Below are 288,358 nucleotides of genomic sequence, written 5' to 3'. Positions count from 1 at the left end.
CAGATGTTAGCTTTCTGAATGGAATTCTTTTTCTGGCAGTTTTGAAGGCCATCTTGTGGCCATGGCATTTCATTGTTGTGCCTCAAAACAATTTGTTTTGACAAAGGGACAAATTCTGATATCACAGCGGTTATCAGTCAATACTAATGCCATGGAAGACATCAGCATAACTGGGTTCAAGTGAGGTAAGCAGTCAAATTTTCTAAAACAAGCTCCCACTCAAGCTGTACAGTCATTCTGCTTATATTAAAATTGAAAACAGGATTTATTTACTTTTTTAAATAGGGATTTGATTATGCATATAAGGAAAGGTTCCAAGCATAAGGGATTCCCACCAGTAACCAAATGCTGGGTCCCTCGCATGCTAGGTGACAATTCCAGCTCTTGCTCACCCATTAAAGAATCCCAGCACTCAGGGTTAATCAGGCATCTGGGTATCTAATGAGGCAGTTTTCAGTAAACATAGTGAAATCTCTGATGAAACAGCCTTGTCATTTGCAACAGAATGCTATTATTGCCTCAAGGAAGGACCTGAAGGACTTTATCCAAATCCTCAAGGTATCTTTCCCTGTATGGCATACACAGTCCCACAGAAGCCAATGGGAATATGGTAAGGGGGCTGAGGGGTGGGATGGACACTAAAAAAAAAAATTGAGGAGAAAAGGAAAAAAGTACTTTAAAAAGAACTGATATGGGATTAGATGCACACCAGAACACTTCTAAAAAAAAACCAACGTGGCGCAATCATCCTTCCCCAGACTTCATGGCAAAAAGATTTTGAAGGATTTTAGACATACATCAAGATGATGGTCCTTTTATGACAGACACACAAATGCACATTTGTAATCTCTGTAAATACAATAATGTTTTTTACCATATTATGACAGAGGTTTTTTTTTCTTTCCACATTCTTAGTTATAATTCACATCAAAATATTAATTTAATCTGATTTTTTAGACTATTCTAAACACTTTTTTAGGTTCTAAATGGAATGATATGTTGTTGAAGGTCCATGTTAAGTCACTTTTAATGTCTCATTTTGTTTTATAAAAACTGATCTTGACAAGAGACAAACTTATTCATTGTGGCTTATTTACTTTTTGCAAACAGGTGTTGTAACTTCTTTCTGATGATAAGCCTCTTAGTCACCAATTATTTTTCCATTGACTAAAGAAAATTATATTATGAATTATAAAAATACCAAACATTTCTAAATGGATAATTCAATATTATACATGCTGGCCTAATTCCTTTAACTGTGTGTAAGTGACTTCAGTGTTACAGAATCTAGTACAGTAGGACAGTGACTAAGGGGTGATGTCCTTAGCTGATACTGCAATAGAAATAATAATTATATGCTATCAGCTGACTCTTTCAAAGTCAATTTTAAAATAAAAATAACTCCAGAAAACAACAAATTATTCTTATCATTCTAAAAATGCTAATGAATAAATAATACACTTTCTGTCTTGGGACTGATGAAAACAGGACAGCTTAATATTTACGTCAGTCTTCCTCAGAGTTTAACAAAGTATGTACTAACTGGGGGCCTTACTTTGCAGTGATAACACGTGGACATGAAGATGACACTTGCTACAAGCCCAAATGTAAGTGGCTGGACAAGAGCATCTCTTCTAGCAAGGCTGGGTCTCACAAAAACCTGGCAAATCTGCTATGCCTGTATCCTCTAGTCCCTCTCTCTGGTTACCAGAAGACTCTGGCTGTATTTTGTCTACATCCGCCTGGCAGCTCTGAGCCTGGCTTCTGCCACATCCTAAGAGAGATTCTATTTGTGTCCCCAAAAGTGAACCACAAACTTCGGGAAGTAGCAGCGTCTCCACAGTGGAACATATGAGAGGCGCCTCTGACGAAATCACATTGTGATACATTTATAAATCCACCGAGACTGATTGAAAATGCATGCTGGGTGGAAGAAACAAGGGGAAAAAAAAGTTCATTGTCACCTGGAAGTGATTTACAAGACTGTGCTGCACTTGGTAACAAAATTAAGATTTCCCAAACATGTAAACATTTCTCCATGAACTGCTAAAGTCCTAAGTTCCATTTTTTCCATTTTCTTTGGGCAGTCAGGAGAAAGCAAGCTGGTCATCATCATATTGCCACAGAATAGAAAGTACTTTGTCTCGGCCACTGACCTACTGAGCATAGCTTTGAACACAGTGTTTTGTGTGCTTTGAATAGGAACTGTCCAGGATGCACAATACTTCATTAAACAGGTATTTCCCCCCTGTCATTCAAGTTCCAGTAGTTTGCAAAACAGATTTTTTTTTTTTTCCTATTAGGTACAGTTTATAGCATACCTGTATTTTACAACAATAAGAAATGTGCAAGCAAGATGGAAGATGCCAAAGGCAGAAAGCTGCTTGTTTATAGCAATGAGAAATATCTTTCCGCATCAGGAGTAAAGGGCCAAGCTGCATAATTACAAACTGTCAGCCATATTTCTAGATTTTCCCCAGACCAACTCATTCAATGTACTGTGTTGGAATAATTTTATTGCAACTGCACCGAGAAAAAAAAAAAAAATAAAAAAAAAAATCACTGACATGAATTTTAGCTGTTGTAATAGTGAAAGATATATTTCAATGGTTGGTTTACAGATGGCTCCTAATGTAGAGAACAGTGTTGAATAGAAGAGGGCAGCTTTTTTAGAAGCTGAAGGTGTTCTGAGTGTGGCCACTGAAACACTGGTGTCTCTGGCTCCTCGCTAAATCCCAGTGTGAGAAACCGTGCCTTTGTTATTTCCAATTTCTCCTGAAATTTCAATTTGGTTTCACTTGTTTTTATCATTTTCAGTTGTGAGGCTGTAAGAAAGTAGCTATATTCCAGTAAGACTGTCCAAACTCATTAAAAAACGTTTATCAGCATATGCAAAGGCCTTCGGGACAGATGCATCTGAAAACAGTTCTGCAATGGCTAATACATGAAAGCTGTGACTGCGGTGGAGGTTTGAGTGTTACAGAGTCTTCAAACCAGGACACAAAGGACCACGGTTTGCAGCAATACAGGCACAGTTCTGGCAATCAAGAAGCAGCATTAATTGTGAGCAACTAAGAGAAAATAATCCCTCCTCTTTTTCTAAAAGCCACAATAAAAAGCCTACCCTGGCTACTTGGTCCTTCAGAAAGCATTCTTATTGAACAACTGCTACAGATGCCTGGAGTCTTGAGTACCCAGGTTTACTTACCAAGTGTTGAATCTGAAAACCACTACCAAGTTTACACACAGCACAGACATTTTTGCTGTCTTGCTCTACTGGGTCTGCTTGGGATGGAGTTAATTTTCTTCATAACAGCCCATATGGTGCTGTGTGTTAGTTTTGTGACCAAAAGTGTGCCAATAACACAGCAGTGTTTTAGTTATTGCTGAACAGTGCTTGCACAGCATCAGGAATTTCTCTGCTTCGCACTCTACCCCCTGAGTGAGTAGGCTGAGGGTGGGCAAGAGGTTGGGAGGGGACACAGCTGGGACAGCTGACCCCAACTGACCAAAGAGATATTCCACACCATATAACATCATACTCTGCAACAACACCTGGGGGTGAGAGAGGGAAGAGTCTTTCCAAAGTAGAGTGTTGCTGTCAGCGAGTTTCACTTGTGTGGTGCTGTGACAAATTGTTTGGACTGGCACAAGCTGCACTCAGTGTCCTGCTCGACTACGTATTTCCTTTTAAGACTTCAAGCATGTCACATAAGCAAAGGTTTATTGACTTAAATGTGCCAGGGACATGGAAAAGAAAAACAAACAAACAAACAACAAAAAAAACCCAAACAATAAACCTCTAATGTAACTAGACTGGCAAAAGCCCTTGAACACACAGTAATTTCCATTTTCATATAATTACTTTCATGGTGGAAACCCAAAGGAAATCTTCCGTCATCATAAACAAGACACCTTTCCAATGTTGATGATACCTTACTCTTCCTGGCTAAATATACACGGTCCTGCTACAGTTACTCTATCCACACCCACATGGCAGGCATCCTAACAGCCTTCAAAGCATCCCATTTTTTCCCATAGGCAATTGGATGTATTCTGGTTATCCCAACCACTCTTACGGCATCCCCACAAGTCCTTCCAGAACTTACACTACATGAAACTCCATTTACATAAAGTACATTGCCTCCCTTGAACTACTGTCCATGACTGCTTTGTAAGATAGGGGCACGGGGGAACAAAGTGAGCTGCAGTCTAGATCTCTCAGCTGACAGCATGTCGTGCGGTTCCACCTCTGCACCTGGCAGGGCACACGAGCCAGCAGCCAGGACTTCAACTTGCTGCTTAGAGGCAGCAAACGCCTTAGAAAGAGAGATTCCACCTCATGGCTTACTCTTCTTAGTTAGCAGACAGGCTAATAAGATTTTCTTTGGAAAGGCCTTGGCTAAGGGCACTAATACGAGCCTGTTTTGATAATATTTTTACAGGCACTCTACCAGATAAATTAAACAGCTGAGAAAATCCCAATTGGTTTCACACAAATACTGAACTCAAGCAGAAGAGCACGTGGTCTACTTAGCTATTCAAAATTACTTCCTAAATCAAGATTAAGGGCTAAGGACTATGACAATAGAGGATAAGCTACCCTCAAAGGAAAAACCCAAAGAAAAAGGAAGTCTATTCAAGCCTCCCATTAGGACCTGCAGGCCTGGTATTAAGGTAGAGCTTTTAGATAAGCTGCCTTTGGAAAAGGTCTTACAGAGGTTTAGAATGGCCTGTTACTAGATGTGTGTCTGTTCTAAAAACTGCGGACCATCCTTTCACTCATTTCTATGTCTTTTGAACTGAAATAATCTGAGGCAGAAGAGATGCATCCTCAGATTCTTTTCAACCTCAAAGTCACTTTGTGTTCCAGCCGCGCTTCTCCATAACAACTTTGTACCAAGTCCAGTGCTACTACGGTCATGCGAATCTGCAAGAAAATCTAAAGCATTTTCATGTTTAACACCCCCTCGCTGAATACCAAGGCTAGGCTGCAGAAGCTGGTGTGAGAACTTTGTACATCTCCCTCAAAGGAGTAAGTGAGCCTGTGGCAAACTATGATCAGCCCCAACACAGATAACTCTACTGCTCCAAGAGGACTGAGAGGCATGGCATGAAGACGTGATGGTGGGCACTTTGCAGTGATGCTTTGTAGCATTTGTATTAACGTACCTGGACTGCTCTCAATCAAGGTGCTCTCAGCTTTGCAATTCTGGGTACAAATAATTTTGTGTAATAAAAAACAAGTCAAAGGACCATGCTGTCTTGACTATGATTACAATTTTGTATGGACAAAATAATTGCTATTCATGCAATTCCAGGATTCAGTTTGCCCTACATTTTCATACTATAATTTAAAGAAAAAAAAGAAACTGCATAACTTTGTCCATTAAATCACATGAAAATATTTTCAGTTCATACCTGAAGTCTTGTCACTGAAATCCATAGATTTACTTGTCAGGTTACCTAACCATGGGGCACCTGGATTGGGATCACATCCAGTCCTTAATAGTTGACACCTTCCCTGCCTTTTGTGTAGTATCTTTCTGTTTCTTAATACAGAGCAACTTTAAAGAGAAATCAATGTAAAAATACAAGCAGTAAACATGGTGGGGGGAAAAAGGAAGACACAAAGAGGATTTAGCTCTTTCCAGGAAGATCTTGAATGACTCCGTTATCAGTGTGTTTGGTGTCCTAGAAAGTACGAAACAGAAGGGAGGTAGTACTTAGGAAGCTGAGCCTGTATTCTCCCTGTTGTTTCTTGGAGTTTCTGAGCACTAACAACGTTGTTCTTGTTGAGCTCAAGCTATTTTTTTTTTTTTTTATATCTTCGAGAGAAAAAATTGAATCAGGATAACAGGGAGCCTTTATTAAAACTATGTATTTTGTCCTCTGCAGTGATTTCCACAGGTATTCCATCTACTTTTTCATTCTACTCACATAAGTACTGATGTAACATTTATTAGAGCAAACACATATTTCTTGCTTCAACACAGCTGGAAGTTTTTTGAAATTTTTGTTTGTTTTTTAAAATAAAAATTGGTCACTATATAAAATCATTTCAGTAAAAATTTAGTTACAAAGAACTTTATGGAGGACGCTCCTGAGTCAAGGAATATTGCTTTGGAACAGAAGGGTGGATTCCCCCACTCGTTGTGGGATATTGCAAGGTCCTGGTCTAGAAGAAGAGTAAGCAGATTCTGCAATATTCTTTATTAGCCCAAAACCACAGACCATGGTAAAATGAATTTTCAGTTAGATGCAACACTAAAAATTGAGACTAAACCTAGAGAGCTGTAGCGAGGACCCACACCAGGCATACAAGTCCAGGGGAAGCAAACACTTCTGTTTGCCATGTGTTTTAATCACAGAATATGAGTTAATACAACATTTTCTTCCAGCATAGCTACATCTTTGCATTCTCATAAAATATTGGTCGTTTTTCTGGACAGTTCTAAGATACACTTGAATGGAAGAATATACAGAAAGAAAACAAAGAATATGAGAATATCACAGGAAAGAGACTTGAACACAGAAGTAAAGAATATTGCTAGTCAGCATTGAAAAAAATTGTCTCCTATCACAAGAAAATGGGTATGTTCTACTGAGCGAATCACTTACATGTCTTCTGTAACATGAAGTAATTCTTCCCTAGATTTTAGAACAGGAAAGGGAACTGAAAACTGTAGGTTGGTGGAAACTTTCTTGGAGAACTTAGCACTAATTTTATCCTGAAAGTGACAGGCTACCTTTTTTTTGGGGGGGAAGGAACTTACCACCTAAAATTAAATCACCATGGACCATTTTGAAAACTTGAGTACATGTCAATTTGCTTTTACCTTGTTGCTGTTGGTTAGTTAAAGCTGAACTGCTTTATCCTCAAGTAATTCCCTTTCAAATGATGGGATAAGGAGAGAATGGTAAATGGCAGGCAGTAACATGGAAAGCATGTGGTAAGAACCTCAACTGCTTGTTTGAGTGTTCACCACAGAGGGTGGGTATTCTAGAGGAATCTGGAAAGTCTTGCTAGCAGGATAATTTTTTTTTTTTTTTTTTACTTCACTTCTGGCAAAAGATGCAGAATTTCCCCTTTGAATTCAGCATGCTGGATCATTCACAGTCAGAGGTGGGTAGAAGAAAAGAGTTCACTCGCTTCTATGTTTTTTTGAGGAGTAAATAATCTTTTTATAAGCGGGTTTTCTCTTCTTTGAATGAAAATAAAGGCAGGTGCCAGCTCACATCACACCACTCTCATTGCCCACTCATCTACTGATTTTGCAAGGACGTATGGTTCAACCTCCTCTCAAGATTGTTAGGTTTCGAGGGAGGTTTTAGTTGAATATTCACTCATTCTAGTGATGACTGCAAAACACCCAGGGCTGCTTGTCTTCTAAGAATGCTTTCTACTGGCATTGTTGGGATTGACTATTAATTGCCACCTTTGAAATATGTCATTTGAAAGTTAGGAAGAACTTCCTGCAGTAGAACAGTGATTTCTCTGATGGTCTTTACTTCCAGATCCTTTATAATGTACTGGTATGTGTCATTTGGCAGTGAAATCAGGGGATACAGGACAGAAGGGGAAACCAGTTCATTTTTACTAAAACTGCTGATTTTGACAGATTTTAATTTATCCTTTCTTGGGCAGGAAATATTTAATGAAAGCAAGACAAATAGCACTGAGGCATTTACTATCTAAAAATAATATTTTTTCCCCTATTCTATCATCTTTTCTTACTTTGGATAGGTCTTTTTCTTACTGATTTGATTCCATAAACAAGATGATTCCATAAGCAACAGAGCAGATGAGAGAACAACACGACTCCGTCTTCTGAAGTCTTCAATTTTGTTACTTGTTCTCTTTCACATCTACTTTATCATGGAAACCTTTTTCAAGAGGGGAGGGGGAGCAGGACATCAGTCTTTTCTGGGTTGATTACACAGCTCTTCAGACCTAAAGGATTCTATGTGTTGTCATAAGGATAAACAAATGGCTGTCCAGATGTTGCAGAACTGAAGGACACTTAGTTTGAAATTGTGTGGGATGACCAAATTGATTAAAAAGCCCGAAGCTATGGGACAATGAAAACGGGGGAGGGGGCAGTATTCCACGCATCATATGCCTTATTTCTTTTAGACTACAGTTACCTTATTTTATTAATACATTACCACAGCAACTAAGATGATACAAACAGGGGAAAAGATAGCATTAGAAACAGAAACCAATGGAGAATACTATGGTACCTGGAAATGGCTACTACTGCAAAAAGAAAAATTGAAATAAGGCTTAACTGCTTATGAAAAATTTCAGAGAATACCTGCAATTGTGTTGCAAGGTAAGGGCAGTGTTATCACAGAAATACTGATCTTTCCCTATCTATTCATTCATTCCCATTAACTTATTTCCATTTATTCAGTAGTTCCAGGTAGCAGAATCTGCTCAAGCATGAAACTTCATAGAATTTTTGGTCTTGCTTGCTCTTCCCTGGAAGAATGCCATCCTCTTACCCAGCAAAGATTACTAAAGTGTGATACTGTATTTTTTCCACACCTAAACACACCTGGATATTTTTCTTGAAGTGAAATATTATCAGAAGAGCAATACGCTATTTCATATCCTGCAAATATTCTATACTAAACACAAATGTATAGGATATGAAATGGATCTTTAGATTTGCAGATGACAGGAAAGTATAACTGTGGAACATACTGCAGCATCGGTCAGAGAGAAAATTTCCATCTTCAGGGGATGATAAACACACTAAAGTAGTTAAATAATCAGGTATTGGTTATGTGGACCACTCATTCCTATCAAATTAATGCACATATACACCCTGCCCCCAGCGTTACCTTTAGTGAAAACCTGAGACAGTTTAGCTGAAATACATCTAGAATTAACTGCTGTACCAACTGTACTGGTGGTACAATGAAACACATCTGTGCCATAACTCTGCTTACCCTAAAAAGCAAATATACTGAACAAGTTTTATCTACAGTTTAAAATCCATTAGTAAGCCAGATAACAAGGTTGTAGAAAGATATCTTTAAGAGTACAACGATTGCAGTCTTCTCCTATAACGTTCCTTCTCTTATACACTGTAGAGAACATTCACACCACTTCCTTAAGGCGGTGTAATGTCAGAATGTTCAGTCTATTTTTACTATGGTGAGACTGGGTTCAATATTGCATTTTGGTAAGAACAGACACTTGGCATCACCACTATTCTGACTATGCCAGATGTTTGTTCAGAAATGGTCAAAGTTTTGGCAGGGCAAGAATTCGATCTTCGGAAAAAGTTCAGCACTAAGCCTTCGCTTGTTAAAAAGAAATAAAATAAAATAAAAAATTGGCTCCAGAAAGATGTACTAAGTTTCCTGAGCTGCTGATTCATCTTGGTGGAGCTCCACGCATGTGTTGAGAGTTCCAAAAACATCTTCCCTGTGTATACAAGCCGTGGCCAAAGGCATTACAGAACCCAAACTTCGACTGACAGCATCCAGAAACGTTGCAAGTCTGAAACATTGCACCGTAGAAACGGCATTGCAACCTCGGTATAGACAATATGCTGTGCCCACAATGCAAAGAGCGGTCTACGGTTTGAATATGTAAGGACTCCTTTCTCTCCCTCAGTTTTTGTGCCACTTTGGGGCACCACAACCATCTTCTCTAACAAGGATTTCCTGATGCTGCCTCCGGAAAATTCTTAGAACATGCCAGTGCCATGCCACAACCCCTGGGACAAAGAAAGGCTTAGTGTAGTGCTTTCAGACTGTCTGAAACTATCAGGTGGTTTGGGGGGAAAACTTTCCCTGCTACACATGCTAGAGCCAACCCAAAGTTATATTAATGTATATGAAAGTAAGAGCAGAGCTCAGCTAGGCCCAGCTCTAGGAACTGGCAGTGACTCCTTGAAGTTTCCTCTCCAATTTTCTCTAGAATAACTGAGTATTTGCTGCTGCCAAGATCCCAGCCCTGGTACCTGTTTTTCAAGTGCTTTTTCAGTTATGTAGACTGAGGAGCAACCTCACTTGAATACATAACTGAATGAAACTCGGAGCATGGCAAACCTAAAAAACCTGCAGCACTGACAATAAAGAGCACTTATGAAAGAAAAAATTACATACTAGAATTGTTCCACTTAAGGACCTTGCACAATTTCACCTTACACTGCTTAACGCTACAGTGAGAAAGATTAAGTTTGCATAACTGTACCTTGGTGATGGAAATAGCAGCCTGAGAAATATCACGTATAAGAAACTATACATATATAGTATACATAACACAGTACACCCAGTTATGTATTTGAGAGACAGGTTAAGTCAGTGCAGTATTTTAATGTCCTAAAACTCTGAATTAAACCCACATTTTAATGACAGATGCAACAATGTTTCTGCAGTGAAAATAGTTAATCTGTGATTAAAATGAACACTTTTAAATACCGTAGATTATTATCTATAGGCCTTTTATGAAATGGCACAGTTTTCAGAGCCTTTTTACTTGGTCAGTAGATCTTTTGACTGTAAAAGAGTTTGTGACTGGAAAACAAGTTTGTCTCATTCTTAGAAGCCAAAATCACTTCTTCCATTATCCAGGCTATGCACTCGGGCCAGACACAGAAGAAAATGTTTGCATTTGAATGACTGTACACATAAAAAGAGAGTTCCCGATGAGTCTGTCTGCCCAGTTCTCTTCCATAGCTAATCCATTCACTGAGAACAGAGTTTTACAAGGGAAAAAAATAGGTACTAGTATTAAAACCAGCACAACAAAACAGAAGAATGAAGTAAGGACCTCCTATACCATTTCTTCCTTAGCATCCTAGCACCAGGCTTTGGATTTGGCATAATGCAGACTAAAGAGATGGAATATAGGAAGGGGGCAGGAGAGGTTGGTTTTAAGAAAATATTCTTAACAGTCAGGGGGAATTAAGAGATACCTACTAAATATTTATATTCACATCTGATTCACTTTGGATTTTACCATTTGTTTGATTAATTTTTCATAGAAAATCATAGAATCATTAAGGTTGGAAAAGACCCTTAAGATCATCGAGTCCAACCATTAACGTAGCACTGCCAAGTCCACCACTAAACCATGTCCCTCAAGCACCACATCTACCCGTCTTTTAAATACCTCCAGGGATGGGGACTCAACCACTTCCCTGGGCAGCCCGCTCCAATGCCTGACTACCCTTTCGGTGAAGAAGTTTCTCCTAATATCCAACCTAAACTTCTCCTGGGACAGCTTGAGGCCGTTTCCTCTTGTCCTATCGCTTGTTACTTGGGAGAAGAGACCGACCCCCACCTCACTACAACCTCCTTTCAGGTGGTTGTAGAGAGCAAATGGTCTCTCTTCACATTCTCTCTTCTTATCTGTCAACCATAACTTTATTCTTTAAATGGTTCAGTCAAATTACTCCACGTTTCCAAGACACTAAACCACATTCATGTGGCATACAGAACTTTTTTATCATAAAATCTAAGCGTCATATGGTACCAGTCTGTCAGTCAAATCAAGAGCAGAGGAAGTTATGTTGGGAGAATTGCACTGCAGCATAGATTTGCTTTATTTTTTCCTAATTTAAAAACAACACCCCAAACCAAAAAACAAAGTGATGTGTAATACTACAATGAGGCTGTATTTTGCCCCAGCTCTTATATTTGCAAAAAAACCCCAAAGCGGTAAAAGCCATACTCCACACAACAAACAGCAAATTCCAGTAATTTACTGCTAAGAGTTCAGTAGTCTTCTGCTTGTTTTCCTTCAATCTTTTATCAATCTGTTCCCAAAATGGCATATCAGATGCCCAAATTATTTTCCTAATATTCTGATGATCTGACATTTCATGAATATGTCAGCACAACAGCAACTTCTTTATCTTACAGTACAATTCTGACTTCTGTTCGGATATAATTTGACTTTTTTTTGCATATTCAGTAACTCCCTGGCATACTGTCCTACTGAAATAAGAGATGCCATTCATGTTTATTGTAACATGCATGCATGATTACGTCTGAAACAACCACTTCATTTCTGAGTCTAAAACATTACAGAAACTCACAGAGTATAAAGCAAAAAACATTTATGATTATAGTTAGGATTCAGGTTTTATCAGCAACCAAAAATCAGACACTCTACTCTAAACACCACCCTTCTAACAAGTGAACTACAAGAGGATAACCATGCTGGTTAAATAATTTTTGAATCTTACCTTTCAAAGATATGAAAATTGCATACCAGAATTTTGCCACAGATTATCTTCTTAAGTTTACAGCAATATTGCTTTAGGCATATTAAAACAGAATTGGCATTTTTTTACTCTAGTTTTTCTGAGCGATACATGCAATCTATGACTTAACTTTGCCATTCTCCTCTTTTTCATGCAACTAACTCAGCCAGAACATTATGTGAACACAATATTTTAAATGTAATTTCTCTTAACTAAAGAAACTATGTCTTTTTGTGCAAGCTCCTTTTTTTTTTTTGGCTGCATTATTCACCCTATACCTAAGAATACTTCATTACTTGGATTGCCTACATATAACCTTCTGTCCCTTGGCTATTTTCCTTGTTTGGAAATACCTTGCTAAGACATCTGGGCTCATGGCAGTTGCTTTAGCCATCTGATCCATAAGGATAAATTCAGATTTTGTAACTTCTTAATGGCTGAGGATAACAGCCTTATCTTTTTTTTTCTTTATTGCAGGAGACAGTTAAAAGCATTATTGTTTTAGCATTGCAACCAGGAGACAGAAGAAATGCAGCTCCCGAAGATGTGAATGCAGCGTTGTTTTAAATGGAAAATAAGTCTATTTTTCATTCCTCTGTATTTTCCGTTGCTGTATTTTTGCAGTGTGGAAACTGGAAATCTTTCTTTGTAAAGCACAACAGAGTAACACTCATAAAATTTACTATGCCAGCAAGACAGATTTCAGTGTGATGTTTAACTGATGACTAAACATCAACAGTTGAAAACAGTTTTGCAACAGAGTTTACCATAAGCTGTATGTAACATATACCCTAGAGTGAGTTTTTCCCCTGCTGAAAAAACACAAACAGGCAGAGCTAGAGTCATGGTATTGCTACACAGAGCATGTCTCCATCTTTCTTGAGCACAAATGCATGTCTGGGGTAAAATTTTGCTCAAAGTCACCTAAAAAAATATTTTTTTTTAAAGTGTTGCATGAAATAAATGCAAATGGATAGTGTGCTTTTATTTAATAACATTGCAATGCCAGTATCTCAAGTGACAAAAGAAAATTTTTCCCTAAAAGGTGAACAGCAAATGACAGTGCATGTCAAGATGTTTATTGAATATGACCGATTCATAAAGAATTATGTAGAACAGACTTGGCATGATACAGAAGAAAAAAAATGCAGTGTACTTACATACCACTCCTTGTATATAATAAAGAGAAGGGAGATTTTATTTAAAAATACAAATTATACTAGTGCTGTCAAACATAAATCATTTACAGAAAATGGAAGTCTAATTAATCTGGTACTTTGTTAAAAGAATATTGCAGGAAAATAAGTTCAATGTCATCTACCGATATCAAATTACCCAAACTCCCAGAGTATTTAATGCAAGAGAAGAAAATTCATGCATCTGGACCAATTCATACATTAATCTACTTTCATCTGGCCTAGAAATCGAATTACCTCACTTCTCAGAGATCCACAGCATGCTTGAGGTCAAGGGCAGTACAGGGGTTTTGACCTGGCTTGTTGCAAGGTTATGTAAAAGATTGACATTAGGTTTAGACTCAGTTGAAAAATATATTTACCCAGGAAATTTTAAGTATAGGAAGAAACCCTGAAATACAGAACTGCTCACAGCTTAGGCACTAAAGAGGATCACCTAAACACTGCCTTAAGGCTACATTGAAATTTTAATTTCAAAATATTGTCGCTTAAAATGAGACATTACTTTTATTTAACATAGCTTAACAGACAAAACCAGTTGGGAGCTAGCCTCACACTCTGTTTCATAACTGTGCTGGGAAAAAAATACAAGATACTTAAACTGACAAATATAGCAGTGCCACTTGCATCCTGGGTTAAACAACAGCTTGAGTTACAGGTAAAATTGGTCATTGCTCCTGCAGGCTTATGTCACTGTTAGTGAAGGATGCAGTGAGAAAATGGGAATTTCCTAGGAACAAATTACCAGGTAAAGATCTTCCAAACTGCAATAGAAACTGGGAACTTGGCTGACGTGTAAAAAGCTAGACATAGACATCTCAAGCAAGATTTTCCTGTGAAACTTTCTAAAGAATTTGTCTTTTGAACTCCACATACAACTCCATAAAAACATCTTTGAAATGCTTCTTTCATGGGCTTCTCTTTTTCAGATTAGATTGATTGAATTTGTCTGATATTTGTTACATTGAAAAATCAAACAAACTCAACTTCTGCTGTCTGTTTGGGAGGGACCTGCTGCAGCAGACTGGTTTGTACATAAGAGAGCAATAAATATCACTGAATGGTCAAATGCTGCTGTAATGAGGACACAAACTAAACCCTTGGATTCAAAGGCTTCCGTAAGTGGGTGTAATTTGCAGCGTGTCCAGAATGTTAACAAGTCAGCGCTACAGCAGACCTGGGTGAGAAGCACATTCTTCTGTCAAGGACCCTTGTTGGAGAGTCCCTTGAAAGGCCTGGTGACAGTCATCTATCTGGTTTTGTGTGCAGGACGTCTCCCTTTGAATAAGAGAGCAAAGAGCCCTGTGCAAAGAGCAGACTGTGTAACAAAGAATGGTGACTTAGATAAGCCAGAACCAAATCATTTATGGCTGAAACATGAAAAATAAATTTAATTCCTCTTTGCAAATATAGTGGACCATAGTGCAAAGGCACTCAATTCTCCCAAAGAACATATGCCCAAATGACTCCCGAAACTCACATCAAAGATGCAAATAAGATTATTTCCAGTGCACCACGCAAGCCCTAAGGCTGATGTGAGGAAAGAGAAATCCACTGAACAAGAATTTCTAGGAATCTGTGCCTTCTCTGATTTACAGAATAATACTTTTCTAACGCTCAGCTATGCCAGTTTATTCTCTACAGGGATTTCCACAGTAAAAGTATTTATTTGAATCTGTGCTTCAAAGCATACTGATTTGTTGCCTTCGTTTTTAAGCCGGTGTGAATAGACCAGAAGCAGGTAAGCTCTGGAGAAATATAGAAAAGTTTAAAGAAATATTTGCAAAGACTTGAAGCATAAGTGTTAACATGAATATAGATTACATAGACAGTATTCCCATGAAAACACACAGTTCAAGTGAGGCTCTTCCAGTTTGGACTCACAGATTAAAAGCAGGGTGTGAACCACTTTATGTTCCTGGACTTCCAAACTCCCTCCTTCCCCTCCCTACCCAAGCCTTCCAAATTTATCTGGAAAGCAGATATTTTTCAACAGTTAGTGTCCTATGAAAAAAAAAAAAAAAAAAAAAAAAAAAAAAAAAAGGATCTTGAGATCTTGAGGCTGGAGTAAATACATATACTGTAAAGAGAATCTGGCAACCCTTCTACTGTCTGGGTCTTGTTAAACTCCTACTGACACTTGTACTTGCACTGTACAAAGGAATAGAAAAGGTCAGGTGCATTCTTAAACAGAAGCAATGCCAAAGTTTCTTTTAGATAAATTTATGGCCAACAGTTTACACATATACTTAATTCGTTGAGCTTTTTCTCAGAATTGTTGGAATTAAATGTCAGTTACATAAATTATGCACAAAAAATTTGTTTATGTGTACACAGCAGAGGATTCAGACAAGTAACTCTTAATGCTACAGACGCATTCCTCAGACTCAGTACTCTTCGGATTTTAAGGACAAGATCATCTTTGTTCTTGAGTCTGTTTTTTTGGCAATAGAAGTCTATAAACTCAAATTCATTTTTTATGGTATAAATTACCAGGGTTTTTTTGCTTAGGCTTCTAGTATTCTTATTGGAAACCTACTCCAGAAAGGTTTTAAAGCTTCCTTCTACTCTCCAGATTACAACTTTGATCCAGTTTATACACATCTGTTCTTGTGCCAGCCTTCACCAAGGGAAAAAAGTCCTGTAACGAATAGCTGGCAACAACAGCAGAGACCTTCTCAGTCTTCAACTTTGTAGCTGAAGCAAACCAAGGTCTTCTAGCCTCTCCCAGACCCCCTGAATATATTGGTAATCATTCAGTGTATTTACTTCATCTTTCTTTTTCTTTAAGGTCTGCGTCAAAATGGTATCAGGGCACCAATGTTCTAGGTCGTTTCCAAAAGGCACTTTGTACACCACCACTCGTGCCCCTCCATCAAGCCCCAGTGTTCACAGCCCCGTCGCACGCCTGCAGCAGCTGTGCCCGACGGGAACAGCAGGCGGGGGAGGAGGAAGCGTGATACCTCAGCTCCGCTTCGAGCCAGCAGGGAGGCTTTAGCTGCGGTGGGGAAGAGGAGCCTCCTCTTTCAGCCCTTCTCTCTCCCCCCCCTTACCTCCCCACCCGAGTGCTCCAAATTCATCTGGGACAGCGAGTGCCCTGTGGGCCGCCGAGGCCAGCGCTCCAGCGCGGTGCCGAGGGCGGCTTCCTGACCGGGGGAAGCTGAGGGGAGCGGCGAGACCCGCCGGCCGCCCGCGCGGCAGCGGCTGAGGAGGCCGGGCGGGGCGCGGAGCCGCGGCGGGCAACCCCCCCGCGCGCGCAGGAGAAGGCCCTGGGGAGCGCTGCCGACCCGCGCGGGCCAACAGGGCCTGGCGCGGCGGCTTGCGCGGCAAGGGCGCTGTAGCTCCGCCGGCTCGCCCAGGGAGCAGTGGTATCCGCCCTGCAGACAGCCATGGCCTGGCTAACCTCTGCGCCCGCCACGAGGGACGCAGCATCCCAGAGAGCGCCCCGGTGTGAACACGCTGCCACCCAGGTGTCGGGCTGCAGGGTGTGCCCTGCTCTTACGCCAGTACCCGACGGCAGCAGTGAGCACACCGGTGGGGGGTGCGCCCAGGTAGAGGGACTCCTCCGCGTAGTGGCAGAGCTCCAGGAGGAGGCGAGTAGCGTGAGGAGTATCAGGGAGTCAGAGAGAGACTACTGGAACTGCGCCCTGCCTTCCCTGGGACAGGTCTGTCAGGCAGGCTGTGACTGGGGGCATGATGAACTCCCAGCCGCTCCTGAACTTGTTTGAGACTTGCTGCTCCAGCTGGATGCGTGTAAATCTATGGGGCCCCGATAGGATTCATCCCAGGGTACTGAAGGAGCTGGCTGATGTCATCGCGGGACCTCTCTCCATTATTTCTCAATGGTCTTGGGAGTCTGGAGATGTCCCAGTTGACTGGAAGCTGGCAAATGTGGTACTAATTTTCAAGAAGGATAAGCAGGAAGACCCTGGTAATTACAGGCCTGTCAGTCTCACTTCAGTGCCTGGTAAAATTATGGAGAAGGTTATTCTGGGAGTTACTGAAAAACACTTGAGAGGCAACACAGTCATTGGTCATAGCCAGCATGGGTTCATGAGGGGAAAGTCCTGCCTAACCAACTTCATTTTCTTTTATGACAAGGTCACCCATCTAGCTGACCAAAGGAAGCCAGTAGATGTGGTGGTTTTGGATTTTAGCAAAGTTTTTGATACTGTGTCTCACAGTATCCTTCTGGATAAACTGTGCAGCACACAGCTAGACAAGTCCATAATATGCTGGGTGAGCAACTGGCTGACAGGTCGGGCTCAAAGAGCTATAGTAAAAGAGGTTACATCAGGCTGGTGGCCAAATACCAGTGGGGTTCCCCAGGGCTCAATTTTAGGGCCAATGCTCTTCAATGTTTTTGTAAATGATCTGGATGAAGGAATCGAATGTACATTGAGTAAGTTTGCCGGCGATACTAAACTAGGAGGAGCTGTGGACTCCCCTCAAGGGTTGAGAGGCCTTACAGAGAGATCTGGATAAACTAGAGAGCTGGGCAATCACCAACCATATGAAATTTAACAAGAGGAAGTGCTGGATTCTCCACTTGGGATGGGATACTCCTGGTTATACGTACAAATTGGAGGATGAGAGGCTGGAGAGCAGCCCAGTGGAAAGAGATCTGGGAGTCTGGGTTGATGGCAAGTTGAGTTTGAGTCAACAGTGTGCCCTGGCAGCCAAAAGGGCCAACTGTGTCCTGTGGTGCATCCAGCACAGCATAGCTAGCTGGTCGAGGGAGGCGATTGTCCCACTCTACACTGCACTGGTGCGGCCCCACCTCAAGTACTGTGTGTAGCTTCGGGTGCCTCAATACAAGAAGGACATCAAACTATTGGAGTGCGTCCAGAGGAGGGTGACCAAGATGGTGAAAGGCCTCGAGGGCAAGACTTATGAGGAGTGGCTGGGATCACTTGGTTTGTTCAGCTTGGAGAAGAGAAGGCTGAGGGGTGACCTCATCGCAGTCTACAAGTTCCTCAAGGAGGGCAGCAGAGGGGGACGTGCTGATCTCTCTCTGGTGACCAGCGATAGGACACGAGGAAGAGGAATAAAGCTGCGTCAGGGGAAGTTCAGACTGGACATTAGGAAAAGGTTCTTCACTGAGAGGGTGGTCGGTCAATGGAACAGGCTCCCTAGGGAAGTGGTCATGGCACTAAGCCTGTCAGAATTCAAGGAGCATCTGGATGACACTCTTAGTCATATGGTTTAGTTTTAGGTAAGACTGTGAGGAGCAAGGAGTAGGACTTAATGGTTCTTATGGGTCTCTTCCAACTTGAGTTACTCTATGATTCTATGAATAACAGTACACAGGTACTGTAAAGAGAACTTGGCACAGCCAAGACCTGGCACAAGAAGTCATGGTGCCCACAGGGCGCACTGAACACCTCAATGTCAGCACCATAACATGGGAATGGCATATCATCAGGGGAGAATGCTATTATCCTTTTCCAGCAGATTCCTGTGTTGGTAGTTTACAGATATCACAGGAATAATTAATAAACCAAGTCCTTCTGAACTAATCTTTCAGCAGGAATTGCTCACACTGTTCCCCAAATCCACGATGTTGTGCTTTTACGTATTGTCACAGGAGTTTCTCAAAGGGATAAACTAGACCTTTAAAGTACCAAAGTACATGCGTGAAATCATATTTTCATTTCAATTCAGTGGAAATTTTTTTACCAACTTCAATAAGTCTAGAGACTGCATCTTTAAGCATGTATTTCATCTAAAAGTATGCACTGAATCATATCACTCTATAAAAGTGTTTGAAATGGTGGACACTCCCTAGCACAGACATAGCATGCTATGGATACTTCTAAAGCACCATTACCAATATCCTGTCTCTTACATTCAGACCTTGCCTAAAGTGGAGCACTTGCAAACTTTAGGTGAACTGCTAAGTGGTTGAAGTTAAACAAGTGTGGTTTAAGTCTGTTCAACACTACTGTGGAGACACATGTTCAGAAGGTAAGTAGCCTCTAGTTTCTGTTAGCTGAAGGATGTTGAGCTCCAGCAAATTTAAGTCAGCGTGTACTTTTGGTCATAGCCCATGTGTTTAGAAGTAAAGGGGGGGGTGGGGGGGTGGAGAACTACTTATTTCCAAAATAAGATCCATCTCTTGGGATGTCTACTTAGCCCTAATTCAGAACAGACTCTTGATTCAACAGATTACCCTAAACAACCTAGTTAGACATTTGTTTCTCAAAAATAAAAATGTGTCAAATCCGTTCATGTAAAGAAGAAGATTGGGCATTTTTTTTTCCTTCCGGAACTGAGATGTTTTGAATTGACTGCTTTTCAGAACTGATATGCCAGCAGACAAAATGGGTTTCTAAAGGATTTTATAGCTCTCCTTTTGCTATAACTAAAGCCACAATAAAATGCTGAATGGAAAAGATATCTAAAATTAAAAATATAGCATTTTGGTGGGAAATTCCTTAAGTTTTGTTACAAATTTTATCTAACATGGTTATGAAGAAAAACTTCTTTATTGTGTATGTTGGGGTTTTTCTGCATTTGGCAAAACTGTTTAGTTAGAATTTTGCTGATGTTCTGACTCTGAGGCCAAAAGCAGAATTAAGCAGGATTCAAACATTTTGCTGCTTCCCAAATTAGTACAAAAGTCAAAAAGCCCTCAAAAGTTTGAGCCTGTTCTTTCTCTGCAAATTGATGCCTCCCAGTTCATGTCTTGGACAGAAGAGAATGTCACAGGGGTGTTTTGGACATCTACCTGGTGGAAAGCCAAGGTCAATTAAGGTTTTAGGGACTTGAGCTGCAACAGAGGGCAGGGGTGTAGGACTCCACAAAAGCAAAAAAAACCACCTGTCAATAATGTCTTGCATTGTATACAGCTGTTTCCAGGAGGTATTGAAGAAAAATAGTCCCTGTTTGCATGCTTCACTGTTCTCCAAAGGAGGGAGGCTCATTAAGGAGCCTGCCGTAGTTCTAATTTGTAGCATATTCATATCTCTGATACTTAATTTCAAGTACAGAGCTTGTTCAGAGAAGAGAGGATGAATGAAAAGGCAGTCTTTTCGTATGCTACAAAACCACATACACTTGTCCAAACATCCAGACAGCAAAGGGAATCAGACCTGAAATTTGAGTGGTGACTGGTCTACTCATTATCAGAACATCTAGGTGACAACTTTTTGGAGAATGTTAATAGATGGCATCTTGGGCGATAATGGTCACAAGTTGCAAGGTTCAAAAGGCGAAAAGGGAAAAAGAGAAGCACCAACATAAAAATCGTGGCTCTCCAGGAGTCAGGCTTCAGTAAGTCCAGATAACTGGCATGTGAGCTCTCACAGAAAGTAAATACAAAACCAGAGAGAAACAGAATTGGATCTTTCTCAATGGCAAGGCAGACAAAAAAGCAGGAGTAGAGAGAACTGAGAAGCCAAGTAACAAACTGGGATAAAACCTCCCAGGAGTCAGTTACAGTTACATTCAAGCCTGGTCCAATGTTTCCAATGTTTCCTCTCCCTCTGTCAATCTTATTAAAAAAAAAAAAAAAAAAAAAAGGCAGCAAGAGGAAGCAGGTAGCTGAAAGTCAATCCTGGTAGTGAGAAGGTACTACTTTGAGCTAAGCAGGGAATTAACAGGTTAAGGAATACTCAGCTACAACAGGTATTTTCAAAATTGAAAACTCATGTCTTTAGAAAATTGGCTCTTGTTATCTCAGAGCCATTAACAATTACCTCTGAGAACTGGTGGAAATTACAGAAGACTGAAAAAGGGCAAATGCAGTGCGAAACATTTAACATGGTGTATCTGAGAATTCAGTTCCAGGAAAACCAGGGAGGTCTTTTAAGCCTGTAAGGACAAAAGGATCCGAGTAATATCCAATCTGGATTAGTTGAGAACAAATTGGGTATAGCCAACCCAGTATCTTTTGGGGACAGTATTATAAGCCCTGTGGATAATAGAGAAGTGGATATATCGTAACTCTTGATTTTAATGGGGCTTGTCTTTATTTCATGTGACAGTCAGTCAAACTAGGGAAACAGGTCTTTGACAAAACTAGTAAACGGTAGTTGGAAAACTCATGAGTCCTTATTATTGATCTTCTGTCAAAATGAAAGCAGGGCTGTATGTAGCACACCAGGTTCTTTTGTCTGGTCTGAAGCCAGTGCTTCTCCATATTTTAGTTAGCGATCTAGATGACAGAACCTAGACTGTGCTTATCAGATTTTCAGGAGTCTACTGTGTTGGAGGACAAAGTAAGAATTCCAAATGATCTGAGAAATTGGAGATAAGGACTGGAAAAGCAGAATCCCATTCAACAGGAAGTGCGAAGTACTGCACACAGGAAGTCACACTTGTCCCAGACAGAGATATATGAGCTCTGTCCTCTGAAGAAGGGATATATGGGTGTTTGCATCACAATGAGAATGTGACTCATTGACTTCATACTACTAGGAAGAGAGAAGTACTATGCTTGCAGAGAAACAAAAGACCAGCTCAGAAAACACAGTGGAAGAATTATTTCACCTAAGATCGAGAGCATTATTTGAGCTCTTGGCACTGTACTTCAAGAAATTTGTAAATCGTTTGGAAAAAGTTCAAAGGGAAGCAGTATAAATTATTTGAGATTAAATATAAGTACATTTTTAATCAATGGCTTGAGAGTATCAGGACAGGCACCATAATTCACACAGTACTCCACAACTTAGAAAATAAAGCTGAAAGAAGTGGAGATTTTTTTAAAGGGGCGAAACTTCGTTTAAAGGGCAGAAAATACAGAAATGGTCTTCAAACACACAGACAGGAAAGACAGTATATTCTCCATGTTTACTGCGGATAGAGCAAGAAGTGGCAAGCCTAAAGCAGAAAAGGGAAAAGAATTGGACTAGACAACATTTCCTAACAATAACAATAGTAAATTCATGGAACAGCTTGCTTGGAGAGGTGGGATAGTCTTCAACACCAGAAGTCTTTACAAAGAAGCTAGGAAGACCAAACAAAAAAACCTGTCCAGAATGACATAGATAAGCTTTGGCTCAGGAAAGTTAGATAATCTGTAAGGTCTCTTTAATTTCTTTTTCTGGGATTCTGAGTAAGGTGTGTTAGGGACTGCCTACTCACACTTCATAAGTTAATTAAGCTGGATGAGTACATAAACTATAATAACAAAGTAGTTCAGAACAAAAGTTAATTTTCCTATTATCCAATAGGATAGCTACTTTAGGTAGCTACTAGAGTACATTTAGCTACTAAAACAGAGCCAACAGAAATATTGCAATGACAACCAAACCTCAGTATATTCAAAGTCTATACACGCCAACAAACCTGCAAGGTTTTTTTTCCCCTTTAAATGTATTGAAAAATACGTCAAATGCTAGCAAACTATAAGCAAATTCTAAAAACACACCAGTAAGTAATTTACAAAAAATTGTATTCACTCAACATACGGAGTTATACTCTAATTCCTTAGAGCTAGAGTCTTCCAACCACAAATTGATTGGCCCTACAGGATATCAAGAACCAAATATTTTCTCTAGTCTCTTCACCACTCTTTGGAACTAGCCCCATTTTGGAGAAAGACACTGGAAAAATCTTTTTTAGTGAGGACCTGGGAACATCCTTCCTGCTCTTGGACTCTTCGTCTAGCCAGTTCTCCTAAATTGTGCTGAAAGCTAAAAATATCACACTGACAACATTGAATGTCAAAATGGAATTAGGTGGTGGGATTTGGCTGCTCTGAGAAAGACAATTACCTATCACCAAAGGAGTTTAAGGGGATTATGGAAGAGTCTCATAGCACTCCTGCAAAACAGGTACTGTTTTTAAGTGTTGTGCAAGAAAAATACTGCTTTTGGATTAACAGAGGCTACAAGAAATTCCATGTGTTTTTAAGAATGAAATCTAGAAGAAAAATCATGCTGACTTTTAAATTTCAAAGTCATTAGGGCTTTTGAAAATCATTACATTATGGCTTCTAAACAAGCTACAGAGACTGTTTAGAAACAGCTGTTTTGCTTTGATACCAGATTAGGATCTCTTTGGTGTATTTTTAAGCTAACATTTTTATTGGTTTTAGTTCTCTTATAAATATGTCAAGACTTAATTTTTCTATAAATGTCTGTGACGAGGACATAGGATTGCAAACACTGTGTCCAAAAAGACAAAATACTGAACTTCTAACTAGCAGGTCTGATATCAATCTGGAGCTAACACATCATATGAGTAGCAGAGACATTGACATTAAGCTGGTGTTTTTGCTTGAGGCAGAGATGTTCTGCCCTCTAATTCCCAAAAGGAGGTAAAGAACAGAATTCACCCTACACACCATTGGAAAAAATGGGAAACATGGATAAAAGGAATACATTTTGACCTAAAAATTAGGATTTTTAATGTCAACTGTGCACAGCATCTAGAAATTTTTAGTGCAAACCTGTGTCTGATAGAGCTACTTATCTGTATTTCCCTTCCTTCTGTTACAGTCTATCAGTCATTTTTACCCCATGATACCGTTAAGAAAGAACGATTAGATTTTGCAACACAAGTTACACAAGCAGCTCAGTGCAGGTGCAATCTTATGGGAGAGAGGTAAGAAAAGTCAATACGTCAAGACTGCAACTAATTTAGACTTCTGATGACTCTAATATCATTCTGGTATTTTATCTCCCTGCAGCAGAAAGTAGTTTAGCCTGTAATATTAACCTCCCAATGCTGCAACTGGTCCAAGTTAATTGGAGAATCAAATCCTTTAGCTGGCATCATAGAAAAACAAACAAACAATAAATCTCAGGCTATTTCAATGTCAGCATTATACACTGCTATTCTTTCATTATCTCAGATGAGCAAAATAGTTGATTTTATATCCATTTCAAACTCCACTATGTGTACTTTTGCTGCAGTAATAAACATACTAAGAAGCATTCCATTTTCTATTATTTTCAGAAAGAGAAATTATTTGTTCTGTAATTCTTAACAGCAGACTTCAACATCACAACAGTGAGAGTGAAAGAAAATGCTGCATTACTTCTACAGTTGACATAAGATGACAAAAATGAAACTTTTTTCCCCCTAGTTCATCTTTCTACTGGTGAAGTGTTATGTAGACTACATCATCTATCACCTTATCCGCCCCCCGGAATCTAGTAAAGGATTTCTATCTTCCTTGAAATTAAGGAAGTATTTTTTTTAATCATATGACTGTAAAAATAAATAAAGTATGATTTTCCCCCTTGAGGAAATCTTCTTAGCTACTAAGGCTGACTTCGCTTTAGAAATCTCCCAGATGTATAACAAAATATATTCCAGATTAGTTTAGTCCTTCCCTCATATTTTGATCTCTCATCCTCTATTGATGAGAAAATGTCAATTCACAGTTGACTCTGAGTAAATTGTAATTCACACCAGGATGAGTTAGTGCCAGCTGCACATTTTGAAGGTGGTGTATTCTTGCACTTGATAGTTACTGCAGAGTCAAAGTCAACTTCAACATCAGCTGCAATTTTCATGTATTCTCAAATATTTGTGATAAATAAATCTGACTCTAGACAAGGCATTAGCCTCCTCCTTACTTATTAATGAAGCAAATTTCCTTTCCCCTGCCCCTCCCCATCAGGTCTTTAAACAGAATGGGTTTGCAATGTGGACTCAGTCCTGTATTTCCAGTCTCAGATGTCAATTTTACAGACACTACTGAGTGTACAGAGAGAACGGTTGGGATAAAACCAGAAAATATTTCTTCCACTGACATAAAAAGCCATTCATTTTTAATTGACTGAGAAATCCAATCATTTTTAAGGCTGTTGCTATGCTTAAAGTCCTTTTCAGTTTTGTGTGCAGGGGTCCTGTCCATTAATTTTTTTCTCATTGCATGAATGGTTGAAAGCTGTTAACATGCAGTACAACACACATTGTATTTGCTGTTTCTGGCTTAAAGCCTTATCTGACTTTATATCAAGAAAAATTTAAAAAGAAAAAAAAGCCACCCCACAAAGCTGCTCTTCTTTTTTATATATAGCAAGATAATTCAGAAAATATTAGAAAATTAATAACTCAAGGGAAAAAGTCTTCCATGATTGATCCCAATGTATTCTTATGAAGAAACAGAAAGCCTGTTACATTCCAGAGCTCAGAGCCTTAAGTGCAAAGTTCATCATTTGGCTTTTGACTTCATTCCGTCAACACTGATTCTCACTAACGACTGTCCCAGTGTTATGCTCAGCAGATGAATAGTCATCCTTGTGCCAAAACATTCCACTGGGGATTGTGGTATGTGCTACAACACTAACTTCTGCACTAACTTACACTCATGCATACACACTCCCAGAATGCCTCCATCTTGCACGCGGCATTCTTGTGCTCTGGTTCAAACCACATCCCTCTGAGCATCAACATAGATACAAAAATCTATAGAGACTACAGTAAGTATTAGAGGATTACTGTACAGCCATAAGTAGGAATCATAAATATGATTTAAACAGCAACAATTACATTTTTTCTGTATAGGAGAACACTGTGTAACCTGATACAATGCAAAGACTTGGTTGTGCATAGGGAAAACTTCCTAGTTTCAGGGAAAGAGGTTTTTGATGGAAGACTCTTAAAGAGCTGAGAAGCTTGCAGAATCCAGGCTATGCCAGAAACTTCATGCTAACAGCTGCTGCATGCAACTTGTACATAGAAAAGTTGCAGAAAAGAATCTGAACTCCACAGAAAGTAGGGATTTCAGCCTCTATCAAGCAGAAATGCAGTAGAAGGCTGAAGTGAGAAGTGCTGGAGGAAGAAACCACTTGTGCTTTTTAATTTCTGTGAAAGCCGTGATGCAGAATTGGGTTAATTCAAGGCAAACGTCAAGATAATTCCTCACGTTGTCTCACCAAAACATACACTGCTCTCCAAGGGAAAACTCTTATTCATTAACAGCAATAAAGCTGCCATATGTGAATGAATTTGATCATTTTGTTTTCACATGAAGATATTAAAAAGGAATGAAAACTATGAAAAAGTGAATCCTCTGTTACAAGAATCTGATTCTTCATTCCAACAGGACTGTAAATGCCACCTTATATTTATCCTGATAGAGCAAAACTCTCTGCAGCTCCATTGGTGCAAACATCTACATTGGTGTCAGGACAACTACACCTTCATTTCACTAAACAAAATTCCCTTGTATTTTTTTTCTCCTCGAGTTATCCAAAAGAAAACTATCCAATAGAAAAAATTTGTGAAATGTGGGAGACAGACTAGAAATACAGACTCTGGAGATAAAGTAATTGAAAAAGAGTTGGGTTTGAATTACTTGCGAGGAAAAATTACATAACAAGCAATTTATTTATTTTAATTTAATTATCACTGTTAAAGAGTAAACTTGTAGTAGTAACTATTCAATATGTTTAAACAGAGATAAAAGAAATACTAAAACTGCATAGCATTTGGAGAAGTTTCACCAAAATTAAGTCACCTTTAACAAGGTGAAAGACAGCAAATTAAAAAAATTCAGTGTTTATCATCTGAGTTTATCATGCAGTCAAGGTAGACCCCTTCACGAAAATCACAGCATAGTTGGAGCTTTTACCCTACAGCACAACTACTTACCTTATTAAGGACTGAGTTCTCATACCATGAGCACAGATGAGTTACACATAGCCAATAAAGAAAAGTTTTAATTACAACTGTTCATGAGAGCTATTACTCAGACCTCATTCAGCACCTACAGCTTCTTGCAGCTGTGGAAGAACCAAGATGAACAGTAACACCAAGGAGCAAGAATCCTACACAAGTATAAGAAGTACTGTATCCTGCCTATTGGGGCTTTGCCCATCTAAAATACATCAAATAGCATCTACTAAACCCAGAGTTACATCACTGTCAACACCTGATGCTGATGTCTCACCCATTAAGTAGCTTGCCATGAAGAAAACCTCAACAATACTATCATGGAACAGACCTGAAAAAAACCCCAGGAAAAGCTTCTGCTAGCCAAATGAACTTGCTTGCTCACATACAAAGGGAGAAAATCACTGCATTTTAAGAACTTCATGATGGTAAAGTGAATCTAGAAGTATTTAAACCTACAGAATCCAAAGGAAAGCATTGGCATTTAGGTGCTCATCTTTACTGAAGGTTAACTGGTGACATATTTCAAACATCTTGCAGTCCACACAGACATCCTTAACCTCTGACTTCTAACTCAAACTGGCCAGCCTCCCACAGGTGTACACCAGCACTCAGCCTAGCACGAGCCTGCACTCCACATAAGATCACTCTACAGTGCTTGGGCACCACTTTGCATCAGAGCTTCTCTTAGCTGTTTTCACATTTTCTGTCACACAGGTAAATTTGAATCAAGACCGCAGCCAAAATACATTGCAAGTTATAAAATCAAATAAAAGAAAAACATTACCTCTAAGGGTGAGGAGCCCACTCAAAAACAGGGCCAAAGTAAACAGATTTAGCCTTACTTCATGCTTCCTGACCCACAGCCCTCTCTTCCTGGGATCAAAGCCATTGTCTTAGCCCCAGTTCCTTCTCTTCCCTTGGCAGTGGGCCCTGATTGCTTGATAGATCCCAGCTGCTTTGATCTCCTCTTTTCTTAACTCATTCCTCCCCAGTACTGCAGCAGTAATGACACAAATGGGGAGGGTTTGTTATTCACACATCTGACAAAACTGGTTCCAAGTACCCTTTCAATAAGCAGAAGATAAATGAATGTCATAGCACAAGAATACAGGAAAACTTTCAGAATATTTTACTGTAATTGGACCCCTCAAAACTCTGAGAGGTCAAAATCTGTGAGAAGCAGCATTTTACATAAATCTGGATAGAGGGAGCACACATTGGCTTAATCCAGCAGTCAGAAGTTTCTAGAGTGGCTATTTTCTCTTCTTTTTCCCCAGCCCTCCCCTCCCAGCATTATTATTAATAGCAGAGATGGCTTGTCTAGCCCACTCCTTACTTCACTGTCTCTCTTCTAGCAATTGTGAAAGAGACACAGAGAGAGGCCGAAGGCAGGGAGAGGATTTTCTTGTTTCTGGTTTCACAGCTTAATGGATAGTTTGAGTTTCAGAGCAACATAATCAGGCAAAAAAACAAGAGCAAATTACACATGTAAACTAACTTAGACTCTGGAATTAAGACAAGACTTGCGGCAGTACACGTCGTGGAGAGGCAGAACATGATGCAAGTTACATTCTAGCTGATTTGGATACACCAGTGGATTCTTGTCCTCAGGATGAATAAGTCTAGATCACAGTCAACATTTCCTATTTTCTGCAGAACTATGTGCTATACAGTCCTACTGACTACAGTGGGGTTACACAGTTGAAAGACAGCAATTTGGGCACAAGCATGGTATTAATTACACCAGCTTTTGGCAGTTCTAGTTCTGCTGTTGCCTGAGAAGAACAATTTGAACAAGCCTCATTGTTACATAAATCACTGAGTAGGTGCTCGGTGCTGGACAATCTATGCAGAAATACATTGCTGGCTTTTTGTCTCTCCAGTTTTTCTTCTATGCCATTTTTTTCCTTTGAAATTTGGAAGAGTAGAAACTATTTTTTCAAATTCCTTTCCAAGTTGAAAGATCCAAGAGCTCTGCTTTTTTTTTTTTTTTTTTTTTTTTTTACCATTAGATTTAATTTTATTCTGAAAACCTGGATTAAAAGTGACAAGTATGCTGAATTCCTCAAAATCATACCCTGTTGTGGAGTTATTAAAAAGCATGTGTCATATTACCTCTTAAATCCAGAACTCAAGTCATGGGAACCAGATCCTCAGTAAGATTTGAAATGCATATGACACATGCAATGCCCATCAGTAACAAATACTTCCTGTAGTCTATTATGAGACTGGTATTACACTAGTGTCCTGTGAGCTCTGAAGTGGACTCTTCAGGGAAATGGAAGAATTAGACCTGCCTGTGCACAAAAGCTACGTTTCTCCAAGATTTCTTCAATTATTTGAAGAGACCTTGGAATATCATGGGAAAGGGTTCTTGAAAGGACTAGAGGCCTGCTTAGAAGTATAGAAATGGAGAAAAGCATGCAGTTGGTGAAAATTGAATTCACTTTGCACTTTGACTGTCATCAGTTCTGGCATAAGAAACAGTAAATTCCAGAAACACTGATATTATCAGAATCTGTACATACACAAAAGATCATCAATAGCATCAACAGAACTCTCAATAGGACCAGAGACAATACAGCAGTACATGCGCCTCCATTTATACCAAGTGTTCACTTCTGGAGGCAACTCCAGAGGGACGAATATTTTCACTGTGAAGGATAGTTATCAGGAAACTACAAGATTTTTAAAGATGATAAATTTTTCATTTAAATGATCATGACATCTCAAAGATCAGACACTTAGTAGCATAATCCTAATGTTCCCTCAATATATGACATATAAGCATTTGCGCCTGTGAATAAGGAATCTGGTAGATCAATTCTTCCCTCTAACGTAGTATAATGTAGTTATGGATGGTTACGTACTTTGCAATAGGACAGGCTTAGAAGTTCAACTGCCTACTACAAAACTATGAATTTAATTATCTTTGGATTCTACTGGTTTTCATTTGTGGTTTGTTTCTTTACTATTAGTATGCCCTGATATCTATTATTATAAAAGTTGTATTAAAATTGTGGTGGGTTTTTTTTTTCCTTTTGTTCTGATAGCAAGTTATACAGGCATATGCAATCAAAATGTCTAATTTCATGCCTACCCAAGGGCAACAGACTTTTTTTTTCAATAAGGATTGCAAATACATTATCTGACATCTTGTCCTACATACTGTAGGGCAAGGAAGTTTCAGAGTAGTCAGATTTATTGGAGCAGCTCTTATAACATTATAGTATTATGAACTTCTTGTTATACAGCTTACTACAGTAAGCATCAGAGTCAGCTGAAAAGTGGAATCTTGAACTGTGAGGTTTCACTTGAAAGTAAGGAAATCTGCATGACAATAAATTATTTCCTGCAGTAGGAATTCTCAGGGGGAAAAAAAAAAGCTATCACCACAGAATATAAACAAGAACAAGGAACGGGTGGAAAAAAAGACAGCCAACTTCCTATACATGCGGTAAACTAAAATGACCTTCACACTTCACCAGAATACAAGTCTGCTGTTTAGACACTGTTTAACTCTTCCCTAGCTGAAACTGAGTAATGACTGCTGCAAGAGCCTGACCTCCCTGCAGCTTGAGGGTCCTGCACACTTTGATATTTTCTCCTCCATTACACAGTAACTCTACAGAATTCAGAAATACAAACTGAGATGAAGAAAGGCATGTAAGAACAAGACTCGCATCAGCATCCTGAGCAGAGAATTATGTAAAATTAAGCACAGGAAATACTAAACGTCTTAAATCCTACTCTTTTCAAAGTTCCTCCTCTCAGTAAAGATTCACAGATGAGAGGCCTCTCAGGGGTGACATTTAACATGAGATTAAGTACTTCTGTACAAAATGCTTGGATATCTAGTCCCTCTCTCAAATTTAATTCTGCATTTCCTCCTCTACTGAATTAAATAGAACAGCAAATAACTCATAAGTATATAACGTATTTCAACAACGTATGGCAATGGCTGCTGCTGAGTCTTTGGGAGAAAACATTGGAATGCGGGGGGGTTAAGCACAAATCAATTTTGTGTTTTGTGAAATGCACAAAATTAACTTATTTTTGTTTTTAAAACCTTAAGGTTGACATGAATATGAAATAACATTATAGCAGTTAAATTTGTTATAGTCACATTATAGTTGCAATTGAAGTTTTCATTAGAAATTATAAATGAAATTATATAGCCACACTAGGAATTCATTTATAATTTACCACAAAACCACAAATGACGACTCCCAACACAGAATCTTCAGTCCACAAAGGCAGTGACGGATCACAGTTTACAGCCTAACCCAAGAAAAGCTGCTAATTAATCTGATATATAAATAAGTATGACTGACTTCACATGGACTAACCTCTATATTATTATAAAATTACTGGTTATAACTGTTTAAGCCAAATGAATTATCAATACTTCATAGAGTATGGGGAGATGGCTATTATAGTAACTTCTTTTATATAAGACAATACGGAGCCTATCCAAATATCGTGTTACTGGAAAAGTGCACCAGGGCAAACCCTAGAGATGAAGTAATAGGGTAAGCCAGCCAAGGTTTCTCTTTCCTAGCCTGCTTTAAGTGATGTTTTTGTCACAGATGTAACTAATGACACACACTGTTGGAGTGAATGTGGAAAAAACTTCGCACAAGAAATGTTATACTTTTATTTTCCTTGCCAGGCATAAATTGATTCCATATACTGTTACCGCAAGTCCTGTGAATACTCTGGTCTGTGCAGAAACGTACTTTGCTGGCAGAGATATTCTGTGTTCTAGTTTTGCTGGTTCTACTCAATATTAAAACTACACTTTGTTGCTTGAACTTTTATTAGAGGCATAGGGTTTATATGACTAGGATTAAAGCTTAGCTTGTACCGCTATGAAAGCTTGAGAAAATCACTGCAGCTCCCTTGTCATTTTTGTCTGCCCTGTTTTTCTTTAGTTTGAAAAAGAAATGTGAACTCCACTTTATGAACCGACCGCCACTTTTCAAGAAACTCTCTCTAAGATACTGGTCATTTGGGGTTGTATCCATTAATTTGGAAGATATGTGAGGAATATTGAGTAGAAAGAGAAAAATGCAACAAAATAACCAAACTTTTTTCCCCTTTGAGCAAAGCTCTTATTGTTCAAAGCAGAGTTCAGCATAAGTGCATGTCAGTGCTCTGTTTTAATACAAAGGGATTAATGAAATCAGGGTCAAAAACTTTTACCTTGTTGGATTTTTTTTTCTTTTTTTTGTTTGTTTGTGACACTAAACTGAGCTAAAATGCCTCATTGGCTTCCCTGTGTGCTCAAAGGGCACTGCAAAGCTTTGCTTTTCCCTTTCCCTTTGCCTCCAGGTCCCATATAATTGATTCTGACCAAGTGTTAGCAGTTACGTCCAACTCCCAGAAATTTTTCCTGAACTACAGTTATTCCTGGTGATTCATATGTCTGAGAATCTTACTGAAAAATAAACTATTGGAACCTTTAAAATAATTAACTTGGCTCTTTTAACACACAGCATCTTTTGAAGAGATTGCAAGGAAGGGAGAAATGTAAGAGGAGTGGAGGGCTGGACTGTATGCTTGTGGAATCCTGGCATTGGGAGAGCATTTGTCTTTATCTGCTTACACTGGGGCCAGATGCAGAAAGCCAAGGGCAACTTACCTCCCAGATGCAGTGACTAATGATGTGTAAACATATCAAAGAGATCTCTTTTCCAATAAAATTGTGTCCAACATCATTTTTGCTTCAAGAGAGTGAAGGAGAAATTAAAAAAGAACCCCAAACTAGACACATAGAAGACTTGCACTCTTATCTAAACTGGTCAGTACCTTTCCAATAAATCTTTTTATGTAACTTTCCTTTGCCCCATTTCATGTGAACACAGGTATTCAGTCTTGTCCACATAGAATAAGGTTTTAAGCAGGGTAGTGATCAATAAAGATTCAAAACTCAAAAGACCTGCTGCTAAGCTTGCTACTGACTCACTGAGGGAGGTTAGCAAGCTGCTTAATCTATTTCTAGTTCTGTTTATTCACCTGGAAAATTAAGGAGCAAGTCATAATTAGTGTTTATAAAGCACTCTGAAAAAAACATGTAATTACTTCCTCATTAAAAATCTGTATGATTTGTTTGACTCTGTACACCACCAATACCCTTGTGCGTCCTCCTGTCTCGAGGATTTACTTGTTAACATTTCTGGAAGACTTATTTTGCTGCTTTACTGAACACTTTTAGTCCTCTGCTTTCTCTGACATTCGGTATTCTCCATGCTATATTGTATACTGGCCTGTAAAAACTGAAAATAAAGGTGAGAACATGCATTATTCCTTCAAATGCTGAAGTCTACATATCAGGGTGTTCAGAAGGAAAAAAAATAATCTGCACTTGAGTCATGTGCACAACAAACATTTATCGAGGAGAAAAGAAACTTGGATTGAGTGATACAAAGTGAAAATGCTGATAGCATGAGATTTTCGACTCCCTGAGAACTGACTTGCATTCCTCCAGGAAGGAACTGGCAACTGATTTAGAAATTGTTAACTTGAATCAATAGCTCTCAAGTTTCAGAAGAAGTCAGGTTTGATAATAACAGAAAAAGCTGAGTTGCAGTGAGTTCTTTGCTGAGAATAACTCCTTTTCTTATCTCCTAATACAAATGCTGTTCTCTTTCACAGCCTCAGCAGAGTTCCCACTGGCTGGACCTGTGAGTCTGCTATGTATAGAAGCCAGTAAAACAGCCAAGTGCTTTCTTAATAACAGCTTTCAGCTCCTGCTTTTCTTGTAGCACGCACTGAGGGGAATGAGTTCCCTGTTTGATACAGTCATTGGAATTGCATCCCCTGTCCTAGATTTGCATTACCCAGGCTAGTTCTCCCCGTTCCCCAGAAGCTTAAGCAAATCTGCTCTCAGATCTCATTAGTTGTGGTATTGATAGGAGTACGTATTGGTTGAACACTAGAGGAAATTAGGTTCATGAGTTTTGTCTTTCATTAGTTACTTGGAGAATATCTGTGTGTGTGTGTGTGTGTGTGTGTGCGCATTCAGATAGACAAATGTATAAAAACCAGACTAACATCTACTTCTTCCTTTGCCTCAATACTTCCGAGCCTTCTTTTGGCTGTGGTTGGGTACTTGAACTTTTTGCACATACTCTGAACGGAGTTTCTTTTTCTCTTTATCTTTCTGACCTTTGGGGTCAGTGCTCTTCCGTGCTCCTGGCCACTGTGCGCTCTCCCTCTGAGCCTTTATGTCCTAGCAATTAGACATTATGTCTTTGTTTCCTTACTAGGGAAATTCCATCGCTCCAAGTCCTGGCTCTGGGGAGGATGGGGGAAAACTAAGACTTCCTCTTTTTTCTTCTTTTTTTTTTTTCCTTATTCTTGTCTTAGCCATGTTTATTCACTGTTAAGAGCTGACTGGTTCAGTGATGTGCCTGTAGAACACTCACCTGCTCCTTAACGCAAAAGGGCGTATGAACACCAAAAGGCAGCAGGCATGTTCACATATGCTTAGGGCATCTTCCATATTGTTTCTGTTTTGTTTCCATCTTAACAGAAAACTCAGTTACAAACAGTAATAACTAAACTAAACCATCTTCTCTCGCCAGTGCAGTGAGTCACCAGGACTTTCCATAATAATAAGATGAATAAGCATATTTTTTTAGACATTTACAGTCGACTATGCTTCACAGAAAAAGAGAACTTTGACATTACTTCTGGACCTAGTCTTCTGCTCCTAGCAAAACATGGTTTTACATCAAGCTTTTTGCCCTGTGGATGATAAGAGAGTTATGCATTTTTCAATCAAAACTGAATATTGTACATCTTGGTCTTATGAGTCAACACAGCTTTTTAACTAAGCTGCCCTGTAAGCAAGATAGCATCTGCAAGATGAAAATGAGAAACAGCTGTATCACAGGGCTTTGCAAAATAAAACCTTGTTTACACACTGTATGGATATGCACATGGTAATCCAGGGGTATTCCAAAAACTACACCAGCCTCCTGGAAATGAAAGTCTACCATCTCTTTCAGGAATTTTTATGTTGGTTTAAAACAAAATGTGGCACATGGTCCAATTGATCTGTCAATGGGATAGACACAGCATGCACTGAAAGCCCACAGCACTACAGAAATCCAGAAGTTCTCTTTCTGGCAGGACTTTACAGGGATTTTAGTGTACTATTTCATATCAGTGGAAAAAATGACAAGTGGAAATGTTAAGTTTGCTTAAAGGAGGTTTTCTCAGTGTCACTGTAGAACCTAATATATCTCTGCTTTTCATAATATAGTATTTCCCATAAGTTGAGATGATCATGCTTAGTAACTCAGTTCAAGCACTTCAGACAAATGCAATTTCTATAACAATCAGAAGAAAGGGAATCCATCAATTTAAGGACTTAAATCATATATAACAAGTTTTTTTAAACTTTATACCAACATTCTGTAAATTAACAATGAATCAGTGAAATTAAAGTCCCAGCACAACATACTCTTCACTACCAAGAGCCATGAGTGAAGAACTGTTTGTATATAGTGTCATTAAGAGTACTGCAACCACGAAGGGAAATACCATGTCACTGGGATATAGAAACTGATATTTCATATGGATTTGAGAGCTAGGCTTGCTTTTGAACCATTTCAAATTTGAAATCCACCTCGAGAAATTACCAAAGTCCATGGGAGGGAGGCAGAGCCCCTGCCAGGATTAATCAGTGATGCTGACTGATTTCTAAGGGATCAAATGATAACTAGACATCCTAGAAATATCTTATGGCTGGTCATTTCATCACATGCCACATTCAGAATGTGGTCATTTCAAAATGTGTGTACCAGTATGTCACATAGGCCAGCTATCACAAAGTACCTATTATTTTCTGCTCATATTCCTATGTTCTACATTCACAATGTGTTACTATCTGGGGCACACCAAATTTCCTGAGTCAATATCATTTTTGCACCTCACTGTTAAGATTATGTTTACTTCCAGATTCAGATAACGTATGAAGTTGTTAATGGACTCATAATATTAACTGCTTTGATTTCTGAATATTCACTCTATTACCTCCCCACACACATTCTAGTTTAGTCCCATTTATTTTTATGCCTTGTCTTTGTGATTTTTATAATCCAGACAATTTAGACTGGGAGTAGAATTTAAAAAGGTACAATATCAAACAGATTGCAAAATAATTAATTCTGTAATGTATTCCGTAGAGCTACACTATGCCTATAATAAGCATACATAAATTCATTTTGATGTATCATGGTTAGCACAGAGGTAAGTGGGCATGTAATTAGCTCATTTATTTAATGTTTCTTCATCTAGTAATACGTACTTTTTTTAAAAAAGCAATCAAGTTATTCCAGCACAATTTAATTTAAACCTAGTGTATGATTTACTGCACCAGGTCTTGTGATTCTGTGAAGGCATAGAAATTCCTCCTACCCTCCACCTCAGCCCCCCTAACATCTGCCCCATTTCAGCAGGTGGAAAGAAACCACGTAGCATACTACTTTCAAAGCCAGACTGAGCAGAGCCCTGGAATGTGCAGATGCATGATTAACGCTTTGCTGTTGAGAGGATCTACTAGTTGATTTAAAGGAATCACTGAGCTTCCTTTTGCAAATCTATGTTTAAGCAGAGAAACAAACAGGATCCTTCCACTAACTTCATTGGATTTTGGCTTAAATCTTGCAATGACACCAAAATACATATTCATTTGTAAGCTAGCATGCAGGTTTGTTTTTCCAGGATGAGCTATTCTCTTCCACAAGGATTTGTTTCTTCACCTTTTCCTATTTCCTTTTACTCTGCTGTGCTATAGAACATCACTGTCCTGTGAGCAACAGGGAATTATTTTCTGATTCAGGACCCAGAATCTGGACCCAATGGCCCAGATGTGGGAGAGGAGAGAAAGGAAAAGACAATCCATTTCTGAGGCACTTGAAAAGATTAAGTCTGTACAGGCTGAAACTGCATTTACCCTTTGTTTCTCCTAATCACCAAAAAAAAAAAAATTACTTTTGCTCCATACCAAATCTGCTCCTGAGAGTTCATGTTTTCATAGGTAGAGTTGGTATTTTGGCCAAAGACACCTTGGATATGTGTTGGGTATTATGGATATTAAAATAGAACATAAAGCCAAACGACAGAAGCTAGTTGTTCTTCCACTCTCTCCAAATGGATGTTACAAACTTATCTGCCCCTGCCTGATTTGGCTGGATAGCTGTGTACATCTTATGAAATGCAGAATGACCAGTCTGCCTTGAAAACCAGGGATCCTTCACAGTCACCTTGGCTGGTTGCTTTTCTGTGCCCAAGGAACCTGGGAGGTTGCAGAAAATCCTGTCACACGTGATTCTCGGCATATGAACAGAGTACTTGCACTTTAGAAACCTAGTTAAGCCATTGTGCCTGTGCAGTTCAGGAAACCCTAATATGTCCCCAGGAGTATGAAGTTGCGTGGAAGGACTCTTCCCTTTCCGTGTGGCAGAGACCTCAGCTACATATTCCAGAGGAGCTCGGCAGGAATGTTTGAGAGAAAAGGACCAGTCAACATTAATCAGCTGGCAGAACTGAGCTCTTATGAACACTTAAAATACAAATAGCAAGAATACTGCTGCATACATTTGCATTGATTGAGAAAATGTGTCTTACACTGCAAACGCTATCTGCCTCAGACAGAAATGTCAATGTTATTTTAGTTACTGCCTGCAGAAATCAGCTTAATTCACAATGTAGTTGAAGACAGGGCATCAAAACTGGTCTGTGTAATCAAGGATGTCATTTTGTCTTGTGTCTTTAAAAAAATTCATGCAAAAAAGCCTCTTTATTGGCATGTAAATAATATGTTGGTGGTGATGTTTCTTATTGTATTCTGTTCCTGTTACAGACAGCTGCTCAAGAATCCTTTCTTTTCCAGTGAGAGGTATAAAAGCCATCTTTCTTATTACAGTTTCAAAATCAACCTTCAAGAGGTTAGAAATCTCATAATTTATTTTTCTGATGCTAGCCTACTTTTCATTCCTATATTACAATACAAAACTTTTACGCACATGGCACACATTTCTTCCGCCCCCCGCCCTGGAGGGCTCTTGCATCATTCTGTGTTCTGTGAAATCCATAAGGAAAATGTGATTTGTTTGTTTGTGCTTGCCTCACCCCTGGCAGAAACTGTATGGCATCTAGTGAATGAAGCATAAGATTACCTATCTCCTGGATAAAAACCAGAAAGGATGGCGTCAGTTAAGGCGGTACAATGCTGTCCTGAAAAATAATATACAACTCTCTGTCACCAAATGTTTAGCATCTGTGGCTGATCCTCTAGTCACCTTATCCCAGGTGGCCAATTAGGGCATGAGCAGATCAGCTGTGCAGAACTGCAGGCAAGCCACAGCTGAACTTACTGTTGCTGAAAGCTATGCTTTGAAAATGCAAATCTATGAAAAAAACCTGCACCATCTGAGACAATTAGGTGCTCTGCCATTAAACTGTTTAGTTCATTTCTGGAAGTCTGGGTAATACTTCTGTATTCCATTGGCTTCACAGGAGGTGGTCCACAAATAATAATTCCGCATTTTAGGTAGCATCTGACAAAATCACAGTAAATAAAGTACAGGTCACACATGGGAAATTGCTTTTTAATGAGCAATCTCAATTGTCTAAACTGAATAAAACAGAAATCAGGTATATGATATTGTAATCAGAGACTACACTATAAGGTATATACAGAAAGATCCAAATGAGAATTGGAGAGGCAGCTACTTCACCTGTAATTTAAACCCTTGACTTTGCCACCTCACAACTTCATTCCAATATACTTTTAGCATACAGTATGTAATTTTAAAATTACTTCTTTCCGAACTGATACATCATTACTCTCTTTTAAAAAACAGGTGTGGGCACACATGTAGATTATAAAAACCAGAGAAACATCAGGATGCTCCTTCATTATTTAGAAAAGTAAAAAATTATTACTTGTAATTAATCCATTAATTTATTAAGGAGAAATTACTGTAATCTTCTCTTTTTAAATGGGAAAGCCTCTGTGTGTCTGCTAAATGCATGGGAATATATATAATAATGCTGCCCAGTTGGACAATATTCAATGTAGATGTGTAGCATTACAAATTGATTCAGCAAATGAAGTCTTCTCCTGACAAAGATCATGTTTCAGAAGCTGAAATCGCTGGTGATAGGAATAGAAATTCAGTCACAACCTGGAGAATAACTCTCCTTCCACTTCAAGCAAAGCGATGAGCACTGTACCTGGCTGCTACATAGAACCTTCCCTCTTTTAAAATATCACTTTATAGTTACAAAAGTGTTTTCTCTTTTAAATTAGGGAAGAAAGATGACAGTGCAGTTGCCCAAATCACAGCATTTAAAGACATGAAAAGACACTAGAGTATTTTGCTAGTAAAGTATTATGAAGGTTTGACTGTGTCAAGACACGTGTCTATGCATAAAAGCAGCAGGAAATACAGTCCATTTTGCTGGCCCCTCTGGGTGGTGACTACAGGCACAGCAGTGGAGAGAACCGACCAGGCGCTCCGTATACCTGCATAAAAGAAGCTGACGTTTTTCAGGTTGGCACTAGGTCCCTGTGTGTCAGCCAACAGATGTGGCCAGATCTATGTGTGCTAAACTTACAAGAGAGATGGAATAAATTACTCTGGGAAACAGCAAAAGAGTTGTGTTCAAGTGACATTTTTCTCCTGGTGTTTCTCCCAAAATGATACAAGTTATAAACTCTCCATTACCAAGTTGATGAGTTTATCATTAATTCAATTGAAGCTCAAAGACATAAACTAAGTCAATGAATATTAAGCTTTTCTGCCCGAGAGCTGTGTACTTAAATATTTTGTCTCTTCTGTAAACCAGAAGCTCTTTTTATGTCAGGAACCTTACTTCTACATCAAAACTGCTCCTATTATTCTCTGCATCTGCCAGACTTCAGAATAAGCTAATATAGAGTTTTAGCGATGCAAAAGAGTTAGAGTGACTTCCCAATAAAAAGGAACAATGCATAAACCCTTTCCTTTTCCTAAAACCATCATAAGTAATTTACAATATTTAATACTTGGCATAAAGGTTTTATTTTCTAGTGATTGGGATTAGTCAACTTTTATTAGGATAACTCAGCCTAGAATTCCACATACAGATTTTAGCATTATCAAGCAACAATAATGGTTAATAAGATCTTTAAGCAGATCACTTCTCTTCTTTCTCCGAGAACATGAAAATTAAAGCTGAATCTTTCTCTACGGATCTCTTCACCTTCAGATTATTGACTTCTGGCATGTCGCCCTGCTTCCAAGGATTATGGGTTTTTGGAAAGGGAAAGATGGTTTTCCTTGTGGAAAGCTTGATGTTGCTATTACTAGTCTTTGGAGTTGAGTGGACAGGTTTCCAAACAATTAAACACTTCTGCACCCAGTAATGAAAAAGACTCTTACTTCCAAAATCTGTTCACAGTTTTAGGAGTACTATACTCACAGTTTCACAGAAGGAAGGCATAATGTGGTACGTTATAGAGCTCCTTTTCACACAGTATTTTTGGTTTTTGTGACATAAACCCTCTATGCTCAGCAGTCACGCATATTAGAACTTGGCCAGGCACTCAGTTGTTCAAGAATTATACCCACTTGATTTACTCGAGCAAAACCAGTGGTCTTGGTTGGCTTCACTCAAGTTTCTGAGAAATTCTCTGTGTGTTGAATTCATTGGATGTCATGTCATATTTTTTTCTGGGGGGAAAAAAAAAAACAGCATTCAGGCATAAAGATTCTATTCTATAGGATATGACATGCACAGATATATTTAGGACAAAAGCCATTTCATTTCTTTGAATATGAAGGCGTGGTCTTTTTTCAGTCACAAACTTAATCTTGTTTTCTAATTTTTCCTCTAAGTGAACATTATCTTTTTGCTGGTTCTTTAAAGCTTGAATTCCACTTTGAAATACCCTCCAGTACAGTCTGTTTTTTACTCTGAGTCAAGGCTCGGTCTTCTCATTAGAGGATGAAAGAAGCTGATTAATTCCCAAGTGGGTAGTCACAAAATGAAGAGCCCCAGGACTATTTTTATTGAGTGTCAAAAATTCACATCATCTGATCAAAAGACAGGCAACTCTATTGTCATCTGCCTCTGCTACCAAACCACTTGCCTGAATGAAGACAACTTTCCATTTAGCCACAAGTTTGCAACAAAACCTGATCCTTAGAGCAGGATCTAATCTGGTCTGATTATTCTATATACAGTCTCTAATTCTAGAATAGATTTCTTAAAGACTTGTTTTTCCAACTTTTCCAGTATTTTTTCCACATTTTGCAAATAAGTTATAAAGCTTTCCAATCCTTACTTTTATCTCAGCTGAACGCTCCATCTTTCCATATTTTCTTTGAAATTGAGTAAATTAGTTGATAACATTTCTCTTTTTCATCATATGTATGATTGTCATAAGGTTTAGACCAAAAAAATTTATTTAGATTATGAGTTGGTTAGAGAGATAGCAATCACATACTGAACACTAATGTCTTCCTTAAAGTAAAAAAAATATAAAATATAAATTCTCTAGAGCAACTTTCATTGGACATTCATTTGCCCTACCTTGCTTCTCTGAATTTACGTTCCAAACTGTAGAATGTCTCTTAGCCTCCAAACTACCCAAAATGTAACTTCTGTTCCTATTTTCGTGCTTCCTCTTCCTTCAGTACCCACATGTGGATTCAGTGGGTTCCCCAAAACTAATTTACAGTAAACTATTCATTCCAGAAGCTTAAGCCTAGCTCTCTCCTCTTTACCTTCTTGATGTACACAATTGTCAGCTGTAGGCAACAGAATGTCCAAATTTATGAATAATTTCATAGTAAGCAACTAGAATGAATAATTCTTCTACATGCCTAATAGGTACATTCATGCTTCTCTTCCCCTTTCCTCTTGTACCTGATTGTGAGCTATTCAAACCCTAATCCAGAGCTGCCCACTCTCGAGCTCAATTTAATGGAAACAATGCAAAATGCCTGCAGAAATAATGCACAAAAATTGTTCCAGGTTCTTCACTTTGTATATGAATATGCATTTGAATGAGCATATTCATATAAAATGATACTATTGCTGCCCAAATATATGTGACAAACTTACTATTTTAAAAATGGCTTGGACATTCTTTGGATTCCTTCCAATCAGTTGAAGTTTTTGTCAATGCATGCCAATTATTTGTCATAACGCAGGTTTTTGTCTGATTTAGGTGAACAAGGAAGTCTGTACTTCAGCAGCTGAGAACAAAGTTTTCAAGGACATGCCAAAGAACTGCTTCTGATTTATAAAAGGAAGGAGGGCTTTATGAAAATTAACTTTGAGATATACTTGATAATGTAGGAACTCCACCACTTTTAATTCATGTCAGCAATTTTTGACTGATGCTTCAGAACGGTTATTTTGACATATTAACTCAGCATATTCTGATGCATTCTGAAAAAAGAGCATTTTCATTTGGCTTTTTTAGAAAGCCTGAGCATGAATAACAACAAAAAAGTGAATATGATTTTTTTTTAGTTGCTGAATGGAAAATGATATGTAAATTAAAACTTTCCATAGACATTCTTTGAAATGTTTACACTTTTATCTTTGTGTTCTCAATAACTGAAAAGCTGACAGTTTAGTTAAACATCATACACAGATTAACTCTAAATATTATCTATAAAAAAGTTTGAATTTAGGATTAGATAGGTAAATTGCTCTTAAACCAGTGATTTAAAGACATTTATCATGTCTTAAATATGAAAAAGCAAATAAATTCTGATTGGCTTATTGCAGGCCAATGTTATATATGTTCTAGAGATATTTCCCAAACTTATTGGGCCTAACAGGTTTTTAAAATGATACTTTAAATACCACTAATTTTCATTCATCAGGATTTTTTTCATATCTGAGGGCTTTATACTAGCCTAAGCATAAAGACATAGCTTAAAGTAATACAAATTATCTTCTACTTCAATTCAATATTAACATGCACAGAAGGTTTTTTATGCCTAAATCGACATCTAGGCTTACCTAATCGTTCTGTTGAATAGATGACACTATGAATCAAGCTGCTAAAACTGCTGTGCTTGATTTGATTTTCTTGAAGTCTAGACCTGGGTATTTCTGGTCTATACAAAACCTACAATACGTCCTGTAATTTAAAAAAAAAAAAAAAAAAGTAAGGAGTGAACATGGTATTGACCTTTGATTTCTTACCACGCTGAGGACAAAACTACAGTAACATTGGAAACAGTTCAGGGGAAGGAAGAGAATAGATACTGGTATTTTGTAAGAAAAAGGAACAGATTTTCTCCCCTTAGACCAAAGACAACTACCATCTGCACGCTGCTTTTGAAGAATCTCACATATATGTCTGTGACACACAGAGCCTATCTGTGTCAGGGTAGTTGTGTCAAGGCAAAAGAAAAGAGCAGGAATTAAACCCAGAAATTTAAACATGAAGGGAGCCTTGAATTTACAATTAAGATGGCTACATTACAGGAACAGAAAAGTGACTGAGCAAAGAAAATACTAGTTCTAAATACAGTGCTACCTTTCTAAAATCCAGAAAAATCTCAGTTTTAATATTGTAAGTGTTATTTATGGAGGGAGATAGCTAGTTGAAAAATCGTATAACAAAGCTGCTATAGCAACAGGACTAAAATTAAGTATAAATTTATTTTAGTGATGGAAATTCTTTAACAGTCCATCAGTGATGATTAATCTATGCTTGATTTTCCTGATATTCATCAATAAAAAAATATTTCCTTTGCAGTCTGCCAATAGTCATGTACACTATGCTCTTTAACTTGCTGACTATATCGTCTTGGAATAAAAATAAAGTTGATTTAACAATAAAAATAAAGTTTATCTATGTCACTTAGACAGGTTTTGATTTGACAGTATAGTGAGACTGTCTTCCCAGTGAGATAGGTTCTACCAACCTCTTTTCAAATCCATTTTTAGAGTTCTTTGTCTTTCTGGAAACACTGTGATGTTGTTACAGAGAACTTTAACTTCAGTTATCCATGGCCCTTCTGCTTACTTTAAGAATTGCACACAAACTTTATATCTTTTTCCCCTCAAGCACTTCAGAGGTACCCAGAGCCTGTCCAGTTTTGAGACAACAGATCAGAAGTCTGCACGTGCCTGTTCAAATGTCTATTGAATTGGTGGTAGCTTTCAGGATCATGGTGCCCTGGTGTAGAAGTGCAATTCAATGCCTGATGCTGGACAGCACAGGAATGATGATGTGAGAGGGGTTAGGCACAGAAGATTAAACATGAGAATTGGGAATACTCGCTTAGAATTAAATCCCTACTGGGAGAATTCATAGGTCTTTAAACTAACACCAACCAAAACCAGCTAGTATCAACCATGCAGCGCAGCATGAATGCAGAGATACCCATGTAGTTCCAAAACATGGCTTCTTTGAAGAACGGTTATGCCAAAACTGAAAATAGGTGCTTTTCAGCAAAGCTAATGAGCTTGCAAGCAGCATCACAACCATGCATCTTGACCATTTTTAGTCGTTTTCAACTTGGAAATCTTTGCCCAGCTTTCTCTTGTGAAGAGTGCCCATGAATACAGAGCACACAGATTCAACACGGAGCCCATGGAGTCAGGGTGTCAGGGGAGGGAAAAAAAAAAGCGCAGTAGCTAAAGCTAATACTAAGATGTTCTGATGTCCACGTGATTATGTCTGTCTCGCAACTGCAATGTAATTTAGACAGTTCAAAAGCCTGGGCCATATTTAAGCCTGTGCAAGCGGATTATAGTGCCATTCCAAACATCTGCACTGCAGTAATGCAAAAGCTGTGCTCTTAGCATGTTCCTCCAGCCTTCATCCTTGGCTCCACTCTCCATTGGTGTGCTGGAGCCTAGAAGGGGTTCTCCAAGGAGTAGTCTGCAGCTGTCTTGCAGAGATCCTATGCCAAGGCAATTTTCTTTCAACAGGAAGCAGGCTTTGAGAATACCTTATGCATCTTCAACCTTTTACTTAGTCGAAAGATACTGGAACAGACTTGGGGATATTACTCAGCCACTCTAATAGCACTGTTTCCCTTAATACTAAAGGGTAACATTTTAGCACTGACTTGGAAAGGTGCTTGATATATACTGAACTGCCAATGCTATTTCCTCTGCAGTTTTCTCTCTAAATGTACTTTCCAGGCGTTGGCTCTTGCTATAGTTTGACAGATTGGAAGAGATTATAGCATTGAGCACAGAGACCGAAGGATATCCTAGATGAATGACATCCTAGATGCAGTATAACTATATATAACTATTAAATTAATTACTGGAAAGTGGATGTTTTTTCTTTATTTCTGCTGCAACAATGGTTATATACAGAGTAATAATCAAGAAAGGACATAGTATAAATCACAGATTACATGAACAGCTTCCCTAATATTTTTCTGTTTTCTCTTCCATGTTAAGACAAAATACTGTAGAGTAAATCAGTTATCAAGAGGCTTAAAAGCTATCAATGATATGACTAGACTGGAGTGCAAAGTAATGGGTGGACCCATTCCACACAATGGAACATTATACAGAGACCCCTGAGTATGGACAACTAAGTTAATGTGCTATTTCGTTACTTCACTAAAATATTAATGATCTTGCCTAATAGAATATCTTTACAGGTACATCTTTCTTTTAAAAATAGATTGATTATCATTCTTGGTTTTACAGAAAAAGCGTGAAGTGATTTGCTTGGCCTTTACCTCTCCTCCACAATTTTAATTCCTGTGTTTTTCCTGTTGCAGTGTCCAAGACTATTCCCTAGTTTCTTAAACTGCTATAGGTGCTAAATTAAAGAGATTACGAGAAAGCATGCAGCATTTGCACATACTTACCTGGATATATTTCATGTTCTTTAGGAAGCAACAAAAGCATGGGCACCTTTTTATAAAAAAACAAACAAACAAACAAACAAACCACAAAGTGCTTCTTTCTAGAGTGAATAACATTGTCTTACCGTTATGATTTACCCATTGAATCTAATGCTTGTGAAAAACCCTGCCTTGTTCCAGTTTAGTATTAGTTTCAAGGCAAGATAGTTTACTAGCTATTCACTGTCTTTAAATGGTACAATTGTGAGGGATTCCTCTGGATATCGCACAAATGAGGGCTAAGAGTAACAGAAGCATTTCAGTGTATATACTTTTGAAAGTAGTTTTCCACATTTTTCATGCTGATATTCCAAGCCAAATATCACATGTCTGTTAAGACTGATTTATTTTTTCCCTCCTTGCCACCATTGTGGATACCATTCAAGAAAGCAGAAGTAAAATTCTGCTATGCAGTCTTCTTGCACCTGTCCCCTTTCTATTGCATTTTCTTCCGAGAGAGGAAACATTACGAGTGCATGGCTTTTGCTTTGAGTCCAGGAGGAAACATCATGATGCAGCTTTTCTGGAAATCTATTCAGGGCAGACTGAACAAGCTGGGCTAAAAAATGTTAGGAAATATGTTTTTCCTGTCTTAAGAAAATGAACCAAACCGTGTCCTCCGAAATATTACATTTGGAGGCTGGAACTAGAAGTATTGTAGGATGGGATGCACTGTGAGTAGCAATATTTAGGCCTTCAATCTATTTTTGGATATTGGTCACTGATAACAATAGACTGAGAGCTCAGTTTGCTGCTGCAGGTTGCCAAGTAGTACTCTTCAGTGCCACTAGGCTGTGATGGTTTTTGCATTACACTTAGAAGTGCTGCTGGGAGAGACACCACACTGCTGGCTAGTAGTGTGATTTCTGGAAATACTGGTTCAGAAATGGAGCAAGCTGCAAAATGCCTCCAAGCATGCCAGCACTATAAAGTGTTTGATTTCCCTGCCTCTTTGGTTCCCCCATTCCTCCCTGGAATTCTATTTCATCTCTAATAACAGGAGTAAATGCACTTCACGCATGTATCTGAATTTCCAGCTGCTCCTAGTGCATGCTTTCTGTGCAACAGTCCTGGATGTCAAGAGATTCTTGGGGGCAGGGACATAACACTACTCCTACCCATTCCCAGATCTCTTCCCCATCTTCCTCCCTGCAAACAAGGAAAAAAACGGCCGCCCATTTTCAGGGAAGAAGGCCCCTGTATCTTTTGTGGAAAGCACTACAGATAAAAACACGTTGGCCATAGCAGAGAGAGAAGAGTGCAGGAGCCGGTGTTGCGCTCCTGCACCACAGACTGCTGCGGCTACCCAGATTTCTCCCTGTACTATCTTACCTCCATTTACCCAGAACTTGTACTGGGATATCTCTGATTAGCACAGCGCTCTCAGCACAGTCTGAAGAGAATAAGTGTTGACTCCCTCATTTTGAAGTGAGCCTCCAACTAGCAGGGCTTCTCACCAGCTTACCCACATAAGAAAACTGACGCTTATCCCCAGCATCCTGAGCTGCTTCTCATAGATTTGTTCCATCCGTACCCTCGCACAGAGCAGCCCCTTTAAGTTCCGTGGAGATGCTGCGCAGCCTCAGAGCTGGGCAGGGTTTTCCAGCCTTCCTGGGCAGCTCCGTTTTTTTGTGGAAGAGCCTGGGAAAGCTGCGGGGTGGCAGCGCAGCTGGCACCGGTGCCTCCCACCCAGGCCAGATGCTGGATGCAAGGCAGAAGCCTACATGCACAAAAGCAGCTTCGCACTTCGCAGTGGTCAGCATAAGGCAGCATGTCGTTTTAGGACACCAGCTGCTCATCTTTTAAGACTTATTATCTGACCACCGCTCTCATCTCATTGGTTTTTTTTTTTTTCCTTCATCTGTTTTGGCCACATAATGACTCTATTTACTGAGATTTAAAACCAAGCTCTGTTGTCCTCAGTTATTCAGGCAATGAAACAATAAGATTAATTCACAAGAAAAAAGTTCACCTCCTGTGGGCTGTGAACAACCCTTGTACCAGGCAGCAACAACAACGGAGCTCAAATTTAGAGGGGTCATTAACAAAACAACAGCATGAACACAGCACTCAGAGGCTTGGGACATCTCGCCTCCTTCCAGTGGCAGCGATGCACACCCAGGAGGGCAACTCACCAGCAGCAGGGACCACGCTGCCTCTGTCCGGAGCCACCGCTGCTGCCCCGGGCCCCAGCTCCCCCGCTGCCAGTGCCTGGCAGAGCCCCATGTGGTAACTCATACTGAAATCCCTGAAGATTTAGGCTTTACCCTGTTGTAGAGGACACGCCGGTGTGGGTGGCAGCATTTGCTTTCCAAGAACAGAAGAAAATTTTAAAGGCCCTGGGAACATCCCGTGTAAAACTGTGGTAAATAGTTGTTGGTCTGAGACTTCTTTTATGACATACCATAAAAGAAAATAGCATCAGTGAGAGATGCTGCAGTTTTGTATGATGCAACGAAGAGCAATTTATTACTTTGTGAAACATAACATTGCCTTTTTATCTGACAGTGTGATCGTTGCATTAACAGTGGGTCGTTTTATAGAGCATTTTATGGTGACTGTAGAGCTCGTGCTGCTTAGGACAGGCACCATTCCTGCCCTGTTGCTGCCTTTCCAGTTTTTCCAACCCTTTTATGGAGGAAGGTAAAGGTATAGCGAAGAGGAGAAACACCATTTCTGCCCATCCTATCAATTCAAGCCGTGTAATTTTCAAAATCTCGATATTTCCACTGTGTTAAAACTGCTTTCCCTTTTTCTTTTTTTCCCTGTTACAGTTTTATCTTCATAAATTCAGAGATATATTTTTAATCTCTGTAATTAACTTTACATGTTTTCCACCCATGCAGTTCTGCGTAGTTGAAATGCATAAAAGCTTCAAGCCATAGCTTGTGTGAAAATTATTCCTCACCTGCATCTTAATTTCTGAGGAATTTGGGATTCCTCCTCCAATAGTTATTGACATCAAATGAGGGAGGGAAGGCACTGAGAATGAGAAAACTGTATGTCTTCCAGGAAACATTCAGCATTTCAGATCAACACAGAACTCTCAAACAAGTTCTGCAGATACTGGCACCAAAGCAGAAGTGTGGAGAAATGCCACAATAAAGAATTCGTTCCTCTGGGCCTCCTCAACGTATGCTTGTGTAAAGCAGCAATTTTATGTGGTGTCGAGGAAGATGTAAAGAAACAGGGCAGAGATAAACATAAGACAATATTTTTATGATAGAAGAAGAGTATAAAAAGTTTCTGTTGACTGAACCTAGGGCTGAAACTACCAGCATTTCTCCTTTCTGGAATGTATTTACAGTCACGGGAAGAAATGAGGGAGTGGAAGCAGAGTTGTAAACGACCACCAAAGCCTGGCTCGAAGACCGCTGCAGTAAACAGAAGGATGAAGTGCCACTGCCTCAGCAGGTGTCTACTCAAAACAGGATCTGAAAATCCTCATTGCTTTGGGTCAGATCCATGATAGGTAAATCCAAACAGTAAATGCAGCTTGAAGCCTCCTCATCCAAACAATCACAAGGGTCTAGATAAGTTATAAATGGTAGACAAAAATAGAAATTATACAAACAAAAGGAGCATTAACCTCAATCATTTCTTCATTTTAGCCTGACTTGAGGGACTGCATACAGTCCAAAACCAAACAAAAATCTTGCATTTATTTTCTATTTGAGGCTTAATATTCTTTCTTTAAAAGCAGGACAAAGTAAATTTATTTTAACTACTGACCTTACATACAATAGAAGGGTATACATTCACTAATAAATCCTGCCACAATTATAACCCCATTTAAAAAATTTTAATCAGGGAATAAAGCTTATAACAGGTTTTCTAGCTGTGAATCTTAGAGCTCCTGGTTATACTGAGGTAATGTCCTGGAGTAAAGGTACGTGGTGCATGTTCCTTGTGGTAAGCTCAGCACTGTGAAAAGCTGCCAGCCCATTTTGGAAATGGTCTGGCAAATCCATTCTTCTTTTCTGGATTTAGAACAATTTACTCCACTTTTGCTTTCTTTTTTTTTTCTTTATTGTTGTTCTGCATTGTATGAATGCCAGATATGAATGTTGTCTGAAAGGTTAATCTAACTTTACTTGATCCATGTTTTTCTTAAGGTTGCCTTCCTTTCAGTCTTTTTTGGACAGCTAGGAGATATGAGTAAGCAAATACTTCTGCTTATGGAAAAGTTACTTTTATGGCTACTTATAACTTACAGTCTCCAATACAGTGCGGCAAATATTCAAGACCTGGTAGTGCAATACAACCAATCTGGTGCAGGCTGCTCTGGGATGAACATTCCTCATTTTACTCTGTCTGTCCTGTCTCCTGTAGCAAAGAAGTCATTAAGATGGAATAATAATGACTGAATATAGCGGTGGGCTACCTTCTGCATTTAGGAATTGAGTCCTGTTGAATTCTTGTCCTTTCTCTTATGAAATCTTTATTTATAAACACAAGTACAGCATCAAAAGAAAGAAGAAAGAATCTCCCAAGCCACTCCCAAAACTCAAGGCCTGACATTAAGCCTCCCTACTGGGTAACAGGAAGCATCATTTCAAATCCCCATATTGGGAGGAGAATTTATGAATAGCTTCATAAGATAGTTTTAAGATGAGAGAAAAACTTTTAGTTATTTAAACCGGATGAAATTAAAAAAATTTGCTCAACTGTAGCTGCACACTTTATGCCAGTTTTTCTTACCCACATGGACTACGAAGGAGAAAATAAATGCCAGTTGTTATTCATCATATGCCTTGGATAGTTTAGTATTTGTTTACTTGTAACTTCAGAGCTGATCGAGATGCATGTTTGCTCTGACAGGCATGCTGCTTGCTCTTTTTGTCAGCAGAGCTACTAGAAATATCTTTTTAATTTTACCACCTATGCAGATCTTACCACAGATGTAAACCAAAACTTATGCAAGAACATTTTTAGTGCTTTATTAGGCCCACCAAGCCAAAAGGGTATTCTTGGTGTGAAACAGGGGCAAGTTCGACAAGAGAAGCCCCCTTGGAGCTCAGAAGCATGAATAAGGAGAACAGAGGAGAACTGATGGGTGGGAACAGGGCCCAAGTCTGCAGTGGCACACTGTATTTCATTTCAGTAATTGCTGAAAGCAGGACAACATGGACCGAGGGAATATCTACAGGACAATTAATTCACTTTTGAACTCTGTGAAAAGCCTTAACTTGACTTGCATCCATTGACTTGCTTAATTTTGGAATATTGGGCCAGATCCAGCTGAGATCTTGGCACATCACATCATGCTGCCGGGATGCAATAAATAACGAGGATGCAAGTCCTGAGGAAAAACATCTCTCATCATGCTCTGTATATGCAAAAAAGCAGAGCTGGGGGCCAAACTTATGGAAAAAATACATCTATCTTTTGCTTCCAAACTCCTGTTTCCTTCTCCTACCCTTACTAATGGCTCAAACATTCAACTTCAGAGAGCTCAGCTAATCTGTGAAACCTTTCTGTCAGGTTTTTCCTATTTTCTAGGTGTTCTTGAAGTTTTCTTTCTACAATTGCTCAGATTTGCTTCAAACAATGCCGTGGGGGGAAGGGATGTTCAAAACAAAGCTCAAGAAAGAAAAGCCCATATTATGAGAAGTGCTGGCTTTCAAAGAACTATATGGCTTAAAATAAGTGGAAAGATCCTGAGCAGAACATGATCCCAGTATGAGTGCAAGAAATTGGATCATTTGACACTGATAACCTGTGACTCTGTAAGTTCTAAGCATAAGTCAGGCCATTAAACAGTGCCATAAAATGGTTAAATGTGAAAGATTGCTGTGAGTAATGCAGCATTACAGAGTATAGTATTAGAAAAAAAAAATTTTCCAGACCAAAAAAGAAAGTGGCACGTTGTAGACAGTTGGCCATAAAGCTCTCAGAAGTAGTTTCATAAAGCAAATAGGAATGCAGAGAGAGTCAAATAGGAAGTATTTTTCCTTTGTGGAGGGGACAGTGCTAGCTAGCCACATACATTTTAATACTGAACACTTCAATCAGCTCCAAAACACTATCCTCACTATGAAATAACAAGCTAGAGGGGCCTGTGGAAAGCAACATGGCAAATTTAGCATGTTAGAAAATACGCTTAGGAACTTTGTAACACAAACCTGCTGGCAAGTCCTTAAAAATATCAGCCACTTTGTTAAAAAAAAAAAAAAGAAGGTGTAAAGTCTCCTCGATGACTTGCAGCATTGGACCTGATAACAAAGCATTGCATTCGGAAAGACACATGAGTCTTTAAAGAGATGCCTCAGAAGTGTTTCCACATCATGCAGCTAACTAACCTCCCTTAATTTTAGGGCAAATAGGCATTTACTATTACTAGATTCCTTTATGGGATTTTGATTGTCTCCACAGCCCATAACAATATTAATTCCTTCCAAACCGAAATAATTTCATTTCCATTTCCCTCAAGGCCCTTGGGTCCTTTCTAGAGGAAACATCTTTTTCTGTTTTGGCGTGTCTATAGATATTTATTATTTTAGGGCAGAGGTTTTATTGGAGCCATTGGAGATGGAAAGGACTTAGTCATTTAGGACTGACTTAGTCACAGGCATGGTCTTGCAGTCCAGCCCATTATCAAGTGACCTTGGTTCTTGCTATATTTCCCCATGTTGCTGTCTGCTGGCTCTCATAATAGGGAAGTTCCCCCGAGATTTACGATGGAGTCTCCTGTCTCTTCTTTTTCTTTCTGTTCTTTGACATTGACTGTTTGTCCCTTACTCTCTTCTGCATGGTTTCATCTTTGAAAAATGTTATTTTACCTATTCAGCTTCACTTCTGCCTTTTCCTGATAGATGTGTTAACAGTGTAACACTTTCCCTCTATGGACAGATAGCTGTTTGGGAAGTAATACCGAACAGTACCCGCTGGTGTTACGTTTGTCATGTAGCCGCCTGAGACTCTATTATGCAATGATGATACCTGTGTCTTACAGGGAGTAGGGAAGGCTGAGGCCTTTGGCATTGTATATTGGAAGTTTCTCTTTATATAAACAGGTAAATTCAGAGGGAATCATTCCAAGATCTCAATGGTTTTTCTCTTTATTTCTCTTTAAGGAATGCAAACTGCCATCAAGTCCTTAAAATTTGGGCATTCAAGTCTTACAATTATATAACAGTCTGGAATTAGCAGTGTGGAAAGAAACTCATTAACAGACAGTTTGCAAGTTATTGCTGACTGGTGCATGTTTTCCAAAATGTGGGCTACAACTGGAGCTTGACCCTGACTGAGTCATCAGGATAGCACTGAAATGCTGGTGCTAAAAAGCAGTATAAGGTACCAACGAGCAGAAATACAAAATCTATCTCCACACTGGTGATATTTAAAGACTTAATAAGTTTTAAAGGTAACTACTTACGGTGAACAGCACGCGAGCCTTTCAGTCTGTCTCTTGCCTCTTGGTTGCATATTTTGGCAACTCTCAAAGCCTTTATTGATAGATCTGAGAATGAAAGGCCAAAATTAATCCATTCAGAAATGAAATTATGGTGAACAGTAACCTATTGGTCCAGTCAAGCAAACGGTTTGCCTTTTATTGTCTATTGTTTTAGAAAAAGGCTATAGCTTTTTAAAGTTGAATTTGATTTTATCATGGCAGGCTTCAATGATTTTAAAATGTATTTCAGATATTGAATAAATGGTCTATGCTAATAGTTTAATTGATTAGCTGACTTTCTCTTCAATGCTCTACCTTTTACCTAATTCCTAGTTTGTAACATGTTTGTCAATACAAACCTCCTTATTCCTTGAGCAGAAATTAGAAATGGTGTCCAAACTAAAGACAGAAGTTCCTACCTTTCACTTCATTAGTGACCCTACATAGAATATAATTTGGATTACAGACTGAAGTGAGGGTAAGATAACAGTTTTAGTTTTGTGTTTATCAGTTAATCCTTTTCCATTAAGTTTTCAAGTATGCCATGGTTCAATTTGTTCTTCCTTTTGCACATATGTTTTAAAAATCCCTGCTATATTTTCCTTCCAAATGACATAATTACTTCAGGATGTCTTTACTTCTTTCTTGTTATTTTTGCTGGAAACAGTGAAAATATACTTAAACAGCTCCTTGGCAGCCATATATATCATACTGACCCAATTTATAGCATCTGCCTTGCAACAGCATGTACCGTCATTTGCCAAACTGCAAAATAATAAGAAAATAATAGTGAAGTGTTCCTACCCTTTCATGCTCTCTATTCTGCATCCCACATGTCCCACAGAGCCTACATAATGAAATGTTTTGTTTGATAGGTTGTTGAGTCAGCACAGAGAAACAGAGTCAAACCCATGCTGGAAGTATTCATTGAGCAATGCTCATGGCTCCCCAGGCCAAGGTTCCTGTATCAGCTGTTAAACATACAGTGCTGTATCTGTTATTAAAGAAAGCTGTTGAAGAGTAGTGATTAACTAACAAAGTCTAATGGCAGAACAGAATATCCTTCTGCAGACATGAAAAACAAAAGAGCAATGGAAAACAAATGTATAAAACGGTACCTAAATTCTTTGAATTATGTTTTCCTTTGAGATATGTATATGTAGCTTTCCTCTGATTTTTTAGCACACTGCAATTAACACTGGGGTTTTTTTTGGACTTCTGAACCTGTATTTGTGAACAGCAAGGGTCCAATTCAATTCTGTATACTCAGATTACTATATAGATGGCACTTAAGCAGCCTTCTTCCAAAGCCTTACTCTGCATTTTGGAACATTAAAATAATAAATGGGTGAAGTATTCACTGAACTGTAAAATTACCCTTTTCTCTTCTTTTTAGCTCCAACTTTGGAAGATCAATGTAAAATGAATTAATACATTTCTTTCTGACAGCTACAGATAGAATACTTCCTTTTCTTCCTCCTCTGTTCCTCTTATACCTTCCCAGAGAGAGGTTGACAAGATTTTATTCTGAGATCTGCAGAACAGAGTTGAAGAATTACACCCTATTGGTTTCTGAAAGCTGACTCCTTCATATTCTCAGCTGTTAGATTTGTTTTGTGCCTTTTTTTTTCCTAGTATAGCTTCCTCCTCAATGAGTTTCTGTGATTTTTCCAGTACAAAATGTGTTAGCCAGATTCTCAAAATTTTCTTAATTTCCCTAGACATTCTGCAGCATGGCTATTTTTGCTGGGGCATGTTAAAAATAATGTTCTATATGGCCTCAGACAGGAATGATCTAGTTGAAGCCTCAAATTAATTCTTTGGAGGATATCACTTGTCCTTATTTTGAGTCATACTCTCATTGCATAATTTATGAGAACCAGCTATCTGGAAGAAATAGTGAGATGTAAAAACTGTAATAGATAGGAAAAATTCAATAGCAGAAAAATTATTTTCAAATGGGCAAGCTGTGGGGTAGGCAAGCCTAATGATACCTTAGCTTTCTTATTCAATATATATCTATTTTTTAGAGAGAGATGAGTTGCAAGAGGCAAAGCAAAGCATGATGGAAGCCCTGTAATGAGTCTGCTAGTAGGAAAATTCCTCAGCTCCAGTGCCGATCTCTTGCACACGTCCCACTAATAGCCAAATCATTGAAGAAGGTGCAGAAAACATCCTTGAGGCTGAAGCCGGCCCAAGGCTGCCCCTCTCAACATGATGGTGAGTGCCATCGCTTGTGGGCTGTAGAAGCATGGTTAGCCAACCTTGCTCTTTGCTCCTCCAGGTCTTGCATTCCTTCTTGAAGTGATGTCACTGTGAAACAAGAGAGGTAAAAGAGCTTTACCTTCTCTGGCTTAGGAGGGCATTCAACTGGTATCTGCTACATCCTGCATCTGCTTTCTTGGGCACCATGTTAAAGGCACGTTGCTCCCTCACCACCACTGACCAAGATGGTCATACCAGATGGAATGGCTTCAGGCATAGGGCTCAATTTCCCAGATGGCTTGTGTCTGCCTGCCATTCGCATATGCCCTTAATAAAAATCTGTTTTCTTTTCAAGGGGGCTTATATACACCATAGCTTATACAACCATATAAGCTTGAATGTTAGACCTACAATTTTCAAATGGATATTTCAGATTCCTTATTATTTTAATTTAATAGAAAACGCTTTGCCATCCAAACTGTATCAAAGCTTCATAGCACGTGTTTAGCAACTTAAACAGTCAAATAGGACATAAAATGCTTGTGTGATCTTAACAGTTTTGGTATCCTAAGTTAGCTGAGTCATAACAGGTGTGGAGAGGTCGGACCAGTAGGGCCATTAAATCAAACTTAAATCGTCAGGTTTCCCTGAATACACAGAAAACAACATAACATTTTAAGTCATGGACCTGGGCCTAAATAAATGCACTTTTCTTCATGAGTTGGATCTGCAGCTGACTAACTTGCCACAGAAGCCAAGATAGGGTGGGAGAAGTTGGCGTAGCTCTCCCACTCACACTGCATCTCATCTCTGCCCTAAAATTGTCCTCAGAATAGTCTGGCACCTCACATAATCAGGAACCGTGAAGGGAAGAAGGACATGTATAATACGTTTTATTATCAGCATATTTTTTTCCCCATTCTTCAGATTTTGTTTCCATGCACAGCTGTGTCTTAGAAGTCCCAGCACTGCACCAGACTGACTGCTTTTATGGTGTTGCTTTGTGTCTCCTCAGTCTTTGAGGAATGTAAGTAGATTGGTCAAGAATAGGTGAAAGGAGGTAAATTATAAGAGTTTCCCCCACACAGATACTTGGTCATGCCCATTCAGAGATGCACCATCTGATAAATACTGAGGAAATGGATTCATCATTATGTGACAATCAGAACAGAGAAACTGATTTCTGCAGTGCTAAGATGCTGAAGTATTTTGAAGCCAGTTTTATTCCATTAAAGCAATCAAGTATTTGAAACTGTAACAGATGACTGAAACCACCCTTTAAAATCATGGGTTGAAAATCACGGCTTACTAAGTGGAACATCACATAACTGCTTGGTGAGGATGGATAAAGCATGCAGAATGTGTTACATGCATTCTCAAAAATAAAAACGGTTAAAAACCCCCACTTTCCATAATGTAATTTTTAAATTTCAGTTAATTAGAAAAATACTGTTTTAGTACTTAAAGAAAAACTTTCTAATTAGTTAACCCATGGAAATGCTCTGTACTGAGACTACAGAAATAATATAACACTTCTGAAAATGAATAGAACACACAAATTGAAATGAATATATCCTACAGCATACAGTACGTATTATAAAGAAAAACTAGTGAAAACTGCTAGGAACATTGAGTCATGTTCTGCTATAGTTTTGCTTTGAAAGTAACGACCACCCATAGCTATTAGTGCCTTTGCCTTTAAAGCTGAAGGCTCACTACTCTCATATTACAATTACTTCTACTGTATACCTGTGAGGTTTGAGAGACTGTAAGAAACCCTTGGCTAACATATATCCTTTCATTCTACAGTGCACTGCAGTTGCATTTAGAGCCGGTATCAGTCATCAAGCATTTAGACACTATACAAACAAAAAGCACATTTTTGGATGTATTTCTGTGAATACCTCACTGAGCTGTGAGAGTTTGTTTACAGAGTTGCTCAGCAGCTTCACTTTCCATTGACTTCACTTGCTGGCTTTTTGGGTCCTTAGTTTACAAAGGGAGGAGTGGTGGAAAAGAGAGTATGTACACTATTTCAAGAGCTATACTGCTAGATTTTTGTAATATTTAGGTCCATTGAGAGCAGGTATTTCAGTTCATTTCCAAACATTTCACTTAAAAAGACTACTATACTTACTTAGTAAAAGCAAAGAAAATTATAAGCCTTAAAAGGATTTTCAAAGCAGCTGAGCCAGTTCGGTGTCCAGCATCCACGGAAATTTATGGGGATTTGACTGTCTAATTCCCCTAAACTTTACTGAAAATACCAGCTTTGTGTGCAGCTATGGAAAAACTGAAGTCCTTACTATTAGCCATGCCATCATCTTAACACACAATTAAAATAAAAAAGGCAGGCCAAATGCCACAAAATTGCTCAGAAAAGAAGGGAGCTCTACATGCAGGGAGTTTACATGGTTGGGAGTAAGGTAAGGAAAAAAAAAGTCAGGTCCTAAGAAAGATGAGAGTATTTTAGCATCATCTGAATCATTTTGCACCAAAATTAAATACAGAAAATTCAAAACAGCTTGATTTTGAGGAATTAGCCTGTAATAGGACCTATTTTGTAATGATCATCTATATAAACTTTTGCAACATTACAGTTAATTGTTAGCCACACTGATACGTTATGACCAAAATCTTATACACATGAATAGCTCCACTATTGTCAACAGGAGCATTATTCATGCATGTGTCTAAAAAATCTTATCATTTACTTCTGCATTTCACTCTCAACAACTTTCATTTTTACCATCGTGTCATCACAATGATAAAAGACTTCATCCCAAATGAAACAGAATAAAATTATAATAGATACGGTAGAAAGTATTTTTTCCCATCCTTCCAATTTTTCTAAACTCTGAGGCTACAGATGCTTAGGAGTATTCTGGACATCCTTAGGTTAGAAACGTCATATTAGAAATGAACCTTAGAGAGCGATGTGTTATTTTTTCTGAAATAAAAAGACAGAACTAGTCAATATTTGGTGAATGTTTGGAGGACATGTAAGAGTGAACACAGTCAGATATGCCACAGTGGAAATAGGAAACATGAAATACGTAAGAGTTTACAGGAGCTGAAGTTATTATTTTTTTTAGGCAGAGAGACCATACCCAAAAACCTGGGTCTACTCTCTCTTTCATGAATTAATATTGCCTAGTTAGGATCAACTTTGGCCTTCTTGATAAACATAAAGATCTACCCCAGTGCTAGAACTATCAGGAACATGTTTTACATGAATGAGAAAGAGGCCCCAAATTATGTTGCTACTAATTTAAAGACATTCATGCAGTCTTTTAAACTGGGTGTCATAGTAGGGCATCTTGCTGATATTGAAAGTAAGTGTGTGATAATTCAATATTTTACTGTCAGATGTGAAGATCAAATAAACTGGATACAGTAAGGTAATGGTGAGATTCTTGGCAAAATTTATGAACCCCAAACTGTACATCCCTGATCTCTCAGATCTTACTCAGCAGAAATTCTGAACTTGTGCTTTTCATCAGGTGCTTCATAGGAATAATAGGTTTTGCACATGAAGTCACTTAGAGATTTATTTACCTGCAAGAAAGCCTCCTGCTTCCCAGACTTATGCTGAATTGCCTAGAATCTAAATGATCTCCAAAATTACTCCTCATTTGGTACTTTAAACCAAGGCATAGCAATGTATAGATGAAGGTGTTTCCCAGGGTACATAAGCGCAGGGAGGCAATAATCTAATCTGCCATAAAAGACTTATAGGAAGAATTGCAAACGTCTGTCAGGGTAATTTGGATGAACTGTGGGTCTCTGAAGTCTTTTGAGTCCATTTGATCCAGAACACGAATGATTTGGAGTCTCAAATGCCTACTATTTCTGTGTATTTGCACATAATATATGTTTTGAGGAAAAGGAAAGACAGAAAAAAAATGAGTCATTTATTTACAAAATATTCATGAATTTACTTTCACCATTTTTTTTTGCCAATTCAACTTTTAAGCTTAATGGCTATAAAATGCCAGTTTCCTAAGCGTGAAATCATAATAATTACTTAAGAGTACCCACAGCCTTCATCTAAACTGGACCACTCTTCACAAGGCCAGTTGCAGAATTATGTGAAAATTTTCTGTGGTATAGGAGAATTATTATGATTGATAGTTTTGTTCATTTGTGATAGGAACAAAGTTTGCACTTAAAGAGAGTTGGAAACATATCATAGAAGAAAAGAACATCATTTTTATGGGGTACCATCAAGATTGCTTTTGATTTGACATCTTCTGCTTGCATTCACTTTTACTGAACAATGCAAACTTTACATCTGCCTGCTATTCAGTAACAAAAGTGAGGCTCTCCATAGGGATGGGACACTCAGGTACCTTTTTTGAAAGTTCTGTTTCAACATTTGTCTTTAGCTCCAAACATGACAGAATAGATGAAATACTGCAGCTGTGATTCAACCAGGACTCATAAGATAACAATATAATGGAAAGCAGGCATTTATTAAGAAATAAAGTTCATGTGGTGGTTACTGAATCATTCATTAATTCAAAGTAAGTACAGGCTGGTGTTTGCAGCAACTGGAAAAGCAGATCTTTTTTGGGCTACTCGCATCCCATCCATTTAAAAAAAAAATAGAAACTATTCTGAATGCTAAGACAGATTGCAAACTGCATTTATTTTCATTAGTGGATTTGAAAGACTTGATCCATGCCTAGTTTTGATGCAGCCTACCATCAATACTTCAGTTAACACACTTCAGGAAAGAGCTGACATCAAAGAAATCATCTTTATCACCTCTCCCTCCTGACAGGTCTTGTACTGATTAGAATGGAGCAGTATCTGGACCGCTCTGCTCCTGGATGTGTAAATGCCTCAGGGTCTCTTTCGATAAAGACAATTTGGGCATACCATGTTTTTTTTCCAAAAGGAATTTAGGCTGCAGGACAAGTACAAAGATCTCAGAGGTCACTACTGCAGGTCTGATAATTCCTGTACTCTGGCCATTTTTCAGATAATTTTTAGGATGATTTTTAGACTCTGGAGGACTGCCTTGGGCATATTCTTGTGGGAACTCATAGGCTGTTTATTGGTGCAAATTTAACTTATGAAACAAGATAACTCTGTTTATTGTGAGAAGGTTTATGGTGAGAACTCTTCTGCTGCTTTTTAAATTGTGTTGTTTCTCTCTATTCCAGGAATAGGAAGAGGGTATACATCCAAACTTCTTTCTCAAAATTGCTTCCTGCGACCATGATTCTTCTCATATGAAAGCAAGCTCCATCACCCATTCAGCACATAACAGATCCACATAGAGAAACACAGTGACAACACAGAGAATCTAGAAAAAAAGAGAAACTTTTGTCCCAGGTTAACTGTACACAGTGTAGACCTGCCCCTAATACTCTGTGTTAACAGATAGCATCTACTCTTATAACAGGATTTAACTCTGTGAAAACTGTAATACTAAAAGACATAAATAGTTATTTTATACCACAGAAATTTTTCACATAATTCTGCAACTGACTCTGTGAAGACTGGTTACGTTTAGATAAAAACTAAAACCACTGCTTTGTGAAGGGAAAATCACATATCCAAACCAGCAATATTTCTAGTGAAAACACTAGGCACTTCTAGATTCACTGAAGAAATTATAAAAGTTGGCTACATGCATAAAATGGCACCTTTTGCTAGCCCAGCCTGACACAAATATGCTTGGCCCTCTCAGCACCAGTCCTAAATCTCCACTTTCACTAGGACAACTTTAGCTCATTGCCTAAGATTAACCCCCATCATCCCCTTTACTCCAGTTGAGATAGACTCTAGATATCTGAGACCAGTATGAATCACAGAAACTCCTTCCTGCATGAAATCCCCAGTGCTAGCTGCCTAGTATGCAACATTGATTCATAAGCCCTTCTAGGCTACATGCCAGCACTACCTCTAGCCTTGAGCTTAAGATCTCTGGTCAGCCAGAGATGACCAAAAAGAAAAGCCAAGGAGATATGAGTAAGCCTGCATTAGGAACATCTTTTTCACCCATGCCTAACCCCATTACAACAGCACTTATTGACGCTGTGTGTCAACCCACATCCATTACCACTTTAAAACTCATTAGCTACAACACAATGTTGCTAATTCAAAACTTAATTCCTAGTTGTCTTATCAAGTGAAATTCTGACCCATAGGTGTTATCCTGTATTTATCCACAAAACAGTTACTCTGTCTGTCATGAGACTTAGTTTCAGCACTGGCTCAAATCCACCTCCAGTGGCTCGCCGAGTCTTTCGCTATACTATGTAGGTTGTTGCTGTCCTGGCTCTTTATCTGTCACATTAAACATATGCTAGAGAGACTGGATCCAGTCAAGAGGTCCTTGCCTGATTTGTCTATGTGGAAAGCTTTTCTCTTGCACGGAGTTATAGTTCTGCAGCACTCAACATGTCTGAACACTAATTTCAACCCAGCAATAAACTGATTTTCCTCTAATCTGAAATTCTTGGCAACTAAAAGAACCTAATTAGGGTGTTTCTGTGGCACTAGTTCTTTTTTTCTGCAAGGGTGAAACATATTTCAGTTGTATGTAGTTCAAGCTTCTTAAACACCGCCAGCTAAAACACAAATTTGAACCTAACTGAGCATCCTCTCTGGGCAATGGACCTAATTCTAAGTCCAATATTTTGGCACTGTTAAAACCAGGCAAGCAGCTTCACGTGGAGCTGCTTATTGGCTCTTGTCTGCATTAAAACTTAACCCTAACACTAATCTTAGCCTTAACTTAATCACAGGCCAGCAACTGCTGCCACTACAGACAGAATAAACTCATTGGGTCCTAAATGAAAACTATAATCCCATTCTGGGGAAAAAAAAAAAAAAATCTAGTTTATAGACCCCTGTCAGTTCAAGCACTGACCCTGATACAATCACTAGCCCTAACCTGAAGCTTTTTTTTACTAGTCCTCTACAGGAGATAAGCTAGAACCAGCCCTGCAATTGTCTATTTCTAAACCTATACAATAATTTTAGTTTATAATCTCCTGTCATCTGAATCCAAAACCTCAGCAAAACCTCACCAGCATTCACTGAACAATGTGTGTTAAACATCTTTACTCTTGGCACCTCATTAAAGCAGCTGAATAAATTGACTCAAATAAAAAGAATTATTTGTTTTGAAGAATGTGCCTTTCAGACTCAAAATCATAAACAACCTAAGCAGAGGGAGCAAAAGAAAATTTGCATTTCTCTTACTAGTTCCCCTTACCCCTGCAAGTTTCCACCTCTGACTGAAAGACACGGGTTATCCAGCTGGAATAAAGCTCTGCCTGTGCATCTCAGCCTGCTGAGACTTCACCGTCAGTCAGCTGACAACACGCTCATTGCTTCTGCTGGCTAAGCCAGCACTGGGAAATGTTCAGATTTGCCTTTGAGCCTCAGGCAGTGCAGCTTTAAAAAGAATGAACAATACCAGCCTGTCAGGGTCAAATAGGTAACTACTTGGCAATTTTGCTTGTAATGGTGACTTTCTGATTTCAGGTGATTTCTCACTGGAATTTTTTCTCTCACTCCTGGTAACTGGGCTAGTGCCAAACAGACCAGCTGAGAGACACATGGCTGTATTTTTTTTAAATAGACATACAACTTCTTCATTCTTTATACAAAGTAAAAATCCCAGTTTAAAAAGGTCAAGTAAATCATTAAATGGGACAACCACAGGATATAATTATTACTGCTAAAAGTACATATCCTAGCATACGCAGTGCCATTTAGCATATTTAACAGGAAGCTTTTAGGTATAAGATCTTCCAGGCAGCTGTACTCACTAAAGTAGGATCAACTTCAGGCAAGTACACAAGCGCTTTGAAGGGTAAGATCGCCTGAGTTCAAGAAAGAAAAAATAATTTAAATAGTAACAGTCAAGCCAAGTCAATTTGAAACATGGCGACTGGGGGAAGCAAAGCTGTATAGATTGGACTAGTGTATTTGGCAGGGAGGGATAGTGTGAGGCCTAGCAGAAACTACTGCCCAGCTCCCCATAATCCTAAGGATCCATTCAGACATCTCAAGGTACATATACATTTTGCTCTTTCCCTATTACTCTAGGAACATTTCTGGTTAGTGACTACCTCCTGGATAGTTTCGTTGCTGTGGGAAACCCCAGAACTGATGGTGTTACAGGTTTCAGCGATGCCAGAACAGAAATGTCTAGACAGGGAAGGTATCAGTAACCTATTTGGTCAATACATGGGACCTATGACCTTTTCATAGGTGGGACTGTTGCTCTCTGCATTTGATTCCCAGCTGGTTTTTTTTTTGAGGTGTATCACAGTTTCACTTGTGGTAAGAGTTGGGCATTTGTGTCATATTTCCTTTGCTGTACTTCCTTTTCTTCCATTTGTAACTACTCCAGCCATTGACTCAAAAAATAATAATCATTGTACAGAGATAGTGTTACGCACACCAGGTTCAGACTGTTCTAATAAAACATGGTGAAATGGTTTATTATGGTAGCAATGCTAAGTTTTCTTTGACCTAGTATCATTATGGAAAAATGCAGAAGGGCAAATTTCAGTACTGTTTATGACCATCCAACAGAAAGGTGGTAGGGAGCACAAACCTGAAAGTCAAGTAAGACTTAGTAGAACTTTAGGTCATTATGGACAGCCAATCTATTTAATGAGGAGTGTCCTTTTTGGTACCTCTTTCATCTTGGAAGTGGAAGGGGAAATGTTACTGGCATTCACTGTACATACTTAACATCAGCAGAACTTCAGGGTTTAATTAGATGAAGAATTTTGTCCACATGAAAAGCCAGTAGTCATCCAAACTATGGTGTGTGTCACAACTCTTTGAACTCTCTCAACAGTTTCCTGAATATTGCTGAGATCAGTAGCCAAAGCCAAACGCTCAGATGAATACCAGATGCCAGGTGCTTGGTGTCTCTGGACTTACTACAGTCCAGCAATATTCACTCATATGGGACTACTTTTCAGTTTGTGGTTTCTACTCAAGAAGGTCATGTTTTAGCTTGCATTAGGCAATGTACGTGAGCTGCTCTTTATAAATAACTCCCATTTGGAAAACTGCCATCATAAAGCTCAGTTACCTCAGTTTCTCCTTTCTATTGAAAACAAAACTTACAGGATAGGACAATGCCTATAGGGTGTCTATTAAGCCAAACCCCAAACCATGGTTTCTCTCGTGCAATAGTCAGTTCACAATAATTGTTGTGACAGACCCCTTAGACAAAGGAAAGATCATCTCTCCATTGCATTGGAGCAAGCTAGGTACCATGAATGCCACATTCCAGTTTTAAGAGGCAACAGATATGCTAGGTCGTATTGTATGCCCAAGAACACATTCATAGCATTGCTCCTCTTCAAAACTTACAGAGTCACTTCTGACTTATGCCGTGTTATTAATCACCATTCTATTAGTGAAGACCTCAAACGAGATTGTGCGTATAATGATTTTTTTTTTTAAAGAGAGCTTATACAAAAGCACCTATAAACTAAATAGACAACAACAAAGAGTGTGTGTGTGAGGGAAGAGGTAACATGGAAGACAGTAGAGTAAACGATTTACAAAATATTAGAATAAATTGTTTGAAATTTCTTTTATTAGTTTCACTTCTGACAAAGGAAACCTGGATAAAGAGCTCTGTGAGGAAGAGCAGACATGATGGGCCCAGATTAGGAGGAAGATGACAAAGGACTTATGGAGGAGCAATCAGGAAGGGAGGAAATCATTCCCCTGGGAGAAAAAAAAGAGCTACAACTAACAAGAGTAATAAAAGAAATGAAGGAGAGAAAAAAGTGAAAGGCAGAAATCAGCAATCCTGACATATTCTGAAAATAAGACATGGCAAATTGGCAGAAAGCTGTCCAAAGTAAAAAAAAAAAAAAAAAAAAAAAAAAAAGAGGATTGAATACAACCCTGCTGAGAAGACCCAAAAAGACCTTTACACTGTTAATACTGCTATTGGCCCCAGAGTTTCTGACTCCTGCTAGCACCAAGTGAAGAAGTGGGAGAAAAAGGCATCTGACTGCCCCTTGGTCTAGAAGCCAGCCAGCAGCACTTCAGAACTTCTACTCTTTTTTTTTTTTTTTTAATTTTTGCTACTGATTCAAAACCTTTCTCGCTATGTCTTTTCTAGGAGAAAGTCTAGCGTGAGCAACCCACTCTTTTTGCTCCATAAATTCTTCCTCTTACACTGCTTATGTTTTGGCTTTTCCACTGTCAAAAATGCCTTTGCTAATTGCGTCAACCTCTGAGGCACAAAGTATTCCATGTCACTACACTGGATTTTAGTTAGGAATTTTGTATATAACAAACATTTTAAATTATTAATGTGTGGCTTAAATCACCATCTTATACCTCTACGTTCCTTCATCATATCAAAGACTAGATTGTTTGCTGATTTCCAAGAGTGTTTTTTCTTGTTTGTTTATGACATAAATTTGTAAGTGACAAGTCTGTTTCTTCAACTATTTTTAATAGAAGTAGAAGATGTCCTAAATCAATTAACTATTGGTGAACATTTTCCTTCTTCCTGAGGATTTCTAATAACTTTGCCAACCTCCAAAATTCTGCTAAAAACCTTCTGTGATTTTCATGCTTTCCAGCATTCTGTAAACCACCCCTGTGAGGTCCAATGCGTAGCCAGAGTAATGAGTTTCTTTTTCAAACACATCTTGCCCTGAAACTTCAGGATAATTGTACTTTTTCCTATTAGTCATTTGCAACAACAAAGCAGCTCAGCAGGTCTGTGGGAAACTGAAATAAACTGGGACGGAGGCCGAGATGGGAATATTTCAGCTGAAAATCTGCTCTCAAAAATGAAGGATCGGTTGTAACCCAGTTAGAGACATATGCGTTTGTTAGTTCAGTATGATACCTGGTATTTTAAAAACCACAAATGAGATGTTCCTTATCAGAGAGACTAGGGTTTTTTTTTCCAAAATATCCTTCCATGACAGCACAAGGTCTGAGGAAATATCAGTTTCTACTGGTTCGTACAGTAGTCCCTCTGGCTACACCTGCTCCAGTAAACAAACTTTGCCTGAATAATGTGTTTGGGCCCTGAGGCCAAGTGGACTGGGATGGCCTATGGCTTTCAGTCTCCAAAAGGAGAGGTTCCAAGAGGTCTGCCTACAGGGAATGGTCACCACGATCATTTAACTGCCAAAACACCAAAATGTGCCCAGGAATTGTTTGGGTACAGCATTGTTTGGAAAAGGATGAATTCATGCCAGGTAAAGTTCTGTTTACTAGCACAGACATTCACAGCCCAGCGCTTGGAAATGTTCCCAGGCATGCTTGGATTTACTCATGTAGACAGAGTCCATAGGTATAACAGCATTTCAAGGGGCCCCATGCATTACAGATATGTTTTATGACCCATATTTAACATAGATCTTCTCTTAACTGGTGTCCTGGAATCTTCATGGGAGTAATTAAAAATACAATGGAGCTGTTCTGTCTTTGTGTAACATGAAAAGGAGGGAACAAATGCGGGGTGTTTGGGCTTTTTAATAAATCACTAGTTTGCACGAAGCATGTTCTAACTAAACCACACAATGGGCAAATTAGAGATTTGCAAAGAAAAAAACATGATTAGTCGTGGATATTAAGCAGGTCTTTTCAATCATTCAAGTGATAAGATTGTTCTTGCTCACCTTCAAAGCATTTATAAAATTTATCATCTTATACGTACAAAAGTTTCCTTTTCTGGATCAAGACAATATTGCTAAGCCACTCATGGCACACATACGCTCACAGACACACAGCCCAGACTCCATAAATTTTGGGAAAGCGCAAGTTCATATCCATTCCAACTGCCAGAAAAACACACCGAAAAAAAAGAGCAGCAAATATAAAACAGAACAAAAATCTAAACAAAATACTTCAGAAGGTTCCCTTATCCTGTTGTATTCCAGTAAATTATGCATGTTTTCCTGTGAGTTTTGGCACTAGAAAAAAATACAAAGCTGCTTAATTCTGCAAACACGAGGAATATACATGTCCTTTACAAGTTACTTCAGCTCTGCTATGAAACTTTTTAAGCAATTCATGTCATTCTGACATCCTGTCACTTCAAAGCAAGAATGTAACATTTCATCATAGGAAAACCAGTTTGTTGAATTGGGCTTCACAAGGTATAATACAAGCAAAGTGCTGTACAGCATCTTTCAGGGCTCACCTTGTTTCTTGTTCAAAAGTAGAAATGCTTCCGAGAAATGCTTTGGCAAATACCTCCTTTGTGCAATTCTCAGCATCTTCAAAAGTCATGGAAATTTTCTAGCATGAATAAAGACATGTGCATATATATTTTTTGTGCCTGAGTGTCGGACCTATGGGAAATGGCTGAGGAAAAAAAAGGATTTGTTTAGTGGTTCAGCATACTTAAGCTCACTAGCAACAAAAAAGAAATTATTTTCTACCTGCAGCCTGGTCGATTTGAATGTTCTGCTAAATGCAATCGTCAGAACAATTGGCTAATTTTTGAAAAACACAGGCTGTAATCCATCTGGCTGCCATTCAAATGTATATAATTGTTTCAGAATGAGAAAAGAGCATAATGAGGCCATGTGAGGCCAGCAAGAGGAGAGGAGGGAAAGTTTGGATTAGAGGCTTCCTGTATGGAAAACATCTGCACTGGAGCTGGAGATAGTGCGCTTTCACTGTAGCGTGGCTTCGATGTTTACAGAATTACACAGCCGATGCAGCACCCATTGCTCACCCAGCCTGCCCAGGTATGCGGCTTTGGGTGATCCACGGATGCAAGAGCATGTTCGGAAACATGTCCCCTTTTCCAAAGGCACTTACCCTATTTAGTGGTGGTTACTCAAAACAAACTTTTGAAACAACTGTATTTTGTCACCAGTTTGAATGTCAGCTTCCCCCGAAAACAAAATCTTGCAAATTATTCACTTTATATTTCATTCAAAATGGTTGGATGCTTGAGCCATGAAGGTCTGTCTTTTCACAAAATGTAATTATAAACTGAAAAGGAATTTTTTTGGCTACAAATTGTATCCTGTCAGTTCTAGTGACCTTCTGGGGAGAACGGTGTAATTAAGTTAATGTTTTTAAGAACTTCTTGCATATATGTCTCACACGAAAAGCGGATCAGTAAAGGTCAGCTCACCTAACTAAAAAGAAACAACAGCAATAGAGGCCATAAGAACAGAAGAAAGATTCATACACATCCAACAATTTTCCAAATTTCTCTTAAGAAAGTGTTAACTTATTTTAAAAGACAATAGTCCTTATGTTTTCCATTTCATAGCTAACAGATTTCTTTAGTGGTATAAAGACTATTCAGTGAGCATGCTTGGGAGGAACATCTTGAAAACCAAAGTGATTATACATTATACCTCATTCTGCTGACATCCTGCCAGAATCTGTCCTCCTAGAGATCATTTTACTGTTTATCTCTCTATAAAAGCACTTCTCACTCATGCGCTTTCCCCCTTTCATCCCAGCACCTCCTCCCCCCTCCACTCTACACACAGGGTACCAAAGTAACAGGAACAGAAGGCAGCTTGTTGAAAGTTATGCAGCACATAATTTCCAGAAGACTATCCTCCAATTACATAATTAAGTATCAACAGGATAGGCAAGACACTCCTATGGTTTAGGAATTACATTAGGAAAAACATGCCTCAGAAAGGCTTATGATAATAAAGTTAACAGTAACAGAGGCATAGAAGGAAATAGAGAATATCAGGAGAGGTTTTTTCTGTGGCTGGATATGATAGTTTACCACTGTGATATTATCACTCTGCATGCAGTTCTGATGTTTATCCTATCAAAATGATCCATAAGAGAATCACAACAATGTTTCAAGAACTGGAAAACCTACCTTACAGGATACGAATGGAGATCCAGTGAGTTGATGTATCAAAAATATGCTTAGCAGGAGATTGATCATGGTCTGTAAGAAAGAAAGTAGCAAAGCATTCGTAATTTATCAGATAAATGCAAAATAAGATCTAATAAGTGACTGTTAAAGCATGAAAAATCAAAATAGAGCAAAAATGAGTAATAAGAACTAGCTATTAGAACTGTTTTTCATTTATGAGATATGTTCAGGTCCTTGGAGACTTTCCAACAAGGCTCGATATCTCTTAGAGCTGATAAAGCTGTAGCACAAATCATGGATTAGCTGCTAAACTCACTCAGAACAGATTGCAAGCTAGAATTGTCCCATTATTTTAGGTCACTTCTGACCTTACTCTGTGCATAGACAGTGAATCCCCCATAAACAGCAAGATGCACTCTGTCCAACAGATGGACCATATGAGCCGGAAGGAACACTGCACACGTATGAAAGGATAAGGTCACACCATAAAGAAGAGCATTAGGAGGGAGCAGGACAGGTATTGGCCATTCCTGCCCTTCTGTCTTCCTAAGATATTAAGAGATGCGGTAAAGAACAGATGCCTGTTGCCAGGGGGGATAACCAAATGGTGAGAGGAAGCTAAAGGAAGGAAATAAACAAGACATTTCCCCCAAAGCCACAAGGTCGCAATGGAAGGATAGCTGGTTTCTCCTACGCAAGCAAGGTACCAGAGGGCCTCCACTCTTTTTTCCCGTTGCAAGTCAAGTGAGGCAGAAGCCCGTTCTGAGCCAGCTTCTTCTGGCCTCGTGTGACCCTAGTAGGAGAAGATGATGAGAAGGAGCCTAGCTAGAGAGAGCTTGCCAGTGGGTGCAGTCACTGAGAAATTCCATGTCAGACTCAGTACCTTGACTGTCTGCCAGTGATCCAGCATGCCTGAACATGGCCTCAGACACGTATATTGATGAGTGACTTCAGTGTGTTAGGAAATAAGACTGATGCAGCAAGCAATGCTATAGTTCTCTATTTCCAATTTAATTTGCATAGAACAAATACTCTTTTAAGAATACCGCTGAATTCTTTCTAGCTGAGACAAACTATTTATATAAGCTGTATTGTTCTGGCATAATGCAGCTACTAAAACCTATTATATTCTATTGTATTTTATTATGTATGACATTTACATATGATACTATTTCTGATTAGTAACATGAAAATAAAATCTAAAATTCATTTCTGCTATAAATCTTTATTTCCATTTTCCATTTTGGGATCATCATCCTACAAAACTGATACACATGCTCTCAGGCTGGAAGCAATTTTGTTTATATGGCATGAATTGTTGTTCTGAATCATAAAATCCTATGAGGAGACTTCAATTCCTGCTATAATTGTTTCCACTTTAAAAAACAGGTCATTTCCAATATATAAACATCCACTCTGACATTGGTATTGCCTTGTAGGATGAAATAATACCTTGTGTGTTTGGTAAGAAAAGCATTTCAATTTCAAATAAAGGACAGCGTTCCCCAAACACTGGATTATTGGAAACCAAACTGAAATCCCCACTTGAATTATCTTTGCATTTGAATTCAAATTTATCTCCTTGGGAAGACACAGTAACAAAGAATGGAAACACAACATTGCATCCAATTTTTACTTTATTAAGAATCGATACACGTTAGTTTGTATCTGGGATCTTAAGACCTATCTTTATGGGCCTTAGCACATTACTTCTACAAATCTAGGGAATTTTGCTTGCTCTCCTTGTGCATAAATTGTAACTCTTGTCTTGAAAAAAAGATAGGAGCAGACATGACAGCATTAGAGAACTGCCTACTGCTTCAGGAAAACTTTTATTTGCTCTACAGCTCCTCCATACGCAGCAAGTGTAACTGCATGATTTGATTTCCTCTTCTGGCGGTCTCACAAATTGCAACCAAAAAGGAGCAGAAAGTTCTTTGCTACCTGTACTCTGCAACATGTCATATGCACTACACAGATTTTATTTGCTCTCACTCCTCTTGATCACATCGGTCCATCTTCATGGGGGTGAAAAACATGATCCTGGAGAAAAGAGATTGGTAAAACTGGAGTAGAATATCACATACAACATATAACCGTTTCTGAGTTTAATCATGGTGGGATGAGAGTTGAAACTTCTGGACACTAAGAAAAGACATTATTTCCTTGATCAGAAAGAGGAAGACTAAAGAAATAAGACTGGATAAGTTTTTATAAAAGCATATTCTTTAATTTACCTTAACTATAGAGAGATGCAAATATTCTTTGTTTCTTTATCTGATAAAAGAGGATAGCCAGCTTCTTTTTTGAAGCTTCTTCATTTACTGGTGTCTCTTTTTTTCCATGACAGCTGTTTCCCTCTCTGTTTCTCATGGAAACACTTATTTTCTGCAGCTCGCTCTGTTTTAAATGGAAGACTGAAGTGGAATTTTCAGTGACCAGCAGACAGCAGCAGTAGGAAGACCTTTACTTGCTCATTATCCATCTGTAAATCAGACCTATTCATTACAGTTGCTGCCTGGGAGGGGGGGGAGTGGGACTGAAGAAAATATGGATTCAGAGTTAAAACAACAGATTGTGCAATCTGGTTCAAGTTCTTAAAGAATCAAAGTCCTTAAAAACTGACAATTGCGGTGACAAAATTCTTGCAGAGATTATTTCTTAGGATTTATCCTACCAAATCAGTCATTAAAATGCATTGTTATCCTTGTGAACCTTTGCTACCTGAAAAAAATGCAATTTATTAAATAAGGCATACAGAATAATGAATAACTGGGTAAACGAAAAAGGTTCTGTAGTAGAAGTGTTCTAACCATACTGGCAAAGAGTCTATACACCATTAGGAAGAGGCTATAGGGCTAGCAATTAGTCTATATATGACCACATCACTTAAAGTTGTCCTTAAGTAAAAGCAGAGAATGAATGCTGGGACATTTAACACACAGCCAATGCTTTCCAACTAATACAGCTTGGGAAAGTGATCTCAGCCTTCTTGCAGTAAATGTTTTAATGAAGCAAAGCAATGGCCTCTCCCTGTGCTAAGAAGAGCAGACACAGTGAGCAAGAGAAAGCAAATGCAACAAATCAGCAAGATGTCGAAATAACCTTTCCAATGAGGAAAGAATGTGACATAGAACAAGTTAATCTGAGTGAAGATATCTGTTGCATTTTCATTCTTGGCAGTGGGCAGTTCAAGCTAAAAGGCTAAAAGCATCCTCAACTCAACAGTAACTCTGATCAGCAGCAAGCAAAAAAGTGCATAAAAATTGCACAGACAAAGCCAAGCCGCTTGTCCCACCTGAAGCCCAGCACGAGGCACGAGGCTCACAGATTCTTTGGATTTAAGCTAGCACATCCAACACTATTGCATGATAACTGTCCCAGCTCAGATCAGAAGCAGTACAGCTTAATTCATGCAGTGCTGTGCCCAAACTCTGCCTTTTGGCTGCCTGAGGATAAAGCTGTACTTTGTCCTCCTGCACTTCATTTGCTTGTCTGGAACCACCACACGGGTCACTGTGTTCTCACTGAAGCTGCATCCTAAGTCTCTGAAAACCTCTGAAAAACCCTCTCAATGCAAACACGCTAGGCATTTAGGGACCAGGATAGGTGTCTGGCACATGATGATTATGCTCAGAGCACTTACTTAGAAATGTTCTTCAGCATTCATTGGGGTTGAGGTGGAAGCTTCTAAACCCTATTATCACAGGAAGACTTGGGAGGCAGGGCAACATTGTTTTTACTACAGAACTGGGCTCCTCCGCGCTCCATTGCCTCACTTTCCTATTTTGCAGGGAGAGCACACCTTATGTACAAAAATCTATTAATTTTTTTTCAAATAGAAAAGATAGGAATAAGTGTATCCATTACAGTGTCGTCTGGCACTGCCTGGGTAGCACAGCTCCAAACTGAAAGCAAAACATTTACATTAAATGTGTGTTTCACTTTTTTCAGAAAATGGGGGCTATCGGAGTTCACATCCTCTGTAGACTGTTGCAGAGAAGGATACCATTAAGTCCAAAACAAAGTCCTATTTGCAGTACAAAAAGTTATTTTGCTTGTGTTCAGCACTTTTTTTGTTGATATGGATGGTTGGATATGGATTAGTTATTTAATAAGATAAAGATGAGTTGGAATTCAATGTGTCTGGAGGGATTTCTGGTTTCCAGGAAGCATCAACACTATTCACTCTTCAAAATTGAAAAAAGAAGAATGACATTCATAATCCTGTTAGGATCTGCCTTATTCAACACAAACCAATATTTTTCTAATAGCACTCCACCTCTTTAGCTTGAATTAGTTTATTCTCTACAGTGGTGCTTCATGCTCACTTGTCACTTTAAAGAATCTAGGCAATGTTTTAAGGTCGGAGAGAAGACAGGTGTATTGCTTGGGTTTGGGAGATACTCCAGACCGCAGAAGGTAATCATGCATGCTGACAGAGCAGTTGCTTGATCTGTTGAACATCGTAATGTGATCTCTCTTCACTGGAAATGTAGAACCACATTATAGCTGTCCATGCAAGAGGGCGTAATCCATCCAGACACCTCTGCTGTGTGGGTGGATGGATGCAAGACACTTTTCCTGGGACCCAGCCATCTTACAGCTGCCACCTCTGCAGCAACACCGTGAAGAAGATGCTGTCTATACTCTGTGACCATCCTCCACTGATTTGCTATTGTTAACAAAGAATGAGCTGTTCATAGTACAGAAAAAAAACAAGCTTACCTTCACAAAGTTCCAAGTAAATGTTTAATCAGACCAGGGGAAACACAAAGGCACAGTAAAGACACAAATGGCTGGAAACTTAATTTAGCAAACTAACAATGACTGTCAGCCCTTTGAATATCATTGATGGTTTCCAACAAACGCATGCCTTTTTTCTTACTGAATGACATACTGATATGTGCGGTTTCATGGAAATAAGTGAAAAAAGAAAAATACTTCTTCCTTTTTTACATGATTTTTGGGGTCAAATATGCAGTGGCATTCCTAATATGCACTCACAGCTTTTATAAACAGATTTAATTGCATGATAATATTGTCAACTAGGCATGAAACTTCATTATCGTGAGCAGTTTTTTGATTCTATAAATGTGTTTTGGAAAGGCACGGGAAGCTTCATAACTACCATTCAACCAGAAAACTAATCTCTAGTTCTACAGTACAAATAGGTAATTAATGTTACTCTTTTGTGCACAGGTGGTCAGTATCTACTCTTGCTTCCATTTCCCCATCTATTGCACATAGTATACTCATGCCATCCACATTAATGTATTGACTTTTCTTACTAACAGCTCATTCTGCAATAATGGAAAAATTGTTTGGTTTTCTTTTTTAAGTTTCTCTGCGTGCACAAGGACTAACATTAATAGGTGAATAGTTTTGTTCTATCTCGGACATGCTTGTACTCAACACATTGTATAAGACAAGTCAGAATTAATGAGGGGCACTTTTATGCTAGAGTGCAGAGAGCATTTTCTCTTTTAAAAGATATAAGAATGCTAAGCAATTAAAGATACTACTGTAGTGTTTTAAATATTGTAACACAGACCTGAAATAGTTGAATAGTGCTGACACCAGTTGCCCATCCCCCACATTTCTTTTGTATTTTTATTTTGTTAGCCTGATTCTTTGTCCCCTGGGAAAGCCTGTTTTATTATATTAATCAGGGAATGGTTGCCTTAGTCAAATAGAAATGCATGGAACGGGTCTCTCATATTTCTGGTTTTGTAGGGAGGAAAGAAACCAAGCAGACACAAGTATGAAGTATGTTTTCATTTTTTTGGACCTCTTTCTGCTAGTTAACAGGTTTTGTTTGTATGTATGCATAAGGCAAGAGATAAGAGAATTAAAGTCCTGGACCTTGCAGTTCTTGACCACAGAGAGTTGGTGGAAAACATATTAAAGAAAAAAAAAAGCTTGGAGTTGCAGGATAAACTCAAATCCTTTATAAGAAATTTTAGAATGGGGAAATAAATGAAGGACTGGGGAAAAAAATAAGACATACTTGATAATAAAACATGAATATTAGAATTTATGATCTTTCAATGCATCATTCAAAAACTCTGTACCAGGAATGACAAAATCTGTGCCACATCATTCACGGAATGCCCAGAGTTAGTAACTGATTCATCTGAAAAAGAAATGCTCTTTGACTTTACTTTTAAAGAGTGCTGGGAAATGCACTTCAGCCATGGACCACTTTACTGGATTAAATTAATTTACAATGTATGTCCTGAAGGAGTTTTTCTTAATTCAGAAGGTGAAGTGATTTATGAAGTATTTATATGATTTTATGTAATTAACTGAGGTAGTTCTCACTGAAAGGTTCATGCAAGGATTCCTTGTGGATATGGAATTTTACCTGATTGTGCTTTAATGGAGACAGCCTGGTTAATATGCAGAAAGAGACATTTTCAGTAAAGCTGGGACACAAGGGGAGCAGTACATGTCCAGACCTGAAATATATTTTATATACCATATATATTGCACTTAAAATTGTAGCTTCTTAATTTGGCAATTACTTTTCAGTTTTTTAAGCATGTACTTCTCTTTTGAATTAGTGTGAAAAGCCTGCTTTACCCTTATTGCTCACTTTTTACTCTTCAATCTGTCACTTTTTTTACTCTATTATATCTTAAAATGTAGAGCTAAGGAAACCCTTCCAAGCTTTTTCTTCATCACGTACATGCTTATATTAGGATTCACCCTGCTCAAAAGCATATGCTCTGAGATCTCACTTACCGGCATCTCAGTACATAGTTCCAATGCCCCTACAGCAACCCCTGTACGTGACTTCTCATACAGGTTATCTCTGTTGGACCCATATGAATGTAGGTTCACACCTCTACTAATCAAAGTTGACAGCTCTCGGGTTGTTGGGGCTTAAGTAATTGTGTCTCTTAGGAGCAATTTGTTTGCTAAAAGCAATCCAGACTGAAAAGTATTTTTTCCCTTGTTTGCACGACTGAAACTTCTCCGTGAGTCAGAAGCTCCTGCGCTATATATAGCCTGTGAAGGCACTTAACCATGTGCATGGTCTTGCATCAAAGAAACCCAGATGATATCTATCTTGCTTGTATATATCCTCTTGGATGGTTTGATAGATTGTATCTTGGCTGCCTGGCTACTTTCATAATACTAAGAGCTGTGTCATAAGTGTTTATGGGAAGTCACACAGATACACAGGGAAAGGATTCACGTCTTTTAGCATTTATATTCAGATCACATTTTTCTCATTCAAAATACAGATGTATCTCAACATATGAGGTACAGTTAAGTGTTTCTTTGCTAAATCCCTGCTTTTATGAAGCCTGCCAGTCAATCATGTAAATGAGAACAGTCACACTGAAACAAATTAAATTTTCCTTTTCCTGTGTGGAGGGCTATCAGAAGCTCAGCTCAATGCAAGCCCAGAGGTGCTTGTCCTAGCCAGAAAGGTCCCCAGGGCCTGGAAGCACATGTAGGGATGTTAAGGCTAAAGGGAAGCTTATCTGATGAGCTGTTCTGATCGTCCAAGAATTATTATTCATCTCACAAAATTGTGAGATAAATAAAATTGTCCATAAAAGGTAGAAATGAAGACTAGCTTTAACTCAGATGACAGAACAGAAGGAGAAGAAACAACGTAAGCCAAGTGCCATGAATTCTGTTTTGGTACCATAAGTGCCTCAAACAGTGGAACAACATGATTAAAAGAAATCCATAGGATACATTTTTTTAATAGATATAATTGATCTCTGAGATTAATCTCTGCTCTCTAAGATCTCTGTTCTTTTTGAGAGGAAATTATAGACTGGAGAACCCAATTATCTACTGCTAAAGAGCTTTGTGAAACAATTTTCTACTGTGGTGGCAGAACAAAGGACAGAGCGAGCATTCCCCTAACTGTGAAAAGTTCACAGGGGACAAACAGATCTCACAATCCACAGCTCATCAGCTGAAACTGTTTATTCTTTAATGAGTACACTAGTATAGAACTGTCAACAAATAGTATCCCTGGCACTGTTAGATCATGGATTTGACTGTCTCACTCTTATTAGGAAAGAATTGTATTTTAATTAAATTAATACTCACTAGCAACTGGAGGATGTCTGGAGAAACAAAAATTGCAATGAAACGTTATTTAGAGAGGAAACTGCGAGAATGATCTAACCAACTGCACATAAAAATGTAACGTTTTGGCCCTTTGAATGCTCTGGAAATAGGCAGCTATGTACTGTGCTGTTTACAGTGTTACAGATTACTGCATGATACTGATAAAACTATCACAGATTTACACCCCAGAGCAGAATGAAGCAATTTCCCTCATCTAGTTAGGCAAGCAAATAGCAAAATGTACTCAGTAAAATGACTGTCGGTGGTTGTGATGGGTGCTCCCACAGAGCACTATCATATTCCTGGGACAAGGAGTTCACCAACAGAAGCTGCCTCACGTTTTACCTCTAGGACTGCTGAGAGGATGCTGTGTTAGAGGTATGGGGCAGCAGGCAGCACATTTCTGTCCCAAATAGAAAATCCAAGAACAATCAGCAACTGATACAGCCCCGACTATCTATCATGTCTAATTAGTGCTCTGCAGACGAACAGAGAAGATTCCCATCCTAAGCACTTCGCTGCCATCTGTCCGTGGCTCCTGCCCCTGTATCCAGTGGATAACTTAGCCGTTGCTCCCAGCAGTCTGGCACAGAACTGTTTGCCAGATGCTTTCACACCTACCTGCGTGAGGCTTTGTCAGCTGATGTAAATCAAGAAATTCAGGATGATGAAACTGCCTTCCAGGTGATCATCTTGTTTTAGGGAAAGCAAGAAACTCCCAGATTCAGGACCTATTCAGTTACATTAGGCAACAGCATGTGCTGGTCCATGGTCATCTTCTTGGCTGCCAGACACCTGACAGAAACACAACTGCTGTGAAAAATTCAAGGATTGTGCAGAATTTAGCTGTCCTATGCATATATTTGAGTAAAATATCACTCAAATGAATAATGGATTACCTTTTCAACTTGTCATGCCAGATATTGAAGACCTCAGATGAAACACTGCTTTACCAAGGAGGATATGGAATGGGATTTGTAACAGTTTAATGTTAAATTTTGCTAGCAGCAATCCAGTATGCAGTGGCCGTAATGGAAAAGTAGCATACAGAACAAACTCGGGATCAATGCAGTGACCAGTCCATCCCATGGGATCTCAGAGGTGGCAGAGATGACACATGAGGCTAAATGGGCTACTTCAAAGCATCAGTTCAAGCAGGAAAACATGCACAAGTTTCATAGATGAAAGCACGACATGTAACTGCTAAACAGGGGACCTATAAACACAAGGAACTTAAACGTGTCCTCAGACTAGCAGTGACTCTGCTGCAATCCAGAAAATTCAAGTGCCCCATTGAGTGACTAGGTGAATAAACCCCAACCATCTCTCTAGCTCTGCTAGTCCATGCTCCATCTCTCGTGCTGGCCAAAGCCAACATCTGCATGGGGCTTCCAATGTGCACCTTTAAGGCTGCTTTAAGGGCACTTTTAAGCCTTATTTTTGTAGCCCAAAAATGCAAAATCTCTGTAAGTTAGAAGTAGTAATAGATCAAATTTCCTGTAAATATGCCAACTACTGTTCTTTTCTTATACTATCATTCATTTGGATTGGTATAGATCATCTGGGGAAGCGGATGAATTTATCCCACATTATTTGTTACATATTCAGCACTCAGCAATCTGCTCACTGATGCAATCAGTCAATCCCATGTTCACCAGTTCCAGGAAAGAAAACTCCCTTGGGTCAGCTTGTAATTCTGGCTATAAAAACCTTGCCTTTCCAGATCCCCTTCTGTCCTAAAAGCTTTGGACTAGATATAAGCCTTGGAAGATGTCCTGAAAGGTGGGCCATCACAGGCGACAAATCGGTCTACAGATCCGTCTTTCATAATATCTCTTTCTCTCTTCAAGCTTTTTGGAATTTGCTGCTACATGTCACCAATCTGTGACAGGATTCGGTCTGAAACAGGGGAGGAAAAAATGACCTGTTCTCTCACCGTAGTGCTTGAGCAGGTCCCATAAGTGCCCTCAATGATCCAGTTAGCATTTGCTGTGTGTAATGCGTCGTAATCTCTTCTCTGAGTTGAAAAGTGTGAGTGGGGAGGCCAGTAAGTGTATTTGTATGTGTCAGTGTTTTGCAGCGTGATTTAATCACAAATAATGCACAGGATTAATGAAACGTTATTTTTCGTGACCAAAAGCAAACAAATCCTGATGTCCTGCTCTACCATGTGATAGAAGCAATAGCTGGATTATCCATTTTACATCTTCATAGTTTGTTATTCACATTTCTTTGCGCTTTTAACAAAACAACAAACAGGAGATGAACATGTGGATTTTGTCATGAACAGAACATGAACATGTAGATTTTTTCATCACTACTGAAATTCCCTATGCATACGTGAAGTTAACTAAAGGAGATTCTGATTTAGAGGTTTTAGTGTGTAGCCAAGACTTCTCTTAGCTCTAGGACAGGATTTAAACAAAAGAAGAGTCTAATTGGCTCTTACTGCACTAAACTACTTAGATTTTATGAAAAATAATAATCATGTCCCAGATGGCAGGTTTGTTTTTTAAGTTAAGGAATAAAGCTGAAGTATTCAGTTTATTAGTAAAATACAGCTAAAAGAGAGTATTTTCATATCTATCAAATTCAATGATTCACTTAAAATGTGAATTAAGTAAAGCATAAAAATGAGCATAGATGGAAAAGAAAAAGATGGGATTCACTGCTTCAGGATGTTTTGTTAAAAGGGATCCATATATATATCCTGAGCTTTCAATAAGAGTGTTTTCTAGAAGGCTGTCTGCAGTGAATTGTGACCCTTAAAGTCATTTTAGTGGTAGCTGCAATATATGCAGGGTTCTGGTGACAAGGAGGATTTTCTGCTTATCAGGAGATGTTGCATTTGGTGCCAGCAACCCCAGCTGACACCAAGTAACTTGTCTTTCCCATCACCAGGTCTGGCCTCCCACGCATTGAGGAGAATTATGGGGTTTATTGGTTCAGATTCTTGCCCATTTTCCATAGGACCTGACCCTCTTCCACAAGGCTGGAATGTTTAGCGAGGAACTCCATCAAGAGAAACTTCTTGGATGTTTATGCGTATCTACTCATAACAAGGTTTTGTTGCCAGAAAAGTGTTTTATATTTGCTCCATTTGCCAGTTTTCTATAAAAACCAAAAGGATCTGGAATTAAATGATCTGCATTCAGTACAAGCCATTAACGTATCCAAGCACTGTTGGATGTTGAAGCAGAAAATAATAGCTTTGTTTGATAATGATGTCTTTCACAAAATAGACACCATATTTTACTTAGCCGTGGTTGACAGAAATAATTGCTATTGTGAATATGTTCATCCTCTCATAAAAACATTTCCTTTTATCAACCTTTTTGCTTTTATCAGACTTTGAGGAAAAGATTTTCCTGACCAACAATGCTTTCTACCTCTAAGTCCTCATGTAGCTTAATAAAGTTAATTAAAGGTTTTAATAAAGTTTAATCAAAGCTACAGACTTAAGACCATGGAATCACTATGTTCAGCACAAGGATAAAATCCACAGTTCCTTTTTGGTCACATAATTCTGATTTACAAAAGAGAAACAGACCTTTTAAAATCCTTTACTCACATGAGTAGCATGCATGCAAGTGAACAGTCCTTTTGCTTGTTCTAGTCTTCAATGGAAAACCCTCAAAACTTCAAGAATGCATTTCCAAACTGACCCCTAAGCCAAAAATATATTTGCCTCAGTCCCCCAAATGGTGTTGATGTGAGTTGTGCCAGTAATAAAGGTTTGGAGTAAGCAGGAGATAAGACTGTAAGTGGCTACAGTTCACAACATGGATTACTGTAACTGAAGACAATAAACACTAGCCTATTTTACAAATAGGAACATATACATTTAAAAACTTTTCCATTAACAAAGAAAGGAAATAAATTGAGCTGAAGAACTACTTTGGCTTATGAAATGAGAAAACCAAAAGACAGGAAAGGAAACCAGTCTTCAAACAAAACAGAATTAAAGAATAAGACACCAAACCAGGCTGTCAGTAAAGCACTGCAGAGCTCAAAAAGCTTTTTGAAATACAGTCTGGAAGTGATACATGTGTCTTTCAAAGCATGTACACTGGGTTTATAAGCTTGCAAGTGTGCATGTGTTCTCGAGATGGTCATGTCAGCTAAGGTTAAACGAAAGCATTCAAAACATATGTCTCATGAGTATTTTCCTGAAAGAAGTATGGTTGAGGGGGAAAGAAAATAAATAACTAAATAAATAACCCAAACAAAACCCGACTGAGAAACAAAATGGAAGGAAATCGTTACAGATTCTTCGTGATTTTTTCCTTTGAAAAATAGCTAGATATAGGGCCAGAAATTATAAACACACAATTTCTAATACCCTTTATCTGTCAATTTTTGGTAAACAATAGACTAAATACTGATGAAATAACTGAATACACTTGTGGCTAGCATCCTTTGGACACATTAGAATTGTCTACAGACAATTTCTACATCTGCACTTGTGTCCAGAGTAGAGCCAAGATCCTATTTAGGCTTTCCATCAGCAAACACAGAGATACTGCAACAAGCAACCTGCAGTACAAATACTCAGATTATTTGAATATTACGAATTTGAAAATGCATTTTTTTTTCCTTCATTTTTGCCAAACTAGAGCTGGTGACCCTCCCCTCAAAGCTGCCTGATCCCCATTTGAAACGTAACCAGAAACAGAACCAGGCAGCGTTTAACTTTGTGAGCTGAAGATAAAGGTGTTTTATTTCTGGTATTGAAGTGTAAAAATAAGATAACGACTGACTTACCAATAAATATGGCAAGTTTCCAAAAGTGCTTTACTCCCTGTGCCTCCTCCCTGAACTGAGAACAAATGCAAACCTCACCCGACCTGCTGAGACATTTACCCCCTTGGATACCACGTGTAGTAAGGCTCATTCCCCATTTACACACTGGGGAGTATGGTACAGGCTAAGTGTTTAGTGAATGCTCTGTTTCACTGGGCTCCATGATTTTCTCTGCCGAGTATTTATTTCTTGGTTGGTACTTTTTGTTGCTTTCCAAATGGTGCATATCAGAACCAGAATAATTCAGGCTGGATTAGGTCCCCTGGAGGCCATATGGTCCTGTGAGGTGCTCAGGGCACAGCGAACTTTGAAGTTACGTCAGGCTGCTCAGGACCTTGTCTAATGCAGCACCAAATGCCTACAAGGATGGAGAGCCCACAAACTCTCTGGGCTACCTGCTACAGTACTTAATCACTTCATCTGCGGATTCATATCCAGCAGGGTTTCCCTAGCTGCAATTTGTGACTTTTATGTCTCATCCTTTTGCTTTGCACCTCTGAGAAGAGTCTGGCTCTGTCCTCCCTGTAACATTCATACCCAAGGGAGCTGAAGGCAGCAATGAGATGCTCTCTGCCTTCTGCTCTCCGTGCTGAACAAACCCAACTCCCCCAGCCCCCTCTGTACATGACATGGTCTAATCCCAACCATCTTGGTGGATCTCTGCTGGACCCCCACCATTTGTCAGCATCTCTCTTGTCCTGGGATGCCCAAAATGGGACACGCTACTCCAGATGTGACTCCACAAGTGCCACATAGAAAGGAATAATCACGTCCCTCAACCTTCTGGCTATGTCTATGCTCCAAATGTTGCCTGTTCGTTTGAGGGCCCCGTGAGGACCTGGGAGTCAGCCTGGGCCACTGTCCAGCTTCTGTGCTCTCAGCCTTTCTTTCAGACTGCCTTCCAGCATTTTGAAAAAAAAGAAGCTTCTCCCTATCAGCCTCCTACCTTGGGGTTCCTGCAGACCTTTTTTCTTTCTCCAGCCTGACCTCTAGCCTGTCCTTTCTGGAGTCACTCCCCACTACAGTCATTTTTAGCTTTCATCTATCTGACAGGGTCCCAGCCCTATCGCATACTATGTAGTCATGCTGTGTAGCCCAGAAACTATGAATTACTGATGTGCTTGCTTTGTTGCCACATGGCACATCTTTGTGCTAATGCGTGGAAGAACTTAGTTCAAAATCCAGACATAATACAGAGGTTTCCAGTACAAAAAGACTGTTTGTCAACAGCTACCACACAGTCCCCCTGCGTTAGGAACAGGAAACACTGTGTTATCTCAAATATTGCCATACGAAAGACTTTTCTAAGCTCTTAATTTTTAATACTCTTGGACAGTCACCAAATTGCTATATTCATCCTGGCAGCAAACCACAGAAATTCCCTTAGTCTGGTACATCTGTTTTCTTGTCAATATGGAGGCCATTAGGAAAGATTGACAGAAAATATGTACTGTGCTCATATGTGGTGATGTTGCTTCAGAAAAGTCTTGCAACAGATACAGATTAAATGTATTCATATATTACTATGCACAAAGTACATCTCAGTTGTGTAGTAACTGCAGAGAAATGCAATCTTTTTGTAATGCATCCTTGCTATTGATACTGAGATCTGAACAAAAACCTTCCCTGCTCCACCAGAAAGGCACGTTTCTTTATTAGCTAAAACATGCTTCTTCTAAATGCAGAAGTACAGCTATGCAAGATAATTATAGTTTTCTTGTTTAACATTAATGTAGCAAAAGCAATACCTATGTATTCACCCCTGGGCTATGGACAGAAAGGCTAGCCCAGTACCTGGTGAAGCTTCGTTTTGCGCTGCATGGGATGGACACGTTAATCATGGTTATATGTCTTTCCTTTACCAGGTTTTGCAGTTATTTTGATACAATGCTGGCCCTGTAAAGTGCTGCTGATGGTATCTTAAGCCACAAGAGTTTTGGTTTATTTAGAAAAAAGGCATGCTTATTTCTAACTATGCTGTTGGGGTAAACTCTTGCACAGACGATCGTGCTGGCTTCCTCCACAAGATTTGACATATTAAAGCTACTTTTGTCTATCAACTATATCCGACACCTATCCTCTGGTTTGTAAACTGTGAATACTCTTTGTACTACCTGCTTTCATGCTGTGTAGAAACATAGATGCTCACATTTTTTTAAAATGCTTTTTGTTCACAGACATAAGTGCGCCATCAGACAGGTACATACAAATTAGAGACGCACACGCCTGAAGCTGAGCTGCTCGTTCATATCTGGGTATTTGAGAACTGCCTCCTTTGTTCACGTTTCGCCTGTTGTTTTCTAAAAGCAGCCGGTGAGGGAGAGGGACCCAGGCAATTTACTTCTCGGTAATTAAGCCCCAAGAGGTCACATGACTCACGCCCTCCGCTCTCCCGCAGATGATTTCCATCAGCGGTCAGCAGGAATCTGCCTTTAGGAAGGCTCCCAAACAGATGCTCCGCACAGACTGTTTCTGCTTCTCTGTCACGTCTTTGCCTGGAAGGGTGCTTTGGGCTATACATGCCTAAAAGGAAAAAAGGGGGCAGGGGAGAGAGAGCTAGGAGAATATATCAAAGCCCCAGTAAACTACTTCTTTAAATTAACAGTTAGCAGATCTTACACGGAAGGGAGAGGAAATCACAGGTTGGCTTGGAGGGACTATCGGGCTGCTGGTGAGAATCAAAACTCCAGGGATATGAAGACTGTCATGAGAAAACTGGAGAATAATGAAAGATTTCTTCATTGCATTAGTCAGAGTCAGAATGCCTGTACTGCAAAATTTTACCATCATTAATGCCAGGTTTGGTTTTGGCTCAGTTAGAAACAATCTCCACTGATTACATATTTGAGGCGTGATTATATATATCTCAAAATGTTTTTTAAACATTTTTTGTTTGACCTTTGCTATAAAATGAAATTGTGTCAGGACTGTACCTCAAGCTGCATGTTTTGGAACAACCTGAACAATTAGTGCAAGCTGCAGTTCCTCCTAGGAAAGCTTATATTTCTATTTTTTTAAAGTTAGACTTCTTGCTTTGTTTGAACTTGCAACATTTACAAAGGAAGCATTTTGTAACAGTTTTATAATAAGAACAGGATACTTCAGTAATGGAATAAATAAATCTAATGCTGAAAATATATATAATGTTAATTACTATGCATTTCTGTATTTTAGTTAACATTACACTATAGGCTAAGCTTACTAATTAAGTTCCAATAGTAATAATGCTTTCAAAAAATATGCTACATAATATAAACACCTATTGAAAAGAAATAATAACATCAATATGACATTAGCTTTTATGTTCCCATCTACTAATGTTAATTTTTCCCCTATTTTAAGTAAGATTTGCAACTCAAATGGTGCAATAGCAAATATTTGCCAATGCAAGTTTTTATGTTAAGCAAGACCATTTCACTCAGTTTTTTTTCCCCTGATGAGTTTTACTAGATTATGTTTTTATGTTATAATTGATTTCTTTAGCTTTAACCATCAGAAAGCAAAAAACTGCTGCATCTAAACATAAGGCCATAAAGTCAATAGAAAAAGTGTCATTGGTACTGAATGATTTAGGATCAGCGCCATTCGTACCTTCTTGTAGACATTTGACAGCCTTAAATTTCATTGATTTGAGTAAGACTACTTACAAGATTTGTTATCTATATGCTATTTTTTTTTCAGGGAGTCAAGAACTGGTTTAAGCCTGAATTATTTGAAGGCACTTGCTGCATTTGATTTTGACCGCAGTTCCCCTATCTGCCTTGCAAAGCAAATTAGAAACTTTCTCATGTCTAATGACCTTACGTAAGACCAGTTTACAGTGAGTTGTTATCTGCATGACACTACTGTCATAATTCAGTTTATTTGGCAATGCTGGTTTGGACAAGCCCCAGATGAACTCGCCCTTTTTATGTAAAGCAACTACTTTCTTGTAAGAGTTAAAGTTGAAAGACAGGCCAGTATGGTCCAGACAATCTCTGTGCTATCACGCGTGTCATTAATTATGCTTCATCCTTTACCTTGTATGTGATACATTCATTAGGATGAAGCATGTATTGCTTAATGAGACATTTGACTTTATTATTGTTTCCCAGCTGTTCAGGGAAATTTATATTTGTAAGTTTAAAGCACAGCCAAATTGACAGTGATAGACGGTTTGGCATTAGCCACTTTTTTCCAAGATTTAGTCCAACAGTGTCTTATTGAATACAGCTGCAAAATTCAGATCTTACAGATGGTCACCACAATTCTCAGAGACTAAAAAGCCAAGACATTGGTGCCAGCTTATGTAATGACCCTTAAAGTACTGACATGTACAAGAAAATCCACGTGTCTTTACTGTGACTTCTTTCATAAATAGGCATGGTTGGAAAGGCAACCTTAACTGTATGATGTTCACTAAGAGCTTGGTATTACCAGAGACGAACGTGAGGGTATACGCTTTGATTCCCTGATTGGAAAGTAACAAAACCAGATTGTTAATGATGGCTTTCCCATGGTGGTGGGAAAGAAGGACATCAGACAATTTTTGCTAGCTTAGTTTCTCTCCAGGGCATATTGACTTTCTCATGGCAAATAATGATAATTTTTTTGCATCTGAACAGATAAACACTGCTTTTATTTTGTGTGGGCTGTTCTTCAGGGAAAGAAAAAAAAAAAAGAAAAAAATCAAGCTGCAGTCAGTAAACCAGGATTTTTTTCCCTCCTTTTTCTGCATGCCTAGCTCCTATGGCTATGAAATTTGCTCATATTTCACGGAAGACATAACTTAGCCTGTAATGGTTTGTAAGAACAAGTAAGAGGGGAGGTTGTTCCAAGACTCCTTGTTTTCGTTCACTACAGTTTGGAATCCATCTTCTCAGTTTTAAAGAATTGTCTAAAGCTAATAACGAGCTCTAAAAACATTACACAAAGAGAGCTCTCTCCCTGTTGTTTAAATACTTGCCTTCTACTCCTAGTGGTCCCACTTCTTACTCAGCAACTGACAACATGCAGTTGATTGCTGATCCTGAAGTCAAAAAGGGACAGTTATGGACTGAAATAGAAAATAAGAATTGAAAATGTATGAACTTTGGTTACAAAAAGCAGACCCTATTCTTCTACAAAAATAAGGGTTGCTGAGCATTTGAAAGGGACAGAACTGCCTCCTGACAAAATATAACGGTATCATTTTGCCTGATACTTCTTTGAGGCATCAGCACCTCCCTGAGAAGGAGGAGGAAACTGCATGATATTTTGAAGTTTAGATGATCCAGCAGGCAGATACACTAATGGCACAACCCCCTCCTAGAACCCCGTATAACACTTTGTCTGGATCTTGGCTAAGCAAATTGTATGGGTGTAGAATTTATTTCAACATGATAAAATTATATTCCTTTTTTTTGTTAATTAATTAATTATATGTGCTTGAAATATGATTATTAAATAAGATTTGAACTATTCTTAAAATGCTATATTCCATTTTAATAACTAGCAATAAAAATAAACAATAAAACTGATGATAGAATAAAAAATGACATGGTCTCATCTTAATCTTACTTGTCCTATTAATTTGAAAATATACCATTATATATATATATAATATATATATATATATGTATTTACAGATTAATGTTTTGATAGCAGGAAGCAGGATGTAGAGATACCAAGTTCTGGACACATAGCTAAACCCTGTTCAAAACTCAGCTGAATAAAATAAAACCATGCCAATTTAAATCAGCTGCAAATCTGGCCTGTGACTATGTTGTTTTCCATTGGGACACAGGGATGTGCAATGTATCAACTGGTCATATCCAAAAAAATGATCCAAGAGTTTTTCAGCCAGAGAAATCATTAAGCTGTTTGATTTTGCACTGTGTCCCTGAACTTTACACACCATTGTGGGTGAACACACAATTTTTCTTCCCAGAAAGAAATGAAGAAAATTGGCCTAAATGCTATATCCTTCTCTTCTGCCCTATTTAAAAGAGGTTAGTAGCATTAAAAAGTCACCATTGAACTAGAAGTCACTACCATGGTGCAAAGCTGAAGGCTTTGAGGAAATGACCAGTGCCTGGAGAAGTGGAGAAAGTTTGGGAGGGGAGAAGAACATGAGGGACAAGGGTAACCCAGACAAGGGGAGAGGAACATGAAAGCACTAAAAGACATGAAGGAAGGTAAGGAGGTTAGATGCAGAAGGAACACACTTCGTAGATAACAAAAATTAGACCTTAGAAGAATGTGCATTCAAGAAATGTTATACACATTCACATACTGACTATGTTGTTGTTGTTTTTTTGTCTGGAGGAAGTTTTCCAGAAGTTTTCCAGAACCTCAAGCAGTTTCTGTTCTCATTGCTCTTCCACTTTCTTCCCCTTTCATCACCTCTAAGCTCTCTGGTTCTGCTGGCAGCCACCTGCACAGGGAAGCCTGCAGCACTTTGTCACACATTGTCACCCTGCACCACCTCACAGAAGATGCTGAAAAACAGGAGATGCTTCCACCTGGTTCTTTCCAGTGCCATTCAAAAGGCCCATATCCCACATGTCCTGGTCCTTGCCAAACATCACCAGAAATATTTGGGTTACCGGTGTACCATAGTTACCACAGTAAACAACCTAAATACTCATGCACGGAGTATTAGTTATGAATACTCTACAGCATGAAGTACTACCTGATGCATTTCCCACAAGAGCTCCAAACATCATTGTTGACAGACAGCAAGGAGCCCCTTAGCTCCTTGAGAGCCACGTGCTGTGGTCCTACCACCCCACAGTGCCCTGTGCCTCTGGCTTGGCTCCAGGCAGCCTCTGCAGGGCGCCTTTGCCTCCCAGCCCCAGGAGCCCTTCAGACACGTCACCATTTCAGGGGTCCGCTCCGAATGGCAGCCTCACAGCTGGCAGGCTAACCCTTGGGACAACGCACAACTGCTTCCCACCAGGCTAACACAGACTACATTTTTTATAAAACAGAAAAAGCTCCTGGACCTCAGTCTCTTGTGTTTTCTTCTGCCTGATCTGTCTCTCGCTGCTGCGCTCCCTGGGGATCGTACAGAATTTTTTAATAGCGTGGCACTGTGACTCAGTACTAACAAAAATACCCATATTGCTCTGCCATCTTTTTTTGTAAAACAATTATTTCAACACCTTTTTCTTACCAGTCTGCTAGATTAAAGATAAAAATACTTAGAATTTACCCCATACTACACAGAAAACTGTTGAGGTGTTCACTAAACTATTGCCATCTGCCAGACACTCATTTAAAATACATTGCATCTAGCAAAAATGGATTTGATTAAATGAGATCTCACAAATGTATTCTTACTGTCTGAGATTAAGCCAAATACCTCTTTCTTTCCCGCCCTCCCCCCAAGCCTAAGCTTATCTGTACTTATTCCAAGGAGCCGATTTTTCTATTTTACTGACATAGTCTCCTTTGAGATTTTTTATAATCTTTGGCACAAGCAAAAGCCTTGACAATTTCCTTGATGTTTGCTGTTTATTTAGGGCCAATGTAAACCATCTATTATATATTCCAATCCTTAAATGACCCTTAAATGCCAATTTAAACATATTTTTCTCAGAATGAATGCCGTTGATAGCAAAAAATCCATCTAGGATTGCTAAGGACTAATATTGTTCTGTAATGACCATGCTACTCTAATAAATTCAATCCATTTTACTGGGTCTTATCCTTCACAGGAATTCCAGAAATTGCAGATCATACTCTTTTGGAATCTAGACAGGTTTATATTTTTTGTATAAAATTGAAATATGTAGTTTCTTGCTCTTCACATCAGTGCATTTTTGCCACACACCTGGAACGGTGTTTCTTCAGGCATCAGATATCTCACGTGTTTGTATTCAACTTGAAATTTTCACAATTGTCACTAAAAAGCAATCTTTTTAAGAGTTGTTTGCCAGGTGCCCAGTGCTGATCAGGTCCTGTTTAAAGTCCCTAGTCCTTCTGTTCCACTGCTGCAAACCCCCCCTGTATCTGATTATTTTCTGATTGTTGTCCGCTTGCTTTTCATTGTTCCCTGCATCACTGACACCACTTTGGGTTGCAAGCCTCTCTTCAGTTTAAAATTAAGAACTCTTCCATTTTCTTCTGGAATGACAATTCCGCCATGCTCTGGAGCTCTTGTGCCCATTGATCCCTGCAGATACTCCTGTTCCAGTCATTCTGGTCCATCCGGAGGTGTGGAGCTGGGTGCAGCTTGCTTGCCACTTGCCACCAGCTACGGGAAACCCCTAGAGCCGCGGCGAAGCATCCGAGCACAGGCTGGACAGAGAGGGAGCCGACAGCTGGGGCAAGTCAGGAGACACATGGCAAAGGCAGGACGCCGATCCATGGCAAGGCTTCAGTGGGGATAAAAAGAAGCTTTTTCCCCTAGGGGACTACATAAACTTTGCTGCAAAGTAGAAAGCAACAGAAAGTTTCTTGACTGAGAGCGAGAAAAGGGAACACATCCTCTCTTTCCAAGACAAAGAGGGCTGATAAAAGTTATGTTCAGATCCTTGTATTTTCATCTGCTTTCTTTTGAGTTTTCTCTGTTTCATAAGTTACCTTCTTCCAGATTTTATGCAAACAAATCAGATTTTTTTCTTTTTTATTTCTATATTGGCTTTGAACAAGGGTGCAGACAGATCTCAAAATCTTGGCTGACTTGAGATCCTGTCATCCTTCCTAAATTAATAGTGCTCTTGTCACCCCATCTGCCAATGCACTGATCACTCTTCTGGCACTTTCAAACCAGTGCATGCTTTCTACAGGGGCTGACCACTGTTCTGGTTTGTATATGCTGTGACAAACATGACAGCACAGCATGCTTTTTGTTGTGTACTCAAGTTTCTTTGACTGAACTGTTTTGGATTCTCTATCATCTCCTGGATGCGTGCAGATAATCTGCTTTCTACACCTTCCATCTGAATTGCACTGACTGGCCAATCTCTAATTATTTTATCAGGGTTTTGTTCTGGTCCTGCAGTAGTCTCCAACAAAATTTTGTCCTGGATCCCAGTTCCTGTCTTTTATTAGATTTTCAGCATCCTCTTTTCACGTGGCGTTCAGAAATCTCTGACTGTATTTCATAACTTCCTTCTTCTTCTTTGCCTCCCCTGATCAACATCACTTAATTCTTGCACAACACACGAAAACCCCGTATCAACATACTTAGGATACAGTCCCTAAAAGCACATTTATTCAAAAAGTAAAATGGGCTGGATTCATTTGTTAAGTAAGTAAGGAAGTCCCACTTCTGGAAGATCATTGCTTTCGTAAGGAATTAGCTTGATGATTTTCATGAACATATTTTTTTTAAGAGACAAGAGAAAACTGGAAAAGAAATTATTTAAACTGAACCATGAGAACCAGAAAAGAGAAGCCATGACCCAGAAACTGCTGATTTTATTTATAGTTGTATAAAACTTTTCCAAATATTCAGTCTCTAAATGGAGATCTGGATGACGATGAAAGATTATATAGGATGGCTATTATTATCTGCGGATATCTACAGTAATCTATACAATGCTATGGAGTTTTTCTAGAATTGACCCCCTATGGGAACTTTCTGCAGTTTTATTAAAAAAAGGAATAAGGTTCCACAGAAATGTTATAAGAAACTGCAGTATTTAATTTAGATAGTCCTAGAGGATTTCATTCTTGCATGTTTTTACTGACATATTTGAATAGACAATTATGCAGAGTTCCTGTTTTAGTTATAAGATATTACCCTATAAAATAGATATAGCGTAACAAGTACAGAAGAGTTTTCTAAAAGCACGGAAATGTAAAGGTCCTTGGGATAACTATATTTATTATCTCATTTGCTATTTTATTTACTTAGTATATTTATTTACAGTACTTACAGTTGCATCTGCTTTCAATTTAAGACTGCAATCATTATATTTACTTACCTACTTTTACATTATCTATTTTTTGGTACTTTCTAGATAATGCTCATCATTGCACATGTTTTCTGTTCACATTTCTCCCAGGATATATACTCTGGCCATCACAGTGTCACTCACACACAATATTGCCTTCACAGGAACTTTAAAGTGAATTAACAGGACATCAAGACACCTTACTTACGGTTTTCAGACTGTAAAACAAAGTATGGTCATGCAGCAGAGAGCTTTTAAACATAACGGTTCATGAGAATGGACTGGGTTAGCAAAGTGACTGCTAGATGGAAACGGAAAAGAAGAGTCAAAGTCCACACACAACTTGATTCTTATTATCCTTTAAAAAGAAACATCAGCTGCACTGCCTCAGCCTCAGCCTCATCTGTACCTTTATTCTTGCAATGGCTTTTATGTAGGTACGTCCTCACAAATAATGAAGAAAGTTTTACATTTGAACTAAGTCAGGCTTACAGTACAGACTAAGCCTAGAGAGGGGAGTGAGCCCAGTGTTACTGTTACACAGGAACATCTGGCATGAAGTCTAAGAGGCTGGGAAGAAAAAAGGATATTCATAATAGATTCAAAGGAGGTCCAGAGAAAAGATGAAGAGCTGGACACTTCAGGTGATGTATACTGATTCAAGTTATATGGGATACAAGATATGCGAAAATAATGAAAGAACCTTTGATTCTTAGTACCTGAGAAAAGTTATTATTTAATGGCTACCTCAGGTACCGGTAGAATCATGCATGTGATTGATATATTTATATAAAATGGTACAAGTTCATTAAGACAATAGTTTACAGTGAGATTCACAATATACAGGGAAGACAGAATTGCTTGAAGTCTCTGAATAATGATTAATTGAGAAAAGAAATTGGGAATTATCAAGGTGGATTTTTCTTCTCTAGATCTCCAAACCAAGAAATCCCTGGTTAATTCTCTCTCAGTGTAACATAAGTAGTTTATTATTACATTTTTTACTTTTTCTTTCTTTTTTTTTTTTTTAACTCCATGAGCTGTTGCTCTTCAAAAAGATTTTAAAATCTCTTGTTTAATATCAAGATGGTTTAAATTACCTTGTTTACAGTTCTAGTGAGAGGTATAGATGGGTGGCAATGCTGTTTTTTCAATTACATTTCAGTAATTTGATTTGTGGCATAATACTCCATCTCTGCCTCATGACAGAGGGAAAATCTACTATTTTCCACAAAAGATGGAAAAAGACCCTTTCCTCAGCATGGATTAAAAGCAAATAAAGAAATAAATAAACAGTTCCTCTTTTGGTACAATCAATCAGAAAAACTCAACAGTTGGTACCATGACACCCAGTAAGGCTGGCCTGAAGACTCCTGATTGCAGATGCCTATATTTTATGAAGTTTTCACTCAAAATAAAAAAAAAAAAAAAAAAGTAAGTGTCCAGTTTTATCTACTCTCAGTTGTATTCTTTACAACTATTTTTTTTTTCCAGTGAGAAAGCATGCATTGGTTACAGGAGAGTTTACAACACCCCCAGCAGTTTTAGGAGAGCCTACAGATCCTGAAGCTTATAAAGCAACCCTCAAAGCTTTTGTACAAATGAAAGGACAATTCCCTCTGTTGGACAGAGTGAGATGGCCAGAAAGCTTAATTGCAAACATTTAATTAGAAGGCCTGGCACAGGGTGTGCCCTTGCAGTCAGCACTGGAGAAGAGGATGGTGGTTAAATCCGCAGCACAGAGCACCAAGGGAAAAGACCAAGCACGATGGGAGGCTGCACAACGGGCTCTTTGAGTTGGACAAATTAAATCCAGGGTCAGGCAAGGACTAATAGGGTTCAAGTGGCTCAAATTACCCAGAAGTACTCAGATCCTTCTTGGGAGACCTCTGAATTGCACCTCTGTCTCTCCACTGCTGCTAAATTTACAGTGAGTTGCATCAGCTGTATTTTCCACTGAATTTCCATGGAATTTGGATACTGAATTCCCCTTGGGTCCTGAGAAAACCACTTTTAAAAGGTTGGAAAATCAACCTGCATGTAAGTGAGGATATCTAAGTGAGGTTACACCTACACGGGGTATCTTTTAATGCAGTTTTGATGATGTTCGCTTTTGAAATGTCTCAGGTTTGTAATGCATGGCCTCTTGCAACTAGACAATTTTCAAAGTAAACCACATAATGTCAATCATCAAGAGGAAAAGCATGTAGTTGCACTTTCTATTAACAGATGGAAACAGCAGATGAGCCCGGATAATTTAATAATCTCTGGCAATTTTAATTTTAGATCCAAAACATTTTGAGAAAAAAACACGTTGGATTTTCCCCAAGGATGTCAATAAAACCAAAATCAACTAACTCCCAAATAAAACAGTCTAATAAGCACATCACTAAGCTTTTTGCTAATTCTTGCTGTAATTTGGTATGGTGTCACCTTGACACAGAATGCTGTTGCAGCAAAGTAAACCACACAAAGAGAGCCATCTGCATGTAATAGAAATTAAATCGACTACACTCTGGTCAGCATTTCACCAGGCAATCATTTAGACAGGCTGTTATGAAACATTGCAGGCTCCTGCTGGGATTGGCTTTCTATAAATATGTGGCCCATGTAATTGTTTAAAATCATAGCTGTGTGATATGCTTTATTGAAGAGAAGTACAGCAATGGAATTAAATGGGCAATACATCCAAAGTAATAAACAGAAACAACCGAAATGAAGGTCCTTGTTCTGTTTAGGATTTAGCAAGCAATACTGCCAGCAGTCTGATAACTACTCCTTCCACTTCTTTCCCTGCTATTATTCACTACTGTGTAGCCTGTTACTGAGCCTGCAATAGAGTTTCAGGGTGAAAATAAGCTGCACTCAGCTCCCATATTACATGGATTTTATACCCACAGTTTAAAGTGGTAGGACAAAGTGGCCTATATATATTTCAGTGTCTTGAAAGAACCACAAAAATATACTGGACTCTTCTTATAGGAGATATTTCTTATGAATTCCTGTTCAATCTGTAGTAAGATAATGACAGGAAGCGCAAGTATTGTAAAACTGAATAAAATAATAAAATATTTTATTATTACACTTTTTCTTTTTTTTTCTTTCCAAGTTTTTTTAACTCCATGAGCTATTGTCTTTAAAAGGATTTAAAGTCTCTTGTTTAATAGCAAGGTGGTTTAAATTACCTTGTTTGCAGTTCTAGTGAGAGATATAGATAAGTGGCAATGCTGGTTTTCCAGAGCTCTCTCCTAGCTATCTTCTCCGACTCTCGTCTTTCATCACTTCTGTCCTCCCTCCCTGTAAAGGAAACATTCCTGCCTGACTATCCTCCCTTCATACTGCGTCACTCCTAATCCTATGGGAAGTACTTCTTTCTCATCTGTTAAACAAAAAAACCCAAACTCCAAACCAATCAAGCAAACAAAAAAAAACCCCGCAGCATTAGCAAACCTGAATGATACGCAGCACCGCTGCTTCCCAAGACACCATGAGGCACTCACAGCAGTAATACTGAACCACAGGACGTCGAAGCCACTTCCCACGTGACACACTCGATAGTAGCGTGCAAAGGTCGGGAGCCACTAAAGCTAACATCTTTACTCATCCCCCTTCACTTCCCCTAAATTCCCCTGAGTTTTTGACCACGGTTGCTGGGTTCTGGACTAACACAAAGCTGCCCAGGTTTTATGTGCTTGCCACAGTCAGATCCTGGGAAGTCTTCTACCCTGTCTCAGCCTGGGAACGCCACATGGAGGTGAGATGAAACCCTTTTTGCTTGGCTTAGGCAAGGTTATTTCTGTCTTGCAGATATTTGAAGGCACAGATGCTGCGGCACCTATGTGGTTTGGAAGGGTTTCTGTGGGCTGCTCTCTCAGACGTAGGTATCTCAGCCCTCTTTAGCCCCTTGCCATATGCATAGATAGGGTGGGAGATCCCAAATGATAACAAGTCACTGCTGTTATGGTATGGCCGTAGAGTAAATGACTACCAATTCAATACGAGCTTCTCCCTCTGCCAAACCGCTAAAAGAGGACAAAAATGGGACAGGCCTGATTCAACTCCCCTGTTGTGCCAACAGCACTGAAGCTAGGCCAGTGACTAAAATTAATCTAAGATTTTGGTAAGTAAAATGAAGCAGATGATAGTTGTCAAGGTTTTCCTAGCAGACCGGCCTGAGATTTGCAAACTGCATGCTCAGACTTAGATCAAAACCACAGAGCATGTTGGAGTTCAACTTGGATTTGAGTTTTTCCAGAAACAACGGAAACTTGGTATCACTTCAAATCAGGGACAAAACAAAAGAAGTAAAATCTTCATTGCAGAGTTCAGCTTGTGGTCACATCATGTGAAAGAAGGTCAGGTTACTAGTGACCGCGCTAAAAGCTTTACTCATAGATGAGTTAAGATATCCTGAGAAGTAAAAAAAGCTCACTAATATTTGACCTAAAAACATTGCAGCCTAGTAGTATTAATGAAATTAGCTTCAGTTAAAGTTTGCTAAATAGATAGCTAATGATCGCTAAAACATCAACTCAGAAAACAAAGTAATTCAGGTCAACAGAAAAAGCACTAAGAAACTCTTCTATCGTTTTTAATGCCTTCCCCCCCCCGCCTCCCCCCCCCCCCTTGGAAGTGCTGGCTGCATATTCATGTACCTAATTTCATTCTATTGTTCTAAGTGCAATATTTTTTGGCTTAAGAAACACAATATTTGTGAAAAATAATAATATAATTTATTAATAAATATTTTCACTTATTTTTCCTTATGAAATAAACAGAACTTTCTATTTCCACTTTAATGTATGCTACCACGGCATGTGTTAAGGACATAAAAACTTTCTTTATAATCTGTTCATTTTAATAAGCTGAAGGCCAGAAAATTAGCTAAAGGCTGCATCAATGATTATGGAGTATCCGTCCTCAGAAGTGTGCGACATTTCCTCAAAAGCCTGCAGCCATTTCTGTGAAATTTGATTGAGGATCTAAGATGAAATCTGACTGAGCCCTTGTGGCCTAACCTCTCAGCTAGTGACAGTTTTATCTAGTACAGAATGGACAACAACAGATCAATTCAAAACCTCATATATTAGAAATGTAGTAATATCAGAATATCTTACTATACGTTATCCTTCTTTACTTTCTTGTTAGGAGCAAAGCTCTGGGCTTTGTGGATAGATCAAAAGTATTAGCAAGCATAAAAAGGATAAAATAAAAATTATGTTAATGTCCTTAGATTTAAAAAAATAATAATAATAAAAAAATCTTCTGATCAATTTTTAACCCTTTGCATGGTGGCTTTGGATGTTGTTGTTCTGTATATGTTTGAAGAAAGAATAACATATTAATCATGTTATTTTCCCATTTTCATCCCATTTCCCAGAAACACCCCTTCCTCCCTTTTCTACCTCAGCTTGCTCTGTAATCCTGTCCTTTCAGTGGCAGCCCTGTGTGAATGAGAAAGAACACCCTTAGTTAAGGAGGTCGTCTGGTTACAACATGGTACCTTTAGAAAATGGTTCTGGCAAATCTAAAAGACAGCCATTGAAAGCCATGCTGGGTAAAAATCTTCCACAGAGAAGATGGTCTTGAACTATGGAGGATCAGCAGATATGAGGAAGGAATAAGACTGGACTCCTGAGGAGTGTACGCACTTCTCTGTTGCACCCCATGGCTTTACCACAATATAGGGTAGTTGGAACATCCAACCCACGGGATGGTTTGGGGGAGAGAGAAAATTAATGAAGTAACTCTTTATAATGCTAACAATTTGTTTGATAAAACCCAAGTACTAGGATGTATATATCTGAAAACACAGACGTAAAGAAGAGAGAACACATCCTCTACATAATTATAGCTATCTTTGCCTAAGTTTTGAAATGCGCTGAATTTTCTTCTAACAAAACCTCTTCAAAATGTGTTTATTTCGACAAAACTGCCCTTCCACTTTAACTCTGACATATCATATTTTTTTTTTACATAAGACTGCCTTAGCCATTGTAGAATAACAGCATATGTCATATATATTTAGTACCATAAGAACTGACAAATTGTAGCAAAGCAACATCTTTTTAGTTTAGCAAGAGCTTTCCATCCTTGATCAGTTTCTTTGAAATTCCCCTCTATTCTTCACTGAAAATGCTAGCGTAAATAAAGATATTCCTATTTTCTCCTATTTTTTATTTAGATCCCCAAAACAAAGTTGGCATAAACTATATATCATATAAATCAAGATTCATTAGAGTATGTAAGCTTGTAGACTGCAGTAAAACTCCGGGTGGACAATAGTATTTCACAAGATTCATAGCAGCATTAATCTGGCAGTGATGAAGACCACAGCTCTTACACCTAATTCATCTGGTTACTTACTGTGCTATCGTGGGCTCTTCCAGAAGATCTTTTGGTGGCTTTTTTGTTTGAAGTTGTATATATATACTTTATATATATATTAAAATATGTAAAAATAAATATATATATAAAAAAGTATTTGCATTTAGACAAACATGTATATAAGTAACTGCATGATTAAAGCCAAGAGTTGAAATTTAATGTGTTTGTTGATAACCCACTCTTGCCATATTCTTAAGAGGTTCGTATTCTTTTCTCCAAACTGCAGGTTGACTTCATATAAATATAAGTAATTATATTACTATGAACTTTACTTAAACATTCTTCCTTATTCCAGAGGGGGGAAAACAAGAATTAACTGCATTCCCTAGAGATAGGATTAGAAATACGTTATGCTAATTATTATAGGGGAGGAACGACGCCTGCCAGCCCTGGGGGAGGTAAGTGCCTATGTTACCGGGCAAGCATCTGAGCGTACCTATGGGACAAGCACAGGGAGAACCACTGTCAGCTTGAAATAATTTATTATACTCTGTCAATAACGGCTATTATGAAACAATACCATTTAAATTAAAAGCATAATAATCCATGAAAGGATCACATAAAAATGTACTCCTATGCACCAACATAAATATATATCCCCCTGACCAAGGAATTCTTTGCTGTTGGCAGTTATTAAGTTGCATGACTTTGAAACACACATTGACTGGAGAAGGACTGCTTTCTCCATGCATTATCACTGGCTCCACACACATCAACCATGGGATGTGAAGTCAGGCAGCAAGTACTGGGGAAGCCAAAGAGGATGCCCTAACTGTCACAGGTCTAATATAAATGTGCTGTGCACACGTATACTGACACGAAACGGGGTTCATTTCTTCTCTGAAAATGCTGACACAACATAGAAATGGTGATCGAACAACAGAATTACGCACCTTCTCTCTTGCCTTTCCCTGCACTGTCCTCAATTGCAAATCTTTCCTGTGCCTCTCCCTTTTAATTACAGTAACAGGCTGCTAATGTGAAAGCTCGTCTTTTTTGTCCCCAATCCAAACCTCCTCTCCCACCAACCTTTGTGCTTATGCTTGTTTGCCCAGCCAGACTGTCCAGACACCAGCTCCAGCCGCAGCTTCCAAAGGAAACTGATAAAGCTGTCATAACCTGGCCTGGCCCAGCCAAATGCTTGGCAGTTCACGCATGGACAGACTGCATCCAACAGTTCCCACAGGCTGGGCTGTAGCACACACCACCCTTTTCTCCACCAGAACCATCTCTGACTAAAGAGTATTTTACCCACAGCAGAAGTCAGGAAAGCCCCTGGCCACACTGGCAAAGACGCAGAAGAAAAGCTACTTATATCTAATGCAGTTGAAGAGAAAAGATGTTTGTGGGAGGACTTTGACCACAAGAACCTTCTAAGAGCCTGCCTTTTCATTGCCACTTGACATGTTTCCTCCGACCATCAAGGAAATCCCTCACACAGGATCCTGACTGTGCCCTGGAGTTCCCAGGACTCGAGACGGCTAACTATGACAGCCAGAGACAGTGGCGCTTTTGGGAATTAATCCATGAATCAGTGGTGGAGATGAAGCTGGAAGCTTTACAGCCTGCTTAAATGTGTGGTCTTATCCTGAGTTAATGCACAAATTTGGAGGATGCACTGCCTTTGGTCCCTTTTCTGGAATTCCTAGCAAATAGTACACGGGCCTTCAGCAATACAGAGAAGGATGAAAATATTAACAGGAATATTGGTCACAGAGAATTGTGTGGGTGGCAGAGTTTGGATAGTCAAGGCAGCCAAGCCTGTGGGGCAGCAATTAACTTTTCCATGTGTATTTAATCTGCCATAGCCACAGACTGGTCCTGAGAGAGCACTGTGGAAATCAAGAGTACATTTGGCTTGGCCTCAACCAGCATCTCCTTACCAAATGAACTGCTGAGGACCATGATGGCAGCCACACAAAGAAAGTAGTTCCAGACAGACTTTAAAGGGAAGCTGGGGCTGATTCATACGAAGTATCTAGTCTCCCTTTCATGAGGTTTAAATACTTAAGCTTCAAACAGGTCCTATAGCAGTGGTGCTTGGCAGCCTGGTTTCTCTCTCAGCAGAGACAGACGCTCCACAGGAAGTAATTAAAGTTTGTGGAGAAAAAACAATTAAGGCCTATCAAGTGAGGTTCACTACAGGATTTCTTTTCAAGAGCAGAAAGGAAAGTCCTGTATAAACTAGTCAAGGGATCAGACTAATGGATGTGGCTGTAACTATGCAAGCACGATTCTGGTGCCTGCACAGGGACTGTTGGGGTAAGGAAGAGGGGAGCTGGAAGAGTAAGGAGGAATCCTGAGCTGAAACATCAAAGGCTCATTTAAGTCCAGAGTGGGGTACAGACACCTCACCAGTGTGTGCAAGCCATCCTAGCACATAAGGTATTTCTCACAATGAGGCCAGCTGGGGCTGGGATTCCTGGGCTGCCATGTCCTCCTCTTCCTAGTCTGACTGGAGTGGCTCCTCGCTGTCTCCAACAGCTTCAACTATACCAGTTACCATCTCCGTGGAGCTAGGGCAAGATGGGCCTGCTGGGCCACACCCCCCCCCCCTGCATATTTGGGTCTGGTGAACCTCTGTAGCAACAGTGATCTGCACCTTGCACCACCCTGCACGTGAGCTTCTCCACCCGCCGGACTTGCTCGAAGTGCAGCAGGGCTTTGCAAAACAGCACAGAGTTGATGGCTGCAACAGACTTGTTTGTCCCACCGCATGTATGCGCATCTCTGAATAACAAAACTGGAAGCAGGAGGCTGTTGCTATACTGATGGCTGTAAAGACACATGCAACTTGGCTTGCCCGCTGCTGGATGCTGACATGCTGAGCACCAGAGGGTCACCTGAAGAGGCAAGTCCAGAGGTCATACCCCACAGCTGCCCTTGAGGTGTACAGAGACAGCTGTGGTGCCAGAAGCCTGGGTTGAATCTCCTTGATGGTGTGGCCTCCTGGAATTTGGGTCCACTGCAGAGGGCCTTTAATGCCCCTATCCTGAACTTCTGGCCTTCTTTTGAAGGGATAAGGGTCGCAGCAGTGGAACAATGTAAAAAGATACAGTTTATACATATCATCTTATATATGTCTACATCTCAATATGCAGATGCATATGAAGAGAAAGGAATAGACTGCCATCCAATGATTCTAGGAGATATAAAAAGAGGCAGGAGCATTTTTCTGACTTTATCCCACCATACCAACAACAGTAAAGAAACTGGGAAACATCCAATACAGCAATGCAACTGGAAGGTAAACACACGCTTGCCCTAAGAAATCAGCTTTGAAAAGCTAATATGTAGAAGACAATCCCAGAGCAGCACATGAAAATTTCGGTCAGAAATTATTTTTATATAAGTATGGCACACTCCTCTTTTCCTGCTTTATAAATTTAGTGTTTTTTCTAGCATATATTCATTATGCATTGTTAGGACATAAACTATAACACCAGAATAAAACTAACAGTCAACAGCTGGCTGGATAAAAGAAGACAGACTACAAGGTGGTAGCAACATTGCCCTAAGAAGCTGCCCTAAAAAGAGAGTTAGAGACATTACTTGGACTACAGAAAAGGGGGAGGGGCGGGGGGAGGGCAGCAGGAGAAAGGTCTTAGCATATTGTGCAGAATTCAAAACATACTATACAAATAGTTTCAGAGGTGGCTGCATCAAGTCGTGGGTTTGCAGTGACACCATCTGCCAGTTTTTACTGCCCTGTCCCAGTCTCCCCACTGGAAATGCAGCTGGAGTCAACCTGCACAGGTGGTCTCAGCAGTGGAAGTTTTTGCTTCTGGTATCTTGGGTCAGAAAAAGTGGAGCAGGGCTCTTCAAGCATTTTGCAAAACTTCAAAAACCTTGAATTGCCCCTGCCTTGGCAGGTCTCAGTACACACAGAACTTGCTTCTCTGTACGCTCGCACCTCAATAGGTACAAACTCGCCATGAGCCCCTGCTTAAAATAGCGTTCTCCCGGAAAGCAGCCCCAAGTGCTACTTTCCAAGCGTGTAACACTGCATCGCTTTCAGCCAACGCTCCAGTCATGTGATGCTGTTGCGTAAGGTGTGGAAAAAAAGCACAACCATAAGGAGACACGGAGCTGTAGATTACAAACTAATTCATCATTCCTGGAAGACAGTACGTTTCTCGGGGCCAACCACAATATTTTTTCCAACTTTCCTTGGTAGACTTGCTTACCCTTAGAAACATCAACATGCAATTTGTGATTCCTAGGAAGACGACTGGACTTTAGGTTTTAAGAAAGAAAGGTGTCTTGCCATTATTTCTATGCAGAAATGTCTGAATGTTGAAATATACACAGCCAGCATACTTTACACTTTCCCAGAAGGTTCTCTAGGAAAATTAAAATTTTGAAAAAAAAAAAAATTAATTCATAAAACCTATGCAACTGTAATAAAAATAAGCAGTATTCAAGCAAGCAGAAGCTAGAATGCTCTATGTACAAATAACTACTCCAACTTTCAAAAGCTTGCATTTATAATACATGGGGATAATGCATTTTTTATATTTTCCATTAAACCCTTTCTCTCTTACTGTCTTTTTGCTTTTTAATTAAATATGGGGAGCTAGAATGTGTTCCTATTTAATCTAAATCCTGCCGGAATGTATCTGAAGGTACCTTTTCCCATGGGTTTACTCTCAGCCTGAGAGAAAGTAAGTTTTAAATGTTCTCTGCTTTATAACAGCTGAGAAAGGGGCCAGCGTCTGGAATGCCTTCGACATCTGTCTGCACTGATTTGCATTGTGCTTGAAATCCTGATGGAGATTGACTCGACGCTCCTACAAACTCTGTCAGCTCTGGCAATCTGTATTCTTGTCCAGAAACTGTGGTGTATGAAGCACCTCCCTGTTTAACTGCCCCAAACTCCCCTCCTGACTCCAGAGCTACATTTTGAAGCATCCATCTCTGTAGGAAAAACATTCCGCATACTTGTTTGCACATTTCTGTCTGCTTACCACACAATGCTATGTGTGCAGCAATAGATATCGGCTTTCCAGTTCTAATGCGAATAGACCAATAAGGAAATGTCACTTTAGATATTGTAAACAGTTTGTCTACATGCTTTTTCCGAAAAATGAAACCTATCAGTAACAGTGATACAGTAGTATTTACACACTTGATGGATACTGCTCAGTAGCATTTTCTGAATCAGTTATAAGTTCACAGATGCTCAAAAATTTATCTTTTCAGATCAGTTAAACAGCACGTGAGTGTTTTCTGTGGTCTGTGTTGTCATGCAAATTCAGGCTCTCCTGTTGATAATCTCACATGAGCTTTCTCACTTTACACCGCCTTTCTCATTGCTTCCCAGTATCCCTTGTGACCATAAAGTTTGCTTATGAACACACCAAGAATCGGGATGACCCCTCCATGAATACTTTAAAATAAGACTGCTAAAGCCATCGTAGAGTTAATCTCCTCTTACACTTTTTCGGTGGAGAATGCCTTTTACACTGAATGCTATTCTTTCTAATTGGCTGCGCTGTCTCAATATGCAGTCCGCATTACTGCTTGTGATGATCACGCTACTAGTTCAACCTTGATGTAAACTTACCTACAGCAATGCATTGGATCAGAGTCAAATATTGTTTAGAGTATCGTGTAAAATTTTTTTTTTTTTCCCCTTTGGCATTCAACTTTTTAACCGGGGAGGTCTGTGAGAGACTGAATCTGTGGTCCTGAGAAAACAAACCCCTGTTTTCCTAAGTTTCAAGTAAATTCATTATGGCTATATGACTCATGTGGCTTTAGCGGCCTTACTGGTTTATTTATTATAGTGCCAAGAGACAATTTCCCTTGTTTACTTAGGTTTCTGGTCACGTATTTCAGACTTTTAAGTAACACTCGGTTCTTTTAAGATACCTGCGTTTTTGAAGGACTGTTAAATAATGGAACCTTCTACGACATTGTATTACTTCAGTTTCATGCATCAATCCATTGCGATGTTATGACAGCATCCAATTGTGATGACACAGATCACAGCGTTGTCTAATCTTCTTACAATGTACATTAAATATTACGTCAGTCTACAGGTACTATCAAAATACACACAGTGAATGCTAATAATCCTTAAACACCCTGAAGGAGAGATTTTAGTATAGACTCACAACCTTAAGGATGAGAAAACATACACACAACTTGGAAGTCAAGATTAAAACTTTTGATCATTACACACTCCTACTGATAATCTGGAAACAGCATCAGACATTTTAATTATGTAGGTTTTTTGCTTCTCAGAAGCAATATGTCTGATCAGCAGTTAAAACTACAAAAACATCGCTTCACTTCGGAAGAGAGCATGGCCAAGCCCAGTCAGACAAGTAATCCCATAGAGCATCTTCATTCTCATGTAAAATTTCTCATTAACACTTACTTATCTTGAAAACTCTCTTACCTTATTTTTCTTTCCAAATGTAGTTGCTCGCTTTGCATCCCAGGTTTATCTGCCACAAGTTACATGTGATCATGTCATTATTTTACAGGGTTGCAGTGTCACAGAAATTCAGATCTATTCTGGCTTCTTCATGGTGTTCTAATACATATAAGGTTGTAAAAACATGGGGAATCCATTCTAGCATTGTTTAAACTGTAGGTGATTTTAATCTGCCATTAGAGTAACTAATCCATTACAAAAACATTAGCAAAGATTGTGTGTGAATGATTATATTGTTCTAACATACCCTAAAAATTAATGATGAGCATGGAAAAAACAGATTTTTACAGTCTATCAAGGCTCTTCACATAGGTTTTGTTGTGGTTTTTTTTCCCCCCAAGAACCATATCTTCATTAGAATTTTATCCCAACGCAGCACACAGGGCAAGTATTTTCTCAGAGTCTTTCCACAGTGTCAAGGATCACTTTATTTGAAAACAATGAAGTTCCTTTAAAAAAAAAAACAAACAAGGACACCAGAATATTTAAAATGCACAATAGTTTTCAAAAGTGAATGAGTATAGATTCCTAGAAAACTCATTTAGTTATTTTCAGTGAAACAGGCTCAAAATATTCCAATTCCGATTTTTGTGCAGAAGAAAGCATCTTGTTTTTACTGAATAAAATGTATACAGAATACAATCATATAAGAAATAAACTTGCAACAATTTAAACGCCACGCATGGTAGAGCCCCAAGTAGCTTTTACAAATGCTCAGTTGAATAGATTTTCTGAGTTTCTTTTTAGTCAGAAAAGCTTGTGCGTAGGATGAAGCTGCAAAGGAAACTGAACTGATGAAAATTCTTAAGGGTCTATTCCAAGACTCCTGTTTTGGGAACGCTCTTATCATAAGATTAATTTATTTAGACAATTTATTAATAGGCATTTAGAAAATACGGATGATCATTATTCTTTTTGCCACGCTTTCCCATCAATATGGGAATGAGGTCAATTAGCTAAAGCACTTTTGTAATGGTTTAGTACAGAATAGGCTCCTTTTGGAAGCCTTCATCAGAACAACTTAGCTAGCTCTTTAATATGGTACAAACTACTAGAAATTAGGATAAATGGATGGAAACTGGAGCTTGTGGCAAGCAGGCATCTTGGAAGAGGCTGACTGTGAGCTACCTACTCTGTGTAATCAGGCTACAGGGGGGTAGGAAAAACATTCCTTGTTTCTGGCGAGCTGAAATAGCTCCAATAGCAGTTCTCGCAGACTGCAAATATGGCAAAACTGCTTCTTGGCAGCCCCTGCGCAATCCTGAGATAAGCATAAAAAGTGATGGGGCAAAACAAGAGAAGTTACCAAATCAGTTAAGTTTCACAAAAAAATGCAATGTTACTAAATTGTGTGATGTTGACACAAGGTGACATTTTTTCCCCTTTAATTTTCTTTTATACTTCCTTCCTAGTCTATTTCTCCTCCTTCCTATTCTTTATTGCAAGGCATAAGCTTTGCCAAAATAAATAGTGGAAAATGCGTGTGTGTATAAAAAAAAAGCTCAAATATGCTGATTTTGGTTGCTGTCATTCATATGAGCCTTAAAATAGGTTCAACCCATTCCAGAATTCACTGTAGGAGACTGAACTTGCAGGTTTGGTTTTTTTTTTTTTTATCTCAAACTGTATCTAAATTAGACTCTCAGGAAATTCTTAAACACGAAAGGTAAATTGCATACTCTTATGTTCAGAAGCCTTTACCCCATCACACACAAATATTACGTGTGCAGCCCATGAAATCCACTGACAGAGCATTGTAGTTCCAGAAAGTGTTTTGGTCTGATGAATAAATAAATGTGTGGTTTTTTTAATCTATGCACTGACGCTCGCTGAACGTTGAAGCATCTCAAGAACGCTGCATACATTACAAATGTCAGACTTCTACTTCGACAAAACGTTGCCTAGCATTCTGAAATAGCTGAACAAAAGGATATATATGAAAATCCTGTTCTCCATTTCGTTGATGAGAACTGCTATATACTTTTCACCAGCTGACAATGCAACATATGTCTCAGTTTCTCATTAAGAATATGTCTTAAAGGGGTGGGGAGAAATGCAGTCTAATTAGGTACCAAAGCTTACTTGCTGTCTTTTAGCTGAAGCTTACAGAACACCTACTAGCAGGCATTTTTGGTTGCATTTTAAAACATGTATCTCAATAACATATGGTTATCGAGATTTTTTTTTTTTTTTTAAAGTGACTTCTGCATCCTCTAATTTTAAAAGCAACAACAAAACCCCAAAGTGTCAAATTAGGCAAGTTGAGAGCTTGCTTGCAATTATTAACACATTTCTTGTCTTAAGAGGGTGTCCAAAGGGGTAACGATCTCTAGTGACTAACGGGATATAACGAAAACAGAAATGTTTTAACTAGAGATTTCTCGGGCAGCGGCACCCTCTTCCTTTGCAGAAGAGACTCTTTTTGTGAAGCAGAATTGCTCGGTGAGAATGAGACCGCGCTTAGTTCCACGAATTGAAAAATAATCATCATAATGAAGTCTCAGAGCCAGCTCCATTCCTTGGCACGTTCAGTCACCTCTGGGATTACACAACCACGCTTACTTCTGCAAGTGTGAGAATTTTCTTTTTCCTTTCCTTTCCACAAGCGAAGCCAAAACAAAATACAATTCCTTTTGCCACATGAAGGGTTTGATCTTTGCCAATTTGAGCGATTTGATCAACTATAAGTTTAGCGCAAATCACATCTGTCACGTGGAAGGACGAAAGACAGCCACTTACAAACCCATCTGAAGTAAAGAGAATGGGTTAAGCCAAGAATATCCTGCAATGACGCTCAGTAGTTTATCAAAGGTTAAAAAGAGAAAACACACAAACTGACCATGTATCAGCTTATTTGACTTAAAAAGAATTCTAACCTAAGGACTTCAGTTACTCGGGTATGGTGTAATAAGCAGGTAGGAAGAGAAAAATAGTCCATATCATACAAAAAAAGGAACAGAAAGTGAGGAATCTTGCATCTAGGTGTTAATATAGCTTGGTATGACATGCCAGTGCAGCAGCTGGGCAGCTGACAAGTGGAACTGAAATCTAGTATTACACATCCACAAAGTGATACAGTCAGTTAGCACGATCAGCAGTGTGATCACAGTTTAAAGAAGTTTAAGAAAAAAAAGAACAGATATCCAAAAGAAAAAAAAAAAGGTGTGAACAAATCTGGTAGAACCCAGTTGCACTGGTATTTTATTTTTGTTTGAGGGCAAATTTACAAGTCCAAAAACCATCTTGTTCATGACTCATTTAGCACCCTATCTCTAATCTAGCAGATGATGTTACTCCCTTTTTACAGGCTTGAAAACAGGAGGTTTCTGTGAAGTGAAATGCCTAAGGTCACACAATTAGCAGAACCACTTCACGCTCTCAGTCCAAAACAGCTATCAAGCTTTGGGCTCTTTTTTTTTTTTTTTTTTTTTTTTTTTTGGGGGGGGGGCGGAGGGGGGTAGGGGGGGCTGGTGTGTGTGTGAGATTTTTTTAAGAAAGTTTAGAGACTATGCTGAGTAGCAATTTGTAACAAGACAGCTTCCACAGTCAAAATTCTGTTCTGGACAACGGGAGCACTCCCATTCACTCTAAACAGAGCAAGAGCCATCACCAAGAGCCCTTGTACTGCTCTCAAACATATATTTGTAAAGTAATAGTCTGAAGATTTAACAGACGATGTTATTGCACTATCTGCAGAAGAACACTGATACTAGCGGGAACATGGAGACATGTTTTGGGAAAGAATAGCTCATGTTTATAACTGACAGGAGATCACACATACCTCTTACTTGCTAGCCCTGACAGCGTCCATTTCCATAAACTGTCCAAGCCCCATTTCCACAAATGGCAGAGCTTAGATGGGTTTTGGGTATTAGCTTGAAGAGAAATTTTGCAACGGAAGTAATTACCAGATGATTTAAGACTAGTTTTCTTTTCTCAAAAGCATCAACACAATACGCTGCAGCCGGTCCCATTAACACACCTGGTTTACAGAAGTTGAAGCCTTTCTGAATTCTAGAAAGCAAGTTCATCCTTTACTCCTTAAATAACCATTAGGATCATTTAGTAGCTAAGTATATTGAGCAGCTAAGTATATACATAAAAAAAGCAATAAAAAAAGAAGAGTCCATTAAATCCCTGAAGCACTGTGGAGAGTTACTGCCTAATTATTAGTATTAGGTAGCTGCATGTTGAACAAGATTTTTTCTCTGCTGATCACAGATTAGACCAAACTCAAGAATTAAGGTCAAATATTGGAGTTATTTTACACTGGCTGAGATCAGATTCTTTCCAGCATTTAAGGTGACACTGACACATTTCAGCACTAAACCATTCTTTGTGGCAGGTCCTGCCCAACATTTAAGCACCTCCCCGCCCTCCCTTCCACGGGGCATTTTGCTGAATTAACACTGTGTTCTAGGATGCAATTTATTTAAAAACATTTATTTTAGGCAAAATTAAACAGACATTTGAGATTACATAGAAATACAGTTTCCAATTGGATCACATAACCTTTTCATTAAAAATGCACTGTTGTGTTGATTTAAGTATTTTTGTATGGATTGACCAGGTATGTAATATTTTACCATGCCATTTGCAGTCAACTATCATAAAAATCAGTAAAGAAAAAGGTTTCTTAAAATGTGCAAATATTATCTTAGTGTTACCATTGATAATAAATGACCACTAAATAGATGCTTATTATGTAAAGCTTTTTAAAGTACAATAAAAATACAAATTCTATTTGTTAAAAAAAGCCATTGCTATGGCTACTAAACATCCTCCTTATACAAATTCCAAAATACTATATGACAAACAAAATTATAAAGACTTTTCTTTATGAAACATATACTATTCTATTTGTTAGTGATTTCATATATTTTTAATATATATATTTTTATATATAATACTTCATATGAATGTTGAACAAAGAGAGAGGAAGACTAATGCAATGTAGGACATTAAGGCCCCCATTCAGCAAGGTACCCATTCATTTCAGTGGACTTCAAATGTACATGCAGAAGTACTTTGTTGAACAAGGCATAAAGATATATGTGTGATGACGAATTTGCAAAATGAATTTTTCGTGTAAACTGTAACCACTAAGGACAAAACCATAAGCATCACAAAAAACTTCTCATGAAAAAGGAAAGAAAATATTAAAAAAAAAAAAAATCTGAAATTTTGTTTTTTCCCCACACCTGTATGTTTTGAGGGGAAAATACGAGTTTTTAAAATTTTTGAATTGAACTAATGTGGAGTTTGGGCATCAAAACATTAACGATAATTTTCTGAGATAGGTTTAAGATGGTATTTTATTGCTTATGCTAAAGAGTAATGAAGAATATGCATAGACAGGTCAGCGTTCAACTCACTAGCAGCTGAAAATTCTGGTGCGCAGTTATGTCTGCAACATGAACAACAGTGGGTTTGAAGGACTTAACTAACTTACTGAATTCTTGCAGCAAGCTTCAAAATTATAGCAAGACATATAACATTAAAGCAGTGAGAAAAATACTCAACAGAGCCTGACTGTAAACACTCAGGTGTTGAAAGTAACTTACAGAATTGAGCCCAGTAAACAGAGTGCCTGCTTATACAGAAAATTACATCAATTCCTAAGTAAATGCAACACCGTGATCTTCTGTTTAAGTTATGGTTATCATGTAATGAATTCCAAATTACATACTTTACAGTTCAGCTATAAAATATCAAAACAATGGGCAGTTACTTTGTCCATTCCGCAATTTAGCAGTTCTTCAATGCTCATTAAACACTAATTAGCATACTAACAATTTGTTAGCTTCTAAAACATGAATTAAGGACCTAAAAATCTTCCGGATTATAAACTAATAACAACATATATACAGCATAGTAAACATACACAGTAATAGAAATCCATTACACAGTATCCAGATTTACCTTTTAAGCATGTATTAATGGTTAGTATTTTCTGCTTTTTCACTGCAATTTGAGCTTTTTGGACTAGATATTAATCATTTTACCACTTGAATATTAAATAATGGCTTAAAACTTAATTTCAAAATGCTGCCAAGTAAAGTATTATGTAAAAATCATGCTTGCACATCTGCAAACAGAGAGAGGTATGTGTGAGCTTTCTGAAGAACTTCTCAGGCTAATAAAGTGTAGTAAACTTGGGGCAAAGTGTGAGAGAAAGAAACACAATAGCGTAATTTAATTCATATTTCATTAAACAAATACAACTTTTTACATTTGTACAGGGAAAGACTGAACTAAGTTGGATTTTTACAGAAGCAAACCTTACAGGCGTTTACATGTTCAAAAAAGCAATTTTTGGCACACGGATAATATCTGTGAACACGTGTTCAGAATTAAAATAAAAAACACTGTGCAGGAATTTCACATTTAGTTTCCTGGCATCAGCACCTGCTGTCTAGTGGGTCAAGACAAAATACTGTGCCTTCAAGAGTTAATCCCATTTTGAACCCCTCCTGCAATGAAACAAGACATAGTTAATAAAAAGGAAAGCAACTTCTGGAGGATTAAGCTCTCTCTCTAAAAACATCTAAATTTGAGTTTATCTTCAGGGAGATAAACCATAAGGCTACTTCAGAGTGAATTCACAGACATTTACATTATTTGGTCAGCCCATTTTTAATAAGTCTTAGTGGTTAACTTATAAAAGGATGCATCTCTGGTATAACAAAAGAAATACTGTATGTATATAAAATACAGAAAATACTATAGGATAAAAATATTGAATACATATAGGAAAAACAAACAAACTTGATATGCACCGTGTTGCTCCTGAGTAAAATTCAACATGATTTATAGGGGTATAGATTAGAAAGATTAGGGCTATATAAAACGAGTTTATTATATTTACACATTGATGAGTCAGATAAGTCACAGACATTGTTACTAATACCAGAAATTCCTAAAACGTTCAGATCAAAATTCCTCTTTGTACTCACATAGTTTGATTAGTAGGAACACAAAAATGGTTATAAGCCTGCTCTATTGAAAAGAAATCCATTCTACAAGTACCTGTGCTTGGTTTAAAAAATGTACTCAGCTTGTACCAGTTCTAAAATACCAACAGCACTTTTAATACAGGGAAAGTGCTCTTGTTTTCATTTCTCTTTTTGCTTTAGAAGAAGCTGAAAAATTGTGGCTTGACCTTCAAGAGAAAAGTCACCTTTGAGTCGAGAGATTTTCAGTCTGTTAAGTGAAAGTACTGTAAAGCTGTAAGCAACTGGAAACAAGGGCTCTGAATAGAAATGCCTTGAGAACATCAGCTCCAGTGGCAGCTGTCACAATGTTCAGTTCAGTGTTGTCTTAACATACAGTTCACTTAGAGAATGCTGATTGTACGCTATGAAATCAGTAATATGTGCTTTCATGAAGCAAACAACTTGTAAACAAAATAAATCCTTTTGTAAAGCACTCTGTATTGGGATTACGCACATACCCAAGCCTTTTCTCATAACGCACGGCATTACCTCAAGAGCATACCTTTTGGTTTTAAAAGATAAATCCCAAGTCAAACCAGCTTAATTTCAAACAAATTTAAACCACAGGCTAGAATTTTAAAAGCGTATGAATATTTAATAACTCCACCAGCTACTGCCATCAGGAGAGTAATGCTGAGAAACAGAATAAAATTACTGGCAATGGTTACTAAATGATCTGAGATTTTTCCAGGTAAAATTTGAATTTTCCTAAAGGCAGATTTATACTATGAGATGATGAGCCAGTAGCAGTACTGTGGTGTAAACCTTCTCCAACTGCGCTACCCACTTTGCCCTACCTGGGTGACATGGTGCTGCCAAAGCTCAGTGGTGTATTTGATTTTGTGTTTTTTTTTTTTTTCCCTTCCCCCCGCCCCGTATTTGTCAAAGAGCTAACAGGAAGGGCATTCAGTGTAAAAGATATTTCAAGCAAACAGTATCTGAAGTTCCAAGGCAAACACATCCTGTTATAAACAGACATTGTTCATTTACCCAAAGGACACTATTAATTGATGTAACTGCACTCAAAGGAGGACTGCTTACACAGAAGGAGAATTCAGAGAATTAGCCCTACAGTCTAGCCTGTTAAATTGTAAACCACACAGTTCTGGTGTGTCTGAAATGCTAATCTTTTAAAGTATTTAAAGGCTGCTTCCAGTTTTGGGGTTGTAAAAGGGATAGTTTGTGCTTCAACCTGAGGATGCTTGATACAGCTGCAATAGTAAAAAGCTACAGCAACTGGTTTAACAAGGACAACCAACTTCATTCTTAGCAATCTGGAGAGCCCCTTCAGAGCTGCACCAGCCCTATGACCGAACACGCATCCCATGCATGTCCTGCATGCTCTTCTTATCTTCTATACATTCAAGCACTGTTTGTTGGTGTCTTACATAGCTGCACTTCCAATGCCTGTTTTCTGGCTAGTTAAGAGCAAACCAGATTATGCATTTTGGAAGCGCACACATCTCACTGCTCCTGTGTAGATCATGTAGTTTGTTTTTTTTTCTTTTATTCCACACAAACTGATATTTTGTCACTTATCACTTACGTTGTATTTGCTCTGACTTGACTTTGAACTATTTCTACTTTCCTGAAGAACAGTGGTCTCCTTGACCTTTCCTTCTGCAATTTCACTCCAGACCACTTTCCCCCCGCCATTTAGTCCTCCTCATCTTTTAAGCTGTCTGTGATATTTTGCATTTAAAACAATCACATTTTCATGTACTTGCAGTGCGATCAATGTTAATCCATTAAGAGATTGCTGCACTATATGTATCATAATTATTAAAAAGCCTTTTACCCTTTATTACCATAGTGAACTATCTTCTGTTGTAAAAGAAGATAGGGATGCAGTTGCCAGGTGTTGTTATTAGCTGCATACCTGAGAACCCAGCTTCTGTTACAGGCAGAATTGATAAGGAAATAAAACCTGCTACTGCAGTGCCACGAACTGCAGTGTTAACACACGCATGCTTAAAAATGAATCATGCACATAGCTGTCTAACAGAAACATGACATTTCAATGTCAGATACTACAGTTACCAGTAGGCTCAAATTTCCATGGAAACCACAGGGTGAAAGAAAACCATGAAGAGGACATCAAGGCAATCTAGATAACTACCTGGGCATTTTTCAGACTTTAAAAGTATGTCAAGTCCGTGTTTATTCTTCATGAATATTTCAGTGGAGGACAAGAAGTGTGTAGGAGTATAAACCAAAGCAAGCTATATTGTCTCGACCAATAGTCCCATTAAATTAAATGCAGCCCTCAAAAGGGGAAAAAAAAAGAATCAGAACATCCTAGACCAGTAGATTCTTTGGCAAAGTGACTGCAATCAAATTCCGAAAGATCAGGAAAGCACAGACTTCAGATCTCCCACAGCCATCTCCATTCCTAATCCCACAAGTTTTGCAAATTAACTACCAATTCTTAAACAATTTTTGGAATCTCCAAAACTATACTTTGGCAAATATATGATACTAAAAAAAATTTCCAATCAACTGTAGTCAACCAAGCTGTGGGAAGACAAATTTTCAAGAAAACATTCTCCTTTATGTCCTGACACAGTTGAACTGTGATTAATGCAGACAAGAGTACGTATCCTATGCTGTAGTTCTCACAGCAATGCAGAACAGTTACAGCTTTATGTCTGCTTTCAGGAATACAGCTCATACATACATCCAAACTGCGCACGTCTCTCAAGTCTTATGGCTCCTACTTGAAGCTGCTGTATGATTATTATAGTATCCATCACACAGCATATGCCTACTCTCAATTCTCCACTCCAAAACCCAGCATTCGCAGCTGCAATAATAATGATGTCAGTTGGAATGACTGAGCAGATTATAAATTATGATTTGTTTTTATCTTTTTCTAATAAACTCGATTAATGTGTTAGGCAGAATATTTTTTCTTTAAAAATTACATATATAGTCAGCACTTGGTACACATTACATACTGTATATATAAAAAATGCATCATTAATTTTAACACACAGCATTTCAAATATTTTACCTTGTGAAATTCAAACATTTCAACTTCTAACAACATGTGTTCTTAGCATAACACACTGCCTGTTCATGAAAAAACAGGTGTGCCATGGCTTCCTGTACTTTAAAGGTTCAGGAAACAATAATTCCTCATTTGGTCAGAAAATCTCTCAAATCTGCTCGTTTTCAGGGAATGCAGAAAAAGGCCATCCTCTGATACTGGACAGGAGTGGGAACAAGAAGGGATATAACGTGTGCATCTATATTGTGCCTTGCTTCTGTGTTCATATCCCCATGGTGACAGTGTCAAGTAACTTTCTCACTTCCAATGTGATTTAACTCAAGGACTGAACATCTTAGTTACCCAGAAAAATGATGGTATTGTACTAACATGTATGATTGGTATCTTAAAGAAAGAAGCAAAACTTATTTTCACTAGAAAAAAGTAACCTGAAACCAACGCTCTTCCAAAACTCCCATTTTTTTGTGTCTATGATAGAAAGACGTAAGGTATTCCAGTTAAAAACAGTAAACAGTAGAAGACAAAGGACTTCCATTTTATCAGAAGACAAATTTGCCAAAGTCAACCCTTATGGCTCTGAGGTTAACTCACTTCTCACTTCACAGTGACTTCACTCAATGAGCTTAAGTCAGCACAAACCCAATGAACCAATGATAAATTTACACGTCTCTGGGAAGATAATTTAGAGGGCTGAGCATAACTTATTTCAGATGGAAAGATGTCAAGCCTACTGACTGCTTCAGGCCATGCAGGGAGAATGGCTTGCAGCTCCTGGAAGCTTTATGATATTAACTACCTTGAGATTTTAATAAATTATAGCAGCTGTTGCGGGTATGATTCATGATCCAGGGAAACTTCCCCTCACTGCAAGACTTCTGGGAAAAAGAGACAGATTCATTTTATTAATGTCTGGATACAGTCAAAATAGAGAGGATGAAAATATGTTTCAGCATAAGGGTGGGGGGAAACAGGAGGTTGGATAGTCATCAGAGAGAGGCCTGAGCTATAAAAGTAACATCTCGTCACATGTTTGAGTTTTGAGCTCTCCAAAAAGATCAACAGAGATTGGACTGAGAAATGGAATAGAAAGAGCTTAAGTGTGAAATTTGGATCCTCACTAAAGTTTAAACATAAAGATGTTCCCCCAGAGGTCAGGGAACTTTATCTGATCTCATTAAGTTCAGAATATCGGTGGCAAAGGAAAAGCACCCACTACTTAAGAGTTTATTCTCCAACGCCTCTTCTGCTGTGCTGTGATTTCCTCTCCCCCTTTGCTTACACATCACTTCCCAATGCACGCATATGCCAAGGCAGCTTTTCTACAGACTGGGGCATGTTTGCTGAGGCATCTGACATAGCTCTACATGAGAAATAGGATAAGAGAGTCTGGACTGAGCTGCTCCAACCAGGCTGTCACTGCCTGGCGCCGAGGCAGCTTGCTTGCCACTCCCAGTGTAGGATAAACTGCATTTAATACCCTCTCAGAATAAGTTTATCTTGTGAACTGTTAGATGGCGTTTGTAAACAACTTACCTTTGTATATTTAATGGAATATATATTTACTGAAACTCAGGCTGTACTATCATAATGTGAAGATAAGAGATTCATTCACGTTGTATTCCAGAGAAGGAAAGAAGCTTACATTTTTCTTTCCTGTTTCTTAATGTTAGATTTCCCAAGGGAGATTACATGTTCTGTGGTTTTACCTTTTGTAGGTCCGTTTCACCTTCCTTCTTCTAGGCTGTGTATCTAACAACTGCTGACTTCTAGCACAGCTATCTTTTGCTTATTGCAAGTTTTAAAATAATTATTACCAATTAAAAACACATTCACAAATGTGATTGTACTAACACAAAAAAAAAAATCTATGTATCAAAGGTTTTGCTTAAACCATTTCACTAATGACAATCTGATGATGAAAACCGGAGATTTCACTAGTACACATGGAAAACAAACAGCAATGAAAACGAAGGCTTAGCATTAACAGATGATAAGACAGACTAAGGAAAACTAAAATCAGCTGTCCCTACCTTAAGAATTGTAGGCCCCTAAAAATTAAAATGGCCCTGACTTACAGGGTTGTATGTATAAAATATATATAAAAACTTTTTAAGATTTATATGTACACATATATGTATAAAAATAAAAACACCAGACATGAACACATGCACACTTCAATTGCAAATGCTTTAAAAAAATACCATTATTAAAATATGATATACCAACCATCGTTGACGCTAGGCACCCAGGAAAGCACAAGAAGATAAAAGAGATATTAGGAAAAACAGGTTTCAATCTGTATTCTGCACCAATTCCCTAGTAAAAGAACTGCATATAGCTTTTGCCTTCGTCAAAGTCAGAATATTTTTTTTTTTCATAACCCATCAGCTTTACACTTGTTCTCAGTTGGATTATACATGAATAAGTTTTGTGCCTACATAAAGACCCATGAGTTAATTTTCAGTGAAAGTGTCAGGGTATGCTAAGACTGGTATGCTAGACTCTAATTGTGAGACTAGTTTATAAAGCAGATTAAAAAGTTGGAAAAAATAAAATATATATGTGCAGGGGAGGAATACCTGAGCAATGCAATATTCTTTGCAATAGGACATAGTAATGACCTAAGATTTGGGGTTTTGTTATTGGTTGGCTGTCTGCTTTTTTAGGTCAGGAGAGTACAATGATATGAGTTTTTCATTTTATGACTTCAAAAAATCTTTGATAAAGATTTCTACTGTTCCATTCACTGATGTTTTGTGAGTTGGTAACACTTTGCAGCCTTATATGCTAACAATATAAAATTTTGCCAAAATGTTACCTGTAATAAGAACTCTTAGTGTGTGACATTTAGCTACAGTCACAGGATTCTTCCTAGTATCCACAGATACTACAGTATACTTTTTCCTAAAATGGGCTACACACAATGGAAACCTTGATATGTACCAATGTGAGGTGCTAAAAGGTTTGGGTTTTTTTTATGCTAAAGGGCTTGGTAATAGCATTCACAAAACACAAGCATTTTTACAATTGCAAAGAAGCCAGTTTTGGCTTTTAGCCGCTATCTCAAATTATATGGGCCAGAGTACAGGTGAGCAAGAATCTAAATTTCTTACTTCACAGTGAGTAGAGTTTTCCAGTGGCACCATCCTAAACTGACATGGAAAATGAAATTCCACAACCAACAGGAATTCAAAAATTTCACTTAGGTAAACTGAACAGTTTTTAAATCTTATTTCAGCCATTTTGACATGTTTCTGCTGCCTTCCAGGCAGAAGAGAGGAACTGAAGGAGCCCAAGAGTCTCTCTTGGACTTTGTGGGCTCTCAAGACACAAGAGGGCTGGAAGCCCTGGAAACACTTTCTGCTGATGAGCCAGGATCCTAGAAATTCAAGTTCCCAGTATTTTCAGCCTTCCATTTTGCTGGCAGGCTGCTGAAAAAAACCAGATAAGCAAGCTGGCAAGGAACTAGCAGTTTGGAAAGTCTGACTGAAGAGAGTAATTTATTCCAAAACTTGAAGGCTTTCTCCTTTCCCCTAAGAATTGCTTCAAAACTGGGTCAATAACTGAGCAGATACTGTTGAGTGTTTCAGAATCAACAAACATTTTCTGATAAAAACACATCAGTTCAGAATTCTTGAATCAATTCTCAATAGTTTAATTGTCCCAGAGTGCCATAGTCAAATACCGCTATTTTTAAAGGCAGCAGAAAATTGCCATGGCCCCTTAAGCACATACTTTGCTTATGCCAATGCTGTGGAAAACCAGACTAATGCCACAGAGGGAAAGATCAGGGTATAGTGGGGTAGTGGCGACTGCTGGAACTGAAGAGTAACAGCATCTACTACAGTACAGATACAGGGTATCTGTACGGCTCTTGCCTCAGCTCTCTTTTTTAGCTTGCTCAGTCCCTTCCCAGGCAAGAGTAGCAGTATCCATTTTGATTACATTGCTGATAAACCCTAAATCAGTGCAAGTGTCTGTATTAATATCATGGGCTAACATTTGTGAGGATCTTCACACAGACAAATTCAAACTCCAACTCAAAGACCATGAGATATACTTACAAGAGGAATAGTCAGAAATAGGTGGGTTTTTTTCCTATGTATTTGTGTTTGCAGTCTGGAATACATTTTCAGAATACTGTAGATATGTATTTCAAGAACATTCATGCAGCCACAGAAAACTGCATAACTGATAACCCAGTAGTTACCTGCATCTCATCTAGTTTGGACTGAATGTCTGGAGGGAAATCTCCTGCTCCGCAGCTAAAAGGGTCAAAAGGTTCTGCTCCAAAAAGGTCTCTCTCTGGAACAACAGAAAAGTGAGTCACTGAGAGAAAATGTATGGGCTACGACAATAGCTCTTTGAAAAACTCAGCTAACATCTCCCTACAAACTGAGTAATAGCACCTCCAGATATGCAACTGATTAACCACAACTTTTAACATCCAAATTTGAAATCCATGTCTTGATTAGTTTTCCAAAGTTTAAAACTCAAATATTTTTCCAAGAACACCATCAACTTCTGTTTAAGCTTCTATTTAGCTTTCATTAATGCTTGTGCCTTCTAGAGGAATTTTAGGATTCTGATATGAAGTTCCAATTCGAACAGGGCATCTCCTACTGAAGTGCGCTCCGGAATCAGCGTGCATAGGTGTTTCACAAATGAGGAGGGAACAACTGGATATCAGTTGTCAAATTTCATCTTAACATCATGTCAGAAACATATTCTTGCAAACAACCTAGCCTTCATGTCCCCTGTCTGCCACTCCTTACCATCTGGTTAAGGACGTATTTAAACAACTACCCTTACTCACGGAAAGTAAGGCCTACATTTAATAGAGTTTGTTTGGTTTTTGTCTGGACAAGAAGAAAAAAAACCCCAATACATTTTTTTTCTTACTAGAACAGTGTAATGCCAGTTCTTCACATCTTACAGCCCAAATATTTTGGGTTGGGTTTTTTTTGTTTGTTTTTGTTTTTGTTTTTTTTTTTTTTTCTTCTGGGATTTTTTTCTCTCTACATGTGATGGTGCCATCTATACAGGCTTTTTCTGTCGCACATCGGGTTGAACTAAACCAGTAAGAAAATCATTTTGCTAATCCAACCCAACCACACTGATTGCAAAATTTACAGATACAAGTCTTGTCATTGGTGGAGGGAAAATTAAAACCATATCCTACCTCCTAACTTTCACGGTTGTCGAAGCAAGAGATCTGGTAAGCATACCACCTACCTTAAAACAATGTTAGCTTAAAAGCCTAAGAGTAAAAGGGGCTATTAGTATCTTCAAAATTACTAGATAGTTTTCTGGGTAAGCACAAAATTTTACCCTTAACATTCCAAGATACGGAAGCTGACAACTGACTACTTGACACAAAATCCATGTTGCAGTGTTACCAGTCATCTTATCAATGCTGAAGATCATGCTTATAGCTAAATAAACGTCTTTATTTTGGCCTCCTTGGAGTCAGAGCTTTAGACCTGTACTTGTCTAGGCTCTTCAACATTTTATTATGCGTGTCAGTCTCCATGGGTGACCTAGTCATTTAGATGTTATCAAGCTGCACAATAGGCATTTTAAATAATTAGCAACTACCAGCATTCATTCCCAGTACAGAAACAAGCAGGAACTTGATTAATTACACATTTCAAAAACTGTGGCTAAAAAGCTACAAACTGTCACATGGGACCAGGAGATGGCCCAGATCGGAGAGCCAAAAAAAAAAAAAAAAAATCAATCTAGTCTTTCCTGGCAGAGCCAGACCACCTGCACGCAAAAGAGACTTTAACTAGGATAATCTAATGTAAAAATTAATATCTACCTCGTCCCTTGCCTCTTTCACAGCCAAAATGGGTCTGCTCCAGTATAACCAGTGTCCTTACATGCTCCGATGCTCCTACCAAGTAACCTTCAGATGTGTAGCAGCTTTGACTTTCAGTCTAACCTCTACTGGGAAGAAAGTGATTATGCTTTATGCTCCTTGTAAGTCTATTTGTTCATTATGTAGGTCCATTTTCTTCCCCCACCCCAGGTTCTCTTTTTACCCTTAAAAGGAGCTGACAGTTTTCTGTGTGGTCAGACAGCTAAAAGCAGCCAGTTTCAACACCAAGCCTCAGCAAACATTCAAGGAATGTATTTAGGAAAACACAGTAAAGAACACAACCCCTGCATTTCTTAGTACTGAAATATGACTTATCACTATTTTTGAAAGCAAGTATTTTCTACACTATCATGGATATTATCTCATTCATGCCTTTTTATTGGGCTTTTACTAATGACAGCACTTCTGAGCTCATTAGCAGGAGAATGGCAGAAGCTTTAGCTCCTTTAATGTTACCTGCCTTCAGGTGAAGGATTAATTCATTTATATTGTTATTCAAGGCAGACTTTAAATCAACCTGAATGTAACGTATTCTAAGTGACAGTGCCTAATAAACCCTGTACAGAATCAAATTCAAAATAAAAAAGTATTTCGTATCTCAGTTTCTATGAAAAATTATTATTTTGGGAACTATCTCTATTATAACTTGCTAGCCATTTCAGTAAACTGGCTGAAAAAGTCCATTGTACAATTCCTTTTCTGTATTTGAAGTCTGTGTGTTATTTGAGAGACTGCACTGCTAAGAGTCAGGAAGGCATAAAGTTCCATGAAATATTTTCAATAGCATCATCAGTATTTCTCTTTTGAACAGAAGCTGAAGAACATGTGGAAACAGGACAAATACTAAAATTTAGTCACTGCAGAGCTGCGCTATTGCATGGGGTCTCCATAAGCTTATCTGCTAGTCTTCACTCCACTGTTCACAGGGGGGTTCCTTTTTAGCAGAGATGGGATAAACCAGTAATTTTTCATTTCAGGCTAGAGTATTTGCATAAAGATTAACTATAACAAGAATATCTTGCCTGGAACAGTCCCCAAAATAATTGTAGCATAGACAGGCTTTTCTTTCTCCAATACACAGTAACCAGTAAGCCTTTGAAAACAACCCGTTCAAACAGCACATATAATTTCCTTTCCCTTTTCCATTTGTTTCTGGATGGAAATTAATTCACAGCTTGGGAAATCAACCAACAAATTCAAAACCATGAAACGCTGATGTTTTATATCCGCAACTCAAACGACAGAAGACGTGAACAGGTAATAAATGCTTGTTTCTTGTTTTTTGACCTATCTGACATTCAGGACAAGAACATGTAACACTGGAGAGTAGCAACCTGCACTCTGCAATAAACTCAAAACTAGCAATTACCAAACAAAACTACAAATATTTGGCTTTTCTGCTGCATTTTGCATCCCAATCTTCTTTACCTTAGCTATCATCCAGGCACAGTTATGCTGATATATGCTTTCCCCAGATGTCCTGGAGCAGCTGTGATGACAAATAAAAATTAATCACACTGAAGATAAGCATCCAAGAAAATATTTGGAATAAGCTCTGGTAGTGAAGTCCAGGAAGCCTTTCCCTTAGCTGCAGGCTACTCCGTATTTTTTTCTTTTGGAATTATTACAGCATAAAAATTGGTTCCACCATTATTCTGACAACAGACTCTTAAATATCTCTGGAAATATAGCATCTTGGTGCAGATTTCTACATCTGCCAGTTGTGACCTTGGATTGTTCAAGATGCATTTGAGTGAAATAAATGTTGAACAATTCGATAGAGAATGTTCTTCTCTGGTTCTTTTCCAACATACGACAATAATGCTGTGCCAACAAGAAACACATTAATTCCTCCTTTAATTAATTAAAATTAATAAATTAATTCTGTCCTTTGAGATAACTTACAAGAACATTTGCAATCCCTTACTCTGTGAGGAAGCAGTAGCATGGTATTCAACACTGCATTTTTGGTTGCACTACCTATGCATTGGTCAATTGTTCAATTAAGCAATTACTATACTAGGCTACAATGTTTACGTTTAGCCTCCAAGCTGGCTATTGCAAATTTAGTGTTAAAAAAAGTATTTCTCAGCAACATTTTGAGTAGAAATACAATTCTGGAAAGGGCTTTTGTTTTTGAAAGAATCACTTTTCTGCAATTATTACCTAAAGAGACACCACATACTTTTCCAGTCTGCAACTTCCTCTCCAAAAATCATGCAATTTTCTCCTTTAAAATAGGTAAAACCAATCTATTTGCTATCACTGATTGTCGTGGTTTAACCCTAGCCAGCAACTAAGCACCACACAGCCGCTTGCTCACCCCCCCCCCCCCATCCCTGGTGGGATGGGGAAGAGAATCGGAAGAGTGAAAGTGAGAAAATTTATGAGTTAAGAACAGTTTAATAATTGAAATAAAGTAAAACAGTAGTGGTAGTAATAATAATAATCATAATAAATATACAAAGCAAGTGATGCATGATGCAGTTGCTTACCACCCACCAACTGATGCCCAGCAGTCACTGCCCCCAGGCTGACTCCCCCCAGTTTATATACTGAGCCTGATGTCATACGGTATGGCATAGCCCTTTGGCCAGTCTGGGTCAGCTGTCCTGGCTGTGCTCCCTCCCAGCTTCTTGTGCACCTGGCAGAGCATGGGAAGCTGAAAAATTCCTTGACTTAGTGTAAACACTACTTAGCAACAACTAAAGCATCAGTGTGTTACCAACATTATCGTCATACTAAATCCAAAACACAGCACTATACCAGCTACTAGGAAGAAAATGAACTCTGTCCCAGCCAAAACCAGGACACTGATATACCCCGTAGTGAGCAGACATTTACTAGAGAAGCCATATTGGTATAATGCTGAATAAGAACTCAAAATTTCAAGAAACTTCTCCCTTTTTAAAGCTTAAATGCTTTGGAGATAACTGCCTTTCCAAGAAAAGGTCGGTCTTGCACCCTTCCAGTATTAGAATGCCGGGTTTCATGAACTGTGAGCTAGACACTGCAAAAGATATAATTTATAACCCACCAATTTTTGCTAGGGAAACTACCCAAGGGAGACCTGGCAAGCAAAATTTTAACTCTAGGCTCTTCTCTTTATGAAAAGCTGAACTGTCATCCTGGTGCCAATTATCAACTATGAAGCTCTTGGTCTTGGAGGAATCCAAAGTGCTTGGTATTGTTACTGGTTTCCTGCAAATAGGACCCGTCTTTCCTGTGCAGTAGTATTTTTGGGTAATTTGTCAAACTGGCCAGTTGATGAGTAAGATGAACTTTGGCTTTGAAAGGCTCATTTTGCTTGAGCAGACCAAGCGCCATCCCTAGGTAACAGGCAGATGAACCTCACTTAGACGAATGGAGCAACTGAGGTTGACACTAGCAAATAGATGGTGCATCCTTATCTTTCACCTTGTTTACCACTGAATGTTATAAAAATGATAAAATCCAAGAAAATCACCCTATAATTTCATCAAAAGTGATGGAAAAAGATGCTCAAGTGCAGTGACAAAGTACGATAAGAACATGAAAATATGATCAGAAGACCTCGGAAAATGGGAGACTCCAAACTTTGGTGCCTCTTGGTTGCCACCTATCTGACTTGTATTGGAGAAAGAAATGCCAGCTTGCTTGTACCAGCAGCAGTAACACCATATAAAATAACGTATTATTGTACATTATTATAGTAATGTAATGTTACACAGCTTGAATGAGATTCTTATGGGAGTTGAACTTTCTCATTTAAGACAGTAAGTCCTTGTTTGATTAGAAAATATTCCTCTTCTATTTCAAATGACATTTTTAAAATACACCAATAGCTGATGAATGCAACAATTTTCAACATATTAAGTACTATGATGTACACTGAAAGAGCATGGATCAAAAGTGTAAAGAGTGATGTACTTCTGTTATCTCTCTCTGAAGCACAGCACACTGAGAAGCACAGAGAATTAACGGACACTGACTGCTATCTCTCTGAACTACATCATCTTAATTTAATGCAAATGAATGAAGTGCAGACGAAACAACTATTTTAAACAGTACATATCACTGAATAAGCAACGCATTTATAGTATTTTCTATATTACAAACCCCGCTGCTTAAACAATTACAAAACCTACATAGCTGGAATTCTCAAGACCACTCAGCATTGAGCATTGACTTCCACAAGATTTCTAGCACAATTTCAACGGAACCAAGGTAGGACAATCGCTAAAACAACAAATCTCGTCCTGTAATTCAATTCAAGTTATTATTTTTGAAGCTGGATATGCACATTGAGAATGATTTTATGGCCTTGTCTGTAGTTTCAGAGGAACAAATTTGAAAACACAAAAGGAGTTGTTAGAAGGGGTGTCTTTGAATTATTTTTTGTTGTCGTTTACAAAGCCATAAAAATTCTCTTAATAGAACAGTTCTATTCTAATATTCTATTAGAATATTGTAATATTCTTTTCAGTTATTTAAGAATAGTTAATATTAACTGTTAGTTAATATATATATTAATATATATAATATATGTATTATTTAAAACAGAATAGTTTTAAATTCTGTTAATATACCTTTGGAGAAACCCATAGAAATTAATCTAAATTAATTTAAAATCTTCTCTTAAAAAAGAACAGATTTTTTTTATTGAATCAATAGCCTTGACATCCACTTTCTCTTTAGAGGGTCACAGTCATTCTGAGCAATGGAAATGAAAGGTGCATAGGATATGGTATTGGGAAAGACATTCACTGACTTAAGTTTTACAATGCATTTTTATAATTGTGCACAGCTGTCATTCATACCTGAAAATTCTACATACTAGCAGCATTCCCCAAAACAGGCAGAAACTCTACAAATGTGGTTTTATAAGGTGGCAGGCAGTAACATTAATCTTCCTTATTCCCACTAAAACAGGCATCAGAAATAGAAGATACTATGCAGACTGATATTTCTACAACCTCTAACATTGCTTGTGTATGCTCTGCTCTCCTCTCCCCCAAGGGATTTCCAAAGCTTTTAAAAATACTTTGTGGACTCCTAAAAGCTTTCCAAGAACCTTACCCTAACTGCTTTCCAGCCTTTGGAAAATAAAATTGCTATTGTTAATAATCTTTTGAAGATCTTTTAGGAGTGGTCCACAGATCTGGAGGGGTTCATCAACTATAACTGAAAAACAAAGCTGCAGATGATATGAAAAGTAGTATTAAAAATAGTATTCCAAGACAGTCTACATCTTGAGGGATTTCTTCAGCTCTCCCTTCTGCATCATCACCACCATACTTACTCCACCTGCTGTCTTCCCCAGAAATGGAGGCTTTAGATGCTACAACTGTGGCTTGACAAGGAAAGAACTAACAAGAAGTAAAAATATTTCTTGAAGTACAAAAGAGATACTGTAAAAGAAAAGCCAAGTTAAAATCCCCAACCAAACTCCTTCAAACTGTTTATATAATAGCTTCAGCAAGTAAATAAATTTGTTTATAATGTAACTTGGCAGCAACATCAATGACTTTGGGAAGATGGTATAAAAATGAAATGGCATTATCAAATGTGATTTACAAAAACTGTATTTGGTTTTTCATGCAAAATGTACGTAAGTCTTTAAAGATGCTTTATTAAAAAAATATAATGTAAGCAAAAATTAGGTCAGTTGTTACAAAACTTACTGATCTCTGTAGATCTACTGGGTACTGGAGGAGGCTGTGTACCATTGCGAGTAGGTGTTGATGACTGAGGGGATATGGGAGAAAAGGGAACCATATCAAAGATGTCAGTGGAGGGTGATTTAGGTGTCACACTGCCTGCCTACAATAAGGACAATAAATATTAGGGCAATATTCCACATGAAAGATCACAATACTGAATTCTTCAGCATGCAGATAAGAGCCACATTTTCAAAAAAGTTAAAAAAAACCACAAGCATGCAAAAAACAGCTCCTGACACCAAGCAAATGGCATTTGCAGTTCAGAGTCTGAGACATGCTAAAAATCTCCAATATATAAGCAGCATTGTAATTTTTCCATTTTCAGTCCATCTGGTACAGCCAGAAATGTATCACAGTTAAACCTGAAAAAGCTGGTGACAAGCAGTTCTCTATTGCGGACGGATGAATACAGATATGTTCCCCAGACCCATTTAAGGTAATACTGCAACAACAATACGCTACGCTCCAAAGTGCACAGAACAAGTAACAGAAGAGATTTCATTAGTAAGGCCTAGGAATTTGGAAGGGTTCAAAAAAATACTGCATAAGCAAAGAAACCCCAAACCCGACAATTACTATCGCTCTATAGCCAAATTTATTTTTTAATGATTAATTCCTCCTGCCATCAGTCCACTACTTCAGGACACAAATGAGGCACAGTCAAGTCAGAATAAACTGAACACTAAAGACAGATGATGAAATAGATTAAAATTGAGATTGACAAAATGAAGGCAAAATATATGCAAAACTAGTTTGCATGTTAATGTTACTACTTAGACAATACAAAAAACCTACATTCTGTGCATTAGAAAGACTATATAGCCAGGCACACGGAAAGCCTGCTACTTTTAAAAAAGATTCAATTTGACCAAAATATTCACGTGAAAATTTTTAAGCACAAGTTAAATTAGTCACACAGATCCTTTTATTCAGAGCACATGAATACAACAACCTGGCAAGCAGGTAGTCTTTAGCACTGCAGGTCCATGAGAGTTTCATGGACCTAAACCTTATTTTGGAATGCTACTTTCCTTAATGCCTCTGCCACAGCAACTGAAGCTGCTCTCTCACAGCACAGATTTTTAAGCCAAGTCTATAGATAGCTCTGAACTACGTCCATTTCTCCCTGGAGGCTGCAGTGGCTGCTGAGAAGGAAAGGACATTGGTCCATGGTCTTCCACAGAATACACTGCTTAAAGAGAAAACTAGACTCTGAAGTCCTACATTTCCTATTTTTTACGAGTTTTGAATTAATATTTTTTATCAGGGAACCAGTATAATTTAAGTCAGGGAGATTGCTGGATGTCATCTGCTCCCATTCAAAGCAGGGCAATGGATGTGCTTGACCCAAAGTAGACATACAATGAGTCTCCTTTTCCATTCTTCATACAGACAAAACACTCTTGTAGATAGGTTTTGTCTGCACCAGGAAGGTGGGATCAGGTTTAATGCATAGGTACCTTCCATATATTAACCTACATTTCCATCAATGTTGATGGATAATCCTAGAATGCCTCGGAGACAGTAAATGTTAATGTAGATTCTCCTTATTTGCTAAGTGTTTATGGCTACCTAGAAGCTAGATAAATAAACAAACAATATTTTAGTCTTAAATAAGTCTTTTAGGCAAAGAAAGCAAAATGAAACTTTACACTGTCATTTCCTGTCTATATGCCATTTTGTTGAAGTTACTGGCCATTTCGATAAAGCTAGTTTAAGTAAAATTATAATTTAGTTATTTTAAGAAATGTATATTTTGAACACATATGAGCACAAGAAGCATTTTTATTTAGTGAACACATGCAGAAAGCCATGATGTTTGCCAAATACAGCCAAATGTTACTAGCAAATGGAAGAAAAGTTGAAAGTATAAGCATATTGCTATGAAAAAGCAGGCAATATGCCCATTTCATATTTAAGAATAATTTTCAACCTTCATTTTGCACAGTTTTTATAAAGTATGCTAAAAGGTATTTAACGGCTGATTGCTTTTCTATTAATTCATGGGGGGGGAAGCCCTTGAAGTTGGACCTTTAGAATTGTTTGTTTGAATAACTGTTCTTAATATGCAGAATTTTAAAAAAAGATTGACAGATAACACAGAGGTAATTAATTAATGGACTAATTTAAGCAGGTTGGGAAAATAAGAGTTTATGTTTTGGGGGTGGTAAAGAAAAAACTATGTAGAAATAAGAGCAAATCTTCACAAATTCTGTATTTTGAGAGTATCCCTAGAGAATCTAAGATAAATCTGCTCTGTCCTTTAACCACTGTACAAAATGCACATTTTTAATACAAGTTAATACACAACAGAGAACAAAGGAAAGCCAAAAAAACTGGAAAAGCTTTTGCACAGCAGGATTACACGAGGTCTTGGGCAGCTGTATTCACTGGTTGGCTTTGGAAGACCACTTTTTGAAGGTGGTGGTATTAACAATCCAGATGATAGTCTAGAGTCAGGAGAACTCCTAGGAGTAAGCGTAATGGAAGAGATATCTAAACAAGGAGGTGAATCCTCATTGTTACACCAGAAAAAAGTAGAGGGTCTTTGAAACATATGTTCATCATTATCACACTTTATGTGCAGCAGCTGAAAAGGAATCACAGAAAGAGAAAACATTCTGAGGAACAGAACATGGTAACATCAGGGAAAGAAGAAAAAAAAAACACATTTCATACTTCAAAAAAGTTTGTCAGCAACTTGCTGTTCAGTGCTATAGTTACAAGATACAGAAAATATTTTAAAACAAAATCTAAAAATATACCACAGTAAGAGGTAGCCCAGTATTAACTGGAAGGAAGACTACTTGCTCCTTGATAACTGCACCAAAGAAAATGAAGACAGGCATCTTTCCAAAAATGGGTGTGTCAGATGCAATGACAAATGTCTAAATCCACCGACATATCAGCAATATCTCATCTCTGCACATGTAAATTAGCAGATAAGCACATATCTGGGGAGCAGAGTTACTCTGGTGGTTAAAGCACAGGTCAGAATTTTCTTTCTCCAAACTAGGAAATACCTACCATTTATATCCCAGCAATATTTAAAGAAAATTTAATTATTTAACTACTGTCTGCTTACAGTAGAAGCTCACAGTGCACAAATTATAATGTTTACATTAATACTAGACTGCATTTCCTTTCCTCATCTATAGAGTTTGAGAACCTAAACATTTATGGGCAATAATAGCCTTCTGCCATCTTTTCTGTGTGGATGAATAACTAATTGAACTTGGTATTTTCAGTAGGTATCTCAAAAGTTGAGACTCATTCTTGCAAAGCAAAGGAATTCTCATGTCCCTACAACAGCAGCACAGGATGCAAGACGGAATAAAACTTTGCTGCTGGGGAAATAAAAATGTTGAAGATTGTAAGATAATCTGGATCTCTTAACAAATCCACAGAACAGCTTCAAACAGAGGCAAATGAGTAATATCCACACCAGAATACAGATGGTAAGAGCGTTCACCTACAATAACAAAGTGGTAACTGCAAGGTTCTGGTCTGAATTAGGCGGACAAGAACCTGAAGCTAGCTGCCTTATATGACTGGGGAGTACTGAACTGTATATTCCAGCAAGATTCATTGTGTATCAAGAGCAAAGCTGAGGGCTTTGTCCACTTTGATAAAAAACAAAAACCCTTAATTTTTTGCCCGACTGGGAAATATCTGCAATCCTGAAAGGTTTCAAAAGAAATGGATTTTGTCTACGTGAAACTAAAAACAAACAACTGATGTGGGAAAGAAAAAGCAAAAAGGAAAGGTCTTTAAATATTTGATTTAAGAAACATGCCCAACCAATCCTTCTGTTGGGGCCAAGTTGTAATTCCTACCTCAAAATCTGAGGGAAACAGCTTTGGACAGTTAAAACAAGGCTTTTGAGGACAGATTAATCTTTGAATCTTAACAGAAAGGATTGAACACTTGTGCAGACAGTTCTTCTTGGCTAGAGCCATGAGTTTATACACTGACAAGGCAGGAATTAGATCTGTGCTGTAGGTATCTTGCCTAAAAAACCCTCTGACTTGCTCAGGCTGAAGCAGTAGTACATATGTGCAGCAAAAATTTTGAAGTCTGCCTTTACTCTCTTCATACAGTGTTACGCAATTGATATGACATGACTACTTCATTAGAAGTTTGCATCACTCCAGTAGAGCAGGATTTAATCAATTTTTTCAGAGTTACATAGAAAACAAACCATTTCAAATCTTTTTAAAAACTGAGTCTTAGTTCCTTTCTTCACTTTCTTTACAGATAAGCCAGGTTAAAGGTACAGATATAGCCAAATTTAGTAAAAATGCCATACTTATGAGAACACCGACAAACACCACAAAAAACTCTACTCAAAATTTGCAATTCATAAGAAAAAAAAAATGTTTTTATCGCAATTGCAAAGAATTCATCTGTTGCCAAGTTGGAATTGTGAAACAGAGGGTTTGGAATGGTAATTAATAAAAACGAAAGCAAAATCCTACAAGACATAGATTTTTGATTATTATTTCAAGAGTTATCACTAGACTACAAGTAGAAGACTTGCAATGCTACCATGTAATTACTACCATGTAATACTTGCTGCTATACATATATATGGAAAAAACTGATCTCATAATAGTAAACACGAAGATACTAAATACAAACAGTCAAATTAAGGAAGCAAAATATTTCCCTGAAATGCAAAACAGCAGAGGATGAGTACTTCCCATAAGAAAGCATGTATATCACATGAAAAATCATACAGAAACCAGCAAAACGCATATAGGATGCAAAGCAGCAAAACTATAAGGATGATGAACATATATCAAATCCAGGCAATGAAAGGCTTCAATACAAAACCAGAATATACACTATTTGTATCATTCGAGCCCTGAAGATTGAGCAGTCACATTTCCTCCTATTTATCCAATAAGCGATAATCTTAGGACATTTCACACTATACAGGGTGTTGAGCTTCATATGACAGTTTTGGGAATGTGTCTTGTCAATGATGACTTTTCTCTAGTAATTCTTCATTTGCAGGGCAGTGCAGGAGCCCACCACTGGGTGTTGGGACCTGTGTTCTGAGCGCTGTTCAGGACCCAGAAAGACCTGTGAGGCTGACAGTGGCTTTCTGCTTACAGGCCTATGTATTCAAGCAGCCCACAGACAGGACAGGTACAGCAGGGAAGTGCATTCAAGAATGGAAAATAATAATTGGAAGGTCACAAAGAGGAGGATTGCACAGAAGGCTTTTAAAATGTAGGTAATATCACCAGATTCAGAAAATGCAGGAGAAGGGAACAGACCCTTACTCTAAAGAATACAACCTAAAAAGGGTATAACTTCTGAAACTTAATACTCTTACACCAAATTGTAAAGGAAGAAAATACAGTAAAAATACACTAAATTGCCATTTTATACAGAAATTATATTTTGTCTGAGCTTCCCACTGTGGAACACTGAACATGTAGTATTGGTCAGGTTGATATATTACTTTCCAATTTGGGCCCCCTTTCGTCCACACAAGAAAACAACATGAAATCATTCTTAATGAAATTAACATACTAGTTCAGTGGACTTGCTCTCTATTATTAGATATTATTATGTGCCTGTCAAAGGATTTATTTTTGATTCATTCTACTTTGCATGATGCTGAAGATGTGCTGTTTGGCTGCATCATACTAGCAAATGTAGCATGACTGAGTTTTTGTTAATCAAGAAATCATTTCAAAATTGTTTGTTTTTACTAGGTGTCTCAAGACATTGATTGCAATCTCTGTGTCATACCCCCATAGGAATCACATGAGTGTATTAGTGAATTAGAAAAAGTTTTTCTTCCTTAGAACATTCAAGTTGGTAATACACAGAACAGGCACAGTGGATAACTGCAGTGAATGTTACAGGGAACTGTGAGTGACCTTGAACTGGAAATTATGCAGTTAGTTACAAAACCACTGATTACAAGCTACCTGAGATTTGGGACTACTAAGGATATATTCATTACATAATATATTGATATATTAATTGACTAATTCATAAAATACTGGATAAGCATTAGCAGTTTCATTAATTAACTGCTACATTTTCGGTTCATTTAGTACTTTTTCAGTAACATGAAATCTGACACAGGCAATTTCAAATTTTTTTTTTTTTTTTAATATCACAAACAGAATATTAAACGCTCATGAAGAAGTGCTCACAGAACTGAATACAGAATATTATAAAATTAAAAGAGCAGAAGAGAGGCGAAAAAATGTGCATTTTCCCACTTGGCAGTCTTAATGGAAGCATGAATCAAGTGATATGCCTAAACACATTCAAAAACTGTTTTTTGAAATATGCGTACAGTTCCAACATTTATCTTGGGGTTTTCTCATGAACATGTTAAAGTTTTTTAATGAGGGTAATAGGTGCAGATGGCCTATGCTTCTAAGTCACTACTTAAAGAACTTTAAAAAAAGGCCTAATCAACCAATAGCTTTAATGTTCCATTTAAAAATGGAGGTTCTTTTGCAACACTGCTGTGATAAGAATATATATTACATACTTCATCTTTGACAATACTTACGGTGAATGGAAGAACACCATTCCTTTTGGGGCTGTTCCTCCCAATACCTTTTCCTGCTGCCTTTCATAGAATCATGGAATCATTTAGGTTGGAAAAGACCTTTAAGATCATCAAGTCCAACTGTTAGCCTAGCACTGTCAAGTCCCACTAACCATGTCCCTAAGCACCACATTTACACATCTTTTAAATACCCCCAGGGACGGCAACTCAGCCACTTCCCTGGGCAGCCTGTTCCAGTGCCTGACCACCCTTTCGGTGAAGAAATTTTTCCTAATATCCAACCTAAACTTCCCCTGGCGCAGCTTGAGGCTGTTTCCTCTTGTCCTATTGCTTGTTACTTGGGAGAAGAGACCGACCCCCACCTCGCTACAGTCTCCTTTCAGGCAGTTGTAGAGAGCAATGAGGTCTTCCCTGAGCCTCCTCTTCTGCAGACTAAACAACCCCAGCTCCCTCAGCCTCTCCTCATAAGACTTGTGCTCTAGACCCTTCACCAGCTTTGTTGCCTTTCTGGCACAAGAAAGCCTTTCTTAATTTCTGGCCATACTTTAAATGAATAGAAGGACAATTTCCCAAACTCTGTACTTCTACCAGGGTTAAAAATAAAGCTGATAAAATAGCTGAAGGCCCCAGCTGGTTTACATGTCTCCACTGAAGGATGTTATGTTTATCACAGCCTTCCTCTCCTACAATATGGTTAAACACCTGTGCAGACTGGATTGATGAAGTGTCACATTCATGACATTCACATGGAATTAGTCTTTCAGTGGAGATGCTAACTGAGGAATGCTAAGAATGCTAATAGCGATTGTTGTTGCTTTTTCAAGAGTTTTTTTTTTTTATGTTAAAAAACCTGTCCACAGATCACGAATATTTAATTTCCTCTTCAGCCAAACTTTGTACACAAAGTATTCCGGCATCGGCTGGCAAGGCACTGACTTTCAAGAAATGCTGGGGGGACGCTGACGCTCACATTTAGCCAGCAGTGCACCCCAAATCACAGGCCTCATTCACAAGCACGACCTTCATTTCACTTTGTTACGTACAAAAGGACTAAACAGCCAACAGTGATTCCTCCAGAGAAACGTTGATATTGTGGGTAAATATTTTTAGGATTTTTCCATAAGTCTTCAGGGTTTCTTTTGTGTTTGCTTTACATTTCCCTAACACAATGGCTTCTTTTGTCTAATTTTACTCTGGCTTTAATTATGAAAAAACAAAAAAGGATAGAGGAAAAGGGATGTACTTTTTAGACCTCCTGCAGTCTGGTATCAGAATCCTTTGTTTAAAGGAGAACTTGATATGTTTCAAAATCCTTACAAAGAAAATGAAAAAGGGTAAGGGAAGAAGTATCAACTTAGTATTTAAAATAACAACAGTGTCAAGGATGAATTTCTGAATGTATTTTCTACCTATTTTATTTCATTAAAATTTAATGCAAACACTAATGTGTCTGGAATAATTAAAGACACCAAAACTGATCAACTTCAGAAGGAAGAAGCAGGAGTAAAGAAATGATAGACTGGCACTGCATACAAATGATACCATGGTTTCTCAGTTACTCAGAAGTGGGAAAGACATTCTATCCTAGGTCAGTATTTTAGCAAATAAAGCATGACAGTGACATCACTTGGTGTCTGTAACAGCACTATTTCACACTACAGGTGCAATAAGTACTTAAAAGCTTAAGTCTTCCCTCACAGGGAAGGAAAATACATGCCCATTGTCAGCCTGACATTATGCCTGCTTAGACTGCATGGCTTGTGGTCCCGCCTCCGTAGGGATGGGGATTGAAGGAGAAGAGGATGTAGCACACAATGCGATTTCAATGTTTATATTTGTCATGTTCTGTGAACTGTCATCACAGGCCCTTGCAACATCTTCTGCTTCTTTAAGTATATACTTATTTAATCAAGTTGCTAGTGTTGACTTCTGAAGTGCTAAATCAATTGCTGATTAGCAAGTGTTTGTGACCATGCATTAATCACTAAAGGAAGAGCAGAGTCAACAACCTATAAGAGAGGAAAGCCATTTCAGCACATCTGGCAAATGTTGAGAAAGTACAAACAGCATGCAAACAACCAAAACCAAAAAGGAAAACATAAGATAAGAAAAAACAAGGTACTATTTAAGCATAAACAGAAGCAACTTTATAACCATCTGTAGTTGGCTTGTGAAACTGAACATTTCTTTACAAAGTACTGTGATGCCAGTTAATGGCACATGTACTTTTATCATATGGGGTATCAGGTATAAGGGCTTAAACCTTCCATTGATTGTTAAACGAGCCCCTCCTAGACCTCAGCAGAAAGAATAACAGCAAACTGGACTGATAGATAAGGAATTATAGCTGTATCAAATGACTTATTATGTCTAAAAAAGCTTCAGAAAGTTCTAGTATGGCACTGGCATCTATTTATAATTCAGTGACATGGATATGAGAGCTGTGAAAAAACCAAAACTTTATAGTTTTATAAATCTGCTTTACATCACGAGAACGATTGTGTTATGTTCATAGCATGTAACATGAAGAACATCTGCAGGGAAGCATGTTTTACCCCATCTAACCAGAAGTGCTTAGGAAGTGACTCAGATGAGGTATTATTCCCCATGCTGGATATTATTCTTCATTTATGTAAGCTATTTTATTTCAGTGTTTAACAAAATACTATCAGCAGATTTGAAAATGTTGCTCTGACAAAACGATCACAAGATAGAACTGCTATTTTTCTTTGCTAATTTTGAAGAAATAGAGCAGCAGTAGTACAGATATTTTTAACAACATGGTACTTATAAGTTTTACATTTAAATTCAGCAAAAATTCAAATCTCTAATAACTTTTAGAAAAATAAAGTGTTATTTTTCACCACAGAAATTATGTAGAAATAGAGGAAAACGTTCTTTGCACTGCTTCTGCTTTTTTCTAATGGAAGTTGAAACTTTGCAAAGTAATGCTTGAAATGATAGTTGATTTGAATTAAAACCATATAAAATTAATTGCAAACTGTAACAGGCAATCAATTGTCTTATGAATTCTTTGTAATTTCCTTCTTTCATACATATTTGTTGCTCACATAGTAGAAGAGCAGCTACGTATCATCAAATCATATCCACTGCTATTCCAGGCACTCAAACTTCTTAAAAATATTTATGCTTCCTTTTCCCTGCACTGAAAAGTCAATTCATAACCTCATTATTCCATTTCTTCATTTGTTTTCAACCTAACTGTTGAACTTATCGGTACCTACTCTTATGCGAGCACAATTAAGAGCTCTGATTTACAACGTACACAACCTAGTTTAAAACAGGCTTACTTGAATGATGTCTCTTGGTAAAGTACAAAAGTTGATAGTGTTTGGCAGATACAGTTATATTCCTAGATTTGAGAAAGACATTTTCCTAAAAATGCTTCTTTTTTATTGTTTGCTGCACAACTGATCAAATAATTGCATAAGCAGAAAGGAGCTTAATCCAAACTCCTTGCTTGAAGCAGGATCCAATTAGCTGAAGCTGCTGAGGACCATGTCCAGGGAAGTTTCTAGTATCACCAAGAGTACAGATACCTCCAACCTCTCCAGGCAATCTGTTCCAATATTTATTCAAATCATTTATATAAGGCTATTTTGTGGCAGAATCGATTTAGATATTAAATAGGCTGTTAGACGACTCTTACTGCAATTCGAATCATGAGGAAACTCAGAAATTTGTGACAGGAAATGTTTGTGTGGTTTTTTTTAAAGATTAAGGAGTCAATAAAGCAATAAAATTATACATGAAAACTAATAGCTGTAGCGATTTATTAAAACGAATTAATATTTTAATATTAATAATTATTATATAATTTTTGTAGCATAAGTGATATTTAAGCAATATGAATATTCACATACCAATAGTAATTAACAATAAAACACCATCTAGGGAGATGGCTGGCAAATTTACAAATTTAGATCTTAACTCATTAATAAGGAATTAGACACCACTGTCTTAAAATAAATATTAACGTGCACTACACATGCTACCAGAAGCATTTTGGTCATTGTTGATACTTTTGATTTTTTTTGCTAAATGCAATTACCAAGTTCTTCACTAATATAAATGAAATGCATCTATCACAAGAGACTTAAGAGCCTGTTTAGTTGAATTCAAAGATACATTTAGTTATTATACTCATAAATAAAGACAAACTAGCTGCCATCCTAATTAAAGAAAATAAAAGACTAAGGAATTGACTAAATTGATTTTAAATCTAGCATTAAAGTTGATTACCTTTCACTGAATGCCTCATAAGTGAGAAGACATCCATCATTCACAATTTTTACTGTGGGAGCTATGCAGTATTTATAATTTATGGTTCTCTCTCCTCTAAACAGATTTCAGTAAAATGAAATGACAGTTCCTCATAGGAACAACCATCTAATCAATACCAAAGGAGTGTATAGACACTACTGAAAAATTGTCATCATCATTATAAACATACTTTTACATTGCCCAAATTTCTAAACAGCCATTTAAAGTGAAATGGTGTACATCTAGGGCAGGAACAAGGCAGCCCAAAATGCACAGATTAAAAGCAGTCCATCTTTTTCTAAGATTTTTCTATACGTACATTGAGAAGTTTTATTTATTTTCACAGTTACCTAATGCTGTACAGATAGAATTTGCTTGTAAGAAGAGGGGAGTCATTAGGATCAGTCTGCAATGCAACCTGCATGTTTAGAGGTCCTGTCTAGATATAAGTAACTGTCAGTCAGTCATTCAAAAAAACCTTTTGTCATGATCATCTATAGGAACTGCAGAAAGTGTTAGAAATTTCCAATGATGAGGAACCCACACTTGCTCCTTTATACCTACCCACTCAATGTCAGATCCTGAGACCTAATGACTCCTTTGAAAGACAGCCAAATTTTTTTAAAAGTCATTTAGAAAATGTCAGTTGTAAGTTACAATATGCTTGTGACAGATAGTTCCCAGAAACATCCAAAGTAGCATTCGTGAACGAGATCGTTTAAGTGCCGAACAGAGTTCTTCATCCTTAGATGTCTACTAGAAGGACTATTTACTGTCTTTAGGGAGCAACAAATAGGTATGACAAGAGGATTAAAGAATCACAATTTGAGAGACTGCAATTTGCACTTTTGTTGGCTTGTCACAATCTTACTGTTACTTCAATACTGCATTTCAACAGATATGGTACATGATCACGGTATGTTAATCATAGTCACTGGAAACAGCACAGATGCTAGTAATTATCATAACAGATGATTAGAAATTTAGAGTAACTTCAGATATAAGACGTATGTTCATGTACTTACTGGAGATGCATGGACTTGTGTTATTCTTAACTGGTTTTCCAAATCTTGAACTTTATTTTTCAGCTCTGTGTTTTCAGTTTCTAATTCTTGAATCTACAAAGCAAGTGGTTATTGCAAAAGCTACTGGGATATTCATTCATTAACAACAGCATCCACTGAGAATAAGTTCTATCTGAGATCTGGTCATTTAGAAGCAATTTTTAACTAGTTATTTGATTACAAAAAATAATTAAACTTAAATGTCTGTATCTTCCATATTTCAACGTTGCTTTTCTCTTTAATAACCTTGCAAGATGGCAAAAAATAAAATACTGTTTCACAGTTATCAGGTCTTTTTTCAGTTTTCATATTTAATATCTGTTGCAATTCTTGGCAATCTAACAATAATGCTGGAAATTATGCTGTCATAGAAATCAGATAACACAAATATAGTAGCATGTTCTTTTATCTCTTTAAAAAATATAGTTCAGAACTTACTCTTTTCTGTAGACCTGCAATTTGTTTCCTTGTTTCAACATCTTTTCCTCCGGATTCCAGAAATTTCCTGTAAGCTAAGTCAAATGCTTGACCAATTGTTAAAGTTATCTCTTCCGCCTTTACATAAAACATAAGACTGAAATTAGTATATTAAGAATATTTTATATACCTATTTTCATTTCAGATGATCACAAAATACTTTACACCATGTATCATGTTCAAAGGGTTTGCTTCACCCGTCAGGAAGTTAACGCTACAAAGGAGCATGGCAAACATTCTTCAGCAAAATACTCTGACAGAAAACACTACTAATACAACTTAAAAATACTTCAGATAAAGAAGGGAGACTGAACAGGCAGAACACAATTAGCTAATTTTTAGTATGTGCCTCTAATTTCTGTAAATAGAGATAGCATGCTGCAGTGTGTCTTTTTCTGATGATTTCTGAAGCAAATACAGGCTTTTCTATCATTAAATAACTTGTTTTAATTTTAACGGGTTAATGTTTTCATGATAATGGATGTTTTGACCTGTACTGCTTTCAAATTTATTTTCAACACTTACTTTTAGAAGTCCTATAATATCTCAATCAGCATAGTGTAGATAAATGTATTTACCTGTGCAAGTATTTCTGATTACAAAAATCCAAACAGAATTTGCATCTGTATGTGCAAAATATAATAATTCAGTAGCTCTATACTGATTCGCATCATATGTTATGATGTGTATATACAATCCACACAGAAAATCTACTTTAATAACAGAGGTAAAAAAAAGCATACAAGAAGTTGATTGAACACACCAAGGTTTCAGAAAAAAATGCAGACTTACAAGAGGCACCAATAAAAGGTGAACATACGGATATGCCATTTGCCTTAGGACTTAGTAGAGAAAGTAAACACAGTAAGTAATAGTTTGGGTTTTTTTAAACAATTTGGCAGAGGAACAAAAAAAAAAATTGGAAAAAACCAATCTGGCTAAAGCTAAACTAGAATTTTCTCCTTTATTGAAATGAAAACCCAAAATTGGTTGTTTCTCATGAAAGCAGAGCATTCTGCTCAATGCCGAGAACATTTTTCCTTCACTACCTATAGGAACATGAAGGGCTGGATGCACAAAAATGGTACAGAATGTGACGCTCCCAGCTTTTTATTCATCAGTGCAACAGTAAAGTCATTAGAGTAGAGGTATGTGAAGACCTGAGTTCTATAGGAATGGGGAATTAACTCCTCTATCTTTTTACTGTGGAAAAAAACATACGGCCACCTTTATTTAAAAAAAAAAAAAAAAAAAAAAAACAAAAAAAACAAAAAACAAAACCAAAAAAACCCAACAAAAAAACCCCCAACAAACACAACATCACAAGTAATTATTTTACCCAGATTAGAATGAATTAGACCAAAAAAGCTGAACTAGGACTGCTTTGGAGAATAACTGTTTATGTTAGAATAAAAGTAAAGTGTAAGGGACACTAGAATTATGTAGTCCTATCTTCTTGGAAGGATGAGGGTTGGCTGAAAGGAAAGGTACCAGCTAAGGTGGGATCCTTTGAAATCTGCGAGTACTAATGAACGAAGAATGAAATTGAGGAAAGTAGTACAGTAAGTGGAATATCAGGGTAGAGAGAAGAAATGGTGCATTGATTTGGAACCGAAATGCTACTAGTGTGCAGAGACTGCACGGGCAATTTAAAATCATGGGAATGTGTGAAAGACACAGGATGGAAATTTGAAGATAAACAAACAGATGTCTACAGCAATTCTGAACAATATCTACTGAAGGCACTGGAGCAATGCAGGTGAACAACATCATCACCAGAAACACTGTGAAGTAACACACAATGCTATATAATTGCATATAAATAGAAGTGAATATGCATCTTTTTCCAAAATATATATTACTTCCTTAGTATTTCCTTTGTATGATATCTCAGCTACTTCAGAATAAATCAAGAAGAGAGTCTCTAGATTATAAAAAACCCTAAACATCCATTTTTTGTGTTTTCTAGTGTTTTTATTTGTTAATTACTTTCTACCAGGGTAAACACATGACCCTATTTCAGCTAGACACCTTTTCTTCATTTCTTGTCCTTAAAGTATTATTTTTTTTCTGCTCTTGCACATTTTTGAACAGTTGCCCTGTTCTATCTCAGACACGAGAGAATGTCAGTGGTTGGTGCAATGAATTCTCTGGTAGTGCATCATGGCATTAATGAACTTGGGAGACGTAGCGGGGGAGCAGGCAGAGAAGAGAGAAACTTGCTTTAAAAATAAAAAAAATCTGAGGAAGAGAGGCTGAGGCAGACACATCAGCAGAAGAGCCTGCGAGGGTATCTCAGCCACAGGGTTGCAGCAATATCTGCAAAACAGCTGTGCAAACATTTCAAGCTTGGTGGGATGCAGTGTGTTCTCTGGGAGTATTGCAGATGCCTGGCCTAGGATATTGAGCTGGGTAGTAAGAAGAATTGCCCCAGAAAACCACCTTAGATCAATGAAGAAACAGGCTCCCCTTTAAATTAATGCATCTACGTTACAAGACACTATATTGGCATGAAAGATCATACCAAAGTGACCCCAATTAAAAAGCAGGCTTTTTATTAACCATTCCTGTTTTATGACAAAGCAGGCCAAAGTCCATAACGGTTACCCAAATTCTTTTAAAGCGTCTTGCATACTTACACACTTTTCACTGTCAAATACGTAGCACAGATGCTTATTTGATTCTGAATCTTTGCATATGAAAGTAAATATTCTTTTGTCAGTTTTATCATCAGCACAAAATGATATCCTATGGAGTTGACAGTTGTGCTGGACTTCCTGCAAATAAAGAGTATTTTCAAGAAATTAGTATACTTGCTTAGGATAAAGATGCACAAAGTAAATCTCTGGATTTCCTCATGTACATAAGAGCAGGCAAGTTGCAGTAACATTTTTGAATGTCTCTTATTGTACATGAGAGCACCCAAAAATGGACTTAAAAGTATAACAGAAGTTAGCAAACTCATCTCCTAACAAATGTTCCCGATTTTACTGAATGTAAGCAGGAAGCTTTTATTTGGACAGCATTTATCTGGAAGTGTTTATTTGAACAGTAATTTCAGTTCTAGAAAATTGCGTTTACTGTTGCTTTGCGTCCCTGTGCAATTTATTTAGGGACTGGTTATGTAAAATACTCTGTTCTTTTTCCAGGTGCACACCATCTTCAGATTTCATCATCTCCCAGGGTTTGTTAAAATGGTTTCACTGAAATAAGTCCTTACCTTTCTGTTTTAAATATAGAAAACAGAAATAAAATGACTTTGTTATCCAAATACAGGGGCACAGAGAAATAAATTAGACATCTAAATAATTGCTTACTTAATGTGCAACATAAACAGCTTTTAAACATTATTATTTGCATATTTTTGATACTATATTTCACTTTCCATTAAAAAGCATGTTCCAGCTATTTAAAACGTTGCAGTGGCAATGCTCTTCATCTGAGAGAGCTTGACAAGACTGAAAGAAACTATCTCAACTATTTTTTTTTTGTTATTTTTCTTCAACAAGTCTCTTCTTGGTATTTTATTTTATTTGGCTTATTACATGGGAAAGCATTATTTGCTTTAAAGGAAAATATGCAGTTTAGATGTGAACTATTATCTATTAAAAAAAAGAAAGTATCTGTGCAGCACTGGGGTTTCAGATTGCTATAAGCTCATAAACAAGGGCATGCCCTCTCTGCACACAACCGTTTATCAAAAAAATGTACCATATGGGCAATCTTTTCCCCGCGCCCCAGCTGGGTTCCTTTTCTCAGTCTTTACAGCCATTCTTCTGTGTATCCTATTTCTCCCATATCCCCAAAACTCTCTCACATTTAACCTCTTTCCATTGCAGCTCTTTAAGAGTTACATGTAACAACACATGCTTGTTCTGGCTCTTGTAGGTTTACAGATCCATAGAACCACTTTATACCATTTAAGGACAGAACCACTTTTCTATAATCCTCCTATTTTGAGCACCAAATATAGGATCAAGTCCTGATACATGAGCAAGCCTCCTGTTCCTACCACAATTAATAGTCATTACATTAATATAAACGAATATTCCCGTGTAACAATATAGATTTGTTTCAAAAACATGCAGAAAAAATTATTGTAATCAGCGATGATGACACAGAATTTAAGTCATCTCCTAAAGTATGTATAAATTGTGCAAAAAGAAGGAAAACCTGATTCAAATTTACATTTACATGTAGCTTTAAGAGACAAAGTGGGGGAGATAAAAAGACTACTCATAGTTGATTATCATTTGAGTTGTAATAACAACATTGCTAAGAGATTAGAATGTTCCTATTCCCCCAGGAATTTCCGTCCCACAGCTTTCTGTTAATCTCTGCAGGAAGAGTTAGAAGCCTAACATTTAAAACTGTTATTTTAAAACAGTTTTTGCCAGGATATGGGGTTTAGTACCCCTATCTGCCCCATGCCATAAGGAAGATGCAAAAACTGCAATTGAAGTTGGCATGGATATTTCTTGTCCTCTCTGCTTATGAACTGTTGAATTGCGGCTGTATCAAGAGTCTGAAGCAAAAATAGGATGCGAGTAGGTATAGCCTTGAACTAAAGCTACCTTTTCTCAAAGGGCAGTATCACTGTCTGAATGGTGGCAATTACTCCAGAATTAAGCAGCAGTAACAAACAGTTCATTCAAATCCAACATTCAACGTATGTATAAAAGAATTAAGAGCACTCAGATGTTAAGAATTGCTGACTATTGAATAAATACTTTTTAGCCTGATTATATTTATCTCATTATTCCTCTTGAAGTCTGTGAGGAGGATGTTTTCTTACTATGTAACCCCTTCCAAAATACCAGAGCAAACAAAGGAAGAGAAAACCCATCCATGGGATGACTCAATAGGCTTAAATGCTGAAAAGGCAGGAATTGTCATGCTGTGCCAGATGAAAAGCCCACAACAGTGCTTATGGTCTGCTACATGAAGTTAACAGAGAAATGGGTAACACAACTGAGAAACATAAGCATTCTAGGGAGGGGGGGGATACAGTAAAAAAACCCAAACCTAAAAACACAAGAAAAAGAGGAAAAAATGAACATGTTAAGGAAAGAGGTGCAATTCCAAAGCAACAGCATGAAGAATGAGTCACTGCAAACAAATTGTCTCCTCATTCACCTGCAAACACCTACACAATGGTGACCATTTGGAAAGGTGTTTATCATATGCGGTGTTAATATTTATTTACCACAGTGTTTTCATCTTCCTCAGAGTTTAAAAGTTCTGGTGTGGAAGGATTACAAAAATTAAATCCCACATTATCCTACAGTCTGTATTTTGGAGTACCATGTACCTTTCTGGGAAGATGTCACCTATATGTTGTAACAAGAAATGGTATTTTAGAAGAACTTTCCATCAACAGAATGGCTTTTATTATAATATTTTTTAAAAATATAAACTACTAAAACCAGTTAAACCAATATTTAATTACTAGTTTAGCACCGTAAATATATAAGTCTCTTACCTTTGTTTTTGGATCTAGAATTTTTACACCATAGATTGAGATTTGTAATTCAACTTTGGGTGTCTTCTGGCCTTCCGATTTCTTGATATGTCTTGCAAACTGTAAGATGAAAAATACAACAGCAATCACATTAATAGTAAGTTTTCTTTATTTTTTTTATTACTTCTCATTTTCTCTGAACTCCTTCCACCTGAAGTTGTTTTCTTCCTTCTTCAAAAAGCTCTTATAAACAACACCAAGCAGTCCCAAAGTCACAGTCAGAAACAGAACAGCATTTCTGACTGCACACTATAAAATATTCCTATAATTCAAGAAAAAATATTTTGAAATCACTTTGCTGGTTTTCTTGAAACTTTTATCTGCTGTTTATACACTTAATTTAAGCTTTTGCAGGAGATTTCTAGGAGAACAGTAGAAACATGAACTCTTTCAGACAGTTTGTCAACTGCTTGGTTTTCGAGCAGTGAACATCGTTATGTTTTCCACATCCCACTATTTCTACACTCACTTCTGTACACACGCACTGCAGGTACTTCCCATATGTTCCTCTGAGGGAATCAGTTCTTTTAAACATGTTCAGTGTGAAAGCACTACAGCTGTCAACAGCTAAGAAATACTTGATCTCTTCTATTATATTCTCAGGATTTATTTGCTAACAGTTGACTAGATGATGGCTAGACAACATTTTATATGACTGCGTCAGGTAATGTGTCCTATTCAATACATTTTTATATCTTCTTTTCTAGCTGCTAGATCTGACTTGTCTTTCTCTCATGAGCACTGCATGTAAAATAAGCAGAGTACCTAAAATTTGCTACTGCATGGCAGTTAAGAAGCGTCATTAATTTGGGTAACTTTCTTAGCAAAGATGCAGAATTGCTCTATATTTTGCTCTGTTACCAGCCTTCTTCCTCTCAAGTCTTTGACAGCCTGGAATGGTATTTTCAAATGCATAAATAAGGATGATATCTCACTGAAGGCCAAAGGAGCTGGAGCGTCTGCTTCACAGATTGTTTGTACACATTGTCCTCAAACTCAAGTATAATTGAGTGCATAATTCACCATCAGTACAAATAAATTACATAAAAAGCCAGTGAGGACAGTGACTTCTAGCGGCATAAAGAGTCTAGGATGTCAAGAAGGGTGCTAACCTATCTTAAGAAGGGTTAGACCTGGAACACAGAAGCCTGAATTACCTTGTGATTGTGAAGTACTTGGCTGTAGCCAACTGATACCTACCTCACAAACACCTAAACCCCTCATTGTAATTCATTATTTCTTTAAATGATAGTTGAGAATTTGGGTTTTTGCTCTGTCTCTATTCCTATGTCAACTAGTACTTGGGAAATCTTTCCATAAACTCAACTGCTTTACACAGTATGACTGTCTCCATCTATTTTATTTAATTTTGCTTGTAGGCAGCTCCATTCATGGCAAATTATTAACTAGTTTTAAGAACCACCCTAAAAGCACATAATTAACCTGTTTTTCCCTTTCTCCCAATTTTACTCCTCATTTTAAAAGCACACTTACTTGAAAATTTTAGGAACTAAACATCAATTTATAATTAATCTTATTAAGTTCATACAATAACATGAGCTGTCCAGACACTTTATTACTAATTAATGTATCGCATTAGTTGATAAGTATCATATGCTTCACAAGTTAGTTAAACAAAACCCAACCAAACAAAAAACCAGCAAAAAACCCAAACAAAAAACCCCACCTAAACCACTCTATGCCATTCTCAAAACCAACTCTTAAATCTAAATACCCATTTTACATTTCAACAGCTAGGATTGCTACAGTCATTGGCCAAATATTTTATGAAGGTTTGTACATGATGACTTACTAGTGAAAACCAACTAGTCAAAAGTTAGGCAAATCTAACATAACTTCTAGTTCTGCCTGTCTTCAGTATCACATATATAGCTCTTGCAATATACACATCCTTTTCCTGTCCTCCGATTTATCTTCAAGTCCATTTGTCACATATTTAGAGTATATTTTTAAAACAGTTTAATAACTACCCCCATCCCTTTATTTTAATTAAGGTGGGTCATCTCATATGCATCTTTTTATTAAAAAAAAACAACAAAAACCAAACAAACATTTTATAGAAAGAAAAATTAAAAAACCCTAATCATTGGTTTACAGGCATTTTAGCCAACAACATTTCTTGACTTTCTAGGTGTCATGGTTTAACCCCAGCCAGCAACTAAGCACCACACAGCTGCTCGCTCACTCCCCCCCACCAGTGGGATGGGGGAGAGAATTGGAATGGTAAAAGGGAGAAAACTCATGGGTTGAGATAAGAACGGTTTAATAATTGAAGTAAAATGGAATAGAATAGTAGTAGTAGTAATAATAATAATAATAAAATACAATAATAATAAAATACAATAATAATAAAATACAATAATAATACACAAAGCAAGTGATACACTACACAATTGCTCACCACCCGCCAACTGATGCCCAGCATGTCCCTGAGCAGCGATCACCACCCCCTGGCCAACTCTGCCAGTTTATATACTGAGCCTGATGTCATATGGTATGGAATAGCCCTTTGGCCAGTCTGGGTCAGCTGTCCTGGCTGTGCTCCCTCCCAGCTTCTTGTGCACCTGGCAGAGTGTCGGAAGCTGAAAAGTCCTTGACTGGTGTAAGCACGACTTAGCAACAACTAAAACATCAGTGTGTTATCAACATTATTCTCATCCTAAATCCAAAACACAGCACTATACCTGCTACTAGGAAGAAAATGAACTCTATCCCAGCTGAAACCAGGACACTAGGACAATTCAAATTTGCTACAGGAAAAAAAATATTTTTTCTTTAATAAAAATCACTAATTAAAATACCCCCAAAACGTGACTTAAATTTTATACTACCAATTTAACCTGTTTGATTCTTAAGTCTTTGCTTTAAAAAATAGGGAAATGATAGGCCAATCAATGTTTTATTAGCACAGATTTTTTTTTTTTCCAAGATGAATATAAAACTTAAATTGGCTTCCAGATCATTTTCATACATTTACTCAATATCCCCACTCTGCTAGATTTCCTTTCTGATTTGTAATTTGATTACATCCTTTTTGGATAAAACTTTGAGGACAAATGCGGTCCCTTTTCAGAGTACAACAGGGCTCTGTGCTTGGCTCACTTTGCTATGGAATGAACGCAAAACCCACAGATCACCTAGACAGTCTCAGCACCTCAATTTCCAATGTACTTTATAGTATACAGAAACATACCTATGGAATAGATAATCCTGGGGCACATCTCGATTTGGAACAGCCTTGAACTCGAGTGAACTCTGGCTTTTTTGAAATGTCCCTTTATAAACAAGATGCACACAAGTACTTCTGTGCAGTAATGAAGAGGAGGCATAAATAATATTTGATTTTACTTAGTTAAAGCCATAGTGTATGTTGAGAATGATGATGAAATGCTTGGTTTTCCAACTATAATCATCTCATCAGAGTCCTGAACAACAGCTACAACATGAAAACTTTTTAAAATAAATAGATCTGAATAACTTGCACGAGTTTTAGAACAGCTGGCCAAAGCTTGCTCCAAGTAGTCAAGAAGTCTTACAACACTGAGGAAGTTCCAGAAGATAATTTTGTGCCAATACTAAAAAAAGGGCAAACAAAATGACCCTACCACGTCTCCACTCTCAAAAGGCATAAATCAAGTTCCAAGAGCTAGAGAATTCAAGTGAGATGAAATTAATGATGATCAATGCGGATTTTACAAAAAATGCAGCTTATCAAAATAGACAAAGCGTTTGAATGAGTTTTACATGCCATTATTTTTAGGAAATGAAGCAACACAAAGAAAGTATTAGTTAAGTTAGTTACATTAGTCTCCAGATGTAGTTATAAACAGGAAATTGTCATTGGGAAGATATGTTTCTAATGTATTCCAGCAGGATTTATTTCTTAAGCATGACATTATTGAACAATGACCAGGAGGAAAATAATTGCTGATAAAATCTGCAGGCAGAAAAAATAAGAGGAAAAAATGGGGAGAAAAGTAACTAATGATCTGAAATCTAAAATCATTATAGAGGTAGCTTGCAGATCACGAAGGCTGATGGAGGGGCAAGTAATACACAGAATACCTCACCAACCAGAACACCACAGACTGCCTGTATGCAAACAAACCACATCTGTTCCAATACCAATTTTGCAAAACATACATGTAAGGAACAAACTTACTTTCTAGGGAGACTACCCTGTGAAGATGGAATGAAGAAAGTCTTGATGTCATGGCAGACTTTCTGCTAACTGTGGACTCTTTTCATGAAGCTACGATTGGGAAGATTAACACAATCCTTGGATATTTCAAAAAGATCCTTAAGACAACAACAACGGCTGCGCTGCATCAGCTGCTTGTGAAAAACTAATCAAATTTTATGTTCTGAGGTTTTCAAATGCAGAAGGATGTTGACAAAATGGAGAAAGATCACAGGAAATTTGCAAAAGTTAGCAGAGGACTGCAAACCCACTTTATAAGAAACTCCACCAAATGAGAAACAAGCTGATGGTGAAAGAAAAACACAAAAGAATGTCTTCAACGCAGACATCCAGAGAGACAAACAAGCTTTTTAATCAAAGGTTCACTGAGATACAGTGACTGAAAAGTACACGTAGATAAATTTAGAAAATCTGGTGCAGTTACTTTCTTAATGCTTTTCCGGCCCACTCCCTGTTCTGTGTAATAACAGATAACATACAGATACTGATCAGTAATTTCTTTTCTATCTGACCTTCTCTAGAAAGCTAAGTTCAGCCACCTCCCAAACTTGTGCAGGGTTTGAACGGCAGATCCTAACACTTAGTCAATTATCCAGCCAATTTGCTTTTTTTCTTCTGTTTTTTCTCCTCATTCCTTCTACCTAAAGAGGACCCTGAGGGACCTCTGGACAGGGGAGATTTACAAACATTATTTTCTCCTTTCAGCACACATTTGAAACAAAGTAATATCTGTAGCTCACACAGTAACAAGATTATTTAAGAGGGTAAAAATCTGTAGCCTCCCATTGGCATCAAAATAGACAATGATATAAAATTATAATGAATCACAGCATGGCTTGGGAAGAGATACAATGGGCCAAATTCTTAAGCTGTTAGTTTATACATATATTGTTCTCAGGCAAGACACCCAGATTTGGCCCAATAATAATATGAGCAGCTCAGTGGGATGGGCTAGCTTTTCCTTAACTGCTTTGGAATTAACAACATATTTTGCTTGAATCTTTTAGAGAATGCAACAGATACAAATAAAACTATTTCCTATGGTTTAATTTAGCTTTAAAAATAAAGAAGAAAAAACTTCCATATATCTTGTCTTTTATTACAGTAGCAGGCAAAATTGCAAACTTTGAGACTCTTATTAAAATTACATTTGAAATGCTTATGCATCAAGTCTTAGCAAACTGTAATCAGAGGATTAATCAGCAAAAATAACATGAGGAAAAAAAAGAAATCATGTTTCAAAAACAGCCAGAAGCTTTAGTTAAAGAAATAATGGTTAAAACAAATTCTATCAAAATCAATTTAAGCTATGCAAATCAAAACTATGTGCTTTTATTTAATATTTACACCTTACTACACAATTCAAGAGTTTATTGAAAAAACTCGAAACAAAGGTAGACGTTTCTGTGATTTGGGTGCTGATTTTCAGCCCACGGAATAGAGGTTCAGCTCCTTCATTTTATGCAGGCTTCCAGGGAGACATCAGACATTGCACTTCACGTGGACACCTTAAAAGATGTGTGAGGCTGACGTAGTTGTCTAAGCTGAGACACAGCTTTATACCTGGCTTTGAGAAGATGCTTTTCCTCTTTTTTCATAACAACATACATTATAAAGAAAGATGCCTGAAAAAAAAAAAATAGGCCCTATTTCTTTTGCAGTGACTACATATCATCTTTTTGGTCATATTATGGTCCAAACTCTCATGCACGTTTATGTGGGTATAATGAAATTATGACCTCTGAAAAATAGCTGTCAAGAAGAAAAACAGGATGAAAAGGCCACAAATATAACAACTTGAACATCTTGATAATCAGTTGGGTAGGGAAAAAGCTGTCTCAGAAATCCATTTCTATGGAATATGTTGTATTTTATTTTCCAAACACACACTGGACTGAGAGGAAGGCTATTGATCTATTAACCACAGCATAGAAGACAATGCAGTACAGTCTTTTTTCCATCTCGCTCCCTGAAGGTTTTTTTTGGTTTGGTTTGGGGGGGGGGGGGGGGTGTGGTGGTGATGGTGGTGTTACTGTTTTGTTGTTGTTGTTGTTGCTTTGGGGTTTTTTGGTTGTTATTGAGTTTGGTGGTGTGAGGTTTTGGGGGTTTGTTGGCTTTTTTTGGTGGCAGTTTTTTGGTTGAGGTTGTTTGGTTTGGTTGGGTTTTTTTTTGTTTGGTTGGTTTGTTTTGGTTTTTTGAGGGAGAGAGGGTAAACAGGTATTCTCTTCTTCAACCCTTCTCATCTGATCTGCTTTGGTCTTTAGGCTGTTCCTGGCTGGTCCCAACCACACATTCTGCTTTCTCCAGTACTTCAAAGGGAACAATCATGGCTGTAAGGCTTGACTGGCAGCCTCTTTATCCCAATATTAAAAGATTTTCCGTACTCCACCCTCCTCTGTCCTTTGAACAACAAATGAAACCTAGCTTTACCAGAAAAGGGTGCTCAGAACAATGTCCATTGATGGTCTATTAACAGCAGCAGGACAGCATCACAACATGTGTGGTGATGTGTGAAAGAGCACTCCACTTCGTGTATCCTTAAGGGTCAAGGAGCTGATGAAGAATATTTCAAGTGGCTTCAGAGTGCTTAATTCTATTTACGTTATCTCTGGTCATGTCCACTTACAGAAGAAAAGAGGAGGAGAAAAGAACACTGAGTTGGAAGTTGGGTAAGCCTTAAGTTTGGTCCTCACAAAAACACCCCTTTGAAGACTGTAAAAGGAACAGCTCAAAAAAAAGTCTCTACTTCTGCTTTCTCCCTAACACCCCTCGATGCTGTTTTCTTACTAGTGGTCTGGTTATGCTGCCCTTTCCACCTGTTCTCACCTCTGGCAACCCTTCAAGCACTTTTTGAGAAGGACCAAATTCATTCTTACAGTCCGATTCAGAAGTTATATCCTTCCTTAAGCAAGGAAAGTAATCATTTCACTTTAAAAAATAAAGTTTGATTTGACAACATTTACACATTTGAATAATGCAGGCATTTTCTGATACGACATCTTGGTACCATTTTCCTTAGTTTTTATTTCATTCTAGGAATGTTTGACTAGAAAACTGGAAGGAAAAAAATTGTTTCTAACAAACTGTGAGAACAAACCACCATATCTTAGAAATAAAAATACACACTGAAAGAAGAAAGTGTCCAACTTTCTTCTTTCTCCTGCAGTACAGCCCCAAGAAATTTGAAAACATAAGGGGAAACCCTAACTAGATAAAAACTCTGGACAACCCTCTAGAAAAATTAAATATAGATGCTTGAAACAACTGTATATTAAAATTGCAACTGACCCAGCAAAATTATCAAGTGTTTAGAAAATGTAGTAGTAGTATTTGGGATAAAACAAGCACAAAGATGCATCAGGAAAAATTTCCTCCACGTTATTGTATTTTACTGTAGAACATCAGCTCCACCTGCTGGTAAAAGTAAGTTCCTGGAGTGGCGTACCACAGTTTTCCACAAACCTATGTTTTGGAAGCAAAGAGTCTTTGTGCTGTGAGTTAAGAGCTTTTGATTTAAAGTAGTAAAGAGTTATATGTCAAATGTCTATTCTGACATAGTTTGATGACATGATGGCTTAAGAAAAATAGTTTACAGTGACAGTATTTCATGGTCTATATATCACTGAAAGCACACGACTTCAAAAGGTTATTAGTGCGATGCACGCCAGTTGTAAAAATAGCTCCAAATATTAAGAAAGAGTCAGCTGTTTTCCTGCTATCCATTAATTTTCATTAGAAACAAATGATGATTAATAACATTGTGATTAAAACCAAATTCATATAATTAAAAAAATATAAATATAGCATCACAAGCTACACATCTTTTAAAAACTCTTCTACTCCAAAAACCACTATATATGTTTTCCTTCAATATAAGACATTAGTTTTCAAGCTGTTTTCAATGGTTTAAAATTTTTTAATTAATGTTTTCTAAAAACAAGCTAGACATGTGTGGTTAATAATAAAATCCAGTACCTCTAGGCTTCTCTTCAAAGAATTCAGATGCAGAACATAAATCAATGTTGAAATGAGTATTCAATTAATTGAGGATTGTTTCAAACATAAAACCTCTTTATTGCTCTCTGAATTCTGTTCCAAGGTTTTCCAAGTCTTTCCAAAAGTTGTCTTAAATTACTTTGTGAGTTTTCTAATAAACTGTGATTATATAGGATTCCATGTAATATTTGACATCTAAACTCCAAACTTCCAAGCTTGAAGAAAATAGTGTAACTCTAGCAGCAATGATTCAGACATGTATCTCCAAGGCAGTTTATTTAGGGAACACGTGTAAAAAGTTAGAACAGAAATCTACATACTCCCATGACACCGGAAGAATATGTGAAAAAATTCTACTTTTAAATTTTAGTGCTAGGCTGACAAATTTTTTTTTTCCCCAAGAAAAGAAAACAGTTCTGGCTCTTCCTATACTTCAGGGAACAGTTATTTGAAATCCTTTTTGGACCTGCTTTCACAGCAAACTATTTTAAAGTACCAAATCATAGAATCCAACCCACCAAAAGCTTCCAGTGACCAGTGAGAGCCCAAGTTAGCCTGGAGTTCCACCAGTGAGACAGAGACACTTAGCAGCTGCTCTACGTAGGAGGAGTCTGATAAAGCACCATTAAAATAGAATCAAAACTTCTCCATAAGAGGATATTATCTTGACAGATTTCTGCACAGAAGTAACTTTGCTCAGGGTAATGGAATTTTATAAACACAAATCATCTAACACAACAGGCTTCACTTCAGTATTATCCGTAAACTGTACAAGGAGCACACAAAACCACACATTCTGTTTCCACTGGTAGCATGCTGCAATGGTTACAAAATGGTCATACTTAGATTAGCCTAAAAGATTTGAAAACAACTAGGCAATAATGTCTCTGACGAACTGCAGCAGAGTAAATCTTTTCGGCATAAAACGTTCTAAGAATTGACTAAGCTAATCTTTAGACGCAGCTGTATTATTTTGGTAGAGCAAAAATAATGGCAAAGAACTTCTGTTTCAATACCTTAACACATTTACTAATCAATCTTGTAAAGATAGCTTTTTCAAGGGAAACCTCAATCTTAAAAGCTGAACTACACGAATAGTGTTTCATTCCTTCTTTCTTCCTTCCTTTTTTTTATTATAGTAATAACACAGAATCAAGTTTTTCAATATTGATTCCCCAAATTTTCTCCCCATTTCTGAGGAACTTCTGTTTAAATGAATACTGAAAACCCTAAAAAAGTTATGGAAAGTACAATAGTAGGCAGAACAATTTTTACATCTAAATAAATGAATGCTCCAATAGCTCCAAGCAGCTAAGCATGAAACAGTGCAATTCCCCTGCAATGTGAGTTAGCAGACAAATCAGATCAGCATTCCCTGCCACAATTCATAGCACCTGAAGAGCTTTAAGCGTATTAGCTGTCACTCAAACAGTCAAGTCAAAGCCATGTTATCAGTTAGCAACCCTCAACATGTCAATAACTAGCAAGTGATAATACATTAAGGCTAAAACCAAAGAACGTTATCATACCATGAACATACTTAATTTTCCTGTCTCTCTTTGGCCATTGCACTAGGATGCTTTCCAATTGCCTACCAAGTCCCTCAGTACTCAAGAACATATAACCAAGAAGAAATCATAAATGTGTGATTATGTTTGTCTGCACAGATCTTTTCCAACAAAACATGAAGACCTGGAGGACAAGGCAGTAACGTCTCTTGTCATAAACAGTTTTATATTGGTTAGCAAACCCTGTTCTTTCACTACAGCTCTATTTCCAGATATATCACCAATTATCACAGCTAGAGGGTGAAAAGCATTCATGCCAGTGTCACAAACCTTCACCTCCAGTCTAACAGTTTACATGGATCAGACCCATTAGCTTTAGATGAAGAGCAGTCAGGGACAGCCAGTAGCCATGGAGCTATCACAGCCCATTTACGGTGTGGTTTGACATTCTTACTCCTGTTCTCTGGCACCAACAGATTACCTTACGTGTGGGGGTCCTTTGTGTTTTGTATCTCACCTAACTGGGGCTCATAGGAAGCACCGCACAGCCCAGAGAAATGCGGGACAAGCATTACTGAAGTCAGTAGTTATTTGGTCAAGGAATAGTTCATTTTCTTAAAATTCTCTGACAACACATTTGGAGTGCCATAATTAGAGGCATTCAATAGCCATAAAGCCAGGATGGCAGCTTAAAACAACCTGTTGCTACCTAAAGTTAGGATTAATGAAGCCCTGAAGTTTCCAAAAACCAATCATGACACATTAAGATACACAAACTTTAACCTATAAATAATTCTGTAATCTAGGAGACAACGAAATGTATGTACAACAGAACATCTGATAATATGGACATAATAGGGAAGTGCCTACACACCAGTGAAGAGATTAGTACAAGTAACTGCTTCTAGAACCAATGAATTTACCTAGAAACACTTACAAAGCGTGTTATCTGTGAAAACACGTTAAGAATACATTCCATTTATATTTCATTAAAAATGCTTTCTTACCTTTAATTTTCTAACAGCATCTCTTACAACTTCTGTGCCTTTGGGCTGCTCCACTTCCGTACTGCCAAGAAACTGAAAAGAGTGTGATTTGTGAGAAAAGTTATGCGTTGAAAGGCCTAATTGACTCACGTAATCTTATTTTCTAATTATTTCCAAATAACATCTTGGAAAGAAAATCGTTTCAATAGTTGATAAATAACAAACCTTCATACAGCTATTCCTAATCAAGAGAATAACAAGAATTAAGTTCTAATTAGACAAATATAAGAGTTCTCAATAGCAGCACTTTTAAAAACCATTTTATTTCTCTCAATCCTATACAAGCCTGTAAATTAGAGGTTAAGTACCTTTTTCCACTGGGAAATTGTCATTTTGGTAATATCATCTCTTTTGGAAAATAATGAAAAAGTGAAAAAAATTACTGATATAAGATACTTCCCATGAACCAACATGAGCCAATGGGTTTGAACTATGTTACTAAAACTTTCATACGGTGATGCAAGGTAAATTAAGAAGGCCTGATTTTGCTCTCAGAGCTGCTTGGTACAGTGATTTCATAGATTTAAAAGAACTAGGCTCCAACTTACATAAAAACAAGGCTCATATTCAAAGAATTTCTACTAGAGATCATATTTTTACCAAGTAAGGTTTTAAATGAAAACCAAACATATACCTGTTAATATACAAAGCATGATACTTCAGAAGGACCTTACCATTTCTTTATTTGTACACTGAAATGCCTTTACATTCTTCTGTACAGTTTTGCTTGCCTTCTACTATACTGTTATGAAAGGCACAATAATCCTGCCCGAACCGCATCTGCATAATAATTTAATTAATTGTGAATTGCCTGATTTTCACATTGAGGTACAGTTGATTTAAGTCACACCATGTACCTGTATATGCCAAAATTATGCTAGCAAGGAAGAAGAAACCCCCTTTTTTCTCTAAAGTACACAATTTTCTGTGTAACATGATGCATAGAGGTATGTATAATTTTTAAGTTTAAGCAGTTTCAAAAGGAACTTAAATTTGGCAAGCTACAGATGCTTTCAACATAGTAACTGTGAAGTTTTTAGTTTTATTAAAACTTCAAAACATGTTTACTATAGTCAATGTGCTCAAGCTGTACTCCTGCAAAGAAACTTTGCAGCTCTACTGATAATTAAGTCTCATTAGAAATTTGCTACTGACTCTGAAATATGATGTGCCATCTTGAATACAATCGTGTGTAAATCAAAACACCATGCACATCTGCTGTCAATATTCTCTACTATTACAATTCTCCAGCTAGGAGACTAAGGTTTTGTAATAACAAAGCAGAAACCTCCATTATTGATTTGTTGTCTTTCATGCAACATCTCCAATGACTTTAAATAGAGGATGTATTCTGCCCTGGAAAAGTGACAGTTGGAGAAAATGCATATAGAGAAACAAGAATGATTCTTGGACATTACGGATACTGCATGTGACAGAGACAGAAAGGGAAAGATGGGTGAATGTGTGTGAGCAAATGTGAATTAAAAAAAAAGGTAACCACAAGCTTGAATGGACAGGAAAGAAAGTAGATAAGGACAGATGAGAATCTAAGAGGAATACTATTAATACCAGATATCTGTACACAAGCATATTTATACACCACAGACTTGGCTTGCTGTAAAGGCCTGCTGCTCACAAGAGCAGGCCCAGGTACATTATATACAGTACAGGAATCCTGCATAAACACAGGAAATAACAGCTGCAAGTGTGGACGAGGCGCAAGGAACAGAGAACGCAGGCCACTGCTGCCCACGGTGAAGTGGAAGACGGCTGAGCACACTTCATCCACATGTGCTTCCTAACATTTGTGTAGTTTTGAAACTGGTAGTTCCAGAGGCATTATCAATGTAAGCAGCCTGGTACTTCTTGATATACATTTAGGGCCAGGCTGTGGGTGGAATTGTGTCAAGTACACTTTGAGATGCCCTGGAGTATGCTGCCTCGCCTGCAGCCACTTCTCCAGAAGGGCATAGGGCTGCCCTAAGTTTCTTATTTGCTTACTTCCATCCAGATGACTGAAAGCTAAGATAGGAAAAGATATCTCAAAAGCAAGTCATTTCCCCTCCCCTTCCCTCTCAGCTATCTCCCTCTGATTCAAAGTCGAAGAAAAATGAAAGTATCTTCACTGTATTCAATAAATCCAAGCAGCAGACCAACCTTTCCATGAATAACTTCCATAAACACTGTTTTCCTAGGGGCTTGCACCTCCTGTTAATTCACATTACTGCCTTATAAGCACCAAATTAAGCTTCTGCCACAGCTGGGGCATCTGTTATATTTCACTGAATTTGTAAGCCCATAGTAATGTTCGCCAAATTAGAAATTACCATTTCTGATCATGGAAGGGAGGGAGAAGCAGACATCTAAATGGAAAGCTAAACTGCTGAAAGCAGAGGTTTAAATGACTGACAAAACCTGAAGAAACACATACAAATTGGGTTTGCTCAACAAGTTACAAAAGAAATAAACAACCAAGACCCAAAGTATATGGAAACATCAAGAGCATTACATCAATATTTATGGAACATAACTTTACTGTGTTCAGCTCTGGGGCCCCCAACATAAGAAGGACATGGACCTGTTGGAGTGGGTCCAGAGGAGGCCCATGAAGATGATCAGAGGGCTGGAGCACCTCTCCTGTGAAGACAGGCTGAGAGAATTGGGGTTGTTCAGCCTGGAGAAGAGAAGGCTCTTGGGGAGACCTTATAGAAGCCTTCCAGTACCTGAAGGGGGCCTACAAGAAAGCTGGAGAGGGACTTTTTACAAGGGAGCATAGTGACAGGACAAGGGGTAATGGCTACAAACTGAAAGAGGGTAGATTTAGATTAGCTATAAGGAAGAAATTCTTCACCATGAGAGTGGTGAGGCACTGGAACAGGCTGCCCAGAGAGGCTGTGGATGCCCCACCCCTGGAAATGTTCAAGGCCAGGCTGGATGGGGCTTTGAAGAACCTGGTCTAGTGGAAGGTGTCTCTGCCCATGGCAGGTGTGTTGGAACTAGATGATCTTTAAGGTCCCTTCCAACCCAAACCACTCTATGATTCTACGATTAACCAATCAGAATTCCACCAGTCATTCGCAATGTGCTGCCTTCCAGATGAGTATCAGTTTTGACATTAAGCATCACTACTGAAATTTTTACTGCTCTCAGCAGTTTTGAGCTGGATGTGGAATTAGAGCTTATGCTTAATAAACTATTCAGCGTAGGAAAATATAGTAAGATGCATTTAATCCAGAAATACAAAGAAGATTTGTAGCTTAAGTGTTAATATTAATCAGAGATGACGAGACCATGCCAAGCGTTGCATTGTTTGGATCCGATATATATTTGTTTGTATCTCTGTTAACTGCAGTTCTATGTTTTTTATTAAGGTAAGTTCAAATTTTAATTATAACTGCTCACACATTTCATGCTTGACCTTCATAAGCTTTCTCATTTAATTTATTTATTTCTTTTTGGTAAGAGAGTAATAAAGAGAAAAACAGCAATTAAGAGCAAATAGTCTGAATATTTGTATTAATGAAACTGATCTATTTTGGGGCAAAATATTAACAATTTCAAATCAAGACAAGTTATTTTCTAATTATAACAAAAGAATGACTATGCAATATTGGTTTAACATATTGCTAATGTATTAACTGGAGGCTTTTTATTGCTTGCTTTTTCATCTGTTCTGTACCTTTTCTGTGTGGTCTGCCCTATCATTGTATTTTGTTTAGTATTAGGTACCAATTACTATGGCATTACTTGTAGTAGTTAAGCTAAGCAAACACACATATATTTGCAAAACTGAGACTTCAGATGACAAGCTCAATGTGATGAAGGCCTCTGTGTTTGTATAATCCCTAACAATGGATGCGCTGCCACCTCCGGGACTTCTAAAGTAAATAACTAACAACTAATTCACCATCCTCATGAAATGGGGAGACGGCCATTTCGTTATGGTCTTTTCAGCAGATTTTTCTCATCAAATCTCACACAAACACAGAGAACAAATATTTGTTATATCAGGAATTCGGTACAGCTGTGGCATGAATAGTATAAATATTCATTGTGGAAGAGTTTCTGCAACAAAAATTTCAAAGCAAAATTGGTAAATATGAAACTTCCCTTTTGAAGATCAGACTCCTTTAGAAAGCAATACTGATGCAAAATTCTAGACGGGAACTTTAAAAGACAGCAATTGCTTTAGTCGTTTCAGGTTCCCTCCTGCTGCTATGGCCCTCTTGCAGACCCAGCTGACCACCACCAACAACATGAAATGTATCTGTTCCTGACAGTCAAGCTAATACAACTCCCATGCTTAATTTAATTGCAGAACATGGAAACAGAAAATAATGTAGCAGTTCCCCTTCAGATCACTCAGTATTAATCCTATATGCAATTTAATAAATGCATTAATTTCTTAAGTTTTCATGAACATTAAATACCTAATACAGATTAAAAATGTTTACATGTGACTGTTATATGTTTACTGTTTGCAACTAGTAAAAGGGTTATTCTTGAAGTTGGTGTACTTCACGCATAATAAGCCAATTCAAAAAAAATGCTCAATAAGTTAGGCATGCCACTAGACTCATCTTTTAAAATATTTATGTATTGTTATTTTAGTGCTAAGGAGATGTTCACCAGAATCATACTGAGTTTCAGCTGGGTATTTTAAAAAGTTCAAAGAGGATGACATTTAGTATTTTGTATAACAAAGCAAGCTAAGGCATTTTTTTCCCTATATAAATTACTACACATTTTTCATTGCAGTCTGCCATTCTTCCAAACACATTCCCTACAAAACTGATGAAAGGCAATTTTTCTAATATATTACTTATTCTGATCTCACTTGTAGCTGCCTGTAATCAGAAATAACTTTTATGTGGTCAATGGATCTTATCAGTCAAATCAGTTTAACTGTTCCTTTAAAGTATATTAAGGCTTGTTCTTCCCTCACTGATGTTTTTCATTAAGAAAGTGAGATGTTGACCAGCCATACACAAGACAAACACCTCAGATCGAACTGTTTATAAACTAATATTAGCAGACAACCAGATGTGCTCACTCCACATGCAAAGATTGGCAAGATAGTACAGCTGCGGAGATTTAACAGACACTATTTCATCATATTAGAATCAACAGAAGTTTTATCATTGGCAGCAACTGGGAGAATAATTTAGCCCTGTAATGGCCAGGAGGGCTGTCTTACACAACAAACTAGTAAACAGACCCTTTGTGAGGAATATCTCTGCCTTCAGAATGTAGTTGAAATGAAAATTTTCCTATGCATTTAACTTGGGCAAGACATGTTTTGGTCCAATTCTATAGTGAAATTATTAAAAATGCTTTCATATGCTTGGCTGAAGAAACTATTAAAATAAGAGAAAAGGTATGTCTTTTTTACTTTTATTTTGCTGGCTCAATTAAAAGTCAATTCAAATGTAGGGCAACTTCAGGCATTCAGAATCCTTTACAGTTCTGACAAGTCTATTGCTGTTATCACATGCCCAATAGCTATCAATAAGTTCAGGTGAATTGTTAGGGTTAACAGTTCACTTTTTTCCCTTGCCATTAACAAGACACTCTTTCAGTAATTCTTCCCCCTGTCAACTAACATTTTGACCCTCAACATTCTACCTTTTTTACATGCAAAGTATATCCAGCTGCTTTTCTTCAAAACTTAGGGGGAATACAAAAATCCCTATCCATCCTTCAGAAAAGTTAGTTTTACCAGGGTCAAAAAAAATCATTAAACTTAAAACTTGACTAGGAAATAGTTTTACGTGCGCTTTTGAATACTTAACGTAGACTTCCACTCTTCCAGTAGAGAGCAGTGTAGGATATTTTAATAATAAAGCAACATCTGTTTTCTTTTGTCATCACATTTCAATCTTCAAAAAACCCCAGTCTTTCATAGTGCCACATTTCTTTATTACTCTGAAATCCCTGAACATTACAAGTTCTCTATTATGCAGATTTAAATGCAATTATATGAAAAAAGTACTTACCAAACTCATACAATAAAGAAAGGAAAAAAGCAATGCAAAATTACTGGATACCTGCTGCCAAAATTTGACAAATTAGCTCCTTCTACAGCAGAAATTGAAGGGATGTTGATTTACTGATGAAAGGAAGACAAATGTAACCACATTCTGGTAACATCAAAATGACAGTATATAATATAAAAAAAGAATGAAAGAGAGGTGGGACCAGTTTTGAAGCTATGCAGAAAACAGAAGAACAAATGTCTAAGCTGTTAATAACTTGCTAAGACACAAACAGGTTTTGTTCAGCCTTGCATACATGAGTCTTCTCTGCCAATTAAACAGCGGAAGTACAATATGGACTATAAAATACGCACCTCCTTCTATTTGGGGTCCTTCTCTTTCCCTACTCTACAGTCCAGTTCCCCACCCGTAACAGCTTCCTTGGTTCTCTGCCAATACATGTTTTTGCCAGAGTACATAAATGTTTGGATTTTTCCCTTTTGGGAAGCACTTCTCTAGCAACACCTTAAAAACAAGTGCCTCTCCCAGGCATGATTGCTGCTCAAAGGAGAGCAGAAATCAAACTCACCGTACAAGAGAGAAAAGTGCCACAGACATCAGCACATTCCCTGAATATCCCCAGCTTGTCTGACATGTAATGTTCTGCACAAATGGTGACTCTGACACAGGAAAAACATTCTATACATTTTTCTGAGGGAGTGCTGGAGTACTATTTGCAAAAAAGGAAGGAATGCATAATTAAAAATATACGGAAAGAAAAAAGTGGAAATCTTCTAATGGAAATCAAATATTACCAGGTATTTTATCCATCAGTAGAATTAGGACAAATGCATGTGAGAAAAAACAGAGGTGAAAACATTTACAGTAATTAAGATATAAAGAAAGAAAAAATCTATTTGATAAGCTGTTGAAATGTTGCGGGAGGGGAAGAGCACATTAGAGAAAGAACCATAAAACAATGAGGTAACCGTTAACAAAAGAATCTTCCAGATGCAGTGATGTAAAAAATTTTAAGCAACCTCTCAACAAACTCTGCTGGTTTAATTTGTACTTTCTTCTGTCCTCTAAAAGTGTAGTAACTAAGAACTCTTCACCATCAAATGTGTAAGCAATCATCTCAGTCTTTAAATTTGGTGCTATGACTAAATAATAAAGAACATAATTTGGTAACTAAAGCTTAACATGTCTTTGAACAGTTGATGGACATAGACAATGTAGACATTTCCTTGGAGCAGTACACCTCACCAGGCTCTGGATGCGATTCTTGCCAGGAACCTGAATATCTGGAAGCAGGAATATGTAGAAATATTCTGGTAAAGATGCCTGAGAAACTGAGGACATATGGCAGTCCTAATCCTGCCTACACCTGTCTTCTAACCCATGTTTAGATTTGATGAAAAGAGAAATTATATAGCTGCTCATCAGGAAGAAACCTGAAGTGTGGTCCAAGTAAGCTAAATCTAGCTTGGTGTAATTTTAAAGGCAAAAGAATGCAAATAATTATACCAGGTCATATTCTTCCTCAAGTCCCACTGCGTTTTAATCCACAGCCAGATAGGAAAAAACTAAAGGGCACAGAACAAGTAGAATACAATAACAGTATATACATTTATATTAACATAAGCAGTTTGCTTGTAAGCAGAACTTCAGGAGAATTTAGGACACGCCTTATAAATGATCGAATCTTAGACCTTCTCCAGAGAGATCAGTGTGTTCATGTTCATATGCTAACGGGGCTATCAACAAGGATATATTTAAAATTAAATCAGATTGCAACACAGCTACCAAAGCTGTTCTCTGCATAAAACCGTCTAATCCTAAAGGTAAAATAATGTGAAGAGATATAGCTAGTACCTCCACGAGGAAGATAAAAGTAGGGTGGAATACAGAAGGGAGGCAGAAAAGGTAAAAAGCTTATCTTGTCAAGACTGTCACTATAGAAAATACCAGTTGTACAAGAAAAAAACATTCAGTATTTCTTCAGTCCATCAATCTACACAGCGCTTCAGAAGCACATCTCAAACTGTATCATGCCCTGAAGAGCTGTCAGGCTGAATATGAAGATTATAATGGAGCTGGGGTGGTGATGGGGGGGTGTACACTGCTCTCCCATTGCATACACCATTATCAGCCAGCTTACAGCTACCCAGATTTTAGCCACAGGCTGAGAATAAAGACAGCTACATGCAGACTTATTCCACCTCAAACAACTGGATGAAGTAGTAGTAGTTCTTCGGCTCTGCTCTGCAGACTTGTTAGCTGGAGCTACCAGTTCACTGCTGGTCTAAGTGAGCTCTACATTCCCACCCAGTGGAAGCATGGAGGCAGCAGCAGGAGGGTAGTAAGAATATCCCTTAGGGATACTCCAGCTTGGAGGAAAAAATCCTGCAAGCTCAAGTAATTTTTAGAAATTCTTTAAAAGCTTTTGATGTAGAGGTAAAGGGCTTAAAGAGGAAGATTTTAAGAGTGCACGATTGACAGTGATACTAATATTAGTAGTATATCATACCGAAGGCCTGTTTTTCTTTTAAGCCCAGGTTCACTTCCCATAGCTGATATATAAACAAAAAAATCAGAGACTATTTGGCATGAAAGAAACAAGGGCAGGGGAAGATTGTAGTGAGAACAAATTTATCACTAGAGAAAAATCATTTCTTATCATATGTTCTCTGGTTGTGATTAGGACACACACATTCTTTTGACAGCATTCTTTCTTCAGGTGTGCTGCGCTGTTCATTACCCTTCACATACAAGAATCCTTTGCTCAGAGACTGGATAAAATGAAGGAGTAAATTAAAGAACAACAGGCTTCCAAACTTTATCCTCTGGGATAGACACACTCAGTGTTTCCAGTTTTGGCTTTTACAAATGGGAACAGATTTTTTTTTTTTTTTTTTTTTTTTTGGCAGAAGGCTCTGTCAGCTCCTTTTTACTGCAACAGGAGATGTCTTCAGGTAATCCAAAGGCACCATCATCAGGTTATTATAGCTCATTTGCTTCAATACCGAAGTTATTAATACTTAAGACAGAGATTCATCCAACATCAAACAATGGCATCAAATTACGATCTTCTGTTTCTCCACTGCTATTCATCCACTCTGCAGAGCCTCCTGTAGCGTATCATTGTTACCGCCTGGAAGTTTTAGGATAACTAACAAGAGATAACTCAACAAATGAGCATACTGTTGACTAATGTGATCTAGCTTGACCATATTCACGGTCTGAGTTGCTTCTGACTTGCCTAGAAAATGACTGAGCCGTCCAGCTACAGGTGCTGAATAACATCCTTGCCAGCTCCTGCAATCCTCTATCATTACTCTCATATTAGTTTAGATTTTATTTAGTCTCTGACCTCCAAGAACTAAGAACCGGCAACTCTAAATTCACTGATGAAACTTAAAATACAGTATCTCTTTATTTCTGTAAGAGTTATCATTATTGAACCAACATTCAGTGAAGGTGTTTATTCAAACAGATTATATATCTGATAACGTGGGTGCACAGGGAAGCATATATTCCCAAGAACCATTCTGCATCCAGACAGGGAAAACAGAACGAATTATCAAACCTGGCACTTCCTTTAGAAAGGTATATTCCAAACATGAAGCCTCTGATGCTCACTTACTGAAGACATATCATACTGCTTGAATACCTCAATTCAGAAGATTTGTATTCTTGACTGGATTGTTCTCAAAAAAAAAAAAAAAAAAATTTTACTCAACTGAAAAGAGCCCACCTAAAAATAATTCACAGTCACTATTTTAAACATCAACTTTTCAGCTTTAGAAGTGCATAATAATAGAGTAGACAGATTTTTCAGCTTTACAAGTCCATAATTAGACAGTAGACTTAGTTCTGCACCACAGGAATTGGATTCAACTCAAGCTTCATTTCTTTATGGAAATAGTAAATTCAGACTAAGCCCTCAAATTTACTGAAATACTATTTTTCACCAAGTCCCGGATATTTTCGAGTATCTTAATGTAAGAAAGTGGACATCTAGTTTGCAGGTTTTTTCATAAACCAGATGCCAATACGGTCATTTAATTTATATTAACCATAAAACACAACTTCAGCAATTCCTGTATTCCACTAAAATGTATTGAAGTAGCACAAACATCTCTACCTCTACAGACTCTTTTGCATATGTGTCAAATGTACTGTCAGAAACTTTAGAACACAGAGACTACCTTTGCCTTAATTCCCACTTAATCTCCGCAGATGCTAGCTAGCAACACTGGCAAGTCTAGAGGGAACTTCACTGCACTGCAGTGTGAAAAAGTGTTTTCATTGTTACTACTTGTATAAACCCACTAGTCTACCCAAACTGAGGTTACAGTTAATTTTCTTCAGCATTCCCATAAAGCTAAAGAACAGAATCCCCCTTTATCCCCTCAAAAAACCCCAATTAGTACAATGCTACAACTAACGGAACAGCAAGATCAAGATCCCAAGTGCGGTATTTTCACAACTTTCTTAAGAGTTACCCCTATAACACTCTGCACAAGACACACAAAACTGTTGTCCTAGTTTTTGGCTCTGTTTTGGCCTGCTGTATCAACCCACTGGTTTCCATAACGCCGCTGTTCCTTTAACTATAGCATGTACTGGTCTGCTCTGTATTAGCATTCTGCAAGCTATCTAGCTTTTTTCACAAAATATCACAAGTTAAAGCTTGAACTCAGTGTTCACTCAGTGTTCTCAAGCTCCATCTGTCCTGCTTTTTTTTTTTTTTCCCCTGTTGCAAATATTCAGCCTATCAAACAAAACCTCCCCAAGAACAATGAAAACTAATAAAAACCCTTATGAAAAAACAAGCTATGTTGTCAAGTGTTCGATAACAAAACCAATCTTAGTTCATAAAACTGGCAAAAACATTCTGCTTTACCAGTAAGATGAAGCTTTCTAAAATTTGGAACATTTTGATTAACTCAGAACTTCTTTAATGGAGTGAGACAGCTGAATTAGGGGTGCACCTCTGAACCGCATGAGTAAACAGGTCATGACATCATTCAGAAAGCGGCTGTTCCTTCAAAGAGATATTTCCCAGATGACTTCATTGTTAGCCATGAATCTGAGTGCAGGCTTCAGATTCTTTCTTTCATAACAACATGTACAAGAACAGCCAGGAGTTTCCATGTGCCGTTTCAAGGTAGGATTGTGCAATTCTGAGTGTCCAGCTTGCAATAACTTCTTCAGACTGAAGCTGGACACAAAATCATTACAGTCTTCCTCTGTTCAATGTAAATAAACTCTGCAAGCTGTGGAAGAAATTGTGATGGATTTTTATATATATAGTATATATATTAATAAAGACAAATGGAAAAGTATTGAAGTTACACTTTTGTACTGGAAAATATTAACAATATCTTATAAAAGCAGAGGTACTTTTTCAATTTTGTGAATAAAGTTTATTTTGCTCTAGACTGATTTCAACCTCCTTTGTCCTTGACTAACATAATGCTGACCTTGTACTACCACACTCTTTTGCCATAGCAACATGCAATGACATTATAAACACATAAACAGGAATTCCCTGTGGGACAAAAACCAGAAGAAGTCACAGTTAGGAACAAATAGCCTTAGTAATAGGAACAAATAACTGTTGCCCATTAGTCTCAGTTTATTAAAGCCCTTTTCCAGTTTAATGTGAAATATGAAATTGCCTATTCTAAGGACATTGCATCTCTTCTGAATCAGGACTTTTAATACTGTGAGCCTTACTGCACTGTAAATTAGAATAAATGACTCCTGTTTTAATTCTTGATTCATAGAAACACTTAGCTGTCAAACAGAGGACAAGCAGCGCACCAGAAAAATGTTATTCTGGAGAAAGAACCATGAATGTGCAGAGCTAGTGCTTTAGCAGCCTGGAAATTTAATACCACTTTTGGTTGGTAATTTTTTCATAAAACACAAATTTTGAACGTAATCTGGACATTTTCTTTTAAAGTTTTACCACAGAAGATCATCTGCTCTTTAAATTCTAGTATTATAACTACTTTTGTGTGTAGCAAATAATTTACACATTCATTCTATGGGGGAGATAATAGACACCACAGAACAGATACATGTACTGAGGTGTATTAAAGGACAAGAACATGAAGTGTGAACTACCTTTGTTGTTTTGTTTTTTGTTTCCTAAACTGGAGAGTTCCTACACTGAGAACCACTGTATTTGTAAAAAAAAGAATGAGCCTAACATTTTCCTAGTAAAGCAACTTCAGTGGTGAAATATGCTGAGTCAGCATGTAAGTGTAATCCATAATCACATGGCTAATCTACAAGAACATGCTAAAAGAAATGCCATATTCACATAAATTAATAGCAGTATTTTGATAAAAGCGGCCAAGATTTTCTTGGCCTGTGCTTTCTAACTAAAAATGTCATTTTTTTTCCTTTGCTCCTAAAAACTACTTCCTAAGCTCCATGTACTACTTTAAATGTATTGTTAAGTTTTACACAAATGACACCTGTAGGCGTCTTTCTGAGTTACTGTATTCATAGAATACCCTCAGGAATTTTCAGAGAATATTTGACTGTGGTAGCCAAGTGAAAATCAGATTGGCTGTCTGTCTGTGGAATTTAGAGAGAAGCTCCATGCAGCAGAGAAGAAAAACACAAGGGACAAAGCAGAGTAGTAACTGTGACCCCAAAATTGCATCATGTTTGAGGTTCTGAGAAAATATCTTTAAATAAAGTGGGTATCTTGTGGGAAAAGAAAAAGGATAGGGAAACCAGCACTGGTTCTGGATGCTTTGATTATTTGAACTGAAAAGGGGTAATAGCATAAAGAAAGCACACCTAGGAGGCAAGCTGAAAGAGCAAATGAGGAACAGAGGCTGCAGTGTATCAAACGTATGGAAGCTTAAGACTAAATGGGTGGCACTTAAACACAGCAGTTAGATAGCATTTTCATCTACTACAGGTTCATGACCACAGTACAAGATGACCTGTTAAAGAATCTTCAGGAATCACATTTAAGATTTTTATGGAACAACATAAACATATTGGAATTTTTTCTTTCGAAGACTGGTAACATACCCTTAACATACCTCTGCCTCATTATCTGTGAATGTCCTGCCTGCATAAGTCAAATCCTGCTCTGAATCCCTCCTCTTCAATTCCATCACAGATTCTGGAAGCAAGTACTACACAGGCAATGTGCCTTAACAAGAAAAGCACTTCTTACATTGGTTTAGCTGGACTGGATCTTTCACTTTTCCTACATGTAACTAGAAGTGTCTTCTCTGGGATGATTATCGTTTTATCAACCTGTTTATATTCTCTTTTGTTAATCTGTTTTTTAGAAGAAACTGTCTTTTCTTCACATAATCTCATATGAAAGCCAGCTATAAAACATGTGTGATCACCATAATTCAACACTTAGCCTTCAGGCACTTCAAGAATATCAGTAACAGAGTTTTTCCCAAAAGCCAGCTAGGACGAGAGTAATTTATTTTAAAATAATACTTAGAAGAGAAAGAACTGCCTCTTTAAGCTGCCATTCTGTAGATATTTAAAACAAATTTGCAGAGCACTACCTAAACACAGGAAATATTTTTCCCTCTATTCAATACAAATTAGGGAACTGGAGGTTTTTATTAGAAAGATTATTTCAGCAAACTGCAAAAACGTTTAATAGTGACTACTTCAACCTGACAACATCAGATATGAAATGAAACCACTATTATCGTGACCTTAAGATCCATCAGTAGATGAGATGGACATCTCAGATGAACTGTTCTAAGAGAACATAGCTGAGTTGGAAAGTAATCTATAAATTATTTTACAATGGCAATTAATCCAACACTAATGCTGGCTGTCACTTCTTACTTCATAAAAGATATTATGCTTTTCAATAAAAGACCTATATTCTAGTGCTAAAGTAGTAAAATTAAGCTAGTCTGTATCATTATAGCGATACTTGCATTGTTAGGTGAACATAAAATAAGAAAACAGTGTATTTTAAAATCCTTCATATAAGGATTTAGAGTCTTCTCTAAGTAGCAACATAATCCTTTTACTTAGAGAGCAGGTATTGAGAATGCATTTAGTCTTGAGCTTAAGGCATTGAAGTAGAATTCAAAATTTGGGATCTGATTTGAGAACAGAGATTTGGGGCAGGTTTGCAGAAAACATCCAGTATTACCTCAGTTCCCTATCTTTAAACGGAGGGTAAAAATTCACCCATTTCTTGTCTGCATTATCATTTAATTATTCCAACTGAGAAGAAAGCTCATGAGAGTCAAGTCCAAGGTCTTCTGTTGCTTGTTTATTCTGAACTTTGATCTATGACTGTTTGCATCAGGGTAGCACCTAGAGCCTCCATCTCATTATTCCAGAGGCTGTGCAAACATCAAAAAGATAGCCTTTAGCTTCAAAGAATTTATGATCTAATGAACTGTGATAAATTACACTAACCTCTTGGAAATGCACAGCACAGTTTCAGATAGTACCTCTGAGTGTTACTGACAAAAATCAATATAAAACATTGAACCCCATTCTTCCTTGTACACATCATTCTAACAGCAAATACTAATACAGGTAAAAAGCTACAACTAGTACAAAATGAACAGAGTGGTCTCTGATTTTGAAAATAAAAAACACGTGAAGAGGTCCAACTTTCCCACCTCCCTCTCTTCTGGTTATGCAAAGGCAAGAGAGTAAAGATGCCAAGCCCCTGAAATACGTCCCTAAAGGAGTAAGGAGGATTCACTTGACCACATACCAAAGCAAGACCACTCGTACTGTCATTTAGACATCTGTTAAGAAAAAAACCCAGAACTCGAACCCAAAACCTGTACCTAGTTTTAAAGCTTTTAAAATTGATTTGAACATTAAGTATGCACATGCAATTTTGGCGAATGCGTTTTCATTTTGAGACTGGGTTTGCTTTTAATAGTTGCAGTTCTTCAAAGCCTCATAAACTGCAAGTTGGGATATGGTCTCTAAATTCTGACTTAGGAAGACATACACATTCCTGACTTCAATGGATTTTCAGCAATAATCCCATATTCGTGAGTAGACAAGACTTCCCTCCCACCTAATCTTATTAACAGAATGCTCTAATTAATGTGATTTGCTGAGTTACTTATCTCTGTCTCCCTAGTATCTCCCACTTCAGAAGCATGTAAGTGCTACAGCAATAGTAAGAGGTAAGGCTTAGGGACATTTTTAGTCCATGCTTCAAATTATCTGTTCCTTCAAACGCAACCTTTGGTTCCACACATACCATTAAAATTTGGTGTATATCCTTTTTTCCACATTTTCCTTCTTTTCAGTAATACTACAGCAACAAACTGAAAAACAACTTGTAAAACTACAGGAATTGACTAGATTTGATTTCCCTTAAGGATTCAGAATGAAGAAAATATTACTTATGCAAAAGTATACAGTAAGAAAAAAATTGAAAGCTTAGACCAATGTAACCCATCACTCTCTCCCTTCTAGTGGCCAATAATAATTTCTAGTGAAAATGCAAAATATTTTAACAAAGCTTTACAAATTAGTTCATGTAAATATTTTTCCTTTGCTATCTCCCAAACCAGAAATGATTAGTTCCTCTAGTAAGTTACACCTAAAATTCTCAGGTTCAGAGTTCAAAATGCTTTTTAAAATAAGCCAAGGTTGGCTTTACACTTTCTGAATCAGAGTAATCTGAAGGAGGCATTTCTGAGAGAAATAGTCATTACAGTTCAGGGTCCACAACTGACTAGTGTGCGTTATTATTTTATTAAAGTTAATAAAGTCAGAGACTGCAGCTGGTGACTTGTCCAATGGTTTCTTGATGATGAATCCTCACGGAGATCAGTATATGTGAAACTTTTCTTATTTGAATGGTGAACAGCCTGGCTGTTGGACAGATTCTCGTAGTCTTGTTTTTGTTGGTAAAATTGTATGTCCTTGTAGAAGTTTCTGTTCAAAAAGTTATGCCATTCTCTTATTTTCTATGATCTGGTTCTATTTATTTTTTCTACTTTATTTTGGGAGGGTTTCCTAATTATTTTTGGTGAATACTAGATGTAAGAAGGTGGCAGTAGCTCCATAAACATAGCAAAGGCTGAGCAAACAGAAATACCCAGCTTTGTCGAAAGTAAAAATGGGAGATGAGGAGGAGTTAATTCATCTGCAGGCCTGATTCTAATCTAAAGCAAGAACAATCTATAAACCACTGTGGGCCACCTAGCCCACAAGTACAATAATCCAGATGTTTGAACTCTACAGCCTATTAGCTCCCGTGTCAGACACGCAACTCACTTGACAGTCCAGAGGCTAAAAAGCCTGCTTAAAGAAACTTCACATTCTCACAGCTGACAGCTCACATACTGGTGAGAGACCAGCTCTGTAGCAAGTAGCAACATACAGCATTTTCCTGTATGGGCACACCAACAACGTTAACTCTCCAGGCCCTGCAGAATAAATTAGGCCCTTGTAGTTCTATTGTTTCCCTTAAGCTGCATTCACACTTTGAAGTTTAAACTAAACCTAACTTGAATGTGCAAGATATCTAGACCAACAGCTATGGTAGTAGGACTCTCTTAGTAAGGCAGCAACATCAACTTTTCTCTTAAAGCCATGGGCCATGCAGCAATCAGCTAGACTGCATAACTCCCAAAAGCATTCCTTCATGCCTTAACAGCTGATTGAGCAATCAGCTAGACTGCACAATGCCTGGCACAGATACAAAAGCGAGCGTATGGAAGGTGGACGTGGGGACAGGCTACTTAGGAGGAATAGAGAAATATTTTCCAGGCATGCCGGGATGAACTTAGGAAAGCCAAGTCTTAGCTGGAGTTGAAACCGGTGAGGGATGTGACAGACAACAAGATGGTTAGGAAAATGGACCACAGTGCATGGCTAAGGGAGCTGCATTTGTTCAGCCTCAAGATGACGAGGCTGGTGTTATGTGCGCATGTGTGCAGAAGGCAAGAGTCACAAGTTGCAGCAAAAAAAATTACAACTAGAAATGAGAGAAAAATCACAATGACAGGGATTAAGTACTGGAACAGGCTGCCCAGAGGCTGTGAATCTCTGCCCTTGCAGGTATTTAGAGCTCAATTGTATGAGGCTCTGTTGTGTCTCACCTGATATTTAAGTCAGCCCCATTTTCAGATGGGAATTGACTAGATCATGTCCAGAGGTCCCTTGCAACCTAAATTATTCTAGATTCTCAAATTTCAATTCCCAAAGCAAATCCTAATACAAATGCAATGTAGCCAAAGGACAACTCTAATATTCAAGGAATCATAAGGCATTCCATCTTTCTAAAATTAAGGGTGTTTCAAAGTCTGACAATGAGCTCAATCTCTTGCAGTTTTGTATTTTCAATCCAGATTATATTTGTTAGATATTATATCTACAGTGCCAAGTAACTGATTCTAGAACTTTCTACCAAAAAACCTGTCTAAAGCTGTTAGCGGTTTAAAAATAATTTTTCCCTGATGAGAGAACTGAAACTTAGACTGCTCAAAATCAGAGATGAGGAGAAAGACTTTAATTAAGCAGCCAGGGTGCTAAAGAAAATGGATGTGAAGGCAATCTATGCAAGAGAAACAAACTGCTTGGATACAAAGGAAACTTAAAACTTGCTCAGAGTAGGGAACACTCCAGGGCTGTGGAATGTTACAGATCAGCTTCAATGTAGACTAGGGGCTCTGTCTCAATCCTGCTTCACTACAGCTGTAATATATCACTTAATACATGACTGAGAAAGGGACTTAAAGTACTTCTCGGATCCTACACTGCATACACTACCATTAATTGGTGTGATCTATTTTTTCTTCTTACCATGAAATTATAGCTTCCATCTCTTATTTGCATTGCAAATCTGTTTCATACTTGTAACTGAAGTATGTCATACAGTACTTAGACATTTCAAGCAAAATGGAGCTTATGAACAGACCAAGGGATCATAAGCAGAACGTCAGAGAAGATGAGAGCTCTGGAGAATAGATCAAAAGCTACTGTTTTGTCTTTCAGTTGGAGTTTATAGTGTATTGAAAAACATGACCAATATTTTTCATCTCACTCCCCCAACTAAGTTCACTGATTTTTTTTTTTTTTTACTAGAGTCTACCAACAATAGTTCACTAAAACTTGTGCACTACTGATTGCTTTTCCTGAGAGAGAAAAATAAATGAAACATTATACATTATAGTAAACTGTCTTGCATGATGCCATGCCAGGTACGGATGTAGAGCAGGTGCTGTTTTCTGTGGTAGCAACCACGCTGTTTACACAGTCTACCCAGGCACCTGGGGAGGACTTTGAAATAGCACACTGCAGCTGTGCTGGGTGGACAAAACCAAAAAGGGTATCAGCCCTTACACTGACTGTAGTTCATGTTTGCCTAAAATTAGCTGTAATATTTGTAAACTAAAAGTTAGGCATTAGGTGAAGTACCATTATGAATCGTGTCTCTGCTTTCAGTAAATATATGTATTCATCTTCATACTCATCTATTACACTGCAGAATTAGCAGTATGTGTACCTATAGCATCCAGATATAAACCACTGCCCACCCCACCCCTCCACTCTGCAAGTGTTTTATCTTCTTGCAAAATTTTAATTACTTGGATCTAAGCATTCTGTCTCATGTATATACCTCAAAATTATAGACTTTTTTGCATTGGTGTATGACATTGGGAGCTTCAGTCAAACCTAAAGCTCTCTGTGCAAGCTACACACAAATGGACCTTAAGAAATTAAAACCGGAATTGTTCGTAAGCTTCATTCCTTTCTTGAAGCAGATCATCTTCTGGAGAGTAAGAGTGATCTGTAGAGCCTGAAGTTGTGCAGCTGGGTATTTTACACATAACTGACAGAGGGCTATAAACACCTGGAAAGAGACCATACACACGTCAAAACTACGCTGTTGCTATTCCTCAAATTTCTCTAAAGTTCTCAGCCAATGTTCAGTCATAAAAGATACCAGTACTCCAATTATCAACTAGTCATATTTTTCAAAGCTTTCAGATAAGCAATAGTAAATGGACATGAAAGACAAAACTCTAGGTGCAGATGCACACAGATACCATAAGCCACATGCCTACTAATTCTTGCAAAACGATCTTGACGTGCTGACGTGTAGGGGGCATTGTGGGCTACTCAAGCATACGCAACATGCATTCATGCAGTCTTTGAACTTGTGTGCATTCATATGCAGATGAGATATACAATTGTCTGCAAATACTATTCAACTTCCATTACTGTACAGTGATACACTATTGACAGAAAGTGAGGGGTGGGTTTATGCTCAAAAGACTGGACCAAGACACAGGAGGTGCAGACTTAATTCTTGCCCCTTTACAAACTGGTTATGTAACCTCAGGCAAGACAGACTGACAGCTTTTCAAAAGCACTCCGTACCCCCCCAGAGCTTTCTGAGGAACTAACAAATGTTCAGATTTTAAGGAAGCTGAAATATTCACCAGTTTTTACAGAGACAAATGACAACTGTAACTACTTGATGCTGAACAGTTAAAATGCAGCTCCCCTCCTTCAGCTACTTATATGAGATGATGTTTGTTGCTGTTGAAAGTTTAGACACAATCCTTCTGCATCACAGTAATTTATTTTGTAGGATATTTGTGGACATAATGCTATCCTCTCCTATCCTTCTCTCGTTTTAAGTATGGAATCTTGTAAGCAAGATGGAATAGGTAGGTCCATTTCCCTGAAGCAGAGAAGTCTGTTGACAGTACGCCTTGCAGAGTTTAAATATTTTATGTTTTATTTAGATGATTATTCATCTTTGGTATAATGAGCCCCAAGTTTAATGACTGTAATGTATCAGAAATAACTAAGAAGTTCAGATTTGCATTTCCTTGTAAAATTATAATTTTCTGCTTTCATATTTCATTTGGATATTTTCACAATACTCTTTTTTTAATGCTTAAACACTAAATTAATTATGATTACACCCAAGACATTTTGATACTCTAATGAGAGTTAATCGGAATTAAGTTATTAATTCTAATTTTAATAAATTAAATGTAGGAAAATGAATTATTTCTTGTAATGCCCTCTTCTATTTAATTCGTTTCTAATTTTCAACATTTTTGTGCTCTGTTTGGAATATCTTAATATATCTCACATAAATTTAAGTATACTTTTTAATAGTGTGCCTTGTATCTCTGTTTACTTGGAAAATCTATATACAATTTTCACTTTGATATTCTTTCATTAATTACTTCTACTGACACAAACCCACGATCATTCTGTAGTATGCTGACTGGATAGAAAAAGAGAAATTGCTAGTATAGCTACAGCAACAAAAATTTGTAGTAGAAGTGCAGTTTATGTCATGAAAATGTGGCTTTGTTAATACTGTACACTAATGATAGCAATATGCAGATATTCAAAAGACATAATTGCACCCAGAGCACTGCTACAGTAGTTACATCAATTAGAAGCAGCATGATTTTGACCTAAAATTCTTGTCCAAAATGCCTGCTCCAGGAAAGTATTATCTGCCATTCCTCAGTGATAAAAAAGTTGAAGGAATAAGAAATTACATAAAGTTGAAAACCTAACTAAACTCTGTTTATTGTACTACAGTGAAGATTAATACTACTATGTACTGCCAAGCAAGGCCTTTTTGCAGGGTATTTATTACTGAGGTTTTTTTTTTTTTTTTTTTTTTCCTACAGTTGCAATACAGGTCCAAGATACGTACTGAATAATTGCGGGGAAAGATCATCCATGAAACTGCACAACAACTCACAATTATTTGTCATCAAAACCCCACAATAATACAAAGTAAGATATGTTTAACAGTATTTTTGGGGAAAGCCGTGCTCATTTATCTTCCAAGTTTCAAATTTAAACTTCATCAAGAATCCTTAATATGTACATGACAATATACAAACTTTTAAAGTCTAAAGTAAACATTAGGACAGTAGCTGTTTCAGCACTAGGAAGCCATCACATCTCTTGGTAAAATAAACTCTCAAGGGTTTAACACGCCATCATGTTATTACATAAAACAGCAGCTCTTCGGCTTAGCGTAAGATCAAAGCTACTGACTCCATAGCATACTACTAGCCAACATAAACACCAGGCTTGCAAAGCAGAACCTCTAATCTGCACAATGGAAAGATATGCATGTGGAAATTTGATATAAGCCAAAAAATAGCCAAGTGACTATAAAGGAGAATATATATATATAATTTACTACAAAGAGACATAGTAAACATTGCTGTCTTGGGCAGTGGCAACTTTTTAGTAGCAGAAAGACACCCCTCAGGGTAGTATCAGTTACATGATGACAACAATCAGTCCATTTTTAAGGCTGCGGTCAGATTCCATTATAAAGTCACACTTTGATCACTTCTGTTCTGGAGAAAGGAAACTGGCCTAAAATCAACAGAATTAACTTAAGGGCAAAAGAGAACTATTTTTCCCTACAGTATGGAAAATAACACAAACATCTGTTCTTAGTTATGGAACATTATGGAAAAAAAGATGACACAAAAGAGAAATTTTGGTTTGCCTCAGCATTTTGTATCCTGGTGACATGAAAATTGCCATGCTACTACATCTAAATGAGCCCTGTATCCCCATATTTGATAATATACTATCAAGATTCTAAATCATCTTTTTGGAAACAAAATTACGTGACCAATATGCTTTCATTTGGAGTGATAGATTCAAGAAAAATATAGGATCACAAACTGATGGCAAAATGCTGACTTCAGTAGGACCAGATTTCACCTCCAGAGCATACTGAAATGTGTGGAGTCTTATCATCAGTGCCTTCAGCAAGACGAAGACTGGGGACATCAGTAAGATTAAAAAAAAACAAAAACAAAAACAAAAAACAAACAAACAACAACAACAAAAAAACCCCAAACCCCAACAATGACAGTAACAACAACACCCCCCCCTCCCCAAGCCACCAACTCCAACCCCCAGACCACCATCAACTTATGCCATACACCAAACCATGCCAAAACCCAGCAAATTTCAAAACAGCAAGTACCAAGAGGACTGGGTATTCTGGAAAGGAGAGAGAGAGAGACAATCAAGATGCTTTTATATTTAAGGGCATCCTTATGAGACTCGTGGCTCCGGGATTTTACTTCCAGAAGAAACAACTCTGCTTGTGTTTTCTTGCAAAGAGGATTATTGCCATAAATCATCCTGAGGGTGTATGTACTAAGAAATACAAGACATTACTAATTCTCTATTAAAAAGTCCTCTCCAATTCATAGAAAAAACGCCAGCTGTCTATATTGCAGGGGTCTTTTAATTTCCAGTTAACTTTTCTAGGATTCTTTTAAATAAGAGAACAGTCAACTAATGAACTACATTTTATCAACAAGCTTTCTTTAATTCTTAAAGATGTCTTATGAATCAAGTAAACAAACAAAATCCCATCTTTTCCCGTCGTTCTTAGTAAGCTCTCCTTTTTCTGATGATCTCGGAAGATTAGTGTCAGAGAAATGATTTTTATGTCTTATAAAGAAGAGAAAACACTATTTTTCATCCATGGTAATTTGCATTCAAAAAACTATGTAGCAGAATACAGCTCACTTGCCCATGGAAAAATAACATCTCTGGTATTGCTTTCCATCAAACTGATTTGATTTTCTGAACATGTCATGCTTCACTCACATAATTACCTTTTGAAATAAATCAGATAAAGTGTTGTCTTTTCCTCCCAACAAATATAAAAGTTATAAGAATGTTATAGAATTGGAAGTGGAACAATATGGACTTTTGAAAAAAAAAAAATCAATGAGTGTTTTTCAATACTTGATTTACGAATTCTTTCTGAGTTTTTAATCATTATTTCACAATGTAGTTACAAGACACAAAATCAATGGGATATTTTAGTTAAAAATCAAAACGTTACAAAAGCCAAATGAGGTACTAGTAGACACATGCTTTCCTCTTAAAAAGAAAAATATTGCAAAACTTAATGAAAATGGTACTTGAGAACTGAGGTGGAAACATCATCTAGATTTAATAATGTTGTTATGTCTGCATATGCCAGCTAACCTCATAAAAGCTGTGCAAATTTATGCCAGGTCTCAATAAAAAAAGCAATGTGGAAACTCCATACCCCTTACACTCCAGTTGCAGAGCAGAGCAATTTTTTGCTTGCTCTGGAAAAATGAATCAAATAACTGACAGTTCTAAATAACAATTTTCTACTGTGATCCAAATGAAAAAAATGGGTAAACTTTTTTTTTTAAAAGCATATGCTGTAGTACCTTACAGCTTCCTGCAAGTATTCGGACAGACCTTAGAGGCCAAGAGCATGGAGGCCGGGGAAGCCCTGTGAGGTCAGAACCCACATTAAACAGGAGCAGAACTGGAGAGCACGCTTGGGCATATATTAGCCTAAATACAAGGAAAGACTTTTTTGGACCAAGAGTCTTTCTAACAAGGCTGAGAACAGACTGCCTTTGGATAGGAATTCCCCATCCCTTTCATCTACTCCAGAAGTTGTTGATGGTGTTGTTTCCATGGTTATCACAATCCTACCACTGTTTTCTTTACTCCAAAATTTTTTTCTGCATAGCGGTACTGACACCTATTCACGAGATATGCTCTTAAGAAAGACAATGAGACACCAAAGATGAAGGAGATTTCTTTTTCTCTTGAAGACCACAAATGAATGGACATTGTTCAGTGCATGAACAGAATTCATAGCTTCAGCTTGCTCTTAAAACAGATGGCACAGTCACCCCAGCAAGCATTCCTCCCTCTCAAAAACTGTAATATGAAAGCCAAGGTGTCTGGCAAGGCTATACAGTTAAATGGTAATACATCCTTTGGTCAAAAATTCAGTTTGAGAGCACACAGAATAAAAACATGTTCACCTGGCAACTAGCAGAACAAGACTCAAATTTCCACTACAAACACTTGCTAACCGCGTGGCACTACCAAGCAAAAGAAAATTGCAAACACAACAGCAGGAAATACCAGTATAGGAAACTGAGTCCTGACCTGTGAAATAATTTTTATTTTTATATTAAAAAATACCAATCATATGAGAACTTTATCCAGAACAGACCACGGTGGAATCCTATTGAAATATCCTCCCCAGTTCAGGCAAGTAATAGCCGATTACTCAGTTTACTCTGAGTTATGCTGATCACCGCATATTCCCTCCTTGTTTTAGCAAACCATTTTCTAAGTTGTTATTTTGGGAAGATGCATTTCCTCTGAACAGATGTCATTAGACTAATTGAAATACTGTTGTAGAACTGCACTGAAGGCATGAGTAAGACTTCTGTTTTTGCTGTGCAAAAGTTCCATTGTTATTCTACCATATTTCCAGAGTATTTGACATTTCAATATATCCAGCAGATAGGATCGTTACTCATTGCCTTTGCTATTGTCCAAAAGAAGCTTGTGCTATTAATTTTAATAGTATTGTAAGCATGCAGCCTGATGTTAAATACCTTTGCACTCAAAATTTCCATCCATTTAGCATCCATTAAAAGGAAACAGAGCATCAAGCAGAAGAGGAACACTGGCTTGCTTTCTAGAAAACCATCAGATAATTCAGAACAAGAATCAACTGGCCATTATTTAAGAAACAGAAATTTTTCATCCGCAAACCAGACATTTACTAAGTATTTCTTCACTATTTCATTTGGCTAATTCACGATTCTGCAGTTTTCAAATGAAAAGCAAGATAGAACGTGCTGTGTTCTAAAGGTAAGAGGACAAAATAACTTCGTATTTTCTTACCTTTGCATTATAGGGAATATAATGCTTTGATAAGGCTTCAGGAGTGTGCATCCATGTTTTGTCTACAGAAAAGCAAAACAAAAGAAGCACTGAATAGGTTATTCAATTGTTAATTTAACTATTACAGTAGCTATCTGGAAAACATCAACAACCCTCCTTTTACTCAGATAAGTATCCATCTGAAGTAGTTCTTGGGGCTGGAGGGAAACACAGTATCTCTCTCAACTTCCCAAACATTCACATGAAAGAATCTGGTTACTTCTCTTGGGCACATTTCCCATTTTAACCAACTTGATTTATCCTAAGAATTCCAACTCCTCCCCCCAAATATATTCATTGGCCTAAGGTTGTTTGCTGTTTCTGCCTCAGGTCAGTATTTTCTGCATCCTGCTTTTGTTTAAAGCACAGACTGCATGTTGTGCTTCTAATAATGCTTTTTTGATTAGTTATGTGTTTTTTTTAACGAATTATCAAGATATTAAAGGGACAAAGGAAATTATTTTGGAAAAATTGTCAGAGCGATAACTGACAGAAGAAAGTCCTAATCCTTCTACAAGAAAATAGAAGCAAGTCAGATTGTGGTAACCGATTCAGAAGTTTAGATCTTCTTTAATCTTTCCTTACATATCCTAAATGAATTTGCATATTTTCCTTTAATGATTTTCACATCACAAGACTGCGCTATTGTCTTACTTTTCCCACTGCATGTTTCATATAGTGACATGATGAGTTCATTATTTGTGAAATACATCTTCCCTCCATCTTTTTAGTGGCCATTTAGAATGTTCTATATAATTTAAGGTGGAATTCCAAACATTAGAATAAACTTCTTTTTATTAGAAGTTTAGAAACCATTTTTTTCAAGTTTTCTCATTTGAAAGCATTTAAGAAAAAAAAAAAAAAAAGTAAGAAGTTCCAAACTACTAAGTTGTATTACCAACCACATGAGAGATTCTGTAACACTGAGTAGTATTTTATACTCCACACATTCAATATGCAGTAGTATTTTTTAACATAAGACTACTCCTGTTTTAATTAGCATGAACTGAAGTCACAAATCTGGAACTTTATTGAATTAAGTAACAGAATAATAGCTTAAAGCAAAACTCTACCCTTGGATATTCAGGCAATTCCCATTGCCCTTAATGGGAATTGCAGTTATAGCAATCACTAAATTTTTGTTAGTTACACCTAAGAACAATAAAATCCTGTTCACTTCAAACTATTCGAGAGCAAAAGCTGTGACATTTATTGATACTAAACTAATAACTAAATATTTTTGAACATACAGAAGCAAGAAAACTGTTAAACAAGATATTCACCAGCCACCACATAACAGGATCAAAAACTGCAAAGCTAGAGAAAATTTTTTTCTTTAAGCAAATTTCATTCTAGATAATAGTAATGTTCAGCTCCATTATTGAAGACTGATATTATCACTTTTTAATTGAGGAAGCATGATTCGTCCATTCAGCTGCACCCAGGAGTACGATTATGCACTGAGGTGGCTCTTCCTTTCAATTGTAGCTTGTGACTGGAATACGAGAACAGAGAATCACATTTATTTCCCAGAAAGAAAAGACCTGAAGCCTGATCTCCATTTTGAGTTCACTATCAAAAGCTGATGTTACCCACAAGTAATAAATAACAATCAGTGTGAATTAGGAATGTTGCCTGACAACCCAAAAGATAACCGTAAGCACTCTATTTCAAGTCAGCACGCTGCTGAAGGCCAGACGAGCAAACTGGTGATGGGGCTTGACTGCAAATCCCAGACACAGAAGAAGCTGGCGCATAAGGCAGGACTGCTCTCTGTCCCATCATACTTACCGCAGCAGAGTGAAGACCTGCGCAGTGCAAATTTCAACTCCGAACCATGCATTCACATTGATAATGTCAATGTTTTACTTACCCATTTCTTACACATCAACTGTTTACTAGCTTCAGCAGGATACTGGAGTATTTATAAATACATAGAGGAAAATCTAATAAAAATGCTCCAAAATAAAACATTGAATCTCTTAAAAAACAACAACAAAAAAACCCCAAACCAAACAGTCTTCCACTCATTTCAGTGCCTAGTACTATCATAAAAAAGCAATAGGGCTGTGGCTTCTAAAGCAATTTTACAGGCAGAAAATTAACTACACAGGTACCAGTAAAACTAACTATTCCTTGCAAATGTTTCCATTCTTCCCATCCCCAAGCAGGGCAAGTTCAGATCTGAAAAAAAGGGATTTAATTTGGGAGTGAAGTTTGAAACGCTAGTGTTAATTGAGCAGCTAGTAATCTTTCCAATATTATAATTAGGTACAAAGCTTACCTTAAAGATTTTTTGTGAAGTCATCCACTTGCCTACCAACCTCAAACTGTAATGCTATAGGGATTCCAGCAAGGAAAAACACTGCTAGGAAAGTGTTTCCATAATGTTGGTATCCCTAGTTACGGGAAGATATGGAAATATGGATGGGTACTCTCAGCTCAAAAGGAAATCAGTAACTTAGCAGGGTACCAAAGAGATGCCTGGATTCTACAAGTCTTGTGCCATTGATTAAAACAGTGAGTCAACAAGCAGCATTTCCAACATCCAGATGTAGATCCACAGACACTGTGACATAGGTATTAAAGTTTTCCATTGACATTGGAAGCCCATTTGCTAGAGGCAGGTAATAATTACAGTGGTGGCACTTTTGAAAGAACTCTTACTGCTAAACAAAATCAGTATGAGGCAAAATTCACATTGATAGCAAAGACATGCAAAAAAATCATGCAAGCTGTTATGGGGAAGTTTGTTACCAGCATTTCCTTCTGAATTGTAAGCTCTGATTTTGGACTTATGCGACTCTCAGCAGCTGTTTGAAATACTGCTTAGAGTTAGTTTGATTTCACAGCAGTTGAGAAATACCAAATTTCAGACATTTTGCATCCAATAAACCAGAAAACCATGAAAAAAAAAAAAAATCTATAAACCAGGTATTCATTTAAATACCTGATGTAGATGGGGCTTGTGGTTTGCATGATCCCTCACTTTTAAAATTAATTTTAAATGGGTTTTCACAGCTTAGTACTTAATTATTCATTCTGAAGCAACAAGCAAAAAATGAAATCCTACAATGACAATTAGAGTTCATATTATTATTTTATTAGTTATACAGCAGCAAGAGTTCTAGACAGTTTGCAGATAAATAAAACAGTAAGTCCTAAAGAAAGGACCAAAAGCCTAGATAAAACTAAAACTGACAACTGCATGCATCTAACATAACAGTAGTAAGAAGTGAAGAGACTTGTGCTATCAAACTGGGTGAAAACTACAGTTATTTTAGAGCTTGTCTGAAGTACTTAATCTAGGTTACCTTAGCATTTACATTAAAGTTTAAATAAGTGCCTAGTTATTTTTTGAGAATTATGAGTTTCAGCCATCCAGAGTCCATTAAAACCTAAGCAGAGTTTAGCTTGAATGAGGTATAAGAGATTCTAAGAGGTAAAAGCCTAAGTATGTGGTGGTTCTGCCAAACATACTGGCACTGCGTGGGAGAAAAGATGGGAAAGAGGATCACCGTTCAGAATTCAAGGGCACAGGACAAGCCACAGCCCTGCTTAAAGAGAGTGAGTAATCCTGTAGCCTCTACACAACACCTCTTCACGTGCATGGCATGCTAACTGTGCAGCACAGGCTTTGAGGGAGCCCCTGCAGCAGCAGCACAGCATCCCATCTAGTTTTTAAGAGAATTTGACTTGGGTGAGAGCTTGTCAGGTTTTGCTCCCTGCCAGCATACACTAGTCTGCTAACAGCAGGGGGAAAACTGCATAAAATTAACACTTAAAGACCCAGGGTTTGACAGAGAGAATTGCAAGGGTGGAGGCAGGGGACTGGGCACCTTCATGGTCAGAGGATTAAACTGTGCTCAGAATCGAGACTTCAATCCTTTCTTGTCCCCCTTGAATCACGCCAGCCCCTTTCCATTATAAAGGAATGATGCCCTTACAATCTGCATTTCACATCAAATGCTTGGTCATCACACAATCTGGGAGCACCTGTGTGAGCTATTTCAGAGGCCTCAGCGGCTCTGAGACAAATTCTGACAAATCACATGCTGAAGTCAATAGACTCGGGGACTTCATAAAGTACCCAGAACAACTGTGCTGTACTTAGCGAAGGATGACACGAGGTTAGATAACAGCACAGCGAACCATTTATCTACCAAAAGGGAAAGCAATAACAGTGCCAAGAAATTGTTCTCCCTTTGAGATTAATTTCTCCACACATTACTGCCCACAGATATTACAGAATGGATTTAGCAGAGAGGCACTGATGAACTATTTTTTCTAAATGGCAAAACAATGCTCAACAGTGCAAGTTTAGTTAACTGCTTCCCTAAACCCCACTTTCATTATTAACTTATACATGCCAAGAGTGGCTCTACTTAACTATGTTTCCAAAGCATGAGACCTACTGGCCATTCCATTTAATACAATGAACAGAGAAACACCCTGATTTTAACTTTTTTTTTTTTTTTTAGTGCCTCAGTGAAAATGCAGTCATTTCTAGAAGGGAAAAACTAAAGCCTTTATTCTTTACTGAATCAAAATCTCTTTGACATCAATGGATGTTTTCCTTGCTAACAGAAGAGAAGAAATCTTGGAATTGTCTTTTCTTCCTGCTTTACAAAACTTGCTACAAAAAGAAAGATCTTACATGACAATCAGCCTAGTAACTGTCTCCTGAAGAAGAGAGCATCCCACGAGGTCAGTGCTACATCTAGGTATTAATGCCTCAGGGAACAAATAGCTTATTTGCTTCAGTGTGTGTATATACGTATCTATATCTTTCATTTTTCCTAGATTATCTATTTTTGTATAAATAAAGAAAACCTTCACAATGGCACATACAAGAATTGTCACCCTGTTAAATCATTATCCTGCACTGCAACAGAAACAGGCAGGTTGTCACAAACCTCACTTACGCTAGTCAGAAAACAAGGTAGAATCTGTCTTCTTGACTACTGCAGGCAACGAATGAGCTGATATGCTGAGCCACAAGACTTAGTGTTTGTTACCAGAGTTTTCATCTGAATGCAATACCTAAACATTATTAGCAGACATAAATCTACCCACATTCTTCTATAATTCAGCTATAGTATTTGTTCCAACCACCTTCTAGAGGAATGACTGTGTACAATCTGTGTGTCTAATAGCAGTAATTTATTAAAGTTATTACCAGGTTACTATGATTCAGCAATTGAAATCGTAAGTCAGATTCTGCCCTAAGCACATATAGGCAAATACCCATCAATAATAATAATTACTGTGTTATTTCTTTTTCTTTTTTTTCAAACATAAAATGTTCTTTGGAGGCATATTTATTCTTTGCCAGGACAACAAAGCTGTATCTCCCTAGAACACAGTGAGCTTTGCAGAATGCTTCGCCTTTCTGTGTCCTTCTCTCATTATATTTAGGACCTTCTGAATGGTTTTAAACAGCTGATTACTAAAATAGCAAAATGATATCATAGAATGCTGGGTTGGCATAGTTACAAAATGAAAAAAAGTCTAGTATTTGCATTTCCTCCAATAGTAACACTCACTGCATAACCTACGCATTTTATATATTTTTAAGATATGGATGCTAGTATGTCAGTTTTGACAAGAAAGGAAAATAGGATCAAAAAAAGGTATTAGTGCAACTAACCAGTGATTAGCAAATCTTTGCTTTTGCACTTCTAATTTGTTGATGTTAAGAACTTTTAACAAGTTCAGCTTCCTACATCAAAGGAAAAAGGAAGAAAAAAAAATTCTGAGCTATTTAGCCTGTACCTCTTATGTCTTCTTGCCACAAGAAGAGCTACACTGTGTCTTTGATAAACGCTTCTAGTTGAAGTTGAAAAAGATTACTGGTATAGCATAATTTATTTTAAGCGATCACATTTTCAGAAGTTTTCACTAAGAAGTATGTACAGATCAAATCTTCAACTCTACCTTTCACTTTTAGAGTCAGTGTTCAGTCAACTATTCCAGTACAACTATAAATCCATTTGGAAAAGTATCAATTAAGCTTGTCAAAAATTGTTAAAAAAGCCAGTGTTTGAAGAATTTCAAACTGTTAAAGTAAGAACGTTACGTGTTTCACTTTGCTAGGGCAAAACAAAGGAACAGAAATGGGAATCTCAATACAGTTAAAATAGAATTTTAATTTTCTAATTTAGGAAGATTAAAATAATGTGATCGAAAAGTTTAATTGGAACTTTTTTTTTTTAAATGCCAATAAACTGGAAAGAGAAAAGAAAGGAGTGGCAGCAACCGTTCAGAACAACTACAATATGCAAGGAGAGCTACACTGTGTCTTTTGTAGCGTCCTCTTGCTTGTGTACCTGAGGTACATCCTTTTACGTGCTTAAAGGACTTGATTTCACAAAATAGTATTTTCCTGAGTGACATATTTTGGATGTTCTTTGCAATTTTCCAACAGCTTTATAAGACGAAGTCCTATAACACAAAGTAGTCATTGTGATTCCTATCAAGGTATGGTTGGTACACATCCAAATTTATTTCACACAGAATAATACATTTTGTCTTTAATGAGACATTCATCCAGTTAACTAGCAGTGTACCTATGTAACTCAAGCATTTAGGCTGTAACTTGGGGAAGTTACTTGCAATAATACACTTGGACAAGAACTCTACATCATACGCTAGTAGCAACTTACATCAAGAATTTTTTAGCTTGTAGATCTCAAAATATATGCTTGCCAAACTGTTGTGTGAATCATTTAACGTTCTGTAAATTAGGCTCTATAAGTTTTAATAGGGTAGAAACCAAAAAGCTTAAGAGTCCTTCAATGCTGTTCCCATTCTAAAGTCAGTATTTAGTGCTTTATGGTTAAGCAGTGCACATATGTTCTTGAAAGGAGCTCCTTAGGTTTTGCAGAAGCAACAAATAGTTATTGTGGCAAATATAATTGTTAACTTGCCTAGAATATTCTTTAAACCAGGAGATAGATAAGATTATTTCTGCAATACCTTTCCGAAGATAAGGCAGATAAAATTGCCAACAGGAAATTATTCTTCTATTCTCATGTTAACAGAAAGAAAAGAAAAATTAGACTTATCTGTGGAGACCCAACATGAATCTTATTGAGAAAGTTTCCAAAGTGTACTCCTCGGTATGCTTTGCATCCTCTAAAGCAGCTATGCATCCTCTAAAGACATATTGTAATCATTTCTTCCCTAAACAATTAGATCGGTTCCTTCTGCTTTCAGACTATAAATACAACCGCAGTTGCATACAAATGCACGCAAACACACACATGCTGCAGGACTGGCCACTTCCTTGTCCCACCAACAGAAGACGATTTGGTCCTTGCCATATTAAGGTAGTAACCCTTCAACTCCCCTTGTTGGCATACTTGAAAGGGTACCTCCATAGCCTAATGAGAACAATATAATAGTACAAACGATACTTAAAAAAACATATTCAGTAACCAATCCAAAAAAGGGACTTTGTCACTGAATATTGGTTTTCCACATGACCCCATGTTTCGAAGCCCAAGGAGCAGTATTTGGAACACACAAAACCTCTTTGTGGAGGTATTACAAAAATGTTAAGATAACTGATTTTTGTGTCAAGTGAGCTAACTGAATACAGAAAGATTTGGTATACAAAAAAAAGCACCCTTTTTTCCTCCAAAACTTTGCTCTTGAAAAATTTCTTATTTAAAAAAAAATCCTACAAACATCCATCAGCAGCTTTTTTGGGGTGGGGGCAGAGGAGGAGATTTAGACCTAGTTTTGTTTATTTCCTGGACAGTAATGAGTGCTTTTATGAAAGCACAAAGTGCAATCACAAGAATATCTGAAAACCACAATGAGGAAGATTGTGACTACTTATATGCCTTTAAAGTATATAAGTATTTACTCTTTATGTTTTTTATCATTATTTTTAATGTGGAAGTGCAGCACACAATAGGCCATTTGTTTAAATCACTGATGAGAAATACATTCTGACAGAATGAAAGTATTTGCTTTAGGACTATACTTATCCCCTTCGCCCTTTTGGGGCTTCACTTGTTGTCTACTCATTCAGAGAAAGAAATATAAAATAAAACATTTGTCATCTCTGGAATGCAGCATAAGTTTACAATGAAAATAAAAATCATATTATAGCCAGTCCATTCACATGAAGGAGCATCCTATAACCTTTGATTACATTTTTTTATATGTCAGACCCTGCCCATTAAATGCATCTGTCTACACTTTCATAAATGAGACTCATAAAAAGCCATTGTACAAAAAGTTATTGCTGAAACTTATTATTTATGACAGGCTATTACTTCAATATATTCCATTTAGTATTATGAATACCATCTACATCCCATGAGCTGATAACGTGGCACCAATTACCAACCTTATGAACTGCTATCATATGGAAAAAAAACATCAGAAAATTCAGATTCCTGCATACAACAGCAGCTTTGGCATTGTATTTTGTGTCACATGTAAACTAAGGCTGACATTCATTCTGGGATGAAGGAGGACCACTGGGGTGTAATAAAGAATAAAGTAAATTCAGCTGTGATTTACACCCTCCACAACCTCACTGAAGTCCACTGGATTTCACACATTGTAATTCAGTACTAAATTTAGCCCAAAGTAGACACACGTACCTACATTTTTAGCACTACATTGAAACACTCAAAAAGTTTCACTCTCTTACTGCCAGAAGGTTTGGATTACAGTCATTTCATATTTAGAAATGCCTCTGTCTAGGAGGAACAGTAGTTTTCTTTCACATTTCTGATGAGGCAAAAGCCAACAAATACTAGTTAATTTTTGTTTACTTATACACACCAGTTCTTAAACTAATCGCTTTGAATGGAAGGCCACAGGATCAATAAAATGTGCCAAACTCATCTGGGCGAGGCACCTCCATTCACTAAAAAAAATAACCACACCATAAACCCTATAATTAATGCTTTCTGTTTTATGTATGCGCATTACCTGTACACACAATCACATATAAATTAAGGACAAACAGGTAATTCAGTTTAGATACCAATACACTAATAATGAGAAAAATTTACACAAAAGCATAGCATATAGAAAGATCTCTTACAGGAGAATTACATTAATATTCCTACACTACTTAAAAGACAGACTGAAATTATCAAGACGCAAACATATTTCAAGATTAAACAGACTTCGATCTGCACTACAGACTTTTCATACTACAACATTTCAAAGTGAGCATGCTACCACGCCTGACTTTAAAGGAAAAATTAAGAGGACTCTTCAGAAACCATGACCCAAACGTGGATCACATACAAAAGCAAGCTCCTGATCCTGTGACAGATGCATAAATGTTTTCACAAGCTTTGTCATAATAACAAAACAGCAAGAACATATATAACATTGTTCTTGAATTTGTTTTTGTGGGAGAAGGAAATAGATCCTTAAAAAAAAGGATAATCTATAAAAACTACTTCAACAGAATATTGCACCCCTTGATCAATGGAAAACAGAATATATATTTTTGTACGGTTTGTACAGTCATATAATATTGCTACAACACAGTATTTTCTCCATAGCATACGTAACTGCTAGTCCAACCAACTTCTACTGAAGTCAACAAAAAGGTTATTTTATTTTGAACAGATAGTACTTTTTTCACATTAAAACATGCAACTTCAGCAGGTGCTGGTATCAGCTTTAAACTGAAAATTATCTTTTCTTTGTCATTATTATTTCATAAAGTTTGTTTCCTGTCATACAAGCTCATGGCTAATTGATGAGAATAGATATTACAACTTGGGACTGCAAAAAGATTCCATTTATTTAGGATTGCTTGTGCAAGTACTTCCTGACACAAGCGGAATTTGCTTAAACTTCACGTTTTCTTGTATTTTTCATTGTCATTATTAGGATGAAAGATGAACAGCTTAATTTTATTCATATTCAATTGGAGATTTAAGCACATCAATTAAGCCTTCAATTAAAATTACTATCAGCCAATAAAAATAAATACAACTGAAATACAAACGTAAAATGTCCAGGTTAGAAGTTCTGGTTTGTGCAAAATCTCTGGGAGTCAAACAGGCAATGACTGTACCAGCTGTTTTTAAGGTCAGAGCACTCAGCACACACCTTGTCAGTGGAAGCGGCTGTTTCGTTCTCAAATCATGGCCCCCAAAAATAAAGTTGCACTGAGTACTTGCACTTAAAAGGGAAGTTCTGCTGTTTGAATCAGGTGATGGAGTAAGAACCGAGCTTTTCAGTGAGTACCGCACAGTCTGAGTCATTCTAGTCATCAGCTTACCTGACTCAAGAAGATAAGGAGCTATGGCATTAGTTACTACGTTCTGTATATGCTTTGTATTGAAAGGCTGGTATAGACTGATCGTAGCAATGAGAATTAGAGGACACTTATTCTGTAAGCCTGCACAGTTCAGATAACCTTTGGCTACTGTGAAAGTACCACTTACATCTGTTTAAATTCCCCTAACAATCCTATATATATATATATATATTTGAGACTGTTTGTGCAGCTCCAAGGTAACAGACTGATGCAAACTTTTAATTAGCACAAACCCTAGCAGCACAGCCACCAGGAGACTAATTTGGATTCAGAGAGAAGTGCTAGGAAAGTCACAGCACTCACGTACTTAACTCCTTAAAATATCCACACCCTTGTGAAAAAAAGACATCCACAAACAACCCCAGCAAACACAGGCATGGAAATTGTGTATCTGAGGTCTGGGAGTAGAAGCAGGAAATACAATAAAGGAAGTTCAGCAATTGAATCCGCTTGAACCTGCTCTTAAATGAAGTTATTAGACGTGAACATGGACACAGCCAAGCTTTTCTGAACTTCAACTGGCATGAAAAATATGTAATTTTCACTTATTCTTGACAACTGTTTAATTGAAATTTGTGTTTTTCCTAGGATATGAGAATGGAAATGTTGTGTGCATTACCATGAGTAAAATAAATGGATGTCAGTATTTAATTCTTCTGGTTGCTCAAGTTGTGAATAATTTTTAAGAATCCACAATAATTGCACTTAATTGTGCCTGACAGCTTCTTTTATGATACTTTTTTCTTGTTGGGGTAAAGAGAATAGCACACAAAAATCAACCGAACAACAAAGCAAATGCCCTTGAATACACTGAAATTCCAAGAATTCAGGTGAGGTCAGTAAGCATTTTCTTACAAAGAAGTAGTGAAAACAGAAAGGAATGAATCCAGACCCCTCAAATCATCCCAGATACCTGAGGATACAACTTCACAATTTGACCATAAAGGCAAGATGCGGACACAGGCAAAGGCAATGAGAATTAGTGAAAGAGCATTTGGTGCAAGTCAAAACACTGAGGAAATATCTCATAAAAGATAACTGGTCTGTTTCTGAAACATGGCAAGCCAAGTTTCAAATATTATCAGAAGTCATAAGAGAAAAGGAAAAAATTATATGGTCAGCTACACAAAACAAAAATCTACAAAACCCAAGCTTCTTTCCCAGCTGTGATAAATCAATCCACAATTAAAGAATATTGAAACAGTCTCTCAAATTGTTTGGAAGAAGCTAGGCAACACTATTAAGCAGATCTCAGATTAAGCAGGTAGGTACAGATCTCGATAGAGGTGTTACAAATATCTACCCAAGAAAATACATCAGTGCTTAAGAGGAGCATGGGCTATGGATTTTAGCTTATTTCCTCAGCATCCATCATGCTACTGGGGTATCAAATGATCTTTCATCAGGTTTTGTAACCTTTGTGAATAAGTGTATCTTCCTTTTGCAATCAAGCTACATCTGCTGATATTCTGGACTACTTATGTTATTTGATTCATCTGGCTTTAACAAATAAATGAACTAGACATGGAAGAATGCAATGATGCTATCATTTTGTGTTGGCAGAAGGTATGGCAGATTCCTTTTATTTCCAGCTTTGATATTGATACCAAAGCAGGAATTCTTGCTACATAAACAAAACATTTAAACGTACTCTAGTTGAGTTTACACCTAGTTATTAAAGCAGGGGCGCTAGCTCAGTGTGTATCACACTTAAGGATCTTTAGAAGAAAACATGAAAAATAATGAAATTAGACCTACTGAGTATTTTTTACATTACAAATCAATGGGGAAAATAGCAACAAAGCAGTCAGCAAAAAAAGCTGCATCTCTAATGCTCCGTCTAAAAACTTATGTTTCATCATAAACAGACCATGAAAAGAGAAAAAGCAAGCCAGAAGAGCAGCATACATAACTGAATATTTATTGGTTTGATATTCTTTTGGAAAGCATACCATTTCAGATTGCTACAAATTCAGAATAGCTTCTTAAAGCTAAGAGATATTCTGCTGCATGAGATATTTCAAGTATATTAAACACAGTTTTCTAAAATAGCTTCTCCAAGAATAAGAACCCAATGAATACATATAATAAATACAGAAGTCACTAACTCTTTAGAAGTTCTAAAACCCTCCAGCACATTCTTTGGTGTGGGCAGAGGGGGGGGAAAAAAAGTGTGTGTATTTTATATATACACACTCCCCCTCAATAAAGAAAATATTATGAAATTCAACATAAGCCTTACAATCCAGAAAGCTCTATCTCTATCAATTGAGAATGCTTTGCTCTGTACATCTTATAGAAGGCTGCCCGTTTCTACCTAGTTAATTAGGTGCAATTATTCATAAGTAGTTCCTTGTATAATTCTTGATAGTCTAAAGAATTTATACAGGATATTTATGTCTCCCGTGGAACATAAACTAAGTTACTTACCTTTCTTCCTGCTAAAAGCACGATTCATGTTGAAAAATCTATCTGGTCAACGATGTTTCAGGGTTTGGGTTTTTTTTCCCCCCACTTTAACCTGCAGAACACCACACATAAGAAAACAGAAAAGTCCATTACTATATTTGAAGTTAGCCCACTGTCTTCATATTAAAGACAATGCAAATGGTTTTAAGAATTCTGAAATAATTCAGAGAAATAAAAGGGAGATGTGCTTTGCTAAGGAAGAAATTACAGAATTGAGAAGATTTATGTTCGAATGCCCAGTGGAACTTAATACAGAAAGACATTTTAAAGCTTTCTGTGAAGCTCTTCTCACTGAGATTTCAGAGACACAGAGCAGATGGTGTTATACGGACAAATACTACACATAAATAGGTTGGAAAGAAAGCTTGAAAATGAATGCTGACTACAAGTCTCCATAAAAACATTCAGTTCACTTTTGCACTGCCCTGTTTTGTGTCATTTAGGCTGTCAGATTATTTCAAGCTATGCTTTCATCTTCACTTGGGCTTGACACTGAAAAAGCAAAAAATTTAAAAAAAATCACAGTCTAAAGACTCCTCTTCACCCATGGACTCAATACCGAAAAAATTGCCTTCTGTCAGTGCAATTTCCATGTAGACAGTTGATATTTTTCAGATTAGAACATGTGGGTAATTACAGCTAAAACACATCTCCGTTTTATTTTCAAATAGTCACTGATGTGGTAGGACTTCTCTTCCATACAGTCCTGTGAGAATGAAGGAATAATCCCTGTTTACCTAAACCACAGTGTAGTACCCTAGACGTGCAACCAACCAACATTTGCTCTTTAAAGTACATGTACCAGATCATTTGTGTTTTACAGATTTTACTGAGTATTTAGGAAGGGAGGATGCAATGAAATAAGCAAAGGTAGCAGGATATACTTTCCGTGTAGTTATCTTGATACAAAGTCAAGAAACAATGCATTTGGTACACTACACAGTAGTTCTTGACAGCAAAACTGCAGAAGCCTTACATACACCCACAACCATTCCCACTGGCCGCCTTCCCTATCAGCAGTGTTGCACAGAAAGCTGTGGATACACGGCGGTCAGCAAAGCCAGCAAACACCTGTAAGGGCTCTGAAGTCCTACAAATGATTTCAGCAGCAGCAGTGGAATGGGCAATGGCGTTACTGGAGTAATTCCAGTAAGTAATAGCTCACCCCTGAGGGAGTTTCACCAAAAGCTGCTAACATGCAAGTAGTTGTCTTTGCGGAGAAGGCACAGAGTAGGGCTTTCAACAGTGTACATGATGACAATCAATTCAGTTTAAATCAAGTAACAAGCCATGAAGAACATCAGAATTTCAGCTTTTCAAGCAAACGACAAATGTGTTTAGCTTAGAGGTTTACTTTCACAGGGAACACAGGCAGCCTAGTATATATGCTTAGGATATATAAGCAATGGCAGAACTTTGTTCAGGATATTCACCTTGTTCATGAACCATTACAGTCAGTGAAGAAAGCAGTTTTGAGTAAAAAGAGTATGCTTTCCCTCTTATATACCTCTGGCAGTTGTCTTCCACAGCACTAGACCAATCACTTCAGTTCTCCTCCATGATGGGAGGAGATAGCATCTCCTTTTTCAGACCCCCCCCCCCTTTTTTTTTTTTTAAATTGTGTATTCCTGATCTCATCCAAGAGTCTATAAGTAACGTATCTGAGATGGCTTACTGAGTATAGGATTTCCTAAATAAAGACTATGCACGCACATCGTGAGGCTGTCAGCTGGCCATATTTCTAGAGATCACCATTCAAGTATTTTGTTTAAAACAGAGCGTAACTAAGTACTTTAACTGTTATACCTGACAGGAGCATTAACTATTACAAGGTTGCATATATTTGCCCAGCAAATGTCCTAAGATGCAATTAAGTTCTTAATTGTTGCTTTTTTTTTTTTTTTCAAAAATTGGGAAATATAATATGTTTTTTCCTTATGAACAAGGACATATTACCATTAAAGTAATCTATACCAATAAAAGCCAAAATTTATTGATTACTTACCTAAAAATGGACAGTATTTTGCCAAAATTCATAATTTCAATTCCAACAAAACATCAATAGCAGAAAATGTGGAAATAGCTTAGGCAACAACTGCTATTAAAACACTTAATCAGTGTACTTCCACTTATCACAGAAAATGTTATTAAACAGGGAAAGAAACACAATTAGCTACATGTAACTGCTTTTAAAATTCCCTCAAATTCTAATATGAACAACTTCATCAACCTCTCAGATGCAGAAAAAGCAGATGGTTAAATGCCCCATAAAATTTTGCTATTAAAAAAACCCAAACAAACACCACAGGGCTGATTTCAAATTCCTCAGTTGGGTTTGGGGCAAGAGGGTGATATCAGACTGTCATAAGCAGCACTGGTAAGGTTTTGAACAGGAGAAGAGCAAAGTTATGGTTAGATGTATCTGTGATATCTTTGCCTACAATATTCAAACAGATAAACAAAGAAAACTATTAGGAGCAAGCAAGCTGTTCTCTGATCACAGATGCTAGACAGGTTTTCTGGTAGAATATGATTTTGTTTCTGACAATGCTCAACACACAAAGCCACTGGAAGAAACTGAGTGGCAAAACAGTCTGTTAAAAGCTTGTAATGAAGTCAAAAAGAAGGTAAGTCAGAAAATCCCGTTATGGTACAGGGAGCCCTGTGCAGAAAGGGAGAGTCCTTCCTCTGAAACCACTTGTTTAGAAAGGGTAAAGCGGTTGTAACAATCCGAGGCATTAAGGAACAGGAATGTGGACCAAACAATTTCATTACTCATCACTTAGGAAGACACACCTATGTAAAGAATGTTTCTCCACCTTACTCCTAGGAGTTCTCTTTAGCTTTGTTCAGAAACCAAACCCTACTAGGAAATACAAACCTGCATATGATTTCACAAGATGACTAATTGACAAAATATGAAAAGTTCTGACAGGTACAAACTAGGGAAATTTTAGGTTATATCAGGTTATTTCTTTTGGGGCACAGGGAAAAGAGAGACAGAAAGAAAAGGGAGAGAAAAGGCTTAGAAAATAATTTTATTAAACTCACAATAATAAAAATATAAGTAACAACCAAACATCCTGGGCAGGGGACACATGTGACGTTGTCAGTCTGAACAGCAACACGGGCATGTGGCATGGGAAGTTGAGTATTTAAGCTGCCATATCAAACTTTAAACAGTAACAGTGGAAAGCAAACACCTTCATCTCCTTTTCCCTTTGTCTTCACTGTTATTAACCCCTTACTTTTCATGGCAAGGTGCTTCTCACAGTGAGGAGGAAACTGCAAAATGGCAGGGGGTGCAAGGAAACTAGTGGATTTGGTGACTGCAGTGTTTGCAGGCTGTTGGACTGGTGAGTGCAAGGGTTGTAAAATTTGAAGCTCAAATTGTCACCTCCGTAATTACTTTTTAACACTAGCAATAATGGTTGCTGTCTTCTATGCTTTATGCAGCAAAGGAAGCCGAACAAAGGAAGAAGCGTGGCAGCCTTCCAGCCTCCAGCACAAGCAACCGCAGCCCTCCCCGGCTGCTGAAACACCACCGAAGCTTCCACACAGACATCTTTAAATGCCTGCGGGCTCCTTCATAAATGTTGTGTTTTGATATGTTTTCTAAATTTAGATCTGTGTCAGACAAGCCAAGAGAGGGGGTTACTTAGGAAGGGGATGAAACAAACCACCAGTGCAATGGCCTCATTTGTTTTTCATTTCCTCTTAAAAACTGGGCATTCCTCAGGATTTATTTGGGGTTCCCTCCCCAGACAGTCCCTGTGAATGGCACAGGCTATAACAATTATCTGGGCTGAACCCTTTTTTTTGTGTACCTCTTTCTCATTCCACAAATAACTCCTCCAACAAAACCTCTGTAAAACCCCCAACTTGCACCCATCAACTCCCTTAAAAAAAAAAAGTCAAATCTCCCTTCCCTCTCAAACACACACAGTTTCCATATGAAGCCAAATTTAGCTTCAGAAGACCTGAAGATTCAGCCTCTTTCCCCTCTCAGACCTCAGCCTTTCAAAGCATATTGGATAACATTTCTTAAAGAATGAAGCACAAAATGTCTCAAACCCTGTTTTCAAAAGAGCTGCAGCACACAGGAATGTGTGATTCATTGACTTGCAATGAAACAGGCTTATAAAGCTACTTCTGAAGGTAAGATGAGAAACTTTGGAATATTGTAACAGCTTTAAAATTCTCTTTCTGAACTAGAGCAAAATACCATGAAAATATTGTCCTGATATGACATGTGACATAATGAAGGAAAAAATTATAATAGTAAAAGACTATTTTGACTATATGAAGTGATACACAAAAACAAATAAACATCGTATCACAACGTACTCCCCCTTCCTTTTGTATGACAAGTAGCTGAAACACTAACTTGCCACAACCCTTTCTCCTCTGAAACAGTAAAACTGTAAGAAAAAGATGTTGGCAAGTCAATGAACAAAATTCAGTGCAGACCCTGAACCTACAGTCACATGCAGTCTTTTGTAATGTTTGGGAAGCAAGCAGTTCCATTCACGGTTATGAAATTATTTGTGTCCTTTACATTTGTAAGTGATAACAGAATAGTCTATAGGACTATAAGCAACAACAGCATTTAAATGAAATTTAGCACTATAAAAACTTGCAGGAATAATCTCTCTTCCTTAAAAACAGCACAGCTCTATGGTCTTCACCAAAATTGACAACTTTCTGCCAACTGAAGATCTTAGCCTGTGCTTGAGCTTTATAATAGCACAGAAGCACAAATGGAATGTAAAGGGGAGCATTAAGTTACTGGGAAGATTTACTTTAAAAGTTTTATTAATCTCAGTATTTTCAAAAACATTCATTAGCCAGAATCAAGTGGTAGGCATACTTTCTGCCTGGAGGCAAATCTGCACAAGTCCAAGGTTAATTCTTGTAATTTTTCCCATGTGCAGAGTAGGGGGTGAAGTGGTCAAGAATTGGTCTTCTAACGCTCTCATTTCCCCGCTACCAAAGTATACCTTGCTGTTAAGATGATAATACTCTCACTGGGGCAGAGTTCAAACAACAACTCTGGTGCTGGGCCTAGAGCTTGCAGCGAGGGAGGCATGAGAGTGAAGTGACCAGAGGTGTCACCAGGGCTCACCGAGTACGAGTGAAGAGAAGACAGAACTGGTCTGGCAAATACCAAAACAGCTGGAAACCACAGCCTTAAAATACACCTCACCTTCCAGTATGCTCACTCTCCTTCTGTGAAAGAGATGGGCAGGAACACCGTAATCTGAGGGCTAAAAAAAAAAACAAAAAAACAAAAAAACAAAAAAACCCAAACCAACAACAACAAACATTCCTCCAGTCACAGCCCCTGTTCTCCCCAAGCTCCTGATACCAGCTGGGAGGTACAGAAGAATCACACATGCACTATTTTTTTTTCTCCTCTCTCAACCAAGTATAAGCCTACTACCATTGCGACAAGTGTTTTTCCCCCCACAGCAAGAAGTCTTTCAGACCACAGGTAAAGCATTTCTCATACCATAGATCTGTCAAAGCTAGAGGAGTATTCACAGAAGCTCTGAGGACAAGCAGACAGTAATGTTTTGCTATAAATATCAACATCGAACAGAGGCCAGGAACCAGAAAATCTCCATGGAACTCATGCATTTCATACCAGTTTCCAAAAAGTTTGGGTAGTGGCTTTTTACTCTCCCATTTCCTAAAAATAACCTGCTCCTTTCAACAGGAAAGAGGAAAATTCATATGAGTAACAGGTGACAAGGGGATATCACTGAGACATCCGACAGCAAAATCAACCCCTTAGGCAAAGTTACTACCAACTTTTGTTTTACAAGAACAAGAAATATCAACATCAAGAAAAATAACAAGAATAAATTTCACTATTGAAGTAGAACTCTGAAGAAAATGTGTTTAAAACTGCTGCAAGCACCAATAAATCCTCAGGCAAGCTGCTAATGGCACAATCTTAAGAAAAAACAGAGAAATACAAAATTCACTTGTTTCACAAAAACAGTTCTCTAGATCTGGCTTTTACAGGATTAGCAAAGATATTTTAAAAATATTGCCATTTTCAACATATTTTTGTAAACAATTATTTTGTATTATGCTTATGAATCATTATGCTGATATGTATTAGTAGAGTACATTACTCACAGAATGAACTAAAGTTTATACTGTACAAACAAATGAGTGATTTTAAAAACAGGAATATTCCCTTCTTCCCAAACTTGTTATATTTTGCAAGAAAAAATGATACTCTTAATTTTCTTCACTATGATAGAATAATCAAAACAAGATACAAGAGAAGTGTCCTTTTTCCTCACATCCACAGGCGTCAGTGTCTAGTGAAACATGGTGAAGGATTTCAGTTGTGTCAGCCTAATGTTTTTCTCTGGTGTACAAGAACTTACAAACGTCAGATGCTTAGAGCCAGTAGAAAGGCTTTATACATGTTCTCTCTCAAAGAACTCAGGCACTTTCATCTGCATCCAAAAGACAGACAGATGGCAAACATCTTGCTCACTTGCAGACAAGAAGGTCTGTATTTGACATCCCATTAGCCATTTGATCATCTAGATGGAATCTAAACGTTTTTGCCTGTCCCACCACTTTCAGCTGGATGATGGAGAGCTTGGGGAGCTTTGTTAGTGTTTTAACAGCAATGGAGCGGCATTCAGCGATGGGGTCCACTACAAAGAGGTAAACATAGAACAGCTCTTAAAAATAAAACAGTTCTGGTAGAAGGGATACTGGACACTTGAGCTTTTTGACTCGCAGTACAAGTATTTCTCCAAAACTTTAGACACAGTCCTTGCTTGAATGGATATGTACCATTAAAAGGAAAGATATGTCCTGACACTGAATATGGTTACTTCTATGTTGACATCATCCTTTCTCCTCTGGAAGAGCTGATTGCTCCATACACAATCTAGAGAAGCTATTTATTTAATTACTAGCAATTCAAACCCTCCATTGTATTTTCTTTGGGCAGGGGGTGGGAGGTGGGGAGAAAGAAAAAAAGTATTTGAAATCTTCGCGTTTCCAAACAATAGCAAATTCTTGTTAACCTTCTGAATTTTTTAAGGTTATATTTATTGTATTAATTGCATTTTCACAATCGCGTTGTAAAAAGTGCCACTGACAGAAAAGGCAATAAAGCACAACAGTTTTAGAGATAACTTCATTTAGTTCCGCTTACAATGAAAAGCTCATCACATTTAGCAGATTCATTGTAGAGATACAACAGCTTAATAAAAGGTACCATTTTACTACTCTACCAAAGTATATTTGGCCAAACTTGAAAAGTGCATTGGACATACCATTGAGCACACATGCTCAACAGGTCCCATAAGACCACTCTACGTGCTTCCCTCAACGTGCATTAAACTTAATGGAAGTTCAAAAGCTGATTACTGATATTCAAAAGATGATTAAGGGAAGTGAAAAACCCAGATGTCTGTTTAGACAGAGGCAACCAGAAAATTTCTGGATAGGTACCAGGCAACAACCAGCAAGAGAAGAGTGAGGAGAAATGTGCCTGCATCTCCCCCCCCCGCCCCAATCCCTGTATTATCTTTGCTCCTGTACGGACTTTGCAGTACACATCAGCTGTTTTCTCTGCTGCAGTCCTCTCTCCGGGAGGTCAACAGGCTCGCTCCAATTTATTATAAACGCAAAATGACAGAAATAATCACCCTTTCTCAAAGAGCACTGAACTCTGACACTACAAATGGGTTTGTAACTCTCTGAAGTTATACTTTGGGGTTTTTTTTAAATTGTAAAAGCTTTTTCGTTTTTTTGTTGTTGTTGGTTTTTTGGGTTTGGGTTTTTTTTTAGTGTAAAAGATCAATTCAAAATTAACAGAGATTGTCATCTTATGGAAATGTAAATGCTAAAAAAAGTACATGCTAAAAAGTTATGTCAAAAGGAGGAAAAAGAAAAAGATGATATCATTATTTAAACCTATTTATCTGCAGGACTTCAAGTCCGTACTTCTATATCTTAATTAATTTGAGGACCCGTGTTCCACAATTCTCCCTCAAAGGAGAACCAGAACCCTGTACAAATTCTAGGCGTACAAACTGCTATGCAGGGTGTATATACACCTGCTTTCTTATCTTTTACAGTCCAATTCCTGTGATCACTTCCCTACTAGTGCTAAAGGTCACATCTTGAAAAAAAACCAAAACCACTGCCATACACATTTCTAACAACTGATTCTCTCATAGCCAATTTATTAACATATTACATACTTCTGAAACAATGACATACAAGTGTCATTCATTTAACAAAAGGTAAAAAAGTGTCATTCACTTCACAAAGACTTTTAAAATCCATGATACCGAACACAATCCCTTACTAATAAAGTCAATAGATTTCTCATTAACGTTAATATATTCAAAATCTTTGCTTTAATTGGTTAGCCTCAAGGACAGCATTAAGTTGTATTTATACAGATGAGACGGGCTTTATTAAGTGATTGCAACAGTTTTCAAAATTGAGAAAAGTTGGCAATATCCATTTTGTCACTTCTACTAAATCAATCTCAGAGTATCTTGAAAACTAGATTATACTGGTTTTTAGGCATTCTCATATTACATTCCTTTAGCTTATCTTCTTTAGCCCTTCTGAATACATTCTGAATAATCATAGCATTTTGACAAGGATGTGATATGAAGTTAAAAGCATAGATACAAAACTGACAAAATAATATTTACGACAAATTTATCTCCTCATCTCTGTCTTGTAGATCAGGTATGTGTTCAAGTAGTTCATTATAATGTGTATTAAGGAGAAACATTTCGGTTTTTCACACTACTACGGTTATTACGAATCTTATTTCAAGATTTCGGTACGTGATCCATCCTAGAGTAATTTTGTGGAAATTACTGAGATATAGACTACTACATAATAGAACTTCCAAACTAGCAAGACAAATTTCCTCAGTTTTTCTGGATAGGAGTGCTCTGTATCTTCTAACACAGTTGGGACTAAGGAGAATGTGTAAGTTTTTAAAAGCATGATAGACCAACAAGTTTAGACTCAAACATTCATCACATCACACACAGAATGGTACTGGCTACTTGTGACTGGGAAGACACGATTCCAGTCCCTGCTCCAATTAACTTCCATTAAGTACTACAGTGTATTTGTGGACAGAAGTTCCCAATCACTCTGCCAAACCTCTATGCTCCTTTTTCTTGACTTTGTTTATGACTATGAGCAAAACTCAAACTTTATGACTGACTGCGCAAAATTAGTCTCACCTTTCTATTTCATCCAAGAATGTGTGTCTCTTCTAACTGGATTTTCAAAAGCACACCTTGCTGGTCACAAGTCAGTGATACTTTTCAAAAAAGGTTTAGTTCTGTGTGTTGAACCTTCCAGAAACTGTCCTTTATCATAACCAGACTCTGACTTCTTAAAGAAAGCTTAAGAAGTATTAATACCACCAATGTTTTAAAACTCTATTGAAATCAGAAGCAACAAGATAAGAGCATAACTACTATAGGAGCCAAATTAAAATATTCTTCACGCTTTGTGGCTCCTTCAGAAGAAGAATATTGCTGAAACTCACAGTATAAGAATTCTTTTCAAGTAGTAAAACCTCAACATGCTGCCACTGAAATCTAAATGGCTTTAACACCCAAACTAGAGTCTACACCAGTTAGTAGCTATTAACTTTTAAAACATCATTGGAATCAAGCCAATGGGAAACAAAATGTATTTTGCAGTCTTAATTTACAATACATATACATAACCAAACAGCAAGACTTAATAAGCAGCCAGAATGAAAAATGTGATTTGAAAGTAATCTTAAACTAAAACAAATGAACCAACCCCTGAATTTCCTTCAAATTCTCTGGAGAGTTTCATAAGCCAACTCCATGCCCCCTTCCCCGGGGGGGGGGGGGGGGGGGGAAGTCAAAACTAATAAGCGAAATTATTATTTCTTTTCTTTTGACAAAAATGCTGGAGCTAAAACTGGTACAACAAAGGAAGGTAGTTGCTTGTTAATACTGGGGAAGCTGCTTCCTCTCCCATAATGCTACTTAGTGTTTATGAAATCTTTCAACAAAGGATGTAGAAGCACCCATTGACATTAAGTAAAGTTTACAAGTACTCCTATGAGATTATTATCGTTCCATCTTGTAGATGCATAAATTAAGACAGAGAGACAATACATGGCCGCCCAATGTCACTGAAAGAATTTGACAGCTGCAGTAAAACCCAGGACTTCTGAGTTTCACTGCTTAAGGATTTCTCTAAACTGAAGATATTTTCTAGCAGTTATTCAGCACATTAAAATGAAGATATTTTCTTGAAAAATTTTTACAGCAAGCTTAATAGTTCCTCTTTAATTTACAGGGAGCATAACATTGCTACAGAACCAGAAAATAACTTTTCAAACAGAAAAACTCACTGCTATTTCATTAACTGATAGCTAAGTGGAGGTTTCAAAGCAGAAAGGAATAAAAAAGTGGAACTACAAACAAGACAGGGTGCCAACTTCCACGAATTTTATGGCCCCATTCCTCATGTTATGACCAATAACATAGCTAAGATCAAGAAAAGGGGATGGATGACACCCCTACCTGTTCCCCCACTCTCCCAAGGTAAGGATTACTGTGCCCGTGGTAATACTGTGAGTCACTAACTTTGTACACATTTGTGGCACTCACCATGGATTCTAGGGAAGCTCTACAGTGAGCTCATTCTCCTCACTATGCTTTTGGGATCCTTCACAGCAGTAGGTATTCTTTCAAATGGTCCTAGCTGGCCATCCAAGCTTAATAAACCCTTTTGATATTGTTGGCCTCTCATGCGTCTTGCTGCTGCTCTGATGAATATAGGATAGTTCGCTTGAGCAAGTTCTTTGCCAAATTATACTCTTACTTTTCATTTAAGTAATCTATATCCAAGGAGTTTCTCCTTCAACTGCCTGGAATAAAAGGAGGAGCAATTCACCATCACACCTTGAATTCTGCTCAACTATCTGATTTAGGAAATAATCACACACTTACCATACTATTTTCTTCAGCTATTTGTTGCTATTTGCATTCAGTATAGTGACTTTGGGTTTTTTGTCTTTTTATTGCTATTTCATGATACTAAGGGGAGATCTTGTCTTCAAATACTTTGCCACTGTATTATTTAAAATGTTTGCAGTCTTAAGATCTTGCAGGACTGGTCTAAATGCCTGGTACAAATAAAGGTCTGCACTGTTACATAGCTTCCCATCCAAAGGATAGTATTTGCTTTTCACATTTGTTTGTTGTTCCCCCCCCCCCCCCCCCCCGGTTAAAGCAAAAGGGAAAAATGCACACAAAACCAGTAAAACTTTCCTATGCATCTTCCCTAGGGTGGTCTGCATGAGGTAAGCATTTTTACCACGAATTCTCCTCCACATATCACTTTCAACTCTACCCCACAACTCACATTAAAGAGATCTGATTTTTTTTTTTTTTTTTAATACATCTGCATTCTGGCATTGTGTCCACAGTCTCCAGCACTGAATAGATTCATTCACGTGAAACCAAATCTTTGCTTTGCTCAGGGTGATGAACAACCTCACTTGTGACATTTACATCTATTGATTTGTCTGTTTTGTGACTACTCCCTTACAAAATGTTGATCAAAATTATTAAATTGATAGTTCACTGCATTAGAAGATCTGCGCTTTTCATCCCAAAGTAAAAATGATTATTTTTTTTTACCCATACAAAGAACCACCCTTTGATACTTCTTTTTACTTATCTGTGTTGTACCAGTTTCAAAATGGCACTTTTTCTAACTCAAAAAGTCAGTAACCAGATTGTATAGAACTTCATCAGAGATAAATGGAAAGTTGCTAGCCAACATTGCTATCTTACCCCTGTCAAAACAGTCAATTTTGAGAATTAGCTTTATTCAATAGACTACTAGCCATCAGAGAACTCTGCATCTTCCTCTTCAGCAAGAATTAATAAGCTGCATTTCTGCTGTTGAAAAGATACCTACCCTGTAGCACCAGAATTTGAGCGCAAAATATCACTGTAAAGGCCAAGAACATAGCTCAAATGCTTTGCGATATCCACCACTAAACTCTATGTTAGACTTTAGCACAGTCCAAGCTGTACGACAATACAATTTTGTGATATTTCCAAGCACAAAGTCAGCTTTATCACATTATCAGTCTGGGGTATTTTTAGGAGCAACGAGATCCACAACTCCCCAAACCAAAGAAATAAAGAAATATAAACTTGCCTTTAAATTTGCTTTTTTAAGTCATGCAGCCGAGTTGAAACACTAACAAATTACCACCTTCACTCAAGGTTAAAACACTGTGTTTTATCCTGTACTTGTCATAAGCCATATATGCACAATTAACAGGGCTTATCTGATTAACAGAAATTCACTAAACTGCAGTAAATCATTTGTCTAAGCTCAATGGCAATTGAATTACTAGGAAATCACCTTGCTTGGCTATCTGTTCTTCTTAAATATCCATATAGCTGCCATTATCATAGTATTTGACACCTTCTTTAATCACATAATAAGGGCTTGCCAACTTCATAGGTCAGAGTTACATTTTATAGATGGGAGAGCAAAGATACAGAAACTGATACTCAGGAGAACACACTTCTCCCACCATTTCACAGTAAGGATAGAACACACTGGAGAGACCATATTTAAAAGCATATATTAAAAAAAACGCACAGAATCAGGTGCTGGGAACCAAAGACCTGGAAACATGCTCAGTGTTTTGTAGAGAACGCCCACAAAGTAAAACAATCAGAGGTGTAGAAGAATATTCAGATGCAAGTTTTAATTTTGAACAACTCAGTGGAAGGGAGGAATAAACTAAAAGTCTTAAGACTGGCAGTTTTAGATGAACATTGTTGTTCAGGAATCTGTTGAAAGAGTGTGTGAATGGCAATTCACAAAATACATAGTGCCTTAGAGATAAAAAATTGCAAAGCACTGAGCTGTGTCATTTATTCAAAGGTAACAGAGTACTCTTCATAGATCATCCTATAACGGCACCCACCCCTTAGGGCTGCCACCTCAGCCCTGAGCTGCTGACATGACTACTGCCAAAGGCAGAGGGGCAGTCAGGCATATACGCTTTTTAAGAGTCTTACATATTAATGTCCCAGTATGGCAGAGTAAACACATGATAATGGACATGCCTGAGAGTTACTTTCAGGGCAGTAAGTCTGCAAAAAGGATTAAAATCATCCAGAAAAATAAAACATTCTTGAAGAGGAAGGGATGAAGGCAGCATATGGAAGAGGACCTGTGAGAGAATCCCTACTTACCACCACACAACCATGAACCCCAGATCAGCAGAAGTTAAAAAATGAATTTAAAATATGGTAAGTTAATCTTTATGTTTCTAATTTTTTGAAGTTTCTTAAAAACACTTTTATTTTAGAGGCTACAAACTTCATAGGAGGACATTAATAATTTTTAAAAAAAACACTCCAGTGTTAAAAATAGTAATACAGCGGGCCTTTATTTTCTGTTATTCTGCATCATTGAAACATGACCTGTTTGGCTATCCAGGTCTGATTTTCTTTAATTTGATTTTTTTTTTTTAAATAGACCAAAATTTAAGTGTTCTTGTCTGTTAAAGTAGATTTTGATTTAAATCTAGCAAGATTCAATTACATTTATTCAGAAATCTCTTTTGTTTGGATTTTTTTGTCTCCATCTTAAATTCCATAGTCACTTAAAAATGCAAAAGAGGTGTTTTAAATTTTATACATGTCTAGTGAGCCAATTAGGTAAGTTTTTATCAGCCCCTAAATCATGTATCAAGTTGAGCTGTCAGAGACTTACATAAAACCCCTCAAAATATTATGAATGAGGCTGTCATTTACAGTCTAGACAATATTTAGGCAAAGCAACATCTTTGCTCACATTGTTTTTCAAACATTTGTAAGCCTAGTTGGTCTTTGTACTTCCATTCCAGGAGCAAGTGAAAGTGTCCCAATTACCAAAAAAGTTAAGAGAATCAGGAAATAAGGTTAGAGAACTATGGAAACATCGCTTATAATACCCCTAGGACCTTGAATACACTTTGGGTAGCTCCAGTCTTCCCAGTTCCGTGGTACAACACAGTTAAAGGTGAGGATGAAAAGGAAGCAGCAACTTATTACAAAAAGGAAGTAATCCAAATGGGGGGGGGAGGAGGCACTTTACTAATTTTATATTTATGTTATTATTAACTTTTTCTAATTTAGTTATGGTACTTCTGTCTGTAAAAGGCCAGAATCAAACAGCCTCATAACTTAGATTAACAAATCTAAAAGTTTTCCAGTTCTGGAACTGAATTACAGGCAGTGATTTATAAATATAAATCCAAATACATAAACAATGAGAAAATAAAATACAACATGAATTACAATACGGTACCTTGATTGTTAATAAGAATATTACGTTTTCATGCTAAATCCGTAGCCATTGAGATGTGAAATGTAATTCTTTCCCTGTCTCAAGAACAGCCAAAAAAATATTGCAGTTGATCTTTTCACTCCAAGAGGACACACAAAAAATACAAAATCCTTCATACTTGTTAGGAATGTTAACTTTAGGGAGAGAGATCTTAAAAATAAAGTCATTTATAAATGAAAATAAGAAGTGGCAACAGATTGCATTTGGACATTTAGAATGAAGTCTTTTTCAGTTTCACATGTCATGTAACAGGTGTCAGATAAAAAAAATACCTAACAACTAAATATCTGCTGTGCAAACCCACTGAGCTGCTTACCACAGATGGATTGACTGGTTTTTAATTTAATGCTTTATCATGACTCAAAAGTATGGAAAGAACAGACTTCCATTTAAAAACAGGATTGAGGGTTAGATAGAGGAGGGCTGTGTAACTTCTCTGTCTACATCTCTACTACAAAGAATAAACCATACTAGAGAGTTGTCTCAAAACCATTTGAGTTGACCTCTGATACTTTGATTCATCTGTTTACTCATAGTGAAAAGTATACCTCTATAAATGCAGAATGGGATAGCCATTATGTATTCCTAATAAGGCTAGATGTCACATTTTTTTGTAGGTAAGTAAAGAAAGGAAGCAAGTAGTTTTACGGAGAAATTTCGACAGCAGAACATCATTAACCCAACTAAGCATTTAGATAGTGAATGGGCAAACTACAGACATGGGGATTTCTTCCAAACACAGTTCAAGCAATATTTGTGGTTTGGGGCAGGTGACTGGGAAGAATCATAAATGCAAGAACAAAATCCATTCAGTTTTTATTTGTTTGCTTTTTTTAAACACAGATTACGTGTATTCAGGCTGTTGATAGCCTTTTTGGAAACGAGTTAAGACACACCTATCTCCACCTGTCATGCTGAAGAGTGGTTGAGACACCATTTCATTCCTTGTGTCGTGCATAAAGTCAACCAGGCTATTCTGTTAGATTACAGCACATTGTAAAGACTGGAGCACTGATGCAGCGGAGCATCAAAGAACTTCATCAGCTGCATCAAGTAGGTTCCCTGGCTGCTGACACTTCTGAATGACAGAGCAGATCTTGGTACTAATGAACCTCTTTCTTCTATAGGCAAGTCCTCAGTTCTTATGGGTATTTAAATTAACAGGGATAAAGCAGCTAGTATTACATGTCTCAAACATACCTTAAACTAAGGGGTAATTAGAGTCTGACTTTAAACATTATGCCAAAAAGGCACTGCAATGCACCCACTTATTTTAATAACACTGCAAGAAGTTTTAAAATTACATAACTGCTTGACTTTGAGATGCTAAAGCCTAATGCTGAACTAAAAATAAAAATAATGCAACCTAGAAGCAGGTTAAAAAAGGATAATTGCCTATAAAGAAGAATTTAATTAGAAATGTGGTGGAATCTTCACCACCTGCAAACTTTCAAAAGTTTAATGGCCCCCTAAAAAGGAGTGACTCTCTCCCAAATGGCAGGAAGCCTGTAATATAGGTGATTGTAAGAAGCTCAAGGTAATACCTTGAAACAGACCTGGAAGCAATTTTACATTTTGAATCACTTGGCTCCAGCCTTGGTTGGCTCCTTGCCAGTACCACAGGCAATATAGGGAACCAAGAAAAAGCAGTGATAAAACCAGTCTAGCTGTTTGGAAGGGGAAGCAGAGATCCAGGAGCAGACAGACGGGAGGTATGGTGGCAGCTTGGCAGAAATAGGGAAGGACAGAACCGGAGCTTTAAATAAGCAGACCATGGTCAACAATACCGAGCACACAGATTTTTACTGGTACACTGAAACCTCTTATGTCTCCTAAAAACAGGATCCACTTTTGAATCAGGAAAATCAACACATAAGCTCCTCCCCCCCCCCAATCCCAATCAGGCAAACACCTTGCAATTAAGACTACATTTCACTGCATTTCTTGTAGGCTTAAAGATATACAGGAAGAATTTTCAAAATCCAGATTGTGTACATAACTCCGCCCTCCTATTTGAACACCATCTTAGTATACTTTACTCACACTCAGAACACCATACAACTACAAAAATGGGTTTAATTGTTTTAAGGGAAAAAAAATCTTTTAAATGTATACATTTGTTAGTTACATGTGGTTATTATTACTTATTAAAACATAAAGATCCAAACCATGACCCATCAACTTAGTTATCACCCTATGAGATAATGTTTTGTACATTTTTGACTTACATTAAAGTACAGCTACTTATAAAACAATCTAGACAGTAGCTTCTGATTCTTTCAGAAACTTTACTAATGCACTTTTACTACTCGCTATCTAGCTTGCTGAAAACCGCTTCACAGAAACATAGCCATTCAAACACATTTAGCTCTAATGTTACGCTATCATTAGTCCTGTAAATAGTTTTACATTTGATTTAACGCACTCTTGGAGCGGTTGCGCTCCTCACTGCCTTCTATCCCCAAACACTTACTCCCACTTACGCTGCCCTTCTCCTGCACGGGCACAAGCACTCCTGCATAGCCAACTCTGTCAGGGAAGTGGGCAGGGGAAAGGAAAAAAAAAAGCCACCCCAAACCAAAAAACACCAACAAAACCAAAACACTGTGTTGAAGTTTTCTCCTATGACGTGCCAACAAAAAGGGCTGACAATAAGCACTAGAAAGTGGAAGAAGAGCAGGACCGTCTCTGTCAAGTTCCACACTGGCTTGTACTGTGGTATTGAACTGGAAATCACAGCATTAACGTACACAGAAAATCTTTCAGTAAATAACGATCTTTTCTTGGGTGAAGTGACAGTCACACTTCATCTGCAAAGGGGCTGCGCCAAAAATAGTCAGGAAAGACATGAACCCAATTCGTTTATCCTCAATTCGCCACCTCTATACAGCATTCTGAGACACCAGCTCTGCTTGACAAAACCATTTAGATGCTAACATGGAGACAAATTCCCTGTATCTTATAAAAATTACTTTAAGCAACTAAATGTAGCTCAGTACTAAACTTACAAGCAATGTAAAACAAGGAAATGCAAAAGTCAGAGTTCATTAGCTTGCTCTAAATGAATGCATGAAGACGTTTTTATTATGCTCATTTATTTGAACAGGCCATTAAAATATAAATCCAGATACAGAGTCTGGGCAAACAAATATTATGGCAACTTTGATGAAACAAAGCTTTTCCAATGAAATGTTAAATGGCAATTCTGCATTAAGTGCAACTGCTTTCTTAATCTTCCTTGAGATTTTAACTTCACATGCCTATTGAAAAAAACACAAGGGGCATTACGTGTCCCACTGGCCCCTCCTGCAGGTCTCTAAAGAGTACTTAACAAAAACACTCATTTATGGTATTACACTCTTGGACTTCCAAGTATCTCAAATTCCACTTCAGGGTATTAGGCCAACTGCTGTTTAAATTATGTGTGAATTAGCTGAATCATGACCCTCCACTGGAAAAATCTGCCTTATAGATCATGTCCTTAGGGAGTCGAATGCTGTAATGACAACTTACCACTGAGCTAATCAAGAATCAGAAAATGAAGTTAATTTTAACTAAAGCAGGGGCACTGAAAAAAAAATAAAATAAAATCAATAGTGTTATCCAGCTGAACCAGGTCATGCATGCTAGAACCTCCTACCATTTACTACTGCAGTACATTACTGCTGCAGTAAAAATAAATTTTAACCCTCTGCAAAACAACATAGGGAGTTGAAACATTTCTTTTAACTTCACTACAGTGAAATTAGAACACGTTCACCATTATGGAGTTGTTAGATCCCATCACTGGTCTACATCTGATTCTGATAATGCCAATAATTAATCCTGACCCTAAAGATTTCTGTGTGCGAGTCTATGCATTTTCCATGTAATTTCTGCTGTAACTTTGCAATGCTACTTTCTTCATTTAGTCAGTAAGTGATGGATGCTAAAACAACACACACTTTTAAAAGCCCAAGGATTCAATGTTCTTGAAGGACTTTGCACATAAAACCAGCTTTGTCTTTAAATTCCAGAATTCCAAATACTACATAAGCCTGCTTGCAAATCAGCAAAAGAATTTGTATCTAAGCATCTTAAATAAATCTGTTTCAAATAAGTCTACATCTACAAAATGATTTCATGTTTTGGACTGATAATGAGTCCTATCATTAATATTTTTCACCAATGGGTCTGGCTTTGCCTCATCCTGTGGAAGGAGAGACCCATTAGGTAGTCTTTTTCAAGTGCAGAGATAAAAGGAGAATCCCATACATACATGGGAGAGATTTTTGGTTGCTGTTGTAAGACAGACAGAATCTGTCTCTTCCCATTTGTTCCCAGGCTACAACATCCTTTTGCAAATGGCAAGCTTTGATTTTTTTTAAATTATTATTTCTCTTCATGCCACCCCCCTCCCTTTTTTTTTTGTCTAAGCTCCCATCTGCCCCAGAGAAAGATAATTCAACAAGGAACTTCTGCCTAAGTAGAGAAAGGGCTGGTATACCTATTGTTTTATTTTAGAAATAAAGTCAAGAATGACAGCCTTTCATCCCAGTCATCCAGGAAAGGAGAACCATAGGACCTGTCCGAGATGGAATTGGGGAGTAATAGCATGAAATCATAAAACATACACACTGACTTCCTGAAAACCAGCAGTAACTGAAGTCATCCTTGGTCATCCTACAAGACAATGCCATACCAATAATTCCAAATCCAAGGAACTTTTAGTTGAAACACAGTATTTGCATACCACCTATGTTGAGGACATCAAGATACAAAAGGGAGGTCAGAAGGGAACTGGAGACTCGTGATCTGTTTTTGAGAAGTAACAAAATCATGCAAGTACTTTGAAGAGGCTATAATATCATAGCAATAGCCACCTTGGTGCCAGATTAAAGATAACCTTTGGGAAAGCCAGCAGCATCAACAGACTGACTCAGCCTAATCTGACTTTAGCTCTACACTTTCTCAGAGGTATTTCAAATGGATTTTTGGATTTACAGTCAAATGTGGCGATATGCACTTGCTCTAAAGCACATTGCTGCAGCTGAAATAAGCAAGCCTAGAGAAAGTTTTTGTCAACCCTTAGATTGCTAAACAAATACTTTTGCTTACATAGACATCAAAAGGATAAAAATTTGCTACATAGTTTTAGCTTACCTTCCCTTCACTAAGCTAAACAAAACATTGTTTTCCAGAGGCTCCTAGTTCTCCACCCACACTTAGAAAACATCCAGCTTTATTTAATGTTTTAATGTTTTTGAGAAGTGTATCACAACCACTTCCACAAATCAACTCTTATCTATAGCATTTTAAGTCCCCAAATTTTGCCTTTTTTCCAATAAATCAGTGGAAACTTCACAGCTGCTGCCTTTCCTTTATCCAGACAAGCCTTTCTCTCTACATTGAAGAGAAGTAAGGAGACTGCAGCTTCAGTGGACTGTAGCAGTGTTTTCAATCTAAGCACTGAGTTATCAGGTGTGGAGAAGGGAGGAACATAAAAAAAGGCAAAAAAAAAAAAAAGAGCGAGGAAAAGCCAATTTGTAATAGTCATGCCAACAAGCATTAATCTCTCACTCAAAAACAGGGTTAGTGGAAACACAGTTACTTAGACTGTGAGAGCTTTGGGTCAACAGCTTGGTCCTGCCATACACTCACCGGCTGACTTCATGTCAAGGGTACTGTTTAATAGGGGAAATGGACAGGAACACCTCTCTAACCTCCGAAAAGCCTATAAACTTAGCTTTTTGGCTTTGTCACAAGCACTTTAAATGGAAAGGAAACAAACAAACAAAAAATCTAACTTGAATAATTCATTCCAGTCTTAAAAAAACCCCTCTACTCAACCAGGAAAAATTAAAATATTTGCATAATCCTCTTCTGTAAAGCAGTTCATAGCAACAATTAAAAACAGCTTACCCTTCTGCATTCAAATTTCTTGCCAAGGTACAGAGCAGACACTAATTCTCTTGTGGAATAGATCACTCATTTGTCAATATTTCTGAACCTTTGTTACTGCTGCTTCAATAATTTCTCATGTACTAGAATAAAAAGAAACAATGACAGATATTAGTTGTGAACTAGCGTATCATCAAAGCATAGAAATTATTTTCTTATTTTAAGAAATTTAGTGTGAATAGCTTAATGGAAATATATTTCACACAATCTTTTTAATAGAATTCTTCTGGAAAGGTCTAAATCAGACTAAAATGCTGGGAGCAATAGAAATGTATTTTCAAATAGGAATTCCAATTCAAATATTTTCCCCATAATTTCCTTATCCACAACTGCCCTATGATGACAAAATAACCATTTAACACACAGAACAGTAGCTTGACCATTTATTAATTTAATTCCTCTAAATATGAGATGCACATTGCATGCAGCATTAGACCAAAATCCTGTTTCTTCAGGGAAAAGTTGATTGGTAGTCTCATAATAAAAATTTAAAAAAAAAAAAAAAAAAAAAAAAGAATACTGCACTCCCACAGATGCTAGGAAATGCGTCTGTAGAAATGCTACCACATCTTGTTTCAACATAAAGAAGTTCAATCCACTCTCCTGCAGAACCAGGAGCCAAAGAAGTCTGCTCTTGCCCTGCTTCTGGTTTTACCAGAGAGCAGCATGTGACCTCCTCCCTCCTAAGTAACCACTCTGGCCTTCACTCCTTGATGTTCTCCATTTTAAGATACTTACAGAGCATTCTAAAATACTCTTACCTTCTTTACTGAATGTTTGGATAAGCCATACCAATTTAAATCTTGATATTTTTGATGACGCACTCTGAGATGCTTAGTTATACTATTCCCTTCAGTCCCCTTGGATCTGTTAAATTTCAGGTATCAAGACCTAGAATTTTACCTAATCAGCAAGGGAATATTACTTCCCTGATCCATGAAATGAATGAATTACTCTACATCTTCTATACAGACATTCTTTTCATTAGTCTATCTTCTGCTGCCTTAGTGTAAAAGATCAACTTTGCGAGGATATGAACCCATACTATTTCTTTTCCTTCGTTTCTTGTTTCTCTACTTGATTCCTCTTTCACATTTTTTTTTCATTAGTTCTCAACTGAGTTTCACCTAAATCAATCCAATTAATTATGTTTTCCCTTTTTCTTAAGTCATTAGTCAAGGTGGCAAGTAAAATCAGGTGACAGCAGTGCCTCTAGCACCTTATCTGACAACTCCCTCCAATTTGATTTATATTTTTTTTTTTTTTACAGTCAAGAACTGCAAAGCTCTTGCATTCAAGGATTTTTAAATCATTTCTCAATTACAAATTGGAGAAGCACAAATGTCAAAGGCTTTTCAGCTACAGCACAGAGCCCAAAAATAATTACAGCTTGATACTTACGCCACTAAAATGAATAAATAAGTGATACAATTAAAAAAAAAAAACAACCCTGTTCTTTCATCATATAGCTCAACAGGATAGCATCATCCAGTTGCACTGGTGACCTTTTCTCAACTTACCCTTTCTTGAAGGGCCTTGTTAACACCTACTAAAGCTGCAAAGGGTTTACTATGGTCTGCTACTTGATAGTACCAGCCACAGCTAGACGAATTTATCAGAACTAGAAACCTACTCACAAGGTACTCAGGAGAGGTTTACATTGGTTATTAAACTGGTGTTAGCTCTATGCAGCCTGTTGGAGATAACATACCTAAATTACCCTAGGCTGCATAAAGCCTGGATTTTTTTCTTCCAAAGAAACAAACACACCTTGCACTTGTTGCCATTACCTGAGGTACTGAAGATACAAGATGTATCATCTAGGGAAATTTAAAGAAAAATATATAGCAAATACAGGATGTATTCTTCAAGGTGAAATTGTAAATTAAGGTACAAAAGTGAAAATAAGTCAACAAAGGAAGTTCTTGATTATGCTGAACATCTAGAGTTTTCAGTCTTTTCAGTGATTCAGCTAATTTACAAGGATGGCAACCTTTATCTCCCCCCAAGACTCTAGGCAGCTTTGTTTGGGTCACATAGTCTCAATTGTTTCTCATGGGTGAAGTAGCTTTCTTGCTAGGTCTCTCCCTGTTATTCAAAATAAAGTTATTTGGGTTTTGGCTTGGTTTGTCTTTTCAACCATACTTGTCTATTTGTTTTCATATATTCTGTTTTCTTTAGCCTGTATGTCCTTATTTCATTCAAGTCAAATTTCAGTAACTGGCTCAGAATCTATTGAAATGGGAATAGATTGTCAGGGTTACTCAGCTGCGGGGCTGTTATTTTCAAGACTACTACAATATTCTGTTATGTTTAAAAGGATTATTTATAAGTATTCCACTCCTTATCAAGCACCTAATTCTTATCACTAGATCACCCTTGTATCTTCATAGAAACACAAGAAGAAACAGCAATAAAACAGATGACAAACTTGATATTGAGTGATTGCCTGAACTACCCTTTTTTATTTTTGTCATATCTAAGACTTTATACCATCACACATGCACTTGATATTTATGAAAGTGAAATTCTGAAGTTTGCACTGTGGTCTCAATTCAATAAGAAAGTTAAGCTCATATTAAACTTTAACCTCTGATTGTCTCTACTGAAAGCTAGCTACGTGATCAAATATTACTCAAATCTAGACCTAGATTCTTAACTAAAGTTTATTTTAAGTAAAGGCACTTTTTGTTGATTTTGTTTTCCTAGTCAAGAAGCAGAACAGAATCAGAGGCAAAAAGGCTTCAGGACCTTGCACCAGGTGCTTCCTTATTCTATTTATGCTACTAGGGACTAAAGTCAGACCTACCAAACAAAACTTATTATCTTTGAATACTAATGTTCCAAATAATTTCGTCCAGCAAGTTTCTGATCATATCAGTTATCTATGTACTTCAAAATAATTACCAGTGGTTCAGCAAGTTCATTAACTAAATCCTTTAATACTCAATAGGGTATGTCCTCCAGACATGCTGATTTGTAGTGTTTGCGTATACCATACATTCATCACTGGCTTTTTATCAACAAATTAGTATAAAAACACCATAACTTTCTCCCTCATTTTTCATATAAACCTCTAGTTAAGAAACAATAAGTCCTCTAAAAAACAACCCTTGACAAAAAGAAAAAAAAACTTGAAAAAGAAAATCTGAAAATTAATTTTGTTTGCTAGTTTGCCTCTCTGGGTCCAAAAAAGACCCAGAAAATATGACTAATGATATAGTATACTAGCAGAATAAAAGCCGAGTGCTAATACATCAGAAACATTTTCTAACAGGCTGTATACTGCACCACAACATTATAATTTCACTGCCTCGTTATTCTGCGAAACAAAATGTGTGTCAGTTTTAGTAATTATGCAATACATCAAGCTCACCTATTTCACTTGCTTCTATCATGCCTTTATAGGAATACCAAGATAATAAATGCTGAAGGTCATTTGTGTAAGAGAGTATGGTCTGGAGTTACAACGTACAAAGATCTTTTCCCTTGATCTAATGTGAAATGCATCCTGTACCATTTCATCATCATGACAGTACTGAACTCAACAAGCAAATGCTATACCCTCACGCTGATGCTCTGTTTCTTAAATTTTCCTTCTAAAAAAAAAAAAAAGCGAAAGGTAGAGAAGTAATTTCAGCTTTTGCAATAATGTATTTTTTTTCTACTCCAAATCTGTACTATGTTTGATATTCCAGACAGAAGATAAAACCATTAACCTATTCCATATGTAATGACTTTGTGACTCTACTTGAGTCTGTATGGCTGAGCACATTCTATCTCCCTGAAGACAGCAGCTCTAAATCCTCAGCCCCCCTCTGCAAACTCAGGTTTTAAAGACAGCATCCACTCTAACATTTTCCTGTCTACTGACACGGGATCCAACCCAGAAAACAAGTTTGAAACACACATTTAAGTGTCGTTCACACCTAGATTGACAGCTCACTCATGAGATTCAAACCCTGCTCAATTAAAAAAAAAAAAATTAAACACTTTTCCTTGCCTCTCTGTACTTTTTCTTGTAACTATACAGTAAGAGTATTCCAACTGTACTTTCCACAGTAAAAGCAGAACAAGAGAAAAAGGCCATAGGACACTCTGGAAGGCAACACTCATTAGTGCAGCGTTCAAGGTTGGATCAGAAGGAGCAATGGAACAGGGAATCACTGACCCAATCACTTTACTCTTTTTTGCTTATTTGTGGTTCATCCTACAGTGCCTGAAGCCGTTGATATAGCTGTCTGCCAGCAAACTGTTATTCAGAAACTCATTCATATTGCACTGTTCACAGTCACTGTAACCAATATTTCAATAATTATATTTATGGAGCAGGTCTCAACAGAAAGACTCAGATGTGCAGCAGAAACTTAAGGCAATTCACCGGCTATATTCAAGGGACAGACATTTCAGAAATCATGCAGAGAGGTTCTGAAACTGGAATTATCAGAGAAAGACATGGAAGTCCCTTTGCTGGGGTCTGTTCTTGTACAGAAGCCAACAATTTGTCTCACAGTACAGCAGCAGCTCTTCAGTTTTAAGTAGTTAGTAAAACAATATTTGTAACATTGAGTAGCCTGACCTCTCGTCATTTACACCTTCTGATTACCATAATAACAATAAAAACATAAGTGCACTATATATAAAAATTGTAAAGAATTTTTTGACTTACACATGTCAAACGCCTTGGCAATCATGCACAGGTCAATGCTACCTACATCATATCATAACACATGGGAAGGTAATAACATGTAAGAAACTCAGCTATCAGAATACATTCCAAATTATAAAAACCCAGTACGTAGTATAAGTTCTTCCTAAATATTCCATTTGTACTCTGCCTTCAAGAGAGGGAAGATGCCTCTTTATAATCATAGCTCAATGGAAGCCACGCCAATTTTAGAAGACACTAAACAGCACTTAGTCAAGGCTATAAAATCTGTGCAAGGTACAATATGCTTGACATCATCTTAGAGCAAAATGTTCCAAACCATTTAAACTTTGCTTTTTAAAAACTCTTGGATGAATAACCAGACTTGTCCTAGTGGACACATACAGCACATCCAGTGCAAACACACTTATCTTGATGATATTATTTTAAAGAAATTTCCAAACCTTAAATCCACATGAAACAAAACAGTTTCCACAGCACCCAATAGTCTCAACTAAACTCCCCTTCCCAACTTTGGTTACACCCATTCCTGTCGACCTGTCTTCTTCAGTTCATAGATGCATCCCCTAGTGCATTCTTACATAATTTCTATGTGATTAATACTCTCTCTCTTTTACAAAATACTTTACATTCTTCTTCTTTTACATGGTCATGAAAATAATTTTTATAGATATTCTGGTCCAGCAGATGTAAAAAAGAACTGCTATTGTACAGATAGGATTAAAAGTCTCCTATGTCTCAGCACCTTGGTATCTATGTACTTTATATTACAATTGGCTTTACTTACCCATAAACTAATGCTGACAATATGGGGTATTTTTAAATCTTGGCTCTGTGGTATAATGTGATATCATCTTGACTAAATCGTAATGCTAACATGTAAAGGCCTAAAGTAAATTCTAGAGTGGGTGATAAAAGAAAGGGAAAGCAAAGCTGAAGTACTCAATTAAAGCCACCCTGCAATATAAACATTACAGTAGTGCCATAAAATAACGGGCTACAGCAGATTAAGGAAGGAAGCAGCTAGAACATGGATTAGGTAACAGCAACTGCATTCAAATTGAAAAGAAAACTCTTGACAAGTCCTATGGTTGTCTAAACAACATATTTCCCATACAGTCTTTAAAAACAGTTGGGGGGGGGGGGGGGGGCTTTCAAAACTTTGATGTGGCGGTCAGAGCTTTCAAGGAAATAAAAATGAGCAAAATAACTAGTACAAAAATCAAAATCCACTAAACCAAGTTCTTAAGATTAATTCAGGGAGCAGGTTGTTAGGATACTTCTCAGGGGAGGAGAGCTCTGACTTTTTACAGTTCAAAATCACATTGTCCTCTATACAAGGAAAAGACTAGGGAAAAAAAATATAAAGGATTAACTGAATTCCCAGATTAGACATAGTAATTTCTCACACTTTAAACGAGAATGTATTTGCAAAGATGAAACTAAAGATGCAGACATTCTTAAGCAGGGAAGAAACATCAAAGTAGAATATAGCTTAATTCCTCTGAGAAATTTATCCCAGGGATATTTTGAAGATCTAAGACTAGAGAAATGAGCAATATTTACAGCCCTATCACAGGATGCAATAACTATTTTATTCCTACGTTTTAATTTATGCCCAAATAACAGTTAGAATACCTCTGACCAGAGCAAGGAAAATCTCCTTACAATTTCAGAAAAGTCCCAAAATCTGACCGCACCCTAAAGAACCAAAGGCAAACCGAAGAAATGCAATCTAAAATCCTACTTATCCTACAGCTTCTTGATAGCATGAATTGCTTTAACACATTAACATGGGATGCTTAAAACCGAGTCAGAGCACAACATCTTTAGGACATTAATATTTGTCTCACCAGGTATTCAAGCAGTGCATCACAGGTCAGCAGCTGCAGGACTCAGCAGGGATCATTCCTTCATCCTCCCCTGCAGATACTGGGAAGGAGTACAGGGGCATTTTAGCCATCTAGCACAAGTCACTGGCTAATCTGAATTACTCTGCTCAGCACAGACAAGCCAACTATGACTCACTGACTAGCCTCCACTGCTGTGATGAGGGCTGATCTAACTACCAGAACGAACAAAATAGTCAATGAACCCATTTTATTTTCGGACAATACATTTCATATTTTGTTTTTATTGATAATGTCATGAATTTGTTTTCTGCTTGTTCTATTATTATTCTCACTAAAAATCAATAATGCAGAAAACATGACAATTTACATGCTGCAGGAGTGCTGGACAACAGAAATTTTCATAAAAACACGAAAGAATGATGAAGCATAAAAAACAGACGGACCAGCAACTTGAGAGTTAAGATACAGTTCTATGCTTATTTCTTATCTGACCATGAAATGTCACCTAACTGTGCCTCGATTACTGACCTGGACAATGGCGACAGTATGAGTGCACCAAGCTGAATGAGTACGCAAAGCACTCCTGAAAAAACTAGAAAGAGACTCACAGGAGTTTTCAGCTACTGGTAGCTGGTATTTATTTTGGAGGGCAAATTAAGCAGGGGGGAGCTGACAGAAATTAAAATATGTTTTGCTGTATGATAAGTAAGTACTGTGTATGAATACAAATCTTTTACTACTATACCTCATTTATTACTTTTAACCTTCTCCAAAATATTTATAAGAAACAATCAAAACAGTTATCAAACAAGAACTCCATACAGTTCTACTGTGAAAACTAATATACAGCTCCCTGCCTTACAACAGACAATGCCAGCCTGGAGTTCATTATCTGAGAAATGATCCCACAAGTTTTTCTTCAATAGCCAGTCTTTACACACATACAAACCCTTTATTCTCATATAAACTGATTTGCAGATATACATACATATATTTGTTTACAAACATAAATGCAAAAGCTTGTCATGATACACTTTAATGCATATTATAAGAGATGCCACAGAAACAAGAAAAATCCACTGACCAGCTAATATTTATATTCTGCTAGAAAAAAGCAGGACGAGAAATCTTTAAATGTCTACGGTGTCCATGAAAAAATCCAAGCCAAAATATTCGACTGTGAGAATATTTTAATTAACATGGAGATTTTAGAAAAGTTTTTCTGTTCTACACCCACATGCTAGCTCCAAAACACCTACAAGATTAAATAATTTCAAGCAGATCATGACAGTCTCACAAGATCAAAAGAACAGTAATAAATCAGCACACTAACTCACTAAAAAATATATGCACAAGGCAATGAATTACTTTTCTTTGTGTCTCTGAGGAATGAATAGGAGTATGTATACACGCAAGCACATACAATTTTGTGTGTGTATATACATGCACAGAGCACCAATATACAATTTTTCTGCATTTTATACTTCAGTTACTGATCTTAGTGGTACTGTTCCCAGGAGAGCCTCAAAAGCAGGCAAACCATCTTTGCTTCAGCTGTTTACTCCTTTCCCCTTTAAGTTTGAGTGGGGATGAGACAGGCAGAACAATGCAAGGCTCAGAAGCTGTTGTTTTGCAATCAAGAAGCACAAACTTCTTGATTTAGGAGCTGGGATTCGGAACTCTTCCCTCTGTAAATGTAATTATGGTCTTGCTTCTTGCTCAACATGACTCATGCAACACCACTTTGTTTTCTGTAGACTCAAACGTGTGAGGAAGCCAAGAGTCAGAGTTCCTTGCTGACAGTAAAAATACCTCTGCCTTCCAGAGCAGCTTTGCCCTCTGAAGTTGTTCTGCACTGCGCTGAATTTATTCCCACAGGATCCCTCTGCATTGTAAAAAAGGTTTATATTGTAACCCTGTGTAGTGTGGGATTTACCGTTTGGTAAAGATGGTTTTCTCATACCACTGCTATAGCCTGGCAAGTTCAAAGCATTGCTTGCATTACCCAGAAATACTGCCCATGTACATCCACTGCAGAATTAATAGAGGCAGATGAAATCAGCCCAGAATGTATCACACTCACCATGCAGCAAAAAGCAGTCTCTACAGCAAGAAACACCAGTGATGCCTTGAGGACACACCGCAAATGCATCTCTGACCAGCAAATTTTGTGCAAAGATAGGAAAGTCACGTATCACTGTAAATTCATGAGTCAAACACTTAAGAGCTGTTAAATATTTAATGGCAAGCCTCATGAAACATCATTAACAGAGATGAAAATAATAATAAAAAAAAACCCAAACAATGCTTTAGTTGTACTAAGCCAGATTTCAGTGTGTACTCCAGACTTTATTTGTTACCACAGTAAGAAAACAAGATAGTGATTATAAACATTGTCTAAAGACAGATATAAACCTGGGAACTGAGCTAGAGGAGACAGGGAAGGTGGAGAACAGACACAAACAAGTTAAATTCCATTGCTGGAAGGGGGGGGGAATCCATAGTAGATGACTGTGCAATTGATTCCCCCACCCCACAAAGCCTTAGGAACTATTCCTTTTACTATTTCGAAGAGGACAATCTTGTGCTTAGTATGTTAAGTAAACAAAGCTGAGAGTGGAGTGAGGAATGCCAGAAAAGTTTTCCAGTTTGCGAAGCTGACATGCGAACAGAAATACAAGGCTGTGGTTAGGTTCAACCACCTATCACACTAACTATTCACTCCTGACAAAGCTGTGTTTTTGAGGATTTACTGAAGTGTAAATTGCAATACACAAATTATTTTGAAATAGCCAACACACAAACCTCATCACATGGCCTAACTTCTCTTTTTAATGGGACTTCAAAACACCTGTGCTTTGGAGGTAATCCTATGTTCAACCTCACAGCCCTCCTCAGACGTAAAAACATATTTCAAGTTTGACACACCAAGGAGTCATACAGATTAAGCCTGAACTTTTCAGCAAGCACTAAATTTTGTTCTCAAAACAGTTTCATCATTTAAAAATTGTGAAAATCCAGGGAACTGATTGACACCTGCTCCTCACCCCCAGAGGAACAGTCACATCACTATATCTAAGCAACTGAACACAGATTTTGCAGTGCAGGTTCTCTAAATCTAGTAGTCCTACAAAAACACATCCAAAACTAGAATTCAAACCTTTCTCTGTAAACTTGCAGTCTGTTTGTCTCAAGCTGATTTAAGGAAGCACATACTTTTCTTTTTTCCTCCTGTTTGGATGGCAATTTTGATGTAAACACTCTGGCAAGTTACTCAGTTGGGGCCAGTTTTAAAGAAAAGAATTGTTTTTATCTGATGATAAAAGTTTGATTAGGCTTGTGATTTATAAGAAATTATTTAAATAAGGCCAGGTTACAGATGACAGCTTGCCTAAATCCATGCAGCCCAGAGCTGCATAAAACAGAGTAACTTTAGAATCACAGCCCTTGAAAACATGATTTATGATAATTTAATCTTTCCACAAATGGGTATAGAAAAAAACCAGAACTGTTATGCCTGGAAAATAAAATTGCCAACACAAATATTGTAGCCTGAGTAATTTTATAAACAGCATTATTACTTCCCAATAATAAAATACATTTGCTCTATATCCAAAGTAGTGAGCAAATGCATTGAACACCAAAATATAATTTAGTTTAACTCTTCAATCCTGGGTTTATTTAGCAAAAGAACCCAAACAATTTGGAGTTTTCCAAATAGTAAATAAAAACAGATTAAGAGCTCCAAATCATACAATACTCAATCCCAACTAACTGATATCTCTTTTAACATAGAGTAGATAGCAGCCACATATTGATATACAGTCACATTTGGAGCAACTGACAGTGACATCACTTCATATGAGAAAATGCCCTCAGTACAGAAATTATCCAGAGGATAAAATTTATATCTTATGATACATTAGATATAGCTACTTTAATTGCTGCTATCAAAACTCATGAATAAAAGTGATGTCAACATCTATTGATTCAGTAACATTCAGGACTGTTGATGAAAAAATGCCTTCATTATTAAAGCTAGAAGATTTTGTACCTTGACGCTCAATCAACTGTTAAGGATTGGCAGGGTTCAGAGATTAGCCTCTGCTATTTGCACATGAATATGTATCAAGTGTTCATTTCATTAGTAAAAAAAGTTAGTGATTACAAGTAAAACCTATAGAGCACCATTTAAAGAAAGACAAAGGAAGCGATTTCAGCCCACAGGATTCCTGTATCAGATACCATGACACCGTCAGAACATACACTGACCCTCTAGATATTCTGCAGCACATCACTTCTAATCAAGGCCTCAAAAAAAAAAATTATCAAATCAGGACAGACAGGCTGAGACACTGGGAGTTGCCAACGTGAAAGACTAACATTAGTGAATCTGTCTGAAGGCAAAAACTCCAACCAGCTTCCAGGCAAAGTTGTAATCTGAACCGCTATCTTTGCCTAAAAATCTGAATTTACATGGTTCAAACTCCAGAACGATTTTGAGATCATGTAGTGAACACTGTTGCCACATACTCCTTACAGAAAGTCTTCACCTGAGCTTTCAGACTGTCTCACACATTAAGTTCCCATGACTAAGTCTCTGCTGGGCTGTAATACTTCAGAAATTATGATAGTATTTCTCTACAGAGATCACAGCTTTTAAAGATCCTCACTGCTACTCTGCTCTTGGCTACACTTTACAGGTTGGACACAATATTATCATCCACCCTTGGCTGTATCCACTTTGTCCTTAATTACAGGCATGGAGCATCCAACCAAAGGCATGACATGAACCGTGACTGCCCTTGTGGATAGAAGCAATGCAAAGAATGAGGATCATGAGCCTCACTGAAAATCCCAGGATTATACCAATATTGCAACAGCATCACATAGGGAAATTTACACCCACTTGAAAGAAAATTGTCTTGGTTGATGCAAGACATATTAAGACTTCAGAAGCACCACCTAGATTCATCCTGGTTATTTCATCCTGTTTCTCAGGAGTAACCCAGGAAAGAAAAAGAAGAAAAGTGCAAAACCAGAAGTTGCACAGCACAATGCATGGAGCACTGGAGTTGCAACATTTTTAGCATCCATGGCAACTTCCTTGGCATTATCTTAAATTGCCCAGGACATAGAGACATTCTCTTTAAGAAAAACCCTAATTGCCATTAGACTAAAAGTTTTACTGGATGCCATACATCATCACTCTTTCCCAAGGCCTCACCAGTAAAGTAAGCAACTCCCATGAGTTCCCATGAAATAAGAGGCATCCTATAGTATTTATGTGGATCTGGAAGGCTGTTTTCAGGTTCCACTTACACTAGATAAAAATGCTTCCCTCCCCATCTTCAACTCTATTACAATAATGACCTCTAGGAAATCAGCAAGCATCACTTCTCCTACCACCACAGCTGCATTTCACACAGATATCCTCTACAGTTTTAAGCAAACCCACTCACACTGGAATGAAGTGCAACATTCCCAGTCAGGCACAGGCAATACACTTCACATTACTCTGGTTCCCAATGGCTACCTAATGTCTCCCACTAAAATAGAGTATTTGGCTTTGTCGTAATTTGGACACGGTCACCCCTGCAATGGATGAACAGGACAAGGTCTTAGCGAGGTCATTTATCATTGTAAATGCATTCAGTCTGGCCTGTCACAGAAGCAGGAAGATAGGCAGTAAGTTAATTAGGAGAAAAGATAAGGTACAGCCCCTTCCTTCCACTAAAGCTCATTTTGATCTTTCAAAATGGGTGAAAATTATCTTTACAGAAACTCTAAACTAGTTAAGAGCTCTTACTGTTCATTTTCTTTGGTAAACTTATCTTCCTGAAGTATCATCCTGATTCTAGTGCTCGTTTTTCCATCAGTAACTGGTCTCTTCCTCTCTTCCTATTTGAAACTATTTTTCAGTTCATAAGCATCTTTAATTTTTCCCTCCTTTCCTTTCTTGGTTAAAATCTCTCTCTGCTGAGATGAAAGAAATCACAACTTATACTGACTGACGGTGGGAGATCAATACCCACAGTAATCCACAATTTCTGGATGGGACTGCTACAAGGATCTTGTAGTTTGTGCTCTGCAACAGATTGCTATTGCTGGCCTTGGACAGCATACTATTCCAGTTAAACACAACTACGATGGACTTTCGGTGATGTCATGCTTGGCAAAACTCTTGACTAAATAAGGGAAGATATTGCTTTAAGTGATCTCTAAACATAATTCTGTTGTAAAAAGGTCCAAATGTAGTACCGGCTGTACAAAGGGGCAGCCATTATATACTCAAAACCTGCATTGCTACTACATAGCCTTCAATGCAGTAATTTTTGTATCATCATAACTTCAGCCCATCAGCATCTTCTTGCCACGTTAGGGTTTGGATCAATCCCTCCTTTCCAAATGAGATGAAAAACCCATCAGGTGTTCTTTCATTTGGTAACCTTTATGATTATTAAACATTTATACTTAGCAAAAAGAGGTAAAGAAAAGGACATCCCTTCTTATTTGCATATTACAGGTGCGTCTGCTTCAAACACAGGTTCAAGCCTGTAACCATTCACTTTCCCACCAAATACTACAGAGGGCAAAAGCCCAATGGACTCATTTGGACAGTTCAATTTTGCTTTTCTTAAGACCATTGCTAGACATTCTATCATATTATTTACATGTGCATTCCCTTTTCATGCCTAGAGGCACATTGTAACACTACCAAAAAAAAATGTATGAATAAAATTCAGGTTGTATTACAGAATTTTAGTCTTCCTACCATTTCCTGAATTTCGTTAAGACACAATATTGTATTCACTTTCACAAAGACTAATATTTCATTATAACAAGTTATGTCTGGATAATCTTTATGTGCACACGTAATGATCAAAACCACAATTGCCAAGTGGGAAAAAAACACCTTGAGTTTTTGGGATTCTATAAAGCATATATATGCAAAGTAAAACACTACAAACCAGTAGCAGATAGAGCTTCCTCTATTCAGACATTAATTTTAATCCCCATGATCCAGCTCTACTAACCATACCAAGTACAGTCACTTCTGAGGGTTTCCACAGAACAGGGCGGGAAGGTCGGTGATGCGACTGTGATACAGCCACTAGGTCTACACGCCGTGAAGCCCCATACGAGCCCAGCTCCAAGGGGATAACAAGGAAACCAACTCCTGACCCAACACAAGCTCCCTCCAACATCTCTGCGGGAATTCCATCTAATCCAAGTTCTGCCTTCTCTGGCTGCATTCATTTCTCTAGGGAATAATTACTTTAAAAAAACCCAAAACACCTAATCTCTGTATTTTTCCATTTCAGATTAGAAACAACCTAAATCTGCAGTGGAGAACGCAAATATTTACTTTTTAAAACAGTCGGGTATAAAACCATAATTCATTCCTGTCATATAGAGGAAAAACATGGATAGCATTTTTAAATATATTATGAAGAGATTATATGCAAGTGCATAGTCCAACAGCAAACAGACATTTCTTCATAGAGGCCTGGACTACTAGTATACTAAACCCAATATTTAACTGCAAAAAGGCAGCTGACCTTCTATTAAGGCACAGTAACGATCATACAGTCAAAGCCAAGAGAAATGTAGCCCAAGTGGAAAAACGTTAAGATACACACACTCAAGAAAGTCCAAGATATGGAGACTATTAAAATATGGAATCAGCATTTTATAACAGTAAAGTCTGTGGTCAAATAAACTTCAGAGTCTCATAGTAGATTTCGCACTTATTTTACCTACTTTACTGGCTATTGAGTTAAGTCAAACTTCCCTCAATAGGGATGAGGCTAGTCCAGCAGAGAAAGAACTGCAAAAACTACAAGAGTTGATATCAAGACATGAATGATACCAATATGGGATGCTAAACAAAGGAAAGATACCCTACCCTCATTTCACCTGATTGTTTTCTATAATAAAACACTAACTATAGCTCTTAAAACTCAAGAGCACAAACACATCCATGCCCAAGCCCCTTATTACAAAGACAAGAGCGAAGGTTTTTCATCACTTCCTACAGAACTCCCAACAGCGCACTAACCCTTAGCAAGACTGTTGGGTGATAAAGAAAAGAATCTTTGATTTATCACAGTAAGGTGGAATGAGACATGAAAACCTCTTGCCAGCTCGTATCAAAGGCTCTGCAGGTTATCAGTTTCCCTAAATGAGAAATGCCCTGGATGTCATCTGAAATCATTAAAAACCCTGGTTAATACATAAGCTCCCCTTACAGGTAGCTGGGGCGTGGGGGGAAATTGTGGGAGCCTTTCCCTCTAGCCAAGTATAATCTGAATCAGACTTCTAATGTGCTGAAGCCCAAGAGATGATTTTTTCTTACTCACTAACAAAACTTTAAGTGATTAACATATATATATGTTGACAATCACTATAAAGTTACCTTTATTTGAAAAGTACTTTTCATTTGCTGTATCTATAGAATGAAATTATCAGTGTTACCAATTACAAGCTGTCAAAAATGTCAAAATTTTATAGAAAACTAGACTTGTAAACAGATCAGAATCCCAAGGACACCCTTGTGTATCAAATTTATACCACTACCACAAATAACCACACTAAAGCAGCATATTCTTTCTGGATGAAAAAAACCAAAACTGTGAACAACAGATTTATTGACAGAAACATCGACTTTGTGATCATATAAAAAGACAGACAATGTCAGAACTGCCACTGCGAAAATTCAGCTCACAGAAGTGTTAACAGTTAAAACAGGCAGTGACTTTTATTGTACTGGAAAAGCTGGTATTACAGCATAAAAAAAAAAATTCTGCATGGTAAGCTTCTGAAGGCATTCTTCCTGTATTATACATGAAGTCGTCTCTTACAGTACAACCATTCTGAGTACGATTTCTAAGATCAAGGGATTTTTAGTGAGCTCCTTTCACATATTGCCTGTTATCCAATCCTCTTTGCCCCCATGGCTACTACACCAACTGTGAAAGACGTATCAATAACACACACTTCCTAAATATTTTTTGCCTTCTTTCTGGATACTTGTTAGCAGCACAATGTCTAACCTTGGCACTTGCTAGAAATTCTATTCAAACCTTGCTTTTTTGTGAGGTATTTGCTAAGACTTTTAGATATCCCTGCTCTCATATCAAACAACTTCCAAAACTATGCCGCAAGCCCGCTTCTCTCCTCCCTCATTTTTTGCAAAACTCTCCCTGTACAAACCAGAAAATGTAAGTTTTGCACTTTTTCCTTGAGCGCATATACTCTTTTTACAGTATCAGAATTTTTGGGGCTTCATTTGTAGGATAACTAAATTTACTGAAAAGAGCAAGCCAAATAGTACATCTTGGATATAATTCTAATATTCCAAAAGCCAAGTAAGGTATGACCTCCTCGAGTTTGTATAAGCAAATCCTATGAATTCAGAGAGGTCTAGTTCAAACTTATATTTACATATAAGAGACTGATAGATATCAAAATGATTTCTAGCAATCATTTATTTCAAAAGAATACAACCACAAAGTTCATGAGCCAGTTCTATAAGATGTTGCATGCCTCCCACAGCATTCTCCTACAAAGACATGGTGTATATTTTACAAAACTAAGTACAAGGGTTCATTTTTTATAGTGCACAGAACTGGAAAAAATATATCACTGCTTTGATTTTTAATTAAAAGCTGAACAGCTACTACAATACCTCTGTTCTCTCACAATTCAGTTATTCACTGGATTTCCTATCCAGTGGAATGACATTCAGTTTACATTACTGTGCTCAATTTCCTTTTAAGAAGTTCCTTCAAAGGCCTTCCTACATCAGCCTCTCATTTTTCTGGAAGCAACACAGCATTTAACTATGCATGTAACTAGTAAGCTTTCTGAGCCTCTTCCCTGCCCCGCATCGATGATTTAAGACGAACACAGTTTAGGATAAAAAAAAAAAAAAAATTAAGCAGTATTTTTCCAAGTAAGCTCTAACAAACAAAGTTAGGACCATCTATTAACTAAGTATTTCAACCGGTATGCTAAAATATTGAACAGATGTCCACTAATCAGGTAGTTGGCTCCTGAGAAATCACCAAAATATACTCAAAACCCCTTAAGCAGTCAATTTAAATCCACATGCTGAAACAAACAGCCCAGTACTGATGTTTGGCAACTGTATCAATACTGTTATAATAACAAGTTCCCTTGTGTATTCAACACATACACACATGGAGTTTCTAACTTGGACACTGATAAAAGCTTATGCCTTTTGCATGCTCCAAACCTTCAAGTATTCAAAAAGTATCTGGACAAACCTGTGGGGTTAAAATGTCCATGAAATTCCTTTTAAGCACAAAATAAATCATCTTCGATCCTAGTTGTTCTTGACTCACAGATGACTAAAAGTGTCTCTGTGTGCTACTTTATTCTTATACTCTTTCCCAATAAATGATAAGGAAGAAAACTAGTAAATAAATAGGATAGCATGAAGACAGGGTATTAATCTGATTCCATACAGCCATTCTTAAAATTTCATCTAACTCCTGCCATAGGTACATTTCACAGCAATTACAGCTTTTGTTGTCCAAGTCATCTAATACTAAAGTCCACTGCTCCTACTTAACTGCTGTATGATGCTCTCCTAGGACTCCAAGCTAGCCTGAGCTAGAGCTGAATTTGTCCAGTGAATGTGTCCTACAACAAGCTGCCAAAAACAATCCAGGGGGTTTTAAAACTGGAAGGACAAGTCTTATCAAAACGTCTGTGATAGTAAATCAGTTGAGAAAAGAAAACTCAATGTGACTGGTCCAACATAAGACAGAGCTTTTCCCTCCCCACTAGTTCCCTGCCAATGAATCCTCCTTCTGGGCTCCACTTGAGCCAAGTCAGTAGGTTTGTGAGCCTGTAAGCTAGCTTAAGTCACTTCCAGTCCTTACAGGGTACTTGCCATAGTCTCCGGGGCCTTGCTAGCTTTCTCTGCTCCTCACTGCAGATTCTCACACTTCATGTGAGCTGTGACTTTCTGCAGCACTTGCCAGGTGTCACACTGTGTCTGGAAATTCCTCTCCTATAAGCAGACTCATTTGCCCCAAGGAAAGAAGTTGCCGCCCTTCTTCCAGTTGGTACCTCTGATCTACACACTGTTAAAAAGGAATGCAAGCATACAACAGAAAGTAAAATGGAAAAAAAACCTGAAACAGTCTTTCAAGGACAATTCAGTATTATCACAGGGGTCATTCTACCTCAAGGAAAGGCAACAACCAAAAAGGCACCCGATCACAGCTACCATGCCTACCTTGCTAGTTCTGCTGTTAAAATTAAACCACGCTAATTCAAAAAACACCACTTCAGAACTTTTTAGATCAATGTTTTACTACAACAAAATACACACAGTGGGGAATGAAACGGACCCATTATGCAAAAAAGATGAGTACAATGTTCCATCCCCTGGATTTCCTAGGTCCTGTGTAAAGAACACAGTTGTGTTTTCAACCCCACAAGACTAAGAAGAGCCCACAGTACTAAGAAAACAATGCTACAGAGCGCTCCCCTAGAGGTTCATCCCAATGCATTGGCACCAAAAATACTTCTGAGTACAGCCTGAAGCCATAAATAATAAAAAGTTAAAATACCAATACCTTAAAGACCAAACCTTTCTTGTAATACAGCTTATTACAGTAAGAGAAAGAACAAAGTGAATCTGTACCTGTCACAATCCTAAGAAATGGCTCTTTTCTCAAATACCAACACAGCAAGTTATTGAGTTTTGAACAATATGACAAAAGTAAAAAATACAAATCAAAGAGAAACTACCAGTTAAAGACATTCGCTAAGATTCGCTAAGAAGCTTCTACAATGCCAACAGGTGAGCTGTTGAAGTGTTTTGGGAGCTTATATCTGGATCCTAAGATCACATCACATTTTAGGGAAAAAAAAAAAAAAAAAACAACCAACAAAAAAACACTAAGCAAAGGAGACTCTTCCATATGCAGCAGCCAACAACACATCAGACTGCAAAGGTAGGAAGCAAGAGCATTTCTAAATTTAAGGATGAAAATTACCTGTTGTACCTGTCACAGGCCATTAGATTTCATCTAATAAAGATTTCCACCTCCAAAAAGCTGAAGCAAAAACTTCCAGTTTCAATTTAAACATTTCAAAGGATGGCTACAGTGTTGTTCCCAAATGGTAGTTTGTTCAAAAGATTAATCATCTTCATCGTCAAAAACATATGCCTTACCTCCAAAGTGAGTTATCCAGCATCTGGCTTAGTGATTGATTCCTGTTATGTGTCTCCCTCCAAATGAATGCATGCATTACTACCTGCTGTTTTCCAATATAGCAAAGGCATTTCTCATTTCTGTTTCTGATAAGCTTTAAGCCTCTAATTGCCAATCTTTTACTCATTTTAATGGATCTTTTCTACAGTCACTCAGTTTCTCAACAACTTTGTCTGCAAGCAGACATCATGGTCATGGCTGTATTTTAGAATCAAACTTCATTAAAATACGGACAAAGCAAAAATCACCTACTCCATCATTCACATTTCACCTCATTCTCTACCAGTGCTATATCCTTCGCCATCTCTCACTAATGTGCAAGAACGACAATGCACACACAACTCAGACTCACAGGTGTCACAGAAGGCAGCCTCCTTAGAGATCCATTATTTCAGACATTGGTGATTGGTAAGGCCTCAAAACTGTAATTTAAATAACCACTAATACAACCAGACACATCAGAACATCTCACAGTCACCTATATGGGCCTAAAGAAGTTACCAATAGCATCTGGAAGACACTAAACAAACAAACAAAAAAGCTCACATAAACATAGTTTAAGAAGCAGTTTAGCTGGCCCAGCTAAGACTTTTGGAGCAGGAATACATATCTGCTGAATGTCAGCACAGTCAGGGGTACCATCTGCTGTAGCTCACCTGTTTCATTTAACACCTCTTACATAAGGTTGACAGAAACAGAAACTGTATTTTGAGAGAAACAAGCAGCATATTAAATGTAGTTCCAATTCCCTGGCTTCCAATGTTGTCATATATGCCATATATGACATGTATATACATGTCAGAAATTAAGTGGCTGCAGTGCCTGCAATTACCATCAAGAAAATCTGCTATTCCGTTATACCATAAAACCACTACCACTTCTCTGCTAAAAAAAAAAAAAAAAAAAAGAGAAACCCTTTGGAATGTATACTTCACTTTTTTTTTTTTTTTGCAGAACACAAAGTTGTTTAGTTCAACTAAACAGCATTAAACACAGGCCACCTAGGAGACTTAGATAAAAATTCCCTCACTGAAGCAGCTGCCAGGATGCATTTCACCTTGATGATACTGGACTCTAATAAACTTTATTCAAGCAAATCACAGAAGATGAAAAGATCTTTTACAAAAATAGAAACAAGCATACTGTGACTGCAAACTTCAGGCTGCTGCTTGCTTTTAACAACAGAGGGATATTGCTAATGCTAGAGAGGTATGAAAGTTCACTAAGCCTTCATGGCTGCAGCAGCGCTCCGTTGCTTCACCTCTCCTCCCGCTATTCCCTCATCTTTTTCAGAACAGTCTTGTAAGAGATAAAAGCTACTGGGTTTGGAAGCAAGATGTTTCTCAGATGTAAAAATCTCAGAAGAGTTATTCCACATTTGTTATTAAAGTCTTAGTGTATACCAAGGGGAAGAACAACTGATGAGCCAAAGTAATTACTGATCCAGGGAGCTTCTAAATAGCTTTGCTTCACATAGGGCTGTTCCACTTTCTATTAACACCCGATAGATTTTCAGCTCCAATTTACACCCAGGCAACTCGAATCACACCAGCACAGACCTTTTGCCTAAACCTTTAACGAAATTCCAAAAGAGGGGAATAGCAGCCTTTTTTTTTTTTTGTTACCTACCCTGGAATTTCACATTTCATAATGCATGGAGTTCTTTTCTTTCTTTTATTATGCTGAGTACGCAGCCTTGAGAAAGAGAGAAACTGTTTTACATACGTCCTCTTAACTGCAGCTAATAGCTGTATTTCCCGATACAGCAGCCTGGGGTTTCTAAGAGCACTGCACACTGGCTAAGCTCTGTTTGGACACTTAAGTCCCTGACAATCCATATCTACAAAATTCAGGTAATAAAGTACTCTTGAAATTACAATTCTGTCTTCTCTTTACAAAAATAAAAAGCAAATCCCACTGTTTATTTCCATGAAGGCTGAGTATCTCTAGCAGTGAAACAAAACAATTTTAACTGTGGAAGGGAAGGCAAGAAGTTTGGGAGACTCAAGTGCCAAATTTAAGCGACCTTACCTAGTGAAGTTAGAGTAACAGTTATTTAGTAATTACTCTGATAAGAGAAGATCAGTAAAAAAACCAGGTTTTTTTTCAGGTTCCTGCTATTATTCCTACTACTAGATGAGGAGAGATCTATGATAAGCCGCAGAAATACAGCAATAAGTGGTGTCTCATCTAGGTGTGGCAAAAAAACAGAGAATATGTCAGTATATACAAAAATATAATGTAGTTAGCATGGTTATTTGAAAGACAAATACAATTTGGTAGCTTATTCTGATTCTTCTTTATACACTTGGAAAGAAAACAAAGTGAGCTACTTTTTTTCCCCTCTGTCCTTACCAAAATGGTTTCAGGCATGATTGTGATTTGGTGATCAGGGTCAATGTTGTATAGTAGCAGTCTTCTGCAATTTTGTCTTGCAAAAGTCTGCACCTTTGCTGCCTGGGATACATTTGTTCCACACAATATTTCAACCCATCCACCACTCCTTTGCTGTAGGCCAGTCCAGTAAAGCTGGGCACGGGAGTCTGTCTGCATCTTTACCAATCTCTCCTTGACTTGAAGTCCATCCTACCCACTAGTTTTCTCACTAAGCTCTCTGCCAGGCTGAACACTGCATGCAGTCCTTTTGTTAAGGAGTCCAGCTAATCTAGAATTAGCGCCCTTTATTTCAGGTGGTTGAAAACATCAATAAAAGGAAGTCCCTCCACAGTTAACAGCTTACGTAGATACTCTATGGGAACCATCTTTAATTTCAGGCTCCTTTTGCCAAAATCATGCATACCTCCTCAGCCACCTAAAAGATTTTCAGCCACTGCTACCACTATAGAGTGCTTTACTGTATTAACAGCAATGAAAAGAAAAACTAGCAGGCAGTCTAACAAACAAAATGATTTGTCATTTATATCTACCTACAACTACGACATCATCAGGTAACTGTAGAAACCATAACACAGATGACACTGAGCTTAAAATTAGTATAATATCAAGCATGCTCTTAGCATTCAGAAAAAACAAACAAACAAAAAAACACCATACAAAAAACCCAGTCATCTTCCAGAATTAAAGAATAATGAGCTACTTGGGGGTTGGAACTAGATGATCTTTAAGGTCCTTTCCAACCCAAACCATTCTATGATTCACAGGCATAACCAAGAATACTCATTAAGATATTGTCAACTGACTACAGAGTTTCCAATAGGGGGAAAGTAAGGTCTCCTTCAACTCCAAACAGCTTATCCTTCTGACAGGTTCTGTGCAATGAAATATTTTGGCTAGTGCCAGGTATTTTGATCTGAAGAAATCCAGTCTCTTTATGATATAGGCAAGTACTTTGCTCAATAAAAACATTCTTTTTTTGCCCCTCCCAAGACAGCTATTATACTACTCTAACACAAAGTAATAGCAACAGTCTAGGTTAATATTTTTTTTGTCCTTACTGAGATCTTGGACAATAACTTATTATAACTAAGCTGCTGCTTCACCTTAGGCACACTAACTTAAAGCTTTCCGTTCATTTGAACTCTGTTAGAGATGAACTTTTTTCCATAGAAGTAGATAGAAATGGACATGCCTGTTAAAAAAAAGTCTGGATAAGGCACTCTCACCCTCTTCTGCTACTAGTCAGTATGTTTTTCCCATACACCTTACTGCACAGCAGGACAAGCGTCCCTCTTCCACAAGAGGTGCGGGATGACCAATTGCCCATGCCACTGTCTGCAAGTAAGGCAGCTTTTGAAAGTCTCGGAAAAGAAATTTGTTAAAATCCATCCTATTAGTTCCTCATAACTTCCCAGGAAGATTCACAATGAAGGCAGGTGAAAAAATAGGAGCTTTACCATGAAAAAAACTTGTAAAACTTGCAGGAAAAATGGCGTGGGACTGTCAAATTCAGAATGCAGGCACACACTGCCACATCCAGGAAAAATGCCAGCCATACCGAGAAACTGCAGAAGAAAAATGAGCACTGTTTCCAAACAATATTCATGCTCATACAGCTTCTTACCTGATTCATATCTAATATCTGAAACAACATTAAACATCTGCAGAAAGCATCAGGTACAAACAAATGCAAAATGAATCAGCTATTTTCATAATCCTTAGCTAATATTTGGCTAAGTCATTACTTGGCAGAAGTTGGTAGCCAGCATCCCTTTAATTTATCAAAACAAGAAAGCATTAGTAAAACAAATCACACTAAGTAATGGTATGGCAATGCTATGTGTGCTATTGGTAGGAAACTGCATGCCTTAGCCACTTCATTGCTTCATGAGGTAATAAAGTTTTGTATTAACTGCCTGATAAGAAAATGTATCACAATATTAACACAAAGTCAGTCAAAGTCTGGAGAATCAATTTACCAAAAGGTATAATTATGAAAATGCAGCAGAAACATTCCATATTCCTTTCTCTTTGTATTGGGTTTGTTATCTCTCTAAAAATCAGAGAAATTCTAATGAATATTGTAAACTTGAATCAAATAGAAATTACATATAGCATCATCCATCTGTGTTGCTCTAGCTCTTGCTTAAAACTAAGTAGTAGCACTATGTCTGTCTTTCACACGCAGAAAGAAAAAAGATTTTGCCAAGGGTCCCCCTGAACTGGGTGAATACATTTTAGATTTGTGTTTTTAAAAATTTTAAGACAGAACACAATATTTTGCACATAAAACAGAAATATATTCATTATTTCTACATTCTGAGGAGACTGACATCCATGTTGTAAGAAACCTACCATCTGTTCAACAATTTATTTCCCATAAATAAATTAAAAGTTTCCAGAGTTGATAACTTCCCATCACAGGCATACCAGATCTATACAAAAGGTATTCGCACCTACATTTTCATTCTCATCTCTCCTATAGAGATCAGTTATTTAGTTATTTTTTGAATGTCTAATGTGTCCATATGGTAAACATATTTCTAATGATAAGAACAATCAAGGCCCCAATAAATAAGGGCGCCAGTCCTCTGATTTGGGGGACACAGTTTCAGCATTAATTCAATTAAATCACACCAGCATATTCAATCACCAGCTGCATGTTCTGAATAACAATCCAGTCAACACCTTACATCATATCTGGCATTACGTTAAATTGGCCCTTTTTCTGCTAAGTGTTATAAGCCACTCTTCTCCCCATTCTCGTGAACATAAATATTTGAGAGGAAAAAAAATTCCTGCTTCTGTATGCAGACACCCTAGTCTTATCACATGATTTTATAAGATCACAATTACAACAGGATACAAATACCTTGCGACATTTTCTTAGTTGTCCTCATAACATCAAGATACGGTAAGAAGAGAAGCAGGAACGCATTTTGTAAATTCAGAATTAAGATCCGGAAAAAGACCTACTTCCCAGGACCACAGAAGTACTTAACTCCTGTTGGGACTTTGGGAACTGCTCAATATCACATAAAAAGTAGAATGATGAATTTGAAGCAGATTCTCGCCCTGTACTGAACTAATGTGTTAACTAGTAAGCACCACATTCTGTTTTCATTGAATTGAAACTGTCAGGAGCGTTCATTCTACAAGAATACAATGGATCTTCCAGGCTGGTATGGAAGTCTAAAGCGTTTAGGTTCCTACTTCACCTGAATGCTTTATTAAGGCCCACTGCTAATCAGAAACATGCTTAAGAAACCTGCATAGACTGCACGTGTGTATCAAGATATGAACAGGTGTCTGTGTCCTGTAAAATATTTTTTAAAATATTGGCTATGAAAAGTTTTATTGTAATAAAGATGAAAAAGTTGCATTCATAATTACTGTGTCAATACATTCTTGTAAAAATGGACTCCAGCATTGTGATTAACAGATGATAATTGGTAAACACAGGGAGTTTCAGACACACTAAAATAAACATACTTATTGTCAAGATGCTGCTGCTTAAAGAATACAATCTCACAAAACCTATTTGTGCAGTCAATATATTTTGAACAATACGTTACATTGTCGTAGGGAGAACAGTTCTCAAAACCTAATACTTAAAACAGAACCAAGTACAGTGCTTAACATTATCCCAAGCAGTTCAAAGATTAGAATTTCCTGTATTCACGGAGCAGTAGATAACACGTGTGCTAGTGACTGAGTCTCACAGGTTTATCTCCTAGTAGAAAATTCCAAATTTTAATATGGTTTTGGACTTTCTTGTTTATGTAGATACTTCATAATTTATTGGACATTCAATATAAAAATCTCTTCATTCATCTTACTTCTCAAACTCCAACTCCAAATAAAAGCAGCTCTTCAAAGTTTAGATCTCTTCAAGAGACAGCTCTGAAACTCAGGGGGTAAACCCTGTATTTAGATATTTACTGGGAAGCCTTTCCTCAAACAGTATTCCAGACAGTATTCTTTTACCAAATCAGAGGTAAATATGACGATAGAAACTCTCCAAGAGCTAAGAGTGTTGCCTGTCAAATTAGACTAGAAGTGTCTCTTACAACTGTTATCCTATATGAATGTAGCTTCACTCCACTATAGATTTTCCTGTCAAATCTCACTGTCACTACTCCATGACCATTTCTTTGAAAGCAACACACAAAGATGCTCTGTGTCAGGTAGCTGTCAATTTGCTCCACAGAAAAAATTAGGGGCCAATATTTTAACACCTGCTCAGCTGTGCTAATACACTGAAATATGTTTTTTTTTATCCTATATTCTTACCAGCATGTGCAGCAATTAAATAGAATCACTCTTTAGGTATTAGAGCAATTTACTATATTTAGGAACAAAAATATATTTCCTTATTAACTGAGTCTTCTTTAAGGTATTTCTGAACTTAGAAACATATCATCATGTAATTAGAAAAATATTAAAATTACTAGGTGTTACGATCCACAAAAACCCCCAACAAAACCCACACACGTTCATAGGAACTAAAAGCAAATCACTTGCCACTTGTCAGGCATAACCTGCCAAGCTATTAGCTTGCACTTTGAAGGCTTGCATTTGCTCAATGGCTGACCTGCACATCGCAGAGTCTTAGCATGAGAAATGGCTTTCAAGCTCTGCTGCCTTCTAAGTGCCATCCATCATCAGAAGAAACAGATTATTCCCTTTACAGTCGGCTACTTTGCCAAATTCTTCTGGCTCTGTTCCATCAGTCACACCCACACCACCCTGGGGAAAAGCAAACCCTAGCTCTGTATCTCGCTCTTCCTGAAGTGCGGAATGAAAAGCAATTACCATTTGATGCCATTTACAAGGAAACTGAGGTGGAAAGACAGCTCTATCATTTACCAGCCTCCCGCTCGCTGTACCAGTCAGTAGTTCACAGGGGGCAGATAAAGGCAGCCTGTGAACTTAAAACAGGAGGAGAGTTGAGCTGGGAATATACCATGTTTTGCATAACACAAAACCATAAACAAACTGACACGCAGCAGGCTGCCCTTTGGAAGCCCTTCTAAAAATACATGTACACATACACTTGTCACTGATACAAAACACCATAAGGGTTATTACTCGCTGTTCCAGAACTCAGTCTTACAAGATGGTCTAATCAGGCTGTTCTGGTTTCCAATAAGGCCTCTTCCCCGCAGTTCATTTATACTCAAGGATTATAAATAACATCCCCTGTTCAAATCAAAACATTCACTCTTTCATTCACAGTACAATGAATAAATTGGGGAGAAGATTTATTTCCAACTAGAAAACAAAACGTGGCCTTTGTCTACCCATTACTGCCCTGCAGACCCTGCAAAAGGGTCTGTCAGGTTAAACCTTCACCCACAGTGGCTTGTGAGCAGAGTTCATACGGCTGTAGTACGCTGCTACAAAACAAACCACAAACACAGCAGGATTCTGCACCACAATCAACAGGCACTACAACCTAGATGCATCCCAAGGATGCTAGTTCCTTCCCCTCTTTCTTCCTCTCCAAGGAAAAGGGAGAATAAGAGGGAGAGGTCATAGGATTATTAGCCCACTGTTCAAATCCAGCCCAGAAAATGAGAGACATTAGGAAGAGCCTTTATTGCCTTTTCTAACTAGATGTTGAAGAGGCTAAGGAGGAAGATGATGGTTACCCGCTTCCCTGTGTGTTTGTGGTCTGTGTTCAAAACCAGTGCAGTCACTTTCTGAGAAAGAGCCAGCTGGGCTCGGTTCGTCTCACATTCCCTTTACATTCCAACTTAATTCTTGTAGCCACCAGCACACAAAGGGTTTCAAAATAAGTTAAGGATGAGTAGATCTCTTTGGGTCCATTAGCTGTTTTGCTACAATCTGAGCGACACACACCATTAACCCACTTAGTGAAAACTTGGCAAGAGAAATTTGAAAAGATTATCCATAAACTGAAGAACTTTTAAAAATGGTCTGCCACTGGAAACGCATATATCTGAACTTGTGTTCCGCCTTTTAAAAATATATGCCCAAACCACATTCCACAGACATATCTGACTACATTTTCAAATGGTATTACTCTTTACTGCCAAATGCAAACCTACTGTGCCAGCAGAAAAGAGAGAAGTCCCACATGTTCAAGGGACTCTTGAGACCTCGACACAAGAACGTGCTTTGAAACCTGAAGTAACCACTAAAGATATAATGCACTGTACTTCACAGTCAAATAGCCTAAAGCAACTACAGCAGCACTGGGGCTTTTTTTGAGGGAGGAAGGGACTACACTTAATCCCCCCTCATCCCCAAAACAACGTGTTTTCAGCATCCAATTTCTTATCTGGAAGTCAGGCAATGGACAAGGAATCAGCTGCTATACATCCTAACACAGTCCTTCAGCCTCCCCTCCTCAATGATAAATCAGAGAGGGAACACCCCACTCTGTCCACCAGCCCTATGCCTACAGCAGCTGCAGTAGCAGCCACTGCCAACATTTTACTCATATATGCAGGAGGAGCTCGAGGCACTGAAGAACTAGTACACGGCTGCTCTAGAGAATCTTTCCCCAAACAGCAGGTGCAGACATCACCAAAAAGCTGCAGCCAAGGCAATCAGGCAGCATTGGCCTGGCCCTTTCTCACCAAAGTCCTCTGCTGAAGATTTGATCTCAACCTTCACCTCGTCTACAACAAGCACCACTTTTTGACCAATACTGTCCTCTCTTTTCCACTGCAGAAAGGATGGTAGCACCAGACCACTACGTCTTCGGTTCCTCCATTCCCATTCTTTTTTAAAACAAAAAAGTCCAGCAGCTCCAACACAAAGTGGACCTCTTCTTGCCAGGTGCCCTCCTGACACTTCTGTGGCTCCACCAGTAGTGGCCTTCTGTCTTTCCTCCTTTAACCATAGTGGCAGATCGATCGGTATGCCACAAAGTGCTCCCCCCCCCACCCTGCCCATGACAGGTGGATATCACGTGCATCCTGTGAATCTTGACTCAGATCAGAGTGGGAAAATGGCTTAATCCCTCCTTAATCCCAGACAAACTTCTTCCCTGGAAACTGTGCAGCAGTATCAGCAAATCTGAGGTAGTAAAGGGGAAGACGGCGGATCTCAAATGTAATAAAGGAGGGGATGTCCCAGCTGCCTGACCATTACTGTCTAGGAACCAAAGTTTCAATCCAGTCAGGTTTTCCCTCTTCTAAAAAGGGCTATTTCATTTATGGAAAACTAGTTGTCTTTGAATTGATGACAAATTACAAGACGAAAGTTATTGTAAATTATAAAGTTAGGTTATCCAAAAGCACAGAGAATGCATTAACCACTGGATTTTGACACAAAACCCTATTCTCAACCCTCCCCCAAGCTCAGCAGACTCAGTCTATGTTAATTTAATTGCTTCCAAATAATTAAATTCCACTCTAAGTGGGGCTAATCTATGCTGCTTCAGACTAATTACTACCTTGGTTCCAAAGGCTTTTTTTTTTTTTTTTTTTTTTTTTTTTAAAGATTAAAACCGAGAATTTATTCTTTAACAATTTGAGTCTCCAGTTGTCTGGCAGTTCTACTGAACGAACCCTTCTATCACGGTAATACGGTCACAGCAGAAAATTCAAGGCTAAGTCAGTCTTGCTTTTCCTGCATTTGTTCTGCATTTTATATGTTATGCTAATGGAGACTGTTAGCTAATGACTTCAGTACACTGGTTAGTAGAGTTATTTGTGTTTTTCTTTTGTGGAAACTAAACTAAACCTTCTCTAATCTAAAGGAAGAATATACAGTAACACGTAAAGTGATATTTAAGTTCTAAACACAGGTATACCAACACTCTCGTGCTCATTGTGTCAAGGAATATTGCCTACTCCATACTTTTGTACGATCAAAAAAATCATCAGGTGATCACATTTATTAAGGCAGTCAGATGTTTATCCCGTTGTCCTTAAGCATGCTATAGTACACCAAGACATCCCAAAGGATGAACATAACTCATGTAAAACTAAAACTGGTACAGTGAAGGCTTCTCTTGTGGTAAGAGCATTTGGATCTGTAGCAAGGACAGGAAAATGATTTCCTTTTTCATTCCATACAGGCTCCACTATTTTTGCTTCTCACCTTAGATAAATGCTACCACCGATTTGTAAAAACAAAAAATAACAATAAAAATAAAATCTTGGCTTTTTTGTACCCTTAAGTAACAGTTTTTTTCCCTTCCAATTTGAACATAATAAGCATCTAATATTACTGTGTAAATTAATACCAAAGGCAGAAGGGAAGAGGGGAAGCAAACGACACATTAATTAATAACACATTATTAATCCCACAGGTGGGGTTAAAGATGCCAAGACAGAGCTTCAGATTAATGCCACTTATAGTTTATTAGTCTAGCACTATGGAACCATAAGATCACATTGGCAGACTAGGCTTTGTTCAATAAATAAATAAATAAACAAACAATTCACAAGGCAGTTTTTCATTAGATATTTGGCATGCTAGTGAGAGTAATCAGGGAATATAGATATAAACAACAGTTTTCTATTCATCCCCTCTCTTCTTTCCCAATAAACAAGACACTGGAAGAGGGCTCACTGTAACTAAACAAATCTAACAATTTTCACAATGCAAGTACTAAAATTTGGGCATTTATTCTTAGGCATAAAGGCAAAGGAAAAAAATTGACGAATAAGTGAAGCTCATACAGACTCTTTTACACAAAGGCTGACTGTCCCATGTGACAAGCGCAAGCAGAAAGGGCCCATTTATATTTCTCTGTCACTAACAATCACAGCTGAAATGTATCTTTAGGAGCCTGATCTGAAGTTCAGAAGACTTTCAATACAGTGCTCATTCTGTAGAACTCATATTTCTGGGTTCTTTTTTATGTCTCCCAATTTATGAAATAGACCAACTTAATCTGATGCTAGAAAACACCAGAGTGAGTGCTGGAGACACACTGAATGCTGCCTTGAAACACCACCTCTTTACAGACAAGAATTAGCTTTATATAAAGAAAAAAAGAAAACCCACAAAAAACCCAAAACAACTTGCGCCATCCCAACAACTCCTGTTTACACAAGACTTCCATTAAGCAAGGGGGCCAAAGCTCACAATTTGTGGCATACTGTCAAAGCATCTAGCTATTTTTGCTGTATTTCTCAGAAATATTTTAATTGAGAAACCTCAGCATCAGCATGATACTTTACACGTGCTAGAGCATCATTTGGTACAGTGTAACTCCCCACTCAGACTCTGACAGCACGGCCCATGCTGTTTAATGCTGTGCATGATACAGTACATGAACACGTGTCCTCCCACCCCACACTCCTTTATTTAATCACAAGCCTCGTATCTGAAATGGAACTATATTCTTACAATATAAACCATACAGATTAAAATCCATTTCATCTTGAGATAGAATGATTAAAGGGGTTTGTAAGCAAGTCAGCTAATCAAACAAAAATATCGTAGTACTTTATTTTATGGCTAACTCTTGCTATGTCTTCATCAGGAACAAACCCATACTTACTTACTCGCATATCTTGAGCACATAAAGTGCTTGTCAAGCTCTAAAAGAGATTTCTCCTCCCCAACCCCCTCTATCACAGCCTGAAACTTAAACCAGTAACGCAAATCATACAGCAGATCTTAACTACAGAGCCCTACTAATTTCAAAATCTATCTGACCAGGCCACTGATACTGGCTCCTTATACCAGTGTGCAACAACTTGAATGGCAATGCAACAAGCTGAACAAGTACAACAGACGTTCAGAAGTTTTTAAGCACTACACTTTCCTAAGAAACTGCCACAGTAAAACAGCCAGATTTCTGTTCTCTCTCAAAGCACTAATGACGTCACTCAATAGATATATCATCTGACAACTACATCTGTACATTCTGTGATCGAACCCAGTTGAGCACTGAAATAAAGGTAAAGCAACAGATAAAATAAGCAGCATGTGAAAGTGAGATAAAGAATATCAAAGATTAAAAGTCACATCAAGGAATCATGAATTAGTAATAGAAGTTGACATAAGTCTGAAGCTTTGTACTGGTTAGAAATATCTTAAGCACCCTGGTCTAGAATAACGATTAGCTGCTTCTATTCCACAATTATGGTTTCATCTGCCCTGAAGTGACTACAGAAAGCATCCAGATGGCAAAAGGACTATGAGTGTTCATAGACTTTCACCTGTGGAAATAGCACACTAAAACCTCATGTCATATTTCTGATCCAGGAACAAACACAAATTAACTCTATCTGCATAGGTAACCAATGTAACCAATTACTGTTAGTGTTAATAAGCACATTTACATGATCAGGTGTAGATATTTAGTAAACCAAATATAGATGACACCAAAAAAGGGTTATTACTGAATCTGGTCTAATGGTTCCCTCCTCTCTACGTCCTGCACATCTGACCTCAAAGGTATCTGTCAAAAAGCTCAGAAACCACAATTATGGGATCAAACTCTTCATAGCTCACAAAATTACTTCAAAATCTTCAATCCATGCTTGCATATATTACTGATATTTTGGGCATCAGATTTATCTAGCCTAATACTTGGTCAGACATGAACCAAGAGATGATTTGGAGTACAGCCGATCCTTTTCATTTAAACCTCCAAAGGAAAAATTTGCCCTCGCCAAGGACTAATTAACTCCCAAGGGTTGAATGCGTGTAAGAATTTTGGTGAAGTACATGCCTTCTGGGACACAAATCCACTACAACTCTCCCAAGAACTTAACAGGCTCTTAAGAGCTGTTATTACAAATCACTGAAATGCCTTCTTTGGGCAATTTAAACATGTCTAGTACAGGGGCTTTGCATACGTCTGAACAATGTGTTGAATAATCTCATGAAATGCATTAACAATCTATTTTCCCAAATATTACAGATTAAAAAATAGGTTTTCAATAAGCAGAAGCATTTCCTCTGAAGATATCATATGTGGAGAAATAAAACAGAAAAGACAATTTTCAATGGCCTGAAGAGATCCATATTGAAAAAACAGATCAGCATCCACAGACGTGTGAAACTAAATGCTTTCCAATGCAAAAAACGGCTTGTTCGCCACAGAACTCTGTCGGCACAGAACAGCTCAGCAGTCCTTGCCCTACAGGCTTACACACCTGGGATAAGGTCCACAGGTCATTTTTCAGACACGTCACAGGAATTTGTAGACTCTGCCACCTGAACTCGACATCTGAGAGGAGCCCTTCATCTTTTTCACCACTGTGAAAAATCAGTATTTCTGGGATCCAGCCAGTGAAGTCATGCAAACACATAATACTGACAATTAATTATTTGCTAATCATGCCTTGGTTTCAGGATGAATACCACCAGAAATACTTCATTTATTCTTTTAATTCACATTAGACATTCATTGTTACAATCACAAAAATTTAATGCAGACAATTCCAGAAGACTGTCTCTACCTGGCAAAGACTTTAAAACAAGCTCCATTTTGTATCTGCAACTCAGATCATTCCACAATCACCATACTATTCAGAGCTGATCTGCAAATGAGAAAGACGTTCCGAATTTGAGAGAAGCCATATGGCAAAAGTTAAATATTTTGGTGTCTAAATACCCATCATAGCTTATTTCAAACTTATCACATTATTCACATTGTAGAGAATTTAGATCCAAAGACTATTCATAACTGTAGAATTTTCCACTGATTTTTATGGACAATGATCAGTGAATGAATTTTCTTGACAACAGCATGACATTTCAAAGCTGCCTTTCACCACAGAGCTGCCTGTATTTTCAGAACAGACAAACAGACTGTATATTTCGTTTATATATGTACTCAGGCAATCAGAAAACATTCCAAAATATTTCAGAATGAATAAGACAAGTTTTATGTAAGCATCAGTACCATTTTATTTCCAGGCTTGCTTACGTTTAAAGAGTTCTAAAACTTGAATATGCTGAATATAAAAAATTAAACATTTACATCCCAATTGACAATGACCTCGTGTTAAATTATTAAGGAACAACAGAACAACTGATGTTCCTATCAGCATGGGTTAGGACTGGATATGCTACGAAATACATGTAGCTATTTTTTTTTTTTTTTACCAGGCCATAACTAATGATCACTGCCATACGCTCTACTCTATGTCTCTGTAACACTGGCTGTCATCAACATCTATTAGTAGGAAGCTGCAATATAAACATTTATAAAGCAGACACAATACACCAGCTTAACCACTAATGCATGTAATTGCTAATACAGAGCCATATGCTGAAATTTCATCTCTCTCTACATTTAACTTTTACAACCTAGGCAAATCAGACAATTGTATAGCCCACAGTCTTTCAAAATTGCTTACTGAACAGAAAACTGGAATCAGCTGCCAGTTCAATTGTTTTTACAACATTCTAAATAAAACAAAGGAGGTCTATTGCCCTGACTTGTGAAAGAGCTCTAATGAATGCCAATTATAAGAGCAATTAGGGGATCAAATCTAACATCAGAGGTTTCTCTGTAAGATATTAGCTCAATGACTTTTTTTTTTTTAATAAGCTAATTAGTCATGGACATCGAACAGGAAACAAATGATGTCGAAACAATGATTCTGCAGAAATGTTTGCTGTTAAAACCCATTAATAATTTAATCCCTATAAACTATTTTAAAAAAATCACAAGTAAGGGCAATAGCCATAGCTTTCCAATAAGAATTCTGTGACTGTCAAATCTTTCAACTGCATTAACTGTAACATCTTATAAACAAGAACATATGAAGTATTCCAAGCAAGACAGGCTTCTGCATAGTTCTTACATTTCCATTATTTACCAATATTCCCTCTGACAGAAGCTATGTTGTTAATTAAATAAAGATAAACCTGCACAGACTGAACAACAGAAAGACAGAAGGAATCCCTCCCTAAGATAGTGAGGTTGCCTCTTCTTAAAAGAGCAGAAAACAGAGCACTTGGAAGCAGATGCTTCAGTTGACAATTCCCTTTTCAAATGAGGCAAGCCTGGCCAGCAGCACAGTCCAGGAGAAGAAAAGGACTTCAGTATTTCTGACAACTGACTCAGAAGCCCTCTATCACACTAGTCCAGTTTAAGGCCCTATCCTCTTAAAAATCTGAATGACCGGTTATGCTAGTCTCCGAAATTGTACATGAAGTACTACATGCTAGGTTTGAGCAATGTAAGTAATCACTCAAAAGTTGTAAAATGGCAGAATGATGTTGTCTATGTGATCCTAATTGGCATTCCTTACGTGACAGTATGTGACTGTGTAACGAAAGACTTTTTCTATAGGCTATTGCCTCGTTCAGTACACAAAATGGATGCTGTTCACCAAATGGGCAACTTGTTTGATGGTCCATTATTTACTGCAAACTCCTCAAAGCAGAGTCTGAAGACAGGACGCTCGCAAGAGAAAGCTCTATGGCAGCTCTCACCAGAGCACTTTATGGCCCACGAACTTCAATGCATTTTAAAACTCAATTTCAAAACCAGTGTTGTCCTCATTTTACATTTAGTCACTGCTTCTATTCAACATTATCAAAGAATTGGAGGTCCCAATCTGAAATTAATCATCAAACATTTAGCTGCCTACTCTAGGGACAGGTAGTTTAAACTCAGCTACACTCAAACGCTCCATTCAACTGATTTGCTGCAGGTGTAGTAAACCCTGGCAGAAACTACAGAAACTACGTGCCAAGGAAATGTGTGTCTAAGCCCTCAGGTGTTATTTCCTAAAGAGCTATAAAATATGGAGTACTTTATGTTCAAAGCAAGCTGCCCTTGATTTCGGGTATAAGAGTCAGCACTTCCTCAAATCAGAGCCAAAAGCTACAGTCAAGTATTCCTAACATCAGCAAAAAGCTTACTACAGCATCTTGACCAGTATCAAGTAGGAAAAATGGGGAGAAAAATGACATTCTCCAGAGTAATACTTGATTGGTTAAGTTCCATTTCAGGCTCTGGAGAGGGCAATAAGTTCTCAAGGACAAAGTTCTGTCTTCCCATCATATGCAAGACTAACCCTTTCTGTTCAAATCCTTTCCAGTATCTTTTGTGCTCCAGTCTGGCTGCATGAATTCCTTCCCTCTTATGCCCCATGATTATCCCGATTCCCAGTCCCTCCTCACTTACAGAAAATCCACACAAAGGCTCCTTGGCCATTTTTAATATCATCTCAGTTCATGATCTCTGCCTTTTTACCCGAAAAGTCTAAATTTTGCCTTAACTACCGGTTTCTCACATGATATCTACCTCCTCTGAACAGATACTCTCGGACCTTGCTTTTCTGTTCCCCTCAAAATTACTATCTGACCTAGTACTGGCTCCTCATTTAAGTTCTCTCTTCCTCCCAGGTCCAGGCTCTCTGCCTTAAGATCTTAATCCACATTATCATAGAATCACAGAATCATTTAGGTTGGAAAAGACCTTTAAGATCATCGAGTCGAACCGTTTGATCTCTTTCTGACTACAGGCCCAGTTTCTCCACTTTGGTATGGGAGGGGCAAACAGGTGACCTCTAGCAGCCCCTTCCAAATTATATTGTATGATTACTCCAGATATGAACCTGAAGAAAATGTTAGCATATACAGATGAATTCTGCAAATTTCCTAAAATCAAAAGTAGTAGAAAACATATCCCCCATAAAGAATTGCTAAGAGAAAAATGATACTACATGTCACTAATTCATTACAAGTTTTCAGAGAAGACATTTCTAAGATTTTACAACTAGGACCAAACCATTATAAATTAAAGCTTTACAGAGTTCTACTTTTTTTACTTTTCTGAATATTTTTTTTTTCCTTTTAGTAATGTAAATCAAGTAACAGACCAGAAAAGTTAAAAGTTTAGCAAAAGGTCATGTTAAAAGTAGCATCCTATACTGGAAAGTGTTTGGCAGTCTTAGTAAGTAAAATTCTACTATCTGCATTGATGATGTGCACATGCATACCACTGCTAGTAGAGAGAATTCATAACTAAAATTATTATCTAGTTTCAGCCTATTTTGTAGACCAGCTACGATTCACTGTAAGATGCTTCCAGAATAACAAGTATATATTCAGTCACAAAAACCAGTCATACAGTTCAATGAAAAAGCAGTTTCTGAAAGCTGCAAATGAAGCGATAGAGAATGAAAATTCATTTTTGAGAAGCCATAGCGTGAGACAACTAATGCTGTGATCATACATTACTGTTCCATCAGCAATAGATCCGATTTAAGAGCTTGCAACTCCTGCTAAGGCACTCCAGTCACTACCTTCCCTCACTATAGGCTCTTAGTTGACCCTGTAGGTACACCAATTCCAATGTTTTTATAGCCATATTCTTATCCAGCTTTTGAAAAATATTAAAAATACAGAAGTGCAGTGCAATAATTTGACCAATTTCCCAAGGTAAACAAGAGGCCAATGCACAGTGTTTACAAGTAGGTTTTTTTCAATATTTAGTTTGAGGCAGTTAAAAAAACAAAACATTGTTTGCTTTCTGTTACAAAGTCAATAATTTGAGTAAATATTTTCTCTTTAGCATTTTCACATATTTGAAGGATAGCACATTTATGCTTTGTAGAAGTATCTATTCTTAAAAATAGTACAGCTCTGTTTGTCTGTAAATCGCAGTTCAACTACCTGAAATACACCAATACTCATGGCTAGATCTCCTCAAACCTCTGCTCTGCCATCTCCCCAATTAACATTTTCCTCCTGTTTGGCACACACAGCAAGTTCAAACTCTTCAGTTCAATTCAACTATTTAATTCAAACAGTCTGGGAGCATGTTTACTTACGCATGTACACAGACCTTTAAAAAAAAAAAAAATACCACCCCATAGAGAAGCCACATCAAATCCTTAGGCTACTACGTACGCAAAGGGAGTCCAAAGCAAGCATCAGGCAATACAGACAGAAGTTTTTACATGAACCCACAGCTTTCCTCAGCCTAACATACAAACTCTTTTTCCTCATTAAAATTACAACCTACTAGGTAATATGGAAATGAACCTAAAGGCTTCTCTCAACATGTTACTCCAAATAGCTTATAACTGCATAAGTTACTCCAAATATCTTATGACACAAGTGCTAGAAAATCTAACACAACTCTAACAATAATACCTGTCAAGAAGCTACAAAAAGATTCTGACCACACTCATATACTAAGAACAAGTGATGCAGAGACAGCCAGACATTGCACCAAGAAATACAAAAATATAAATGGAACAGAGGGGTAGTAATAAACAGGCGTAACGTGGAAATTAGAGATTTCCATGGGATGCCTTTCAACGTCTCATTTGGGGCTGATGCCATGAATCTTTGAATCCTAACCAACCCATGGGACCTCTGAAACTTCACACTGTTTATTACCACCTTATGTCAAACACTCTCCCGCTTGCGAATTGTCTTAGAGCATATTAAAGCATAACAACATGACTGTGGAGGTATACATGCATTATTTCTGGAATGGAGCTGTCTCCCACCTGGTTTGCTCAAACCAGAAGGTGATGTGCTTATGATCCATAAGCAAGTTCATAACCTCAAGCACAGGACTGTACAATTTTTCTTAATTTAGAAGATGCTTAATAGAATCACAAAAATTGTCATTATATCTGTTTCTACTTTTTTCCTACTTCTTTACTCCTATTAAGCCCCTGCTATCCATGTTATACTGCTGCAATGAGTGTCAGGGTTCAACAAATAGAACTAAAAGTAGACACATGAAACAAAGCACCGCATGCACTATTAAAAACCCTTGCAGTGATTTAAAGATATTATTTTCAGCAAAAATCTTTTGTATAGTATAACTATACGTTCTCCAATAAACCTTAGGTTTATGGCCATGAACAAACAATTCAAGAAGCAGTAGAAGACAAAACAAAGTTATATTGGCTTTGCTGCTTTGCAAATCAAAATCTTCATAAGATACACCCCACACACAGCCAGCCACTTTTATGAAACTGCAAACTACTCAGATTTATCTTAACAAAAGCAACTCCTTGAATGAATCACAACCACTTAAGAATTATGTTAGCCTGTTCATTATTGTGGACTGTACACCATAACGTACTTGCTTGCTAGCATGGAAAGATACTTCTGTTACTCCTGGATTATACAGAACAGGACTGCAAATTCTAGATTTATAAAAACCAAGTCTTCTCCTTTTTAAGGACTTATTTTTTTTTTACTGACGCTTACAAATATCACAAGCCACTTAGGGTCTGCACCAAAATTAACATCCCCAATATTCAGTGAGAGGGGTTCTCAATGTTCTTTGGAATCAGGCTCCTTTGGGCTCCTTCAAATTAAGTGACTGAAATAGATTACTTGTCATAACTAACAAATAATTTTTAAAAGTAGTCAGGATCGAGGTGATCAAGTATTAAGTCAATATCAATTAGAAATATTGAAATGTAAGTAAGAATAGACACTTTGCATACCTTTAAAGGTATCTACATTTTAATTGAAATGTTTTTGACAGTAATACACAGTTCAGCTAGTCATACTGATAAAAGGTATCTAGAATCCTTCATTTAAGCTAGTTAAAGAGTTGAGTGAGAGCTCCAACACCAATAGAACACAAACACATGCCATTATACTGAGGAGGTGGGGAGATGTTGTGCTAGATAGAGTAAAACATGGTGGTCCTGTTTCGTGGCAAATGCCCCTGAGGTGCTACACAGATTTGGATCCTATGCAGAGAAAGAGGCAAGTCTGTCTTCTGAAAGAAAAGACAATCCTGGAATGTAAAAAAAAAAAAAAAAAAAGCCCTGGGTATATATTAATGGTAACCACTAACTTGTGTCATCTGCCCATATAGGATATAACGTGCAGACAGACTTAAAAATATTTTCTGTTTCCAGGCAATAAATATAAATTCAAGCTTTGTCATTGGCTTAACCAACGGACTAAATGGATGCATGTGCAGGAATCTTAAAGGAAAAACTGTTATTTCTCTGCCACCAATTTCTCAGTTTGCCACATCAAAATATCTAATTTCTTCACTAGTGCAGTTTAAGCTAGGGGTTGTTTTTAAATCCTTCTTGTACCACAAGGAGATCTTTCATCATGTTCTTTACATTTTCAGTCCAGAGCTCTGTAGAATCCCATGTATTCTCCTTTCACAGATATCACCACACTCAGTGCGTATTTTAGGACTATAAAAGCAGCAGGACACTGCACTGCCAGTTGTGACACTAGTAGTATGACCCTATTATTTCCAAGTCCAGGACATCAGGATTAGCATTTTGCATTCACTCTACCAAAAAAAAAACCAACAACCCCACAGAATTATTGCTATGACAGAATTCTACTCTACAGGTTTATTTTTACTTGAACGATTGTTTTCTCTTTGAACCTGAAAAATGGAAAAATCATACTTCAAGCATATTGGCCCTAATAGTTACCATAAATTTCCAGAAAGGCTTGCTGAAACTTGTGGTATTATCACACTTGCATCTTAGAGTCCTACGCGTTATTTAGATCAGCAGTGTGTTCCGGTTAAAATTATACATAGTGTTTTCTTCAGGACATTTGTCTTTCTCATTACAGAAGACAAGAGAACAATAATAGGAAAAGCCTCCTTTGTAAAACATATTAAGTATTAAAAAAATCACAGGAGGTTAAAAACGTCCTGTTACATGACATCATTGCAATGCAGCAGATGAAGGGAAAGTAATTTTGAATAGGATTCATCTTTTGATCCAGAGGAGAGCACCAGATCATATTTAACCCAAGAGGTTTTGGTACATTTTTATCATCTACAATCTGCTTCATATCTTAAAAACCAGTTTAGAAATCTGGGGATGTGGAGAGTCACAGAGTGGTCACGGGAAAAGAGTTATTTATGAAACACAGTAGAGACTGAAATTGCATCCTTGGTTAAAATTGGAGAGTCAGACCTACAATGGCAACGCAGCGGCATTTCTATCAAAAAAGCCATAAAAGAGAGAGACATGAAAGTAATCCAGTGTTTATGAGTCACACCTATTCCTTGTTTTCTCCTGAGGAATCACAGGTAGGGATCAGGCGCTATGACGAAATGTGGCCTATATTCCTTCAAATTTCGGATTCTTGCTTTCATCAATTAAGTTATCACTAACTTCTGTAAATGAACTGAGAGATGCAGAAGGACATATGCATACAGTTTCAATGCAAGAAGAAGAACACTAAAGTGATATTGAACTGTAGAAATTAGCAAACAGGACTGCAAGAATCAGTGACTAAGTCCCGCATCTGCAAGGTTAACAAAAATGTGGTGGAGAAATAGAGGTATAGAGGGAATAATAGAGAACATTAAAAAAAAAAAAAAAAACCTGCAGCTGAAACAGGCAACTGAAGAAAACACATGAAAACAAAATCTAATGCTTTAAAATTTTATCTAATTAATAAGAATCATAGGAAGGAAAAAAATCCCTCCAAGCATAAACAAAAAATTAACAAGAAGCAAACAATAAGCAACAGAAGTAATATATAGAAAAGCCCTATTTAAGCAGCAGCAACACCATCAACTGTAAAAAAATCCTCAGAAAGGCAATTAAGTACTGGCATGTTCTGTTCTATGTTATGATAATACTTAAAATAGTGGAGATTCAAAGTCAAAATTGTATCTTTAGCTATAACATATTTTAATTGGGGGTGAGTGGGGGAGCCACCCCAACGGTCACTGAACAAGCCAGAACCACCACATTGTTTGCTCTGGCCTGAAAAGCCATCAGCCTACGAATCTAGTCTACAGCCTATGAATCTACTCTAGTTGACACGGTAACAGTCTACATAATGATATCCAACCCCAACTGATCTATTAAACAGTGACAACAAGAATATTAGGTCCCATTCTACAGAGATCAGTATTCACCTAATTCCAATTTAATAGCATGAAACAGCAGTCTTAAATAAAACCCGTTCTTAATCTCTTATATGAAATCTGGGACCAAAATTCTGCAAATTAACTTCAGACACTTCTGAGTAGTTCTGATGAACAAGGTCAGGCATAAGCACACAGAGAATGAAATTACCACTGCAGCTATAATTGGAGTACCTCAGAAACACACATTTTTTGCCATGAAGTTCAATCTACACAATGGTCGGTCAGCCTGATGGTTATCACGATGCAATGTATAACTCCATATAGGTTAGATTAAGACATTCTTGGTTATTTGCCACGGAAAGAGCACTGAATACACAATACTTATTTTCTGTAAGCGATACAAGATTATTATGTTAGTAACAAAAATATGGAAAGAAAACCATCAACCTCACTTCTTTAAGTTGTTACCAGGGCCAATCAAGGAAGTCTGCATTTAAAAAAGAACAAGTAATCAAAACACAAAGAAAACAAGTTAAAAAGATTTCAATTTCTGTTTCTTTTCTATTCATATTTAATGGATAAAATAAGTGTTCTGTTGTATTCAGAATTCAATGCATTCTCCATTTTTAAAGGTAGGTAAGAGCCAAGAAAAAAGCTTTTGTGTTTTTTCTGATGGAGCTCAGCAGGAAAACAAAACAAACCTCCCTAATACACACAGAACCTGAATTTATGACAAAGCTAAATAAACTGGATATAGTAACAACAGGCTTTATGGTTTTTCCACAATACAGCAGTGTTTATCCTCACTTGTTAAAGTGGTTGTGCCTTGAAGAGTATCAAACTACATCAGTGAAGGCCAGATAGAGACTGTTTATATGGATGAATCTGTTCTGGTCAGGTCAGTGATGAACTACACTGCAAGCAGTGAAAAAACCTGCGTATGTTGAACCAAGGCTTGCAGCTTAGCTTCTATCTACTGGGAAAAGCAACTTTATTGCATCTTATACTGTTGCTCCACAATCAGACCAAGCATGTATAAATGGACCTATTCCTCCCACTTCCCAGTTCTTGGTCATACTTAATCCAGTTCCCAATGCCGTATCATAAAAACCTGAGCCAGTAACCAAAGAAAGGCGCAGCAGGCAGGAAAAGGGTGGCAATGGATTGAGAAAGGCTCCAACCACCATTTCAGGAGCGTTGCTGCTGTCTCCAACGACTTACAGAACTATGGTGTGAATGTCCAAGCCAAGCATACTCTGAGAAATCAAAGCCCAGACACGAGCAGAATTCATACATCCATCACAAAACAGAACTAGTAACCATGTAATTGCAGTCATTCACAACACAGTTTTTCACTTATCAGCTGTTGCACTAGCCAATACTTTGCCATATATACCTATAGGTTTTCCTAATATCCACATGCCAGGGCAGGCTCAAATGAATAACTGACACATTTCCAGATAAGTGACAACATAGGACAGAGCAGAAAGCTCTCTACCAGTCACCCCTCCACAGTGTAAGAGGCTGAGAGTACAGTTAATAAGTTGCCATCTCCAGACATGTTACAAATATGCCTTTGAGCTGCAACATCTCTCTAAAGATCTTACCTTGTAAAATGTTCCTAGCTACACAGTGAAATGCAAGTTTCGGAAATCTGTCAAGATATGTCAAGATTCAAAAGAAGTTTGCTAGCTAAGAAGAAAATACACTTCATTCTACCTTACACAAACACTGCCTGGGACTTATATTTGCATCATGTCTTCTAAGAAGCAGCTGAACATAATACACAATTGAATACTGCTGCTGGGTGGGGGGGGGGGGGGGGGGAGAAGTATTTAGACCATAAACAAACAGGATCAAATTACCCAGAAGTATACATGCCTTGCAGCAAGCACAAAAAACACCACAGTAAATAACATACACAAATATTCTTCAAGAGCATCTGGCAAAATTGACCATAATGAATTCAAAATATTCAAAGCAATTCTTTCCAGCCAACCACTTATTTCTTTCAGAACTGAGATCTTTAGCATTTTATTAGGTTCTTTACTGTCAAGGCATGTTTCTTCAGTAGTTTGACTTTTTTTTTTTCCCCCTGCCATTTGGCTAAGCAACTAAGAACTTTATTCAGCAAAAGTAACTTCCAGATGACCTAGCAAATGGAATTGATTTGGATTAAATAGCAACAGATTATTTCAGTGTTTAAGCAGTCATGGGTATGCCAGTAACATAACACATCTCAAATATATTCCACTAATCTTATTAAATATGCTTTTATTTTTCTTTCACTAAACATCTATTTTATGGTCCATTTCTTCATACCTTTTAATCACTGCTCAGTTACAATGTCAAAAAACTTGAAATCCCAAATTGAAAAGCACATAGAGTCCAAACACAGATAATTCTCCGAGTAAGTAGTACATAAGGGACTGCTGCGGAATCATTAGGGTTTATGACTATATGCATATTTACTGTTTTGCATATTTTACACGACAGATTTGTTATAGTTGAAAGCTTTCCCTTCAGGCTCTTTTAAAGAAGCACATCTAGGCATATCCCACAAAGTTGTCTGAAGAAGGCATAACAGAACTGTCCTCCATGATTTTTTTGAAAGTGCAAGGGCAAGAGAAGGAAAGGGACATGGAAAAAGAAAGGAAAAGGTGTGCATTCAGGGGAGGGAAACTATACCGCTCATTCAGAGCTGAAAGGATTTAAACTACACTTAAACCAAAAATCTCTTGCATTCCTCAGCTTTTGCTTGCTCAGCTTTTGTTTATTTTTCTGACTCACGACTCAAAGTTCCTAGATCCTAATCAAGCCTAACAATGCTACAGAGGAAACACAACTCCAAAATGGCAAGGGGAAGAAAATCTTATTTAGGAATTCTTCATAAGCCACCAAATTATAAAAACTCAGGATATCCTCCAAGAGTGGTAAGAAAAATCCTACATAATAAAGTACAATATCCTTAAGTCATCAAAACATGACCTGGTTCTGTATTCTGGATGTCAAGAGCTTAGATGATGACTGTTCATTCTGATGTTGAACTGCTCTTTGAGGTATCCCAGATTCCTCCAGGAGTGGGGTTTTGCAACAAGTTAAGGTGCAGGCAACAGGTATCACAGATGAGGAAATTCTTAAAAATATCAGAGAATCAGTGACCAGCAAAGATATCTGGATACACGGAGTGTATGAAACACACAAAGTCTTCCCAAAAAGTCTCTGTTGCCAGAGAGCCTCCATAGGAAGAAGCTTTCTACTCCATTTTAAATGATCAGCTTGGCCAGCAACAGGAGCTACACATGTTCCACTTCATCAAAAGCCTCATTTATTAGCACTTCAAAATCATTCACTTTCCCCACACAATACCATCTCTCATGCGTATTAGCTCTCTGTCATTTTCTTCATCTGGCTTTCAATAAAATATGTAAACAAATGATGTTGCATCTATTTTTATCAGGTTCTAGTGACTACATTTCTTTCCTTAGAGATCTAAAAGTAAAGACTACACTGCTGCTTTATTTATGAAATTCAGGAATTTAAAAGTAAACAAAACAGACTAATGCGGGATTAAAATTCACATAACGAAAGACATTTTGTAAACGCACTGTAGTCCAACAAAATAACATTTTTCTCTTAGGATATCCTTTATCCTATTAGGCTCAAGCTCGGGACAAACAAACTTTTAAGTAAGCCTCTGCAAATTGTTCACTAAAGCATGTGAATCTTTTCTGAATCTGAGGCTGGTTTCAGAATTCATGGCGCAAATTATTCTGCATTTTGAAGACAGGTATGATTGAAGGCCATCAGTTACACTGGGAACAAGTTGAAGTATGTGTATTAGCGTGTACATGTTATGCTTGCCATCAGATACAAAATGCTCATATAGAATAGTCTATATAATATACACTGCCTTATTTCTTTATTATCTATTTTAAATGCATAGCTACATGAAGCATGGTACCATGGCATCACATTATTGCTAAGTAGTCACCCCCTCCTTCTTCTTCCCCTCAGAAAACCCAACAACAAAAGAAGAAATCCAAACAGTGTGACAATTTTACATCGACTGCTGCAGATAATGACCAGCCATTCCCTACTCCATTTGTGCAAGACTGCACAGTAAACATACATAATACAGAACACTGTGCATTAAAGTAGCTAAAAGTATAGCACACCATCCTTGCCTACTGTGATACAGATATCCTCCTTCCTTGCAGCAGCAATGTCACTTGTGCAGTAAAATCATTTTTGCTTTGCCAATCGGTACAAAAGCAAAGCAAATACTAGCACTTTTCTAAGAGAAACAATCAACAGTGCTGTCAACTGCACTTCAGTTTCCTGACAGATTACTACGCTACTTATGTAGACTGTGCTTGCTCTGTGAATTTTCCACGCCGGCAGATTTGCCATGTCTGTAGCCATCAGCTGTCTCATGCCATCCCAGTCAAAACCAGTAAAAATAGACGCTGACCACAGCTAACGTAACTGTACTGACAGTTGTGGACATTACCAATGCAAGCACATTATTCAGTACCACATGGCTGAAATGACAGCTAATGATTTGGATTCAAAAGTTACTCTTCATATTGGAGAAAATTACTAATACAAAATCAGCCTAGCACTTTAATAGCTACATTCAATATCCTCAGACATAAAACATGGGGAATGAAACTGAGACCTCTGGGCAAAGTGTTTTATTTTGGAAGAGAAAACAATAAATAGCTCATATGCTCTTCTAGTTTACATTTGCTGTTAATGACAGACTACTTGTGACAAACATAAGAGATTGCAAGTCAGTACGGGCAGGTTAAAATGCAGCTTGCAGTTTCTGCTGTCTTTCAGTGCAGAAGCAAAAGTCTTTGAGAGAACTGAAGCTGGGAACTATGAAGTTCCCAAGTGCCCTCTCCCAGACTGGCTGGTTTCTTAAGAAGTATGATTTCGAACCTGTGGGGACTAAGGCAGAAGTAGAGCTCCCATCACAGCACTGGGTGGGAGGGGAGGTTGTAGAATCATTTTTACAAGTTGGAATGCTTCTAGGTGAGTCCTTTTGGTCCCCCAAAAAAACTAATATGCTTTTTAAAAAAAAAAGTAGACTCAACTTTGGAGAGCTGCACTAAATTATGAGGATAGCAAGCAATTTAATGAGAATCCCAACATTTTTAAGTGGCTGTGTAAGAAAACATTACTTTCTTCACATCCCACTTTCCCAGACATGGAGTTTGGGCAAGCCCCATACGTATGTTGCCTTTTAGCTTACCAGTACAACACACTACACAAAAACCTGTGTGAAGACAAAAACAACCTGTTACTGAGAAAAAACAACCACAAACTTTCATTACAAGAAGATGTATAAAGCACTGCACTGGTAGTTACACGAGCTGTTTCATCCAGTTAGGCGAAATCTGGAAATTATCTCTTTCAAGAACATTAGCATTATACACACTAATGTTGCAGTTTAGCAGTGTTGACATACTGCATTTCACACCACAAAAACAGCAGAGGCAAACAATTAAGTGCAATTACTGTATGGCACAGAAAGATAAGAGAATTAGTAACAGCTCCAGCTGCAAAATGTGTTGGAAAAGTATTTCTTCCATCCTAAGCCTATTTGCACAACAGGATAAATTGAATATTAATACAACATATAACTTACAAAATTAGTAATGCAATTTTTAGCCTGCTTGAATCAAGAAAAAGATTGTACTAATCTCAGATGTTAAAGACCTTTGTGTTTACAAATTCACAGTATGCTCTGCTTGAAAGCTTACACATGTGAAAAAGATTAAGGGGCACAATGGTGGGGGTTAGTCTTTCTGCTGGCTACATAGCCCTCTGCTACTATTTTCTGTCCCAAGTAAAGATTCAGCATCATATTATATCACATACACTTCACCTCTCACTGTTACTTACTACTTTGTTTTAACAAGTTTTCTAACGTTATTTTAACTACAGCTACTCTAAAATAGGTATGACTTGTGCATACCATACCCCGCAATACAAAACCACCATTTAGCTGTAACCCCAACTGTCCACTGTTTTGGAAGCGATGGTTCTGTCACCTTGTCAATTGGGAAGAAGAAAAAGATGATACACTATCAACTACTATTTTCACCTCTAGCACTGAATCTCCTTTGACTTCAGCCCATGAACAAGCAGTTAGAACCACCGGCAGAAGCAACTTTGTTACATCTGAATATAAACACAGATGAAAATGAAACCTTTTGACTAATATTTTTCTCATTTAAGACTGAAGCATGTATCAGTAGAAGCTCAGACACAGTGATGCCATCATTCATCATTTTAGGGCAAGTCTCACAAGATCTGTTTTTCTTGAAAACCCAAGTTCTTAAATTTTGAGTTTGTGTTAAAAAAAAGAAAAAATCTGTTTTCAATATAAAATAAGGTTAAGATCTACATAGTTAAAAAAAAAAGCTTTAAAGAAGGAAAACAATACTAAATGCTCAAAAAAGACAAAGCCTATATTATTTTTAATCTCATTATTTTATGATTTTTTGCTAGGGAACCTGACTCATGATCTTTGAATGCATACAGCTGCCAACACAGCGTGTAGGAAGAAAGCACTGGAGACAGCACATATCTGCACAGCAAGGCATTTGGAAAGATGGTCTAGACAAACGTTAAGAAAACAGGTTTGAGGACACACCAAACTTTTTTAAACAACTCCTAATGTAATTGGCATGCAAAGATGACCGCTGTTCCAAACAACATTTTGAGATGTGAGTGCAGGAAAAATCATTTTTTATTGAGAACACAGTCCTTTATCTAGGCTCGTTACCTCACTTCTGTTCCACTTTCCAGAAGATTTCACAACATAGTAAGAAAAAAAATGCTGTTGTTTCAAGAGATACCTTCTTTAAGAGATGTACACACACACACAAAAAATAAAAGTTCTCAATCAGACAAAAGAGAAAATATATTGATTAATATTAGGGGTACTTTTATGCATAGGAAAAGCAATGGTTACACAGGGCAGCAGATAGAAATTGCCAGCACTAGCAAAATAGCTACTTGCCAAAGCCCAGATGGCACAGACTGCAGCTGTGAAGAAACCAGCTCTCCCAGGGGTCTCCCTGCCACAAGGAGAGCTGCAAGACTGAGGTGAGAATGGGCAACCCATCTCGCTTCCAGCCACCTTTCCCCACTGCAGCAGCAGCCTTATCCCAGCCTTTCATCCAGTGGAAACAAGTTTGATTTTGCATAGGCTGCCGAGAGCTCTGAAAAAATTTTTAAGGGCTACATGGATTTAGAGTGTCGTAGATCACTTGGAAAGTTTAAGCACAATGTTTAAGTTCCTAATGGCCCATGCTGCCTAGAAGGAACTGAAAATCTAACATATGCATTTAAAAGGACAAAAATGAAAATAGAATAGACTATTAAATGTCACAGTAGGTAGTAGTCAGGGTTCTGTTTTGCACACTGTGTTACTACAGTATTTTGCCTTTGTCCAAGATTGCCCCCATTAAAACTAGGGGGATGGAGAGAACAGACAAAGAATGAAAAAATCACATTAAAGATCTTGAATAGTTTCAGAGAATCCAGCAGTCCTCAAAAAACTATTTCATTTTATCTAAAAATAATAAGTAGGAATTTGAATGCAGTTTTAAAGTTTTCATGTTATTTTAGGGATTATGAGAAAATCGAAGCACCTTGGAGATTAGGCTCCTCTATCCGTATCTGTTCCCAAGTACTGGAGTACCCACATCCCCTGCTCCGCTAAAGCAATACAGCATGCTAGAAACAGTCATCAAGACACTTGTGAATGCCAAAGAATTTGCCTTAAAAGTCATACATTTTTCAAAATAAAAGTATTATTTACTTGCACTGGTCAGGATCTTGCTACAGCACAGGACTAACCAGAACATCTAAAGAATTTCCACAGATTATGGTTCTACTTTCTGGCAACAACAACAAAAAAATTTTAGCAACTACTTCTTAGTTCCAGAGAGCTAAAAAAAGTAAGATTGAGCCAGCTGCAGTCTCTGCTCCAACCAGTGCATTATGAAGAGAATTGTTTACCAAGTTACACTTGTGCAAACTCATGCAAGGCAATGGTGTTGATCAGGTATCGCTGACAGAATAAACTGCAAACTATTTGGCTGCACAGATGTTCCTGAATCTTTATAACTGCAAGTGAGATAGAAAATGGAGAAAACCCAGCTCAATTCTCAGAATAAAACCTGAATACGCAAGCTCAGAGTTAAGACATAAAATGCATGCAGCACTAACAAAGTGAGCAGAATATACAGTATAAGCTAATAAGCTAAGTAGGTCAGACTCGGAATTAAAATAATGAACAGAATTTCTCAATGCCTGCCCTTCAAAACAGAAAAGAATTTTGCAGAAGTTAAAGAAATTCAGTATCTTAATCTAAGGGGCTTTCTGGTAGTACTTTGCCACATTATCAAGTAGCCTGTGTGAAACAGCAGGCGTTACGAAGCCTGAGTTCTGCTTCTTGCTCCAGTGAACGCTTACTACTTATATGGCCTTTGGAAACTCGGGTCTTGTCTCTTCTACAGAAATGTTTGCTTCATTAAGCTACAAAATTCTACATTCTCTTTCTTTGCCTAACATGTAATTACACCCCAAAAAAGTAAGTAATTTCAAACTGAGGAAAGGATAATATTTTAATCCACAGCACCCTCTTAGCTTGGTGATCAGAACATCTGCTTAAACTGGCAGAGGGGAGGGGCAACGAAAGTATAAATTCTTTCCTGGGAATTCATGATGAGTTTCCAGCTGAATAAATTCTCTATTGAAATCCTGGATAAAACCTATGTGATAACATCACTTCCTTCTCTTGATGTTCAGTTTAGTGTAACAAACAGGTTTTGAAACCATACAGCAAGAGGAGGCATTTCAGATGACCTTCTGCTTATTAGATGGGGTGGAGCTGCAGCCGAGGTAGAAAGCATTTTTAAGAGGTAAGAGCTACTACCAACCATTCCCAGAGTTCTTTCAGGGCCCCTGGGCAAATGAAATGGCACAGACAAGGTCTACACTTGCATACCTAAGACTAAAAGTGTGGGCAATAACTCACTGTAATGCTACTACTGCATTCTGCCATTCCTGCTAGGTCACAGGTGTATGCCTTGAGGACAGACCACAAAACGACAAGTAATTGAGTTAACGTAATACCTCCTTCCTCCTGCCCCTAGCCACCACAGGCCATGAGTGTAAACCCAGATTAAGGCTACATATTATATGGTAATAGTAGGCTATTCCACAACAGCGAATCCACAAAACAGTTTGATGAATTATTTAAGTCAGGGGGCATCTTCAGCAAAGCACTGACAGTGGGGTAGTGAGACTAACTGCATTAAAAAAGCCAGGGTTCTGATCCCAGCGATTTAGGAGATATTAGGAAGGAACTGCCTTCCATTGGGAACAAGGATATTAACAAATATATCTATATGAAAAGTCATATATTGAAGGTAAAAGAACAGAAAAGGATGTTGTTAGGTAGCTATGCAGAGGCACTATGTGTTCTAACAGGGGCAGTATTGTTTGGTCTTTTCTGGGATACAACCTGATTCTCTAAAGACACTTATCCCTTCAAAAATCAGATTACAGTAAGGCAAAAAAGGGATGGGGAAAATGTTTATTTGTGCCCAATTAGCGTACTCTTATGTAACAACTCTATTAAGTCACTAATTCAGGATTTTTTGTGTCGAGAGCTGATTTACTAGAAACACAGCCTCAACCTCTGCCACGCATTTCACCCTTGACAACAACTGAAAATTCTAACAGAGAAGAGATTTTTGTGAAGTGAACCTGGTGGACTTTTTGGTTCTCAGTGCTCCCTACTCCCTCTCTTGAAAAACTGGCAGAATTAGAATCCTGCCGCAAGTCATATTAGATATGTCAACAATTCAAGGATAAGGTAGTTTATTTTTTGTTCTCTTTCAAGCTACGTTAGTCCCCCAGTTCAAGCTGAAGTTGGCCTTCAATTATTTCACGTGGTAGTTCTAATTATTTTCTATGACACATTCAAGCAATACGCTCTTGAGGGATTATCTCAAGAGAAAAACTAATTCTATAATCATAATACAAATGCCAGTTTATTGTATTTGACCTCTCAAGTTCTTCATGTAAGTCTTTTGATTATGATTTTTAGAGCATCCAGTAACATTTACAAATGTACGAACACACTCATGCAGACACACTGCTATTGAACCATGAGATGTTACCTTGTCTACAGGGAAGAGACTAACAAATTATTCTAATGAGCTTGTAAAGGAAATTCTGAAATGTCACATCAGGTGCATGTTTTGCAGAGCAGTAGATGCACAATCTCTGAACTCTAAGAAAGACCTCGAAAAGAATACAAAGTAGTTGCCAAGGTCTAAGGAGGCAGTACCAACTGTTAGTTAGTGTAATAACCACTCTCATTGTCCGCTCTTGTTAAGTACATCTTCCTCCCTTCTGGTCCTCTAGTATCAGTTTTGTGTTTTCCCATGTGATTTAAAATGCTTTTCACAGAACATCGTAGTGTAGTTCACTGTTGCAATCTAGCATTTTCTCTTTTTTTCTGGCATAAATCATTTTTATTTCTGTACTCATCACTTGCAAGACTCGCCCAATGCTAGCTGGATCACGTTTAAGACTGTCATCCTTACTTCTAAGGCAACCTGATTTGTACTTGCTTCTGCTTATTTCCAGCCTCTTTTCACTGATATCCCTGTCACAGTAGCTCTGTTAAAAGCACAAACCGAACTGCTCCCTTGCATCCTTCGACACCGTGCCATAATTCCTAGGCTTTTAATCCATAAATCACTCACTCTATTCAACCTCTTCATGTAAATATATGCCTTTAAGAAGGCCTATAATCACGAATGCATCCATACACTTAAAAATAAAATGTGTACCAAAAAGCATAAGACTAATAATCATTACATTATTGCCCTTTCTTCCCCCCACTATTTTGTTGCCTCTTTCCCTGAGTGCACGTGGATAATCTCCAAATATCAGAGGTTGTCCCTGACATACTACTACACCACAAACCGATCAAATGAATCCATAATTATGAGGCAAACTTTTCTGTTCATTTTGAAATTGCTATAAAGATAGAAGCTTGACCTTGAAAAAGATACTTCTTTTCCCTTGGGTGAATTATTGTCTTATTTTGATTATCATCATAAGTGGCAGAGGTCTGAAGCTCTGAAGCATTGCTTATCACTACAACAATTGAAAGGTACAACTAAAGTTATAAGTTAGTCTAACATGCAGGAGACAAAAATCACTGAAAAGATAAAAGTATTTCTAAAAGAACAAGTTCATAGTTACTCACATAAAATGTCAAAATGGGTGCTTATTTATATTTACACTGAGTAGACCAAATATATTGCTAAAACATTTTATATGTATACACACACATTCAAAGCACCTTCACAATCACCTTCATGTATAGCTTCCTTTCCAGTTTATTAGGTTTTTTTAACACTTTTTAGTTACATCTACAAAGAGATGACTTTTTAAAAACTTGCAACTGCAACGCAACTGCAGGAACCGAAAATTTAAAAAGTGAGAGTCGCATGGTATTTAAATTAAAAATGTAATGACTGTCTTAAGTTCAAAAAAGACCCCAGAAATCTAATTCTTTGGAAGGGGGCAAATTCCTTTGTACGAAGAATACAATTAACCTCCATGGGCCTCTGATTGACTCTCGGTGCCTTTCAATAAATGACAAGGATGGTGAAATTAAATGAGCACCATGCTTCCCCATATTCCTCCGGAGAACCATCGTACAACTTTCAGACCCCCTGAAACTGAGAATTTCTCCCTGAATCTCCCTCGCCCGACTTCAAGCCAGGGGCTGCAGTCCTTGCTCAGATTTCAGTTTCCTATTCGGATGATGATCCGACAAACTCCTCCGGTACTCCACCCTCCCAACACCCGGGTGCTCCACGGAGTTAAAATTAACTTGGTGGTTTGGCTTTGTCTACGCGTGGAAGATCCTCCCTCCTAAAACAATTGCGCGTTCATCGGCCTCAGCGGCGAGCTCGGCTCGCCTCCCAGCACCGCCGAGCTGCCACGGCTAAGCCCTCAGAAGAAGAACAAAACCTTGTCTCAGATAATGGCTTTACTGTACTTACTAAGAAAAAAAAAAAAAAAAAAAACCACAACAGAATGAAAGGCATCTGATTATTGTCAGCTACTTGAAATTCAAAAAACCCTAAACCACGGCATATCTATCGCCTGTCTAAAACCCCCAAGTCCTTGCGGTTTTGAAGTTAGCGGAGAAAACCGCTGCAAGCTGCGCCCATCGCAAGTTTCGCCCCGCGCCGCCAGCCGAGCGGGCGCGGGGGCCGGGGCACGGAGAGGTGCGCCCCGCCAACGACCCGCGGCCGCTCCCGCTTCCCGCAGGTGAGACCTGCCGAGGAGACGAGCCTCGGCAGGCGGGCGAGGCCGCCCCGCCGCCAGCCCCGCTCCGCTCGCCGCCGGGAACAAGCCCCGTTACTCACGCCGCCCGCCCCACCCCGCCGTGCCGGCCCCGGCCCGCCCGCCTCGCCGGCTCGCCCGCCGGCTGCGAAGTTTCCAGCCGAGGGCAGCGGCCGGGCGCCTAAGCCCGGGGCAGCGCCGCCGCCACGGCGATCAACAGGCGCCCAGACCTCCCTCCCCGCTGCCGCTCGGCAACCGCACCTCGGGGCCGCGGGGAACGGGCGGCTGCGCCCGTCCCCGGCTGCCCTCGTCCCCGGGAGGGACGGTGAGCAGCCCGCGCCACCGCCTCAGGACCCTGCCGCGCACGCAAGCCGCCCCTCAGAGAGGCGCGCCGCGTACCTGGCGAGGTGATGGAGGCCGTCCCGCCGCCGCGGCACACGGCGCCCGCTCCGGCCCGCTCCCGCCTCAGCCGCGGAGAAAGTTTCCTGACGTCAACGCGGGCGGGCCCGCCTGCCTGCCTGCCTGCCTGCCGGGCTCGCTGCCCACCGGGCCGCCGCTGCTCCCGGGCTCCCCCTGCCTCCCGCCGCCACCGCCGCCGGCCGGCAGGGAGGAAGGCAGGAGGAAGGCAAGAGGGAGGCGGCGCCGCCGGCACCGGCGCCCCGCGGCGGCGGAAGGGGCGCGCCCCGCGGCGCTCGGCAGGGGGCGCCGTCGCGGCCGAGGGGGCGGTTGGCGGGCGGCGGCTGCGCGCGCCCCGCCCCGCGGGGCGCTGGCGTGAGGCGGCCGGCGCCGCAGGCGTTGGGGAAGGCGCAGCTATGAAGTGGCAGAGTGGCGCCATCGCTGGCTGCAGCGTCTCGCCCAGCAGGGGCTGCCCCGAGCTGTCTCCCGGCCGCAGCCCCCCCGCGCCCCGGGGCTGTCGGAGCTGAGTCAGGCCCAGGCCTCCTTGGGGCGAGGGGTCTGGGATGTGGCGCTGCCCCCGGGCCGGTCGCGGGAGGACGAGCCCTGGCTCAACCTCCCTTCCCCTCGACGGCGGGGGATAAGGAATAAGGGGGCGAGCGGGAGCGTGGGTGCCCCTCGGCTGAAGGCCCATGGCGAGTGGCTCCTCCGTCAGCCCGGAGGCGGGCTCACGCTGGGTGGGAGCCGCCTCCGAGCAGCGGGGAGCAGGCCCCTCAGGGCCGTACTAAACTCAAGGATGTGCACAACTCACCTGGCATCGTGGCTCATTGTAATGAAACTCCGCCTTCGGGAAAGTCTGATGAAGCAAAGAAGTGGGAGGAAAAAAACCATGAAGAGCAGGCAGTAGTTGAGAAAGTGGGGAATGCAAGTTAGTAGCTCATCATTCCTTAAGGAAACGTTGTTTGAGGAAAAAAAGTTAATTGAGACGCTTCCACAGGTCTTGGGTAAATCTACAATGAAGAATAGAAGTATTTTGGTAGGGTACAGATATGTAACATCATTCTGACTTTGAAGATACCGTCTGTGGCATACCATGCCAATTAATATGTGTTTTAGAAACACAAGAACAGTGTAGATCAGTATATTTTTATGACAGTCAGGAAATGCAAGTTAGAGACAACATACTTCCCATAAAAAGGCGAGGAATTCATGTCTGCCGTATTTCTTTTATTCCTGGTGGCCTTCTGCCATGATGCTGCCAGTAAGGGGGCATGTAGTGTCTTCGGAAAGGCAGGAAACTCATCTGTCATTGCTCTGCCTGAGTTTTGTCACAGCACAGTGAAAGATGCTTTCCATTTTTCATTAATCAATAGACAAACCTCAAGAATGGCCATTTAGAGAACAGAACAAAACATGTCACTGAAATCAAAGCAAAGGTGTTTTGTCTCCAGTGGGCGTTTGCTTTTTTTAAAGGCAAGACAGAAAACAGCTCAGGGTGGCAATTTACAGTTAGAGTGGAAACATCATGACAGAAAAAAACATCAAGGGTAGAAGTCAAGAGCAGGCAGCTTTTTAAATGAGTAAGCCCTAATAATTACATGCATAGATGTGAATAAGGTAAAAAGTTAATTAGTGTGGCTGCCTTTTCCATTCACTACTAAACTAAAAAAACCTTCCAACATACGTACACGAAAACAAAGCCAATGACTAGTAAATTTGCCTGCTCCAGAGATTATTATAAGGCTTCTGAAATTTTCCATCACTTCATTCTCTCCTGCAAAGGAAACAAATGCTAGCTTTTTACATGGTTTCAGAGTTACTTGTAAACTTTACTAGCAAACTAACAGGCTATGAAGAAGTTGCGAAGGATCATAGTACGGAAAGTTGTGACTGTGGTAGAATCATACCAGTTAAATTCCAAAAGATAAATAGAAGTGAAATTCTGAGAAGGAAGGAAAATGGAAAACACTTTGGGGGAAGTTGGATGGGAATTGTATTCTAAATAACCACAGAGCCAGGAACTGGTTTCAGCATCCAGAGAATAAATCTTAAACATTTTTCTGAAAAAAAAAAAAAAAACAAAACAAAACAAAAACAAAAAACAAACCCACACACAAATAAATATTGTCTTTACTGCAATATTAAGACAGTTGAAGGAATATCTAATGAATTTCAGTAAAACACTCTTCTTTCATTCACAGCTGATCCATGACTACTTTTTTTTTTTATTGCTGCTGTTGTTACTGACAGCCATTCCCATACACACTTGGCAGCATCTTGTTGGAGCTGACAACTGCATTGCATGCATCTCCTTAGCCATTTGTGCCTGTCAAAAACAGTGACAGGAAGGATGGGAAGAGAGATAATCTATGAATTCTATGCAAGCATGGAAGAAAAATAGAAGTAAATTGCCACCAAGAACCTAATTTTTTAGTAGTTTCTCAGAAATAAAAACACAGACTAATCTAGCCTATCACAAGTTTGAATTTTTAATTGTGTTAAACATTTAGACTTTGATTGCCTGTTTTTCATGTTAGTGAGATGGATTTTGCAAGCAACAAGGCAGTTCGTGTGCTGCTTTCTTAGGCAAAACTACAGTTCTTTTCAGTGTCACGAAGCACTTTTATGTATTTGACATTTCATAACATACATCCAAAATTGGCTTTTGTTGTATGTAGTGAACAAGTACTCAAACTTGTTCAGTAAGTGTACTGGTTTTATTTTGATTAAACAAGCTCAGCTGCAGTCTGCTTACTAGATGGAGTCTCGAAGTTTTGACCTACCTATTAAAAATACATATATTTATCTGTAAAGTTATGGACTTCCTTCCATGTTTTCTGTTTCCCAAAACTAAGCCTCAGTAGAATTTTACTAAAACTCTGATAAAGGTCAGTAGCTCAGTCGCAGCAGCAAAGCAGAGTACACGCTAGACAAACAGAAAACGTTTTGGCTATCGAAATACATCTTATCTTCAGTTTTTCAAAGGTGGTTCAGAAAGCAAGTAAAATTAAGGGCACTTTAAAATACTTTTACGGTACCATAGCAGATTATTCATCAGAGAAAGTTAAAAATAAAATATGATACAGGGGTGGTTTTTTAGTTACTAGATTTTTCTGAAGTCAAGTATGTTTGATGAAGTCAGGGTAGATTTTGTCCAAAATCAAGTTATACCATTTTAAATGCAATAAAAATATAAGCATAAAATATATTACCTCAGGAAAGGACATTTTTCAAAATCCCTTCTCCATGCAAATTTTTTTCTAAAAAAATGTGAGACATTTTATAATACAAGAAAAAATACTCAGTACATAGGAAGCTTCATATTTCTTCTGAGATATATTTTTGACATAATCTGTATTGCAGTGCTTAAATAAAAGGAATGTAGAGCAAACCTATTTTTGACTTAAATTTGATGCATATTATTTGAAGGGAATAGAAGAAAATGTGATTTCTTTCTTCTACTGTCATTCTTTCCCATCAACAGTGGCAACCTAGGGATGGAATGAGAACAGTATTTGAGAGGAAAAGTAGAGCAAAAAAATGTGAACTCTAGCCTTAGTACCTCTTCATCTTAATTGTTAATTGATGTGATCCAGGAGCAAAAGGCTAGGAGCAAAAAGAATAAAACAATGACTTCCTCTGTGGTCTAGGTCCCCCAAAACCTGAAGTGGACAAAGTCAGGTCATTACTGGGGCTGTCATTTTTGAGTGCTGTGGAAAAGTTGAGCAAGCACACAAGAAATGAAAAGAGTATACTCAAAGAGAGAACAAAATCACATTCATAAACACATGCTTGCACCTTGGCTGCTTACATGAATGGATTGGTTTTATTGTTCTCATGAAGTTGTAAATGTCAGTCGTGTAAACAGATGGTGAAGACTGAGTGGAGATAATAGAGGATGAGCAAAAGCAATGGAATCAGCATTCATTTAGATCTGGAGCTATGCCAAGATCAAAGAGTAAATATTAATCACTTGGACTGATTTTCCAGAAAACAGTTACTAGAAGGAACAATGATTAAAGGATTGCGCCAATTACAAAACGTGAGAAGTTTCACCTCCCTACTGAGCGCTGTCTCACCTCTCACATAGAGCAAAAGCTACCTAGCATCACTCTGCAAGGATGTTAAATAATTAGAAAACAGAGCAACCCCCATTCAGTCTTTCTTATGAAGAAACACTGCCAGGGAAAATTCTGCTCCTGATTTCATATTTAACTTTTACGCCTTTTAATAGTGTCATGGTGGTATAATGTGCATCCCCATTTTAAATTTTTCTTACTTTGCCAGAGAACTGTAAATTGCCACATTGTAAAGAAAAATCACATCCCCACGTTGATCTTAATGATCTTAGGAGGACATAAAAAAAGCTCCGTGTTTCAGTCAAGGGAAGGACATCATTAGCAGAGTGATCAGTTTCCGTATCAGAGATGGCAAAGGCCAAAAGAGCCTGGCTACCCAGACAACTAGTTGCCTTATCTTCCATAAACAAAACCAACCAGGGAACAGGGTAATTGTTGGCCATGTCATCAGAGCAGATGTTGATATCTTGAAGGCAACTATATTAACATCATGTTACCTGAATTTTCACTGTTGTTTGACAGTTGATCAAAAACTCTTGAGACAGGATTTACTGCGATCACATGACAGAGGCTTACATACATTAGAAGATCTGATATGGAGCGGCTTGGAAGAGAAGGAAGAACATGAGAAAAAAGTACCTTTTCTAGCTTGATTAACTGGGAATGCAGTCGTGTTTCAAAGATGTGAAGGGTTATGGGCTCAAAATCACAATATTTCTTATGTTCCTCTGATGTTCCCATTTATGAAAGGATTCTTGCTGGGTATTTGACACTGTTTTTCCTCATTATTATGTTCTAACTGAGTTTTTTTCATCATTCTAAAAATTTAAGTGCAGAAAGAACTATTACATTGCTTTGATTCAGTAGGTGTCATACTCAGTTTTATCCAGGTGTCTTAATTATTGAGTTGTTAAACTCAATTCAGGGCCTGAGGAAAATAGTGCCAGACAGATGGGAAAAACAGGGTATTGACAATGCTCAAGTGTGGGTGGTGGTGGAGGTGACTGATTTACCGTTGGTCATTGTAAACCTGAGCGTGAGATCGGTAGCAACTAGCAATATATCTAAAGCTTTTTTTGTGGAAGTGTGTAACATTAAAAGTACCGTACCATAGCCACCGTTACAAAACATTTCCAAAGTAGAAAAACAATTTTTCATGCAGAACTTCTCACAGACTAATGCTGATTATATACCTTGCATCTACAAAGCCAAGAGAAAGAGACAGACTTTGGGCATTTCATTCTAAAGTTTTGAGAAAAGGAAGAAGCAATAGAGAATTTTCATTAAAAACAAAAGGCTAATATGTAGTATTCTTTGCAGAGAACAAGAGTGCAAAATGCTTAATAACATTGCTTTTTTTTCTGAGCCAGTTGTCCTTTGAAGTGTGGCAGAATGTCTACCTATGAAATTATTTGAAATGGTCTAAGTTGCTTACTCCATGACAAAAACCTAGAACAGACAGCCTAAAAATTAACTGTGCCATCAACTTAAGCAGAAAGAGTAAAAGAAATCATCACTCTATCATCTACACTACACATGGACATCAGTTTTTAAAGCCGTCTAGTATTTGAAAACGATGCAACAAAAATGTACTCAAGGGTGCCTAAACCAAAGTAAAAGTTCGAGTCAGCTGTCATTGAACTTGCAAGGATTTGTCCTGTGGATTTCAGAGAAAGTAATATTATAATATATTAATAAAATATTTTTACAAGAATAAAAACCTCTAAATAGAAAAAAAAAAATCCGGTTAAAGGCTTTGCTTTTAGGGCTTCTCTTAGATGAAATGCTAGGAAGGAGATTGAGCTCTGGAAGAATCTCCAGTCCCTTGGCATAAACATTACAGCATCTATCAACAGGTAAATTGGAAACTAAAATCTTCAAAACTATTTAGTAAAATAGCCTAGGCAAGGTCTCACAAAAGCCAAGAAATATTTGAGGCCTTTAATCAAGGCCAAATCAATATTTTATATGCATGTGTAATAACCCAGACTCTCCTCTATTTTCCATTGCTTCTTTTCCATATGTAATACTTCATTCTACTTTATGCAAGATTGGATGTAGATGCATGTGCAGTTAAGGATGAGTTTTACTTATTCACATTAGATACATCTCACCAAGACTGTGATTTATATCTCCAAGACAATGTAAGCGATGCATGCATTTAATATGCATGTTAAAAACCTTTGGATCATTTTCCACATATAATGTAAAACTGAAAAGTTACAAAAGATAAGAAATTTGGTAATACTGGTAGAAGGCTAGAGGAAGGATATGAAAGCTGAAGGCAGCACAGGGTTAATATTGAAACAAAGAACCTAATACTGGAAAATAAATAAAGCCATGTTATACAATATGTATTTGTGATCTGTAGGAGAGGGAATAAACATCCAATTACAACTTCACTGTAGTTGAAAGTCTGGAGTGTAATTACTTATCTACATTATTTTTGTTCTGCAAAAATGAACTCTCTTCTCTTGTAGTCAGCTGTACCATCATTTTTAAAACCACTTGTCTCCATCATGGGTCATTAATACTACCAAAATAATGACACATTTCTTGCTTACTCATTTTTCATAGAAAAAAAATGTGTTTTTTACAGAAGTTCAACACTGTAAATATTTTTGTATATGCCCTCTGTCCTGGATTATACATGTCTGGAAAGCAGAAAGTGCCATGCATCTCTTCCAGTGTCTGTTCCATCTAAGACTGAGAATCCTCAGTAAATTCCAGACGGTTCATTTATCTTTTTAGGTAAAACAATAGGATTAAGCATTACTTTGGAGTTTGGGATTGGTGGTTGCCAGATTCTGGTGCAGATTTCTTGAGAGCTGGCATAAACAGGTACCTTCAAGCAAGGAGAACAGAACACCACCTTTTACTTGAAAACGAAGCCCTGAGTTAACATCTGCAAATAGAGACTTGGAACGGACTTGTTCAGGTATTTGAATTAACTTCCATGTTTTCCTCTAAGCTTCTTAGGTACTATTCTTGAATTACAGGAGTGAGAAATGAACTATAGAATTATTTTTTAGTTGACAATTGATATATGTGATTTATGAACACATTCATAAGTCTTAAGTGCTTTCACTGGACACAAGTTCACACATTTCCATAGCTGCCAGACCATGAGGCTTTTCTGTTATTCTCTGCCAAACATTTCAAACTCAGACTTTTTTTCCGCTTTCTTGGTCGATTTTTCACATCATTATTACTGGGTTTGTCCTTTCATAGTAATCCTTCTCTTTTATGCTTTAGAACGAAAAACAGCTCAGCCTGTAGACAGCTTGTAAATGGACTTTGATGTTGCAGGTAAAATTCAACTCTCGTCTAAAAGGTAATAGTGCGTTATATAAAATAAAGTCACAGGTGCAAGGAACTTGTGCAATCTGGACAACATTAAAACATGTCTAAAAATCCACCTATGACTGATAACCGTACTGAACTCTCTCAAGTAAATATATTGTCTGTCCTGGAACTGTAACTCTTACAAAACTAAACTGTGGCCTTTCAGGCCTATGCCTTCAGCAGTCCCATGGATCTGCCTTTAGTTATGGACAAGACAGTTTCTTGTCAGTGCTGTCCATCTGCCACAGTTTGAGGTTAAAAACTGGCTTCCCCTTACTGGATGCAGTGAGCATTGCTGTTAAAGTGCTGGTCGTGACAATGATCTTCAGATGCTTTTCATGAAAACAAAGAATGATAAGTTAAAGGAGTAAACATTTCCCAGAATTTGGACCATATGTGCGACTCTGAAATAGCTATTGCTTAAAACTAACCTGAAACTGGTCGGGCAAAAAACCCAGCTGAGCTTTCAAAAGAAATGCCACAGAGAGTGCATTTTAAGTTTATATAGAACTACGTGGAGTGCAGTTCTTCACCTGAAAGTTCAAAAATTGCTATTGATGAAGCAGCGTTTTAATACTGTAATAAAAACTCGTTCAAGATGAACCCTACTCTCTCCAGAACTCTTACATCCCCCTAGTGACTGTTTAACATTCAGCACATCTCAAAACAGAGCCTCAGCATCCCTTTGAAAGTAATGTGTTCTAATTTGTGATGGTTGATGTTATTATTATATTACTCTCAAAAAAGTCATGGGTGCGTATCTGTTGAATAAAGAGCAAACAGTTCACAGAACAAGGCTAATGCAATACGTTGCTGGGCAAAACACAGCATTATATTATAGGTGTACCAAAGACAACAGGTATTTGGTTTTCTGTGTGCTGGACCTTGCAGCCTCCCTTCATATAAGGACATGAAGGGAGAAAATTTGACTTTGTTTGATTTTGATAATGGCATTAAGTAATGACTAATCAGTCATTAACCTTCTGTAATGATAACGTATTTCTCCAACCACCTGTTTCTTGCTGGTTAATACCTAGCAAGTAAATTTATTTTTGCATGCTATTACTTCCTGATATCAGCTCACAAATTGATCCTTACAGCTGAGTAACAAGCACACACTTTCACACTCCCACACATGTGGGTGGAGTGAATTTCTGGTATTCATTGCTTATTTGGATACCTAGGTAGCCCATCCTATCCATGTCAATAAACAAGAAAGAAAACATCATCTTTGTTCTACCGAAAAAAAGATAGTCTCAATTACAAAACTGGGAATAAAGTTACTAAAGGAAACATCAAAACAATAAAATGTCCATCTGCTGTCTATCTCCTTTCCTGCCTGTCACTTCAAATTTCTAGGGCATGTCTTAGCTGTGGAAACAAAATGAACAATTCAGCACTGTTTCCCTTCCTTTATTCCCCACCTAATAATCAGGATCACCTTCAAAATTAGCGTGAGAAAAAGGGAAACTACAACTAACACCGAGTTAAGATGATGACAATACTTTAAATACAAATATTTTTATAAGAATTGTGCATACTCTTTTGCCAATTGTGCATACTTCTTAGCAATCTCAAAGCCAGTGTGAATTTTTCATAGAGACCATACACGAAATACACAAAGATGACTGAAATTTGGCATTTAAAATATTTTTTCTAAATTGCTTTTTTTTTTCTACTTTAATATTGTCTTCCCATTTCCCAAAAGAAATGCCAAATTATTTTCCTTACTTAATATATTTGCCCTTTCCTTGGACGGATTTTATTCTACTCACTTTTCATTCTCTTTTTTCTGGAGTAGATCTGTCCCACTTTCTACTTTGCACTCACTGCTGTGTGTTTTCTCCCCTAATTTTTTGATGGGATGTAGCAGTTGCAGGGCTTCACGTGAGTCTCTGCTTTCCTCCCCACTCCGATGGTTCACGTTTTAATAACAGGAGGGAGCACCCCAGGGGTGTCCCCACTGGTTGAGAGAGATGCAACATGAGACTGCAGTCCTAAAGACATATTTTTCATTTACTGCTGAATCTTTCCTAATTTTTATCTCTACTCTTTAAAAATGTCAGCTCTGAAGTTAGTCTTACTACTAAATAAGGGAAGTGTGAGCAAATATGTTCTCATATTTCCAACAGTCTACAAATGAATTTATACGTTGCTATTGCCACATCTTGCATGAACCAGCAACTCCTTATGTCATAACCCAGCTGTGCTTTATTCATAACAATCCTCTTGAAGCCAAACATGTTGCTATATGTACTCCCTACAGGTGAAGAACTCTGCTCTTCCCATCTTCTTACTTCTTTCATGAATCATCTAGAACTTCTTACTCCATTTACCGTAAGCTCTTTAGTCCCGGTAAACCTTTCCACTTCCTAGTAAGTAGAAAGACTCATCCTTCCCTACCTAAAAAATATTCTTCCAAAAGTCATTTTTCATGTTGTGCCTAAGAGAACATGAAGAACCTTAGCTAATCTTCCAAAAGTTACAGTTTTTGTTCCTGTTGTATTGTAAGCTCCTTAGTTCACCCTGAAGAAAGACATCCTTTCAGAGCCTTTCAGCTTTTGACATTTAGAATGGCAAAGCCTTTAATATTCAGGAAAAACTAACGTACCAATGTGGCAAGTAATTTTACATTATTATATGGCCAATGTTAACAATACAAAGCAATAATGCCCCTGGAAAAACCTCCTACCATCCCACTGCAATCTCTCTTCTCTAGCTTAATGAAGCTAAAGGATGTCTGCTAGGGCAATACAATCATATTCACCAATGTCAGCAGGTAAGATTAACTTCCCTAAATGTGTATTTTCTTAACATTTGAGCCTCAAGTATTTTTCTCTAATCATTTCTCTCTCTGCTTCTGTCTAACTTAAAATAATTCTGAATCATTCCATTTGGGCTAATGACATTTATTTTACTCCTTATTCTTCTATTAGGTATCATTAAATATTGATCCTTCTCTTGTTAGTCCTTTCTGATATCTTATTTGTTTGGGGTCCCCCACCATCTTGTGCTTGCACACCACAAGATGGTCCAACTTCTAAGCATCCGAAATTGCATAGAGAGAGTCTCCGGGCAAAGATCATAGCACCAAACCATCTCATGCATGGTCAGATGACAAGAAGTGGTAGAGACAAAAAGATAAATGTTTATTCTAAGTAGAGATGCGTATATCCACTTGTCAATTTGTTGTAGAAGACTAGCACAGGCTCAACATCATGCCTGAGTTAAAACAGTAGAGGGATGGGTTGGAACGTTTGCTGTGCAAGTGTTGCAATGGAAGAGCTCAACTGGTTCTGAAGTTAAACTTGTCAGCTCACTTCTCCAGGTTTATAAGTGTCATGGTTTTGTCCAAAAATCAAATTCCTGTTGATATGCAGCCTCAAGTAGCTTCTGGATAATCAGACCTCAGTTCTCCGCTCATGCATGAAACACTGATGAACACTACCAGTTTCCATTTTCTGTATGTCTGAAGGGCACAAGATGGAGGCCTTTTTTTTTTTTTTATTTAAACTACAACAGAAGAGAACTACAACTACTTGACAACCAGCATAGCAAGTAAACATACAGCACAGATTAAACATGTTGCTATGAGATGAATGCCAACTTCATGGTTACAGCAAGCATCTGCCTTTAACTATATTGCTCATTAGCTGGAAGTATTGCACACTTGGGATTAGTTATAGTAAATAATGCTGAAATGGATACCACATGGATACACTTTTCCTGTATTAATGTGAGGATTGAAAGGAAGCAAAACAAAGTGAAACTCCCCTAGTAAATGCTGCTTGGCTGTGATTTAAGTTACGCACAAAGGGTCGAAGAAAATTACGCAATTCCTATGATAATTTCTGATTGCAAAAATATTTTAAAGGATTACTGCCCTTTACTCTTAAACACTTTCTCCCTCACCTTTAATTATGCTGAGCTGTTTGTGTGGTGTCTTTACAAGTTTATATACAGATTTTCTGTGTGAAGAGAAAAACCAGGAAATACAGGATTCACTTTTGCTTTTCCACTTCCCTATTTGAAAGCAGGGTCTTAAAAATGACTGATTAGGACAACTAAAGAGAGCAAACTGCAAACGGGAGAGACAGAGAGAGGCAAGAAACAGACTAAGATTGCAGGAGCTGCTTAAATCAGCTTGTAGAGGTTGACAGAAATCATAAGGTGGAATCGCATTGTACAGTGGGGTATTTATTTACTTTTCACAAAAAGGAAATTACTGCAGATTTGGCATTATCCTTAGTCTAACTGATATCACCCTTTGGTCAACAGATGCCTAAGGAATGCAGGATTGGCTTCTCTACATGAAATGCAAATGAACATTTTTTTTCTTGGTATTAGCTTCAGTGTCAATGACGTAAGTTGCTCTGTTCAAACAAGTGAGACTTAGATGATTATTTTTAGGTTTAGAACTATATGGTTTGAAGAGCTCACTTTCTAACAACTTCTGCCTTTGTTCTTTTCAGCGAAAAATTTCTAATCGTTAATATGACATTTTGGAGTATTTAATTAGTTCCTGCCTCTTTAGAATTACTGTTTCTCAGTGTATGCCACCAATTAATTATGTTTATTTTAGAGAACTCGTAGCATATAAATTTTACATTGAAAGCAAATGTTAACTTTCTTTATAAACTTCTAAAAAAATCCAGCAAGTGCATACTGTTACTTCAAAAGAACTATTCAGCATCTCCAAAGAGATAAATTTCCAAAGAAAAGTTTGGGACTTAAGTCTTGAACTCCTTTCTCAGATCAAATGCCTATCAACAGAAGAATTGCAAGCATTTTAGGCAGATAATTTTACAGGTCTGTAGAAATACAGCAAGAGTTAACTAACGAGATTAACTCAAGAATTAACTCATATAGGTATTTAAAAGTTAATTACTTTGAGTTTAAAAACCCCAAAATACAAAGAACAAAACTCTGCAAAATACATCAAGATCTGGGGAACCACTAAGTAAAAACTAACAAAAATTAAAAATCCTTGCTTTTGGTGAAATAGGAGCAGAAAGTAAATCAACATCCTTTTCTTTCAACCGCTTGTTGCTGTGTAGTCTGAAATCTGTTTATGCTGCATACCAGCAAATAGAATAAAGCCTCTTGCCTTTATTCACAGATGAGGATAAAAATGAAAGCAAAAGACTAACAATGCAGCCAGCAATAAATTGAGTCTAGCATCTCCACATATCCACAACCTTAGAGTAGACAGAAAGGAATTCTTATGAAAGTATGTATACAAAAAAACCAGAGAGGGTAGAGAGGGCTCTGAAAAAAGGTAACTGGTAGAAAAAAAGAAAATAATGACAACTGGGGTAACAAATGACCCAAAGAAGAGAGGAAACAATAAAACCAACTAGATTTACAAGCTCTGGAACATAATTTACTTATGGTTTATGCATTGACTGTTTATTGTCAGAGCTTACTAGAGGAAAGATCTCACCTTCAGCAGCAGAATGAATTGATGTTTCCCCCCCAACAATCATTAATCCATCTCATTGTTAAAAAAAATGTATTTGAGATGAAAACATTAACCCACCACAGTTAAGTGACATGCCTGTTCTTGATAGTTTTCCTTGTACTAATCTTGCTTTTTATGCTGTACCCAGACATAGTTGTTTAGCATTATTATTGTAAGCTAGGTTCTGGAATCAGATACTGAAAAGACCTAAAAGATCACTTAGCATGTACCTGCTATTTCATTATTGTTTCCAACAGTTGCTTCTCATACTATATCTAGTCTGAGTTTTTGGAATTATGAACTTACAAAATAATGAAAAAAAGGAGAGCAAAAGAGAAGAAACATTATAGGTTAGTATGATTTTCACAAGGAAATAATTATACTAGTGTATGTGAAGCTTAATCTTCTATGTACTTTTATGAGAGCTTTTTATCAGCATGCATCACATATCACTGCATCTGGCTCTTCATCATGAATCTTGCTATGCTACACAATGCCAAAGAACATTCAATTGCTAAAAGTTTATGCATTTAAAAAATGCATTCATAAAGGCACAGCTATTTTTGCCATCTTATTACAGTTTCATTGTTTTGGAGACATCTTCAGTGTCAATACAATTGGGAGCATTCTTTTGCAATTTTATTAAAGAGGAAGGATGGTTGATCAATGTCTCCTTATTGAAATCAACACCAGCTGGATTTTATGTCCCAGTCATAATGCATAAAGACTGTATGTGTTCAGCATATGAGTAGCAGAACAGAGAGATTCTGCTGCCTGTTTATTTTTCTTATACAGCAAAGAGAAAAAAGCATTATAAAAATAATAATGGGGAAAACAGAACATGAGAAACAGAGTGGCTTTAAAGATTCAGGTTTGAAGAAAGTCAACATCAATAGCAGTCAAAAATACTGCTTAGGTTTGTGCATTGATTTCCAAAAGAAACTTTTAACATTTAACCAAAGTATAGCAAAACAGAGTGCACAGAATCACAAGTTTAAACAGCTGTTTTCAGAAGGAGGAGATTTACTTTGCTGCAAAAATATTTTTGTTAGAAAAAAGTAAAAATTCCAGAATAAAGATGACCACAGTTGCAAGTCAGCAGTTTAAGTTAGAGGTACTTTGATGTCTTTGGTTAGGAAATGTTAATAAAAACATCCAGAAAGAAAAAAGTAGCCTGTATTGATCCCCATGGATGGATAAGACCTTTTCAAACTAGCTTGTTTTATCAAACAGATACAGTCTTCCAGCCAGCTCTGTTGAAGGAACATCTGATATGAACAGCAATGGGAGCATTCTGCTAAAAAAACCCAAAAAACCAAGAAAAACCAAACCAAAAACCTCAGACTTCCGTTAGAAACATGAGTCTGAAAAAATATGTATTTCCTTCTTGGAGTGTAGAGTGTACATTTAGAAAAGAAAATAAGAGAATTCTCTAAATTATTTTCTCAAAATAGATTATCATTGTTTTATTTTTTCCCCTATATAACTTGGCTTGCATTAAAACAACAGAAATAGCAAGGTGTTTGATAATCTTCTGTGCAAAGATACTCCTGATCAGGCAAAAAAGGCAAGATGGCATCATTTTCCTTTTTTTTTTTTTAATTCATAGCACATAATTTATAGGAAAGGAAGTAGTAACATCCATTTGGTAGGAAAAAATACAGCTTTCATATATTTAAAATGATTTGAAGTGTTTGAAAGTTGATAGACTCAGTTGCAGTGGGTTTTTAACTGAATGGGCTGTGTAATACTAATTACTTCTAAGAGCTGGGAAAGTTAACTGCTACAGGAATCTGACCTTTAAGACCAAATCTGATTTAAGACTACAGCTGACACAGGGAATTGACTAGTACTATTCTATCACATTATCTTAGCATTTGTTACTAACTAGGGCAAAATGTATTGCTGGGTATGTATTCCCATTATAACTCTGAGTTTGATTTTGTGTCCTGCAATAAACTTTAGATAATGAGGCTGTCATTCAGAGCAGTGTTCAGTTGTGGGGTAACAGCAAGCAAGAGAAGAATCCTTGGGACAATAAAATGTGAGCACAGTGAGGAGTAAAGGTCTTTGAATCTTCAACTGAATGTATTGAAAACACTACAGATTAGAGAAGGGTATGCTAGAAACATCTGGCAATTCTCTCTCAACATGTATGTGACTGCCCAAATGCAAGTTGCTCTGCACCTTTTGCATTTGATTTAGGATTAGACCTAAAAAAAGTCTAGTGAAATTCCTAATAATTTTAAAGAAACAGGGCATTGGTGGAATAAAATTATGAATTTTACCTTTTTATAAAACCTGGTGATCAATATATGCTAATAGAAAAGTTTTTCTTCAGCATTTAAAAAATAATCAATTGCAATCACAAAATTGTGTGCATTATTCACAGTTCAAATACTGGAAGATTAGGTTAATGCAAAAGAACTTTGGCCCTTAATTTTGTTGGCAGCAGCACTGAATCCTAACAGGAATATTTTTTAGAAGGACACCGACTGAACTTTATTCCTCATTCTAGATGTGTTTGCAGACTGAAAATAAAACAACCCTCCCCTTCCCAGTCCTATATGAGGTAAAGAGTATAAACCACACTATTTAAAAAAAACTTTAAGAGCTGATTAAAAATAAACTTGAATAAAAAAGAAAATCAGAAAGTCTTGTGTATGGACCATTTGCATAGGGGTTCAACCATTTTCTGTTAAAGCAGAATTGTGAAAAAATAATCTAATTATAAAGAAATATTAATACAATATTTGTACAACTCAGCTGATCATTTGGTTATATTCTATAACTAAAGATCCTATAACTTTAAAATGCACCTTTCTTACATGATTATACTTGAGTGTCCTCAATGTCAAAAGAGATACAATACATTGTTTTTCCTGTGTTACAAAATGGAAACCAGGTAAAAACTTGCCTTAAGGGAGGCCCTAGGGAAAAAATGGCTGCAGAAAAAGGTCTCTCCAACTTGACAACAGGAGAAGGTCGGTGCACTTAATGGTATTAGAATCTACTACTTCACCTCAGAGTGCAAAACATCTTAAAATACACCAGAAGGACCAAAGCATGGATGAGGTCATGGCCCTTTTCATTGCATGATTGCAGAATTGACTGCATATTCCTTGAAAGCCAACTGCACCATGTATAAACTCTAATTCAAATGATACTTCCAACACTGTGAAACTGATGAAAGCCACACTTAACTTCAGAGACACATGCTGTAAATTTGCATACAAAATGCATTCACTATTATGCATTTCTTAAAGTAAGTCTTACTATTTTCCCTAAATTTCATGCAAATAGAAGGCTGTATGTTAATTTCAGATCATTGTTGCACAGGCTGCAAAATGTATGTCTTAATATTTTATCATTTGAATGATTCACTTCCTAGTGCCCTAGTCTTAAAATATTCTTTTTTTCCTACTGCTTAAATTATGTTCACCAGTTGCAGTATTAGCACAACTTCCAGAGATCAAGAAATAGGGAATGAGGGAGAAAGTTTATACAATCCAATATACGCTGTTAAAAGATTGAATATATTTCTGAAATGCAGAATTGCAGACTATTTTTACAATAGAAAAATATATCCCACATTAATCTTACTGTGATGAGGCCCAGCTAGTGTGATCATTTCTAATCATTTCTTAGACCAGTAACTGCCTATCAAACAACTGAACTCCAAAAAGTCAAAGTCCTATTGCGAGTCACTTCCAAAATGCACACAGCAAATGTTATTGGGAGTTAAAACACTGACTCCTCTTACCTGAACTCCTTTTCAAGCCCATGTAGTTTATTTTTAAGTCACTGTCAGTTGTTACAGCACTTCTGCTTCTGCTGTAGGAAGTCCTCAGAGAAACTAAGTACAGTGAAGTACAGATGAATTCTCAAGAAGTTCAGCAGGATAATGGGGTGGCACAAAGAAAGCAGAAGATAAGCAAATTGGATTATCTGCTCAGTGAACCTGCCTGCAGATATACTTCACAGCCTTTTCTGGCTTGTTTGATGAGCCTTTACCAGGAAAGGTTCATATTCCATATCATGTTGGTAATCTACTGAAAGCCTGAAGAACGACACTTGCTCTGGGTAATAGCTTGCTTGCTTTTTGTCTAGGCAAGACAACTGAAGCAAGCAGTCTACACAGTGTCAAAGAAGTGAAAATCCTGCATACAAAATGGCTGTCATTAACCTGATTACTACATGGAAACAAAACTCATTCATCTGTTTATTCTAGCAGGTACCATCTCCCAACTGCTAATCAGTTTGTATACAAGTTGTTTACCTGTCTCTGGGAGTTGGCAGAATACCTTCATTACAAATTCACAGCAGAAGGGTAGCAAGCCTTTTAAGATAATTACTAAGCTACTGTGCACCTTGCTGTGAATTAACCTCATTAGCCTCTCAAGGGTAGTCTTAGTAGGCACAAGACACCAAAACAAGAAAGTTCCCATGCCTCTTAAATTTATCTCACCTCGTATCTAATCTGATGACAGTAAAATAAAACCCATCAATCAGGCATGATACAACAATAAGTAACTGGTGTCTGGATAATGTGATTTTTCTACATCACCAAGTTCTTAATGGGAAAAAAATAATCTTCTTTACAGACTGGAGAAAAGACTGGGTATGGTAGTTCAACATGTGGACTGATTCTACTCATTTAGCAAATTGTTAAACAGACAATTATCTATTAATGCATATTGTGCTGTCCTACAGTAATCTAAATTATGTTTGTTATTCATGGCTGGAACTGTTGCTTGTAATACTGTATCCTGTTGTTGCAAACAAGATTTGGAGGCAGTAAAATGCTTCTTTCCTCAGATATTATGGACCTGTCCCTTTTGGAACAAGCATTAGACTTGTTCAAATCTCTGACCCAGTAGAAAGAGAAAGCCTACATCCAACAGAAGAGGAAAAGAAAGCAAACAAGAAACAACCTCTGCTTTGAATGACACTGCTGGAAAAGACAACAATGTATTGACTTCTTAATAAATTCAAAGGAAAATTTCATGCCTCTGTACCCTAATATTCCCTGATATATCAAGTTGTGGTTTGGATTTTTTTCCCCCCTCATTGCTTGGCATATGTTGTTATACTGGACTCTGAAAAGTAAAGGTTATTGTAGAACAGAGATGGAATAGCTCTGCTTCAGTGAAAAATTGAACTAAATACAGACAATGAATCTTTCTGGGTATGAGCATGATCCCCGCCCAGATTTCTGAACTTCATTCTGTATACCTTGAAACAAATAGAGATGGGATTAATTTTTTAGGTTTTGAAATGAGTGATGTGAACTAGCTGGGAGAGATGGCAAGATATATTTTCTTTAAACCTGAAACAAACAAAACCCATACTCCTCCCTGCTCTCCAGGTTATTTTCTTGACAGCTATAATCCCAAGCAAGAGCCCAGGGGGAAAATACTAGGGGAATTTGAGAACATCGCTCAAACTGCCATTGTGTTGTAGTTCCAGAAGGAATCCTGAAATTTTTTGGGAGTATCAGAGTACATCAAGATACCATTTAAACAACACCCAGATCATGAGTGGAGGGAATGAAAAAAGTACAGCTAACCATAGAGAAAAATAAATATCTTTCCTAGGGCAGATTTTTCTTACAGAATTAGTCACTTTTCCTTTTGTCTCTTGAAAATATTCATACATATGATATGAAGAAATAAAGGGCAGCTGTCTTTGATAATTCTTCTGTAGAAGGAAATGATAGAATTTCAATAAGAAAACAGATCTGCTAGCTATATTATAGTGGATTCAGAAATGTCTAAATTCACTTTGCCCAAAATTTTTCAGCCAATGAAATAAGCTAGCTAATCCAGTCAAAATACAGATATTATTTAGTTGCATGTGGTCCTCCCAAGGCACTTTATTGAATTTTTGTTTGTTTGTTTGTTTTGGTTTTTTTAAGTGGAAGAGAAAGGGGTGTGGTTTTTTTTGCAGTTGGTATTGTCCTTCCTGAAGGAAAACTTCTCCTTGAAGAGATTATAAAAACCACATGGTGAAGGAAGGTAGGGGGAATGTATTTCTCATTTAATGACATCTTTTGTGGGCTCTTACCAAGGAGACCTTGATACCTACTATGGCCAATCTGGAAAAGAAGGAAGAAAAAACAGTCTGAAAAGCAAAGTTGCTTGCAGGAATGTGACTGGACACTCATACTGGGACACAGTTAGTGTCCTCTAAAGAGCGTATCATTTCAAAATGTAATCTTTTACTGAAGGAGAAGTATTCATCACTGCCCACATGCCTCATTTAGTGTTTATGCTAGAGGAGCCTGGTCTAGGCTCTTTCCTTTTGTACATTATCAGCCACTCACATTTCTGCTAAATTACAAGTAGTTTAACTAGAATGCTGTATGAGCAGTGTAGGTCTTGAAACCTGATATATCATATGGCTATCATATGCCATCTCCTCAATGCATTTTCTTGCATTGTGGTTAAACTCACAGCTTTTCCTGTACCGGAAGTTTCTCCCATCTGTCTCCGCAGACATTTATTTTTGTGAAGCTTATAACAGCTAAGAAGTATTTTCAGTTCTTGTCAGATTTAATTAGAACCGGCCCAAAGTTCAAGTAAGAAGGAAAGAAGAAGGTGGGAGAAGTGGAAAAGGTCAAAAGATGAAGATTCCTTAGGTAACTAGCCTAAAATATTTAATCCAACTGAAACTACAAATATCTTATCAACTTGATTCAGATTGTAAGCCATTTCACTTGCTTGTAAGAAAACATTCTTTTCAAAACAGTATGAAAAATAAATTAGTAGTGGTATACCTTTTTCCAGGAATGATTAAAACTTTCCTTGGGTCAAATCTTGACCCCAGCAGAATTAAGTAAATCAAGTGCTGAGAAGTTAGAAAGGGAATAAATATTGAAGACCCTCCTTTGCTCCATGACAACAGCCATTAATTGTACCAATTCATAGAAAGATAAGTTGTGACTCGACTGACTCCTGTGACACTTCTGGGTTTGCCTTAAAATTATAACTGGCACAGACTCAACCGCTTAAGAACTCTTTCCCAAATTCTTCCTAACCCAGTCAGCCTGCCCCAGCTATTATACCTTCCATCATGTGCTGGGTAGTAAACAGTACTTATCCACTCACCCGTATTCTTCCTCTGGGAAGCTCTGAACTCTTCCCTCTATTGTATTTTTTCCTTTGTCATTGCTGGGAGGCAGGATTTTTCTCTCCCTAATTCATAAGAAGTGTTCTTATAGGGTACCATGCTCTCTGCTTAATAACTTGACTTTATGGCTGGCTACCTGCTGTCATGTTGAAAAGAGCCTCTAGCTGCAGCTTATTCCTTCTTCTTTAAGAATCTAGATGATAAACATCACTTATGTTTGCTATTCTGAACAATATATTCCCTATCATCAGCTCTTTGTTATCACTGGCAAACTTCTCAAACACTTTAACAAAGTTTTCATGAAGTCTGTGCATACAGACACTTTAAAAAAGTGTCTAGAAACTTGAAGAAACACAGAATGTAGTTCTCTAGTAATTTATTTCTAGTCCAATCATTTAAACAGCGTACAACAGAGAACAGTGATACTTTGCAGCAGTAAGTATCAATTCAAGACAGAAGGTAAGGATTAACTGGGACTGACATTTTCATTTATATGGGGAGAAAAGTCATATCTATTCTTTCTTGCCAAATAAATACTTTCCAAATATTTTATATTAATTTGAGTATGTTAGCCCCAGAATGAATTCTAGAAACCAAACTTTTTAGCTTAATTTGTCAAGCTGTGGTTGCAATCTGTGACTATAGAAGTCAGTATATTTCATGGGCCAGGGTTTTTATTGCTTTAGAAAATGGAAAAAGTCTACAAAGTTTCTGAATACAGAATATATGTAACAAAAAGAAAAAGAAAGTACTTGGAGAAACCAAATAATAGAAACCTGGAATCATTTTGGGGTTGTTTTGCGATAAGTGGTGGTACTCTTATTCTGAAAATGAAAATATTACAGGAGTTTTAGTTTTAGAATATTGTACCCTTCCAAAATGTTGCAGAGATTAAAAGAATCTGCTAGAGAAGCCTAAAAGACAGATTAACAATAAAGTACCTGCTCTCCTGGCCAGTGTGGATGGCAATCCTTTGTCCTCATACACTGTTAAACTGCAGAGATTCTGACTGATGTCAGAAGAAAGTGAATCATCTTTTTCTTTCACAATATAACCTTACTATAATGGGCAGAGGATATTCATGTTAAACTCATTTCTTGCTAGCTCAAGATATGTTAAAAGAATTATTCATCAGTAACAGATAGAGACAAATACCACAAAAATAAATCAAGGAAGTTGAAGTGGAAAGCTTCAGTCCTAAAGGCCCATAGACCTTGCATTCAGACAGCAGGGTGATGTACGAAAACTCAATACAAACATCTAGGGACTAGAACAACTTGTAAACTAGTTAAACTTTCTGACTTTTCCACCTTTCTTTATAGAAGTGCTCTTTAGACCTACAACAGAATCTGCAAAAAATGTTTTCTTCAACTGAAGTTCAATTAATGGTCATACTAGCTTGAATAAGAATAAGCACTGTTGGGAGGAAGACAAAACATGAGAAATATGGAGCAGAGTGGTTTTCTACAATGCAATGTGAAATAAAATGTTTTTCATACACCAAAAGTACATCCAGTTCA

The 288,358-nt window shown here is 37.7% G+C and overlaps 1 protein-coding gene across 2 annotated transcripts; it reads right to left on the bottom strand.

Annotated features, from left to right (window-relative positions):
- Positions 1 to 109,362: 109,362 nt before the first annotated feature.
- On the bottom strand, positions 109,363 to 266,960 carry GULP1 (GULP PTB domain containing engulfment adaptor 1). 2 transcript variants are annotated; one of them, XM_082312126.1, is made up of 12 exons: positions 266,829 to 266,960; positions 213,063 to 213,184; positions 192,690 to 192,780; positions 179,912 to 179,973; positions 155,166 to 155,237; positions 144,394 to 144,492; positions 141,551 to 141,688; positions 138,873 to 138,989; positions 138,396 to 138,488; positions 126,501 to 126,639; positions 119,164 to 119,258; positions 109,363 to 111,421 (listed from the first exon to the last, which is right to left on the bottom strand). In XM_082312126.1, the coding sequence occupies exons 3-12, from the start codon at positions 192,715 to 192,717 to the stop codon at positions 111,350 to 111,352; spliced, it is 915 nt and encodes a 304-aa protein (XP_082168252.1). In that variant the 5' UTR covers positions 192,718 to 192,780; positions 213,063 to 213,184; positions 266,829 to 266,960; the 3' UTR covers positions 109,363 to 111,349. The 2 variants fall into 2 exon arrangements, with proteins under 2 accessions (XP_082168252.1, XP_082168251.1); XM_082312125.1 differs by lacking the exon at positions 141,551 to 141,688 and adding an exon at positions 128,905 to 129,129.
- Between the last annotated feature and the right edge of the window lie 21,398 nt (positions 266,961 to 288,358).

This window comes from Platalea leucorodia, assembly GCF_965183815.1.
Source record: "Platalea leucorodia genome assembly, chromosome: 5".
Classification (NCBI taxonomy): domain Eukaryota; kingdom Metazoa; phylum Chordata; class Aves; order Pelecaniformes; family Threskiornithidae; genus Platalea; species Platalea leucorodia.
This window is presented reverse-complemented; position numbering and strand designations above follow the sequence as displayed.

Excerpts from the sequence above, each read along its gene's own strand:
- GULP1 (XM_082312125.1), bottom strand. The coding sequence starts at position 192,717 with ATGAATCGTGCTTTTAGCAGGAAGAAAG. Across the intron at positions 138,489-138,872 it reads TTGCAGGTCTACAGAAAAGA|ATTCAAGAATTAGAAACTGA; the intron begins GTAAGTTCTGAA and ends CTTGCTTTGTAG. Across the intron at positions 126,640-128,904 it reads ACAGCTGCCCAAGACCTCGT|GCAGGCAGTGTGACACCTAA; the intron begins GTAATCCTGCTG and ends TCCTTATTGTAG.